The sequence below is a fragment of the Corvus kubaryi genome, unplaced genomic scaffold (assembly GCF_017639235.1).
Source record: "Corvus kubaryi isolate FWS band 111438036 unplaced genomic scaffold, C.kubaryi_AGA036_p1.0 133, whole genome shotgun sequence".
NCBI lineage: Eukaryota > Metazoa > Chordata > Aves > Passeriformes > Corvidae > Corvus > Corvus kubaryi.
In genome coordinates this window covers 31,900,864-32,189,221 of record NW_024580667.1, presented here as the reverse complement: position 1 = coordinate 32,189,221, position 288,358 = coordinate 31,900,864, and the positions used below count along the sequence as shown (strand labels likewise).

At 36.8% G+C, this 288,358-nt stretch overlaps 1 protein-coding gene across 1 annotated transcript; it reads right to left on the bottom strand.

Annotated features, from left to right (window-relative positions):
* Positions 1-98,018: 98,018 nt before the first annotated feature.
* On the bottom strand, positions 98,019-261,977 carry NALF1 (NALCN channel auxiliary factor 1). Its single transcript, XM_042042617.1, is given in 4 exon segments — positions 98,019-98,882; positions 259,953-260,330; positions 260,332-260,473; positions 260,475-261,977. Coding segments are annotated over 4 exon segments (912 nt in total). The 5' UTR covers positions 260,777-261,977; the 3' UTR covers positions 98,019-98,792.
* Between the last annotated feature and the right edge of the window lie 26,381 nt (positions 261,978-288,358).

Below are 288,358 nucleotides of genomic sequence, written 5' to 3'. Positions count from 1 at the left end.
GAAGACAACTGCCAAGATCTAAGCTGCTGAGACAGCAATGACTGTAAAATAAACCAGGCAAAAGAAAATGAAAAGCAGTTATACTTTTGTGGGGCTGATCTCCAAGTTCAAGTCAGTGCAAAGTTCACATGCACTGGTGTTTAGTCTCCAGAAGAGAATTTAGCAGCAGACAGAAGCAACATGTTATTGACATGTTGAATCTTTCTTAGGATCTTCTACAGTACACATTAGCATTTAACAGTCTACCACTGTTTTTATGATCAGAATGCTAATGTGACAGCACACCTACCTTCACTCCGTAATTTTCTACACGAGAATCCTTACTATGCAGAATAAATTTTATAGCAAAACGGCACTGGAAAATTTCTTGGAGGAGTTCTACTTTGAAACTTATTGCACAAATTCCTTGCTTACTCAAAACCAGCACAAGCATATTGATTTCATGGAGGTGCTTTTCATTAGTCAGCTGGATATCTTTTTGTTAGGACACAAAAACCCTTTCAACAGCACATTTTCTGGGAGATTTTTGTTTCTTGAGAAAATGTTCTGTTGGTGTTATCCAAGCAATCTAAGAAAAGCAGCTTATGGTATTCTAAAAAAACTGGGCTAAAAATTTGAGATTGATAAATTGAAGACACTACAATCAGGGATGTCTTTTCATAAAATATTTCTTGAACCTCACTTAGCATCTATTCAGGTCATTCATTTCCCAGGAGCCCGCTCAGACTTGTAGATATATTTTTCTTGAGCCTGTAAATTCTGAAACTGTACAGCTTCCAGGGAACTGTGTGCTTTTGGAATCCTGTTTTTTATAACATCTCGTTCAGTTAAGAATCAAAAAATAAATGTACTGTGATCCTTTTTGCATCCCTTTAAAGTCTACAGTGGAAGGGAACATATGGTCAGGGCTTGCAGAAAGCCATATACATGATCTATTGGACTCCAGTATCAATTAGGAACTTCTGAATGGTTTTTTCTGCCTATGAGAACTCTATTCCATAACTAATGAAATAAAAGCAAGAAGCAGGAAGAATGTTCGTAACACTTATTTGTGGGAACCTATTGTATATGCAAAAATTGCTCAGCCCCTTTTGCAATTCATTGGAGTTAAAAAAAGGAAGGTGATAGAAGTGGGTTATTACAAATTGTCCTTTGGATACTTCTCTATCATTCATTTCTCCTGACAATAAAGACTGCAAAATAGTAACTAAAACGGGTGATGTGAATGCTCCTAAAAAAAATCATTTTAATGGATGTATATTTTGGCAATCGAAGAATTTGATTTCTGTATTTGTATGAAAATAAACCAGAAACTCTTACATACTTTGTAAACCCTTCAATTTTTTAGTCAGTCTTAGTTATATACTTAAACATCAACATGTTCATGATTTTGCACAATATTCAACATCACTGATATTGTGTATTAAAGGGTTTTCAAATCTATTGCACATATGAATTTTAAAATCAATGCAGAGAAGGTAAACCTATACAGGGACAAGATTGCACAGGGTGCTTTAAATTCTCCACCACTTGAAGTCTGTATACTAAAGAAGGAGTAATTTATAAAGCCCTTTCCTACCAGAGTTTGCCATATTTGAAGTAAGCACATGAACAGGATTGGAATGGAGTGCAAGCTACAAACAACTGAGTATGGATGCCAAAACATTCCTCCCTTCCTTTTGTCTCCAAAGAGCAATCTGGAAGGCTTACAGAAGTCACTGTCATCGTTCCAACCAACAGAAGAAGTGTCTGAGTGTTAAGTACCTGAAGAATAATAATTAGAAGGAAGAAAGAATGCATTATGTTTTGGGTTTTTTTCCCTTTTTTCCCTTCCTTTTGTGTATCATCCTGATGTTGCATAAACATCTTTCTTATTTGATGATCTTCTCATCAGGAAATTCTGAGCTTTTGAGTTGCAAAAGTGCCAGGGGATTCCTCTTCACAGAATTTCATTTGTCTTTGAATCTGCAGTTTTTGGTCTCAGAAATACAATACCAAAAGTCTGAAATATGAGCATGAGTAACAGCAGCAATAACATACTCAAAACATAAACTTCTCTGGGCATCTTTGCAAAAAAATGTCAGTTAAACAAGATACTATCACTAGTTGCCTTATGACGCAGATTTCCCTTCTACTTATATGCTCTGCTATAAGCAAAACCAACATATGTTCAGAGTACGTCTGGATTTTTTTCTCCCAATTATTTCTTCCACAGCTGTATGATTCTGTTATTGAATTTCTCTTTTTATTTATTGTTCGCTCCTGAGTTTCCATCCCAGATGTTTGCTAAATACTGCTAACACTCTTTCAGATGAAATTGAGAGTTCCCTTTATAAGAAGTCTTATCCAGCCTTGTCTTGTAACTTCCTGGAATAAATGTTGAAGGAATTTAATGTTTACTTAATGCCAGTTTTAATGCTGGCATACACCATTCTGGAAATATAACCTAAGTATAATTTATCAAATGAAATTTTCAAAGGAAGAGGTAACCCTTTCTAATCCAGGTTGATTATGTTGTTAGTTTATGATTCTAAAAAAGGTTAATATAATTTATGCCAAACATAGCTTGCTCAGCTTCTTTAATATTACTTTTTCTTTTTGTTTTTAATGATATAACAAAAATGATTAGGTCAATATAATATTCATAAGTCTTCTCACATTAGGGATATATCTACTCAGTAACAAAATATAAATGTATATGGCTTTTTTTTCTAGTTCATATCTGTATGTTTGCCTTTCAGATGCTCACTTTAATTATATGTAGTGTATAGTCATGAGCGTGATTAATGGATTATAGATTCTAGTGTGGTACCTTTACCAAAAATACTGTCACAGTCCTTGGATACTTGAATAAGGGAAATATTAATTAGGCATGGATCAGTTATTTTTCCATTTAATTTTAGTGGTATTAAGAATATTTTTCAAATGGTTTAAAAAGAGTAATGAAAAAAAATTGGAGGCAGTTCAGAAACAAGGATCCAGAATGATGCATGGACTGTAAAACATGACATTAATACCCATTCAACAAAATTCACCCCAAAATCTGTGGAGTTTTTCACATTGTAATTGTGTAGTTAATCAATCACACCTGATTTATAACTTAATATAACCAGACCCAATGCTTGATAGTCAAAGCTGGGTAGATTCTTATGAAGGATTGAAAATACGTTTTTTGAGTCATGGTAAATTTCTAGTAAAATTTTTAGAGGTTAGTTAAAATGTTTCTGTCAAAAATGGTCATTGAGATTTTTTGAATTCTTAGGAACTTTTGAAATTCAGTTTGGTTTCCAAACGCCCATTCATTAGGTCTGATAGTACCAGACTGAGGTCCTAGGAGCTCTGATAGCATATGTGACCATACTATTCCTCTGGACTCTAGTTTGTGACTCTGCAAAAAGACTGTGAAATTAGCTCCCTGAGAGATGGAACTTTACAACTCTGTGAATGATGAATGACCACAGAAAACTAATGGTTTAGTTCTGTGTTTCCAGAGTCCATATGCAAGCCCACTCTGCTTGAAAATATGGCTAGTTTGGATTGCTCATTGCAGCTTCTTTTGTGCCTACCACTACTTTCCCTTGTCAAGAAGAGCTAATCTGGCCTCATAATTAAATACGCTTGTTACACTACTTGTAATGTTAACCTAAACATCCTCAGGCAGAATCTTGGTATCCTCTTGCACCCTTTTGCTTTTAACAAAAAGATGTATAAAAATAATAAGATTTATTCAATTCCATTTCACTGAATGATAGCTGGGTTTTTTTTTATGTTTACTGACTTAGAAGAATTTTCTATAGTATTATAATAAAGGCAATTACAGTCTTTTTCTATAAGAATCTGGAGGTTAACATCCACAATTGGCAGTTACTGAAAGGAGAGAAGAACATAAAATATGCTTGCAGAGAGAGTTAAGTGTTTGTCTTATATGCAGAGCAAAGAGAAAAATATATTAAGCAGTTTTAATAATGCAAGAACATCAGCTCCCAGATTTAGAGGCCCAGCTCTGAAAAACTAAAGTGTAAAGACATTTTTTTTAGTTAAATGCAGCATTCCAGAATAACAAAGGTGATTTTCATCAAGCATAGAGTTGCAGGCACAAGAAGACTGAGAACCTTGCATCTGATTTAGTACTGAATGAAAGCATTTCCCAGGTGGAGTTTTTTTCACGGATAAGAAGAACTGTCAGATGCAATCAGAAATAGGTCTTTTAAATTGAGAAATGTAGAATGCTATAATTATCTGAAAGTACTGGCAAGCTTGGGCTTGATGACATTACTGATCAAAAGTAACCTCAGAGGTTTTGACACTTTGTTCTTATTCTGAAATCTTAGGGATTTATTATTTGAAACAATTATTTTTCTGTATCTGTCTCAGTTCTTGTTAGACTATTGTGTTAAATGATTTCTAAGTTACTTGCAAATTCTTTTATTGCCACAAAAGATAAAATCAGGCTTTATATATAAAACCCCAAACCAATCCACCCTCATATTTATGTCTAAAAATTATCCTTTTTATTTACTTTCATTTTTCTCTTGTGTTTTGGTCTCATAAATTAATACACATATATCCCTAATGCAATCAAAATTAGAAATCATATGTGTTGTATTATTTGGGGAAGTAGTTTTCTATCTTTTTAACACATTTGCCATCAACAGAACATGCTAATTTTTTTTTTTTTTTTTGGAGGGAAGGGATTTTGCTGCTGTGCAAGCATTCTTGCATGTGTGTTGGCTTTGGAGAAAACACAGATAAAAAGTAAAATGCTGAAATTGAAGGATTCCTCTCTCCAAGACACCAAAGCTCTGCAGCAATCAAGCACCATCATCTATTTCAGAGTGAGTAGCAGGAGTCTGGACGCAGTCCAAGGCACACTTGGAGACCATCACCTAGAGCCCCCCTGCTCTTAAACTTCAGAGCTCTGGTGCTCTGGAAAGCAGATCAAACCTGGATTTCCCACTGCACAACTTCCAGTGGGCTCCTTCAATTTTTTTTCTGTTTCCAGAAACTGCAGAATTCTGTCCTCAGTCTCTTCACATCCTATATTGTGAGTAAAGTCAGTCAAGTTCACAAGCACAGAAAATATTCTTCATGATAAGGAGAAGACTACATTATAGAAACAAGAACACAGGCTCCACTAGCACTCCCTCATCTTGGAATATTTCAATATTCAAAAGATAATCACTTGATCTAATCAAAGACTAGTTCTTTTGGAGGTAAGCCTTCATTAAAAAATGTTTGGGTACTTTTTTTTTTTTTTAAATCCTATCACAAATCTCTTTAAAAAGTCATAGAAGCATTAGGATCTTACATATCAGCTTGTTCCAGACATCCTGTCATTGGCAGGGACACCTTCCACTAGACCAGGTTGCTCAAAGCCCCATCCAACCTGGCCTTGAACACTTCCAGGATGAGGCATCCACAACTTCTCTGGGCAACCTGTTCCAGTGCCTCAACACACTCATAGTGAAGAATTTCTTCACAATTTCTAATTTAAGCCTACCTTCTTTCAACTTAAAGCCATTTCCCCTTGCCTATTACTACCCACCCTTGTCAAAAATCCCTCCCCAGCTCTCTTGTAGGCCCTTTTAGGTGCTGGAAGCTGCAATGAGGTCACCCCAGAGCCTTCTCTTCTCCAGGGTAAACAATCCCAGCTTTCTTAGCCTGTCTTGGTATGAGAGGTACTCCAGCTCTCTGATAATCTTTGTGGCCTCCTCTGGATTCGCTTCAACAGGTCCATGTCATTCTTATGTTTAGGGCCCCAGAACTGAACAAACTAATCTCTGTGGAGATTAGTTCATCAAATTCATGTCTCTACAGTTGAAAGACAAGGATGTCATGCCAGACAGTGTCACATGTTTTGCGCAAATCCAGGGAGAGGATGTCAGTTGCTCTTTGCTTATCTACCAATGCCGTAACCCCATCATAGCAGGTGACTAAATTTTTCAGAAACTATTTGTCCTTAGTGAAGCCATGTTGGCTGTCACCAATCACCTCATTATTTACCATGTGTTCCTGGAGAAGACCCTCACTATAATGTTGCCTGTCCCTGCTCTCCTTTGAATCCTGACCCATAAACTCTTGGCTAATTCCTCTTCCATCCCTGGGCAGAGCTCCTTGCACTTCAGCTGGTCATTGACATGGAGGGCAACACCACCTCCTTGCCTCTGTTTCCTGTCCCTCCTTTTATCCTTCCATTCTAACACTCTAGTCATAGGAACAGTCCCACCATGTCTCCATGACACTACTAAGATCACAGCCCTGCAGGTGTGCACATCTAATTGCTGTTTTTTCCCCATGCTACGTTCTTCACATAGAGGTATTTAAGTTGGGCCCCCAGTGAAGCTGACTTAGTGGCTGTAATTCCTTTGTGCTGATCTTCAGGTGCTTTTCTGCTGACCTGTGATGTCTCTCTCCAATCTCTGTGCATCTATTGCTGGCCCTGGCATCCAGTTGTTAAGAGTAGGACAGATAGAGGTTATCCTTCCCTGGCAACTTTAGCGTAAAGATTTCTCCACCGTCTTGGCAAGCCTATGACCAAAGATGTTCCTCTTCTTCTCTGACAGATGGACCCCACCAGCCCCAAGCAGACCACATTTCTCAAAGTGAGTGGCATGGTCTAAGCAGAAAAATCCTTGGCTGTGGCACCAGTTCTGTAACCATTTGTTGATTCTACAGATTTCACTGGCCTTCTCAAACCCTTTCTCTTTGGGAGGACTGATGAAAAAATAGCCTGTGCTCCAAATTCCCTCACTGCCACTCCCAGAGCTCTGTAATCCTTCTTTATACTCCTCAGTCTGCTCGCGTCTGTACTACTGGTGCACACATGAACAGCACATAATAGTCAGTGGACTGCGAGAAAGAACTTTATTGTCAACCAACAGCTTCAAATTTCACTGTCTGCTTTTCCCTTTCCTCAGCTAGAAAGTGTGGTGGACACTGAACCAAGGATAAATATTTTTGAATGCTGAGACACGGAAGACAGAACATAGAGTTACAGGCTTGCACTCAACAGATTTATTTCTGGCTGCGTTTACATCAGTTAACTAAATAAAGTAAATAAAGAAATATTTCAAATATGTGATAAATAACATGTTGTAAATAATTCATAAGTTTTTTCCAGTGTAAAAATGGGATGTTTCAGTACTAACTGGGAAGTTAAAACAAGCTGGTAGCCTCTGCTCAGGGACATTAGAGGGACCAAGAAGAAGCTGCCCGGTAGGAGGCGTAAAGCAATACCACCCACACGGTCCAGTGACAGAAACAATTCCTCCCACTTTCTAGACTGTGCCTTAGGCTCTGACAGCACAAGATAAACCTTAGTTAAAGACAAAATTTCAGCAAAATTAATATAACTTCATGCAGACAAACCCGAGGTGACACATCTATGTTTCACTTTATGTATGCAATTTAGCAGTCTGGTTAGCATCGCTCCACAGTGCAGCTCATTTCCTGCATCGAGAACCAGAGTCATGAGAGCAGTTACTGATTTCAGCTCCCAGACCTTGAAATCCTGGCAAAGAAAGCAATTTGATCTGATTTTTTTTGTACCCTGTGTGTTTCTAAGACTATGGTTTATCACTTAAACTACTCAAACAACACCCTGTAAAATCTGTTAGACACATGCTTAATGATATTTTGGTGAAAATAAGAGACAATTGAAAGGAGCAAAATTATCAAAAATTAACATGGCTTTTAACAGCAGTATTCTGTGCAAGATTTTATTTTTCAGGCCTTTGGCTCAACATATTCTTTTCTCCTAATCCAAGTTCTAAAAAACCCAACTGCATGTTTATTTTTTTTGTAGTTATTAAGGAGCAATATCATATCTATTCCTACAAGGCAGGTGAGTTGAATTCAAGTAGTGTGTGTTTCTCTATGTTGATTAAGAAGGGATTTTATAGAATTCGCTCAGATGCAGACATGTATATCATAGGCATGTAATCCTACCTAAGAATTCTTACGATATTCCTCTGAATGTGTCAGACATGCATAAGGTCCAAGTACAAGGCACAGAAATACAACTATTTCTTAACTATCAAAAATACCTCCTCTGTGGAGTGTCCCTGGGTTTTGGGTGTAGAAGGAGTTCAAGACAGAAATTTAGTTCTAAGTTAAATTTAATGTTTCCTTTTTGTTTTACTTCTAATTGTTTGGCACAGTCAAGAGATGGGTGTTACTCCAGAGAAGAAAGAGTATAGTTTGCATTACTTTACTACTGAAGTAGGCTGAAACTTCGGATGCAGAAGCTATCATATTGGGATTTTTGGAACCCACCTTTAAAGTAACTGATGGTTTACAGGTACAAATTATAGATAGCTTGCTGGATTAGATGGAGAAGTAATAGGCAGAAGAGGAAAGAATGACTTTCCATGAAGCTCAACAGTTCTGCTTGATTTATTTTCCTAGTTAAGCTCAGCTTACAAATTTAGCTTTAAACAGCATTTCGCTTCATTCTTCACTTTCCCCCTGCCCATACTCCCCAACTTTGTTTTACGTCAATGATGTTCAGATCTGGAAAGGACAATTGCTGTACACAATTTTGGCACAATATATAATATCCACTTTTTTAACAGCAGAGTAAGTGTTCTTTTGTCACTTAGAAAAATCTTACCCCAACTCATATGTGTTTGTGTATCTAAAAACCCCCCAAAAAATTGCCAAAAACTCCCCCCAAAAAACCAAACCCAACCCAACCCAAGCCAAACCAAAAAGTTTGGATTTTTTACTGGTATTTTTAAAAATTTCAAATGTTTCTTAATGTTTTTATTATTTCTCTTTATAACAGAAAAAACCCCACCCTTACAAGTATTCTGTGTATAATCATCCTCATAGAAGAAACATTATAAGTATCTAAATGTAGTCTGCTCAGGGGATTATTTCTGTCTTTGCTATATTTTTACTTCAGACAAGTTCCAGTGAATCTTAAACTTTTAATTTGACAATTATATAGCTAGATTTTTTTTTGTATGATAAACTATAATTTTAATTGGAAGTTTATTTAAGGAATCCACATGATGTAACAAAGAAACGACTGCAGAATTTTTTCCTTAAGTAAATAAAATATTTATTTACCCTCAGAGTTGTGTCTTTCTCTTACGATAATAGCAAGAATCATTCTTATTGTTGTTTGCTTTTTAATACTCTCAGTAACAATGTAGTGTTTATAAAGAAATGAGACAAGAATTTTCCTTATATCACCCATTAGTAGAATTGTTAACTGATTTGGTCCTTGTCTATATTTCTCCACTGAAATTTCTCAGTATTACACAGCTCATTCTAGCAATATCTGTCAGGAAAGTCATGCAAATTAAGAATGATGGCTTTTTTTGAACTTAGTTTACAGCATCATGATTAAATGTCAGCCTCATTAGTACAGGAGTGTTTTCACTGTTTCAGTTATTGCAGCAGCAGTGAAGACCGATAGGGGAAGCAGATTACTCTAGACAACAACTTAATTTCATCTGTACGACCTGCATAAAAATCAACTGTTCTGGTATAAATGAATGAAGCTAGAATAATAATTATTGATGTATTCATAGAGAAAAATACAAGAACCAAGAAAACTTTTTGATTCACAGTCCGAGTTTCTATGCACTCCAGCTGAACAAAAAATATGTATGTGTTGTTCTTCTTGCAATTACATTTTAATTTGAAAGTTGTTGAAATGTGAAGAATCACTGAGACATCACGAAGATGAAATCATTACTTCACAGGAACAGCAGAGTCATTCCTACACTGCCATGATAGAGAGATGCTTTTCAAATATTTGCTAGTGGATGAGTAATTGCTATGCAATGATTGAAGCTTATACAACAAACCACAATTATCTTAGTTTTACATTGCAGCCACAGACTGCAAGTACTTTTGGACAGGAGCTCTCTCTTCTATACAAAACTCAAACTCTCACACAGTCAAACTGAGGCAAAACCGTAACAACACTAAATCTGTAACCAAATAATTGAATTAACGCATTTGCGACCAGATTTAAGGTATTATTTCAAAAGTGGCTTAACTGAATGTGAACCTTGAATTTGAAAGACATGTACTTGTTTCTGTCCCTTTGTTATTTAAAAATAAACATCACTGTTTTGACCTACCTAGGCACTTCAGAAAAAGGAAGAGGTGGTTTCTCTTAGAGTATTAAAAGTTATTGTGTATAGAGCTTTGATCTTTTGTTTTTTATTATTTTTAGGTGCATCTAAATAAATGCATAATGATTCTAAATCCATTTGTTTTTTAGATTCAATATTTTCATGGAATGCTCATCAAATGAATTTTAAATTTGCCTCCGAGATGCAGCATACTTTCATTTGCCTAATTTGAAGCTAGAGTTCATTGATCTAGCAGTTCCCTCAAGATACTGTCATAGATTCTCAAATTTAGTAAGTATATCAAATATGTGTGTTGAGAAATCTAGAATGAAGATCATAATGAAAATCAGCCATTTTCTCTCAGTAATTTAAGAGCTAAATCTATTTCATATTTCATATTTATATCATGTTTCATAGTTATTAAAGGTGCTATTTTGATTGATCCTTTTTTCCCTTTCTCATTGGTATAGTGGCATTTCATTATTCCCTCTAATTCACCAGCTGAATCATATTCAGAATCAAATTGGAAGTGCTTGAATCATGCATCTGAAACCTGAAAAAAAATACTTTTTTTTTTTTTTTATAGGATGTTTTCAAGCAGATTAATCTACTTTGAACAGGATAGGTGCACTCAGAATTTGGGCATACAGCAAGCCTGCAAGATAAAATGACCCTAAAGAGCTTTTGGGTCATATTTGGTACAACATCTGCAAGTAACTCTAATTTAGGGTCTTGGTAGCAAATGAAACATTTATTCCAATATTGAATAGGTCTTAAGACTACAATGAAGGTAAGACTGTGCCTTCATATTTCCTTATTTTCCATTCCAATGAACTAAGAGTTTTTCTTTATTTCCTGCAATAAATGAGCAAAAAGATATCATGTGAAGGAGAAAAATTCAGGGCAGAGAAGGAGAACTTATTTCTTAAGAGCTTTGTTTTGATTTTTAGAATAATACAGCTCAATATTCTTTTTGGCATAGAGCATAAAAAGTCATGCACAGTATCTCATAGTGTTTCATAAAACTGAAGATGTTAATTGTCTGCTTGTGAATGAAAGACTCTTTTATTTTTTGGTATCATGTACCTATATTTTAATAGGCATGTATTTTGGTAAGAATTTTTGGGTTTATTGATATACAGAATACTGTAAATGGAATGTTTAAATCCTATATGCTGTGCTTTTTATCTAAGTTAACTGCTTTCTTCTTCCATATGGGAAACAAAGCATTTTCAAGTGAAAAAAGAATGTCCTTTTTCAAGGTCTTATCATGAGTGCTGGGTTAGGTACTCTTCCCATAACTGTGGGTAAAAATGCAGTTTCAAAGAACTGGTACATTCAGTTGCTGGGAGTCAGGTGTGTGTTAGTGTTTCTTGAGCATATTCCACCTCTGTATGAGAGTTAAAAGGAGCATCTGACTGCATTTTGGTTGGAAAAAAAAAAATCCATCCAAGTATCACCTTTCTAACATGAAAAAAAACCAAAAACCAAAACCAATCAACCACAAAAACCAAACCAAACCAAACCAAACCAAAAAAAACACAAACCAAACCCACCCCCCAAAAAAAACCCCCACCCCAAACCAAACAAAAAAAGAACCCAGACCAAACTGGAAAAAAAACAAACAAAAAAAGAAAACCCAAAACTTTTTTGAAAAGCACCCCAGTGCTTTTTCCTCTGAATTCAAAATAAAACCCCAGCCAAACCCATAGTGAAATGAATACACAGGTCAGGGCTGTTATCTTTGATTTCTCTGGAACAGTGGAAAATAAACCTAGGGGTAAAAAATAAAAAAAATATTGAACTTCACTCTGTCTACCACCTGCATCACCTGAAAGAAGTTGGTACAGACAATTTGTTTTTGATAGTGAAATTGTACAGCAAACAACTACACATCCATGAAGGAGAACACCCATCTGAGCAGTTATGTGTTGAAATCCTAGATGTTCCCAAAGAACTAAAAAAATAAAGAGATCTATAAAAATAGAATATAACACTGTAGATTTCTACATTCCTGTTGCATAACACTTCAAAGTTAATTTCAGTCCAGCTAAACTGCTGCAGAGACATTTTATACATCCTCAAAATACTGAAAGGGGCAAAGAAAATGCATAAAATGCTGTCCAGAAATTGGATGTGTCCAATATCTTGGTAATGATTAGGGTGCCCTACTTCATCACAGGACATCAGACTCCAACGATTTCATCTGAATAACGTGATTTAAATGAAAATAGAATTACATATGGCTTTTCATTTGTATCGTTCAATTGTTAACTCATGAAAGACCATCACTATAATTAGATGAATTAACTGACCCTGAATCAGTACTACAGGAGCCTGTTTTGATACTTCAAGAAGAAAAGGTTTATTTTGTCCTCCTACTGGGCTTTCCTCTCCTATACTCTACAATTAAAGTTATGATACTGGGCTAATGAGGAGACCTGGAAGGACCTCATTCTCTACATTTCATGTAGCTGAATATTATCTGCCATATAACTTTGCCAGCTCATAAGCAGCGTTTGGAACGATGTGGATTCCTTTTTTGGCTTGGCTCATACATAATAGATGGAGATGAAGTCTGTGCCGTGGAGGACACCGAAAGTAGCTGCAGAATGTAGAGCACTAACTGCTGACAGGGTTTTGGCCAACAAAGCCCAATATAACAAACAAGGACCATTAGGGTTTTTAGTTCTCTGTCAGATAGTTAAAATACAGAAACTTTAAAAAGCATTCCTTGTCATATTTTAAGGCTATGACAGACCAACATGCAGTGCCCTCCCCCTGTAATGGCTATCTGAGACTGCAAGCAGGACTGAATAAGATAAAGCTATTTAATCCTGTTTTTTGATTTCTTCAGATATATAAGTAGCATAATAAAAACCTGCCACTATCTGAATTTTACCTAATAATATCTCTTAATAAAAGCAATTATATTCCTGAGTCATTTCATCTTCAAACATTAACTTTTATTAGCCTGTATGTAGCTGTCGCGGGTTCGGTTTGTAACCGGGCGGAAACACCAATTTAGTGTAGTGGTTTGGTCCAAAATACTCATTACTGTTTATCTGCTGTGAGATAAGAATTAGGAGAAATGCAAAACAGGCACCAAACTTGAAAGAATATAAAGAAGTTTATTAACAGACCTAAAAGAAGAAGGAAAAAAAATTATACCACCTTCAGAACTCTCCTCCTCCCCCCACCTTCCTCCCTTCTCCCACTGACAATGTGAAAAGACAACCCTTAAGATGTTCAGTCTGTTTACCACTTCCATAATAACCTTGTTCAGTCCATTTAGAAAGAGAAGTCTCTTCTTGCTCATGCTGTGAAAACATTATCACAACGAGACAGCCGCCCACTTCCAAATATTGTTCAGTCCATTCAGGAAGAGGAGTCTCTCTGCCTGCGTGTGAGTCCTTTCCCCCGACTTGCAGCTTTTCCCGCAACTGCTTTCGAGGGTCCACTCTTGAAGTTTTTTGGGGTACAATTTTAAGGTTGAGCCGTTCAGAAACAAAAACAGAGGCCCTTCTCCTTCCCTGGGAGCAAAGGGTCTTCCTCATCTTCATCTTTAGGACTATCTCTGGGAGCATCTCTAGGAACTGAGGTTTTCTCCTTTCCCGTTTGGAGCAAAAGTCCTCATCTGGTTCATCTCTCCCTGTCCAAACTTCTCATGAAATTACAGCTGCGTCAGCATCTGCCTATCTCAGCGCAGGTGCTTTTGCTTATGAGTTGAACACTCCACCCCCCATATCTTCATGGAATTACAACAGGATACTCTGATATATCATAGCTTCACAACAGAATTTCAGCTTTAAGCATCTCCTCTCTCTCTTCCCTCAGGTTTTCAGCTCCTCACAGCAATAAAAAGGGTTAATCTCACCTCGGCCTTGCAGCTTTGCAGCTGGAATGTTGAATTTTTCTTATCGCAGTGGAGAGGGGGGAGAGCCGAGCCGCTTCGGCTGCCCACGGCAAGGCAGTGGGGGGGGTTCCATGGCTGGAACAGGTCCATGGCTCCAGGATGGCCGTGGCCCGGCCCGGCCTGGCCCAAGCAGGGCCTGGCTGGGCCCGCTGGCCCCCACACGGGGCCCGCAGCCACCTGTGCCAGCGCCGGAAACGAGAGAGAGCCTGGGGGGGGAGTTTGCCTATTCTTAAATGTGGATCGCAGAGGTGGTCACAACTTTAAGTGGCTTAGAGAATTGTCCATATTCACACTGGCCAGCTGATAGGTTCTGTCAGTTCCCAGAGGAAACTGTAAGCACCCCTTAGCAAGGACATCCCTTCCGGGACTATGCTTGCTAATCTATGACAGTAGCCAACAAAAGCATTAATCAAATGTAATTTAAGCAAACTGGGGTCTCTTTCCAGTTATATGATATATAACTGGAACTCATGGCAATTTATTACACAGGATATATAAAAAATGATGTGTTTCCATGCACATGAACAATATCCTGTTAGTCACATCACCATAATAAGTCCATGCACTTTCCCATTCCACTTGCTTTTGCTCCACAAAGTTGGTAGTTCCTTCATATATCCCTGCCCCAGTTTTTTCCATGTTCCCCAAAACATATCCCAATGTCCACATCTCCCTCTTTTTTCCCCTAACTAGAACTAGACCAGCAGCAGTGTCTCCAATGGCTATCGGAGACCCTGTTGACTGGTTTGAGTAGCTAACTGATCAGAAGGGTAGGATTTTATGTCCTTTTGGACTCATTTTATCTTGGCACAAATGTCTCTATAAAGTTCAGAGTGGTGGGGTGGCCACAGACTATTGTCCTTGGTGGTCAGACCAGTCTTCTACTTGTGGAAAAGCAGTCCATAAAGTTATCTAATGAGATCACTTGAAAATTTATTTCCTGGATTGCTGTGTAATGCCACTGAGTTTGTTAAGTAGCTATCCCGGTGTGGGCTGAGAAGATTTGTATGACGGGAATGTTTACAATGTGCTTCAAAAGAAGAGATGCAGCATCAGTGAGCAGCACAAACACAGTGAGCATTCTCAGAGCCAAAATTCCACCGTGTCTGAGGCAGGTAGAACACTACCCACTGAGCCTGTCCTGTCTGTTACACCACAGAAACACATTCAGTAGGCATTGATAACTTGGACTTGGCCTGCTAGTTCATTAGTTCACATTCAGTAATCGAAAATCTATTGCCCATGGCTAAGAAAAATAAATGTTACATTATAGAAGATCTATAGCCATGTAGCTGGCTTGATTTTATGAACCCTTACTACCTTGCAGCAAGTGACACAAACTCAGCATGCTACACTGCATTACTTGAAGTAAGATATTCCTCTGTTTGCTGCCCAGGAACCTACACAAGACGCTTGTAACTTCTTTGAGTGTCTGTTTTCCAATCAATTGTCACCACTGCTGATATGCATTTTATATAACGAATTGAGGATGTGTTGGAGAAAGACATAGCAGAAAAAAACATTATAGTGGTTTTTTTACAAGCAGTGAGAAGAAAAAATTAGTCACTATTTACTCTTGAATCTTTATGTCTAGCACTTCTAAAACCATGAGTACGCTTTCATCTGTATCTGCACCCACCTGTCTCACTATTTTTTAAAATAATACTGACCTTTTTATCTCATGTGCCTTTTCTGCTAGAGTAACGCTAACAACACTGGACATTAATTTTTTAGCTAAACTTTTTTGCAAAGAATTTTTTTTCTACTGATACAACAAAGGCAAACTTTCATACACAGATAAACTTTGACTTTAATTGGTTCATTATGTGGAAACATAAGTAAAACCACATACTTTTAGAATATGAGAGAAATACAACCTAACATTTCCCTAGTGAAGACATGATCAAGTATCTAGCACTTTTCTTAAAATATATAAACTGAGAGCCTGTGAAATTTTTTCTTGTGATGCCTCTGTTTCTGTGTGCTTGTGCATTTTAACTACTGAGGATATATAATTATAATGTATTATAGGCTATATTACACAGTCAATGGACAGAAATGGTAAGCTGTAGTCTAGTAAATGTCCATTAAAAAAACATACTACTACCGTCTGAACCAAATTTGAACAGTTTACTGAGACACGTATGAAGAAAAAAAACAAACTATCTGGAGATACATGTGGCTCTGCTGCAGATATGGTACCCGAAAAGCAATATTCACTTATAAGAGAAATATATGTAACAAACACCCACTAGACAGAGGTAAACATGTTTTTAAAGACTTTGGTCTTTAATAAACTGGAAACAATCACCAAAATTTTTTGTTTTCCACGAACAATCCCACCTTACAGGTCTTCATTTTTATTTAACTATAGAAAGGTTTTTCAAAAAATTCTGAAACATCTCTCTTTTTCATGTGGTGTTTTCAGGACAGTACAACAAGTAACATGCCAAAGCAAAGCTTTTCAGGAACTTTAATAAATCTGCAAAAAATATAAACAATAAAAATGCTACCATGGAGAATACTAGGGATGATTATCTATACTTCACCTTCATGATATATTATTACACTATCTTAGCTATAACATTTTATTAAGTCAACTCCAGGGTAGTCCAGATGTCTTATAAATGGGGAATATTTTTCTCTGAAGTGAAGCTGGTCTTTTTCCTAAGGATTAATCATTGAAATGGTCCATAGAGAATGAAATAGCAGATTCACACCAAACTGGCATTTTTAAAAACAGAGATTAAGAAACCGTACCTAAAGAAGCTTTAAAGAAAACGTAAAATTTAGACGTAAAATTTTAATAGTCTAGACTTTATCGGCAATTTGCTTACAAGAAATATATAAAATTTCTTGAAAGAAAAAACTGCTGCTTCATGAACTATCTTTCATGGAATATAACTATGAAAATATTTAAATTTTGTCACTGATTTAGAATGTTAACCTGTATAGAACTATAGACTGTTTCATCATCAGAACAAGAACTTATTTGCTCTCTCCTTTCCCCATAGATGACTCAGTAACCCCTCTCACTGACATAGCCTGCTCAGAAGTCTGAAGCAGTGCTGCTAGTTTTTTAATGGATTAGATGTTGACCCTGGGGAAAACTGATCAATTCGCACTCTTTAAATCAAATCAGGATCAAAGCAATTTAATGATTTACTAATGACAAGTAATTAATCAGCAAACACTATGCTCAGGATCAGCACCAGAAACACAACAAAACACACAATATTAGACACATGCATACATACCTTCAGATTTCTATTTCCATTCATATCTCATTCCAAGAAGTTCCACCCCAACCCATCTGACCCCCATGAGGTTTCCCCTGCCGATGGGGGTCAGAAGATCACCCATGCCCCAGGAGTGGGTCCTGTTTGTGCACACTCCTTTTGTGGGACAAGCGGGTGCCCCGATCTTTTGTTGCCCTCTGTTGTACTCTTCACCCACTGACCCAGGTCCTGGTGAGAAAACACTATACTCTGGTGAGGTTGCTGACCTGTTACCCCTGTAGCAAGGTATTTTGTGCTGTGTCAAAAATCTCTCTGCAATCCTCTGCTTGCTGTTTAATTTTGCTGATGGTTGCCTTCCACATTAGTGTGATCACTGTGGGGCAAAGACCCTTTTGGGCAGTTTTGACTGCCCTCAATCTCTCACAGACAAACACACAGAGCTTATTCCCACTTTCTCATTTTAGCATCTGTGGTTGTGTTGTTTCTGTCAAGGGACAGGAATGTGATCATCATCACGATATTTGAATCAAAGTCTGAGAGAGAGCATTTCCAGCTACAGTTGGGAAAACAGAGGTGTATCAAATACAGCAGTCCCAATAGGCATTCAGTAAAAAGTGATTTAACTGCAGGCTGTTTGCATCTCTATACTGCCACCTCGCAGGGCATCTAAAAACAGCTCTTAACGCAAAAAAAGAGAAGGCAGCCTGGAAGGATCTTAACACAGTGGAGTACAAGTGATTTGCAAGTCCTTGCTGTGCTACAATGAGGTCAAGAGAAAATGTAGAGGCCATAAAGAACAGCAATGGTATAATAAAGTGATGTAATGATTAGCTTTTGGCTACCTATCACCTAAAGTGAATCTCAAGTTCCATATGCCCAGGAGCTTTCTCCAAGGGTCCAGGCAGAGAACTGATCTACTCCAACAAGAGACTGTTACTAACCCAGACTGCAGCACAACTCTAACATTAGTGCATTTCAGAACAGAAGCCAAAGTAAGGCCTTTACTGAGCTGACAGGATCCAGCTATCAAGAAAACACTTGGCTAAAATATGAATGGGAAGGCAGTGGAAGAAAGAATCACAGCCAACATATAATAGAAGTAGCAAATCCCTAGAAAGATTGAAATCACTGAAGGCCACAAAAATCAGGGAGGCGGCTATTCACTGTTGATGGGTGCGACCTGACCAAGGGTTAGGTGAAAATGAGAATAGGGGAGGTCTTGCATAATACCTGTGCATTAGGTAAGTAATGGTTTCCATGGCAAGTGTAGAACTAATGCAAGGTTTATTAGAGGCCTCCTGTCCTCCCTTTCTCATTCCTTCCCTCTCTCTTTCTTTCTTCCTACCTTTTCCTCAGTATATTTATGGTATTGCCTTAAAATCTAAAGAATTTTTGCTTTGGACAATGAGGCAATTACACAATTACAGTATCATAATGCACATAGACCCCATCTAAGATAAACCTAGGCTGAATCATTCTAAAATTGAAAACTGAAGCCAAAACTATTAGAAAAATGTACTTTTTCATTCTTTGCATGTGAATCTAAGATGCCTGTTGGCTGGTTAAGCAAGAAACAGACTGTGAACATTGTCTTTTACATATGGTGATTTCTGATCTACATTCACCTACAGCTTTGCACTAACATATCCAGTATCTACAAGTCCATCTAATTTGAATTGAAGGATGCAGTTGCTTTTCTGTTTCCAGCAGCTTGAGCAAATTATCTTAGATCCTCACAGTTCATACTCACCTTGCTACATAAATCTTCACTAGAATTTTAGTTTTCCATGTTGGAAAATAACTATTTTTGAGATATCAAAATGCACATAATTCATTGAGAAAATTCTAGAAAATATTTGATGAATATAGGCTTCTATATGTCAGAAATGCTTCTAAAGGAATTTCTTTGGATAGATTTATAGACCAGATTGGTAGGTAGTTATTTCCTGGAGAAAATGAGAACAAGTGTTGACTAACCTACTTAAAGACTAAAACTGATCCCACATTTCAGGTCCTCAGAGACTGACAACGTGCAGAAATAGAACAGAAATTACCTGTTTATTTGTCTGAAATTTCCCTGCTAATTCATATTACAGAGCAACTTTAGCTTTCAGTTACAAGGACAATACTAAAAATAATATCAATGTTATTATTAAATTTTATTCTAATTTTTTAATTTCCTTAAGTGTTGTTGGGGAATAGTGATGATTTTGAATTAGTGAAATGGGAAAAATCTAGAAAGATCTGGCATTTTAATGAAACCACTCACAGCTATAAATCTAGTGCTATTATGCTTTATACAATAAATACAGCTATCCACACATACTGTGATACTTAAGGGTCTGTCATAATTTCCATTGTAAATCCAGTTTTTCAAGGATTAAAAGTCAGCCGTGAAAATTTTCTTGTTCCTAAGATTTGGCATTGAAGATTCATCTCATGAATGGATTTCTTTAGTGTCAGAGACCTTGTGCAGCCTGATAGCCTTAATCAACTTTGAACATCATGTTTGAAGTCTAATAAGGAAACAAAAATCTTGAAAAATTAAATTTCACCCTCTAAATGGTTTTCTGAGTGTGTTTGTGAGGAATGCAAACAGGAAGACTGAGAATCAATCATATTGTTACTGTAGCAGCATCTAGTAGCTTGGGAAATAGACCAATATACGAAAACAATATTTGGATACTTGATTTTTAACCTTGGTCTCAGTATTTTTCCTTTGGATTATTATTTCTATCTTATGTTTCTCTTGTGCTCTCTAACCCAGATCATCAGATTCAGAAATGATCCAGAAATAGAAACAGTAGGTTTTACTCATTCTAAATTAGGTATTCAAACATTAGGCATCAAAGTTTAAACTAAGTCTCCACATTTGTCAATGGACAGACTCAAAGCCAGAAAAAATTCTTAAAATATTGATATTTAGGACAGGTTACTGCAACTGACTTATTCAAATGTGCTGTTCTAAACAGGGTCAAAATAAAGCAAGGACTCTACTCTGAGCACTTTAGCACTACTTTTCAATTATTTGAAATTATTAAATTATTTAAAAACTCAGTTTATATGTTATCCCCCGATTCATATATCAGAGTGTTGGTTTTTTTCTTTATTTGCCATCTTTTGGAAGCATTCAACAATCATATTTTACTGAATTTTTTTTTTTAATTGACAATAAATTATGCATCAAGCCTGCAGTTTTGTGATGCTGATTTCTCTGCTGTATAAAATGATCTGAATTATCTGCAAAATTCTTGATCGAATTGACGTTGTCAGCACATGTTTAATGATTTACTTAACCTGCGGTTTTCATGGAAATCAACTATTTCCTGGAAATATTTTGTCAAGAAAGGCTTGGCTGGAGGCAGCTGTTTTTATAGAGCAGCATCCATCAGTACTCACCTAGCAGACCCAGGAAAATTATAATTCTCACAAAGTCTGTTTCAAGCTGAAATTTGAGCGTTGGCCTCCTGAATCCCAGGGACAGCCCAGACCAAGGACGACTGGACGTAGTGGACAACAAACAAAAACATTTGACAGGTCTCATTTCATCACGGGGATGAAGTAGAAGCCCTATTAGATCTCAAAACTTTCCAGTTAACCTTCATGAGATCTTTTTCTTTATGTTTGGTACTCATCACCCAATTCAATTTGTGAAAGTATATCCAAGATATCACATTATAAAATAATAAAAATAATAATAATTTAAATAGTATTTGTGAAGGATTATTTGATTTGAACTTCAGGGAAAAGAAAACCAAAAATATATAGCTAAAATACGTTCATGAAATGCTATATGTAGATATGTATGGACATACATATGCATATTCATTTAGATATAAACCCCTGTTTATATATGTTTACACACATATATTTGACAATTTTTTTCACTTCTGTAGTGTCTAGGACCAAAAGAAAAATTCAATTAAGAAGCTTATTCTTCTGGTATTTTAAGTAACCTTTTCAGAGGTCTACTGTTATACCTATGTGTGAGTTGGGGAGAGTGAGAGGAAAAGGTTGGGGAGGATGATTGACTGCTTTGGAAGGATTTCCATTGGACTACACCCTAAATCATAAAGTAAATGGATCAAACACCATCTTTCTTAATTGAACTAAATAGTCCTTTCTTATGTGGGCAGTCTGCAAGACTTTCATAGAGCATTATGTATTAATTTATTTGGGAATTTTTCTGGAGTAAAATACTAAATGTAAGGAAACTGGAGAAGAAATGAGGAATAAGAGTGTTTAATCCAGGTCTGAGGAGTTGTCTGCACTGATGTTTTATCACAGCTTAATGAAAGAGTCAAAGTAGCAGCTCTGCGAAATGGAGTCACAAGACCATATCTGACCATTGTCTAAATGGCCAACACTGAAACTTGTTTTGGAAGCATCTGAAATATGTCTACTTGCCTCACACTGGTAACTGCTTATGGTTTTCCTCCTAAGTGTTTAGAAAAGAAATTACAATAATGATATTTAGAAAGCTATAAATGCATATAGTAGGTTTTGTGTCAAAGCAAAGGCTCTTTCTAGGCACTGAAAATTTTACTCCTAATATATAGTGATAAAGAGTAAGGTTCAGATAAGCTACCAGCTATAGATAACAAAAATGGATGTACTACAGCCATTCTTGGCTGTGGTTTTCCTGAGTGCCTGTGATGAACATCTGTGATGTTCATAAGAACATTCTTCACTCCTGTATCTCCTCTGAAATCTATGTAGGGCTTTTTCTTCATTTAGGGGACAGATAGGCATTTTTTCCTATCTTTTCTGGAGTAAAGAGATACATTGGAAGTTCAAAATGCTAACCAATCTTGTTCATCACAAGAGGTAAGCACAAAAACATTGGTGTTTTCTGTCTTCATATTCTTAGCATAGTCACACAGCCTCAAATTACAGAAATTCATTAATTAAAATACGAGAATATCACAGAGGTACTTTCAGTGTTGTTTAACTTCTCACAGGTAAAAAAAAAAAAAAAAACAGAAATAAAACCCCCGTGTTTTGAGGAGAGAACAGGTACTTAAGAGTTTTTATGTTTATATACAGAAAGTCCTTAAAATCATACTTAAACAAAGTTGTCTCAATCCTTTTCAGATTATATAAGTAGGAAGAAAACATACTTCTACTACAAAACCAGGTTGTGACTGTTTTTTGGATACTCAGAATTGGTCCAAGCTATAAACTTGGTATAAACACAGACTTTCATGAAGAAATCAGCTCATCACATTAGTTTTCTTGCTTCATATATGAAATAAAAAGTGATTTGGTATGTATGCAAACAGTGAAAAAAACTGCAGTGAAAACTTTCCACTTTTCAGAGCTTCAGTATATATCACGGTTTTAGTGAGAGAGGTAGAAGGAATCGATTCTGTAGGGACATCAGGGCAAAAATGCTGTCACTCTTCTCTTACAGTTTTCTCTCAACTCCCAAACAGTGGTAGAGAAATTAAACTTATTCTTTTCTGAATCATGTTAGTATTACTGTCTCTAAGAACTGGTAGGAAAAAGGTGTGGTGATGGAAAGCCTCCAGGGTCAAAGGTATGACCACATTTCGAAAGAAAGAGGACATCTCCTGTGAGGGAGTGACAGGATGTCCACCCTCTGTATTATGACAGATTTCTTGCATCCCCATGGGGTAAAATATCTCACTTGAGCTCCTGCCAGAGTAGTGCCCATGGCCCAGTCCTTATGAGAGATTTTGACAACAAACAACCATCTGTCCTGGAGCTTATGTGTTATACTGCATAGCCAGGATATTAGATTACCATTCAGTTATTTGTTTCCAAGTAGACATCCTGTCTAAATATATTTCTTTTTAAAATTTTCAGGAAAGGATAAAGGAACTCAAAATATCAAGCCTGTAATACTAATGAATTGTGTATATTCATGTGCCTACAACAGAGCCTTCATTTCAATGTGCTATAATAGCTCTTTTCTTTAATACTAGTTTTATTTCAGAATTTCTTCTTGTTTCAAGAATTTTTTTGGGGAAACACCTGAGTTCTCTAGTTTCAGAATTGTTAGACTGATTGAATAAATGAGGGACTTTGTGTTGCTCTTAAAGTGGCTATCACAAACTGTCATCTTATTTTGCATGATAATAGGATGATTAACAAAATTTATTGCTTTCCAGATTTAACAGAATATAGGTAAGACAAGGAATGCATACTTGAGACCTATAGCTACTCAGAAAGTATCAACTAGGGTAGATAGTGGAACTGTCTGACAAGGAAACCCATTAAAACTGTAGTATTAATTATTATTAAACTATTTCAAAATTTACCCATTTAAACCAGCATTACAGACTTGCAAAGGATTTATTAATTATTTTAATTGCTTAACTTAATTTATTTAACTGAAAAATTACACTGGTTAAATTATTGGGCATTCCATTTTAATAAATAAAAATAAAAGTAGGATTCATTCCTTCTAAAGCTTTCTCAAATGCACTGCAATTAGTAATTCACCTGTGAGAGATATAGTAAAGATCTGCATGCCCAAGTAGGGAGTTTCCCATCTATGACTTCAAAGAGAAAATTTTGTCTTCTTGTGTTGCTTCTATTATTCTCTGTTCTACAGAGGCTACTGCAGTTCTGGTACTGCATAATCATATTTCTCTCCTCTCCTAACAGGGCTCTTTCACTCCTTCTTAGTATCTTGGCAAGGCCGTCTCGTCACTGTTTCCCTCTTCCCCATGCCATCTCTTTTCTTGAGGAGTTCCTTCATAGCTCCCAAAATATTCTTTTCATTAAGGATGCTTTCAGGGAGCAAAGGCACAGCTCTGATCAAATCAAAGGCTCTGGGGTAATCAGGCAGCCAGGGAATCCCTGGTGATTGTAGAAATGAAGTAAAGCACTTCCCCTGTGCTTGCAGAGGTAAAGCCACAAACAAAACTCTTGCTGTGGACTATATGGATATATGTTATAGCATCTGTTTTTAACATATATGATCCTTAATTTCCTGGGAAAAAAAACGTTATATATACAGGTGAAGAACACCATGCAGCACAATATGCAGACAAACAACTACATACACTTGACAACCTCTGGATAAAAAGGCAATGTTTGACAAAACAAAACCACAGTAAATATTTCCAAAGGGACCCGGCACTGCCAGAGGGCTCGAGACATTGCAAGAAAACGGACAAATGCACACAGAAATTAAAAAAAAATAAAGCGTAATAAGATTGAGCATAATATCCTCAGAGAGCTATTTTGCTGTGCATGTAGGAAAAATAGGAGAAAATATTCTGCCCCATAAAAGTGGCAGTTCAGAATCTTGATCACAAAAATAAAGGGCTGAACTTTATTCAAAAAGGTGAGTTTGGAACTACTCCTATGTAAATCTGTATTCAGAGACACAGAATGCCAGAAGAACAAGATCAGAAATACCTTAAGATGTACTTCTTCAAACTGCCTGTCATTATGGTGATGCCACAACCTTTCTAATGTCTGGCTGACCTCTGCTGACATTCTGGACAAGATGCAGTGTTAAGCCACCACTCCTTGTTCTATCTCCAATGGATAAAAAGACAGTTCCCTCCCTCTGAAGATAATCTCCTTTTAATTCAGCTTGCTTATACTGAAGTAGACAGGCTAGATAGATTAAAGCAATATATTTAACAGGAGTGGGTGAAGGGCTATAACTGTATCTTTTCCATATGCTAGCTATGCTAAAGAAAGAATTTTGCACATTAGAGAGTACAAAGTCGTTGCACACACAACTGTTACCAACAATCAGCATTTCTCTGTACCTCTCCTAACTATCACTGTTCTCTACTGTAGCAAAAGTAAAAGTAAAGCTGAGATTTCGGTTGTTGTGAGAAAATGTTCTGGCAGCAACTGCTGTTATTCCACTAATTCTGTGTAAAAAGGTAGTCACGATCACTATGACACCAAAAATTATACTAGAGAACATGTTTTGAAAAATGTTACATAGTCAGAAAAGAGGCCATCCAACTAATTTTAGATCATTATGGAATACATAATTAAGAAGCTTTTCCATATGACAAAAGCTCATCATTCTGGCATTCAGCTGTTGGAATCATTGCTAGAATGTTACTTAACCCATATTTTAGAACAGAATTTCTCAGTAATAAGTACTTCCTTCTTCCTGAGTCTCCTTTTTCGATATGAAAGAGGAATATTCAAAGCACAGATAATAGAATATAATAAAAGTGATTCCCTAGTTTTTAGAGGTCAATTTGCTTTGCAGTGTATTGGAAATGATTAATAGAAAGAAGAACACAATGGCAATGTGGCATTAAATTAGGCCATTTGTCCAAACATGGCCATTTCACTGATTGTTAGATACATAACTACTTTGTACAAATTTCTCTAGCAGATGTTGAAAGCCAATATTTAAAAAAAAAGGAAGAGCAAGAATGAAATTGAAAGAATTCTACAAAATTTTCTTCTCACTTAAGATTATTTCATTAATTGTGTTTTCATACAACAAAAGGAACACTCCTACAACCACTATTCAACTAATGACATTTTGGTCGCTCAGTACCTACCTCTGTGCAGGAATTTACAGGAATATTCATATGTTCCCTCCTGCTTCTGTGATTGTGCAATTAAACTGAAATTAAATTTTCCAAAGAGTCCAGCTTTGCAACCTGGTCCTGTAGAGAATTTGGACATGTACTTGAGCTAGTCCCCAAGACATAAGGTATGGATTAAGACTGCTTCTAGATCAAGAGCAGTCTTAAAACACAAGCTCCAGGGAAAATTTATAAGTGACTCAGAATGATTATTCCCAGGGCTGCACACAAGGTGTACTTCTTAGAGAACAAGATGCATACTCTCAGGAAAAAAGGCTCAGAACAACAACAGTGAATACTTGTGCTTGGAGCACTTATGGTGTTACATCACCAGGTTGTAGGTGACAATCTAGAAGAGCCCCATCTATCCATTGATGAAGTGACATGACCAAAACTTTTTAATTACAACCTTCAGACAACTACAACTTTTCATGGCAGAACTAGGATACTGCCTGCCACAAGGCAGATTTTTTTGGTAAGAAACCCCTTTTCCAGCCTTTTACAAGAGCTAATTGAACCTGTCCTGACATGTCTCAGAAATCCACTAGGATCTCTACACCTCTTATGTCAAACTGAAGAAGGCACAGTGCTGACATAATTGAGGTGACTCCGAAAGTTATTTTCCACATCTCTTTTTTCCTGATTGTTCACATGACCCGAGACAAAAGCATGAGAATCTGAATACTTATCATCTCAGTAATCCACTGTTCTTCCTACCTTTAAAACTCCCACTCAGCCTCAGTCCGAAACCAAACCTAGAGCCGGAAAGATTATTCTCTATAGCTGAAGGAATTCAGGAGAGGAATTTGATTCCTGGCCATCTACTCTTTCACAATTAGGATGACTGACAGTAGTTTTTTAAGCCTGAAGCACAGATCTAATATATAACTCAGAATCCGAAACAGCATGCTTTAAACATGCTATTTATTTACATTTAATCCAAATGAAACCACTAAGTGCTCATGAAACTTCACACTAAGTAACACTCCACTTGCTGAGCCACAACTCTACAATTTTGAAGGCCTTAACAAAATGTTTCTTGAATATGTCACCCTGTTTTCAACCTCCTGATGTATCTGAAACTCATTTTCAAAAGCCTTAATTTTTTATCACACTTTTGTCTTTGAACCAGAGACCTAGTTACCCAGGACATGGAGAAGGATGAGGTACTCAATGACTTTTTTGCCTCAATCTTCACCAGCAAGTACTCCAGCGGCACCATGCAAGTTGCAGAAGGCAGAAGCAGGGACTGGGAAAATGAAGTACTGCACACTGTAGGATAAGATCAGGTTCAAGACCTTTTAAAGAACCTGCAGGTGGACAGCTAAATGGGACTCACTGATATGCATCCTCAGGTCCCAGGGGAACTTGCAGATGAAGGGGATAAGCCATTAGAGAATATTTCAGAATATTTGAGAATTCACAACAGTCCACTGAGGTCCATAGTGATGAAAAACGGGAAACTTCCCCATTTGTGGAGGAACTACAAGCCAGTCATTCTTAACTCTGTGCCCAGAGAGATCATGGACCAGATCCTAATGGAAATTTTATTAAGGCACATGAAAGTAAAGAGGTGGTTGGTGACAGACAATAAGGCTTCATTAAGGGTAAATCATGCCTGAAAAATCTGGTGGTCTTCTGTGACAGGCTTAGAACTTTGATGGCTGAGACAACAACTGACAAAATTTTGCTGGATTTGGGCAAAGCATTTAATAGCATTCAACACAGCATTCTTGTCTGTAAACTGGAGAGATATGGATTTTATGGATGGACCCCACCTGGACTGCTGTGTTCAGTTCTGGAGCATACAGACATAAGCAGGACATGGACCTGTTGGAGGGAGTCCAGAGGAGAGCCACAAAGGTGATCAGAGGACAAGGGGAGAAAGCTTCAAACTGAAAGATGGTAGATTTAGATTAGATATGAAGAAGAAATTCATTATTTTGAGGGTGGTGAGGCACTGAAAGGTTACCCAGAGACGCTGTGGATGCCTCCTGCCTGGAAGTGTTTAAGGGCAGGTTGGATGGGACTCTGTGTAACCTGGTCTAGTGGAGGGTGTTCCTGGCCTGTGTAGGGGAGTCAGAACTAGATGATCTATAAGGTCCTTTCCAAACCAAACCATTCTATGATTCTATGAATCTAATCATTTGGATGACAAGTGAAATGACCCAAAGAGGGAATCTCTACCAATTTTTTGTTACTTTTGTCCTATCTGTGATGCAAAGATTTTCAAACAAGCAATCTGAATCTTATTGTCTAATAATTATTCCATTTTCTGTGAGAAACAATCATCATTCTGAACATCATGCTTATAGGAAAATGGCTTATAGTGTCTGAATTTGCAAGAAAAATATTTGTTTTCAGCCCAGCTACAGTAGTGTAACATCTGTGCTGAGAAAGCTGGTTCTAATATACCCTGTCTTAGTCTTTTTAGAATCATAGTCATTATATCTCAATTTGATTGCCAAGGAGACAGAAGCAGGATAATGAATTAGCTAAAGCATCAAAATCAGCAGCCAGTGAGAATATTCACACCATCATGATGGTCTTCCCCTGTGCTTGGTGCAGAAGTCAAAATATATCTGACCTACATTAATAGCTGTACATTAATTTGACTAAATATGATCACAGAGAGAGTCATTCACACACAGCATAAGTAATTGTCTTTTAAGGGAAATACCTTTCATTGTGCTACTCAGTCTTCTGTCCTGTGTCCTTGCAATGACCATGGTACAGAGTTGCCAACTGTTTTATCTGGTAGCAGTCTAATACCACTGTATTCAAAATAGCTTTTAGAAATAACAGCAGAACTAGTACTATAATAACATCACAATACAATATCTACTTGGGCAATGTGGTTGCTAGTCCTTATATTCCTATTTGCATGTAGATTTATACCTGTAGTAAATTAATTTAGCAAGTTTGCTCTAACCTAGGCAAGTGCACACACACTTTTTTTTAGTGAAATGTCCTTTTCTTTCCCTATGTACCCCATACTTATTGGGTTTCTGATTTTAAGAATAACACAAAACCTTTATAAAAATTCGTGTTAACCGGTAAGACAGTCTTCACTAAAGACTTAGTATACACATTTCATTCAGTATGTTCTGAGGACCAAATTTCATTATATCTTTACATTCAAGTCAAGAGGAACCTTTTATTACAGAATATTTTTCTGTTTCTGCCAAGAGGTATACATTTAGCAGGAATTTAAAGCATGTGTTTAAGGGGTTGGCTGGAAAGGAATCATCTGAAGAATCCATTGGTCCATTTGTGGTCAATTATTTCTTAGTCTAGCTGCCAGCTGGCTCTGTTGTGATTCTCTGAACAATGAGACTTCTCCAAAGGAGGGAAGGGTTGAAAGACAATTCATCATCTGACAGTTGCAGTAAAATTGACATATTGAAGTAAACTATACCAAATTTAAATAATTTAAGTACACAAGTGTTACTGTATTAGCTAGTTCACGTGTTAAACTGTGTACTTTTTTTCTTATAAAACCATTAAGTAAAGATATTAGTTACTTTGATTTATGGTTGCCACTACCTATGTCTAATTATGAATTCCTTTCTGATGAGCATTTATTGATATCGGATTTTTAGGCAATGGTAAATACTTGGAAAATTTGAACTTAAATGTTAAGCAACATTATGTGGCTTAGGAGTTGGAAAAAATAAGAGTATTTTTATATTTTAAGAAATCTCTTGCCCTTTTTTTGCAGCTTCACCTTTCAAAAATTTCTCACTCCACTTTAAGAATTCAATATCGATTTTATTTATTCATTTATTTCTGATGAATTATTATTTCCAGATTAAGTTTTCTACTCTTTATTCTCATCCCAAAAGAATTTTTTTCTTGGTAAATCTAAGAAAACTCTTCAAATATAACAGGTAGAGAACAAGTTGAAAAGATACTTATTTTTTCTGTAAATTCAAACTCTGAAACTAGATTGCTTATTAGGGTTATTTCTTCAGTTGCTTAAATAAAATTAACTGCTCTGACAGTTTGCTAGACAGCATGAAATTTTGGAAATTAAGTGAAATAGTAAAACGCAGTGAAATAAATAATTTTGCGGCACTTAAAATACATCATGCTCACTAACTTTTAGAGTAATGGCAATCTTTAATTAAGCTTCTGCTCCCTTCCACAGATTTCCTATGGAATAAACAACTCTGTGAGGATAGACAAATAGGGAGAGAAATCCAGAGGAAATAAGTCATGCCTTTGTTAAAGTAAAATTTCTTTCCCTAGGCATGGCACAGAGCCATATTAACGGACTGAGTTCTTTTGTTTTCTAAGAGCTACTTTCCTCATTGACAAATTTGGGTTTTTTCTCTCTCTCTTTTTTTTTTTTTTTTTTTTTTTTTTTTTTTTTAGTGCTAGGGTTAGTTAGTTATTTTATTCCCAATTACAGGAGCTTCATGTTAAGGACATTACTCAGCTGTTTGTATTTCCATCAGCATCTCCTTCCTTTACAGTCTAAATGAGAGTTGTCCAAGAGCAGAGGAGATATATAGCCTCAGCTTATCAAGTGTTACATAATTCCAGAGTTTCATTCACTTCAATAAATGTAGGCTGATCTGGCAACAAAGGTAAGAGCACAAGAAGCTCCCTAGTTTTGAAACACTAGCTGTCATTTGGCATTTGACATATGTTCTAACTTCAATAAAGAGAACAAAGAATTCTGTGGATATATGATTTCTTTTAACATAAAATTCAACATTGCTAGAAATACATATATATCAGATAAAAAAAATAAAAATTTTGTTTCCCAAACAGGACCTCAGTGACATAAAAGACCTTTTAGGGTGAGAAATTAATTTTCTTTATAGAGATTAAAATATGTCTTGTAAATGATCCTATAAAATCCCCAGTTATTCAATATTTGGATGATTTGTATCAGAACTAGAGATCATCTGTATAAATCTCATTGCTCCCCACTCCTTCCAGCTGCTGCTGTTGAAGGCACTCACAGATTCCCAGAGAAGCAACATATATTTGACTTTAGGACCCCTTGCTTCACAAGGCTCTTGTCAAATTAAAGACACTTGCCAAAGGAATTTACAGGGATATTAACTGAAATACTGGCCAGCCTTTCACAAGATAAAATACAGTGGAGAACACATTTTAATTAAACTTCTTGTACAGGAAGATGTCTTCAGGCAGCAAAAGCTGGGTTCCCCCTTGCCTCTCTGGTTCTGATGATAAAATGCTGAATCCTGAGTGTACAAAAGGTTACTGAACTCCCATGCGTGTAACTGTGAAGGAATATTTTCCCAGTCACTGACACAGCTTATATTTTCTCTGTGTTTGTTCTCAGTTTTAAAACCATGCTGCTCAAATTTGCCCAGCAGACATGAAGCCAATCAAGATTATATTTTCTACCCGAATTTGCTGCTAGAGTGGGATGGGCAGGGGTAAGGAAAAACATACGTTTTTGCCACAGTCTAAAGAGCAAATTTTTCTCCTCAGTGACATTATTGGCCTAAGAGAAAAGACATATCTTCCCTTAACCCTCCCCTCACCAAACCCTTTAACACAGCCAATGTATAATATCAGTGCTCATTTCATAAATATGCACAGATTTCATCTTTGAGCAAGCGATATTGATTGTAATGAAGTCCATAACACAATAGAAAGGAAGAGTATAAATATACTTAAATATTAATAAGCACAAATTACACTATTACTTTGTACTATCAATTGGAAAATCAGCAAACAAAGATATTATACACTGTTATTTTCACATATGCTATTTTTCATAAACTTTAATGGTTAAACCCAGGAAATTTTAGTCGAGTATATAGTCAGCTATTATGATGAAAGTTGAATATATGAACTATCTTTTAAATTATCTACTAAATATGAACCATTACCAGATAATTTATCAGGCTTTCTTTCTGAGGCATAGAGTAAGCTAAATCCTGTAAATCCTCATACACATATTGGTTATATGTATAAAACATCAAAAGTAATTTCAGTGAGAATTGCCCTGATAAAAACCAAATGGAGTTTGATGTCTCAAGATGAAAAACCTATTCTTTATGTAGTCTTTCTCTTTCATTGAGATGGTTTGAAAAGTAAGATACTATGACTCAGGCCAGGAATGCAGATTTTCTTTCACCATTCATGCGGTGTAGACAGTTTAAAACTCAGAAGATGCTTGGAGCATACAACCTGAAACTCAACACCCACAAAACAAACGAATTTGACATTAAACTTGAAAAATATTTTAAATAATATGTTGGAATTCTAGGCACAGTAACTCCCTTGTCACATCAAAATTAAATCTGGGTTTGGGACACTACTGAGAAGGCACAAGAAGTATTTGCAAAAACTGACGGCACTGAAGTGTGAAAAATCAATTAAAACTTCCAGCCACCTCTGGATATAAATATTTTCCATGAAATAAAATGTTGCTAAAAAGCTCATATTATAATTAAATACTTTAAAAAGAATCCATTTTATTAAAAAACAAAAAAAGTTAGAAAATAAATTGAATAGACATAAAAGATTTTAATTACAGATTTAAATTGGATTAACTGGTCTTTAAATATCAAACCCATAAATAATATTTTTTTAACTCATATTTTCCGCTTTATTTATTTATATCCTTCCTTATATAGCACATGTGCTCAGACCTGACCAGGCACCCTTAGATGAGTGAATACTCCATTTGATCTGTTGAGCTAAAAATGGGTGACTGCTGCTGTGTAACCAAAGCCTCGACAGCTGAACATCACCAGATTTGCTGTACTGCTCTGCAGCTTGACACATAAAGCCATGGTGTGCTCTCACCACTCTTACCCTTCAGCTTTCCCTGTGTTTTGTGCTCTTACTACATCCTCCTTACAGTGGTGTATCAGCTTTGCTGCTTCACTGACTCATCTTTCTGCTGCATTTGGAACCTTCTTTAGTGAGGTGTAAGGAGTCTGAGTAAATCCCTCAGGAATTCTTCAGTTCAGCAAAGCATCTTCTGGCAAACGACAGTGGTCTCAGACATGCGGTAAGAGGGGACAAGGGGCTATCCAACTCTTCCAGTAATGAACTAGGTGGACTGTACTAAGGATACCAGTCAAGGTGAAGTGATGTTTGTCGACACTTCTACTTTTAATAGCTAGGTAATTGCCAATTTGCAAATCCCAAAACTCTGGGAGAGTTTTAACTTTGTTTTAACAGGAGAAAACTTACTATAACAACCAAACAAGCCAAATTAACTTTTTACTAGTAATGTCTAAATTACTCAGAGCAGTATTTTTATACTGACAGAGCTGCTGAGAGACCTAGCACTCATTCCCCAAAGCAGATTACAACACAAAAATTAGTATCTCACTGGACCAGACCAGAGGATTCAGAAATTTTAGTGTCATGTAGATGACCTTATGTATAGACTGTACTTACTGCATTTATGGAAGTACTGAAATAAACTTAATCTTTCTAGTTTAAGAAGCAAATGCTGTAACAATGTGTCAAGATGAGTTTATACAAACCTGTCAGAAACTGGAAATATTAGTCTATAATGAACACCATACTGCTGAGCATTTTTTGCATTTTTCTGTTGTGTTTTTTTTTTGCTTTGTTTTGTTTTTAAGCATGATAGATTTTAAAAAGTGCTAGTTGACTGTCTTTGATGCTGTCATTGCACGCCCAGTTATGGTAGAAATCACAGTCAATAATGGTCCACAGAAAATGTTTGAAAGGGAAGTACAGAAAGTCATCAACTCATTAGTGAATCACACTCATTGTAAAAATGTCTTTAAACCTAAATTGTAAAAAAAAAATCTTAAGATATTTTAATACACTTTCAAATATTGGTTTTCCCATCCTTAGTATAACAATTATAGACAATACAATATAATTAATTGACTGAATTAAAGCCAGAAAATTTGACATGATATTCACTGGGAAAATGACTTACTTTGAATGGAGATTTTTCTTTTTTAAATAATTTATAAAGGGAATAAAATAAACAACACACTTGGGAACATGCAGGCATGTGGATTAGTAGGCATGTTTGAACTTCAGTTCTATGAACTATTGATCTACTCTGATCAGTTTCTTGTTGTAACTCAAACTCAGAATGGCTTAACCTGACATCCCTGTACAAGTAAAATATTTATTTTTACTATAAGCAGAGAAGAATATGTTATTATTTCAAGTAAGCAACAGAAAGGGCAAGGTTAACTGATAAATAGTAGCCTGCAGCTGAGGTTATCCTGTCACTGCTAGAAAGCTGACACCAACTTAGCTCTAGCATTTCTAGATAGATGATTCCCGTCCTTTAGACTGATTGACCTTTTCTTGAAATCTATGTTCCAGTGAATCAGATACTACTATATACAAGGAGAACATGCTAGACTGTGCTGCAACCTACTGTCCCTGCTCATCTCTTGTCAGCTTTGCCTGTTAATTTGCTGCCACAGAAAGAAATATTTTCACCAAGGAAGAGAGAAATGAAAGAATGGAAGAGAGTGTCACAAGCTGCAGAACTTCTGCTGGGACTTCATTCTCAATTCCTGCTTGGGACACCTTCCTGCTTCTTCCTATCCTAATGCTAACATGGTCCAGCTTGAGAACAGATAATCCCATTTATACAGCTACAGACCCCAAACACAAAAACCCAAGAGCCAGGATAAGAAACAGGCCTTGAAGATAAGGATGCATGAAACAGCTGTGAGGTGCTGATAGTCTCCTTTACCAGAATCAGCACAGGCAGGTGCAGTCATGAGGAGGGATTTTCATAGGTCATTTTCTTTTCTAGAACTCACCTTTCAGGAATGGCAACAGTCAAAGCATTCGGGTATGTGTGACAAGTTTATATGAGACAAAGCCTGGCACTAACACCATCTGACAGGCTCTAACAGAGTCCTACAGAAAAACAGTTATAGGAACTTTGTGCCTTTAAAGTTAAGGGAAAGAAAAAAATCACAACACTCATCATATACACTTAGACACAGAAATGTTTATAGATCTCACCCTGTCATTTCCTGTAGGATTTCATTTCCTTGTAGTGGCAACAGTTGATGCAATGAGTTTATTTGATGAGGCTGCTATGCAAGTCTATGAAATGTAATGGTTTCTAGGCTAGCATTGTGTTTTCCCTATCTTAAACAAGCACATGACAATGCGTTCTAATTTGAATTAGTAATCACATCCTACACATTACAAACCATCAGATCTCAGCTGCTATCAAGCTGTTCCATGTTGCCAGCTATCCTTGATACATGATCATTTGATTGTTGCTTGGTGGTTGCTAAGGCAGTCCTGAAAAGCCTCATTCATTCAGTATAGGATTTGTTCAATGCTTTAGTTTTCAAACTACCTGTCTTCCCAAATGAGTTTCACAGTGGATTTTGTGGCACATCAAAAAATTGCATCCTTGCTCAAGAGTTTTTCAAGAAATTCCCCTTATCTCAGTGTTCACAAATAAGCAGGACCTGACCGTGAAAAACTTCAGATAGAAATTCACCACTGTCGTGGGTTGACCCGGGTCGGATGCCAGGCAACCACAAAAGCAGCTCGCTCACTCCCCTCTGCTGGGAGGGAGGAGAGAAACAGAGGAAAGAAAATTTAATGAAGGGTTCATGAGTTGAGATAAGTAGCAGGAGAGACCACTCACCAAATATCACAGGCAACACAGGCTCAACTCAGAGATATGAATTTATTACTAACAAAATCAGAGCAGGATAATGAAAAATAATAAAAAAAAAAACTTAAAAACACCTTTCCCCTATCCCTCTCTCCTTCCAGCTCTACCTCCTACCCCAGCAATGCAAGGAGGCAGGGAATGGGGTTATGGTCAGTTCATCACCCATAATTTTGTCCCACTACTCATGGAGAGGAATCTTTCCCCTGCTGCACCGTGGGGTCCCACCCACAGGAGAAACTTCTCCATTACCTCCTCCAGCGTGGCTCCATCTCAAGAGCAACAGCTCTCTGTGATCTGCTGCAGCTGAGTCCATCCCACAGGCACACAGTCCTCCCAACACTGCTGCGGTGTGGGTCACTCTTCCACGGGGTGCAGTCCTCCAAGGACAGGCTGCTCCAGCATGGGAGCAGGGCCCTCCTCACCACAGGTCTCCCATGGGCTGACAGCCTTCTCTAGGCATCCACCTGCTCCAGTGTGGGGCTCCTCCACAGGCTGAGGGTGGATCTTTGCATCCCCATGGACCTCCATGGGCTGCAGGGGCACAGCTGTTTCACCATGGTCATCACCACAGCCTGCAGAGGAATCCTGGCTCCAGCACCTGGAGCACCTCCTCCCCTTCCTTCTGCCCTGACCTTGGTGTCTGCATGTTGTTCTCACATGTTCTCACTCTGGTCTTCTCTAGCCACAATTATAACTGCACAACAACTTTTGTTTGGATTTCTTCTTAAATATGTTATCACAGAGGTGTTACCATTTCTAATTGGTCCATCTTGGAGGCATATCCGTCTTTGGAGCCATCAGGGATTGGCTCTCCCAGACATGGAGGAAGCTTCTGGCAGCTTCTCAAAGAAGCCACCCCTGTGGTCCCCCTGCTCCCTAAAACCAGGCAGTGCAAACCCAGTACAACCACACAAACATGAATTGGACTTTTACATACTGTCTGATTTTCTGTTCTTCAGCATTATCAGACAGGTACCCTCCTGTTTCTAAAAGCATTTCTAATTAAATTATACCAAACCATACATTAATTAGCAGAATCCATCTTTCCCTGTACAGAGTGCAGTTTCTAATTCAGGTGGAGATTTGGCTAAGCAAAATCTGAAACGTTATTTAGCTCACTGAAAGAGAAAACACAACATTTCCGTCCTTATTTTGTTCATGGTCTGCTGAACATTGGAATCAAAGTGATGTGAGGAACACAGGAAAGCCACTTTTTGTACCAAAGCTCATCTGCTTTTAATACACCATTTAATCTCATGATCATTTTCACACTATCTGTTCTGCTTTAGCAAAACAGTAACAAGCCTGTCCTTTCATACCAACATATTCCACTATGAAAACCAACTAAATAGAGTTAGATTTAATATTTTTCTTCCGAATTATGCAATTGTTAATGGGAAAAAAGTGCACATCTATAACATTTAATAGATATAATTTTAAATATTCCTTTACACATGCTGGGAAGATTTTTTGACTGTTAGGTTGTTTATCTCGTGTGTAGATATGCTAAAGTGGGAAGAAGGTTACAAACACAACCAAAGGTTACAAACACAACCAAAGTATGCCTTTTCCAAAGCATGCCATGAACATCACAAAGTCGTGTATGTATTTGACTGAAATTATCATAAAATTTCATTCCTAGGAAAAATAAAAATGCTGAGATACAGGGAGGTTCAGCGAGGAGGAAGAAGTGACCCCTTCACTTGGCATGTCCCCTTCACCATCAGTGTAAAAGCCAATTTTCATTTTTTTTGTCTTGCTTTACAGTGTCCCAATGTAAACTTTCTAAGAAAGATTTCTAAGAGCAGATTTTTGTTTCTTTTTTTCATACCTGTGAATTTTGCTATTAAAATTAGAACTAGTAAAGCTAGATTTAGCTTGGTTGTTTTTTTTCAAATGAAATAATTGGTAGAGTAAAAAGCCTGATTTTTTTAGTATTATTTCCGCATATGATAGAATGGGCAAAAATCTACTTTTCTGTTGCTAATATTAAACAAAATTAAAATCTTGTGTGGCAGGGACTGGTTAGAGGGTAAGAAATCATGTACTTTTTCTGTGGAATGATTGTCTTATTACAAACCTTTTTATAAGAACTATAGCAATTCTGAAGGGAAGGTTCATTAAGTCTCTAGAGTGCTGAATGCGTGTCCCCAAAGAACAGAGGAGGTAAATGAAATCTCCTTTTCTGTGTTGTTGATGAACTTTGTGATTACTCAAATTCATAAGAACCACACTTTTACCCAGAAGTTCAATAAAGAATTTAAGTCAGTAAGCCTAATTTTAAATGAAATTTTGGATTTTCTTACAGTTTTTCAAGAGTCAGAAACTCTACCTCATAACAATATGACAACCTTAGGGTATGGGTATCAAATTAAGATATATGTTTATGGTTTTCAGTAAAACTAGACATCACACTCCTATGATGCTTCAGTGTTCAGTGAATTGAATTTTAATATTAAGCTGCTTGTTTCCCCCACATGAATTTTTAGTAGCACAAACCTGAACTTGTGATCTGATCAAAAGATCAGACTGGACCACATGGACCACATCTGATATCTATTACAAAAGGTAATCAAAATATAATGAAATTGGTCAGAGTAGTATATTTAAAATAAATTTTAAGTAAATCTAGTGTAATTTATATCCCAGTGGAAAAAAGCTGTTATGCTTTACAAGCAAAAGTTACATAACAAGGGGTGATGGAGGGTATGATTCTGTCTTCTAAAATTTACCCTGCAGTGCAATTTTCTATCATTTCCTTCACACTTAAGCATTACGGTGCAAGGGTTTTATTCACATTAGCTAACACAAAAGTATTGTGGGCTCCAGCTGTCCTCTGCTTGGTCTACCTCTGAACTTGGAGAAGAGAAGGCTCCAAGGATTCTACAAGAGAGATGGCAAGGGACTTTTAACAAGGGCATGTAGTGATAGGACAAGGGAGAATGGCTTTAAACTGAAACAGAGTGTTAGATTTAGATTGTAAAGAAATAATATCTCAAAGCCATCTGGATTATGCCTTAAATAATTTAACTTTTTTGCATCTTTTTCGCAGTTGTTATCCAAAAGCTTCCAGCTGAAGATGTACAAGTCTATGCTATCACCCCAACCATAAGTGTGTACATGTCTTGACCTTTCAATTTCCTTGAGAGCCATACCCACTGGATACGATTATTAAAACAAAGAGAAGAAAAGCTTCACTGCACTCTGTCATTTTAATGAGAAAAAAAATTCCAGCTAATGGAAAGTGCTTGACAATGTTTGCTTTTGTCTTTTCCCTTGCATGTTCAGCTGAACTTAATCTATTGTTTGCCGTTAGACAAAAGGCAGGACAAATCACATGTTTGCCTACGCCTATTCAAAGAAAGGGAACAAAGGTTTCAGAATCAGCTGCAGAAAATGGAGTTATTTTCCTCACTCTTTATAAATATTTAAGTTGTAAGCATTTGAGCTGCAGAAATAGCAAGCCTAGCTGAAACTGCCTTTTCTCAAGAAACCTGAAAAGACTGTTAAAAAAAAGACACTTCTTTTCACTTGTCATGCAAATATTTTCAAGAGCTGTTAAGAGAAAGAATTTTTAGGTTTTATTTTACAAGACGAGTCATTTTAAGTATTGCAGTTTTGTGTTTAAGTCCTTTTGATGAAAGAATGAAGAAAGTAGCCAAATCCACAAAAATATTTCTTTTACTTGGAAAACATTTGTTTAATAACAATTCTGGTGTACTCCTGGTCCTAAGAAGTATCATACTCAACAAATTTATATAATTCTAAATTAAATAAATTCTGTAATTTTACCGAAAAACTCTCACCACTAGTTCAGCTGCTTATTGTATTTATCTCTGATTTTTTACTGTACCACCATGTTGCTTCTTGCAGCATGTCTTATGTAATTTACTGAGTCCAAAGGACACACATTTTACTGTACAGCATGGAGCAGTGAGAATTAATAAATTTCTTTCAGGGAGGTTAGCTGTTAAAAAAAATGGTTTAAAGTATTTTCTACTGCAATAATTTCCACTGTTTTAGAAAACAGGGGATTTTGGCAATGGGGTGGGTGGTAGCCTACTATGTCATGATATACCACAATTTTGTGAGGTCAATGCCATGTTTTGGAAAAGGCATACTTTGGTTAATTAAATTTTTATAAATATAGCCTTCGTTCAACTTTAACATATCTGATACCTGTTCTGGTTTTGAAATGGAGTTGTGGTGTAGCACTGTCTTTGTTAGTTACAACACATTCATAGTTGTTGCCCGCCACTGTATTTGGTTGCATGCCATTTTGAGGGAAAATGAAAAATATTGCCGTTTTTAGAATGAAGTAAAGGTCCTTGTTCCTTCACAATTGAAAATTGGGCAGCTTCAGGCCAGAATTTCACTCATACAGCTTTCTGTGGACTACCTGAGCAGGAAGACAGCTACAGAATTAAGACAAAAAGAAATGGCAACTATCAGCTTTGAGCACTGGAGACACCAAATTATGAAACATAAATGGGGATACTCAATAGGGATTTGTTTTAATAATATGGGTACAGAGAGCTTGGAAATTGACTGAAAAAACCACTCTATTTAAAAATATGGTTGCTATGCTATAATTTTCTCTTGCCACCAACAAGAAAAATAAATCAATTATTTTGTTCATTGCATAATTATTTAATGATTAACCCTTCTAAGTACTCCCGTACAGTGCTATAGCAGCAGAAAAATACCATTTCTCTAGAGCGAGTGTGCAGCTTTACGTAGCCAAAGAGAAAATATCTATCTATTCAAGACAACCTAGTACAGGAAAACAAGTTGGATTTTCTTCTGGAAAAATATTTCAAGATAAGCAAATGAGATCTTGGTCTAGAGAATGCGATGAATATCCGAAAGTGCATATATAATTGCATAGGCATATGTGTCTGAGAGGAGTCAAGTCATCCCTGTGTTTGTGTAGCTATTCCCACAGCATATGGGTATGTGTGTATAGAGAAAAGACTCTTTAGCATTAGCATTTCTTAGATTTTTCTTTCTCTATTCTATCAGTTGATGTAAAATGTTACGCTATTAAGAAAGTACACAATACATTTCCTTGGTTTGAAAAAAATATATTTCTTATCTGGGACTGGGGCTTCTCTGCAAGACTGCCATGGAAAAGTGTTCTTTGGTGACTGACCACAATAGCAGAAGAGCAAATGGGTCTTTAATGTTTACATGTTCAGCATTGAATAAAAATTCTTTTTGCAAATAGTCTGAAATTATCAAGTTGCTTTTTCAAACTATCTGGGGGGTCTGAAATGGATTCTTTAAACCTTAGTTTTGTAACATAAGCTGAACTTGTCACAGCAATATTGGGCAAATGCTGTGCTCTTGTGTATGTCTTATCAGCTACTCATCCACTGCATTTTTAGATGAAAAAATCTAAAAAATTAGCAGAAGTTTATTCATCCTAAAGAATACTTGAACTTCTGTGATGCACAAGATCCAAAAGTTAGTGGTTACTTGCTGTGCATTCTTCATGAAGTTTGGCAAGAGGTTAAACTGTCATAAAAAACTCTGCTCTGTACTGTTGGGCAGAAAAGATGGTCGAGCTCTGAGGGACTGTGTTACCTTCTCCTAGCAGCTGTCTGTACCCTGACCTGTCCTTTTGCGCTCTGCTAAAATAAAAGTCCAATGCTTTCTATAATTCTCTCTGTCTATGATTGCTAAATCTGTTTAAAATTTTGAAGTCAAAAAAAGGTTAATCTGGTAAAATGCCGTTTTATTTACACCCTGCTGTTTGTTTGTATTTTGGCAAAATCTATTTAAGATCTTTGAATTTTTTTCTCTTTGATGACATGACAGGTCCCATTCCTAAAATTTTTTTTTATCATACACATTTTAGTTAAAGTGAATCTTGGTTGCAATCAAAACCTTTTTCCAAACTTCCCTCTACACAACAAGCCAGTTTTTGAATTTTTTAATTTTTTTTCCTTTTTATAACTACAGCAATAATTAAAGGTTAGTTAAATATTTTATCTCTATATAGAGACAAACAGTAAGAAGTTAAAGTAATATACTACAGGAGCAAGAATCTGGGATTATTTGGTCAATCTTGTGGTTATATTCTAAAAACACTGAATTCTTCCTTAATTTGGAAGGCAAGTGCTTTTATCTGATGGAAAGAAAAATTGTTCAGCTGATAACCTGCACCTAGTTGAAGAAAAGGACATGACTGTGCTGAATGTGATCAGTAAGCAATGAGCTGGGCCCTCACTGTAACCTGCCTTTCTTATCACGTGAGGCCATGATAAACCATGCTGCTCTTTGCACCAAAACAACACACTAACTCACTCTGCCTAGAAAAAGCATTTACATATGTGTTGGAAAACAATCCATTTAGAATGAAGGAGAGGAAAACTATAAGCTTTCTCCATACTAATGCTATTTTACTAGAGGACTTTTTCAACTACTTTCAGTTTTAACTGGAGTTCTGTCAATACTTTGAAGGTTTGGACCACTGTTCCTCATATAAGAGACACAAAAAGTTCCTCTAAATACCCTCTAGCTATTGCATGATGGCTTTCTTTTTAAAGAGAACATAATAAAAATATTCCTAAAGGTATGGAGGAGGCAAGGATAAATTTTGGGAATGCTAATAACATCGCACATACATTTTTATTTTATTTCTTATAATTATTATATTATAAAAATGTATTTTGAAAGAAATTCCTACAAAATCAATAATATGTTTTCCAATAAACTTCATTTAGAATATGTGTATTGGAATCTGTTTATGTAAACTAATACACACTGAGTTCATCTAACATAACTTCTGATGGGTTAAAAAGGAGTTTTTCTTGTGGGTTTCCTTTATTCAGAAAGTGCAAAATACTACACTTTCCTCATTACAGATGTCTATAGGAACTGGATTACATGTTCTCAAATATCTTCCAGATGCTGTAGCACAAACCTACAGTCCTAGCTGTCTTCTGGATTAAAGCTAGGATAGTCAACAGCTTCAGCAGCTTCCAGGTTATAGTCCAACTTGATGCTTGCTAGCTATTACTTAATAAACCTCTCTAAGGGCAGCAGTGGGCCTATGCTTCTAAAATTTGTATTCTTCTCTGATTTTTTAATGAAATCCTGATGCACAACTGGCTGAAGCTCCCACATCAGTGTTCCCCACGGACCTTCCCGTGTCTCAGAGAGTTAAGTACACAAATGAGAAGACCAAAATGCAGCATGAATATTAATGTTCTGGCAGTGTGTCTTTGAGCTGGCAGGGCTCTTTTACTTGGGCAGCTGCCAGATGTGATCATTTGGAATACAAAAGTACTTTATGAGAAAAGTGTGGAAGAAATCTAGAATCCACTGGAAAACCCAAAGCTATTGTTCCTTTATTAAAAATATGCGTTTACTTTTAGCTACAGACTACTAGGATATCTGCTAGAAACTAAAAAGTAGATACTGCCCAAAATTGAATAAAATGCTGCAAGCCAACATTGCAGAATAGGGGAAATGTGCAGAAGCAGAGGTAGTGCCTTTGTTTCCTCTCTCTGAGATATTGAACTTGTATTAGCAATCTATGTAATGGATGCCTGAGTATTAATATGTTGTTATTTATCTCTTTCTTTGCCTCCCTTTCTAGGATGTTTTATTTGGGTAAAGAGAAAACAAGGCTCTCTGCAGACTGGCAGTGTCTAACCCCAGATGTTTCCTGGGTATTTTCTAAGCTGAGCACCTCACATTACCAGTTGCTGTGACACATGTAATGTCATTAGACAGGGAATAAACAACTTCAAAACCATCTACAGAGCCCAACATCTAATTAGTCAAACAAGCAGGCTGGGAAATCAGAAATACCAGAGCCAACTCTATCTTGCAGTGTGCTGTGAGAAAAGCTTATGCCAACTGCATTTTTGCTCCAGGGCAGTACTGAAATTATTTCAGGTACAAATAATCATGATCACATGAGACTTAAAAAATTAGGAGTTTGTAATTCTTGAGACAAAAAAAGGACAAATGCTATGGCTGTGTAGTAGAAGTCAAGGGGAGAAAAAATAACTTGTTCAGTGGTAAGTGAAATGGTATCATTGGGAAAGGGTAAGAGGAGGATGCTAGGGCATATTGGAGGGGAGACTAAAATTTCTTCTTGGAAAATTAATAGAAGATGATTGTAAAATATTCACCACAAATCCTCTTCTGACTGTGGTGGGGGCTGGGAAAGAAGTGTAGTTTTCACACAGCCCTTCAGGTTACGGTCTATAAAACTTTCCTACATGCACGTGTGACTTTATAAATTGTATTCACCCACTGCAGAAAGTGGGGGAATAGAAAAGACAGAATCAGGCTGTTCTCTGACGTGCACTAGAAAACAGAAAGAGGCAACAGGCTGAACGCAGCATGGCAATTCCTGCCTGGAGAAAAAGGGAAAAAAAATAATCCAGTTGCAAGTGTTTATACATGAGGCTGTGTTATCCAGAGAGGCTCCTGGAGATTTTCAAAACCGACTTAAAATCTTGAGCAAACTGATCTACTTTGAAGTTAGTTCTGCTTTGAGCAGGTGTCTGTGTTCAATGAATACCAGGAGTCACTGATAACCTGAATTTTTTTGCAATTCTGTGATATCCTACCATGTTTAAGGGATGGTTGATTTCTTGAACTTTTAGCCAGGACTGCATATTAGAACTCAAATTCATATTTTGGAGTGGTTTTTTCTGACACAAGGAATGAGATTACTGTTTTTAAAAGGTAAATCAGTTCTTAATATGCTTGCATATTTTATTTCATTTCCACATGTAATATTTTCTGTATTCTCTCTTTGTAACTAGAACTTTCTAAAGCATTTCTGGCTTTCTCAACATGGGCACCTTTGCTTAGACTATTTTTCACTGAGTGAGTCAGAAACAATGTCTTTGATTGCTTCTGCTCCTTAGGGACTGAAGGAATATTTGGGCTTATTATTTACATATCCTTTTTGCTACATGCTTTCTCCTGACAGCTGCCATCTCTAACTCTTCATTGCGTTTCAAGAACCACACAATTAAAAAAAAAAAACCAGGGAGATTGAAAGACAGAGGAGGGTGAGCGAAAGGTCCCTAAACAATCAAATATAAGTGATAGCAATTACTGAAACATGGCTGAATTGCAAATGACTAAAAGTTCTTTTTTGAAATGAACACGGAATTTTTTGTCTTACCAGGTGTGCAGATTACGGTGGGTTAGTTTGTTGTGTGGGGATTTCTTTGCAAGACTCCAGGGCAAAAATGATCTGGCAGAGAAAAATTTATGCTTTGTTTTGATCTCTAACTTAAGGCAGCCTTTGCACTCTTAAGAAATCCAGTCTAGATAATGCTAGGTCCTAGTAGTCTAGGTCTTGCTAATGTAGATGTAATAAATTATAAATTCCTCCCTTTATGTTCAATTCAATTTATTCTAGGCTGAAAATATACATAAAGGGAAACAAGTTACTTGCTCTTAGAGTATATACAGGATTTATCTCTGTTTCCATCTTCAGTGAGAAAACAGCTGCAGGAGTGAAATAATAGTGCTTTTCAAAAGTAAGGTAACATGCTACTCAGGAATTTTGTGGGAAACGCTAAGTTAATACCAAAAAAATAATGAAAATGACAACAGATTTATGATGTTCACTAGAAGCTGGCATGTAGAATGAACTGATCTTTAATTTATTTTTGAAGGAAAAACATGTGAACATAATTGGTTTTGCCAAAATGCTACTGCACATTTTTCCCAGAAGTAGGGGGGTCATCTAGAAATAGGCAATTCCTCTGATAGCCACAGCTAGAATGGATCCATGGCAGCTGAGCCAACCACTTCAAAGGTTGCCTGAGGTGTGACTTGCTGGAAAATCAACAAGATTGATATACATGTTATTGAGAGCAGCATGTTTAAAGGGGCAACACAGGTATTACAACATAAGGACTTTCTCCAACACAAGTCAGAGCTGTCGATGGACTGAGAAACAACTACTTGGGCAAGTAGTAATAAATACCTGATTGTACCTGGTAAATACCAAGTTTTAGGATCAAACTGACTCTTTTTCTAAAATAAGTTCTACTGATTATGGACTTACATATGCTTTTTACTTCCTTTATCAAATTCATTTATAGAATTTATTGTATACAGAAGTCTGTGGGTAAAATAATTTTCTCCATACATTACATCAATGATTGCTAGCAGATAGGTCTCTAAAGATAGGCATTAACATCCTCCTCATTTTATCACATTATATTTGCAGTGTTGCTCAGTACACACAATGTTCTTTGGTTCTTGGGAAAATACACTTTTTTTTTCTTAGCTAATATTTATTTCCAGTTTTGTTCATATCTCGACTGACCCAGAAAACCCAGATGACTTTCCAGCAATTCTAACTGCATAACTATGCTGGTTTAACTCTACAGCTACCATACAATCCATGCAGAAAATTTAACTATGACAAAATCATCTTATTTCTGGTTTGCAGACAGAACTTTCAGTCTTTCACAAATATTGATGCCATGTAAACCAAGGGTTTGTTTCATTTCAAACAATCACTGGTCATTCTAGTGATCAAAAATAAAACAAAGCATATAGGTAACAACTGACTCACTGTACAACGAAGACCCAAGACATTTCTGTGTCAAAAGAACGTAGACTGCTTCACCACTTCCATATTTACATGTATACCCTGTATCTGCTTTATTTCTTCCTCACTACCCAACCTGTTGAAGATAATGCCATGAAATAACTCTTATTGATAAATGAAAAAGAGAGAGAAAACATTATCAAGCTGATCAGTAGTGATAGCAGCTGTTACATAATTTTGTTATGAAGCCATTTCCTGTTGCTAGAGGGTTTGAAATAACATTTACTTGTATAATTGTAATTGCATTTATTTTATTCCTCCTGGCCTAAATAAAAAGCATAAATTAAACCATATTGAATGTTTCATGGAGATAACCTCTTTAGAAAAAAATGAATTAAATGTTTTTACTGATATTCGACATGTTATTACAAAATAACTGGTGGCAGAATCATATCTCAAGCAACCAAAACTATACTAACTTCAAATATCAACTTGTTCTCCTCATAGGACTAGAATTCCAGCCAATTATTTCCATCAATCAGTAAATTATTTACCTATTATTTATTTTCCTTTTTAATACTTGGGTATATTAAGTCATATATTGGCCACAACATATTCTTTAGCCATGTTAAAGTTTGACAGCTGCATAAAACCATTCGTTCAAATTATATTTATGGTGAATGAAGACATAAAGCCTTTAGAGGTGCAAAATACATATACATGATTTTATGAGATCTCTCTCCCGTAAGAGATGTCTCAAATGGGTGTGCCCCTTTTCTCCTCAGGTATGAGTATCTTAAATAATTTGTGCAGTTTATCTATGTCTGTTATAAGAAAATGTTGAATTCTATGCGACGTGGGAGTAATTTTTGTTAAATTATCTAATGGTTAATCTCTAAGAACATACAACGAGACCATTGTCTCTGGTCAGAGCTTTCTCCCTCTAATTGCATGCAACTGAAGGCGCTAGCTGTCTCAATGCACATGGTACTTACTGGCAGCAGAAGTCTGGGGGAGTGCATGAAACTTATCAAAAGATGGTTTCAGGGGATTGCAGGATGTGACAAACATTAGGTGATGCTAAGGAGAAGAGTCAAAGGTAAGGAAAGGAAGGGAACAAGGTGGCTGTGAGAGAACAAGTATGAAGGAAAAGGTGGCAACACTGGCTGGCCTAGGGAAAAAAGAATGAGACATCACAAGCTGGAGGGTCCTGAGTGCCCACTGTTAGCAACTCAGAGAAGCTGTGGCTTAGAGATCTGCTAAGAAGTGGACTGAGCATGTACAGGTAGGTATGCAAGAGACTTGTGCACTCTGTGGGTGTTTATATACTCCGCTAACAATCTCCCACCCTGATAAACCAGAGCAGAGGAACAGTCAGTGCTGCTCATGTTGGGATGAGAGCTGTGACGAAAAAGACACACTTTTGTCAGTCTGTGCACCTAGCTATGTTCACACTGTGCATGTGTCTCTGCTGGGAGTACCTGTTCAGCCTTTCAGTGCGCTGGACCTGGGAAAGGCGGAGCTCCACAGATCCTGCATGTCCCCACATTCAGCTGCCACTACAGAACTTCAGAACAGTACCAGGGAAGGCTTGCTCCCCAGCTGCTTGTGAAGGCAAGGGCATTACCTAACAGGTCAGTCTGCCCTGCTCTCTGTTTATTTGGGCAATGACTGGAAGGAAGAATCTGCCAGATCTTCATCTGTTGTCATATGTCTCTTCTTTATTATCTGTCTGTAATTTCAGGGTAGGAAAACTTTTTACATTTTAAAGTGATGGATCAATGAGTTCTTCTAAAAAGTTCCCGAAAACCCATGTGACCTGTGGAATGGGGTTCATTATATGTATTCAATTAATTTTTAAAAGCAGTTAATAGGCTTTGACTCTGCAAAGAAAAGTAGTGAATGAAGAACTCTCTTCAATTCTCTGGTGATTTCCAGGTCCTTCTGCTTTCCACACAGCACTAGATTAACATTCTTCATTTTTTTGTCTGTACTATTAGTAAATCAGAGTAATAAAAAGGACATTAAAAAAAAAAGGTGCTGTTCAGACACAATTATACACAAATTAAGACTCAAAAAGCTCTTATCACTGATGTTGACTACTGAGCGTCATCTTGATCTCACTGCATTGCTCATATTAAGTACCATCTTGAATGACAACAATAGAAACTTGAAAAGTGAATCACACTTCAGTCTGTGATTGCATCTGAATATATTTCATCCATTTCCCTGAATATTTATTTTAATCACTCTCTAGTATGATCCACCATAGAGCAAAATATAATAAATGTTTCCTGAAGAAAAATAATGTTATTGTCTCTTATTTCCTAATTTTTTCTCATTCTGTACTTGTCCCATACTTAGTAGTCCAAATACTTGTCCTAGTCTTCTTATCCAAGAATGAGGTATTTGTGCTCCACTACAATATAAATGCTAGAAAATAAAAGCATTCTGGAGTGTTGCACAGTAATCTACAATCAATATGAATATAACATGAAAGCAATGGTGTTACAACTTTTGCTTTTTTTGCTAGGGATGTAGATTCAGAACATTATTCTAAAATCCAGCTTTTAGATGCTGATTTGTTGGCAACAGACAAATGATCAGTTCATGATAGGAAACAGAAGAAAAGTACAGGGAAACACAACAGATTGAGGGAGGATGAGAAGTAGGAAAAGACAAGAGAAAAATGGAAAAAAGAAGGAAAGGGGGAATCTTATAGAAAGGTAGTGGCAGAGAATATTATTTACATGAGACAAATGAGAAAAATGCAAGAAGAAAGAGAAAATGATAGAATAATAATGAATAAAAAGGCTTAGAAAAGTTAAAGATAAAAAAAGAAAATAATTAAATCAATGGAAAAGAATTAATTGATGAAAAAAAGATTTTTGAATATTTTTTTTCTGTGCATCTGTAACTAGAGGAAAGGAGGCAGGTAGAATAAGTCAAGAACACTAAAAGGATAAAGGGAAATTTCTAGAGATACGACCAAAGAAAAAAAAGAAAAAGACAAGGAACAAAGGAGTAGAATGCAATATGTCTTCTGCTGCAAATATTAACATTTTAAAATTTATCTTACTTTCTCTTCATTAACATTTATTATATTCCACACTATTTTGAAATCTAGTCTTGAGCTATATCCTACAAGTCATTAGATATGAAATTCCAATTACAATCTTAAATAAACTTCTGAAAGTAAAACATTGGTGCTAAATAATTCCCATGATAGAGCAGATGCTTCATTTTAGTTTCAAGCCAGTAAGTGGCATTAGTTTATTATAATGATGTTATTTTTACTTTGAATTTTTCACTGATGTTTGCAATAGATTTGAAATATGATTCAGAATACCTCAATACAGCATACAAGTATTAAGTATATATATTTGAAATGCATCATTAAGATTGCATTCCACTGCTGTTTCAAATAGCTAAAAATGAGAAACACTTGAGAGACATAAAATTTACCATTCAAGTCTGATTTCATGGGGATTTTCACTGGTAAAAACTGAAAAGATACATTATTAGTTGATAATTTATTATATACATTAAAATTTGAGATGTCCTTTCCATCAATAAAAATATCCCCACACCATATTTAAATAATGACATCTCAGAAGGTCACATAAGAAACACCAATCATTCATAGACTAAATCAGACTGAATTTGATCATTTCCACAGAATTAAGAGACAAAGAGGGTAAACTTTTCTGCTTACTAAGTTTTCCTCCCACTGTATATCTTTGGCCAGCATGACTGGACTGATGAAGGTCTCTAGCACAGAGGCACCAATTCAGGCATACCTCTTGTGGACCAGTGCTGCCCCAGCTGGGGTAAGATCAAACCAGTCTGCACCCTGTTTACCATACTTGTAGATTTTCAACAGTGTTGCTGAAAGGGAGGCAGAAAATAGTAGAAGAACATTTTAAATCATATCTGTCACTTTAGTAAGACCCAGGTTTTTACAGAAGATTCTCTGCATAACAGTATTGGATATGTTGTATGTTTGTCTAAATCATTTATGAACCTAAAAACATATTTCTTTGCCTTCTTGAGTAGAATTCTGCAAGAATTATGTGATTTCAGACTTAATTTTGAATGGAAAGAATTTTTGCCTTAGTGTATTTCTTTTAGGAAAATTTGAAAAACTACACTATAGGCTTAATGAAACAGCTCAGGTTTTGTTTGCTAAAGAGCACAGTTGCCTGTCTCTGTAGACTTTACCATGAGATAAGCACAGAATGGAGTGACAGGATGATGCTAACTCCAGGCCTGGTGGAGGCAAGATCTGACTATCTCATCCTGGTTAACACATCCAGAAAAAATTCCCCACTGTGCCAAACAGTGTAATGAAGCAATTTCTTCTATGCATATCACTGGTCTAACAAAAGGAAAGCCAACTCAGCATGTGTGCTGAAATCAACTCTGATGGGTAAAAGATAGTTCTGCCCGGGGGAGATCATGGTGACTGACTCATAGCCCATCAACTCAAGAAACCAACTCAAAAGAAGAGAAAGACTGAGCATGAGGACGAATTGGCGTTAGAAGTGATGGAATCATTCAACCATTAGAATAAGAGAACTGTGTATCCAATGAGCTTTTAATTCCTTTGCTTGCTGAGATGTATAAATAGTGAAAAGTCTTGAACAACCTCAGGAACTCCACCACCAAGAAGTCCAGTGTGAAAAAGGAGTAATGGAATGCCTCTGGATCCATAGGTGGTGACTATCTTCTGCTTGATCTCTCTCTCTCTCTCTCTCTCTGTCTCCCGTTTTCTGTTCCTTTCTATCTCTCTAGCTTACATTTATTGTTAAATAAAATCTGTATTGTTGACTTCTGCATATGGTCTCATTTGCACCTTAATTCAGGCAGAGGCATCTCTCACTAGTCAGTTCCCAACATTTGCAAAAACAGTCAGCTGATTTGTTTTTTCCTCTCTCCTTTTCTTTCAACAAATCTCAGTAGCTTTTAGGCATGTGGGCAGTTTCTCCAAAACTTCCAAAGCTATAATTCTTTTGTTTTAATTTCAGTGAAGAAACTTCATTGTTATATGAAAGGAGAGAAAACTCAATATTGACTTTGTTGAAAGGCATTTCAGATATTTCACTCAATTGTTAAATTCTCACATTCACTTGTATATTGGCAGTGTGTTTATACACTCTTAAACACTATCAGACAACTCCTGTAATCAATACTGCAGAGTGTCATCCCTGCGACGTCATGCCAGAAAATACAGGTACAGAATTCCGACAGTGTCTGCTTTCTAATATCCCTTGCAATCTAAACATTACTATTCAGTGCCCTAGGGCTCTCTTTTTACCTTAGCTCTTACTGATTTTGTGGTATATAAGAATTGTCCAGAACAATCACAGACATGCTCCATATCTTGCCATCTATGTTTAAAATGTTTAGATTGCTGGAGGCTAAAAATGCTTGTTATTTTGTTCCACCAGCTAAAATGTTTGCAGGAGAACCAATACCTACAAAATTAAGCTGTTTTCCTTTGAAAAATATTTCGAGATCTCAACATGAAAAGGCTGCAACACTGCATTCAAGGGATGCAGGATCAAAACCTTGCAGTTTTAAATGTTATCAAAGTTCACATTCAGTGATGTCTAAAGGTCTGTTAAAATTTCATTTTTGTAATTTTGCATGTTGCTTAGGCAGAACCTGTACCCAGGTATTGTTATTTTCAATGCCCAAATTACTTTATGCCTCCAGCCATTAAACTCAGGGTTTGAAAAGACTGCATCAGCCACCAGAGCCAGTCTCCTGCAGTTGTGGGAAACAATTCCATAGGGACTCAACTCAAAAACGTTCTCCAGAACATCTGCACTGTTATCTTCTGCACAATAAATATGTGAGAGACCTGTAATAACACATTTAAGACTTCTATACAAAGGACAATATGCCTCCAGGTATCAGCGAGGGAGTAGGAGATAAGAAGGTTGCCAGTAATGCATTGAATTGCTGAAGTGCAGTTTGTTATCCAGAAGTGAATGCAGTCACTTCCCTAATGATCTCCTCCCGTCTGCCCAGAGGAAAATTGTTTCCTATTTCCTGACATGAAATATCTAGTAATTTTATTAGGTTGGCTTGTAAATATGGGAGCAAATAGCACTAACCAGTGACTTAGAAATTCAGAAAACAGCTTGTATGGAGAAGCTGGACAATCTTATTCATCCTTAATTTTGCGCACAGAGACCTTGGGATTTGATATAATTACTGCTAGAGTAAGACAATTTCTTTCCGAGAGTGGGGTTTATTGCTTATGTGTATTGCACATATTAAATAGATATTTAGATTCAAACAATTAACTGTGATGTGAAGACCAATAAACTCAGGTCAAGGGTTGGGAAAGGAGAGGGAATCACAAATGGTATTGAAATCCTTTACTGCTGGATAACACTCCAGTGACCACTATTAGAACAGACTTTTCATTCTATCAATTCAAGCATGGATATTTGTAGTCAACTTCCCAACTATGGGGAAAAAAACGAACAAAACAAAAATACCTTCATTGATCATTTCTGTGAATTGGTTTTTTGAAATATAGTTTAAGTGCTGTCTTGTAAAATCACCTTTTTACATTTGAAGACATATATCTAGATTATTATCCTTTAGCAAACATAATATTATCAAAGGATGAATATGGAAAAAACAGTGACAAAACCTAACACCCAAATCAGAGAGAAGACTTCTTTCCCCAGGTTATGATTTTTGTGATCAAAGAACACTTCCACTTAAAGAATCCCAGTATTAATTATGCAGTCATGATCATCAGATCCTGATGCAGTCAGCATCATCACCTAAATGGACACAGATGCCCAATTTTCTGCTGAATAGATGTTGATCTGAAAGGAAAAAAGGGAAAGGCAAAGAGAGAGAACCTTTTGGGATGTGTAGGCATACATGACAAGAAAATTCGGTAGCATTAATCAGATTTTGCAATACTTAAGATATTCTATGAATAAGGAGGGAACTAAACCAAGCCTTCTATAAAATAATATGCTTCTAAATTCAGTCTCAAAAAAAAAGTCTGACCTTTTAATTTATCTCAGAGGTATTTTTCCTTCCTTTTTTTATAATCTCTATAAATTTAGGAAATGTTCATTCAAGAAGCACAATGGATCATAGCCTTCTCAATAAAACAACTGTTTAGAGAGGTACAGAGAATTTTGCAGTATAGTTGAGAACTAGTCTCATATGAGTAACCACAAAAAAAATTACATAGGAATGAAGAAACTGAAAGTATGTTGTTTTAAAATTGTGCTTTATGTCCCAGGTCCATTACATGAAAGAATCAAACTAACAGGATTATAATTTCTTATTCTAGATTTTTGTCATGTTTAATCAAATCCTTGGAGAAGGGATTTAGCAAGAACCTTTCTTTCCCTAGACTATCCATGCTCTTCAGAAGGTAAATTTCTCTTGTACCTAAGGCATGATACCAGTGACAGCAGATAAAATATGTCTGCAAGAAATACTTTAGAACTTATGTTGAGATGAGTTTTGAATCTGAGTTTGCAAAAGCTGTTTACTGTATAATCTTCTACTTTTCTTTAAAAATTCACATAAACAGACATAACCCCTTTTAGTGGTTATAATTGGTATACTTCACTGAATACATAAGAAACAAACAAGTTAAAGCTTTTAGTGTGGACTGTGCCACCATGATTTTTAAAGCAAAACCACTAAGATCATGCTTCCTTTAACTGGCATTTGTATCTTAAATATGTAATTTGAGTGAAATCATAACTCTGCTTATTGGAAAAGAGAGACTTTTTCCTGTCTCATAATCACATAATATTGTTTAACAGTACATATGAACATTTAGCTCTATTCATAATAATGTTGCATGCACAATCAGGTTTATGGTGCATCTATCTGTGAGCACAAATAGCTACAGTCAGGTGTCAAACTGAAATGTTTTCCAGGAGCAAAAGCCTGCCAAACACTTTATATTTGCCATTATGGGCTAGCTTTAGTCTGAAATTATGTGAAATCATGTTGGCAAAATTCAGTTTTACAAGATCCAAACAGTATTTCAAGCAAAATTCTGCCGTGTGTTTTGGATAACTGTCTAAGCCTGAGGAAGCAATGCTTTTGACTTTCCTTATTCCAAGGTGTTCATCTGGTTGCAGTACTCAAGTCCTGAAAATTCTGATCTGAGAGTCTCCTTGGGATCTAGCTTGAATGGTAGGTACTGGTGTCCTTGATTGTAGGGTGACCTTCTTCTCAAGCTGTGGATAAGAGACCTGGATCTACAGATCTCCACTCAAACACCTTCAGACCAAAATAAAATCAAAAATTTCCAAACATTTCCTAATTTAATTCTAGATAGTTCTACTCCTGATTTATTCTCAGAACAAATTAAAGTTAGTGCTTTTGAAATACAAATTGAATAATAAAATCAACAATTTTAGGTATGAAGAACTTTAACAATAATTTTCATCCCAATCTCCTTGCAACAGGGGAGATAAGAGTTTTGTCTTGAGTGATGACACAGAAGATAAAATGTTCAGTTCATCTTTACAAATTAAAAGATGGGTGAGCACATCTGCAACATATTCCCAAAGACTTCTGGAGAGATTTGGAACTTTGCATACATGGGCAAAAGTACATCTAGGTCTACATATTGCATCTACTACATACCACATCTTCAACTGAATGTACCACCATTTCCTTTTGTTTGCTAGGAAACAACCAATACATCCACTTTCAAAATTACTGATTGTACCAGGGAAACTGGTGAACCTTGTGGCATGATGTCTCCTAATAAATTATCATGGTGGTTCGCATTATTAATGATTGTAAAGTGCTCACCTAATGAAGGTATTTGTGAATGATGGTTTGTAACACAGACGTGTATTACCTGATACAGGAACAGTCACATTAGTTAAAAGCATAAAAGCAGCATAATTAATGTAGCTAGCAAGAAAAATTAAAGCCTCATTTATTTCAGGGGAAGCTTGGTGCATAACTGTATATAAACAAGGAAACAGAAGTGACTGGAATGTCATTATTCAAATTCATGCTGCCTTGATAAAACTAGCACAAAGTCAGTTATTCTGCTCATTCATTTTATTCCTCATTTCTTCACATATTTTGTGTAGGGATGACATCCCCAGACTGCTGTTCTAAGTTACTCTGTGTGTGGGAACTGCTAGCTTGTTTGAAATGCAAACTAAATGAAAAAAAAAACCAGAAAAATTTCAGTAATTCTCTCTTTAAAAGGCTGTCTTGAATTAGTAAGAAGAGCTTTATGCCAGCTTTATTTTTTTTTTTTCAGTGTAAGGTAAGAATAAAACTGTCTAAAGTACTAGGGGATCTTGACTACCCTGTCTGCTTTTGTGTGTCCAGTTTGTTTATGGTTTTCCTGACTTTGCTCAATAAGCTTAAATATGTTTAAAGCTTGTTTTTCTAGGTATACCTTCTCTGGGAGTCCTCAAGTATGACCTATATTTCTGGACATTGGCATTAAATAAATTCCATTTAATAAGCTAGATAATGCAGCTCATTCCCACATTCCAGTTCTGCCATTTAAAATGGAAAAGAGCTCTGATTTAATGAACTAAAGTAAACTAAGTCAGCACTGTGCACACAAATTTTCAATGTCAACATTTCAGAATCCATAGTACGGAGATGTCAACCACACTAAAAACCAGCAACTGTGAAGCACACTTTCCATTAATTCTAATTGGAAAAGTTACTGAAATAAAATTAAATGCATAAATTCCTAAACATTTCCTTGCTCTTGATCTAGTATACATTTACATCTGGGTTGTGTGAGATTTTGCTTGATTTTCAATTAAAACTGAAGTTTCTCCTTTCTTCTCTATAAATTAAAAAAAAAAAAGAAAATATTTGAAAAATAATGGTGAGCTGTTACCCTGAATAACCCTGTAATTATTCTTATGTAGTTATTTTAAATAAGAGGTGCAAAGATTATTTGTCTAATCAAGATACAGTTGGAAGGAGAAAATTCTAAGACCATTCCATGCTTTGAAGAAAAATAACACACAATGTAACAAAAAACCTTCCTCAAAAATCAGAAGATTGTTCAAATGATATTTTATTCTGTTCCAGTGTCTATTCACTTTCCCAAAGCCTTCTGGACTGCCCTTCCACTGTGAGAAAGGAGCCATCATTTATCATAGCCTGCTCCTCACTTGCAGGGCCCTGTTAACCTCACTGTCAGGCCCTGCCATCTCTTTGTGGGTAACCGTGAAGGACAGCTTTCCTGTCATCAAAATATTATGAAAGAACATCACCTTTATTAGTCTCCCTTTTTCCTATTTTTTCCTTACCAAGAACAGGCACGGTTGTGTAACTGTTTTATGCCCATAGTTAATTCAATCATGTTCTTCAAAAAATTTTCAGGTATTTGGAAACTGTCAATGTTTCTTATCTCTTTGGTATGTTGTATGTATACTTAAAAATGTAAGGGGAGTATTTGAGGGCAAAAAGAGAAAATTCAAAGCTGAAATTTACACTGTTGGGACCTGTTCTGTTCAGAAAAACATAAAGATTTCTGTCGGGTGACATTCTGCTCAGTGCAATGTGTATTTAAATACATCCTATTCACTTAAAGCTTCTCACCCAAGGCACAGCAAAAAGTACTTATTTGGATAAAAAAATAACTGTAACTGAAGTTTCAGAATTTTCTGGGGACTCTTCACTCACAGCCATCCTTCTGCTTGCTCAGTGCTACTTGATAATCTCTAACCATCATCAGTGTAGTGCACATGGCTGGCTCTTCAGAACTCCTCACACTGTGAATTCCCCATATTTCCCATGTGTGCAGAAGTCTGGGAGCACCCAGGAAGAAGAGCAGCCTTCATCCCAACGTGCCACAGGGACTATTTTCTAAGTATGATCGCAGCACAACATTGATGCCCATGACTGGATACCTTAAACTCAGAGAGTACAAACAATCTCCTCAAGACCCTTCATTATGTGGTCCACTTAAGTGTATACTTACCTACCTGTTTAGCTTACAACACATGCAGTCATACAAGCACAACACAACTAAAAAACCCACAAGTCAAATGCATGGAGAGATTTTTGATTAAGCGAAAGAAAATTTTATTATCATCACAACAGATAAGAATCCTTCCCACTATTTCCTGGCCCAAATTTCTACATTCTACCCCCAGCTGCCCTGTTGTTTCACTTACTAACAGCATACGTCAGAAATAGGTATATAGTACAAAATAATCTTCACATTTTAATAATAGATATCTACTTTTGCTCATAGTTTTCAGAGCAAGCAAATAAATCAAAGTGCCTATGAAAAGTTTTAGCTCAAATATTACCATTTTAAGCAAAACTAACTTAATGAGAATGGAACTAGATTTGAAATACTGCTAAAATTTAAGTGTCATTTTCATGCAAACACAATATGAGTAAAGGCATCCAACAGCTTTGCACTGGGAGGAGCTGTAATGGTGAGGGAATTACAGGGAAAAAATAGGGAGACAATTTTCAATAGAATACCTCATTTCTTAAGCATAAGTTTTGTAGAATACATATGAGAAGGCTCTATTAATATCCTTGGTCAAGACTGACAGGAGCGGAGCAGAGAATTGCATGTCTTGTTGCTGTTTCTTACCTAACAAGTTGTTCACTGCTTTCTCTAATATGTATTCCTTGTCAAGATGTGAAGGTGTTGATAAAATTATTCTCCATGTCTTTTTCCAATCCTCTCTCATAAAACATTGATGAAAACAGAAAAGGATCTGTACTGGAGGAAAAAAAATGACATACAAAACACCAACTTAAGAAGAATTTTTGAAGCAAAAGCCTCACTCTTCTATTAAAAAGTGCTGAAAAGGCTTTCTTTTAAAGTATCCCTATTCAAAAGGAGTTTTAGCTGGCAGAATATTTGAAGCAGCAGTCTTTAATCTATCATTGGCCACCTGAAAATTTTATGTATTTTTAAATACATAACCAAAACAAGACAAAAGACAAATTTAAAACAAAACAAAACAAACAAACAAATAAACAACCCCAAAAAAAACCATCTGGGACCACAAATGGCTCTTTCCTCACTATTCTTCTCTCCTACATTTTCTAGTAACAAAAATTTGGTAAGAGCTCTGTACAACAAGGTGGCAAGGATTTTAGACATCATCTGGACATATACAAAAAAAAAAAAAAGAAAAGCTGGCTAAATAGTTATACAGTTGAATACGTCTTTTAAAAGAACACAAATCCACCTTCCCAAAGATAAAAGTGAAGGCATGACACTATAATGAATTGGATATGTTTGCTTTTGATTTATTTTCTCTTTCACAAACAGTCATTGCAATGTTTGCAACAAAAAAATCATGGTATTTGATAAAAAATTCATGTTTCTGCTGGGTAGAGACACAACACACAGCAAAATACAATCTACACAGCAGAAGCAGAAACTTCCTCACTGTTTTCTTTTCTCATCATGGTTAAATGGCTTAGGAGGGTGTTTTTTCATGAGGTCCACCACCAGAACCTTATGAAAGGGTGTCTAGCTGATCCTCAAATCATGTCCACAGTTTAATGAAGTAATTTTCTCTAGAAAATTTTCAGTAAATACTTTCAAAAAGTTCCTTGATGCCCCTAGAAAATAAATACATCAAATCCAGCATCAAGTGTGAAAGCAGCAGGACAAGGACACCTGAACTGGAGAAGTGAGAAGAGGAAGAGATGCTGGAATCTGCTTCCAATCTATCCCCTGAGAACCAAGCTGCAGGGAAGATAAAATAGCAACAAGTGAAAGAGCTGGAGTTACAGTCATGTGAATAGACAGGTACTTCTGACATTTTCTATTTTGCAACTCTTTCTTTGATAAGTTTTCCAAATTCTTTACTCTTGTAAGCTTGATTTAATCCTTTTTTCAAAGCCTACCTAGTATGAAGTATGATCTGTCTCTCTTTTTTTGCTTTCCTCTCCAAAAGGTTTGTTTTGAGGTCAGGTAATACTGAATACCACATAATAGCCAAAATAGATCTCCTCTCTAGCCATTTTTTTTCTGTTAAGGATGAGCTTGCAGCGCAGCTTTCAGAAAGGGAAAACTATCACATATTCCTCTATGACTCAATTTCACAAATAAAAAATATTGAAATAAATAGAAAATATTGAAATAAAAAGTGCAACTTGTTTAACATTTTGCTGTGTTTTCATAGGATGCAATATTCTTCCCCAAGTTTATTTTTCTTTCATATTACCTCTTATGTGATTGTCTGAGCTGTATGACACTAATAAAAATAACTCACTGGATTCCTTAATTTATGGGTTTGGATATCTGTCATATTGGATAGCTAAAATATCACTTTTTTTGTAACCAATTTAGTGAAACTATGTGTTGATTTTCACCTGAAGTTTAAAAAAGAAAAAGAAAAAGATTGTTTTCATGCATTTTAAAATTTCTAAACACATGGATGAAACTGTAGCATGTCACATAAAGTAGGAAATACTGCTGGGGAAAGTCTTACAAAAATTTTCTGGCCTTTGGCCATTATTCAGTGATTCAGTATGGCCATCAGGTATTGACAAATATGTCACCAGTGACAACACCAAGCAAAAGGACTAAACACATGCAGTCATTTCTTTTATCTATCTAGAAGGAGGTGTTGAAATTGAATTATGAGTCATAGACAGTAGACTCATACCTCTGGACTGTAGTGGTGAAGATCTTTTCTCTGTGAGTGTTTCTCTTGAATGGTGCACGTTTGGCACTATTGAAAAGGCATTCTGTTTGGATAAGAATCTAATAAATCATATTTCTCAGGAGGAGAAAAAATGTTTTTCATCTCTACATTAGGCAACTGACAGCACTAAGTGTCTCATAAAGAGACCATGGAATTAATATTCTGTAAACATGCAAGAAAATAGGGTCCTATTCACCAGTCACAGAAACGTGCCAAGAAGTGTAGTGTGATGCATTTTTGATACAGATTAAACACTATAACAAGCTGAAAATTATCATCTTAACCAAAGGTTAGAGCAGGGTAGTGATAGAACTGATTTGATTCTAGTCCAGCTTAATTTAAATGCTGGCAAAGACAACAGAGGCAGTAACGTCAAGCTGGTCACTGCCAAGATATTTTGGACCTCTTTTTTAGAATATGAAATTGTTTGTTTCTGTGTTTTTTCCTGTCCCCATGCAATGTTTATACTACTACCAGTGTCACCAAGTGAGATGCACATATTTGGTGAAAAGTCTATGTTTTCACAGCATTTCATAAGAGGAGTCCTGCTGTGAATTATGAATGAATGGTAGCTAAAGAGGTACCCACACAAAATGATATCTCCAATCTCCTTCCCCTCAGTGGTCAGTCAGCCTTCTCTGTCTTTTATCATTCCTCTGGGGACTGAGCATTAAGAACAGCTGAGTTCATCCCTCTGTCCTTTGTAAGTCGAAGGACTTCTTGACAAGAAACTTAGCTTCTCCTATTTCACTATGCACGTTATCATATTGTGATAAGTTGACATATGGATTTATACCCAAGGTCAGTCATTCTGGCAAGCCACAAAGCTGCCACTGCATAGGCAATCCAGCTTTTAGTAGTAGAGAATGCAATGTTGCTATGGTCAAAATCCATTTATAATGTGTGAAGAAGCCTTTCAAATCAATGAGAGGCAGTGAACTGTAAAGGAATTGCATCCCAAGGAATCTCCTTGCACTTTCATTTTAATGCACAGCATCATTACAGATCTCACATCACATAAAATCTGAATTCTTTGAGAATGAATGAGGGCATTAAATTTTTTTAACTTGCACTGACATGGCTGTAACAATATATCATGTTCAGAATTGCTTGGAAGTCAAAAACCTAAAGCAGTAAAAAAATTAACCCATCAAAATTACTTAATTTTTGTCATGGCTCTATATTATGCACAAATGAAAATCTGCCTGTCACGAATAGAATTGATTCAAATAGCAAGGCAGTCCAATGGGCCAACACCTATTTTATGTGTTCACAGCTTCAAAGCATTAGATAACTTGCAGGTGCCAAGTGCAAGTTCTGTCTTTTCCTTTCAAATTCTATTTAGACATTAAAAATCATAAACACTGTGTAGAATTTAGTATTTTTGATAATGAGATTTTGCATTATTTCATCCTCTAGAACATGCCCATGCACCAATGAAGGTGAAACCTCCAAGACACCAATGAAAAGTTAATCAGATCTGCAAGGAACTGACAGGCTTCTCAGGAACCTGTGAAAGCTTCTACTGCTGCTAAAGGAAACTGAGAGAATGGAAGGAATTTAAAATTTCAGCAACAAACACAAAAACAGCTGCTGGCAAAAGAAGTGCTAGTTACAAGCAGTACAGCAAAAAATATTGATGCTCTAGTTCAAGTATCAGCAGCACATTCCCTGATGACCAGCTAGATGACTTCTGCTAATTCCCCTATCTCCTACCGAGAACAGGAGGACTGTTGTTCCATCTGTTGGAAACAGAGAGAGGGGGTTAGAGGGGAAGTCACTTCTGCCACTTCCCAAAAAAGAAATATAATCTGTTTTACTGCAGCAGCAGCAACATAGCAACAATATGCCAATATGCAAACAGCCAAGCGAGGGCCCTATCTTTCACAGGTTTCTTGGCTGGGCTAAATACAGATGATGTACCTCATCACTGCAGGAGTCAGTCCCACCCTTCCCCTGTGGGAGTACAATACTGCTGGCATTGTTGAAATTAAGACGCTACATTTTCAAAGGCCTAAGGCACAATCCCTTGTACTGTGGGGAGCACAGAGGTATGTGACTTCCAAGAAGGACTTCATGTCGAAAGACAACTCTTTATGGAGATACCAAGAATTAAGTGTTTATTATAAGTGAGGTAAAACAATGTCTCATTGGGAAGCAAACCTATCAGTATGGCAGAAAGTTATGGCAAGCAGTAGTAGTTGACTAAATACCTGCTTGTTTTATTCACTGTTCTGCAGCAGAGATTGTCTGGCATTGTGCAGGAGCTCCTGTGGCAAACAGCTGCTCCTGCCATACTGTCTCACAGGCAGTGCAAGAACCCATCTAGTGTCCTGGTTCTTGGGTGTTTTTCAGTGGGAGATGCAAATGAGCTTTATCACAGTTATTGTCTGATTCCCTTTACACACTGTGAAGGGAACTGTTCCCTGAAGTCCTTGGGGAAAGATAGCCCAGATACACCAGGATTTTGTGACAATAAGATAATATTACAGTGGTTTTTGTTTGACATCTTCCCTTTGGTCAGAGACTGCTCAAAAGAAGACAAAGTATGATTCAGGTGTTCTTGTTTTATGGAAACACCTCTAAACATTATTTCTCTTTTCTCCACAGGGTATTATTATTTTTTTTTAAATTTGAACTAGTTTATTACTTGAAATAATAATTTACATTTTAAATTTATTTAACAATAAAAGTAGTAGAAAGAAAAAAAATACTTTAAGCAGTCTTTCATTTAAAGAAGAATTCAGTGGGTTAAGGCAGCTCCTGGAGACAATAAAGATTAAATTATTCAAAAGACAATGTTTTTCTGATTAAAAACAATAACATTTTTTAAATTTTTGAAGGGTTTAAAAATTTGGGGGTAAGGTACTAGACATTTATAGAGTTGTTATGGTTGCAATCAATCGTAAAACACAGAAAACTGCAGCAATGAGAGAACAGCAGACAGAACTAAAGGCCTCAGGCCACGAATAATAACACAAAATTTGTATACATTAAATCATCAGATACATCAAATAAAACTCAAAATAAATTCTAGGAGAATAAAAAACACAAACAAACAAACAAAAATAAAAACCCAAATGAAACTTTGGAAAATATAATAATTTTTTAAGCAGGACACACCTTTCATGTGGAAATATACTGTTTCAACTTCAGATCTTTCTTTGGGAGAAAGAATGATAACTTCTTTCCCTGTGAAGCTTATAAATACCTGTGAAGGCTGCTGGGGCACAAATAAGCAGCTCTGCCAACCTCTCAGCTACAGAGGAACCCCGCATGAGAAGAAAGTAAATACAGTCTCAGGTTTATGTCTTCTATTCCCCTACCACTGGTATGAAATCTGAAGTACTGTGAGTTATCAAAGAACTTTGTGATATAACTTGAACAGGATAACAAAGTTCCTTCCATAAATCACTTATTACTAAGAAAAAAAAACAAATGAAATTGTCTGTCAATTTAATAAAAGGTCATAGAATCACAGAATCATGGAATAGCCATAATGCAAATATAAATCATCTAGTTCTAACCCTCCTGACATGGGCAGGGACACTGTCCACTAGACCAAGTTGCTTGTAATTCCTTCTGGCCTGTCTTTGAACGCTTCCAGCGATGGGGCATTCACAGCTTCTCTGGATAACTTGTTCCAGTGCCTGACCACCCTCACAGTAAAGACTTTCTACCTTATACCTAATCTAAATCTACCTTCTTTCAGTTTAAAGCCATTCCTCTATCACTACATGCCCATATAAATTGTCCCTCTCCAGGTTTCATGTAGGCTCCCTTTAGTTACTGGAAGTTGCTGTAAGATCTCCCTGGAGCCTTCTTCTCTCCAGGTTGAACAATCCCAACTCTTCAGCCTGTCTTCATAGGAGAGGTGCTTCAGCCCTCTGATCATCTTCATGGCCTCCTCTGGATTCACTTCAACCAGTCCTCAGCCTCCTTATGCTGGGGCCTCCAGAGCTGGATGCAGCACTCCAGGTGGGGGTCTCACCAGAGCAGAGTGGAGGGGCAGAATCACCTCCCTCGACCTGCTGGCCACACTGCCTTTAATGCAGCCAGGATATGGTTGGTTTTCTGGACTGAAAGCACACAAATCTGCTCTCCTAAAGTCCGTGGTAGTGCGTGTGCTGTGTACCCACATTGTTGCCCTGTCACTAAATATGAATTCTCCTGTATCCGGCATCTCCAGTTATTATGTGTTTCATTACTTTCTATACTCTTTCCATTACTGTACTTGGAGTAATCGAACCCCCAGATGCTATGACTAAAGAATGTAAATATATCAGATGGTAAGGCATGAAAACATATCACATGTGATTCAAAACAGCTGCTATTACACTGAATGTACACTGCATTAATTTAAATCTCCTACATGGTGTTCTATATTGTTCCATTAGGTTTTGCTCAGGCTAATTTAGACTGTTCAGAGGAGATCTAGAGTGGAACAAGGAGCAGATCATGATCTTTTATGCAATAAAAGTGATTAAATTAAAGAACGTGACTTCAGTGAGGGACACAGAATATATATTAAAGTCACTACATTATTTTGCAGAAGTGCAACATAAGGAAAACTATCAAACAAAGGAGCTTCCTTAAGGAGAAAAAACTTCTCAGCCACCGGAACAGGAATTCCTTCCTCAGGCTTCAAAAATTATGGGAGACTTTTAAAAAGTACAAGAAACTGGGAGTGGCTTGACTGATTCTTTTTCAAATAAAATAGTAACAAGAACAAAAAATATTTCAATTTTCATCAGCTATGTGACTGGATTTCAAATAACTGTAGCAAAATCCATCAACTGTAAATGTTATAGAATTTTGCTGTCTGAAGTTTGTAATGAATTTAGTACTTGATTAGCTTTTTAGGAAAAAAAGGCAGAAGATTAAAGATAAATTTATCAAATTTTTGTACATGTATGCAATATGGTGTGTAACAGTTAAGCTAAAATCCAATTTATGAACCATATTCCAGCCAAAATATGTCCCTTAAGTGAAAGTATAATTGAGCTTGGAGGGTGTGTGAATGGTTAGAGAAGTGCTCTTCTGTCAAACTGAAATGTCATTCTTTTTTGAGTGCAAACCTAAATATTCCTCAAAATCCTTCAGTTTGGCATGGAAGAGAAAGAGCATGATGGGTCAATTTTTTGCTGATTTTTTAAGGGAGATGAAATGAAAACTGTGACTTGTTTTCACTGCCACACATGCCAGTGCCTATCTTTGCACTGTGTGTTTGAATAATATCCTGAGAGGTGCTGTAGAATTTGAATATTCAAAGACCAAGTTTAAGGCAGCACAGCAACTCAATTACCAGTTATACATGTAGAAGCATCCAACACATTCACTGAAGCTCTTTTGAGTTTTTTGAGGCACTCAAAGTCAGTATCAGCCATTATAGAGCCAAAATAGCCCCCAACAACATGCTCCTGTATCCCTGGGGAGTGCCTGATACAACTAAACAATATTAACTTTATTTTGTAAATCTTTATGCTCAGTCCAGCTCACCACATGTCTGAACATTAAACAGAACAGTGGCAGAAATGTGTGGTGATGTGGAGCAGTATCATCCCTCTGGGCATAGCACTTCTTACAGCTATGTGTCTGTGATAATGTATGGTTCAGTAATCTACCACAGCCAAAATAATGATGCTGGAACATTCATTTCTATTGAAGACAATAAAAAAAAATTTCTCCCAGTGTCCATGAGGCCAAGATTGCACCTATATTTGCTCAATGGAACATATTTGTCTTTGACTCAAGGTTCTCTAAGACTCTGTATAGATCGATATGTGTAAGCACCTTCAGATCTCTTGACTGCCTTGTGGTATCTTTGCATGACATACTGGACATTCACAATTGATTTAATATGTGGCAAAGTCCTTCCTGAAGCAAACAACATCTAGAAGAAAGGATCTGGCTCTAGCTTAAAAGCATTTAATCGCTATTTTCAAATTGTCTTTAACTCAGAAGAAATTCCAAATCTATGTTTACTGGAAAAAAGTAATAGCAGCAGGCCCTGTGAAACAATGTGAATTCTAAGAAGAATACATAACCCACTGATACATAATCTAAAGAATCAACTCCTCTTGAAATAATTCTCTATGAAATAATTGCAGTATTTTTTCAAACTACCTCATTCTTTTTCAGAAGTAGAGAACAGTTGGAATAAGCCTCCTAAATATTTTATAATTTCCACTAAGAAAATGGAGAAATGTAATTTTGCCACAAAATGTAAAACAGAAGAAAACTTCACAGGTTGAAATGTGCTCTTTTCTGTTTTTCAACAACATATTCACTTTGAAACTGTACAGTGAAGAAGAAACAATACATATCTCCTCACCATTCTAGCTAGCTTTTTTCAAAGAAAGGTTTTAAAGGCAATGATCAAGACAATGTACTTGATCACTCATAAAAGAAGTGTGATGTATAATACCTCAAACTTACCATTACTGCTTTTCCCACAGCTGAGAATAGAATATCCACGGGTTCTAATTGCCTGCATTCACTTGTAAAAAATAAGCCTTTTATATGCGTACATTCTACAGTAAACCCTGATTTCCTTACCCACCTTTTAATTCAGGCAGAACTCCCACAAAATACAAAAGTCTGGATAAAAGCTACACTGATCAGGGTTGCATAGTAATTTTTTATTTCATGTTTTACTAAAATTCCTATTTTATTCTGACTCTTTTTAATGATTATTATTCTCTAAAATAACTTGCATTTTATTCTACCTTACAGAAAGAGTCAAAGTTGAAGGTAGATTTTGCAGAAGTATTTATGAGAAGACAGATAATACACTCCAGTTCTAGAAGACTTCCCATCATGTGTCTTCATTGTTTGTGTATCATTTGTTTGTTTCTATGAAAGGCCTGGCTTTAGCATTTTCAATCATTTTCTTTAGATTTGCCCCTTTTGTTTTTATTTATCTCTCTCTCTCTCTCTTTCTCCTCTTTTTTTTTTCTTGTTTGTTGGCCATTGTTCAGTCATCACTTACAAATGTATGCATTGCTGTTCAGTTCCCCTGGGAAGATGCTATTAAGACTGCTCTTTGAAAAATAATCCAAATCTATCTATTTTAATAAAGGTAACAAAATTAGAAAATGCAAGAACTGGAAAGGTATTTGAATTGGTGACCTTCCAATAGGAATCCAGTAAGTTTTTGCAGCAAAAAAAGTTGCCTTTGAAAACAGGTTGCCCAGAGAGGTTTCTTTTGGAACAGGTTGCCTGGAGATATTGTGCATGCCCCATCCCTGGAAACATTCAAGACCAGGCTGAATGGAGTCCTGAGCAACCCAATCTAGTGAGTGGCATCCCTGCCCATGGCAGGGGGACTGGAACTAGGTGATCTTGAAGTTGCTCCCAACACAAAACTTTTTATGATTCTAGAAGATGCATGGGTCTTGCACAACTATTCCTTTACTCAGGTAGCCCTTTGATTGCTAAATGTAGAATTTCTTTTCACATGTCTTGAAGGTGCCTAATACTGGCATTGTAGAGGGCAGGACTTTTAGGGACGTGACTGTTGCTAATCAACTTTTGTACCTGTCTTGGGGTGGCTTTATGATGCTGTATTTCCTATTGTCTACTTGTAGCCCAGACATGAGGTTCTGTGCCTACTGTTTTTTTATTTTTAACAAAGTATTCACTTTTTTTTCCCCTGAAGTCTCCATTTGATTATAAGGATTTTTCAGATTTACTTCACAAGATGGGAAACATGATGGATATTTTTGTACTTAGACAAAGAACCATGCACAAAAGATATGCAACTGAACATGAAGAGTGGGTCTTTAACATACATAGGTGCTTTAATATGACTTAAATTGCTAATGTATGAAGAAAAGATGTTCCTATGCAAGAGAAAGAACCATAAATTCATACAAACAAAATTCTTTTAGTATGAGCATCCTGGATTTAGACTGAAAAATAAGTACTACAAAGACTGCAATTCACCAGTAGAAAAACTAAAAACAAAGAACATTTGCAGAAATCTCAGTAACTGGGGGTTTGGCATTGTGAAAAAATATTTCCTGAAAATGATTCTTATATGAAAAAAGATTTCCTTAGAAATCTTCCAGGGTCACTGGAAAAATAATTTGTTTCATTTTTACTGACTTGCATACTGACTCACAGCTAGTCAGAGGTCACTTTTTTTTTTTTTTTTTCATTTTTAAAGAAGTTACTTCATCATATTCTTCTCCCATTTTGGCAGAAGTCAAAAGGATTTATTACAAAGTCCTAAGCAGAAAGGTGAGAGAGAATAATGACTGGGTATTTCTAAGAGTAACAACAGTGAAAAGTTCCAGCGTTGTACTGGGAATAATACCTGAATATTAAAGTAGATTCTGATCTTGCATTCTAACGGCCAAATTTATACATATATATAGATATATATCCATGTTTAAAATATATATAATGTAAATATTATCTATATATAAATATAGTATACACATAGGAAGAAAGGAGGTTTGATAGGTATGTCAGAAAATGTTCAAGACACTTGTAAGAACCAACTGAAAAGTCAGATTGCAACCACACGCCTCTTACAGAGTCAACACAGCCAGTTCCACAGCTTCCACAGCTGTTTGCTCCCTACAGTACAGATGCCAGCAGCCACCTCCAGGTGATGAATTTCCACCATGATCACCACACTATCACTTTCCAGATGATGAAGCATCTTAGCATTGAATGACTGGTAGTAAGTCAGCTTTACTAACAGTGCCCACAGAAGTCACCGGATCCTTTTCAATCTTTCCTCCTTCTTTTCATAAGGGCTATTCATGACTTGGAGTTGAGTAATAGTGTGGCTCCTAGCATCAGTTATGAAATAAAGATCATATCTTTGAGGATGAGCAGTTTGTATAATAGGTTCATCTGGACTATTTGGGAAGAAATCTTCACAACCAAAAAGACTTTCTTACTACTCTAGTTATCTTTGTTGTACATAAATCACCCAAACACACCAGGGATTTAAAATGTTGGACAGAGGGTCTTATCAGCAGAACAGTGCAACATGTACATCACCTTTAAGCATCTGGTTATGCTGATTGAAGTCAGACATCTTTAGTACAGAGCTGGGAAATAAATTATATTCCCAGCTCCAGGGGGGTTTATGACTATGAAAACATTCTCCTCCCACAATTCTGAGTCCTTTCAACACATAAAAACATAACTCACAATGACATTTATATTCCATGAAATACAGTATTGTTCCAGGAGAGTCATCTTATTTATGATGTGTGGGAAGGGAAGGGAAGGGAAGGGAAGGGAAGGGAAGGGAAGGGAGGGGAAGGGAAGGGAAGGGAAAGGAAGGGAAGATGAAAGGCAAAAGGGAGAAAAAGGGAAGGGAGAGGGAAAAAAATATTCAAGTTCAGTACAGGGAAAAGAATAAAAAAAAAAAGGAAAAAGGCTACAATGTAGTCTCAAGAAATCATGAATAGCAGAAAATTGCACAAAAAAGGCAATATAGAGAAGAAAAGGAAAAGCATAGCAACACCAAGAAGTAGGATGAATAAAGACAGGATGAGGATAAAATAGAAATATTGAAGAGTTGCATAGAGATGAGACAAGGCAAAGGGAATGAATAAGATGCTGGGAAACCCAGAGAGTGTGGACAGAGGAATAAGTTGCATTTCCTACTCTTTATGGAAATTTCATGCAAGAAAATAGTACAGCTACCATCACCTATTACAAGAATTTCATTTGGCAGACGTGCTTTTAGGAGCGTTTTATATTGGGTATTTCTCTTTTTCCTTACTTAGTATATCCATAACATTTCTTTAGTCTTTGCTTGTTAAAAAGATGCATGACTGACTTAGAGATAAAACACATCTCTAGGAAGTAAGTGTTCATGTGTCATAGTTCACATGAAAGCTCATTCTTTTCCTTTTAATACATTATTTTTCCTGCAGTGCAGAACTGCTACCCTGGGACATACATTCAGAGAGTTCTTGCTCTTCTTAGGTATGTAAGGTCATTATATAGAGTGGCTTTAGCCTCAAGCCTTATGAATGATACTACTGGAAACACTTTCTAACAGAGATATTGTCTGCCAACTGCTTAATTATATCCAAATGCAGGAGCCTGATTATAGACACATTCATAGCTGGTGGGACCCTGCCTCCTATCCAAAGGCCATCTTTCTATGCACCTTTAAATTTACCCTGTAATTGAAGATCTGGCATCCAGAACACCTTATGTAGCAAAATGGTTTTCAGGGTTGTTTTTAGAATTAACACTCACTACAGCATTATTTTGTTAATGTTTACTAGATGAAAATGGTACTCTTGGGCAGAAAACCTCTTTCACTACACAATACACACCTTTATTTCTTCTACTGTTTCTTGTTGGATCGTTGTTTGTTTGTTTTTTTATGAGGTGTTTCTAATCCATGGACTAGGATGCAGCATATAAAACTGAACTATTGGGCTGGATTAGTCATGTATGGATTTCCTGACAGTGTAAATGACAAACAGGTAATAATAATTGAATTAATTAGCACATGCATAGCACTTTGTATCTTGGAAGCACCATACAAACGTTAACTAATTAATTCACACAACACCTCTGTGAGTAAAGGAAGCAATTATCCTGAGCCCCATTTAACTCACAGAGAGCCGTTAAAGTATTATTCTGGTTGGAAAACATAAACCTCAGGTTGGTACTATGGTGGTTTATGTTTGAGATTTCTCAGTGATATTGCTCTTCAAAGCCAGGTCAGTGAGCTGGGCTTTTACTCTGGCAGAGGAGAGGGTACAGTCTGACTGGGCCAACCTGCTCCATCATGCCCTCGCCTGCTAGGTGAGAAAACAACATATTTCTGCAATCCATTTTGGCAAAAAAACCCAACAATATGTTTCAGTGAGAGAAGTTAGTGTGTGACTTCAGAACTGAAATGTGCCCTCTTGTGTGTGTGTAAGATAAGCACTAGAATTTAAGTAACATCCTGTTTACTTCCCAGACTGATTCTGTGAATATATCATGCAGAGGTAAAATGTGAAATGCAAATAGAGCAGCCCAGGTGTTCATACAACAGACTGATGATTAAAAGAAATACTCCCAAGTTAAAATATATACCGGTTAAGAGTAGGTTTCAGGACTATATAAAATTTCTACTGGACCTTTCATCTCACTACTATTCCTTTGTAATCCCACTGGTTATAATTATGGAGTATTGCTCATGTAAAGGTTATGTGTTGTCACTACTCATTTCGGAGGACAGACCATTGGGCTGGATGCTGCCTTCAAAAACATACAAGTTCAAAACTTCAGAACAGGATCCCTGTTTTCTAAACTTGTGCTGATATGGCTTTGAAACTACAAACACATCTGCAGTGGCTGTATTTTGCCTATCACTAAAGCACAAAGGGTCCAACAGTTATATACTCTGTTGTTCTAATAAATTGGAAAATTGAGTGTGCTGCAATCTTCTATTCACAGAAAACAATGAGAATAGATAAAGTAATCAAAAGGGATAAAAGGGTAAGGTTTTTCTGTACTTGCTTTGTTTATGGATTTTTCTGAAGAAGCAAAAACCTGTGTAGTGCTTTATCTCAGGCTTACAATAACACTTCTTGTTTAGTCAAACTTTAAAATACTATGTTTTAGAGGGAAGAACACTATCTGATGGATGAAATATCTACATGCAGACCGTTCTAGGCGGTAAATCAAATTCAGAAATCAAGTCAGATTTCACTCTAGATGAGAATAAAACAATTAGGTAATTCACTTAATTAAGTATTACATATTTGTGAAACAAAATTGATTTTGTAGAGTAGGTATATCATGAGAGGTACTTAATAGTAATTAATCATCTATCATCTTTGCCAGGACTTCAATTGTCAACCACAATTATGCATAAATTCTTCTCATTAACACAGATTTAACCATACAAATCCAACTTAACATGTAACTATGACAGGGCGACCAGACAGTACAACACAATAGAAGTGTATTTGCAGGTCTGTAAATTCACTGTTTCTGCAGTGACTGTAAAGTAAAACCATCTGTGCTCAGAAATGCACTACACTTTGTTGCTATCTACTTTGACCTCGCTGGTAAAATACATAAAGTTGCATTCCCTACATAAATAAGTAATTTAAAAGCTGTCTGCACAACCCTGTGTCTCTCCAGTAAGCCTACACATTAAAAACAAAAGGCTATATGTATGTTTATATCCACATTAAAAAAAAAAAAGTCTATTTCAAAACACTGATTAGGATAAAGTTTATATTTTATAATGAAGTGAGTCTGCACTATTGCTGTTATGGGAAGTGTGTTTAAAATTCATACATACTCCCTTAAAAATGTCCAATAAACTGGGAAGAAATTAACAGAAAGGATCAGTAGCTGCCATATCCCACTTTCAAAATGTTCATTGAAGTTTTCAAATGAGGAGGAGTGTTGATATTCACTTGAATCTTTTAAGTAGAAAAATATACTTTAAAAGTTTATAAAGTTACTAGAACTTAGTTACGTGTTCTATGTAGTCGGACACATAAGAGCATACACAAAGGAATTCTAGTATCTAGCTAACTCTTATTTCCACTGCTGACCCTGCCTTAATGTTGAGTTGCAGCTGCATTTCTGCGATTGAACCAATAGGTGGCACCAGGAATTTCTCGAAAATCTATAAATTTAACACATTCTGTGACTGCAAATTAGATTCCAGGTGATCAGTAGCCAAAATAACAGCTAGCTATAATTAATAATTAAAAGAGGTACTTGGAGTATGAAGGAAGCATAGAAGGGAAAAAAAAAACAAACCTAAAAAAACCCAACAGAAAAAAATTAAAACCCCCCAATTTACAAGGGTTTTGAAGCTCAAAAACAGATGGAATAAGAAAAGACAACCTGATCAGAGACAGAATGAACAGGTTTACAAGACCTGAATCCTGGCAGCAGCAATACAATGATACCAAAGTTGATGCAAATTAGAAAGGCAAATAAGCAAGGCATGCATTTCTGCGAAGAAATTGCTCTGCCTTTCAGAAAATAAGGTCCCTATAATGTGACTCAAGCTTGACTTCAAAACTAAAAGCACCCTAAATAAAGTTTTTGGAAAACTAGGTGAATATAGGAACACTTGACCTGTATGCAAAAATTTAGATTGTGGCAAATGTAAAGGAAAAGGAGCATCTGAAAAGGCAGCACAGAAAATGTGAAATACATCCAAAAGGTGAGGAACTGTACCTGTGGCCCAGGGAAGGATACACAGACATCTGTCATATGACATCCTGACCCACAAAGGCCTACAATGGTTTCTGCAAAATTCATAAAGCATGAGAGAAGGTGTTGCCATGCCAGGACACATTAAAGGAAACAAACAGAAAGTGGGTATTTCTAAGAAAAGAGAAATAGTACTCCAAAGGAATTTACTGCTGGTTCCTTTCTAGAATGCTACCACCTAGTCAAGCACTACACCACATTATAAAAATATATTCAAAACCACACACACACCAGTGGTTTTTAATGTATTCTTCCTTCTTCTCCCCACTATCAAGACAAATTCTTATAGGGAGACTGTCACTCACCAGAGAAACTTTCACCTGAAAGGTAGCTAAAATAATTGTTTCCGCTATTTTGCTTAAAGGATTAAAAATATATAAAAAATGCATGAAGGAAATGAATTAAGTATGCTACATGAATCTAAAGAAATAATTCATCTTAATATGCTTTACGAAACAATAGATGACATATCAAAGAAAGTTTACTAGAAAACAAAGCCGCAAGGGCTTGTTTTTTTAAATAAGAGTGTGATGGAAGGTACAGATATTTAGACATTTTTTGAAACTCAAATACTTGAACTTAATCCAAAAATTTATATTTGTTTAAATCTGAAGTAAAAATGGTTTACACCTAAATTTTATCTAAATGTAAAGCTACATGACTATGCACATTTTGGAAGGAACATAGTGTGATCCAATAACAGACTGAAAAGCTTGCTTGAAAGTGTTAAGAAGCAACATAAGGAATAAAATAATCTGAGAAACATATTTTTTAATTTGCCTCCTAAGGTTCAAAATTCTAGAAACATAAGCTTGGCATTGTCTCAAGATTAAAAAAAAAAAAAAAAAAAAAAAAAAAAAAAAAAAAAAATTCCTCCAAAGAGAAAAAAAACAGATACAAAGAGCCAGCATTCAAACCTTCGTAGTTCTGATAATTATAAATATCTAACTGAAACACTCTAACATTCTACCAATATTTATGGGGGTTCAGTAGACAAAACTGTGGATTGTGGGGAGAAAAAAAATATCACTTCAGCTTTTTAAAATCATCTTATTAAGAAGAAAGTTAGAAAAAGATGTTATTAACATCTGTCACAGACAACATATACAGGTTTCCGGGAAATAGTAAGAAATATTTATCCCATCCTTTGAATACATGCTTTGCATTAAAGAAATTTGAAAGGAATTTAATAAAATATATCTTTATCAACTTTTCCATTGGAAGTGTGGTAAATGCAAAGGACCTCTTTTACTCAAAAATTTGAAAAAAGCAATGGCAACAATGTAAATTCTGGAACTGAGGAAATATACATCATAGTTAAATGAAATTAAACAAGTTGCTGTAGGAAAATGCAGTTGAGATCTACTACATTAAGAAAATAAAATTTTATTTTTTAAAACCAAGATAAAAAAGGGCGAGAATATCTAATTGCAATTTAAGAGAAGAAAATTATTTTTAAAATTTTCAAACAACCCACCTTTGTCATTCTGAGAAGGTAAACCACTAAAACCACTAAAGAGTTTGAAAACACTTTGGTATGTCATGCTTGAATAAATTTGTTAAGGGATTACATTAAATTAATGAAATTAAAAAAAGCTTCTGTTTCTCAGTCTTATTTTACAGACTCCAGAGGAAGAACAACACAGAGTGCTGCTGTTCACTCACCCCTATGGTTGTGCAAATAATTAATTTTTCAGTTCACTAACCACTCGCTGGAGTAGGGGTAGGAGAAAAAAAATCAAGAAGGTAAAAAAATTATTTCAAGTCAGATGGAAAAAAAATCCCTTTACAGGAATTTCTTTACAAAGTGGAAAGAAAAAATCTTTTGAGACATCTTTGATCTGGATTTTGGCATCTTTATAGACAGAAGTCTTGTTTGAAAGCAAAAAAACCCACATTTATTTTGTACTAAAATGCCAAAGGAGTATATTTTAAAGCTTCTCTTTTCTTCCTATGGAAGGTCCTGAATTAGATCATAAAAGAACTCTCTTCAGTCTGTTATCATAGAGTCACGTTACTGAAGAATTTTAGTAAAATCATGCCAGTATCATATGAACTTGGCACAAACATCCATACAGAAGCCTATAGGCAGTCTAAAACGTGTGCTTATCTAAATTTCTTCTTTGATTGGTTGGTTGGTTGGTTGGTTGGTTGGTTGGGGTTTTTTTTTTGGGGGGGGGGGGGTTGGGGTTTTGGGGGGTTTCTTGGGGTTTTTTTTGGATTTTTGGTTTTTTGTCCTAGCAAACTGCTACAAACTGGTTTCTGCTGGTGAGAGACTGCCACTTTCATCTAACAGGGAAAACCTTTCGACCCTGTGCAAGGAAATATGTTGCAGAAATTCCCACTTTCTCTAGCTGAAACACCTTATCTACCCCTAGCAGGACAAATTTGAGGTTTAAAAATATAAGAGACACATCTTCATGAGGCACCACCTGAGCATTTAAGCCCTGCTCTTTCACCATCCTATTAAGCATTCAGTGCTGATTATTCACATGCTCTGAGATATTTTTTCAATCTTACTGTTTATGATAAACTATCATTTAAGCTGACTAGTTGCCCAAAATTATTTCCAGATTAATTGAATCTATGCCCACTGGTAGCTTGAATTTTTGCTGCGTTTCAACTCTTTTGTAATACATTAAAACTTAAGAATTGGCAAAACTTATCATATTGAGAGCATTCTCAATTGTGTTATAAATATTCATCAGTAACAATGGGACATAACTTGCTTTTGTGGATTATTTGTTTGTCATAAAACAGGATGGTATCAAGATCATGAAAAAAAAGATATACAAACAAAATAGAAGTATTGTTTGGTGCCCTGTATTTCTTCTGCACCTCCCTTCTAGTTCAAAAGCCTTGTTTTGTCCAGCTTTAGAGAACACTGATTCACACAGCTATACAGCCTAAGATAAACTGGTGGGTTTTCATAGTCCTAGCAGGGAGACATTGAAGAGGAAGCCCACATCAATATGGATTTCATCATTTGTGCTCAAGTGCAGTTTCAGCTCTCTTCAGTTATACTTAGTACAGTAAAGGTCAGAACAGTTGCACTGCTCTCTTTTCTGGACATGACAAATACTTCCCCCACCCCGAAGAAACTGTGCAAATAGAATTGATCACTTGAGACTGAACTACTCTGCACTAAAAAGTCTTCAACTTTTCCTACCTTACTTTCCTTTTGAGAGGATGTTTACTTAGTTTTTGTGGTTTAATTTTACTTAAAGTGTTCTATCCCCAGAAATGAAGGAAGCTGTCTGGGTTGAACCCAATAGATACAAAAAGTCATTGCTTGCTACCTCTAAGCAAAGTTATAGCAGGCCTGATGAAGTAGCCCAAGTGTGTATATAAAAGCAGGCATAATGGCAAGCCAGACCACTCATAGCTTAAATGAGGAAATCCCTGCACAGCATTTTCTACCTTGTAGGAAGACTAATATGAGCAACACAAGCATGAGTTCGATTTGCCCTATTATTTGCCTTGTAGAAAATACCTCCATGAACACGTCATCCATTCAGAAGTGCAGAGTCCCACCAGTGTGAACACATGAATTTAGGAAAAGAAATACAGGACTTAATTGCTTGAGAAATGCCATGGTAATGAAACTCTAGATTACTGAAAGTTCAGCCAAAATAGCCTAAGCAGATCTCAGCAGATGGCAAGGAAAGAAAGAAGTCATGCAAAGGCAAAATGGAAAATCCAAGATGCTACAGGTTGGACAAGATATCCATGATGGCAAAAGTCAAGCAATATTTAACTATACAAGATACACACGCACACACACAGAGATATATAGATATATATATATATATATAGGCACTTCTGGGATCAGAACAAAACAGAAATAGAATTGCCTTCATCCAAATACGTCCCTTGGCACTTTACATCAATACACAAAGGAATTTATCTGCTTGGAACCCAAGTGCTCATCCATGCAGCTACATTCTCTGCCGTGCAGCAGGACGAATTTGCTTGGCCTCCCTGATACGTAGCATGGCTAGACTGTTCCCATTGCAAAGCAAGGAGAAACATCCCCTATTCCAAAAGACTTCCACAATGGAAGAATTTTTTTTTCTAAAAAATGTGTTTTCTATCAGTGTAAATAACATAAGTTTAAAATATGGCAATGACTCATCTTTGACATACACATAAGGATTGTTCTGGTTGTTAGGGGAAGAGTGCTTTTTGCTTGTGCTTTTAGAATAGCCTGAAGAGCAGAAACTTCTCATCAGGTCTCTGGCCTGGAGTTCAGATTCTGCTACAGCCTCGGATAAAAAAAAGATTCATCCTTATCCTTAAGTCATTCCAGCCCATCCTGCTGAAGCCTTTCTTCTTGATGTTGACTTGGCAGACTGTATCTCCAACAGTAAATAATGTGGTGCAAAGCAATGGATCCATAGGGCAGAACAGCTGGGGAAGAGTACCTGATCACCTCACTGCACAGGGATTCAGTGGAGAAAGTATTGAAGGCCAATAGGTAAAAAACCAAAAATAACTCTCAGCTCATTTCTTCTGTAATTGCCACTGCTTTTGTGTTTAACATATGACAAAAAAAAAAAAAAAAAAAAAAAAAAAAAAACCAAAAAAACCAAACCAAAACAAAAAAATAGCTTTGCTCTTCTGCCTAGGGCTTTTTACTCGCCTGGTTATGCCAGGCAGGAGTATGTAATTTTCTGCATGCTTCTAGATTAGGACACTATCATTTATGATCATAAAAAATAGCTGGAAATCTTTTAGAAAGTTGTATTTTTTTGATTTAATTTTATATGTTCTAGTTATACTTGGTGCACATTGATTATAATTACAGTTTACAGTTCATCAAAATAGCAGTGTTCCCATACATAAGAGAAGACAACATCTTTTCAATCATGGATAGATGCTAGATTCACAAACACTCACTTAACAGAGTTTTTACTGAACTTTATTTTTAAAGTGTGCTGAGTGCTTTAAAAATTTTGTCTACCTTAGCTCAAACAGGGAATTAGCAATTCTGGATTTTATCACTATTGCATGAAATATTTAAGTCTGCTTACTTATATTTACATTAAGACAAGTGTTTCCTCAAATTCAATTCCATTTTCTGAATTCATAGCATTTCATTGTATTCAAAAAGTACATGACTGAAAGATACAAAGTTCCTGAGTTTTCCACAGTTTTAGGAACAAGACTGTTCTTAAAAGAGTGGGGAAAAAAAACCCAAAACAAAACAAAGTCATAATTATCCAGAAAAATAATCATAATTATCCAGAAACATAGTTGCATAAGGCAGGTAAAGCTTCACGGGGTTCAGCAGAGCTACACGCCCTTGCACTGCTTTAGGATGCAGTCAAGATTATTAAACACACCTCATTCCTCCCCCTTCTTGATTCTGCATTTTGCCCTTGTTACTTGAAAATAGACTGTTAGAAATGCTTTCCATTCCAATGTCTATTTAATGACAGTTGATCTATTTTAACAAACTTTTCAAACACTGTTTCCGGATCTCTATTTTTATTTTTAATAAGGCTATGTAAAAACCAAGTATAAATAAAGTCCTAATACAATAGTACTACATAAACACATGTGTTTTGCTCAGAACAAGAACTCTGGAGAGATAATTAACTCAAATTGCAGGGGTTTTGTCCAAATGCTTGCAGTTACTGACAATTTCCCCACTTTTAACTACCTTATAATTATAAATGGTCTATATGCCAGATCACTTTGTCATTTTTCTATTGGCTAGCAAGAAATAAAAGCTCAAGCTGTAGTCTGCCTTCTTTATTGTGCCTTTTTTATTCCATATTGTGTCATCTCCATGGCTGCTATTAAAATGAGAAGAAAGGATAAATCTAACCTTAAATTCCCTCGAATCGAGATGTTACTAATTTGTAAATCCCATTGAGGGTCACTAATAGCAATGACTGTCACTAATAACTGCACTCACATGCCTTGATAAAACATACCAATTTACGCAACAGCCATTATTTCCACATCTGAATACCCCTCCATAATGACAGTGAGCCTTTCTTATATGCTTTATTTATTTATTTTTAAATAGTATTTTTATTATATAACAGTCTATGTGTTTTCAGGACATTTTATTTTCTTTCCCGTGTACCTAACCACCATTGTTATGCCAGTGGTGTCCCTAGAACATGGTCTGAAGTGTCTGCTCATCGAATTTGATGATCTGGCAAAAGAAGAAGCATTTTTGTTTGGGTTTTTGCTGGGGTTTTTTTTTGGCAAGAAAACATATTTGGTCAAATTAAGGTTGTGCAATAGCTATCAGTCTGAAAGACAACAGTATTATTCATCTTGTCAGCACACTGAACTTCTGGCTTTTAGGTTTTGGATTTGTTGCAGGAAATGTTTCTGTTGGGTTGAATGTAGTTTCTTGGTAGAAATTTATTTCATCTGAGCAGATAGTAAGATTTATGTTGTTTTTACATATGTATTATATCAGCAGATCTTTGTGAACGGACAGAAAAATGTTTTCTATTTTTGAGGAAGTCATTAAGTTTCCATGATGGCAACATGAGCATTAAATAACTATCACTGACCATCAAAATAAAGGCAAAATCATCTGCTGTGAACCTCACTGTCCCTTCTCCTATATTTTTTTATGATAGTTGATATATAAAAGCTCCAGTGATGAAAACTTTCTGTCTTCCCTTCCCTCAGCTTTCAAAAAAAAAGAAGACAGTTATTCTAGACAATAGATTGGTCTATGAATACAGGTTGATTCTAATAACGATGAACTGCCAGTATTCTGTGTAAGCCACATATTCAAGTATGTAACACTCTTTGCAGACCAATTTTCCATTGCCCTGTGGGGTTGTCTCTTTTTAATGAGCACAGAGGGCCAAGGGAATCACTTTTTCAACATTGTTCACACTCCAAGTGTCATGATCAGATCCCATCTAGCCAGACTAATATCAAAATTGTTTCGTAAAATGTCTTAAAATGAACCTTTTAAAAATTAATGGTACAGCAAAAGCAAATTGTTTTCTTCTGCCACAGAATTAGACAAATACAATGTTTTAAGAGAAAGAAACAGGACATGTGAACATATATTCAAAAGACTTTTTTTTGTTTTTCTATTGGCACAAACAATATCCATAAAGTTAATTTTTCTTTTACCTCATGGAGCAGATAATATTGCAGCCAACCTCCAAATTTTATGCATCAGTACACATTCCTAAACAAGCTTTTTGTATTTGTGCAATATAATTGTAGGGCATACCAATGCAACATAGTTATTACAGCAAACAAACAACAAAAAAGCCCCACCCCACTTTTATTTTGCATCCATGAAGACCTAAAGCCTGAATAACTAGTCTGGCATTTTTGATATGACAAAAATCTTGCTGACATTAATTAAGCTAGCACACCACTCTCTCTAAAGCAACCTAATTTCCTTTGAACAGATTTTGGCTTTGTTTTCCTGGATTTTAAAAGTACCTTGGCCATTTTAAATTATACTATATGTATTTAACCACCTCTCAGTTGAGTAGTCACCACTCAGGCAAAGGTTCCATCAGTATGAATAAAGGTTACCAAATCCGACTGTAATTAATGGCGATAAAAATATATTCAAATTATAAATTTATAAATTACGAGCACATAATATTTAAGAAATATTTCTAACCCAGTCTAGTTCTATTTCAATACAAGAATTATAAAAGGTTTAATCTTATGGTAAGATGTGTTATATTAGTGAGGTATTCTTTATTTATCCAAATTATTTACTGTACTCTCCCAGCTTCTTGTGCAGCCTCAGCCTACTTGCTGGTGGGGTGGGGTGAAAAGCAGAACGGGCCTTGGCTTATGCAGGCACTGCCTAGCAATATCTATAACACCCTGTTTTCAGCACAAATCCAAAACATGGCACCATGCAACCTACTGTGAAGAAAATTAATCAGCACATGTACTTATCCCACATTTATACAAGCTAATGCTTTTCTTTTATGCTATGCCACTTTCTGGGCTTGCTATTAAGAAATTCAACAAAAAAACCCACAAAAAAACAAGCGAAAAAACAAACAAAACAAAAACCAAAAAAACCAAGCAAAACAAAAAAAAACCACAAAAAAAACCCACCCTGAAATCATCTTGGATAATTAAACTAATACATATTAGACATAAGAAATGCTGAAAAATTCCTTGGAAAAAAATATTGAAATTCAACAAAAAATGCCCACATTATACTATTTACTTTCTCATAATAGCCAGAAAATCCGGTTTCACCAGGACTGAGACTGCAATGAGCTACATTGCTACTTGCAAGCTTATGACTTGCACTGGTTATAGAACCTTCTGGTGGTAGTTGGATGTAAGGAAAATACTTAACTCTTGGTCTTGCTCCCATTTTCCTTCCCAGTGAAATCTATGGCACCATCAACCTCTAGAAGAACAGTGGAAAGCTAGAGGCCCTTCTCATGTACTTCTGAACATGAGAGAAAGAACCCTAAAGTTTAAGGAGATGAAATACTGACTCCAGTCAGTAAAGCAACATTAATAGAAATAGTTTGGAGGTCCTATTAACTGCAGTGAAGTGGTTCCCTCCCTAGATTTTAAAGATAGTCAGGTATTAAAAGCAAAACCATAAAAAAAAATAACGAAAAGTGAAGGAAGGATAAATGTTAGGGGAGGAGAAACAAGAAAACCTTCTAAACAGTCAGCAGGAGGGCTAACAGGAAGAGAACAAGTGAGTGAATATTATGTTTGATTTTGCATCAGTAGACATGGAAGGAGTCTTGTATCATCTTTTCTATGACCAAAGGGAGAAAACACAGTGAGAAGTGTATGATATTTTCTGTGCCTGTAGGGAGAAAACCCACTGAGAAGTGCTGTATGATCTTTTCTATGACCAAAGGGAGAAAACACAGTGATGAACATAAATGAACAGGAAGAAAAGAGTTCTAGGATGCAAGCTCACAAAAAAATGCCAGGAGAGGGTGTTTCCTTCCTAAAATATGGATGTGAATAAATATGGATCTTTTTATATACATGTATATAAACTCCCCACATACATTATATTATATTTAAGATATAACATACTATATATCATATATATACATGTATACCTACACACACACATACACACATATATATGTAATCAATAAATATATCCTGCCTCCTTGAGAAAGTAGCTTAGAATAGTAAGCATGGGTTAATTACAGTTTGTTGTAGTAGATAGGATGGTGTAACTCTTAAAGATATTGTCAGAGAGTTTGAACTTGTTTTGGAATATGACAAGAATATTTGAAATCCTTCAGAATATTCATACAATCAGTATTGTTGTCAAAAAACTCCACTTCTGTGGAAAATATTTCCACAATACGGTACAAACTTTGACCAATATGCCATTTTTCAGAACCGGTCCCGTGGTACCCATCCCCTTGTTTAGCCTCAATTTTGGATTCAGGTTTCTTTGTTTTCTCCTCTTGCAAAAGGAAACAAAAAACAAAACAAAACAACCCACCCCAAACTGTGGTAGCTGATTCTGGCTGTAGTGAAACCTATTGAGAAAAGAACTGACCTGTTGCCGAACTCAGAAAACAAGCAGCTTATGCCTACCCCAGATAGGTCATGCCCTTTAGAGAAAGGAGACAGACAGAGGCAGTTGCACTGGCAATTGCACTGGCTATTCGTCTATCTTCTCTTCATGAAACGAACACATAATCCAGTCCAAAATCCAGAGGCATCAGGAATATGCAGGATGCTAGTGAGATTTCAAAAAGCAAAGAGGAAGACAAAAATGTAAGTTTTTAATTCACCAACTTGCATTTATATGAACTATGCTGACCTCTTTCCTTCCACATTATTTCCATTTCAGACATCATCAAAATTATTTCAAGTAAATGCAGTCTACTGACTTGGATATATCTGAGCCTACCCTCATTTCTCATGGAAGAAAGAATAGAGGTGTGTCTGTTAGTGGATGGGAAGGCAGTAGTCTTTGTGTTTTAAGTATAAAAAGCAAATAATCCTACCTTCCCAATGTATTTTCAGAAACATCTGAACACGAAGTAACCCTTTCCCATATGTATCGAGGAGCTGCTGGAGTTTTGTAAAAAGCACATCGCACTAGTAAGTGTCAGGTTAAGTCTGATTTCTAGGTAGAAAAATTATCTATGATGTACTTCACTTTTTAGCATTAATTCACAATAACAACTGCAGAAGATTCAGTCATAAAAAGGAGGAAATAAAAGAATTCCTGAAAATGTTAAAACCACTTCATGGTATCTTTGTTCAAAATGAAATATTTAATTTCATCTCCACAAAATCTTTCCTTTCGAAATTACGAAACAAAATTTTTTTGGGGTCAGATATTTTTGAAAAAATATTTTAAGAGGCAATAAAATGAAATTAAGCATTTTCTCTGCAGTTACCCAATGCAATTTTGTGGAAAATGTAGTAGTGTTTTATAACAAATATTAGTGAAAAAAGTTCCAGTTCAAGAAATTCCCTGTATTCCTTAATTATGTTTTAGCAACTCAATTAAAAATTGGTCATCTACTTAGCATTTACCCTGAATTTATTTAAAAATTCAGGCAGAGTCACATACATTTTTTTTTACAATAACTTTTTAAAAAGTATTTCTGAGTTTGAAAACATAAAGTATATAAAAAATTAAGACTTAATTAATGAGGCAGAGAACTTTTCTTATTACAAATTGCGTAATCTTTGCTGCAGCTTAAGGAATATATGACCTCATTTTTATTTATGATATGCAAAATCCCAGCTATATGAGGAGCAGAGAGATTATTTAGAAGCTGAAGAGTGGGTAAAAATAAGTATGTAATGGTTAAATGGTTAATGGTTATATGATTAATATAATGTATTAACGCAGTTTGGAGTTACAATGGTACTGAATTAATGATTTAAGACTGGTATAATGATGAATATTGATATTTCTGTTAACAAATGTTATTTCAATAGTCCATTTTATTTATTTTGGTGTACAGCTGCTTACAAAACTCTAATTTCAAATCAAAGGAATTTAGTTTTCTGGGTTTACATTTAGTCATGACATTTGCTTGTCTTCTGAAACTGTAATTTAGAATACAAATAAATTCGTGTTTAACTCTTTAAGGTTAAGAGCCTTCGCTACTGTATTATCATGCTCGAGCTGCAGGACAAAAGGTCCAATTGTGTCTGGTTTTAGCACCTGAATTAGAAGATTGCTCTTTAGCAGGAGCTTGCTGGACCCTGTTCCTGGAACTAGAAAATTATGGTGATCGGGTATTGCAAAAATAAGAAGCAGGGGAGACACTGTAAAACTTTGCCAGTTTTAAAACTCAGCTTTTAAAATTTAAACTAACAAGGACACTCATTCATATTCACTTGAACCTTCTCTTTCCAGAACTAAACCAAGGAAGTTTGGGATCAAAAATCATACAAATGGTACCTATGAGCTGATTCATTAAAAACTAACAAGGACACTCATTCATACTCACTTGAACCTTCTCTTTCCAGAACTAAACCAAGGAAGTTTGGGATCAAAATTCATTCAGCTGATTCATTAAGCTGTAATCTGCTGTTCAAGCTCTCTCTGTCACAGTGACCTGAGATGGAGTAAGTAGCACAGATTCCATACTCCATCCTCTATTTGATGTGAAACGTCCCCAAAACCCATTGAGATAGAAAGGTTCTACATTCGTTCCAAATACAGAGATGTAGACTGAGAGCACAGCTAAGGTCAAATAGTATTTTTGCATGAGACAGAACTAGGGCAGAGGTTTTTTCCTTCAGTTGTAAAAAAGATGTGAAGGAAGAGAAGCAGTTAATGGGAGACCATGAGCATTTGTCTGTTGTGCTGAAGAGTGGAGCTAGATATATAACTTGTCTCTAAAGCACAGAGCTTGTACTTGTCTAAATTTTCTTATTCTTTTTATCCATTCTCACCAAGGAAGGGAGAAGAACCATGCCATAAGGAAAAACACACATTTCTTGTTAATGAGTGAATCTTTTTATCATTAAAATGTGTTAATCACCAAATAACCAGGGACATTATTTAGATAATTATTATAGAATTATGAAACAGAGGTTATTGGAAATGAGCACTTAGCTCCTAAAATTAATTCTACAGCATTTATGTTTCCTGAATTAACAAAATGATTTCTTGCGTTTGGTTTTCAGTATGCATTTACAGATATGGAGTGAGGCCATTCATGGTTTATTTATATTCAATTAAGTACATGCTAAGAAAGAAGAGATGTCACTCTGCCTTTAAGAATGGTAGCAAACAAAGAGGAGTTTAGAGGAATTTTAAAAATGATTCAGTCACAATTTTATGCACATCTGGTACACAGCACAGAATTGAAACATTTTGCCTACAAAACTAAAGGCATTGATCAAGACAACCTGCCCAGGTTTCCCATTTCAGAGGCTTTTGCATGGGACAGAAGCTGACATATAATCAGTAGACATTTATTCTCATGTTACCACCTAGACATCTAAGGGTCTTTTAGGCTGGATGAGGAAGTAAGTTCTCAAACAACAGATGGCAACGCAACCACGTTATTCTGAATCAAAAATAACCAGACACCTTAAACATCACCAAAATAAGGAAAATTGAAAGCTCGTGATGGAGTGCCTCTAAATTATAAAACTGCAATACTACAGCTGGTAGCAAAAGCAGCAATACAGATGTATTAAGTCTGAGACTGTACTTACCAGACTAAAGGAAAAAGACTTCTGACCATAAAGAATTTACCGTCTATAGAATAGTCATTGGGCTGACACTTAGAAAGAGGTACAAAACCTTTTAAAAAGAATACCGCTCACTTTTTAAATAGACACCAAAATAGTCTATGTGAGGAATTGAACTGGTGGGAAGAATGAAAAAATATAGTTTAAACTCTATGTTTGGGGTATTTTCCAACTTTCTGACCAACTTTTGCCTCATCACAGCTTCAGTATATTTTCCAAAGAAAAACACATCACCCATTTCACTAAAATCTAGGTCCCCCAAGCCATACCAACAACAGTGAGCTGCATTTTATACTTCAAGAGAGTTCAACTTTGCCTGGATCACTGGTAAGAGTTGTTGAATTTAAATACACCTTTCTTCATTATATACATTAAATCTTCTCCTTTTTTTTTCTCTCTCTTTTTTTCTTAATAATTTTAAACCACTGATTGCAAGTTTTAATACATAATTTATCTCTCTGTGCAGGAAACTTAGCCATCTTCAACTGAGAAATAAAGGAAATGTAGAGTCAGATGTGAGCTAACTTTAAGCTACAATTGTCACTATATATGTCCCACATAAATACCATCTGTTTAACTTCCCTCCCTTAGCTCTTAACAGGTAGTATTGTAAGTGTATTTGTCAGTTATAGAAACACCTGCTGGATTTTTTACTCCCTTGTGGACATAATGCTCAGTTAGCCATAGAAAATGTGGTTTCAATATTTAAATATTAAATACTCTGTTTTACTATTTGACACTAATAGAATCATTTATCTAGAAACGAAGGAGCTGGTTAAGACAGATACTGAAAACACTGGATTATGAGTCACACATCAGACATACATTAGGAGTTACTTATTCCAGTTTCTTTTCAAGCCAACAATTTTTAGATTTCTAGTGATTCAGCTTGTAGGCTTACCAGCAATGTAACTCAAAAACAGGTGTGTTCCCTCAATTAAAAAATGCCTTTTTTTTTTATCTACACTATAAATGAAAATACAACTAAGAAGTGTATTTGCACATATATAAAAAAAGTACTACTGCTAAGGTGCACACACTTTTATTAAGGTAAGCTGTATTGGTTTGCTTGGTGCTCTCTTTTTTTGTGGAAGAATCATTATTGAATGGCACTGAACTCACTCATCTGCAATAAGATGAAGATTGGCTATGGAAACTTCTCACAACTTGTGCATTTGACCTTCTATCAAAGGGCTTCTAAAGAAATAACTATAAAATCATTCACAAAATGTTTTTTAGATTTAGTCAGTTGATAAGCATACAGAGGTGAACACTTGCATATTTCACCTTTCAGCATTTTTAAATTACATTGCCATCAAAAAGATACGTGATCTATAAAGAAAATAACAAGAATAGGACAAGACAGAATAAGCTCAAACATACTAATAAAATCTTCAAGCAATCCTTCAAAGATTCCTAATAGTTCTTTTTGTACACATGTATGCACATGTCTTTTTTCCCGTTTCTAAACAGTTTCTGAAATCAAAGGGTCTATAATTTTTCAAAGCATATTGGGGCTTTTCAGTAAAACTTGGGCAGCATATAAAGAAAACAACCAAAACAGCAGAAAAGAAATATCCTTTACTGAGCTAATTACTATGCTTTATACAACCAAATGAGGTCTGAAATTTTCTAATTACATAGTGAATATATGAATATTTCCTCTGGCATATGGGATTTAAGGAGTGAGTTTGAGAAGATATGAAGGGAAATGAGGACCTTGAGAGATCAAGGATGAAACCATCTTGATTCCATTACAATAATTTCTCAGCTGCTGTCTGATTAAAATGAAAGCAAATATTCAGGCTCCTTTTTTATTATTATAATACTTACTATGACACTTATTAGAAAATCTCATAAGGAAGGTCAAGACTTTGTGTGATGACTTACTAATTTACTAGTTATTTACTATTATTTCCTTTTTTCAGAGTTTAGCCTGAGTCAAGTCAAACTTGGTTAGCTGGTAGAAACTGCAATTTTTGTTACAAGAAGTGGGAAGCAATTTAGTGTATAAAGCAAACTTATTTCTTAAAAACTTTATGTGTGAGGTTAAAATCGTGAATCTCCAGAGTAAAATAAAAAACTTGTTCAGAGCATAAGGGGAGAAAGGAATATGAGGTATATATTCATGTTTCTAGAGAGTGTGTAGAGTTTCATGGTAACTTTTAGTTATTTAGTGGTGTTCACCTACCACATCTCAAGCATCCCATGGAATAGGAGGATCTGGGTGCATGTTTACACATGCAAGGAAAAGCAGGGCCAAGCATTGGTCCTGGCTGAGCTGCAGGACCTGTTTAATTCCTTGCCAGTTACAGGCAATGCTTTAGGGGTCAGCAGCTTCTCCCAGGAAACCAGCGACAGAACAAGGGGACATAGCCTCAGGCTGTGCCAGGGGAGGTTCAGGTTAAACATCAGGAAGAATTTCTTCACTGAAAGGGTTGTTAAACTTTGGAATAGGCTGCTCAGAGAGGTGATGGAGTCACCATTCCTGGAAATGTTCACTTAGGTTTAATTGGCCTAGTGGTATTTGGTCAAAGCTTGAACTCAATGATCCTGGAGTTCTTTTCCAACCTTAAAGGTTCTTTGAATCTATGATTCTAAGTATGTTGTTTCCTGCCAGTTGCTGTTCCTGACTCTTCCTAATGTTTTCATTGGTTCTGCAGGACAAGCCAAAACACCTTCACATTTACCTTTTTCTCCCTCCCACCGATAAACATAATTTCCTAGCAGCAAGTAAGATCAAATATTTTTAATTGCTTATTTACAATGTAGTAAATCATACACATGCATGAACATATGTTAAAAATAAAACTGATGTAACAGTGTGTTCTGAGGACTGATGAAAGTAATCAAGATGCTTTTGCTCTTTCTTCATGACAATTACACTTCCAATATACTCAGGTATAACAAGCAGAGCAACAGAAAGATATTGTCTTCATGGCCTTCTGTATGACTTCATGAATCTACATTGACCTGATTTTCCAATGAGGGGTATGAAAGAACAGGGAAAGAAGAGGAAATTGGCTGTGCACATATATAAAGTAAGCATGGCTTACTTATTCTTCCTGTATAGCAATGTTAAATTCTCAGGTCTAGCTCATATCATGAAGCACTGTGGAGTCTCCCACCTTGCGAGGCAGATGAACATAAGGTGCATTTCTTTATAGATAAAAATCTGTTACAGAACACCTGTATAGCTGGAGGTAGTCACACTGTTAGCATACTCCTTTGTGGGAAAAGCTGGATTACAAACACAAGAGACTACAACTTGCCGGACAGTCCACACAGATTCCTTACACACTTCAAAAATTGTTCTAAAGGAAAAACTTGTGTTCCAAAAATATGCAAAAGAGGGTTAGGGGTTTTTTTTGTTTGTTTGTTTTTTCCTTTGGATTTCTGTTTTTAAGGAAACAGGGGAAATTACCTGTATCATCTGCTTTGCTAGCACAGACTGGCTTTTCTCAAATCATATTGATGGAAGCCTATTAAGAGTCTAATAGCACCCTATTGCTTTTATCCAACACAAGGTCTCATTTCAAAAAAGAGCAGAAAAGATAAAAGACCAGGCTTCATGTACAGGTCAATTTCTTAATACATCATTTGGTGTTTTAAATCACTTCATTTGCACTTCTATAGCTCAATTTGCTGACAATCTGTACTCTAATGTATTTAACAGTGCATCTCCTACTGCTCTCACTAAGGCATGCATGTGTGTAGGGCAGGGCAGACAAGCTGATCTGAATGATTTTGCCCTTTTCCACTAACATCATATCAAGTGGACAGAGTAACTGATCTGTAGCACATAATTTTGAAACTTAGGCCACTAAAGATTTGTTAAGCAATTTCACTCTAGGCAGAATGGCCCTTTATCTAACTTATTTTGTGTTTGGAAAGACTGAAATGTTAAAATCTTGTAACATTGCATAAAATGTTTCACAGTATTAAATGTATAATAATAAAATTGTGCTTGCAAGAATAGGACAAATGAAAGAGAAAATCAGCCAAAATAAATTTGCAAAACTATTTTACATATCAAAAAGTAGTAAGACTCTGCAGTTCAGGTAATTTTATTTGCTCTTTTCAAATGTGAGATTTTCACAGAGTGTTTAAATCCTTCATGGATGGGCATCCCAAAAATTGCTTTTAAATGGCATTTTTAAATATCATCATATCCCATCAAGGTAAAGTATTTAGGGAACATCCATTATCCAAAATTTTATTGTCAGTTTGCAAGATTTTCTAAAGCATGCAGTCCAAGCAGTGACTAAAACACCCAAAGCTTTTGTGTGCATCTACACAGGTGTGCATATCACTTTTTCATATGAAATCCCTGAAATAATTTCCTTAGTATTTTTCATTTTAAAAAATGTCAAATAACAAGCATTAACCCTTTTCCGGGAAATATGCAGCAGGTCTTCAAAGAGCTTCACTGATCCACACAAATGCCAATAAAACTTGCATTCTTTTCATGGTTATAATTAGTGTCGACAAGCACTGCCTTTTTTCCCAAGCCAACTACCACTATACAGTTATTCTTTTTTACATCTTGCTATTTAATTCAGCCAAAGCCACTTCATAATTTCTTTAGATCTATTATGCAGTGGTCTAGTTTGGGGGTTTTGGTGAAAAGTGTTTGGGTTTTTAAATTGAAATCACTCTTTAATGACCACTCTCTTGAAAATATATATTTGACAAGACTTTTTTTTTTCATATTTCTTTCTCTTCCTTCCCATTACCACAGACTCAGTATACATTGGCCAAATGCCTTTCTGGTCCTCAGTTCTTTGGGGAAACTTGAAGCTTAAACAAAAAGAAGGACTATATAAACCAGCATGAAGTGTGCTGTCCCACCAACTAAAGCAGATATTAAAGCATCTGTGATCTCTTCAGCAGGAACCTATTTGAAGCACGTGTATAGAAGAACATCTATTTCTAATAATCAATGCTGCTCCAGGCTCCTTTCAAGTCAACATTACTTTATGTGACTGCTGCCTTGTGTCAGTTTCCTCTGCTAGGTGCCATGATACCAAATCCATTCAGCATTCACAGGAACTGAACTAGGAACAGAAATTGTTTTTTCTGAAAACTTCTGAGTTTTCAGAATCATCTTTGCTTCTTAGTGGAACAGAGGCATTTTGAGCATTTTAGTTAAAACAGCATTTGGCAGGGTACTGTTTTCCAGAAAAAAGAGCACTGTCAGAAAAAAACGTCCTCCTCAGCATTTGGGGTGACTTTGTAAAAAGTTGCCAATTTGAGTCCTTGGGATGCCTGATCCGCAGCAGAAATTTTTCCTTTCACATCAATACAACAAAGCTTTCAGCTACATCTCACTTTTCTAAATCAGAATTTAACCAAGTAATGAAAGCCAAAATTTGCTTTCTTTGTTCTCCTACCTTCTTCTGGTTTGGCAGAGCTACTCATTTGACACAAGAAGGACAAGATGATTGGGAATGGTCTGGATGGATTTGCCAGGCATAAATCACGCAAATCTTACCTGATGGCCTTATGTGCTAAAATGACTACAACTGTGGACAAAGAGAACACCAGGAATGTCTTTCATGTTCTTCAGCCATGCTTTTGACACTGGGGCCCTGGGAGCTGGGCAGGAGCCAGCAGTGAACCCTGGCATCAAAGATGTCCAATGTCATCCAGGGCTGTGTCAGCAGGAGTGCTGCCAAGAGCTCAGGGCAGGGCTTATCACCTCTGCCCAGCACTGTGTCAGACCACATCTGGATGCCCTGACTAGTTTAATGCCCTCCAGCACAGGAAAGACACCAAGAACCTGAAGTGAGTTCATCCCCACAACCCTCAGGGCTTGAGGGTGTCCTGTGAGCACTGTCCTAGAGCCTGAGGCAGTGGGGCTTGTCCAGCCTGGAGCAAAGACAACTTCAGGGGGACATCACAGCCACCCCAGTGCCTACTGGGAGGGGATGTAGAGAGGCAGATGCGCTTTTCAGAGCTGTGTGTGGCAGGGCAGGGTACACCAGGCATGAACTGAAGTGAGAGGGGTTCAGGCTGGGTTCTGAAAGCTTTCCCCATGAGGGCAGGCAGGGAAGGGAGCAGGCAGAGACAGGTTCCCCAGGCGTGGCAGGCTCCAGTCCTTGAAGGGTTCCAAGGCCCATCTGGGCAAAGTCCCAAGCAAAGTCCCTGGTCTGACCTCACAGCTGGATCTTCTTGGAGCAAGGGTGCATGAGGGACATCCTGACTTACCTCTCAGCCTAAAAAGATATGATATTTCATAAAATTTTCCAGAAAAAGTGTTTTGATCAGATTTAGTAGTTAACCTTCCGGCTTCCTGCAAAAGAAAGCTCATCCGATATCTGTGCTCCCACAAGCTGACAGGGACTTTTAAAGGTTCTAAAGGACTGTTAGCAACATCTTGGCTATTCTACTAATGAATTATGATAATTTCTTAATTAAAATATCACCAGGACAGACTCAGAGGATACATTGACATATGAAATATTCAGTACATTATAATCTGATCACTTAATATTATTTAAGAGTCAAAATCATAAGAAGCTAAAATTAACAAGGTTGATTCCATGCTGAAGCTAATTTTATGTAATGTGAGTAATTGATTTGATGCTTATATGAATAAGAGAGTGGGAAGATTTATGGGAAATCTGGGATTAGAAACAAAATAATTGTTAGTACCTGTAGGATGGCTGGAAGACAACCTATTCACTTTCCAGTTCAGTTTTGTCCCACATTATTTACAATATTAAGAAATTGCACTGTTCCTCCTGAAGACCTTTTGCTCTCTTTGCATCAAACCAACACCATGTAAAAAAAGGTTTTTCTTTGCCATCCATCCACCCAGCACTGTGCCAGCCCATTGCTGAAAAAAAATACTATTCATATTTTTGTCAAACTGTCACTTTTCCATAGGTTTTTAACCTTACTTCATTCCCGTTCATTTTGACACTGCAGAAATGAATGGAGCATTTCATCAGTTCTAGGTTGTAGGATTCCAATGACCACTGAGAGAATGTCTTTATTTACTGAAACATTTCCCCACAAATTGCTATGGAGTAGCACAGAGGTATGGCACTCTCTCCCTGAAAATGTTTGCTCATACAGGGGTTTCTAGAGTCTTCTGCATGTCCTGTGCCACATGCCTTGCCTTCATGAGAGCATTTCCCTTAAACAAGCCCGAGGCACAGCTTTTTCAACAAAAAGAAATAAAGCATTTCATGATAGAATGTCTAAGGAAGATTCTCCAATATGAATAGAGTCTATTTTTAAATTACTAGGGAATCATTTTGCTGCCACTTTAAGTATGCTTTGTCTGAGATGTCAGAAGGAAATAAGAGCAGAGGCTGTTGTGTGGGAAAGTCATGGAAGTAATACAACAGCTCCCATCAAACGTGTATTTTTACAGCAAGTCTTTCTACACTTGTTCTTACAGGGTGAAGATGCCCTAAATCTAAGTTTCTTTACTTATTTGGAAAATATTGGAGGACTCTGAAACCCTCCTAATGTCTCAAGGTGAAACAACATTATCATGAAATTCACCTAAAAAAAAAAAAACACACCAAAACCATCAGACACCCTGTCTTGTTACCACATTGAAACTCTGACTGCATAGAAGCAATGGAAAATCAAATCTCTTTTTATCAGGTGACAGGACACAGAAGTTTATTTTCTAATAGGCAGAATTTATCTCTAAGGCAAATCATTAAGAGATTGAGAAATGACCACTGGATACAAGTTATTTCATTTCTGTTTTAAAAGCCAAATCCTGGATGAAAGAGTCAGAAAAGAAGGTACTCAAGAGGCTTCTCAAGACCAAGGAAGTTCTGAGAAGAGCCGAGACTGGTCCTCTGAACAGAGATGCTGCAGCTAACCTAGGGAAATAATTTTACTTGCATCATTGTAGACCTTGGGATAAAGACCTTTTAGAGGTTTGAATTCCCGAATGGAAAGTAAATAAGCAAAAAGTAAAGAAATATATACATATATATATTGCAGCTGCTTGGAAAAACTTGTTTACTTTTGGGTAATTTACATATTGCATAACCTTGCCAAGCTATTAAGCAGCAAGATAACCTCAAGATCATACATTACTTCTCTCCACTGCTTCAATGACAAATAAAGGGAGGTAAATCACCTTGCTTACCACATGCCTGAGGCAAAGCTTAAGCTAAAATATTTCAAAGCTCATAAAACCTGAGCTAGCAGAGAAAAATGTAGAATTTAACCTCAGTGGGAAAACAGGGTCTAATTCCTTCACACATACAGGACTGTGATTAGCTTTCTACACTTAAACAGGATTTGCAGCATAACAGAGCTCCCCACATGAAGAGAATTAAAGGCAAACATACACACTTGCCAGCTCAAGTCTTTTTCCCAATTCCTGACTTATGTTTTTGTCTAACTCCTCAGAAGCCAGCAAGAAAATATTAAAGAGCTGTTAAAAAAAAAAAAATCCCATCTTCAACTACTATTAGACTGATGATGTATATATAAAAAGATGTTTACAGGAAAGTTAATTGAAGTTGTACAATTAGTAAATTCATTTTCCATTCATACATTACATGCATAAAGTGATTTTCTGCAGTGAAATTGCAACCAATTAGTTCTTTCTAGTAGATTTTATCTAAGCATTTAAACTTATACTTTTAATTATTGTCACATTTTCTTCTTGTCTAAGTTATATTTAAATTGTGTGATTGCTAAATTGGACTTCTTCAATTTCTCCATTAGAAAAAGCTAAAAAAATTTCCTGTAAATGTCTCAGCTTTGATTTGTTGGGAAAATTTTAACTTAAAATTTCTATTAAAAAAAAGAGATAAAAAATCAAAACAAAGTTGTGTGATGGTTAATATGATTTTTTATTACTTTTAAAAGCAAACACTAAGTCTGTGCATAGCCATATTGGGAAGGGGGAAGAAGATAATAAAACAGTAATATCCAAGTAGTAGAGAGAAAAAGAGGTACAGTGACTGTCTGCTTTCCTGTGGTTCAAACGTTTCCTCTCTAGCATCCTGTTTCACTTTAGAATTTTTCCATGCTTATATTTACTATTATTATCAACTAATAACTCTATTTATAGAATATTTTCATTAATTCAACATTCTTGACATATACAGAAACCATATAAAATATATGGGGTGTTGAAAAGATAGAGATTTCATGCATGTGTTAGGTCAGGTGTAGCTATTTTCCCAAATAAACAAACAAAACAGTCACAAGTTCTGTGAATATAACACTCACTGCAATGTTTCCTTGCAATACTCTTCTTCTTTCTAGTGTAGCACACTATGTCCTGAGATTAACTTCCACAGCAGTAGTACTGTTGTTGTGCAAACAAAAGTGAAACCATACTGAAATACAAAAAAATTCACAAGGAAGTACAGTAAGGTTTATTGAACTGACCTGCTACTTTAAAACAGGCTGAGGAACTCTAACTCTCTATCACACCACTGTTCATTCCACTGTGTAAAATTTTGGATCTTTTTTTACCCTTTCCATGGAATACATGCAACAGATCTGCAGCACCAGCTCCCAGTTTTTCTGTAGATCCATTGATTTCAAATGAGTGTTGGATGCAGTACTCCAAATGGGGTCTCACAGCAGAGAGAGAAGCAGAATCCTCTCCCTTGACCCGCTGGTCACACCTCTTTTGATGCAGCCCAGGATACAATGGACTTTCTGTCCATTGCACATTTCTGTCAAGTGCACTTTGCCAGCTCATACTCCCCATGCACCAAGTCTTCTGCAGGGCTGCCCTCGATCGATTTATTCATGCACTCTGTATTGATACCGGGGATTACCCCAACACAGGTGCAAGACCTTGCACTTGGTCTTGTTGAACTTCATGAGCATCACATGGGCCCACACCTCAACCCCATCAGGGTCCCCCTGGATGCATCCCTTCTCTTCGGTGTGTTGACTGCACCACTCAGCTTGGTATTATCCACAAACTTGCTGAGGGTGCACGCCATCCCACTCTCTGTGTCATCAATAAAGATATTGAACAGTTCTGGCTCCAACACAAACCCTTAAGGGACACTGCTTGTTACCGTTATCCATATGGACACTGAGCCATTGTCAATTTGTTGGATGCAGCCATCCAGACAATACCTTATGCATCAAATAGTCCATTCATCAATGTCTCCCCAGTGCAGTGACAAGGATGTTGTGCTGGGCCATGTCAATTGCCTTATACAAGTCAAGGTACACTTGATTTGAACTTGCAGCTAAGAATGAGATTTCTGCTGCTAAACAAACAACAAACATACCAAAAAAAAAAAAAAAAGACCAAAAAAAAAAAAAACAAACCCCCCCCCCCCCGAAAAAAAAGCACAAAAACCAAAACCAAAACCAAAACAACCCTCCAACCTGTTCCTCAAAACTGAGGAAATAAGATCTTTGCACATATGTTATGTCAGTGCTTTCATTCCACTAAATAATGCAGTAATCAGTTTAGGATGACAAATAAAACATGAAGCAAAGGTTTATTCTGAATGAAAGCTCTCTCTCTTTGGCTAAGTGCACACTGTAATTCCCAAATACATCAGGAAGAGTAAAACACAGTTGAAGCAAAGGAAGTACTGGCTTTAAGCTGGGCTGACAAGACCCACAAAAAGAAATGTGGACATACTTTTCTAGGACACTAGCAGGCTTAGTCTCCTTTTAAATTAATTCATATCAAATTTTCTAGCCTTTTGAGACTGCAATCATGTCCTACACATGGAAGGGACAGAAAAAGAACAACTAGGTTAAAAATGTCACCCAAACTTTTAGCTATCAATCAAACATACGCTAAGTCCAGAGATTTAGTGTTTTTTATTTAATTCTAAACATTCATTACATTGATTGAGTAAATAGAGATAAAATATATGGTTCAGCAACAGATATGAAAGAACATCAACCCTAGACTTCCCCAACTTTTTATATTTCTGACACATCTGAGTCCATCTGTTGCTATTGATTAGTTGTTCATAAGTCTCAAAACTCGCATCTCTGCTCTGGTTGTTCTGTTACACACTTCCCACCTTTTTTCATCTCTGCTTTATTTCTTCCACAGTACCAGTGTGGTATGCTGTGCTATCCTGTCTATTGACTTTTTGCATTTCTTATCAGTGGAAAAACAAACTACTGTTTTACACTGCTGGTCCTTCATGCTTCGAGCCTCAGCAGCACAAAAGTGATGCTCTGCCTCCTTGCAGAACTGCAGCTTGTCAGGTTGGGAATTCCTTTATCGATCCATGAATTTTGAAGTATATTTGCAGTCTTCCCAGCTGCAGTAATTTTAAGTGTGACTCTTAGAAGTCCATTAAGAGGAAATTCACCTCCTTCTAAGTACTTTAAATATTCTCTTAACATTTTTACATCTAAAAGATTAGTTTGGTTTTTATCCTGAGCTTTCAGCATAAAGTGTTTACTATTCCCCAAATAAAATAATAAACATAAACTCATAAGGATTTCCATGTCCTACTTTTTTTTTTTTTTTGGTAGCATAATGGTTTGTTTGCAAAGACAATATTTTCCTGGATTTATATTCCCTTAGAATACATCTGTACCCTACTGACTTTTAACTTTCAAATTTCAGACAAAGACAACAGATTAAAAAAGGGGCTTTGTAGAAAAAGCAGAAGTTCACAGCAATTTCTTTTGTGGTTTTTATTAGAGGGACAGCATTCAATTAAGCATCTTGAATTTTATGGATACTAGTGTACTGTAAGAGCTTCTTCTCACCACTGATACTTTATATCACATTTACATGAGAAGGAAAGCAAAATAGGAGTTTTGTTAGTTGTAAAAGGAGTAAGGCTATATTTTGTACCTTTTTTTTTTATTATCATGTAAAGTACATATCTTAGGTTCTCTAACACTGGTACAGACAGAACAAACAAAAATGAAAACCCCACCTCAACACAGGAAAATGTTACCTGTTTTCTCTATATAACCATCCTGTCACACGAGGTAAATGAGATTGACTTCGTCTACTAGCACCATTATGGCTGTTCAGACTCTGGTAAGAAGCTTTGAAGCAAATTTCTGCCTTGTACATTTTTTTTTCCCTAAGAGGCCTTATCACTAGGGTGGAGGTTTGAAGATAAAAGAATTTACATATGATACTGAGAGATTCTTCTGAATCTTCCTTCTTTCCTATCTCTGCCTTCCAACAGATCAACATGCAAAATTTCTCTCTCTCTCTCACTGCACACACACATGTATATAAACACACATATATTTATTATACAATTAATTAACTCTATGATATATATGCCTTCCCAATAGTTTCATTAGGGTTTAGCCTGTGCTTGCTAATTTCTATCTGCTATTTGATATTCATTGTGCTTTAAATAGAGGTATTTTGCTGTTGGGATACCTTAGGAGAGTTTGAAAGAAGAATACGAAAAAGAGCAGCTAAGGGAAAATTTTGAGTTACTGAAAGAAAGGGACTCGTAGAAGTCATAATTAAAGAAAAAGAAAACTTTTATTATGCTTTTTGAAATAACATTACAAAAGGACTATCAGAATAAAATGTGCAAAATTACATCAATCCTGATCATGAATTCCATGCTATTTCCTTTTTTTTTAAAGGAGTCAACTATGAGACATACTTGCAGCAGTCCTCATAAGATTGGCCAACAAATATAATTCCCCTTGGAATATGCAATGTATGCTGATAAAAAAAATTGGGGTTTTGTTCAATTTTTTCCAAACTAGCTGAAACCCCTGACCCCCAAAATTCATAGGTAAAAACATGAAGTTAACTTGAATGATAATTCATTGTGTTTGACAGTTTCTTCACTAACCTGAGATATTCCTCTGAAAGCTTCATTCTCATAGATATTCTTTCAGTAATCCCTTGCAGAGATAAATTTTGATAAGAAGATGTGAGTATAAATTGGAAGAAAGTCACGTAATTGCTCCAGGGTTTGGAACTGGCTTTTCTTCTTCTCTGCAAGTTGAATTTTGATGTCCTTTTCTCATCAGTTCAAGTCCATTATGGCAGGCAGGGTATGTTCTCCTTTGTGTACATCCTCTAAGCATCTATGTATAACACCTGCTTGTCTCAGAAAATTGGAAGTAACACAAACCTCTGCTTGAGATAAACTGTGCGGATGCTGACGGAGGAAAATAACTTGAGAAACAGAGGTTTCTGCTTCAAGGCTTTCTCTGTTTTACTGAGCTTTACAAAGAACAGTTGTTGCCTCATGTTTTTTCTTTCAAACTGCTCAAGCAGCCTTATGTCCAGCGACTCTCTAGTGACAGCAAGCGACAGTGGCTTACAGGAGAATGTTTGCTGACAGATACAGAATCGGCACATGAAGAGTCCTGTAAATTAAAACAAATAACAAATTTTTTAGACAATCAAATCCCACAGTTTCACTTTTTAATCTTTTTTCTATTTAGTAGGTACAAATTTTTATATTAGATGCTGCTTGCTGAATACAGACAGAACTTACTTCTGAAGCCAGGAGAAGTCTTCACCAGTAAGGAGCAGGATCATGCGCTCTGCCTGGCTACTTCAGAGAACACAGAAGGGCAAAGAGCATCTCCAAGGCAGATGCTGAAAATGCATTTAAAGATGAAGCTGATGACTAGTAACTACCCTTTAGAGAACTTTCGAGCAGCACCAAGGATGTGTGGTAAAGGCTTGTGCTGGTTTCAGCTGGGGTAATTTTCTTCACAGCGTCTAGTATGGGACTATGGTTTGGTTTTGTGCTGAACACAGAGTTGACAATAGAGAGATGTTTTTGTCACTTCTGAGCAAGGTTTACACAGAGCCAAGGCCTTTTCTGCTTTTTGCACTGCCATGCTGGTGAGGAAGTTGGGGGTACATCAGAGGTTGGGAGGAGACACAGCCAGGACAGGTGACGCCAACTGACCAAAGGAGTGCTCCTGACCATATGGCATCTTGCTCAGTATATAAAGTGTGGGAAAGAAGGAGGAAGGGGAGAATTATTGGAATGGTGGTGTTAGTCTTCCCAAGTCACTACTGCACATGATGGGGCCCTGCTCTCCTGGAGGTGGCTGAACCCCTGCCTGCCCATGGAAAGCAGAGAATTAAATCCTTCTTTTGCTTTGCTTGTGTGAATGGCTTTTGCTTTCCCTATTAAACAGTTTTTATCTCAACCCATGAGTCTTCTAGCATTTACTCTTCTGATTCTCTTCCTGATCCTGCTGGTGGAGGAGTAAGGGAGCAGCTGCATGGAGCTTGGCCGCTGGCTGGGGTGAAACCACAACACGGCTCCTTACCATATTCTTCTAGAAGATACAAAACCAAAATGATTGATTTACAGCCTACCACTTGAGATAGACTTTTGTCATATTCTCTGAATTTATATATTTTATTCATATTTACCATTTGTAATGCATATAGCAGATGGTCACGGAAATGATTTCTTCTTGATGCTTTCTTGCATAAAATATAATGTTTCTCTCTCCATCTGTATCTTGTAGGGAGAGTGAATGAGAGACTTTGGCCTAAGAACTGAATATCACTCCAGAAGTATTTTTTCAGATAGCAAAGTAACATCACCCATTAAAAATAGTTGATACCACTAGTACCAACAGCAAAATCATACTGTTGGATGAATTTTCCTGAAAATAGACTTTTTCCTTTGCCCCAGGCCTTCCTAGGCTCAGTATTCAAGATATAACAATTATTTTGGGGCAAAATTATGTACTACTTGTTTTGATGAAACAATCTATTGCAAATTCCCCTCAACTTTTCTTTAGATAGCAAAGTTTCCCAAACATGATAATATATTCCCCAAGTCCTTTTGTGCTAGTCAAGTTATTGATGCCAATCAAACTTACTGATATCCCTACCCAAGTTCTTCAAATCAAGAGAGATTATGTGTGACCCAATTTAGACTATCTACTGTAGCCTTTAAGGCAATCTCAGGACTTGCAAGGCAGCTAAGTTCAAGGCAGCAATGACTCACTGTTTAAGACTCAGCACACACATTCTGGTTTGGTAATGTGAATAAAAGTGGGCATGATATCAAATATAGAACCTAATCAGCAATGCATGGTATTGCTTGCATCAGTAAAATGTAGCTGAAGCAAGTAGGAATTTGAACATGTTCTCTATGCAAAGTCCTTACACCACTTCTTCGTGTTCTGAATTAACTGGTTAAGTTCAATAAAAACACTACTTCTTCAACTTCTTTAGCATATGTTGGATTCTCACTTTCAGTTCAGTAGAAAAATGTTGAAGTAAGAATATTGGTAGATCACCAGAGATTTCATGTATGGATGTTGAAAAAAAAAATCATAAAAGTGTGTTCTGGTCTCTTCCTTCCTCCATCTTACTTTTTAATGTAATTTTGATGGCATACACATAAAGCCATATTATCTCAGCAGTCTATGGGCGAACTCTGAGAAATGAATTCTAGTAACATGGCTTGAAATCAGCCTTGTGAGAAATCAAAGCAAGCACTCTCTCACGGTCACACAAGCAATACACTAGCTAAAAATAAGGATGAAAAGAAACCTAATGTTTACCTAAACTATTAAAGTACACGGTTAAGATGAAATATGCTTTGAAATAATTCTAAAAAGGCTAATAATAACACTTTTCTTTCATGATTCTGGCATGCAGTGTTTAATTATCCTGTATGAAAATTCAGAGGTACTTTAGCTAAAATATGTATGAAAATGCACTTCCAAATTGAGTCACTTATCAGTACTTAAGGACAGCACATCACAGGCCCCATAAGTTTTGAATTTGTCTACCTAAATCATTCACATGGAAAAGTATCTGGCTTCTTTTAAATATCACTGTACAAAGCACTTGGAAAATGTTCATTTCACCTCAGACTTTCACATCTGTTACACATTTGGTTAAAACTGTATGACCTGGATCTACACAAAATATTCTCCTTCAAGTCAGCCTAAGTGTTCAAAGTCAAGATGCAACTTAGTTGAGCAATACGTACAATGTTGAGTTCTGGGCCATCAAAGCTCAAGAAGGCTGTCCAAAAAAGATCTGAGTTCAGGGAAGGGTTAGAAAGATAGTAAGAAGACCTAAGAGGAGAAATCAAGAGCTCATTTATTCTGACCAAGAGTTCAGGAGATAGTCACAACAGCCTACTTGAGCAGCAGAGACATAAACAAGAGCATGCAGTATTAGAAAGCACAATAGTCAAACCACATTTTAGGAAGAGCTTCTTCACTAGTCCAACAGTGTATAGCTGGAACAGACATTGTGAAATTTTAATCTTTCCAAGACTCAGATAGACAAAATCACAAGGAGGTGGCACAGTGTCTGGAAGTGTCCTGCTTTGACAGGGCAGTGAAACTAGAGGATCCAGCATTTGTATGGTTATATGAGGTAAGCTCATTCAATTTGTTTATTACTAGACCTCCACCACTTGTGTCTAACATTATAAAAAAACATGAAAAAATTGTCTGGGTTGGTTGGTGGTTTTTAATGTCCAAATTAAGCACAAACAATTAAGGACCTGTTCGGATTCACAGGCTTGAAACAATAGGAATATGGACACTTCTTCCTAACTCCATATAATTTATTAAAGTGTCAACCCTTTAAATTTATATTAACAATTATTTTTTATACTAGCCACCCAAAAGAAACCACAGATGCTTACTGTAGAAGGTTGACGGCATTCAAAAGCAAAAAGAAAACCTGTATATTTGAAATATAAATTGATAAAAATAATGTGATTTCATTATGATAAACGTAATTTCACCAACCTTGAGAAGACTTTTTATTATCTATTATCTAACTATTATTATGTAAGAAAGTAATTGTATTGTTGATAGTTTCCCCTTGTTCAATAACTTGGAGCTTTTAAGACAAGAAACCCATGTTCCTTACTGGATAAATTTCCTTTTAAAATAGACAGATATTTGAAGAAGGTATTCATACAATATGTATCTTTCTGCTGTTTCTATATTGCAATAATTTTACTTCTGTTTCCTCTTTGTCAGCTCAAATTAAATAGAGCCTTAGCTATATGCTTTGAGTTATTAATTTGAATGACAAACAATTTCATACTTGGAAAAGTCAGCTTTTACTTTTTCAAGGAAGATAAACGTGGGCTTTAGCATGAATTTTTCTGCAGATAAAAAGGCAAATTCTGTATTTCAGCAGAGCTGGCAAGAAAATTAATTGAAAAAAAAGTTCTTTCAACTTTGGCACAACATGCATAGTATTTCAGTCATGTATATTTAATATACATGTGTTTCTGTAGCTTTGAATTTGTGCAGTATTTCACTGTATTCACTTTTCTGTTATGGTGGAGCAAACTTATCACTGATTAATTGTGCTACAGAGAATAAACTTGATTTGAGCTACAAATTATTGATTTGAAATGTTGGTGAATATGAAATATTTGGCATATTTATAATCCAAGAAGTTTTGCAATTTTGCTATTGTAGCTTTTTTTTTTAAATTTAAAAATTGATTTTGAATTTGTAACTGTAGCAGTTTGTTGCAATCCTGTCCATACAATATAGAGTACCAGGGACTTGTGACAACTAAAAGGAAGAAGGTGTTATTCTGAGACTCAAAGAAGGAATTCCTTGAAGAGAATGAGGAAAAAAAATATTTCAACAAGCGCCTTGAAAACATATTTGCGGTTGAACCAAAACATTAAGAATTACCTTCATCTTATCAACTAACTGAAGAATCACAGAACTGCAAAATGATTGAGGTTGAAAGGGAGCTCTTGAGGTTATGTGGTCCCACCCTCCTGTTCCAGCCCAGCCACCCAGAGCGAGTTGGCCAGAATCACTTTCAGCTGGCTTTTGAATTATCTCCAAGAATAGAGATTCCACAACCTTTCTGTGCAGCCTGTGCCAGTGCTCAGTCACACCCACAGTGAAAAAATGCTTTCTGATGTTCCCAGGGAACTGCCTGTGTTTCAGTTTTTGCCACTGGCTCTAGTCCTGCCACTGGGCACCACTGAAAGAGCCCGGGTCTGTCCTCTTTGCACCTCCCTTTCAAGTCTTTATATACATTACTAACATCCCCCTGAGCCTTCACTTCCCAGGCTGAAGAGTGCCACCTGTCTCAGCCTTTCCTCATAGGAGAGGTGCTCCTGCTCCAGACCTTAATCACCTCAGTGAGTCTTCACTGGACTTTCTCCATTATGTCTGTCACTTGTACTGGGCACCCAAAACTGGACACATACTGCAGGTGCGGCCTCACCATGGCTGACCAGAGGGGAAAAATCACCTCCCTTGACTTGCTGGCAACACTTAGTGTAAAACAGCCTAAGACACCATTAGTCTTCTTTACAGCAAGGGCATTTTGCTGGCACATGTACAGCTTGGTATCTCACAGGACCCCTATGTCCTTTTCTGCAAAACCAAAGGCTTTAAGTCAAAAGACAATAAAAAGTTTAACTAATGTTTCACAGTATTTTTTTTTTTTTAATGCAGATTGTGAAGGACTTGATGTCATGTATCTTTATACAGATAGGCCAGGATTACAGGGGACTGTATGTGACTCTGTGTGAAGTTGTGCATTTGGTAGCTTTAGCGGCATTATTCTTTAAAATTCTAACATAATTTTTAAGTTAAGGTTGCTCTCTGCCCTAAAATGAGAGCCAATACCCATTTCTTTTTTTTTTTGCCCCATCAGTTAAAGGGGAGATGATAACTAATTTTCTATCTCATCAGTTACTTTCAAAATTTATTTCTTTCAGCAACTTCAGTATAACAAAGGAATCTATTGACATTTCATGTTTCTTTTGCGTTGCCAGATATAGAGACCCTAAAAATGGAACATACACTTTATTCCTAAAAATTTCTACAAAAAGAGAAGAAGAAACACACTTAGTAATGTGAAGAATAAAAATGTGAGCAAAGACATGTATTTGAATAATCATCCCAATCTGATACTATTTCTTGTTCTTTTATTCTGAAAGAAGCTTAACTGGTTGTGCATCGTCTTTGGTTCTCCCGTTGTGCATCTTCCTCGTTTCTTCACATTTCTATTTTTAGGTTTGCTCATTTTATATTTTCTTTAGCAAGTTGGAAACTCATCTCTCAACCACGTCTTCCTGCAGACCTCCCCGAATGTACTTCCTTTCAAGTCCCCAGAGCCCGCAATACATTTTATCCCACAAGAAAACAAGAACAAAATGTTACTGGTCTGTGTTTTTACAGCCAATTTGCTATAATCACTTTCCTTTGTATTGTATAACAGAAAGTACAGTACATCATCTTCAAGAACAGAGACACTTCGTCTCAACTATTTTTAACGGATTTCTGGTTTTGCTCTCTTTTCAGCTTCTTTTCTGCAACTCCCCTTCTATCTTTCTCACACCACAGTATCTGGTTTGACAATAAACACTGAATTTTTTACCCTTGTGGTCAAAATCAAATGAGGCAATGAACTGTTGAGCCTGGATAGGCACAGCATGAAATACATAAAATACTGAAGTTACTGTAAGCTTGAATATTTTTTTTACTGAATGACATGCTAAAATTTTATTCTCTTTAGCTGTCTTGATAATGACCCCATTTTTATACTAATATTTTTTTTTAATAGAGTAAATGAAAAAAATATATACTCCTCTGCCATTTTAGGAACATTGATAAACACGAATATATAGTCTTCAAGTGGAAAAAAGTTTTATAACAGAAAAGTGTAAGTGAAAGCTTCCTGAGACAAACAGGCCTCCAACATCACCTACTTTGTTGGAGAAATATTTTTTTTTTCTTCCTTTAAGGAGATTTTATCTCTTTCCCTTACACTTTCAACAGGATTATTGAGTAAATTTTTCTCTCCTCTCATCTTTGTTTCCTGTACAGTTTTAGTGATCAATTGTCACCCATCACAAAACTTAACCTATTTTTTTTCTTTTAAACCTCAACTACTTTATTCTTTGCAAGATCTTCATCAATGTCAATTCATTTTTTTAACTTGTAAGGCTACAAGGCAGATAATGGATTCACAGAAAACCCACCCTGGAAATTTATCTTAGGAGGCACAGTTATACAAATATCTAAGGGTTTTGGTTTGTTCTTTTTTTCTAGAAAGGCAAGTCATACAGCTTCTCTCCTTTACAGCATTCTGGTGATCTAAAGAATGCCTGACTTATAAAACAGGATTGAGGAAAGGGCAGGGAGTTTTTCTTTATGAGGTTGCTAGGATCACATTTTATTATTGGATGTAAATGTTGAACAGCGCTTCAATTACAGTGAGCACATGCAGATGGGAAACTAGAAACTGTCTCTATAAGACTGAAAAACCTAAATGACAGGCACCAACTCTACTCTGCCTGGTTTTAATTTTTACCTCAGACTTGATGATATTTGAAAAAAAAATGAAGCTTTTTCTTATTACTCCAGTATTTTTACAGTTTCCATTTCTTCCAGCCTTCCTCATGCCTACCATGTCAACCAACAATGGGTAAAACTGGAGATGCTGAGTGGATTTTCTTTGTCAAGAAAAGTTGGTAGATGACTTATTAAGCTCACTCAGAAGAAATCTTAACAACATGCAAATGCACACTGAAGACAGGCTACTGCTTTGAGACCACAAATGAAAATCACACATAATCTTATATGCCATAGCAACTTATGCTTACCATTGTAAAAGTAAAAGCAAATAAACAAGTACAATAATTTAAAACTACACATGGGACTTGGGGCTAAGTTTAAAAATAAATAATTTAACAAATACATTAGGTTCTTCTTCCTGACAGCCACATGTTACTCCAGGTACCGTGAAGCATGAGTATTGCCTTTAATTCTACTCAGTTGTGAGTGACAGTTATCCTGTATTCCCATTTTGCAAGATCCTTCTTGCTAGCACATGAAGATCATTATATTAAACTTCCACCGGTAATGCAAATTTGGGACATGGGAAGAAAGATGTTTGAAAGAGGTTAGTTTTATAAGGTTGGTATACAAAGTGTTGAAAAAGTGAGTTTCTATAACAAAAAAAATATAGTTTGTTTACCAGAAGAAATTAGCAATGGATGGAAAATAGATATGATGGTCATTTGGAGTGATGTACATTTTACTTGAGCTACATCCAAAGCAGGCATGTACATTGGGAAGTCATCCATTACCTCTTCTATGTGTCTGCTCCTCTGAAATGACCATTTTCAGGAGAGTCTAGCCCACTGCACTGTAATTTTCTAATGTTAGGCAACCCATAGTCCTGTCTTAGCTAGCTTTTCACTGGATTTCTTAGCTTTCTTGAAATGTATTATGTATGCATCAACAGTAGTTTTTCTGTGTCAAGTACTGTTGGGTCTCAGTCTATTCTAGATTTTTTTACTTGGAAAAATCATGTCAACTTGCACTTGAAGCTGTTTACATGCAGCTCCAGTAAAGCCATATTTTCCCCTTCTGGAGGCAAATAATACACTTTCAAAAAGTGCTAATTACTGTAAGAGTGTCATTGAAAATATGACACTCTATATTTATACTCAAATACCATGTTTACTGTTTGACTTTTTTAAAATTTATATTCTTAGAACTAAGTGCACCCTCCCTTTTACTTCCTCCCCCACATACACTCACCCAGAACTAATAAGAAATGAATCAGCTTACTGAAATGCAATATAAAGTTCTGCACACATTATATCCTATTCTTTCAGCTGGTGCCAAGACAAGGCTAAATCTCTTTAGAGCATGTGGCTTTAATATACAGCCATCTAGAAGAGGTTTACTGCAAATGCTACAGAAACGGACTGCTAGATTTACTAGATACTAAACTTCTCACAGTTTTCACCTACATGCTTCACTTGTGCATTGCTGTGGTCTAGAAATTTATGAGCAAAGTCTGCTGTGGTTCTAGAATAGGAGTGGTATAATGCTGGTATATGTGCACACTTCACTGAGCTGAGTCCTGCTTTTAGAGATTAAATGGAGCATGTAAGAAAAGCAAAGGTTTTATGTTATTGCTCTTGGCACTTGATATAATAAGATGCAATATGGCAAGACTGCAACATTGGAATGGGTTCATGAGTCAGAATTGACGTAAAAACAGCAAAGATTGAGCAATATTGCAGTATGGATATTCTTACCTTATATATTGTAAATGCCATTCTTACAATCATCTCAAACCATGGTTTGTAACTAGTATCTTTTTAGGGTTAAAACCAGTACCAGCGCTGACACAAGTTTGTTGCTCCTCTGCATTGACATTAGTATAACTTAAATCTGCTCCCTGCATAAACTGACTAAATTCTGACAGAGTGCCCTCTGAAACAGAACATTCTTCAGTAATGTTTCTATTGCATATGAGGTATATTCAGCATTTTACAGGTATATAGACAATAGCTGCAAGGAAAATGGATTGATTATTTATTTATGTACCCCCAAAACTGTTGAAAGAATGATGAAATGGGAAATTACACGGACTCCATACTAGATGACATCTTTTCCCTGGAATATCATGAACAAATCTGGACTAAGTGGTTGTCCATAAAACATGCTATGGCCCAAGGTGAGTTTTTGGAGAAACCCAAAATCTTTTTGAGTTGTGGTCATAGCAGCTAAGCTTGGAGAACCAGACTTCCATATTAAAAACACTGTGTAAAACAGGGTGTGTAATGGACATTTGTGAACTGTGCCTCACCTCACTAGGAATGCAGCAGTTCAACAAGACGTGCATACATTGAAAGATAATTTCAACTGGGATTCAAGTTATATTTCAGCAAAAGTTGTCATGAAGAAAAGTAGTCTCATGGAGCAAAAGACCAGTCCAGCTTGGATACTAACACTCCATAATTTCATACAATGTGCTAATGAATGCTGACTCAGGTCTAACCTATGAATTACAACATGGGCAACAGACTGAGAGGAGCTGACTATAGGCATAGACATCCATAATTCTACTGCTGGCCCTGCCAGACCTCTGGAAAGCTGAGACAATTGCTTCAACTGCTGCCAAAACACTCAAGAGTGCTTTTTGGAGGTTATTCTTAACCAACAAGAACATGGTTCTCACCTCCTCATTACCCACAGTAATTTGCAAGACTGTTTCTCCCACTCAACTGCACCTTGCAGCCGATCGTCTTTCCCTCTCACAGGAATATCTGTGATATTCTCACAGGAATATCACAGACAGAAATAGACTCTTGCATATTATAATAGCATATTTAAAAGCTGTTTATGCAGTGCATATATAAATGGATCAAAGATTACCATACTCGTATCAAAGTGTTATTTTTTCTCCATTTATAGATATACACTGTTTTAAACTGTATGGCCAATGCGTAAAGAAAATGAAAGCAATTCTGCATGCTGCCCCCATCTTGTTAATGCAAAATGGCAAATTATTTCAAAGGGACTGTGAAGTAGAAAACATAATTCTTCACTTCTGCACTCACTGCATGCATGCACAATTGAATAGTAAAAACGTTTCAGTAGGATCAGAATTCACTATGGACAAAGCAAAATACTACACAATCTATAAAACTGCCACTGGTGTGATGCCCTTAAATTATTCTACAATTTCATGAATGGTGATGTAGAAAATAAAGGACCACATTCTTGTTTTGTTAACATACTTAGACTTTATTTTTCCCATTGGCTTGCAAGTTATTAACTCTTCTTCTCACCATAAGAGATGCAAAGATTAAGGTGCACAGAGAATAATTTTCTGGAGAAGGGAAGGGAAAGGGAAATAAAATATACCAGTGGATCTCACCTAGTCACAAGAAATTTTGAAAAGTCTAATTTTCTGTTCAAGGAAAGAGATGTAAGAGAAAAATAATGTAAATAAATGACTGAAATGACAGCAGCAATCAGGAAAGAAAAATGCTCAAAAAGGGAGATTCCAACCAAAAAAAAAAAAAGTCACAGTGGAAGAGGAGAACTTCCACCACTGATTTTATACAAAATACTTCCCCTGTCCTCCATAAAAATCGACAGCCTACAATAATGACAGTGAGTTTATGATCGCATTATGGATGGAAGTCAGTGAAGTGAGAAAAAGTGTTACAGTTCTCCTACCTTAAACTGACTCAAACAAGTCCACAACTATACTATTCCCTCATTATTAAAAGTCAGATTCTGCATACAATGAACAGTGAACACATGAATTATTCATTCAGATTTTTTTGGTTTTGTGGTGGGTTTTTCGTTTTGTTTTGTTTTTTCCCCTGTTCTGCTGTTGCTGTTGCCCTAAATTCACGATTTCTAGTCCCCAGTGTTCAGATTAGACCAAAGGTGCAGCTCTAACAAAAATAGCATCATCTATGGTCTCAGGGAGTGGAATTGAGGTAAAAACATGACAGTAATTTTAAGCCTCTCCTACTCTTTCACTTTTAGCACTGAACAAATATGGAAACAACAAATTACTTAATGTGATTGAGATTTCACTTTTGCATTAGTTCATGTAAGATACGACCATTACTTTTTTCCCTGGAAAAGATGTGTCTTTTGGGTTACTGACCATATACAGGAAGGAAAAATGCTTGAGGAATAATGCAAAGACATTCATGCAATTAATGTCAGCATTTTTTAAAAAATAAATAAAAATGTGCAAAAACCCCCCCAACTCACGCAGCCATGACTCTCTCCTGAAAACAGGAGATATTTTGTCTCCAAAAGTCTACCAATGTGTTTTCCAGAAGGGTGTGCAAATGCTAGGGTTATGCATAACCATACAAAACCACAATGCAAAATGCTTTTCAGCAAGCGTGGCAGAAGAAAGTTCTGTGCAATGTAAAAATTGAATAATTAATTGTCTCTAAAAAAGAGTTTGAATTGATTTCACACTCTGCCTCTAATTATTCTATATTTGTACATATGCTTTTCTGTCAATATTCCCCAAAGTGACTGCATTAAGAAACCTGTTCTGAAAACATTTGTAGAACATCTCATGGAGAAAAAAAAGACTTGTGAATTTCACTCCCTGTATGGGGGATGGAGAAAAGTGAAATGTCTCTAAAAGTTAGCACAGAAAGATTTTTCTTCCGGCAACAGGATGTTCTCAAATTACAGAAGTGTTTAAACAAAAACTCTTTGTGATGCTACTTGCTTTTCCTGGTCCTAAAATATTTTGTTAGCTAAAATTTTGATCCCAGCACAACAAGGTGTGGTTCATGATGGGGTAAATGGTATGTTAGACACATTCTCAGCTAATTGCTATAAAATTACTAATGTTACAACAGCATGACACATGAAAAAGGAAAGAATAAAAGAATATCAGAGTCGGGCAATATGAATGGGCAAGTTCATTTCCTCCTGCATTGTTGGTACTGCAAAATCACTGTCACCTACAGAGTAAAGAGAGATTTTAAACAGATGTTCTGATCAACACAGAAGAAACAAACAAACTTAACATTGAAGTTAACATGACACAAGACTACCTCTTCTAAAGTATTAAAAAAATGGAAAAGATTAAATGAAAAAGAAATGCTAATTAGAAATACTTTTTTTGTCATTCCGTTGCACTAGACAATTTGGAAAATTAAGTATCTCTTCTCCCCAGATGCTGTTTAGTATTATTACACATAATTGCTGTCTCCCCTTGACATTCTAATGTAAGATGTTACTGAGCATGAGATTAATCAAATACTAATCTGATAGCAAAATCAGAGAACAATTCAATATTTTATATCTGATATAACTCAAGTCTTCTGAATTCATCCTATCCCCCAAAAACTCACATGCTTTGTTCATGGTTTTTAGGGACTTGGTTTTTTTCTTTCCATTTGTTTACTATTAGACTCCTTGGGACCTTTCATTGAGAATCTTGAGCCAGAGACCTGACCTCACACATCCACTTTCTGGGTAGGGGCTATTCCCATCCATATTAATAATGGATGAAATGATATCAATATTGACTTCTATTTATAATCTCTTTAAATTTCTGTAACAATTACACCATGGTATTATCTTTGATCCTTACTACCAACACCTAAACGAGCCGTGGCAGAGTGTATTACAGTGACCATGCTCACTGAGCATGCACTGCCAAACAATTATATTATAACCATGCTGGGAAAGGCTTGAGATAAAGCCCTTCAGACTTCCTAGCACAGGGTAGCCCATTAAATACACAGAAATTACAGTTTCCTTTACTGCCTTATTCGCTATACATATATAGTATCAGATACTGTACTCAAGGTAGTTTTTCTATTTTTTATTCCCCCAAACAAAGAAAGGAGACAGAGCAAGAAAACTGAAGTAGGTAAAGAGGAAAGCAATGTTCATGGGGTTTAAGGGTGACAGAATACAATTTAAACCACGTAAAACAGTATGAAAACAACACTGAAGGAGGCTTTAAGGTCTGAACTACCGATGTCCCCTGACACCCAGCTGGTTTCACTGCGGTGCTGGGGATTTATGACATGTATTGGCTCCAGGTCTACCAAGTCTTCCAGCCATCCTGTCATGTTTAGCAAGAGCACTCATGTGTGCAAGGTCTTGCAGAAACAGATCCAGGCAGGAAAAGCTGATATAGAAGAAATGTGTCATGAAGCAACACATCCTAGTGGGACCAAATTTGACTTCAGTCGTATTTTCACTTTTTTCAGTATATGAGTTAAAACAATATTTACCTCTCTCTTCACTGCACCTGATGTGTTTTCCCCAGAAATCCCCAGATTTCCACTCAACAATTGAATATAGGAAAAGATGCAGCTCTAAGCCTGTATTATGACACTTCTTGTAATAGCTGTTTATAAAAGAATAAAGTACTTCTCTGTTTTTTCAGCCTCATTTTTGTTCACTTCCTAAACATTGAACATGAAAATGAGAATTTATCTAGAAACAGATGGATGTAAAGGTGTGTTGGATAGGAGCTGTCAGTCCAGTTCAGCATCTCCTCAGTGAGCCATGTGTTACTGTAAGGCTTGTAAAGAATAGCAGTAAAACCATAAGACATATAGTCATAGTTTTCAAATATTTTATTTTGAAAAGTTAGTGCTACATATGTCAGTTTTCCTTCAGTGAAACTACACCTGTTTAAACAATGTAGCATTTTATAAATATTGATATTTAATTATTTTACTGAATCATAGAAAAGATAGAGGTATTTTCAGGTGAGGCCTTCATTGTGAGAGATATAACAGAGCTAACAGCATGTTTATAGATTTGGGGCTTTTTCTTTCAAGAGAAAGAAAATACAACCCTAAATTTAAAGCAGCATTATAGATTTGAGAGTCTGCAACCCAGGAAATCCATAGAAGTTCTATTTCCTGGACTAGGGACTGAAAAAGAGGGAATAAAGTAAAAGATGAAATCTGAAAATAATGGTTTTTAATTTTAAGTTTCAGGCCATTTCATTTAGTTACTCCTTTTTTCATTTCCAAGAATATTTCACAGAACTTCCATGGCAATTATGAAAGACAGAAGATACTTTTAAAAGCTATTTAGTTTGTACTAAAATAAATATATTTGGTTCTCAGAACTGAAGCAGGTTTTTTTTTTAAACCAATATACTGATGTTGGGCTATTAAGAAGAAAATGTAGTTCAGCATTTATCATTTACAAGACTTATGTTTGTGCATTTCACATCATAACAAATTGCTCGCTTGCTTGCAATTTAAATTTGACCTCTTTAGGAAACTTGCACACTTTTTTGTTCATAGCAGAGTTTGGAAAATATCACCATGAACAATCTTTTTTCTGCTTAGCAGACTCCAAACAAAACTGAATTCCCAACTAATTTTCTGAAGTTTATGTGTCTAATGGTTTCACAACATTGTATTCTCTTTGAAGAAAATGAAGTTGACTAGACAGCATTTTGGTGCATCACAAGACTGAAATCATTGCAATCAGGAAGAAATATGACTGCGGCACAGCAGGCACAGTCAAATTATATTTCATTTCATTTACTGTGTCAGATATGACTAGAAAATGAAAATCTACTATTCTTAAAAATAAATCAAAAAAAAAAAGGGAAAAGACGATTACATGAAAAGATTCTAAAGGTTTCAGGTTTGCATATAAAACACATTTTGTTACAGAAAAAATAGTCTAACTGAGCATTTCTGGCCAGGTTTGTCACTAAACCAACATTTTTAAGGCTTACATCAAGAAGTTGTTTTTGTTTTTTCATTAACTGAACCCTGGGGAAAAAAAGCTGTGAAAGACCATGTCCCAGACCTATACCAAATATACATGAAAAATTATTTTAAAGATAGAAAAATGGAATGATTCTCAAAATTGATGCAGTACATACCCTAAATATTTCATAGCGTCTGTAAAATGAGCTTAAAAATCATTGTTGTGATTAACTAGAGATTTCTTTGTATTTACAAATAAGAATTTTCCCATTTAATGCCATCAATGTTCTTTATTCTATTCTGAAACTCAATTTCCACTAAATAGTAAGAATTTTCATAAACAAAAGGAGGATGTAACTTTTCCTTTGTATGTAGCACATGTGGGTAAAGTTATATGCTGCTATGTACACTTCTTTCAGAGAAATAAATAATGCTCATAAATCATATACCACTGTTCACACACCTACAAACATGCAGATGGAAAGATACACACAGGCCACTAGTGAACAGGTCCCTATAACTACTTATAAATAAAGATGTACATATGCACATATAAGTCCCGGAGAGGATATTTAGACTATTCTTATCAGACGATCTCATGTGGTTTTGGGCATAAAGGACATTAAATACCTGCTCAGAGTAGGAAGTATGCATCACACAGATATATGTTACATCACCATATCTACACAAGTTGAAGATTGACATTAAATACAGTTGTGTTGAACAACAAATGTCCTAACAATAGGTTAATCAAATGGCAAATAAATAGTAAGCATTCTAGAAAAATCAGTCTCTCCACAATTAAATGAACAAAAAGTTAAAATCATTAAAGATAGAAGTATGTTATATATCTCCATTAGAGTTATCAAGTGAAACCCCAAATCACATCTAATTTAAACAAGCCTTATTGTGCAATAATTCATTCACAGAAGTTAGCCTTGATGCCCAATTGCACCCATATATAATATAGGGTTAGAAACAAAAAGCTGTACAAAACTGAATCATATTAGGGTTTCACAGTGATGAAACTCTTTCTACTTTAATAATTACACTACTAAAAATTCCTTGAAAAATTGTGTTCAAACAAAAGTGAGAAAAGAACAAACTGAAGAAACATGATTTAATGATACTGTTCAATATTGAAGAGATAAATGAAAGGTGAAGACAATGTGAGGTCATTTCAATAAGTCAAATGCTTGGTTTTTCTCTTTCTCTTTCTTTCTCTTTCTCTGTTTCTCTTTCCCATTTTCATTTTCTTTTTCTTTTTCTTTTTCATTTTCTCATTTTCTTTTTCTCTTTTTTTTTTAAAATTTCATTTTTTGTTTTGGTTTCTTTTGGTTTGTTTTGTTTTATAGGGATTAATGACTCAGACTTCTTTCTAACTTGCATAGCATTTTGTTTTATGGATTAAAACCAGCATCTCATTGGCTGGCACAGTCCCTGTGCTTATATAAAAGGGATCAAGGAACTAGTTTTTTCTGAATATAAGAGAAGCATCAACGTCAAAAAATCCCTGCTTTCTTTTCCTGACTGTTCTCCAGATGACTTTGCAATACTGAATTATTTACATCTTGACAAAGGCTGTGATATAATTCCAGAAATTTTACAAGAGGATCTCTCCAAAATTTTCCACCTCAGTCAACAAGATATATGATATTCCCTGAGCATAACAGCTTTCCTGCCAAAAAATAAAATATGTTTCTGCTTACTGCCAATCCACCTGACTTTACCTAAGTAAATTTCTTGCCAAGTCCATCAGCCTTTTCACCCTAAACCCTAAATCCATTCATTCTTGCTCAATTTAATATGCATTCTCTTACCTGACAATTCATGAAACATCATTTGATGGACTAAAGTACACTAAAGGGGTATGACTTGGGAGCAGGGCAGGGGGCATTAATTAAATGAATGTTGATCTTCTCATTTGAAGTATGCACTATAAATTCAGAGAAGATCTCATTTGGTCTGAATGAATTTCTCCTGACTGCCAGTCATTTGTGCATTGGTGTACAAGTGCCAATACATTGGAAGTAGGAGAAGTCCCCCACAGAATGCAGGGAAACGCAGCCAGCAGCTACCAAAAAAAGCCACACTGAATAACAGCATCTATGAAATTCAAAGACCAGGTCTCCTCAAAAAGCACACTCTAAAAATTTCAAACTAAAAAATCACCTTTATGCCTTTATGCTTGTCTGGTATATTGTAAGAACCTACAATTAAAGGAGCTTTGGTTTGATTACTAGTGAAGACAAGTAAACAAAAAGTTTTTGCCTACAGATTCTTGCCATATACTAAGATTAAAATTTCTAAACAGGCAGGACAGATTCAAAATCCCCTTTACTTTTCTTTTCATGGCTCTTTAGCTTAAAATCATGGGAATACTCAGAAGACTGATACTACTGCGTAGGAAGCGAGAGCAGCTAAACACAAATGGTGGGAAAATAAAGAGAGTAAGATCCTAGTACAGCCAGCTATTGCTATTTAAAAACCTGGTTACAGAATCCACTTGATTACTTGGTCTGTGTTGTAACCTTACCTCCAAACTGAAGGGAAGGAAATGCTACGTGCTAGAAGGGCAGGGAGAGAGCAAAATCACAACACAAGCAAAAACCAAAAAAACAAAGGACAAAAAGAACTCTGAAAGTCGAAACATGTAGAAAAGAGGGAGAATTTTATAAGGGCCAAACCTAGATCCATCCCACCCCACCTAAATGTAAGCACGTAGTCAGGGAACTTATTTAAGTGGCAAGCTCCCTGTGCAGCCAACCATAGGCGGCAGATGCCTTCAAAGCAGGCGGTGTAATTGTAGCACACGTGTAACGCTGTGAACCCCCATCCTGAAGAAAGCCACCTCTCTTCTGTGACTGCACCTAGAAATTCAGGGCACCTGCTCTGCCTGAAGTAGACAACATAAATAACTTCTCACAAGTAACTCTTTGAGATTGGACAGTTCCTCCTGTTCTAAGAATTTGACAAGAAACAAAGAGCAAAACCAATAAACGAATCTGAGATTTTATTTCAGGAAATTTCAAAACAGTCTGACTTTATTAATGACTGCAAATCATAGCTCTCCATTTGGCTAGCATGCAAAATATGTAATAACAGTTTAAATTTTACCCTTAGAAAAGTGAAGCCATCTGCCCTACCTTCAATTGTTAGAGGGCTTTGTCAAATTCAAGGAATCATTTTGTTTCTAGAAGGTAATGTTGAAGTACAATTAGCTCGTTATGAATCTAATTTGTCAAAAAGAATGCTTTATATAATTTTTTATAGAATTTATTTTATATCATAATCCAGACAGACAGGTACTTAGATTATGAGTTGAAATTTATCTGGACGTATATGCACATTCCCAGTCCATACACATTTCGTATGACTCATTATTCATAATTCTCCTACATACGATACAGGTAATTATAAATTCATTTTCCTTTCATGTCCTCTGTGAATGTGAACACCTTGGCTGATGTTCTGAACACTGAATTAATCTCTTTCTCAGAGTAATGACAGATGAAAAGAAATTACCTATTTTAACAACATGATTATTACTTTTTTGCCAAAATTCATTTTTACTGCTTTCTCAGCTCCCTGGTATCATGTGTTTTCCTCATTTCCTAATGTTCCAGTATTTCATTTCCTGCATAATATAGCTATAAGTGGATTAGAAAGCAAACATTAAAGATGCAGTACATACTGCATAATCAGATGATAAAATGTTAGCAAAAACAGGACTGATACTCCTAGGTGCATTTCTACACTTGGTTATGATATTTGTTCTTTTACAGAGATACCTGAACAAAACACTAAAAGAAAAACTGTGGAAGTCCTTGAGAAATTTTGTTGCTTGGAAAATGCTGCACTTTTCATGAGACTTTTCTTCATTAAGTCTGAAGGAAAATAATACACAAACAGATTATTTTCAAGGAAAGGTGATTTTCATCTTTCCTCAACATACATTTTGTTGTAATCCATGACGGGATTCCATAATGAATCTTTGATCCCATCTTCCATTCTTGGCCAAAATCAAGTATGGGTCATTCAGATACTCACATTTTAAAAATACAACATAAGTAAGTATGGAATAATCCATCATTAATATAGAGGAATAATATATAATTAACAATTTATAATTAATCTACATTACATTCTCTTGGATAGCTAATCAAAGGAGAATTGAGGCAGAAATACAATAATGCTTTTAAAATATATAACAAAATAAGTTATAACATGTAAACTTTTCCAAATCTATTTTAAAACTATTGTTGTGCATGTTCACATACTTTTTTGTCTATACAATTTGCAATCTATTTTATTAAAGTTGAGGAGACACAATACGATCTTAAAGGCCATACTTGACAATATATTGCTGACCTAAAAAACAAGTTTTAATAAAGTTAAAAGTCATGCCCCATAGAGTCAGGAAAAAACAACATGAAAAATGATCTCTTGTACATGTATATTATGGTTGTGTATAATTTTTTCTCCAATACAGACTCTGTAATATGCAATGCTCATTAAATGACTATGCAGTACTTTCTTTTTTTGAAGTTGCTTAATATAGGGACTTATTTATTGCTATTTTTTGTACCTAACTTGAAGGCACAATTAGTCTTTCCTAGCAGGATTTTAGAGTGATTATCTGTACAGCACAGTGTTTGATAAGACTGGCTCCTTTTCCTTTGCATCTATTCAATGAGGTTAGATTTTAGTGAACATCCATCTAGACAAAAGAGATATATCTAAGTAAAAGATTCTTTCAACACTGGTTAACAAACTCAAGGTACCTAGCAGCTAATTTTTCAGAATACTTTAGCCTTTAGACATGTGTTCAATGTTGCTTAGTCCAAGCAAAGTATTACTGAAATCACATTATGCACATTATTTTAGATTCTTAGGCCAGTCTGCTGGGAGGTATCAGCTAGCTGGAGTCCAAAAATTGCCACTGAGCATATGTAAACAAGAATTTTTGCCATTTGGTCAAATCTGGATGGAATTTTACAAAGGTAGCAAAATACTCCTCTCTAGCACAGACACCTCCCTACGTCTCGTAATGTTTACAGGATCAGCATATTTATGATCCTAGCCTTTTTTTTTTAAATTAAATGTACTGAACCGATATAAACTCAGCCAATCTGAATAAATTACTAGTCTGCAATATTTCAGATTGCTCAGTCAACAACTGACATTTGGCTCTGAAAGTCACCTGCTGTCAATCCTGCTGGTAACTTTCTAGTTTTCTAAGGTAATTCTGTATTAACACAGGAATAGTAACACTATTTAGAAGCAAACTAGATTTGCCCACCTCATTCCCACTCATCTCCTTGTCTGTTTTTCAGAAGTCAAACTGCCTGTTTTGTGTACTCAGAGTACTTGCTGATTTGATTGTTTCTGCACAATTGTTAGAGCAAAATAGGCCTCACTAAGTTATTTAATTTTCCCTGTATGTTGTATTCACTGTGGCTGGTATCCATACCATTGAACACCAAATTGTAGCAGAATCTCTCTGCAGTAATTAATTATTAATTAAGCAGACTGGGTCAAGGGAAAAAAAAAGAAAGCCAAAAGTGATGTCAAAACCATTGATACTCTTAAGTCTTATTAAATGCTGCAATGAACATTCAGCAGTTCAGCTTATGCATACAGAGCCAAATGAGTTACTTATTTATGGATCTTGATTTCCAAATAAAATGAAGAACATGAAAACAAATCTAAACAGATAAATACATAGATTCTCATCTTTATAAACTGAAGTGAGAAACTACGAATTTTTCCCCAAAACTACTCAGGACAATCAACCCCTAACTTCTGGAACTACTTTATCGGTTCAAGCATAATTAAAAATTACAGCTAGAAATCAGGACATACACTTGTATAATGAGTGAAATGAAGCAATAGAATTATTTGATGGGAAGCTTTTGGTAGGTAGTGGCAGTATTTAGCTCCTTTTTTGCTGTGTGCAGTGACAGACTGCTTTGAGTAGTATCTTTTATGTTGCCTTTTCAAGGAACACATCTTTCTGGAAGAATACCATAAAATAAATACATAAAGCAAGTCACAGAATGGTTTGGGTTGGAAGGGACCTTGAAGATCATCTACTTCTAACCCCCTGACTTGGGCAGGTACACCTTACATTTGTACACCTTACAACCTGAGACCAGGTTGCTCAGAGTTCACTCCATGCTGGCCTTAAACACTTCTAGTGTTGGTGAGTCCACAATTTCTCAGGGCAACCTGCGTCTTATCACACTCACTGTCAAGAATTTCTTCCTGCTATATAATCCAAACCCACTCTCTTCCAGTTTGAAACCATTCCCACTTGTCCCCTCACTACACTGTCTTGTAAAAAGTCCCTCTGTCTTTCTTGTAGGCTGTCTTCAGGTACTAAAAGTTCGCAATTAGGTCACCCCAGTGCCTTATCTTTTCCAGGATGGGCAAACCAAATTATCTCGGCCTTTCCTTATATGAGAGATGCTCCATCCCTCTAATCATCTTGGTGAACCCTGCTCTGGGCTTTCTCCAACAGCTCAATGTCCATCCTGTGCTGAGGATCCCAGAGCTGGATAAAATACTACAGGTAGGGTCTCATGAGAAGGAAGTAGAGGGCCAGAATCACTTTTCTTGACCTGCTGGTTTTGCTGCCTTGGATGCAGTCCAAGATACCATTGGCCTTCTGGGCACCCAGAACACATTGCCAGCTCATGTCTAGCCTCTTATCCACCAGCACCCCCAAGTCCTTCTCGGTAGGGCTCCTCTTTGTTCATCCCCCAGCCTGTGTTGATATTGGTGGTTGCCCCAACCCAGGTGCAGCACCTTGTACTTGGCCTTGTTAAACCTCAGGAAGATTCCCACGGGCCCACTTCTTGAGCTTTTTCAGGTCCCTCTGGATGGCATCCTGTCCTTCAGATGTGGCAAACACACCACTCAGCTTGGTATCATCTGCAAATTTACTGAGGATGCACTTGACCCCTTTGTTTTATTACTGAAGATACTGAATAACAGCAGTTCCAATAAGGACCCTTGAGGGACACCACTTGTCACTGATGTCCATCAGGACTCTGATCTGTTGACTACTACCCTCTGGACACAATCATCCAACCACTTTCTTATCCAACAGTCCACTCATTAAATCCATTTCTCTCCAATTTAGAGAAGGATGTTGTGGGAGACCAGTGTACACCTGTTCCTGGTAAATTATATTCTTCTGCAGTGAACCAAAGAAATGCATGCAGATTATGCATTAAGTAGTTTGAGAACCAAATTATCTGCCAACAAATAGAAATGTAACTCTCTGAGATTAAATGCAGACCCATATTGATCACATTGAACTAGGATTCACTTTAAAAGAGCAAAGCCAAGAAAAAGTAAGAGATTGGTTGAAACTAATTAGTTATCAACATGAAGCATAGTCAACAACATGAAAAATTCTGTGGTCAAAATCCACAGCAGTAGTAATGTGAGAAAAATTAAACTACTTCAAGTGAAGTTCTACCAAGGGATACAGCCAAGTAGGGGAAACAAGTAACAGGTTAAGACTCTAATTCCTCCAGTTTGCTTAGGCTTCCAAATCACAAATGTTGCAGTAGCCTTCAACCCAATGAGGAACTGAATACGAGGATCCCTATTTCTATTCTTTTAGTTAATGGTAGGTGACCAAACTTTGGTGGGTTTAGCTAATTACAGCCAGTCAGACCACTCACATAAGAAAATATCGAGGGCCTGCACAGAGCCAATAACACCCTGTAAAAATTAGAAATACTCTTGACTTAGTTCTGCATAGCTAATCCACTGGCATATTACTTCATTTGACATCTCAGAAAAACCACATCAGTTTTATTTAAATCAAGTATTGCATTCATAGAGAGGCAAAGATGTGTCATCTTCCCATGATGTCTCATGGCAAACTGCACACACTTCAAACAATGTATATCAACAAATAGATGTCTCTGTTTCACAGTGTACATTACAGGAAAAATCTTCACTGACAGCCTATTTGTCAGTGCATAGGATGCAGCACAGTAACAGCAGACCATCTGGAGATTCCAGTGAAAAAACACTTAGGGTGAAATTCTTCCTTAATCTACTGCTCACTGAAAGGAGACAGAATAATGGGCCTTCTCTGCAGTTTGTCATAACATCAGAAACCAGAAATTGACTGTGATGCTTTTATTTGTATTGGTTTGAAAAAGATTGGATATGCTGTAGCAATAAAAGCAGAGGATCAAAATTAAGATTGAGTCATGACAAAACACGGCTAAGTTTTACTCCTCCATTTTCACAAGGGGAGGAAACTACTCCATATACATGCATTTTCAGTCTTCAAATGTCACAGCACAAAACTCAGCACACTACTCAGATTCAAACAGCAATTTTCATCACATTGCTTCATGAAGCCATGAACACTATGGAATTATTTTGACTCATTTGCACCTAAGGACTCATGGTCACTAATGACTTATGAACTTCCAATTCTTTAAAGGAAAAACTCAGTATTTATTGGTGTAATTGCCAGGTGGAGTTTTAGCAGCAATATTGTCTTAAAGTGAAACGTATCTTTTACAATTAGTGTGAATTCTCTTGCATATGACTTTAGACCAGTTCATCCAACAGGCACAAAGAGAAAGAAAAGAATCTTCACAGCTTTTACCATGATTTCTACTTGCTGTAAAATAACATTTAATGCTACCGTTGAAGGAAAAGTTATTTGGATTATAGATTATACCTAAGTAAATACTGCAAATGAAATGCCAAAAAGAATGAAAAATATTCAGATATAGTTTGATTACAGATAGCAATGTCCTTAGGAGGAAAAAATCTGGATTGGTCAATGTATTTGTGAAGTAATTAAACAATCCCACAGTAGCCATGCCATACTTAGTTTAGTAACTAAACACCAATTCATTAATTTTTGCTCATGTTTTCTGTAACATACATTGTAGTTGAGGAATACCAGTTGCTGTGCTTTAGTCTGATTTGCTGCTGATTAACACCAGAAGAAGCCAAACTTAGAGCTTTTCAAGAACAGATGGTGCTTCTATCCTCTTCTTACTGGTCAGAAATTCAGAGAAAATAAGGATGAAGACGGATGTAGACGGGAAAGAGAAGTAACCAAAAGAGGAAAAAAAAGTTTGGCAGATCCCATAAGCAGCTATAGAAACAAATTATACCCATTTTCCACTGTGGGTGTACAAGTTTGAGGATTCACAGATGGCTTGGAATTCAGCTCCGCATCAGAGCTGAAACTGTTTCTAAGACAGTCTGAAAAAGGGGTACCAAGTGATTGCAAAACGTTTCTTTTCCCACTTTTACTACTTAATAGTTTCCCTTCTTTACCTCCTTTTCCTCCAAAATAACACACCATGAAGTAAGAATGGAAGTTTATTGAGGTACCAGGAAAAATGGACAGTTGACAGTATTTGCCCAGATCAGACAACTGAAAGTTGTTTTCACTGTGGGTTTCCTAAAGCCTAAGGGGACTTGAGGAGTTCTCATATCCTCCTACCTACTCCTTATAAATAAAACCATGACTCACTTTTAAAAATTTGGTATCAAGTGAGTCATTTTTTTTTTTTGCACGAGCAGCTTGAGACACCTTAAGATGGTGGTCTCCATTTCTCTACCAAGAGGGCAGGAATGCTTCAACATTCTTTGAAATACAACCAAATGTAAAGTAAGGTGCTCTGCTTCCGTAAAGATAACCTTCTCAGCTGTGCTGAATAAACATTCAGTCAGTACTTAGGTTCTAGAGTAAGTAATTAGGTGCTAAAGTAAGTAATTAGGTGCTAGAACATAGTGCCAGAAACAGATTTGCTGCTGTTGAGAAGGTATTGTCCATATTTATTCCAAACCACAAAAAGGCCAGATTGGATCCAGGTATTTCCATATACTGACTATATCTCTTTATTCAAAGTCCACCAACCTCTCAGACATCTTTTATATCTGACAGTACTCTAGCTGCCATCCAATTGCACCAGGTTCTGTCTGCTAGGACTTGCACCAGTCTGTTCTTTTAAATTTCAAGAAATCAAACAGCTCACCCTCTTAGCACATGTTCCTATTGATTAATGTTAGGAAAGAAGTAAGAAACTTGTTTTAATCTCTGCCAGACTCAGCAATGGACCTCTCATGCAATGACTTACTGCATGATTTTCATTCTCTGGTGACCTGCTTGAAATTTCATCAATACACTTCAGCTTGTCGAACTATCAGTGAAAAGCAACTGCAACAGCCTCGCTGACCCTCTGTTTGCTTCTGTCACAAAGTTCATGGGGGCTCTCAGGAACGGAAAAACCAAAGGTCCACATGTGCCCTGTTTTACAAGAGAAAAATCCAGCCATGTCCTATCAGATGCAGGCATTTAGTTTTTCTGAAAAGAAAGTAGTTCAACTGTTTCTCACCACAGAATAAAGGCAATTACATTTAGATTTACTGTCTTTGGAAAACTGATGAGGATTTCATAACAACAGAAAGGCAAGACTGCTACAGAGTGTCTTTAAATATTTAAAATGCTCCCAAAGCTAAGATAGCTGCAAGGAAGATTTCTCCGGGCTCTGCTAAGTTTCCAGTAGAACTCTCCTGGGGTACATACTAAAATACCTCCTGTTTTACAGGGTTGCTGAAGTCATGTTAGCGGTGTGTAAATGTTTTGATGTACCAGACACTGAAGAAAGGACTGTTAATTGAAATCTTAATAATATCTCTAGGTTACGCTACCAATAAATAAATAATGCCTAATAGTTTCATAAATAAACATCTAAACCTATGAAAAATATAAAATGGCATGAAATTAAAGTTTAGAATGCAGAAGTAGTAGACAGATTCTGTCTACGCCTGTTGGTGTTTGAATTACAGGGAAATGTTATTTCCACAAACCTTTACTTCACTAAAATCACCCTGGGCATGAAACAAGACAGGAACATTTATTCTCCTTCATTGTTCTTAACGAACTGCTGAGAAACAAATTTAGAAGAGGGGAGAGTTAAACTGAGGTTTTCATTTTCTGGAATGAAACTATTATGTTAACTGTTATTCCCTCCCTATATGTGTTATCGCATATTTCAAAACTCTTAATAATTTCATGCAACAGTGAAGCAGTAATTTACCTACTGCATCTCTCAGCAAAATGCTTGGTTTGAATCTTCATTTCCCTCCACTTGTAGTACGATCTCATAAAGGCCATATTTCCAAACTGACCTAGAGAACTGCAGGTTTTTTGTGATGGCAAAACATTTTTGCCATTTGTTTCCATGGTTTAAAGACGATATTTTCCAAAAAACACTAAAGAAAATGCAAAACATGATTCTAAAATCTCGAAACACCAAGGTCTGCTTTCCACTACTCACTGCATATATCTCTCTGGACCTATCACACTTGTGAATACCTAGAAGGTAGTAAAACACCTCAGTCATAAATAATAGCAGTGAGCACATAATGCTCTACACAAAACACGGCACATATCTTGAATACTAATTCAATCAGTATTACATAAAAGTTCTGTGAAAACTGAATTACCTTCCATCTCACAGTTGAAGATAACATCCTGTCATGTCTAATCACTGGGAAAAAAAGCATAGATGCCACAGGCCAGCTCATATTTAGTTAATTATGCTTAACTCTATAATAAATTGTCAAATAGTACATTTCTTTTACAAAACCAATTTCTTATATTTCAAGAAAAATCCTTTAACTTCATGAATCTTCAGAAAGGTTGAGAATGTTAACTAGCAGGCCAGGAGATAGACTATATCTTTTAAGGTATTTACTGATTTTTTTTTTTTTCCAATCCTCTGAAATTACATCTCAAAAGACAGAATACATCTGTAGAGAAGCTGTTTAAAAACCCAAATGTTTGAAAATCCCCAGAAGATGCATGAAACAAAAGAGCTATAAAAGTAACGGCTCAAGTTATTGCTGCTACTGCTTCTTATTTGCTAACATTTATTGCAAGACAAAATGCTAGAGCAGCAAACTGCAATTTTCCTCCTCACAATAAAGATGCTGTTACATGTAGAAAGACTGTGGGTGGGACTTAGTTCAGGTTTAGACACCTACAAATGATATCTCTAAGAGAGTAAGGAGGGTACCCTATTGCAGTTAATGAAATGTAGCAAACAATTCAATACCGAAACACCATGTATCTTCTTCAGATAGATAAGCTGAATTACTTTCTAGTCTTCATCGGCCTCATGGGGAACTTAAACTCTGTGCAGCCAGCCTATTCTAGCACTGCATCTCACACTTGGTGCTTTTGACTGAAAACCAAAACAAAGCAAATTGATATTAAACCACAGTCAGTGATAGAAATATAACCATTATGGTCCGTCTATCTATCTATCTATCTATCTATCATCTATCTCTCCAATGATTATGATGGAAATTATGCTTCATTATGGAATGACTACTAAACCCTGTAATTATGCAACCAATATGTCACAGAGTACAAAGTAATTTTAAAAATTAAACCTGTATTAGAAATAGAATAACAAATACTTGGAGATTTCATCTGACTTGGAAAACGAAAATGTTACTCATACTGAAAGATCTAATTCTCAGGAAATGCTTTTTTACAAGACCTTTGAGTTAATCTAGTAGCTTTGCAGACCTCCGGCTGCTTAGAACACATATTGTCATGAAATCCTTCCCAAATGATTCCTCTCCACATTCCATTCATCTTCATAAAATTCATAGCAAGTCCTAGCAGCTCAGCAGGAGTCAAATAGGAGACGTCAGGACAACCGCTGGACATTCCCACATCGGCACCTCTGCTTATGACCTGCTGTGGCCAGACCTGAAGAACCTCTGCAGGCACTGTGCAGGGTTACCAAACAATATCTTGAGAGCAGACCAAATTAATGCAACTGATGCAGACAGGCAAACACACCTCGTTGGAGGGTGTCTATGTTGAGTAAATGTACAAAAAAGCATCCCAGAACACTAAATCGGGGCAACTAATGTGTGATGGCGTTTCAGTCAAGAATTTTTTCAAGCACAAATCTGGTATCAGTTTGGATGGTATCTATAAGTAAGAAGATTCTCCTAAAAGCAGTACTTTTGGTGTAAATAATTAATAGGCCAAGTTAGTAGAATGGTGAAATGCTCAATAGCATTAGGTAGGAGTTACTTCTTCTCTACTGAGCATTCAATTCTGTATTAATTCCTAAAGTGTGAGTTACAAAGGGTTATGCTAAGTCTACTTCTGCCAACAAAGAAAAGTAACCTTAAGAAAAATACAATGGTATTTTTTATACACAGACCAATGGGATGCTCAAACAAGTTAAACATATTTTTATTATTTATGGGCACACAAAAAGCTTCCTATTTTACAAATAATTCAGACATTCTAAAATTATAATACTACAAGTGTAAATAGGTTTCTTTTTCTCCTAAGCTAGAGTTACTTGTTTTTCAGCCTCCAAAATAGTTTTTCTAAAACCTTTAAACTCAATTAATTACTTCAGATGTTTCTTTTATATGTGTTAAAGAAAATTCTCTTCACCACACCACTTTTTGCCCAGTGTAGAGCACATCTGTCAGGAAATGTGTGTGTGTGTGTGCTGAATGTACTCTTAATTTAGGTTGGCTCTAAAATACATAGGAAAAATTCCAGCTGCTCCCCAAACTATTTACTTTTTTTTTTTTTTTTTTTTTTTTAATGGGTTTTGAAGGTACATACATTTCTTTTGCGAACTTTTGTGCGCGGGGCCGGCCCCAAGCAGTATCAGCGCCGGAGCAGCGGCCGCACCGGGGAAGAGCCCTGGCCCTGGACCGGACCCGCTGGCGAGGCTGGCCCGGGGACTGTGCGACCCGGCCTGCCCCGAGGGTATTGGCAGCTCTGCGCCCCGCACGGAGCGCCGCAGCACCTCCCTTCCCTGTTCACCATGCCACCTGGACCGAAAGCAGCGACTGGCAACCAAAAAGATGCCATCCTAGCAGCCTCAGCAGAAGAAGCTACAAAAGCAGCTGCTGTGTGCGAACTCAGCCAGCACCGATCTCCAAAGTCAACAACAACCAGCTGCCTCATCACTTTTAATTTAATTATTTCGCATTGTTTTACCAATTTTTCTGTTGTATAAAAATTAAGCCCTTCCCTTTTCAATTTAAAATGAAAGGGGGAGATGTGGTGCTGTATTTCCCACTGATTCATTTACTAAATGCATTTTACATTGTTCCCCCTCCACGTTCCTGTGCCCCTAGCCTTGGCCACTCCCTCAGGCTCTCCCCATTGATTCCTGTACCCCAACCTCACCCACGTATCGCCCCTGGGCCCCTGAGAAAACCCCCCTGCACCGGGATCACAAGGTCTCTCTGCCTCTAGGGATCACTGGGACAAGATGTAACTATTAAAAGATCCTCTTAAACCTCATGGGGAGACCCTTCTCGCCTCTTTCGCCGTCACTGTGCTGTAGAGCTGAGAGCTGCCGGAGCAAAACTGCAGAGCCGTCCGAAATGGACTGCGGGAGGGCGACAATGGTTGCACTGCCCTAAGCAGCTCCGCTGAGCTCTCAGGGAAAGCAAAGCTGCAGCTTGCTAAACTAAACCTAGCATTACAACACTTCTGTTTTCCAGCTTCTGCAGGTTACGAGGTTTGATTTTTTTTGTGTTCTCTCCAACAATTTGGTTTCTTTCACTAAGGCCAAGTATCAGAGACGAATTGCTTCTGGAGTTTCCTTTTTCATTTTTCACTGACTGGAAAGAGAACTATACATCTAGCTCAGAATAGCTGCCTAATTTTTTAAGATTTGAAACAAAATTAATCTGTGACATTATACCATCCTTGGATATGACACTAGCTGAAGCGCAGAAGAGAGGAGCAAGGGAGTGATGCTCTTAACTTCTCACACCACATAAGTGCAACCTACAGCTGTGTCTGCATCCTGAATACTTTTCACTGTTCTGCTGAGCCCACCCCCTTATTTCACCACTCCATACGACAGGACTACATTCTGCCCGCATGCTGTGGCATTCAGGCAAGTCTAAAAAAGAAAGTCATTGGCTGAGCCTGGATCCCACTGATGAGATCTTATCATTTTGACTTTGTCACCTCTTTTGTAATATCTCCTTTAGGGGACAACTGTCATCTGCGTATGCATAAATCCAAAGCTCAAGGTTTCTTTGTCTCTGACCTTCTCCAGCTAAAATTGGGGTGCATCTATATGTGGCTGTGGCAGCCTTCCAGTCTTCCAGCAAAACTGCTTGTGTGGTTCATGCTATTTAAGACACCCGTACATTTTCATGCTTGCTCAGCTGCACTGTCCTTTATACTTTTTATATGTTGCCTCAGGTTCCATATAAGTAAATTATTACCCTTTTACTTTTCTTAACACAATTTAAAAAGGCATCTTATCATGATAAATCTGAGCCTAAGCATATTTCAAAGAATTAGTTCTCAGAAGAAAAAAAAAAACAAAAAAAAAACAAAAGCACAAAACAAACACAGAACTGCATTTATATTAAAAATACAGCACCAGGAAAATTATCATAAGATAAAACTTCTAAAGAAGTGGAAATAAAACATAATAATGCACACTAATCAATGACACTAACAAGGCTGGCAAAATCCCAATTACACCATTGTATCTGTGGGTACAGTCTCTGATTATGACTTATAACATTAATCAGGTAGTAAAACAGATGTGTTTTGTTAATCTCTAAGAGCCAAGGTCTGAGTTATTTAGCTGAATCCTAGGAAAAAAAATTGTCAATACCATGACAACCATTATTTATTCCTAGTGCACCTTGCATTCAAAATTCTTACAAAAACATTTATAGGTGAGATGCACAATAGTTGTTTGTAACATAATAATTATGGCTAAATTAGATATTTGACTATGATTACAGACTTCTCCTTTTATTTTTGACAATATGGCTTCACAAAATATCAGGTCCTTATTGTGCCAGACAACAAAGGGATGCAATGAAGACAAATACTGAGCATGACTGGACTTGACAGAAAAGCACCATAAATATTAAATCTGCAAATCAAATATCATCAGGATTATCAGTGACAGTTCTGGAGACTGTAATACTGTGTTGTATACCGTGAAAGTATTTAACTTTAGTAAATTCAATAAGCACTTACAAGTGAACCATCCTCCTGGGGTGTTTTTTTTACTCTACTGGCCATTAATAATATGATATATTAATAAATAAATAGATTAATAACTAATAGATTAACAACTTAAAACCAAAATTCTTTATGCTAAATAAATGGAAACATTTCCAGAACAAGTCTCTAAATCAGATTAGATTTTTAAAAGGCTTTTGTAAATGCAATTTATTTGCCTAGGAACAATCAGCTCGGAAATCACATCTGGTTTTCTATCACACTGGTTAACATTAATATGAAAGGATCAAATAGGTCTTTGACTTTCAGAACCTTGCCATCAAAATTTCAATTAAAAAAGGTCAATTCTATAGGTGGCTGAAAACCAAGAAAGTAAAGGAGCAGCAAAACTAAAGCTTCTGAAATATTTCTATCAACTATATTTTGTAGAGGCAACCACACTGTATTTAACTTACTGCTGGGCTGACAGAACCAAAAACAAAATAAATTCCTTAATTTCACACAGTGAAAGATAATTTTGCAAATTATCTCAAGTATTTTGATATCTATTAAAATTTTACATGGTGTGATTTTGGCCAAGGCTCAATTAAATTAGCATGACAAACAAGAGTGTTTCACTGTAAAGAAGCCATTTTCACAGACTTCTCTGGGACAAAACTCAATTTCCAAATTTCTCAAGAGTAAATCATGAGACCTTCATCATTCCTTTTGGTCCTCTGAGCTCTCTCCATTGCTACCTTGGGCTAGGGAGTCATTTGTTTGCTTTAATTTGTCACAGCTGCACAGACTTCCTTAAAATGATATAATGCATCTTTGTAATCAGATGAAAAGAGAGAAGACAAAGTGCAGATTTAAAATCCAGAAGCTGTGTGAATTGATAAATGGTAACACCTGATTCTCAGAGATATTAACCATCTGCAGCACTTTCACTGACACCAGCCTACATGCTAAATGGAATGAAATAACCTAGGGACATGGTTCAGTGGTGGACTTGAAAGTGTTAAGGTTGATGCTCTTTTACAACCTTAATGACTCTATAATGATTCTATGATTCTATGAACTGGCTGAAGACCTCCTACTGACAGAAAGGAGAACACAGTATTAGGCTACCAAAACCAGCATAATAAACCTTCAGTGCAAATTCTACCCTCTGTTGATGTTCAGATTCCCCTAAGTACCTAAGATGCTTATTCATCTTTGAAATCAATAACCTGTTGATGGCTGAAATACTCTTTAGAAATTGATCAAGTTGCACAAGTTTTTTCCACACAATTTCTTTTTTTTGGGAGCTGAAGTGAAGGAAAGCTGAATCTAATTCTTGGAAAGTCATCTTCATGTACTTCAGGGTCAAAAAAATGACAGCACATCACCTGGCTTTGCTGCATACATAAAGTGGTCTTCTCTCTGCAAAAGCAGCAATGCTTGCTAGCTTTTAAATTAGCACATTATGAATATGAAGGTTTGAATGACATTTGGAACTTGGGAATAACAAAGACATGAAACCATCATATGAGTTAGTCCAAGTTGTACAGCAATTAAGAGGAGGTATTGAGGCACAATATGTGTGCTTTGCCTCTAAAGGTGCTGCCTCAGTTCCACTAACACACACCACGTCAGTAGCTTTCCTTATCTGTACAAGTGGCAGCATGGGGACTGGAACTAAATTCTCAAAGTGACATATGGTCTTAGTTAAAGTCACTAAAAGGCTACCAGGTTTTCCGTGCACAGAACCACATCTTCGGGTCCACATCCTCCGACAAAATATCTGATGACATGGAATATTTTCAAGAATGAATTAAGGCCTTCTGTTGTAAAGAACAATGTTACAAAGAAAAGAATGGGATGAGGAAAGCATTTAGATTCATGTTGTGATACTTAATATGAATATGTAGAAAATAATTGGAAATCAACACTTGGCATGATAAGCACTAAGGGACATCTATGGAACCAAAAAACTCCTCCAAAATAATATCAGAGGAATGAGATGCAAAAAGCCAGGCAATTTCAGTTTTTAGCACAAAATACTCTTCTATTAAAAACTATTATATTAACAAAAGGAAATAGTAAGGGAAAAACAAGTCACTGCATCTGCATCCTCATTTTGCAAACATTAACAATTTTTTTTTACTTTTAAGAACAGAAGACAGTATTTCCAGGAATTTGACCTATGGATATAAACTGAACACTCAAATAAAATTTCTGACAAAAACAGGACATCAGAAGGTATAGATACATGGTTAACATAATATTTTATTAAAAAAATCATCGGTTGCATGTATAAAAATGATATTGATTTTGGTTTAGGAACAGAAGATTTCTAGACCCCTTCATATTTAATGATAACTTTTTAATACAGAAAACAAAAACATTGTTCTTATTAAGTTTAACTTTTATCCAAGTCTGGCTTCTGAAATGCAGAAGAATATGTTCCCAGCCTAAAACCAGCCTAAAAAACTCAGACTAGACTACACAAGAATTAAATCAATGTTTCTTCTGCATGAAATATGTCCAGCAATTAAAAAATAATATAGGCAGAATAAGTGGTTTACAGATTTTGATTTATTTTAATATTTAGGGGGAAAACCCCCTACCTTTAATCTCTATTGATCATTTACAGTTTATCTTGTATATAAATTTAACAACCTAGGTGTAAGTTTGTCTGGGTACAAGGTAACAGTTCTGAGAGTTGGCACTTGTTCCATAGTCCTGCTTAAGGAAAAGGGTGGACATAGAAGGTAGAAGATGAAAAAGAGAATAGAAACAATCATCACAGACATCAGAATATTTAATAAGTTATAAGGAAAATATGCATTTGTCTTTTGTCCCAAAGCATCTTAGGGATTTGAGGCTAGAACACTGTTTAGCCTACCAAAATAAGGCCATCTCCTTCAGTGGGCGTGTAGGGCAGCTTTACACTCACTGCTTAGGCAAAAAAAATCATGTCTTTTTGCCACTATAATTTTTCAGAAAAAAGTCTTCCCTGGGTAACAACATTTATATGTAGCAAAGCAGGATGGCAAAAGAAGACAGGCTACATTGAAAACAGCTCACAAGAAGCAGAAAGCTGAGGTATGAAGAGTGCATTTACATCATTCTTCCAGAAGCTCATCTATCTATATACCCCTCTGGATTATTCCTAGCTAAAACTGCCAGGTAGATTCCCCCCCCCCCCCACAATTCTTCCTACATGTTCAGCAAACACTCACCTTCTACTGTTTGACATTGAGATCCACTGTTCTGTACTTTTATGAGCTCTTTAAAACCTTTGTGGATATTCATACTCAAGTGAAACACAACGGGTAAGAAAAGTCAGGCAATTATATTTTGAAAGTGCAATGTTCTGAACAGCAAACCCATGTAAGCCTGGGAACTTCCAAACTACGTATTCTGTCTTGGTGTTTGAAGAATGAAAAAGAAAATTATTCAGCATTGGTACAGACCTTTCCATTTTAAGCTTTATGAATTTTAACATGCCTGTAGGGATTCATTTGGACACAACAACTAAAAACAACTGAGTAGAAACTGACAGTTCCTTGAGAATAAGTAAATATTACCCATAATCTACAAATAAGAAACTGAGATACCTAGAAGACTAAGAAGAACATTTAAACTAAAATACCTAGAGCTTTTCTCTCTTAAAATCCATCACTAGAAGCTAGACACATGGTTTGATTACCAGGCATGTCAAATTCCAACTAACCTCAATGATTTCATACCATCCAGCAGGGTCAAACAGCTGTGCAGGGGTCTGACATCACCGTCAACTGAAATGGCCCTCAGGAGATATCAGTTGTTCATTTTGTGTGTCATGACCCTGACAATTAGATGGTACAACAGTAAAAGTCATCTCTCCAATTGGCTTGGTCCAGTGCTCAGAGTTAGGAAAGTGAACACTTTGGAAAGAGTGATCCTGTGTTTGGAATAATGAAATGTATATCTTTTCAGAATCCCCACCTCCATCTTCTCTCCATAAGCCTCTAAATCTTGCCTCATTTGTTTATAGGACCTTGTCAGCTCTTTTCTTTCTTACATTATTCTTTCTTGTTTACCAAAACCTTATTTTTTCTTGCTTCAGCAATTCCTACATAGCACTTATTGAAGACATCCCAAAATAATTACTTCTCCTTTAATTTTATTGCAACTGTGTCTCTTGTCTGTCTACAACCCTGTTTCAGCTTCTGATGTCTTTTCATATCAAGTACCAGATGTTCATCACGGCCTCAACACCAGCAGGGAACCTGGCAAAGACATAGTGGGGCTGACAGATAAGCAAGGTTTAAAAAGTACCATCACTGATAATAAGGTCAAAGGAAAAAAATAAATTGCCTTTATGCATCAGTTTTGACTGCAAAATAGCTTAGGAAGCTTCTAATTTTAACCTAAAGGGGAAGGCTGAGAAGAACTTGCTCAGCTGGAATATCTTGCTCTATTCAAATATCTGTCAAAGATATTTTGGAAGGACTCAGAAAAAGAACAGTAAAAAATCCACCATAAACTGGATTCATCACTCAGTTTCTCTAGGAATTAAATTAGCTCTGAGCTATCATTCAAACCAGCCTCAGTATAAGAGGACAACAGCTAATAAAAATAATATTGCCAATTTCTGAACTGCTCCATTATATCTGATTTCTAGCCAACACATAGTGTAAAACAAAGTCAGTAGACACACAGTAAATATGGTGAAGATTCAACAGCATTTGTTTTAATCAGAATTTAGAAAATTATTATAGGGCATTTTGATAAACTCAGCATGGAATATGAGTGAAATGGATGAAACAGAATGGGGAAACAAAAGCTTTTGGAAATGCCTTTGAACTAAAGCCAAGAGGAGCTTCAGAGCCCAAGGAAATATGATTGGTATTCACAATTTTAAAATTACTCACAGTAATCGAGAATAAGGCTGACACCAAGGAGTTAATGAAGGAGACCCTGTTCCTATGGGGCTGAATTTAACCTTTCATTATAGTGACTAATAAAAATCATGTGAACATACATGAAGAAAAACAGTTTTAACCACATTTTCATGGTGCAATAAATTATCTGTTGCCATACAAAAAAAGATGCTGTGAATATTGTTGATGGTCCTCTGAACACATAGTGGTTCGCATTAGTGATCAGAAAGACAAACAGAATGATAAGAACTGTTAAGACAGAAATGCAGAAATGCACCTGGATAGGTTCCCGTTGAAATCAGAAGTTGCAGGAATCTATTATAAAGTAAAAAATTGTATGGAAAAGAGGAATAGGGAAGGGTTTTTAATTTTTTTTTCGCATGCAAGGCCTACTGAACACTTAAAAAATTTGCAGAACATAAGACAAAAAGCAAACATTAAGGACTCCTTTTTCTTTTGACAAGTAATCCAATTGTGAAACTCATTCCCACAGGTTGTGAGAGGAGTCAATGTGTAAACAGTATCAAGAAGTCTTCATCCATCAAAAAGTATTTATTTCCAGAATTTCAGAACTTCAGGAACATTTATATCATAGTTGCCACTACATTTTCATCTTTTCTTATGCTCTAACCATTTTTTAAGCTCTTTCAGTGCTTACATCTGCTCTTCTGCAGTCTTATGCCCTTAACTCCTAGCTGTACAGCGAGATTTGTCTCTTTCTCCCACACATGGCTTGATGCTGCAAAGCTACTGTTTGGTTACTGATCCTCTGCGTATCACACAGCCCACTATAATTCTCATCCCTCAGCTCCTGTCCTTACAAACCCCTTCCTTCTGTCAGCCTGCTAACATTAATTTGTGCTTATAGTTTCTGCTCCAATTTAATTTCCTCAAATTATGTTCCCTTGTCTTTTAGTCCTTTGTTATTCTACCTGTCCTTCCAGTGACCCTTGTCACTCTTGGCTACCTGATGTATTATCTCTATTTAAATTACTGCCTTTCTGGGCTTCCTTTTCACTTACTAGCCTGGAAATCTAACTGCCCACTGATTCTGCTGCCCATATGATGCATGCTGTTGAAAATGTTAATAATTACTGTGAATGTTATCAAGTAGGTCACATTTCCAGTCCCCATACAAATTATAGAACTACATAGGAGCCACTTCCGTATCTCCATTTTACTACCCATGCCGTAGCCTATATTTTGATAAAGTATTATATACAGCCTCATAAAAGATTTCCTAAATAAATATGAAAGTGATCTTCTTCTATTTGGTTTGATTTCAGGGCATAAGAAGTGGCACCACAGTTCCTGCTTTCAGGGCATTATTTCAGATTATTCAGTGATCCTGTTGCAGAAGTACCTGTAGTTCTGTGACACGTATTAAGTGTTAGGAAGCAGAGCAACAGCAGGTTTATAAGTGCTCACTCACTGATAAAAACTGCTTAAATCTACCTGTAAGATGCACATCACCCAGTAAAGAGGCAAAAGAATCAGTCAGAAGTCACACAGAGCAGAGAGGTGAAGACCAGAGTGAGAAAAGAGACAGCAGAGAGAGAAATACAACCTGAAAACCTGACTGATGAAAGCTCTCAAAAGAGGAATCGTATCAAAATCAAGATTTTCCAATTTCTAGAGGCATAAATATGCAGGTTACAGTAAAACAAAAAATGAAGTAGAAAGTTCTTAAGCAGCTGAGTGTCATACTATACCAGAACCCCTACAAAAAGGAGAAAGATCAGCTTTGCCTGGCCATATATGGTTTTATACCTCACAATACAATGTTCTTTAATTTATTGGCACAGTTAATAAAATCGCTCTTAATCTTGTACTCACATCCCACATTTTGAAATCTTTAATAAACAATTTGGACCATTTTTTAAATGATTGAGTGCACTTTTGGAAGTAACGTTCCTTGAAATTAGATGAATGATTCTACAAACTATTACACAGTTACCAGAAACAACCATCAAAATATTATTACCTCTAGTTTGATGATGAAAGCAAAGTGGTGGATTCTTTTGATATGTACAGCTACATGCACCAAAACATCTCTCTCTGATATTAAACAATAGCAAATATTTATGGAACTGTAGGCAAAAAAATAAGATAAAAGCTGCATATGCCATGAAAAACCTGCAGTGTTAGTTATTCCTGCCATTGCTAAAATGTAGGAATGTGAAATCACATCAAGCAGGTTCAGCTGTTCCTGGGCCAACAAATTATAACTGTTCTACTAAATAAAAAGGGCAAGGTCTCTAATACTGGAAATAAGGGGCAAGCAGAGCTTGTGTCCCGATAATTAAACTTTTCACACCCCGAAGAGGGTGGTCTTGTCTATGCACATGTTAGGAACACTTTTCGGAGAAGTATTATTATATGAAGACCACAAGCCTTTGTAAGCTGAAATTATACTGAAATGATATTGGACTTAGTACTAAGAGTTTAAATTACTTCTCAGTAAAATAGGTATTTTTTACTAAAAGCTGGTTTTACCATTAATATAAATTAAGGATGTTTGGTATCAACAGTTTACACAACTTGTTTCTTCATGTAACTCCAAGGAAGACATTGAATTACAGCATGCATATAGTTTCATACTACATTTGCATGCAGGCTCAAATGGACACTGGAAGTTTTTCCTCTTTTACTAATTTCTGTTTAATTGCAAACACTCTGTGTTCAGTCTTAATCCTAGCTGAAAGAACTATGTCTGAATTGTCAATTAAGTTTCAACTATTTTAGCCAAATTTAGCCTGGTTTTCATTAGTAATTGTATAGCTTGAATCAAGAGGTATTCTTTTAACAAACTTCTAACTATTTTTTAATGAGACAAAATTCAAGTGATAGCATTTGTCTACATAAGTAGTCCTTGAATGCATTTTAAACTGCTTTTGCACTTTAATAGCACTTAGTATAACATTTCTTTTTTGTTTGTTCTTCATTCACTCTGCAAACAGTCATTGGCCAAAAAAAGAAATGTGGAAACCAGAAGCCAAGTCTCTGTAACCCCAGCAGAGTTTTCTAGCCAATTGCACACAGAAATGGGTTTCCTTTTCCTCTTTTCTTGGAGAATCCCAAACTATCTTCTGGGGAAAAAAAGAAACAGCTTGACATGCCAAATCCTGTCTCTTCTCTCCAGGAGTTCTGGATGATTAAGAGACTCTTGAAGATGTGTCTGAGTATCGTAATCAGAGAACTTGTGTCTCCGAAACCATCAGTGAGTATCTTAATCACAAAAATCTTGAAAAGAAAGGGAAGACACCAGAAGTATTTCTACTTCTTGAAATACAGATCTCTGGCTGGGTTCACGAGGAAAGGAGAAGAAACTTAGGATGCAGCTGTCACACCAAAGGGGGTGATGCTCTTTGAACAACCTGATGTCTCCAGTTGCTGCTACAGGGAGGGGTAGCTCTCCTGCAAATCCTGGACAAAACCTTCAAGCTACACTCAGGTACCTCAAGCACACTGAAGAAATTAAAACAGCACTAGACATGAAACATTAATGTTTAGGCCATGGAATTGTTTTCATAGGGGTGAGTACAGGAATTTTTTCCCCTGTTAGTTAAGCCTAGGTATTCACATCTTTTTAAAATGTTTCCTGTTGAACAAAAAATAATTAATCAGCTGCACTAACTTCAGTAAATAAAATTTTGACCTTATTATCATGCACCCCCAAAAGTGTTTCCTGTAGTCCCATCCTCACATAAAGTTTTTTTGCATTAAACAAACTTTTCCTAGAGGCAGCAAGGACTTTTAATTAAACAAACCTTAAATGTTCCCAGATGCTAATTTGCAAATATTATATGCTGTCTGTATAAATAATAAATTAATAATACATTCGACCTTCAAAATTGGTTATTTATAGTCTAACTTCCTCTTACTGTCATGACCTATGGTCACTTCACACAGCATACAATTTGTAGCAACTTTCCAGCACTGACTTCAGACCAAACGTACATTTCAGCACAAAAATAATTGGGAAATTCTGTGTGAAGAAAATTCTGTGTGAGAGCAGAGGCAGAGGGACATAATCCAAAAATCTTAGGACTCTTTGTGACTCCACTGGCATATTTTTTTTTATGGGACAGGTCATGTAGTTCTCTTTAAAAATGAGAATTGTGACTGCTTGGGAACATTGGCAGATGGGGTAGGGACCAAGAAAATGGATCAAGAAAATTGTGGGGCTCAGAGTCTGATAATTTGTCATAACTGTTTCTGGTAGTATTTATATTGATCTAAAGTCAGTTCAAAAGTGAGACTAGAAGGTGAGAATATTCATAGTGATGCAATTTCTCACTGTTGTACATAGGCAAATATGAGTTTAGATATATTCAGACATATTTCACGGACACACCTTAAGGGAGACTTATGTCTAAAATTCCCAAAAGCTCAGTCCAAAATTGTTCAAAGACAAATTCATAGCTCATACAAATAAGAAATAGATTTATGTCTGCTACATGTTAAACCTATCTCCAATGTTTAACTTGCCCTGATTATGCCCAGCAGTTGCAGTTTGAAGAAAATCATCAAGTTCTGTCTTGAGATTCTGCAAATCTCACTGTACAGCTAGTTCCCCCACCTTTTCTTCCAGAGCATCCAGCTGTATCCATAAATGTCCCACAGAGACTGAGCATAACTACACCTGTCACAGTCCACTGGGTTATCAATATCCCTGACACCATTCCTTCTTTTGCAGATTGCTATTTGCCTCCTATCATTCTTGACCTCTCCTCCCTCCTCTACTAGATTGACTCAGGTTTGCTGGAAACTTCATTACAAAAATAATCTTGTGTACAGCTGTATCTTTAACAGTGCAATTCTGAACTGGCACAGTACATGACAGAATTCCCAAAGTCATTTAACACAGCATCACCAATGTGTGTTAAAGCAAATAAAAGCTGAAAAAAACCAATATCACATTTTCCCTTTTTGACTATAGAATAAGACAGTCAAGCTCAAGTGACTCTAAGGAAAACAAGTAACTTTAGCTATGTTCTCAATTCTATATTATTTAGTAAGACCAGTGATATGATGGTAATGGAAATAACTGATGTTTTGAGGAAAACTTGAATTTACCAGAACACACAGGCACACAGAAGGAGAGGTCCACTTAGTCATAAAAAATCATTCTCCAAACTTACTAGCACTACCTATATAAGTGTTCAGATTAGTATTTGCTTGATAGCACTCCTTTGAATACCTGCAATGCCTCGTAGTTTATATTTTGTATGTGACACAGTTAGGTAAATACACATGGCTGCTGAATGGGTACTAGATGGGAACCAGGCCCTGGGTTACACTCTGTACCAGGTCTGCACATTAACACTTGTTTTTACTGCAGCAGTGTTTTCAGAATACAGTTTTCAGAATACACCAGAATTAAGGTTCATTAATCAGTTTGAGAAACCTAGAAAAACTGTACATTTCTGTCTTGATATTTGTGTCTGGTTATGTGCAAAGGTTGTGGGACACCCTCCTGACATGAGACTGAAGGTGCAGTCAAGAGTGGAAGGGCTGTGGGACTTGCAAGACATGGATTCACTGGTAAAATATGGGCTGATCCTATTCCAGTGTAGATAATCCTCTAAAACTAACTGACTTGAATTTGTTGCTGCAGTTCTCTATGGAGTGTGTGTGGGAAGGGCATTTTGCAGTGAAAGTGCATCAATACACTGAGGGCACAAAAAGCAACGCAGGAGGGAGAGAAGAGAGATCTGGGCTCTTAGGAGAGGTGGGGGCTGGGTGAACTGGGCATTCTACTTCCTGGCAAGTGTTCAAGCTGCTCTGGGTAGCTGGCTGGTGCAAAAGTTCAGCTCAATGATGTCAGACACCGTATCAGCACAGGTGGCCAAAAACCTGCCTGGTCTTCTTCCTGGGACAAACTCATTCACAAATAACTCTGTTGATTAAGTTAAACTGCAGACAATATAAAAAGTCAAATATTCTGTATGATTTATCACCTCTGGGAGCTCTTCTGATGAAGGAACACAAGTCCCTCTTGTTTTCTTCTGTTATTCATTAGAAAGAAGGCATATAAATAACAGTGTGTTATTTTCCTGAATTTTTAATTCCTTTAGAATGGGCATGGCTTTTCCTAATGTCTCAGTTGGGAATAGGCCTTTTACTTTCTTATTTTTCCCATTTGTGCTGGTTTTGGCTGGCATAGAGTTAATTTTGCTCACAGTAGCTGGTATGGGGCTGTGTTTTGGATTTGTGCTAGAAACAGAGTTGATAACACAGGCATATTTTCCTTTTCACTGAGCAGTGCTGGCACAGAGTCAGGGCCTTTTCTGCCTCTCACCCCACCAGTGAACAGGCTGGGGTGCAGAAGGAGTTGGGAGGAGACCCAGCCAGGACTGGTGACCCCAAATGACCACAAGGATAGCCCATTATCACATGGAGTCATGTTCAGCATATAAAGCTGGGGAAGAAGGAATATGGGGGGAAAGTTTAGAGTGATGGTGTTTGTCTTCCCAAGTCCCTGTTACATGTGATGAAGTCTGGCATTCCTGGGGATGGCCTAACACCTGCCTGCCCATGGGAAAGGAGTGAATTAAAATTTCTTGCTTTGCTTTGCTTTTGTCCACAGCTCTTGCTTTACTTATTAAACTGTCTTTATCTCAACACATGAGTTTTTTCACTTTTATCCTCCCAATTGTCTCCCCCATTCCACCAAGGGAGAGTGAGTTTGGGACTTAGTTGCTCACTGAGGTTAAACCATGACACTGATGCCATGAAGATTTTTTGCCTTTTCTTTTATACCCCTGTTATACCTTTTTACAACTTCTGTATTCCTAGTGCTTTTTGCCTACATTCTTGGACTTGTTTGTCAAGCTAAGAGACTAAACATTTTAGAAGCTTCGTAGTTAGGGATCAGTGTGCCCCAGACCCCAAGGTCCTCTCCAGAACACATTCTATAAACTAAGATAGAACCATCCAACTATAAACTAAGATAGAAGGCTCCTTGGGGAGGGGGGCTCACTTGAGCCTCTCATTGGGGAATCTTTGATAGATATGCTAATTAGTAACACCTATAATGTTGTACCCAGTGCTGGGGGGGAGGCTCACACACACACACTCGGCGGGGTGCATCTTGATGCATACGACCTGGATGTGTGCACCTAAGGATCCTTAAAAATAAATACCAAGGTAAAATCCCTTTTATCCTTCTAACCGTGTATGACTCTTGATTTTAAGACCAGGAAAAGGCATCAACACCATAAATAATAACAACACCAACAATAAACCAAATGATTTCAGTACTTTCATCTTTAGATTCCAAGAGGTGGACTCTGTCACTTTATGCCACAGGTGGTTTACTATCATTAGTGTGAGGCATTAATTAAACTAATTATCCACAAATTGGCCATAAAGTACCTCTTTAGATGAACTGCCCTGAGATCTGAGAGAAGTCCCACGGAACCAGCACTGCTTAAATTCTGAGTAAGGCACCACTGAAAATGCTGAGTTCTCTGGATCCATAAAGGGAGGAGGACAAATGAGACAGAAATTCATATCTATGTGTTCTTAAAAAGAAAAAGGAGTATAGCTGACTTTCATTACTTACACAAAAAACAACTATGTCTTCCTTCCCTCTGAAACCAGTGCAATTCCTTGTATTTCAAACTCAATATAAACAAGACAGCCCTGCTCAGTTGCCTTAGTAGCCAGCAATAAACTTCCAGTAGCTGTTATCCCTTTGCACTAGACTGACAAATACATGGGGGCACTAGAAAATGTCCCATATGACATCATCTTCTAATATCATAATTCATTTCTCAGTGTCTTTCATTAAGCAATGAATGTCAAGTTTGGAAGGAACCAACCAGACAGCAAGAGATCTGAAAGTGGAAAGTTTCCAAAGCATTAAATTTCCACAGCATGGTAGAGATGTCTTACTAGAGACATGATTCTAAAACTTTTTTTCCTTCTGTCTCACATGCAAAAAATTTGAATCTTCAGAGAACACCCCACCGTACTGGTCATGTCTGCATAGATATTTTCATATGCAAGGGAAGGAAATACATTCTGTGGTGGAAAAGAGGATGTCTTTGCTCAGTGTTTGATTAATCAAGGGCTGCAAACAATGGAATAGAAGTACTACCAGGTTTCTAATGCTGGGATTAAAAATTTAAGCCATTGTGGTCACACTTTTTAAAATATCTATTTAATAATCATTGTTATTAATCATATTTGGAATAATTACTGCTAATTTTCATTTTATTTTACCAAAAACTACATGATGGAAGATACAATGAGAAGGAATTCCTAATTGAAGGTGAAAAGTGATAAAAAAAATTCAAAGAAATATTTTTTCCTTTTCATTTTCAGTCAGACTAACTTTTGTTCTGGCCATCCTTTGGTGTTTTTCTTCTTGCTTTGTCCTTCTTTCCTTCTCTTTGAAAATATGTCTAAAGTGTTCCATTTGATGCTCTTCATTTATAAATGTAAAATAAAAGTTTGCATATATGCATTCTGAAGGAAAATCTGTTTATCACTGCAAAGACTTTCTAGTAAAGTTCAGTGAATAAATAAACAATGAGCACTATCTAAATACCATGTTTCCCAGAAATGATGCAAAAGCTTTAAAGATGCAAGGTCTATATACATCATGTTGCTATAATTGGCCTTTTCTCTCAATGTTATCAAGTTTCTCAGATGAAAAACAACTACTGTCAAGCCAGTAAAAGCCCCCCAACTTACTATTCTGTTTGAAAATTTGTCTCTGTAAGAATTTATATAGAAATACTAACAAAGAATAATTTTTCAGTCTGATTCCAGGAAAATGTTCTGTGTGTTGGACCAAAGAGGCTAAAAGATGGTCTGTTCCACCACTCTGTTCCAATATATCCTGCAGCTGCCCCTGATTATGAGACGGGGTTTAGAGACTGAATTCCATAATAAAAGTGTTCCACAATTGTTTTCATACTACTCAAAATTTAAAATAGTGAACAATCACCAATGCATATTATCTACAAAACCTTCAAAACTATTGTTAATTTGTAAGTGGATGCAAAAGGCTTTTAAAATTGTTATTAAAATTAAGGGAAAAGGTCATAACTTGCATAAAGCTATTAGTAAGTAAAATCACAAGAAACATCAATAAAAAGTACTACTAAAAATAATGCAGCAGAGAAGAATAACCAGCTTAACATGTAAAAAAAACCCAGGCATTTTGATGTTGTATTTTAAATCACAGGCAAAGTTATTGCCATTTGGACTTCACATGCCTAATAATAGTGGAATTAGATAATTATCTAGCTGAGAAATAGGCAAGTTTTCAAATGTCCAGATGGTTCCACCACCCACCTCATTTAGCAATGCTTCCTTTATTCACACTGCTCTAACATGCTGCCCATTTCCTCAATTTGTACCCATTAACTGACAAGAAAAGGGCTGAGCTCAGAAATCAACAGGCTCTGACAGGAAACCAATTCCCAGGGGCCCTCTTAGAAGAAGTAGGATTTTAACTGATGTTGCCCAGGAGACAGCTGTAGCAACTAAGTCCGTATCTAAAGTAATATTAGTGAAGCAGGCAAAAGGATTTACAGTACAAAGATCTCTTAATATTCTTGGTAAGCTGCATGGAATGATCTTTAGTCCACAGGAAGTCGAGCGTGGGCTCAGGATAAGAACCTTAATATATTTCCCAGTCACTACAGAATAAAACTTCCATGTGTCACTAAGTGATCCAGCTACAAAATGCAGTTTATACAGCTTGGCAGACGTAAGGGGCAAAGTCAGATTTATGGTGGAAGGCATCTTCATGGCTGTGCAAACACCTGAGAGTTCCCCAGTTCTGGAAGTTCTGAGTAGGAGTGGCCACTTCACCACAGCTGCAGATATGTTTCAGGCAAGGGCTTGATTTGCTATGGGCTACATTTGTAAAATATGCAGCCTTCTGATAGCAGTGGCACGCTCAGCCCTAAAGGGAGGACAGGCAGGAATACACAAAGGTCATCTGACAGATGTCATCTTCCAAAATATCAAGATATGCTAATGTCTAATTAATTTTATGTTTATGAACATTACATAATAATGGATGCACCAAATTTGGTCTGTGTTTTCTCTAGCGCTTCTCTCATTAATCTGCTGATTCTAAAAGATATTTTAAAGCATTGTTGCTTTAACTGCCTTTAAAACTTGAATGTTCATTATGCCAGAATGGCAAAGAAATCACTTTATCTAATTTGTCATCTGTGGACAACAAAGAATAAATAGAATGTTTGGAATTTTGTTTTGCCACACTGAAAGCAGTCAGCAAATAATGCAAGCTTCATTTCAAGGTCTTCAATGGTAACTGCCTAGGAGAGGAATGTAATTCATTTGACACTGAACAAAGCTGAGATGCTGTGAGGACTGTATCTGTTACACAGCCTGGGAAACATATTAGTTAATTATCTGTAGGCATAATGATTCCGTGACAAAACCCAAATTAAAATGGAGTTGCTACTGAGAGTATGTGTTAGTAGTTTAAGGTAAATTACAAACTGGCCATTTTGTAATTATCCTTACATCTTTCATTTTAATCTAAGACACGGAGTGAAGGTTAAAAGAAGGCCATGCATGTTGTAAGGAAGAAATCCAGTTGGGGGGCCAAAATCACCTTATTGCAGCACTGTCGACGATGCCACAGATTACCAATGAAATAGATTTTGCATTGAAATCTAGTCCCCACACAGCATCAGATAACAAAAAAATTCATTTTGCTTATAAGTGGATGTGTCAAACTATCAAACTTTTCTAATACAACATAAATAGGGGATGCTCTGGAACTGACAGAGTATCAGTCAGTGCTAGGTGGCAAATGATCAAATCTTTAATAACTACAAAACTGAAATCTTAATCTAAAATCTTTAATAACAAATAATCTAAAATCTCTTAAGAACAAAATTTGCATTGGGCACCCTTTAGAGAAGAAAGATACATCTCTGAAGAAGAAAAACACGGAAGACATACAGAAAGCTTAAAAATTAGAAGCCTTAATAGTATGAGAGGAAGCTGATCTGACTTAAAAAATACAGTCAAGGTAGAGTACTGAGCTGATGGATGCTTTCAGTTACTTCTACCTTCTGCTACAAAATTAGAAAGTAAGAGATTACCAATATATGTACAATATCCTCAAACAGAAAAGGAAAACAAATGAGAAAAATCGATAGATCAAACCTCAAAAGGGAAAGAGAAAAGTGTCTGAGGCACTGTATCTGCTTATATTATCAGTTATCTGTTTATAAACAGTGGTGTATAAACACTATCATCTTTTTTGTCCTTCAGCTATGTCTATTATCCCAGGTAAGGGAAATACGAGGACTCATAAATTCAGTCAAAGACAACAACATTTTTCTTTGATTGGTTTAATAAATGACTGCTTTTAAAATATTACTATTTAAAAGGAATCTTTTGAAATATATACACATACTTCTTCAAGAATTACGTTCGTATTTCTTCATTACAACATATACATTAAGAAATGTCACTACTTCTGAATATGAAAAAGCTTGAAAAAATGGTTATAGTTCTCTCTCACATTTCAGAGTAAATATCTCCCAAAAAAAGAATCAAGAGGCAAACAAAACCAGCCCATTATTTGTTTTTTTTTCCTTTTTGAACAGAATGGAAGAAGGATCACAATCAAGGTTTTGGATTATTACAATTTGCAATATTATAATTTCCCAAAGAATTGCAACACCAGACTCCATCATATTCCCTTAATTCTTTCCTTCATTTGCTGGAAATTTATTTAGGGACATGAAGCTTAATTTACTTTCCTGACAAAGAGTAGACAAGGCAATGATGCAGTTGCACTCCTTGGTACCTCAGTTACCAAATCCTCTCCCCTTGTCATACCCAGCTATGACAGCAACAGTATTTTTCCTCTGTAACAGGTGAAAAAATCAGGATGGAAGAAGGACAGAACAAAAAATTATATGTTTGCCTTGGTAAATATTGTCTAACAGTAAAGTGTATCTATTGGAAGCCTTTGTGCATTTCTGATGAAAAACTATAATAAACTTTAATCTCTATGATTTCCTGTCTCTCCTTGACTCAGTAATGTTAATACTAGAGTGGCCAGGGCTCAGCAAGAAGCTGTTTTGCCACAGCAAATACAAACTGCTACTGTTGTTTAGCAGCACTGTTTCACTCAACCACACTAAGGAAATAAACTCCTTTCTCCTTTTCTTTAGATTCAAAATTTGCCTTCTAAAGCAAAGGAAAATGTCTATCCATTAAAATAACTACTAATTTCATTTTAGTTGATAGGTTCTTTGGAAAATAATCCCCTAGTAGGAATCCTCAATATCATTTTTCCCTCATCACTTAATTCCTGATTTTCAGCTGCTAGGCACTTTGTTTGGTTAATATACAGCTAATATCAGAAAATCATGCCTGTATGACAGTGCAATTCAGTTTTTACCCTTGAGGCTAATCTACACATAACTTTCACACCCATTTAATATTCCTATGAGGAGGCTGCTTTTACCAAATTAATTAAGCAAATAAACCTTCAGTTTTGATTTTAACAAGCTGGTGTCGGATTGTCTTTTACAACACAAAATGTATTTCCATCTATTATCAAAATAAGCTGTCCTGATATGTGTGTGTTTCTTTGTGTTGCATTAATAATATAATAGTCTTGCTTTTTACACTGTACAAGACATGATGATTGATGTTACATACATAGCTACTAGGATAACTAGAAATATTGTGTAAAGAAACCTCTAGAAAGCACAGATTTCAGGGAAATGAAGATGTGCTAGTACAAGTAAAGGAAACCAGGCATAGGTAAATAAGACTTTTTTATGTAGTGGAATAACTATAGGTCTTTTATTTCATCTAAAAAATAGTTAAAAAAAATAAGTTTTGTTTAAAATCTTGGTATAGAAGGGGCTTCTGAGTCTGTATCTACCTCACACAACCCACAGATTTCCTGGGATACCCTCTGGAGCTCTATCCTGATCTTCTCAGGGAGAAATAGACTCACAAGTTTGTCTCTTCCCAATTGTTTGTTCCTCTAGAAAGGACTGCAATGTGCTTTCAGAGGTATCTGCCTCTAAAATGCAGTGTAGCCTACACCAGCACATAAATACAGATAGCCTCAAAAGGTTATAAAGACTTAGAAATAATATATGTGTGTGTCTGACTCTTGGCATTCTTGTGCACATCGCTTTTAAACGGAAAAAAAGTTTTCTATAATACACAAAACTAATAGCATCTATCCATTTATCGGTTCACACATTCAAGCACACATTCATTTATTCATGACTAAATCAATAACCACATTTCCCACTTCCACCCAAGCTGAAGAGCTCTTTGTTCACAACTTGAAGGAGAAATTCAAGGACAACGGGTTAATGCAGTTAGAAGGGAGGACAGAGAAGGGCTGATCTAGCTAATGCTGTGCTACACTGAAAAGTGTTGGGAGTTATTTCTGGGTAAATCACTGACAGTAAAAAGCTGTATGGCTATATACCCACAACAAGTCAACGAAAGGCTGTTCCATTATTTTCTTTCCTGCTTCACTTTCTCTTGAAGGACAAATGTGGGTAAACCACAACATTTTACCTTTACACATAAAAGTTTTTTTTGCCTTTAATGTTCATGAAAATAGTGTTATTCTTAAACTTTTCCTACCTGAGAAGCTTCACTGTAGAAGAATTGAACAAGCACATAAATGCATTTTTTTAAAATACAGGTAATTATGACAGGGAGTCACAGAGTAGTATGGATTGGGGTTTAGACAACAGTGAAGTATGGTCTTCACTTTTAAAACACGTCCTATTTACAATTCTAAAGATTACCCCAGAAGCAACAGAAATATCTAATATACTATTAACATGTACACAATCTAAAGGACACATTTCAGTATACCATGAAAGATTCTTACAGCCCAGTTCAGGTCACTTTTAATGGATGTCCAGCTAACACACCCCATCAAAGGACGGCATAATCTCTTTAAATTGAAACCTCTGTGAATACATTCCATATAAAGAGCACTGCACTGTTAAACCTTCATGGACTCTGCTATGTTTTCTTTCTCAGGTGAAAAAAATTGGACCATATTTAAGGATCAATACTATCATAAAGGGAAATCCTCTATTTTCTTGAAAAATTTGAAGCTATCACAAATAAGCAGAAAAAAAAGTTGTGAGCAAACATCACGACACGACATCATAAGGAAATTTTGGAGGATGAAAGGAGGTATAAGCAGGTTCAGCATTCAGCACCATGTATTTAGGAATGCATCCTGTACTAAGGCAAAGTGAAGAACCTAGCTGTTGGCTTCATTTAGCAGCACAATACGATCCTGAATGCAAATTAAATTCATAAACTGTTGCTGAAAACTTGACAAGGAATTTGTTTTCTGCCAGCAAATGGTTATATTTGACTAGAGGATTGCAGCAGAGGGAGAATTGGCTAGTTACTGTTCCAGTCAATACATACTTCAGCACTAACAATAAAAGAAGCTTTAAGTAGCAGTACACTCAAATGATGAAGAAGTTTTCGGACCTTAACAGAGCAATTTAACCTAGGAGAGACCCTACACATAGAGAATGCCTGGCAAACCTGCTAATGTCCTTATTAGGAGGACTGCACTACTGCTCAGTGAGCTGCAAATCAAAACAGCTTGGAGATTTTAAAAAGTACTCTTCCACAGCAGTGAAAATGCACACTTTTTATTCCCTGCCTGGGAAAGAAGTTCCTCCTCAAACAGTCAAAAAAACCCCCACAGAACTCAGAAAATTCCTAGCAACACTTTATATAGATTTTTTTTTTTTTTTTTCCTGAAGTAGACAAACTACAAACCAGAAGACCCTGGAGGCTTGCCTGGGCTCATTTTCCATCAGTTCACTAAGCCTGTTCTGGTGTGAACACAAAGAGCTCCTGGGCTGTTCAGCTTTGCCTAGCCTGTCTTTGTTAGCCATCTCTTGACAAGCACTCCATTTGAAGTTTGTGGCATGTAGCCAGTTAAGAACAATTCATGTTCAATCAGACCATCACGTTAAATGTTAGCCTCCCACACAAAAGATTTGACAGCAAAAGCTGGCCTCACAGAAACCACAGCAAGTTCTTGCACATATGCAATTCCTGTGTTAACATTTCATTAGGATGTGGGCTGATGCAATGGCATGAATGACAGAAACCAAGCAGCAAAACCCAACCTTCAAATCAGAGCATTCCCATTTTTATTGCTATTTCAGCATCCTCAGCTCATCTCTAAACACTTTGAAATGCTGCTTGGCCTTAGTTCCTTTCCTGTTTTTAAGAACTTGGGCACTCCTAGGAAAATTATTTGAAAAGTTGAACTTTATATCTAAATGTTCAAAATAAATACTCAAGAAGTCGTCTTTTAATTAAGATGCATTCAGAGTTTCTGCCCTTTAACAAAAAATGTTTTCATTTCACCTTCTATCAGTAAATATATCTGACATCATTTGGAACATACCAAACATATTAAAGAAGCTTTTTTACAATGAAGGAGATGAAAGAGGTTGCCCACAGAAATGGTGGATGCGCCATTCCTAGAAACATTCAGGGTCAGGTTGGATGGGGCTCTGAGCAACCTGATCTGGTTGAAGATGTCCCTGTTTGTTGGAGGGGGGTGTGAGCCTTGTCGAAATGACCTTTAAAGGATGCTTCCAACATGAACTATTACATGAGTCTATGATACCACATTCTCATTATTTACTTAGTATTAAATAAATCAATAGTATTATATAGTGTAAAATGTTTATATATTTTATTTAAGGAGGGATCCTCAAGTAATAGACATGAAGGGATTTTACAGAAGCTGCCCTTGAGTTACATTTCATTACATCATATAAGAATAAAGCCCTTTGGTGTTATTGCAGGTGGTAGGTGCTTTCTAAAGACATTATGCAGGGGTCTGTAATTTAACTGCTCAGAGTAGGCCCATAGTAGAAAGTGTCTCCAACAGGAAATAGCATGAAGTCTGCTCAAGTTTCTGACAATTCTGGCAGTAAAATTCAAGGTGTGTAAAAATTAGCTTGGACAGGCCTCATCTGGCCAATACCATTTTATAAAGACCAATTTATAAAACATTTCAGTATTGTGGATTAATTTGTTTCAATATTTGTTGGTTTCAGCATATGTGTCAATATTTGTTTCAATAATGTGCAAATGTTTTATTCTGGTAATGTTATAAGTATGGCAACAGTGTTTGTGTCAACATAATCTTATCTTATTTCTGTTCAATTTGCATATAATATTAAATTTAACACATGCACACACATATATATGATATACAGCACATTTCCTGAACTGTAATGCAAACACCATTATATTATATATATATATATATATATATTTAATATTGGAAAAGGAAAATTTTTATATTATGCAAAGCTACATATTGGATATTTTAAAAATGAATGCTTGAATTATTAAAAAATAATTAAAAATTTCTCTTATTATTTCATTGTTTGTGATCTATATATATATAAACACTGTCTAAATATGTCATTTCAAGCAATTCTTTAAAATCTGAAGACTTTTGTCAAAATTTTTTTGGATACTCTATTTTTGATTGAAAGTGTGAAGTTTTGGAAAGAAAACCACTGAGCCTTTTGGATCTCTAACCCATCTTTACAAGAAGCCTTCTCCATAAAAACGTCATTGCCAACTGTGTCTCATTAGTGGACCCATGGCAGCATCCTGTGCAAAAGATACTTGAACTTAAAAAGATAATTAATCTAGAGTAGCCGGGAAAAAAAAAAAAAGAAAGACAAGAAGAATAACACTACAAAAAACATAGCATGGAAAAGGACTCAAGCAATTCTTTCCAGAGGCCGTTATTAGAGAGGCTGCTGAAGAACCAAACCTGCAATTTGGAAACTCTATTCCGGGATCCCAGATTTCTGGGGTTGTGCAGACCTAAGCACAATGAATCCATATTATCTGTGGTCTTTAGTCACTGTAATGCAGGCATTAACCCCTTAAATTTTATAAAAAGCTTTTATACTACTTCTCCTAACTGTGTCTCGCCACTTGACATCACCCTTCACAGGTTTTTCTAGCAATGTTTTTATTATTTGATCTTGCATGAGGATTTACAATGAGGTTTTAATTGCACTAGTGTCCTGTGCGCACTCTTATAGCATCTGAATGACTTGCACTTACTTTTAACAGCACAAGAAAGTATTTTCATTCCACAGATTTTCACCTAAAATGCTGAGCCAACTACCTTTGTTGTGGTGGATTGCTCTGCACTACCTTAAAGTGAGAAAAGTGTAGGGTCTTGGAAACCACATCCTCAAGCCTCAACACCTTAGTTTTATAAAAATGTGGGGTTTTTCTGGCTGGAAAGAACAGTGGGTGATCATTTTATATGCCTGCTAAATCAATCCTTTCATTTCCAATCAAAAAAAAACATTTTAGAAATATAGAAGTACTGAAAATTGCTTCAATGTGATTGCTCATTTGCACAAGTGCAAGTATCTGTGGGATCAGGGAGTATTCTGGGTCTGATTCAACAAAATAGTTATGTTAGTGACTTTTAAAAGTAATTCTTTTTCTTTTGTGAATGAAGTTATCTAATGAAAGATTAATGAGATTACTACAAGCAGTTTCTTCTATTTTTTAGCGCTGGTTATTTACAACCAACAGAAATTCTTTACATGTTGTTGATTTTTCATTGGCATCTTATCTAAGGTCAGTAAAATTTCTCCCAGCATCCAAAACTCAGGGTTTTTTCTAGTTTATCAGTCAGTTCATCCCACCAATCAACTTTAGTTTGGAAGGACAGCACAATGGTGAAAGTCCTAATTTAAAACCTGGTGAAAAATGGATGCAATTCCTGTCTGCAAGACTAGCTTGTCAACAGAACTAATTTTAGTTTTGTTCGGGTTTTTTTTTCTTACTTCCATACCATATTAAATCCTGTCTGGGAACTTCTTATTCTTTCATTGTTTCTTATGCCACTTCAAATGTCTTTTCAAATCTTAAGATAAATAAGTTTCAAGATTTCTTGAACTTTGATATCGCCACTGCTTCCCCAGAATTACATTGCAAACAGTGCATAGGTACACTCAGTACAAAAATTCTTCAAATACAGGAAACATTTAGACATGAAGAGGTGCCTTCCTCATAGGGCTGACAACGCCCTGAATTATCTGCACCATTAAATGACTGGTAAACTACCACTGTCTGGTAACATAAACTGAAAATTGTATCTGGTTTACAAGAGGTATTCTGTAATTATCATTTTTAAGTATAGATATAGACTTAAAATATAAATAAATATATATATACACTTAAAATATAAGTATATATACCATTTTAAACATAGCTAGCCAGGTTTTTATTAGAGAAAAATTTGCTACCTTATTCTAGGCTCATTTGGCTGTTCCACTCATCTCCACCATAATCATAAGGCAGTAAGCAATACCTCCATGTATTAATCAGAATCCCTAAGGTGAAAAAGTAAAATGACTATGCCTTACAATAGGAAAGAAAAGAAATGCAGCATTTCTCACCAAGATTAAAGCATGCAGGTGAATTAATAGAATGACTGTCTAATTATGGCAAAGCTGTTCAAGCTGGCTCCCAAAAATCCATTGAGGTTAAGTCTTACGTTCTTTAGCTAATACAATATATTGAAATACCCTTTGATGCTGGCAGATTGGAAGACTTTTATTTTCCCTCCTTCTAGCATGTGCCCTGAACACACATCCTCTGTCCATTTCTTCTGTACAAAATAAATTAGCAAGCTCTTTGAAGCAGTGCTGATACTTGGCACTCTGCAATGAACAATGTAAGCACATTCTCTTGTCCACAGCTTCAACCTTGAGAGGAATGCTGGATTTACAACTTACCTCTACAGCAGCATGTGGCAACTGAAGCACATAGATGTGAAAGCGTCACAAGAGCGCTATGATCCACTCCTACCTCAGTTACTATGAGGAAATAGGACTAATTAACATCTATATTTGTGCTTCTCCTACTTTTTTACTCATACTTTGACTTCCTTCTTCTTTTTTTTCCCTCCCCCTTCCTGATTCTATCTAATATGAGGAGGAAGCACCCTGTGCATCTAAGGTGCACTTTCTTTTAAATGGACCTGACTCCTGTCAGGTCTATATAATTCCTCATTAATAACAATGGCGTTGTTTAAGTGTAAAAGTTCAGTTTTCTCTGTATGATAGCTGTCCATTTATTCATAAGATCTCTGTCTGACTGAATGAAAAACTGAATTCAATGATATTCCATTATAAGCCCCGTGACAGGTGCAGTACTATTCCATGCCACTTCCTATTGACTTTGCAGCAAAATATAGATATGCAGTACAGAAATGAAGGCACCCAAACCTTAATTTCAGAGCAGAATTTTCTGTCTGACAGATAGGTGTGCCAATTCCCCAACACCAAACAGAATAAATAACCCATACTAAGATTCGTCATATCATTGCAACAGATTAAATGTACTGTCAGTCTGACTCTGCCAATTGCTTCTTGCATAGATTTCCTAAGTCAAATGCACATAGAAAAATTTTTGAAGTATACATTTGCTTAAGGAATCCACATAATAACCACAGACACTCTAATGAGAAATATATGAAACCTATTTTTAGTCACCAAGGTATTGGTTCTCTCATAGGATTTTTACATGCTTTACATCTCTGTAGAAAAATTCAGGTATTAACTGTCTATCAGGATTTCTGTTCCTATGGATTTCTACTTTTTTTCTGCTTTTATTTCTAGACACATCAAGGGATGAATTATGTTATGTATTTCTGTCATGTCCTTTGTTGCAGCTTTAAATTCTAATTTAAGTTAATGATTAGCTAAAATAAATAGAAATACGAAATACCTCCATGCCAGTATCTGGAGTATGTATAGTATATTGTATAATGCCTGTTTTCTGCATATGCATGATGATTCAGTTAGTAATATTTAACTCAGTTTCTTAGGTATAGAGTATTTAAAGATAATAATAAAGCAAGATTCTGTCTTCTGGCATATGTGGGCTATGCTGTCCAAACTAGTAGACTGACAGCTGATATTATTATCAACAGGGCATTATCAATTCTTTTTCACATATCAAAAGACTTTTCAAATACTTGGCAACCAAATAAGGTTAATGTTTTTTTTCAGCAGTTTAAAAATATTTAAAACCCAACAATTGTCTGTTAGGTCTTTCTAACACTGAAGGAGAGTGTGAATTTAATTTTTCCATTATTTTATTCCTAATACAGTGAAAATAAAAAATAGCAGCAGCACATAAAATTTCTCCCTCCCATCTGCCAAAGTAGGTAACAGCCAGTATTCAGATCATTTCATTTGGGCCTTAATCTTTTCCTATTTTCTACATTTTCTATTCCTGTGAAAGGCTAATATTTTTCAACTCCATCATTTTATACCAACAAAACACTGTAATTTCCCATGCTTCCCTCTCTTCCCTCCCCCCTCCCCCCCATCCATATTAATTTTGAAAAGACTGTGTGAAATTCACCCATCTGCTACTTCTGTTTAACTTGTATGCTGCTGATTTTACACAGTGGTTGCTGATACTCATGTGAAAAACAAAGATGGGCTGAAAGCCTGAATTTATCTATCTGCTAACAATCTGTCTGTAAAGTCATTATTTTATCGATTGTAACAGAGAAAAAGAGAAATATAGAGTATTCCAAACAGGATCCTCTAGCCCTATTAAAAGGGACTTCTTTTTTAATGTATCTCACAAAAAATGAATTAGGAATAAGAAAAGATTATTTGGTCTTAAATGTTTCACTTTGTGAAATCATTATGAGTGGATGTTTTAGTGTTTTGTGCACATTAATTAAAAAAAAAGTAGTCAAAATTATTTAACATTAGTTAAGTTTAGAATATATATATTTTTTTGGTAATATTACAAACAGATGTTTTTTACATGTATAAAATAAGTGATTCGATAGATTGATTAATTTTTTTTAATCCAGGGATTGCAATGAATATATAATACAGAACTTATAAAAATTGCAAATGTCATTTTGGGATTTATAAATCAGTATAAGTGCATATACATATATATATATATACACACACAGACACGTTTGCATATATAGTATGTATTTGTGTGCACAGCTATTTGTTGTCTTTTTTTTCAAATGCATTTTGACCTGGCTACAAATTTTACATTGTAGTTCTCCAACTGGTACAACTCACATGTACTTAATTGCACATTTTTACTCTCTATATCCAGATAAATTACTGCATCTAAATTATAATCTAATTCAGATTAGATTAAACCAAACAAGAACAACAAAATATCCATTATAGTTAATCTGGGGAATACAGCTCATTTGTTTCTGTTATCAGTAACAGTGATTCATACACCCAAATAAAAAGTTGTTTGTTGATAAAACAAAAATGAATAGAGAATTTAATAGAGTTGTGTATCTTCTCTGGTCCTGAAAGACTTTATGGAGCTTGATTTCAACACCATAAATGTTTTTTACCTAACTAAATATTCTTCTGTTTCATGAGACTGAATCTCTGCATGGCTGGGGCAAGAATGCAGCACTGCATAAGAAAGTAATGCAGTGATTTAAAATAACATATGTGTGAGGGTTGTGAACACTTTGGTGGAGTCAAAGCTTAAGTTCTATCATTTGAAACCAAACCAACTTCAGTTAAAGCAGTGTCTGTGACAGATGTGATAATTAACAAGTATTTCTGACTAAGAAACAAGTTTGCACTGTGCAGACCTACTCACCATTATAGAAGGACTTGGAATGAACATTTAATATCTTTCTTCTCCTAGTTTAGCTATCTAACTACTGCACAATGTTTTGTGAAACTTCTTAGTGGGTTTAGTGTTGCTCCTCTCTTATATTCACATCAGTTGCTATCACAGATTTGCTCCACATCCTGAGTATACCTAATTTTCAAAAGAATTTCTTTTCCATTCAACCAATATTTGAAAATAATTTTGGTTTTATTTCGTTTCTATGTAGAAGATTATTATCTTGAAATATAGAATTGAATTAAAATCTGACTTCTAAAGGCTAAAATTAATTCTGCAGCAAACCAGTTTATGGATATAAATATATTCACCTGTTCCTTTACTTAGAAATCACTTAGAGACTGTACTCACAGTCTGGGATTTTGCAAGTTAGGGAGCAATTTTCTGTCAACAGAATGTCTTGAAAAATGACATAATGGCATTTCAAAACAACTGCTTTAAACAACTTTATTCACTATTTTTTGATGACAATATAGATTATAACAAATATGACAATCTGAAGTCCCTTCTCTTTTTGTTCTACTGAATGCTCAAATTCATATCTGAGTCAATGAAGTCCTCAAAAATATTGCTATTTTTCAATTTTTATGTTCTTCACAATCATTTGTACATTCCTTAGAAAATATATTTCCCTTGCATATATTTGTGAATTGTTTTTACAGCTATGTGACATTACACACAACAAGAAACTGACATCTGCGTATTTTAGCTGCGGCTTGGAACTCATTTTGAAACCAGAAAAGAGGTCTACACCTGATCAGCCACTCACATAATAGATTATTACATCGAAATGAATTGAGGATTTAGGAATGGTGACAGATTTATCACATCAAAATGTCAACCAGGGAGAAACAAGGAGTAAGAGAGAGGAAACAATTCAGATTGCCAAGGCTCTCCCCAGAACAGACTTCTGTGTAAGAGGGCTGCCTTCCCACAGCCTGCCCAGAGCAGAGGGCCTGTTGAGGGTGTTTTAGTTGCTAAGGGCACAAGGCTGTTGCCTACCATGACATGAAGCTGCCAGCCATGCCTACAGCCAGCTCTCAGGAGCAGCAGTGCAGAGCTGGCATATCCTGTAACCCTGGGTAGTGCCTCCCAAGTCACATTAACCATCGGTGGCTGCTGTCCTTTCTCGGTCGGTAGCACCGCGCCTGCGGCGAACACGGCCTGAATCGTGCAAAGACAACTGAGTTATCTCAAAACATTTTAAGACTTCCTCTCTCAGTTTTGCAGAAATAATTTCAATAAAGTCTGAAACTTTCTTTATGATCATGTGAATTCTTCAATTCTCCCTTATTTCAATTTGTAAGTGAAAAGAGCAGTCATATAAAAGTGTTCCCAGGTCGCTACACTGGTGTCAGAGCAGGGAAGTATCTGAAGTAAAAATAGCATACCTTTTAAAATATTTTCTTCCCTTTCAACTAGCTTTGTAATTGCTCTTTTGTTGAACAAAAGTGAATTTATGAAATACATGTCACTGATATGAATTAAATTGCACAAGAGGAATTTTTTTCCCAGGATCTCTCACAATTAATTACGCATTAGTCTGAACAATACCCCAAATCAAACTTCTGCAACTACCCAATATGTCACAATTATTTCTCTAATTTATGTCTGATACAGAATCACAGACTCAATTAGGCTGGAAAAAACCTCTGAGATCATCAACTCCAACCTTTGACTGAGCAGATGAAAAAGGATCCAAGAACTGGACTGTCAGCAAAAATGTTTGGTAAAACATTTCTTCCACTTGAAGAAATACTTTTGAAATTAAGAAATATTAAAGATTTCCATGTATAACACATTAAATAGAATTAGACATTCCCACCTAATTAAGGATCTTTACTAGAGAAGTATTTTTTTAAATTATTATAATATCAATCAGATCTTTACCTTTTATTTGCAGAAATACACCACCAGTTGGAAATGTGTTGTGAATTTACTTACTGTGAAAAATTAGCCAAGAATGGAAACTACATTATGAATTTAAAAATTATCTGAATAGCGCGTTATCATTTTTACTTAGACTCTGAAGTCCTACTCAGAACTCATCTCATCTGTCCCATTTTTGTTTTTTACTTTCCCTACTCTTTTTGAACTAGACAGGAATTGTTTTGCAATTGTTGCAATTGAATATCAAGCCTTCTGTAAACTGATGCTAATTTTGCCATTTGCAACCCATCCTCAATTGCTTTCCACTGCATTTATGATATATAAACAGTGGTTGCAAGACTAGTCTCAGCTGCAGCCTGAAGTGTGACTGTCTCTTACTCCCAGCTTGGAGGCGATGTGGGAATTGCTTGCAGCACAGCTGCTGCACTGTGGCCTGTGCCACAGACCTCCCCACAAGTCCTGAGGCCACCCAGCATTTCGGAACTGCAGCCTGCACTGAGCTGTTTCTCCAGACACACCTCCAACTGCCAGTAAAGAAGAACTGAACTGCAGATGAAATCTAAAACTTGGCTGAAGGGATGTTCTTGATTTAGCCTTAGGCTGAAATATCATGATTTCAGGTCGTGGTCTGGGGGAACCACAGGGTTCTCTGGACAATACCAACCACATAAGCGGACACAACCCTTGTGAAAGATGACAGCTTTGAAACTGTCAGTGCTAGAGCTACTACACAGCATGTCATTTCTATGGATAGCCAAGTAGTTAAGTCCTCACCAAGACAATGAAATCGCTGTCAGCTCAGCAGACCTTGCCTGACAGTTCTTATTGCTCTGTGGAGCCAAGCAGAGCAAAATTAAACACATGTGACAGAAGTATTTCACTAAAGGTCTTTCTCACACAGCATATATGGTGCTGATGGGCATAATAGGAAGTGTGGTAAAGAAGAAATGTCTCATATATAATATTTTTTATTTTCTAATAACAAATACAGTTTACAGAGTACCAAGAATGCTGTCACTGTGAGGAGGATTTCTAGCCACAGTCTCTGCAATTAAACATCACCATATACCACACCACCACCAAGTATTTTGTAGTACCTGGAATGTAATTCTGTAACTTCTCCTACCAAACTCTTCCTGTTAGCAGAAGTGAAAATATAGGCGTCAAGCAGCTCATCTCAATTCAAAGCAGATAACTCCAACTGACAAATCACCTTAAGAGCCAAGTAATCCGTGAGTGGGTTACTGCAAGTCCCATGTGCAAAATCCTGCTAGACATTAGAATTAAGGAAAAGAGAGGACAAGTAGATACTACCTGATTCTTAAATAACTACAGCAGATGTCCACATGATTCACAGAGATTGTTCAGGAATATAAAATCAAATCCAGCCTCCCCGGTGGTTTAGCTAGCTTATTCTACAATTAATGCAGACTTCAAAGAAATGGCAATCAACTGGGAAATACACTGTCAGCTCTGAGGGATGTCACAACCCACGCAGAGGCAGAGTTTTGGGATGTGGGGAAAGCTCCTTCCAACTACGGGTGGTATATTTATCCTCTGTATCACCTCTCCCTGCACACATACACTATGGGAAGGGATGAAAACCATGGGAAGAACATGAGAGAGGAGGGTCCACAAGAGCGGGAGGCAGAACAGGATTATGTCACCTACCTCATTCTCCCAAAGGTAGATGTGGAGGCCTAAATAAATCATTCATCTTCCCTGTACCTGTCCATGTCTCTTCATTGACTCACTGTAAGTTCACCTCATGTCTTGGCATTTACTGTGACTAGACAAACGCCACCACTAGTTTCAGAATCTTGGTTAGAAGACATCAGGAATGAAGTGTAGAATTGTAAGGTGTCCAGTTATGCCCAGGAAATGAGTCACCTTAGAAGATTTAAGGTTAACGTTTGAGGGACTGATGGGAATGGAGGGTTTCAAAAGTAGGGAAGCTCTGGGAAGGGGGTTCCAATGAGGGAGGAGGGCGCTTCTGAAAATCTCACTCCTTCCTTAGCTAAAGATTTGATAGAAAGCATTTTGTTTTGTGAAGGATACCCTGAATATCCTAATTTGTCTTATTAGTTCTTTTACTAAAATCACTAGAGTTATCAGAAAATATTTCTATCATAGATTTACTGTAAGAATACTCAGGCTAGATACTTATGATTTTTTTTTCTCAGATCAGCTGTCAAACTGATAAAATCATGTAATACCTTTGCAGCATAATTGGCAGAAACTGTGCCAGCCCCATTAACACAGGAGTTTGGGTCTGCAGCTGATTAACTTGGTTTTACCAGTAACTGCATTTGAAACCTATAAATTTGGCCCACAAAATTCAGTTTAATCATTAGGTGTGTGGAGTAGTTTGAAAGTGTAATGAATCAGTCCAGTATTACATAGGACATGGGGAGGCACAAATTAACATGGACAAACAGAGGAAAAGGTTAACAAAGGAAAATATAACTGTATTTTAATATGCTGTATTTAATAAATTAAAATTTAATAATTTATGTTTCATGTGTGAAAATATCCTAAAAATTTTTACTTGGGAAGATTAAAAAGCCTTTCCTAAGAGGCTTGATCTAATACTCCTTAACCTTGGCTAATAATATCTGCACTTGTGCAAAACCAGCTGTAAAGTGATGCTTTTCCCACTTTGTAGTTTTTTACACCGAGTCTGCATATGACATACACAAGGTGAAAGGTGAAGTAGAGTCATGTACAGAAAGCATGTAGGCTGATAGTGAAATAGTAGGTAAGTACCAATCTAAATGCTAACAGCAGAAGAAAAGGTTAATGTTGATCCATCAGAAGGTTGCCTATAAAGCCTTGTGATATACGAAAATCATATACGAAGCCCTAAGTGAAATCGGATCTGTCCATAAACAGTTTAACTATGCATCACTAATATTGACTCGAATGGAGTCAAACTCCAAATCCTGACAATTTTTTTTCTACTTTTGTTCAGCGACCTCTTTCTTCATCAGTTCTTTCAAGTTTGTCTGCCTCTTCTCAGAAAACACATATGTTAAATATATTGCAATTTTCACAGTTTTGGACTTTTAGACAATATGTGATGGGAAGATGCATAGCGTTTTAAAACTATTATGCAAAAAGAATAGTAAGCTAAACTAGTTTCTGTAAGCAATTAATTTTTGTGATTTTAGAAATGCTATTTCTGGGTATGCAGTCAGTTATGCAGGTTTTTTTTTTTTTTTCCTTAGTGCAGTTTGATGACAGGAAATAACCCAGTGGGAATTGCAAGTAGAGCAGGGAACAAAGAAGAGGAGAGAATATAAATATGAAGGTATTTTCACTTCATGAGAATTAATTATGGGTCCCATGAACAAATATTTGAATAACTTTGTTAGTACAATGCAATAAGAGCTCTCTGGTGGCAAAAAATTATCATTGCATTGCATCTCATTGTTTTACAGGCAATAAGGGGGCTTTGACCTGCACATTTCTTCCTTCCCATTTCACTTGAAAGTATAAGCAAACTGTGTTTACAAGAATATGTCTTTTAACTGTGGCTTGTTTTTTTGGGTTTTTTTTACTGTTAAGAATTTTAACTTAATAGATGATTCAATACTAATAATCTTCTAAATCTGCACTGGTTTCCTAACAGGGCAGTAATTTCTTACTCAAGGCCTGCTTCACAACATCAGTTCTGAAAACTTTTATTCATCTTATCAGGTGTTCATAATGGCTGAATTTGCTATTTCACTATTTAATATCAATTGTGCTTTTCATTATCTTTAGTGAAAACATAGAAAACCAGTACCAGACAGTGTAAAACAAGCTGCTTCTTAACAGCATGCATGAAAATGCATCAAAAAGCTCCACTCCTTCCTTTCTGACAGAAGCTGACAACACTCCAGCTCTTGTGTTGATGATTTTTACAACACAGGCAGGGTGTCAACACAAAATTGTGCGCACAGTGAGAAACTAATATGAAAATACTCGATAATGCAATTTAATAAAATGCAAAGTAAATACTGGCTCAATTTTTAAGTTGTGAATATATGCATTTCTACATCAGCAAAATAGCTGAGAAACAGTCTGCTTGACAGAAGCATCTTACTTCCTAAATTTTATACCCCTGGTGCAAAATTTTTAGTTCTCCCAAAGAGATTCTTTACATAGCTGGTTAATAAGAGGTTAGACAGAGCTACTTCTGAAAACATTGTAGGAAGATCCTCCTGTTATGATCCGGTTTAAACTCAGAAAAGCAAAGCAAACTAAGTCTCTGTGCATAAACCAGAAAGAACTTAGAAGGTTCAAAATATTCCCAGAAATGAGATTAAAACCAAATGAGGTTAGATGTTGATGCCAAAAAAATGGATATATTTTATTTAATAGTAAAAGAGGAAAAGAGAAGGGAAAAGAAAGAGAAAAGAAATGGAAAAAAGACGTGTGCGTGGAGGGTGGGGGGACAGGGAGAGGTGACAGGGGTTAGGTGGAAGCAATCACCCATCCGAGGGTCCCAATGATGTCTCGTTGCTCCCCTGCATTTGGTCTGCTGGTGGTGAGGGTCCCCCATCGCCGCCATGGCCACGCTGCCACACCCCACCACAGCACACACCAGAGAGTGCAGAATCCCGTGGATTAATACACACTGTGGGCCAGGTGGGAACGCCCACGTGTCTCCCCTTGCAGGGGCTGGCTTGACACTGTCCCTTGCAACACTGAGGGTCTGTTGCATCATCTCTGGTGCTCTGGTGCAGGGTCTGGGGACTCCTTTGAGGGGGGCCCCTGTGATGGGCCATGTCACCCCCTTCTGCTGTGGATAAGCTTCTCCCCCCAGTGAGGACCCCTCAGCTGGGCTCCTCTGCACAGTGGAGGATGGGCAGTCACTGCACCTCTGACCAGAGGCTTTTCCCAGATACCCAAAGCCTTTCCTCCCTCCACCCCTTGGTGCGAGGGTCTGTGGGAGCCTGACAGCTGATAGCCCTGGGGCTGTGGTCTCCACCTTGGAGGTGTTAAGCCTGTGCTCAGTGAATGTCCCCAGCCCTGAGTTGTTACTTTATCTCATCGTCATCATTGAGAGGTGTAAGGGCTCAGTCAGGGCCCCATCCAGGGTGCAGTAGTCTTCTCTGCAGCTTTTGTAATACAGTTTTAAAAGTCCTGTAAGAAAATGTTTAAGTCATAAATTACAGTATTTCAGTCTCTGACACCTCCCCACACAGTTAATGTGCTTAAAACTACAAATAATGTCTTCTTTCAGAGCCATCACGTGAAAAGGGGAGATTTCCTCAAAACCTGAGTGTTTGTTTTGTCTGTCAGTGCCCCAGGAAAGCCAAGAGTCCCATTATGGTATTCTGCACTGAGCTGCCTCTGGATTAGAGGGCAGTTCAGCTTGGTTGACGGCTGCTTTGCAGTTTATCACCTACAAGGTCCCATAAGTGCCGCATTCCACAAGCGTTTCAACAGAGCTTGGCCACGGTGTCTCCACTCTGCTCCGCCCTCCATTCCATCCCATCGCCCATAGCTTGTGCTTAAGGTTGCAGATTGTGGGCGCAGGGAATCATTGTGGAATAGGTTTTGAGCTGCCAACCACCTTCCATCAAGTCAGTAGCAATGACATTTCACCCTGTAATTCCTGTATCATTATAACTTCTGTTACAAAATTTCCCAGTCTTCTCTGATTTAACTCCAGCCACCTTTTCCCAAGAGCCTTGGAGATAAGTGCATTGTTAACAAAGAAGTTAACAGAAGAATTGTGAAAGCAAAGACACTTTTAAAGATATTAGTATATAGTAAGACTTAATGTACAATCAATGCTTTTCATCTATATTTTGTAAAGTTCTCTGATTTATTTCCATTCAAGGAATATGATTCACAATGGCACCAGCAGAATTCAGGAGAGCAGAGACCACAGTCCAAGTTTGTCAGTCTGTTCCAAACTGCAGGTCACTGCAGGCCAATACCTATGAAGTGAGCCAGACCAAGAAAAGAGGGAGGATTTTCTGCATTAAATCTGTACTTTTAGCAGGCAGTGCCTCACAGGGCAGCTCTTCAAGTGCAGAACAACTTTAGATATATATATAAATTACAAAGACTTCTCCTGGCCATCTTTCCTCTCACCCCTTTTGCACTGTTTTGTGCTAATATGGTGCAGGTTTAATAGGGTGTTTAAAAAGGTACCAGAAAAAAAAAAGTACTAGAAAAAAACCCACTAGAAATGACATTGAAATGTCTGAATTGTACTGAAGTTTCATCAGTGTAGTAAATCACTTGAGACTTATTGAGACATGATCTGTAAAAATGCAAACAGGTTGAACAGTTCCGCGCACCCATGGCAGCACATTTTTTCAAGAACAGAAAGCTTAAATATGACAAATTACTTGCTTGCAAAGTGCTCAATGTTGTTGTCATGCACACTTCTGAGGAGATGAAAAACCTCAACAGATGTAGACTCTGGATGCCTACTAGTAATTACGAATTTCCTTCCAAATTACAGTTTTTGTGTCCTACAAGCCACAGCAGTGTTAGTATGTACAGTTAGAAGCTTCATTAACATTTACATAATACTGTAAATGAACTTGCTATATCCAAATTTACTTTTTCTCCCTTATAAAAAAAAATCCAAAAATAATCAGACAGAGCAACAGTTCTCCCTTAAATGTAACTGGAGAAGAGTTCAGATTTTGCCAAGCACAAACCAACTCTATGCTGTCTTGCTGCAACGCTTTAGGTCATCCATTCCCACATCTCCCAAGATTTCTCTACCTTTTGTTATCTAAAAGAGAACAAAATACAAGTGTAATAAGTAGCGACAAATAGCTCGTTACTGCTGTCAGTGAAACATCTTCCTTGGCTGTGGGTTCGAACAAAGAATATAGTAATAACACTGGCTGCTGTTACATAGATTGCAAAGACACATGCTCCACCCAAAGATTTCTAAAATGAAAAAAAACCAACTTAAAAATTCAAGTTTCTCTCATAGTCCAAAATTCTTTCTATTGACTTCCTTTCTGCCCTTATGCTTACACATCATTAATTTCACAGTGATCTCCCTAATAATGCCCTCCATTTGCCATTATCATTGTTACCATAAGCTATGTGGATAGAAACATGAAAAATGGAGACAGTCAAATGTGTTAGAAATCCGGACCAAAAAATAAAAGAAACAGACAAATAAACAGAAATAGTTCTTGTCTTACTGAGATTTATAGGCTTTGCATGAGATTAAAAATTCAAACCAAATCTTACTTTTTTTACTGTTTACTTTTAGTCATGAAAACCGCTTTGACAATCTAACTACTCTTCAATTTTAGAATAAATGAAATTGTAATTAATACATTGAAATGCATTGTTTTCCATATATAAATCGTTGAAATGCATTTGTGTTACTGCTTGTGGAGTTAAAGTTGATAAGCTGTGGAAAAAAACCTGATAAAAATATCTGGTTTAGGACACAGAATGTCCTTGGTCAGCACCTTTGTCTCGTTAAGTGAGACAGTTCAAGTGGATATTCTTCCTTTTGGTCACCCCTAAGCGGCGTAGCAGAGTTTGGTTTTAGGAAAAGCAGTAGCATTTCTCTTTGTCAGCTATTCGAGGAAAGGAACAAGAGTGTCCATGGCACTTAATGTAGTAGAGGGAAAGCAAGCTCAAAATTTGATCTCATGCGAACTTCACATTTTATAATAGTCAGTCAGCCTTTCCTATGGCAGCTGAGGAGGAACCTCAGTATTCACAGAGAACTTCCATGATGGCTCTCCAAGCATTCACTGCTCCTTGCCTCTCCAGCATAGATACGGTCAGTCCCAAGAAAGCACATTTTTAATGCAGAATAGAGTGTGAAAAACAACATTATTACAGAAGGTCAAAACAAAGAATTATACTGAAAGCCAGCTTCCAGGTATGAGTGCGAATGGCTGCATCTTGGATTGAAACATGCAGACTGTTATTCAATTAGCAGCATCATTGGCAGCAAACTCCATTCATTACTTAGGAAGCATATTAAAATGAAGATAAAGATCTGCCTATTGATAACAAAATTTAAACCTGGGAATATAAGGCAATTTTGGTTTTCAAAGTATTCTAAAGACCGTTTGTGACTCCCCACTGACATTTCAATGAAACTTAACATGACATTTAATTATGGTTGATTTGTTTTTCTGTGTACAATCAACAGCATAGTCCTTAGAACGTGTCTGCCTCATAAAATACAATCCATGCTTGGAATATTAATATTCAAGAAGGGACATTTTCACCAAACATAAGGTCCTAGAACATTACTCATTAACCTAATATTTGTTCTGATAGAGAAGTCATGCAAAGCAAACCAAAAGTGTACTGAGATGCACTTATAAAGAAGAAAAATAATCATAAAAATTTTGAAGAAGGAACTTTTGAGCTCTCCTAGCTGAAACATTTAAATACCAATTTATAATGAGCTAAAGTTAGATAAGGAAAACAACAGGCTCTCGTTAGCAATGTGGCAAAGATTTGACATCACTCATGAGGAAAAAAAAAGATTAATTTGCAATTATAGTAGTTTTCAAAAGAAAAAATGGCATTTTTCACTTATCAGTGAAAAAAATCTAGTTAAAAAAAGTTTCCTTTTAATTTCAACTTAGTGCTGATACTTGGAGGGGTCATATGGTATTCACGAAGTTGTTGGGTTTTTCTAATAAAACCTAAAATACTGACAAACTTGCATAAATCTAGGCACTTTCAGGCAAATTATCTATCATGAGATAAATATCGCAAGAACTGGCAACAAAACTAACAAAATGAACTGAATTTTATTAGGTACTGAATGTCATTTGGAAATTGATTACATTTTTATCTATGTGTATTTGTTACAGTTTCAGAGAGAAAATAAATTTGATAATGTTCCTTTTACATGAAAAACTATAAGACTAATATAGGATCATTACAGTTTAAATATTAACTCTGGGAAAAAAGTACATACCCACAGCTGCTTTCTTGAACTTAAATATACAAATATGTAGTTCTTTGAAGTGGCAGTTCTTTAGCCAGAAATCAAATTGCCTATTTCCCCAAAGTGAAAGTACAAATGATACTGGGAGGCAAGATTCACGTGTGTCTGCTTTTCTATCTGTAAAATAAGTATTACTAAGTATCACATACTGTCATAGGTTAGCAAGCATAGTCCCGGAAGGGATGTCCTTGCTAAGGGGTGCTTACAGCTTCCTCTGGGACCTGATAGAACCTATCAGCTGGCCAGTTTGAATATGGACAATTCTCTAAGCCACTTAAAGTTGTGACCACCTCTGTGATCCACACTGAAGAATAGACAAACCCCCCACAGCTCCCTTTCGCGTTTCCGCTGCTGGGACAGGTGGCTGCGGGGCCCGAGTGGGGACCAGCGGGCTCGGCCCTGCTCGGGCCAGGCCGGGCCAGGCCACGGCTCCAGGATGACCCCTCCCCAGCAGGGCTGTGGGCAGCCAAATCAGCTCGGAACCCCCTCCCCTCCACTGCGGCCAAGATTTCAGCAAAGCGGCACCGCTGTCCGGCAGAGGCCAGGTGACCAACAGCGATAAGCAACACAGCTGCAAGGCCGAGGTGAGATTAACCCTTTTAGTGCTGTGAAGAGCTGAAAACCTGAGGGAAGAGAAAGAGGAGATGCTTAAAGCTGAAAGTCTGTTGTGAAGCTATGATATATCAGAGTATCCTGTTGTAATTTCATGAAGATATGGGGGGTGGAGTGTTCAACTCATAAGCAAAAGCACCTGCGCTGAGATAGGCAGATGCTGACGCAGCTGTAATTTCATGAGAAGTTTGGACAGGGAGAGATGAACCAGATGAGGACTTTTGCTCCAAATGGGAAAGGAGAAAACCTCAGTTCCTAGAGATGCTCCCAGAGATAGTCTAAAGATGAAGATGAGGAAGACCCTTTGCTCCCAGGGAAGGAGAAGGGCCTCTGTTTTTGTTTCTGAACGGCTCAACCTTAAAATTGTAGCCCAAAAAACTTCAAGAGTGGACCCTCGAAAGCAGTTGCGGGAAAAGCTGCAAGTTGGGGGAAGGGACTCACATGCGAGCAGAGAGACTCCCTAAATGGACTGAACAATATTTGGAAGTGGGCGGCTGTCTCGTTGTGATACTGTTTTCATAGCACGAGCAAGAAGAGACTTCTCTTTCTAAATGGACTGAACAAGGTTATTATGGAAGTGGTAAACAGACTGAACATCTTAAGAGTTGTCTTTTTACCTTGTCAGTGGGAGAAGAGAGGAAGGTGGGAGGAGGAGGAGAGTTCTGAAGGTGGTATAATTTTTTTTTCTTCTTTTAGGTCTGTTAATAAACTTCTTTATATTTCTTTCAAGTTTGGTGCCTGCTTTGCATTTCACCTAATTCTTATCTCACAGAAGATAAACAGTAATGAGTATTTTGGACCAAACCACTACACATACATTACAAGATTCAAAAACCATATAATATCTTTTCAAGATTTAAGTAAATTTAAGTATGAGTGTATTTTTAGAGCATTTATTATAACCCAAAATTATTATTTAGTTGCAATTTTGTAGTACACATTCAAACATGGTTAGTTTTCTGGTGAAATTATTGAAATTTCTTTTACAAGTAATTTATTATATATATTTATTTCCAAGATGAAGTTATTTCTTAAAGACGTTGAATTCAAACAACTCTGGCTGATTTTAGACTTTTAGTCTTTATTGGTTGAGAAGTCTCTTGTATATGTTTTCTTTTACTGTTTGCTACATTGAAATATTGTCTCAAAAGCAATAACAACAAAAAAAAATCCCAACTAGTAGCATTGTGGTCTCTGTGATACTTGCACTACCACAGGGCTATAAGGATCTATCAGTTCAAAATGTACTCATATTCTGAAATAAAGACCTGTTCAGTACATAAAAATTTGTCATAAAACTGAGCTCCCAATCACAAAGTCTGAGAGCTTTCATAGCCACTTTTTAAGGCATGGCTGGTATAAAAAGGATTCATAGGTTCTAGTGGTCACCAAGAGAATCACCTATTATGATAGCTTTATATCTAAAGAATGATGATGGATTTTGATTTTCTTCCCTGTTGCCTTGGAATTCCTGTTTTTCTAAAAAAAGCAATACTACCTTTACTCCAGGTAGGTACCTGAATATGTGTATCACCAGCTCAGACTGCTGTTTTGTCTTGAGGATCCACTTCCTGGCACAGACTTTTGATAAATTTCTCTCTTGGCAATAGCACGATGCCTAAAGGAATGTTTGGTACCCACACACAGAAGGAAAGATTCCAATAAAACCCTGGATGCCCTAGGTACTTATGACTCACAAGGAACAGCCTCTTAAGAGTCCACGGTTGTTTACATCAACAACAAAGGCTGTTGACATCACAGAAAAGAGCAATGACGTACATCACAAACTAGAATGAAAATAAAAAAGGCAGATGGACAGTGAGAGAAAGTGAAATGCAGTCAACAGCAGGTGGGTAGCAAGAGTATTGCACACAGGAGCTACCAAGCTCTTATTTAACATCCTTCCTCACATGATATATTAGTATAGCACTTGCTGATTTAACAGGGCATAGCAAATCTCCTCAGACTGCTTGTGGACTACTTTAAAGCTTTGCAAACCACAAGGAATACTCTCAGTTCTCTTCCCCATGTCATGCTGTTCCAGGGTTGCTACCTGTGTGCAGAAGTACACACATCTGCTTCTACAGAAATAGCCACAGGACTGCAATGTATATTGCAGCACTCTCAGTTCTCTGAATTTCATTAATTTCTGTTTATACACTATCTCCCAGAAAAATATATAACATTATTATTCCCCAGTAGCGTAAAACCACAGATTTTTGCCTGCATAAGTTAGAAACCAGAATTAACCCTCTGTAAGTTTCTGATCATGACCCACAGAAACCAGTATATATTGTATCTGCAATATATGATACTGTTGCCATGTCTTTGTAATTAAAATATGCCCTAGTGGTATTCTTTCTTTTTTGTGTCCTCATTTAATTTCCACATAAAGAAACTGTTGGGTCATGGTGATGCACTCAGAAAAGGAAATAAAATAAAACTGTCTCAACAAATTTAATTTTACCAATTAGAACAGAAGCAATCAATTATATCAGTTACAATGGAAGTATATGGGTCTTCATGTATAAAATCATCCAGGGCTGAAAATAAATACATATCCAATGAGTCAGCTGATTCTTCAAGAGATTTTTGTGTCTAGAATGATATTTAAGTAGAATATAGAAAATTAATTTAAAAAAAACCCTAACCAACAACATTGCACTGGCTTCAAGTTCTGGTGGCTGCTATGTATTAGAGGTACCTGTAGTCACCTGGCATCACCCTTCTTGGCATGAGCTTTTCCTCATGTTCCTCTCTCCATAAAGTTTCCGGGTGTGCAGTACCATGGCCAGAGGAATACTAAAAGGTGCTCAGGTCCACATGAAGGGCAGAACCCACAGCCATACATTCAAAACTATAGCTAGAAAAAGTAACCTTCAATACCTTTTACACTGGTTCATTTTCTAATTACAGCACTATTAAATGCTGTATCTACTCAATGCAATCCCTCTCTCTGTTTTACTGAGTCTGTCCTAACCATTAGTTGACAGAAACACACAGAAACTGGAACCACATCTGCAAACACTTGCAGCCAAGTGATCTGTCCAGTCCAGTTACTCCTGGATGACATAAAGAGAGAATTTCATGGTTACACCATTTGAAAGCAAAGCCTCTGACAGACTTTGAAGATATATTAGAAACTGATAGCTGATATCATCTCTGCACAGACAGATTTCTAGTGCATACTGAAAATCATATTGAACAAGGAGGTAGCTCAAAAATGGACTAAAAATCTGTCCTGGAAGATAAGCAAAATGTCTCAGAAGCAGGACAAATAATGAAAGATGGTGATATCTTCACCCATTCACTTCACTGCAGCATCTGTGACAGTCCTAAATAACAACTTTTTAAAAGATTTTGTGACAGAAGATGAATCTGGTTCAAGTTATCATGATTTAATTCCCATGTGAAATTATTTAAATCAAATAATAAATTTAAACAAATTAATAATCAATATGTTTGATTTCAAAAGGGAAACAAGAGGAAGAAGGTTACTAAGCAAACCTAAGAGAACTACGTGCACAGGAACATGCAGAGACTGCCTAAAATTTCTAAAATCAAAGCTTAAAATCGTTGTGGGAATTGCATTCTATTTAAGAAGAGAAGTAGGTTAACAAGGCAGCGAGAATGCATCTGAAAGAAAAGTTAATACAGATGTGGTTGGAAAGATGAACAAATATTACTCCAGATCTCAACAAAAATGAAGTTTTTTTATGATAGGTCCTTGGAAAACCTGTTTTCATATCCACCATCTATGTATTTAGCCTCATCAGTTTTCTTATTAAATTACAATAATTTTACAAACAATGATATACAATATGCCACTATGAAAATTATTATATTCTCAATGGTCCTTATGTATTTCATCCATTTGAGAAATGACATATTTACTGTGGCTTCCCAAATAAAATATGAAATTTCAGAGTTTCATCATCGGAGGAGATGGATAATTGTTACCTAGATGGTGAGTGAAGTGGCTGTCTCTTCAGGATTCCATTTCCCACACAATAATATCCAGAAAAATGCAAGGTCAAAAGTACTTTAAACCTTAAAAGTCTATTATTTTCTTTAGGTCTTATTTTAGTGATGAGTTCGTGGTTTAGCATTGTAAAGCTTAGAATTTTCTACTGTATCTTAAAATATTTTTACTATAAAAATATATTTTGCATGTAATCATCCCGTAAGTGAGATGTGACATTTCCATGGGGTACTATTCACTAAAAATTCCATCTTCAACCATTAATATTTGAAAAAGTGTTACAATTAAAGATACAATGAGCATGTGAACACAGTCTACTTTTTAAAATATTGTAAAATTAGTACTATGTTTAAATACACTTTCAAAATATCCACTGATAATCTAAATTTAGAGTTTTCATTTAGTCTTGCTTTTTTTTAATTTCAATTCGTGTTCACCAAAAACTTGTCTTTTTTCCCCAGTATTTTTTAGAGAATTTGTTCATAATAAAAGAATAGGATTTATATTCATATCTTTTATCCCCTCTTATTATTATTTTAGAAACATAAACTTGAATATATGAGTTTCTACAGTTTCCAAGATAAATGGCACATAAATTGTAGTTTCTGGAGAGAAGAAATAATGGTAATTGCACTTTATGGGGAATTTATCAGAATCTATAGTGCAAGTGTCTCCAGACAGCACAGGGCACAGCTGCTAGTTCATAGTGATCGTAAGATTGGGTGAGATGATTCCACTCTTTTTTGCTTTCCCAGTCTGAGTTGAGGTTCCTATAGTTAGAATTAAAGAACATTTCAAATGCTGTCTAGGTAAAGCCATCTCATGGGCTTACCAAATAGATGGCAGCATTATTAGGAATTTCTGCAGTGCTGCAGCCCCCTTGTCTGTAACTCCCTGGTCTACCTGCATTTTCTGTACGTAACCAACATTAAAGAATTTCTTGGAAAGCAGCTTCCCACCTTCATACCTCATTGCTGAAGCCCTTTCACTGCATTTTGAGTTCTTTCATGCATATTTATTTGTGCTGTAACTGCATCTAAAAAAGCCTAAGCTTTTCTTCATGTACCCAGGTAGTTATTCAGCTACACATACCTAGATGTTTATGAGCTCTTAAAAGGTAGTCAGAATCCATGAACTACTTAGCAAATGACCTGCTGAGGCTTTGGAGTTCTTCAAAAAAAGATTTCAAAATGTGAGCACTCCAGTTAAGATAAGACCCACAATATTCTCAAGTCATCTTAGAAAAAACACCTAAGCATCTAATAAAGCATTAAAAAAAAAAAAAAAAAAAAAAAAAAAAAAGGACAGCACAGAAAAGCCAGGAAATTCAAAGCAAAGGTGAAATGGTATTGAAATTAAAATTAAAATTTTGGACTGGAAAATGCAAACTTAGAAGCAAGCTAACCATGATCTCTTAATTATGCCTCTGAAGAAAATTCTCCCAATGTCAGCCCAATTTAATGCCTTGAAGTTCGTGTGTATGGGTGTCACTGAGCCTGTGCATGTGTTTGTGTGTGCTGGGAACTCAAAACACGAAATTGCTTATGCTTGAAGTCTAAGACACAATTAGGTAAACCTTTGCCCTAATGTGAATGCTAAAATCATCATTTAAGGCACTAGTCTAAGGGAAGGGTTTTCTTTTAAATTTTACTTTACAGGATTTTCTAAAATTCTTACTCATCCCTTTATAAAAGGCCACCAGAATGAGGTTTCCAAGTATTTTATCATACCACATGTGTTTTAAGCATTCTCCTTTCCTTCACCCAAATTATGCTTGTATTCTAGAGAGTTATGACTTAATGCTCAGACAGGATACTGAGCTAACTCAAAGGCATAGCTGTCCAGATCAAAGAACAGATGTAAATGTATGTGCAGCTTGTTTACATTTACATAAATGTGGTCTGTGGTGCTAGCACCCATAAAATTAATGATTTACTTGGTAAAGCACACAGAAAATCCTAGTTGGGAGCAAGACACCATCTTTGTAATCACTAAGGTTAACTGTTAGACAAACAAAATAGAAAAAACAGACCTGCTTTAGGTACCTCAGCCTCTAGAAGAGAGGCTTTCCTTACACATTCTGGTAAAAGTAAATATAATTTTAATACAAAATTATTAAAACAATAAATCATGAAAACCACAGATCAAGAAGTTATAAAATTATCTCTTTTATATCTTTTTCCCTCTCTCTAGGCTGAAACCAATTTTTAAATCCAAACCAAACTTAAAAGCTTTAAAGAAAAACTTACACACATGGGTCTACATGCCTACCAACATTTATGCAGCTATTTAGAAAGCAATTACCATTCAGAATGAAATCTAAACCCCCTTCACAGAAAGTATTTCTAACCATCTATTGGTGCTGTTTTGGTAAAATTGTAGTCAGAATAAGCCAACATCAAATTGCCCTCCTCAGATTTAAACAACCAAGAGAATAAATTGTTCTAGCATAAGTCTTTCTGTCTTCTCCAGTAACATGGCTACAGTGCCTCACAAAATTATGGAGATCACTGAAAACGAATATCCTGAAAAATGAACACCCAAGAAAAAAATACCCCCCCCCCTTCTAAGGAAGAATAAAGATAAAGCAGCAACAGATTTTGAGCATACCCATGTTTGCTTTCACTTATTTAAAAACAAACACAAAAGCCTAAATCTTTATTCAATAAACATAGTCATCAAGGCAGCATTGAAATCATGACCATAAAACAACCTGACATAAGTTTCTGAGTAAAAGCCTGATAAGTAACAAGCCTAATTTAGGCTGTAGGCTGACTGATAAAACACACCTGAAATAGATTAATCATTGTGAGCTACACTGCTCAGCTGATTGTGTTTTTAAACAGTCTGAAGTGCTAACTCTATCTTCTGTCACTGGAAAATCCACCCTCCACTCCAGCAGCTCAGTTAGGAATATTTCTTTTCTTCTTTTACTGTTTTGTTTTGGTTGTTTAATCGCATAATAATCTGTTGGACCTAAGAGTTTCTTTGACTTTGTAAACAGGAAAGTAATAATTTAAGGTAGGCTTTTCCCCCTTGTTTATCTTGAATGTGTTCATATAAAAGAGGATATTTACATGCAATATGCAAAATTACATTAAATATTATACAAATATTTCTATTAGGTAAGACCATTTTTATGCCTTGGGTAAATCAATTTCCCTTCCTGTCTTGTTTTCTAATATATTTGTTCAATTAGGTTATTTTTTGTCTTGTATATATTTCCATACTGAACTTCTACATGATTTAAAGCAAAATGCACTTGTTGAAAACATTGACTTCTATCACCCATTTAATTTTTGACCACTGATTCTCAAAGCACAATCACTGAAGTACCTTTCAGAATAAACTAATATTACATGAAGGAAATAGGATGCCTCTGTGCCAATTTCATCTAGTCGCCACCAGCTGAACACATTATTCTGAGCAAGCAGATTAAACTCATTTTCTCATTTCCAGATTTCTCACTGCCAGCATTTACAAAATTGTGACAAGACATAGAAAAGTTTCAGGATCTACAGAATAAACATGCTAAGAAAAATGCAAGGCGTTGCTGTCATGTAATGGACTGTCTTCCAACTGCTGTCAATTCCAAATAAAATCATGGGAGCTGAACTTCTCTGCAAAGTCATTTTCCTGGACCATTAATTCTGAATTGCCATTTACAGAATAATTGCACTTTTGTTTCCCTGGGGATCTTGCTGCTATACTTTAACCTATGCTATCCTTCTTAACCCTCACATCAAAATATATACAGCTGAAATGGAAGTCATGAGCTATAGGTCATTAATGCAGAGCTGGGCCTAAGGGTATCTTTAATAGTTCTGTCGAGGACATCCTTACAATGACTGCATCTTTAGGGGAGTGGAAAGATTTTGTCCAGAAGGACACAGCTGGATCTATTCTGAGAAAGGTTAGCTGGGACAGCTGAATGTCCCTGAGGAGATAATAAATTGCACTGGCCAATTTGATAGAGCTGATTCTGAACTGGAGGAAATCCAAACAGCAAAAGCCCTTTGAATGGTAAATACTTCCCCCCTTAATTGCTGAAAGTACAGGTAGGCTTGAGGGAGTTTCATTTCAACTACGCTTTTATTTGTTAGGTAACTTACAGATAAAAAATGTACTGTACTTGAAAATTACTCTCATTATTTTGATGAGGCTTGAGTTGAGAAGAATTTATCTTTCCTTCTTTTAGGAAACTCCAAGGGAGGAGCAAGGCTAACAAAGTTAATGACTTGATGTCAGAAGTCAGGAGTGGAGGATCTGAGGCAGGAAGGAAGCGCAGCTGCCTCCCGCTAGTATGCAGGGTAACTAGGAAGGCGCTGCATTAGCAAGAGCATCATTCCGACCACACTTTTGTCAGGCTCTGAATAGAAGGTCACTATCTCCCTCATTTTTTCCTTCCAATCATTATTTAGTCTGCTCAGCAGCTGCTAGAGCTGGCTGCCTCTGAACTTCATTGCTGTAAGTTACTGAGAAACTGGCTTATTATGACAACGCAGATCTCCCAGCAGATCTGACCTGCAGCGGCTGCCCTGTCTCTTTCAATCTACTCCAAAATACAGAGATGACTCCAGTGCACAGCATTTACTGTACAAACCACTGTGGAGAAACGCTTGATCAATAGGAAAAGTAACAGGCTATGAGGGGATTTGGGGCCAGATATCTTATGTAGTACAAAGACTGGATCTAATAAGGTTACGGTAACTAATTAAAAAAATGTCCCTATGAGAACTCATTGTTTAAAAACATAAAGTTTTACCTCATCACCTTTTACCAAACAAAGTTCCAGCACAAATGTATTTTTTGAAGGTTGTTTCACTTTTCACAAGACCTTGGGCAAGACACAAGGTATCTGTAATGCCACAAACCAGACAGTACTTTTTTGGAGAGTTAGACAAACTCTCAGTAACAGAGTGATTTTAGTTAAAATTATTGTACTGACTCAGGAATTTACAGGTTCAAATGACTGATAACAGTGTACACAACTTTTAGAGCCTTGGTTAGTAGCTGGATGGTAATAAGGGTTTACACCCACCATTGCAGTAGTTTCAGGAGGTACCAAATACTAAGTGAGCAAGTTGAAAAAATCACTTTCCCTGCTGTTTTGTAGATAGCCCACAAGAAGTTCTCCTGACCAGGCTAATAGTTTTACAGCCCATCTATTAATAATTTTACACATTAAAATACTTCTATTAATTTAATCTTACTTGATTTTTACAAGCAACCGAGAATTTTCAATTGCAAATTTCAGATTGTCTGTTTAGAAACCAGATTATAATATAACATAGAAGACACCCAGACACTGCAAATGGACCTTCAGTGTGGATGCATGCATTCAGTCCAGATATTCTCTGCTAATGGAATTACTTTAGAAATTAGAAACTGTTGAAAAACAAACTGATACCTTTACAGTATCCTCATCTCTTTTACTTCAGTGTAAAACTATGGGATCTAGCTAGTGCACAAAACATAACTAATTTTACAGAACAGACAATGAAAAAGTTTTATTTTCCTATGGTAATCTACTTTGAGTCCTTTTGGCTTTCCAGAGACCAACTACAAATCTGCTCGTAAATTTTCAGTGGGATAAACATGCTTTTAGATGGCATATCTAAACACTGAAGCAAGATAGTACAACTGGTTCAGGAAGTAAAAAGAAGAATTGAGGCTAAATCTTTGACCAGAGCATACTCTTAATGATAAAAATGGTAGCAAAAATATAGCAGTGTATCTAAAATCCTAAAAAAAACCCCAAAACACCACCAACAAGAAAAACCTCTATGATTTTGTTTGGATTTCCTTTGTTTCAGGTAGAAATTTCAAAACATTGTTAAAGAATATTTCTAGAATATCGCTTTTACTTAGGAAGTAGTGGTACTCCTACTGGAACTAAACCTTTCAAGTTTTGCTTGCTATTTGTGGAGGAGTTTTGATTCACCAAGAACTGTGTTGTGACTACCTTTGCATAGATACCTCAGGGGGAGGGAAGTGGTATATTAGTTAAGGCACAATTTTTGAGCCAGGCTCTATTCCAAGTTCTGTCCCAACTTCCTCTGTGACCTTGAACAAAGCACCTAATTCCTCTGTATTTCAGTTCCATTTCTAGAAAACGAGGACAAGGAAATTGTGCTATCTCAAGAGTCCTGTGAAAAGAAATTAATTAGCAGTTGTGAAGTACTCGTATGCTGTGGCCATGGCAATCTTCAATCTAACAAAAATGGGGCAACGTAGTAATGGTTTTTCCATGATCTGCACACCTAGAGAAGAGTCAGCATTACAAGCTTTATTCTTGAGCACTTGATACTGGTGAAATCAATCACAGTCTGTTTCCAGTCCCTGTTTGCCTCTGAAGGAGCACAGCTGTATAAAAAAATGGATTAGAAACCACCACATTTAGTACACAAGCATATATTTTTTATTTGTCTGCTAATCCAAAAAAAAAGAAGAAAAAAATTCACTTAGAATTCTTACTCCTCCACTATAACAAGCTTCTCCAAAATTGTTTCTTAGAAAATGTATTTTCTGGAACATTAAAACCAGGCAAACTAACAAGGAAAGAAAAAGAAAAAAAAAAGAGAGAAGAAGAAAATGGAGCATCAGATTCAGAAAACACCTAGCAGAGGAGATTCCCTTTTACAAACTATTTTAGTAGCTGGCATACTCTGCAAGACATGCACAGTGATCTCTCCTACGGGAGACACAGTTTTAAATCTCATGGCTATCTCACACCTCCCACAGCTCACTTTTCTCACCTATTCCCATTATTTCCATTTGATGCCTTCCGACAAATTCATCACAGATTCATAAATAGTTTGGGGATGACTTAAACTGGGGGTGGGATTGGCATATTTAGTATTCATGAAGCATTTTTAGAGATTTTTATGAAAAAAACATTTTAAAAATGTATCAATAGTTCTTACATGATACAGCATGTGTATGTAGTGCTATTATTAATGTTTATATATTGCTTATTTATCTAACCTGCAAGTTAACTACTCAGCTTAATGCTTTGTTCTGTTGTGAATTTTTAAATAGGTAGTTCTCTGTATTAGGAGTATTTTCATCTCAAGAGTACTCAGTTCATCTGGAGAGGTTTCATTATTCTAATTAATTCCTGTGAGGTGTGTACGGTGAATATCAATTTCCCAAATAAAACACGGGTCAGTTAATGTCTGAAAGAGCAACAGAAAACACATCAAGAGAAGAAATTTTTAGCCCTTAGCCTAAATTGGTGATTTTCATACTGTTCTCTTGAATTGTATGCTAGACCCCTCTAAAATAATTGTTCACTTAAATTTAATTTTAAGGATCTACTTTTAAGAATATTTTGAATAATTTGAAAAAAAAAATTGTAACATAATTTCAAATCAATTTGCTGATTATTTTTCCCCCTGCCAATACTGGCTGTCAAACACTATTGCCAAAAGCCTTAGTTTCACAGAGATGATTTTATGGTTCAAGATCTCCCTGATGTTTAAAAAAAAAGAATTCTTAAAGACTGTTAATGCACACGTCTGTAAAGGCTCAAAAAACATATGAATGTTTCACTACTATTGTATGCACACATATCTACAAACATTCAACATATGTCCTAATTTGGAAGGTAATTTGCATGCTACCACAACTTCTGGGATTCCCATAGAACAAGAGTTTTTTCTCCATGATGTGTGTGTTCAGCAGCTGGCACAACACCTGACTAATCCCACAGAGAAAGCTGCAGCGAAGATGATTGATAAGACAGAATGTAATGATGGAAGTACAGAAATTATAGGCATTGTAGACTGAAGAATACTTAAGTGTGGCTGATGTTATTCTTCCCTGACACTTAATTAACACTCACCTGTCGTATTTTCCTTGAAAAAGAAAGATTATTACTCTGTAAATTTTACTGCAGTAATTTCAGAGACTGACAGCCTGACAGTATATAGCCTCGCTGTGAAGGCAAGTGTTTATAAATGAGTTTTTGAAGGCAGCACAGACAGGCTGGCACTCCAGATTAAACATATTTTAACATACATGCACAACTGGATTTGAAAAGTAAAATATGTGAACTGCATTTTATGCAGAAATTTCCTTAAGTTTTTCTCTGGGATGCTGGAATAACCAGATACCTTAATACTGGTGTTTCTCTTGTTTAGCACATATTGGCAGGGCTTTAACAGCTGCTGGGTAACAGACAAGGTTACAATTGTTCCAGTACATGAAGTGCCATTACAAAATCAAGCTGCCTTTTTTTTTTCCCCTGCCATAAGTGTATCACTACAGATACAAAAAAAAAAAGTCTTGAAAAGGCAATTTCAAACATTTAACTTCTCTTTTATTTAAATGGATGTCACTTCTTTTCTGAATTTGTTATGAATAGATACATGACAACAAGATTTTTTAGGGATGTAATTTCTCTTACTAGAGAAAAAAGAATTTCATTGTGGAAACCTGTATTTTTTTTTAATTTACAAATTGGGAATAAGTTTGTATGGAAAAAATATTTTTAATTCAGACAAGCAAAAAAAAACCACCAAAAAAAAGGTGTCTTGTAATTAAGCAAATAAGGATACTTAATTTTATCTTTATATCTTAACTTTCAAACTGTAACCTGGGAGGGAGAGAGAGAAACATTGCTTTATCGCTATTTCACCTGACAGTCCTCAAGTTAATTTAAAGTATTGACTGTGGATTCTCGGGGGAGAAAAATGGTTTAGGCTTTTCTTTCATTTCTCCCTAGTTCTGTAGCTACACAACGAGAAAAACAATTTGGGACATGGCAAGGACATACCTGTAAACAACACTTTTCATCAGAACAGACTAGAATGTTTTGCTTTCAGTGGGATCCTAAAAATGTTGAATTCCCAGACACTTTGTTGCTAGAGGATGCACTCTGAGCTTTGAAAGGTCAGATCCTTTCCATATATATCAGAGCTATCAAATTATTATGCTGTACTGATGTGTGAGATTTAGATATCCATTAACACTGTAAGAAACACTGAGGAGTTGTTGTCCTTCCCAAATCATGAAGCAGGATGTGCAGCGAGAGGTGTAGTTCTGTTCTGCAGATTACTCCCCATGCAAACATTGCAAAGGTTTCCAGAACCAGAACTTTTTCCCAGACAAAGAAACTAACCAGAATTAATAAGAGATCTACATAAAACACCATATAATTGCCCTTACATATCACAAGCCCATCCACAGGTCAGCAGGCACCACAGAGAGCAAGTTACCTGGCTCTGTTGCCTCTGCAGCCTTCCACCTCCCTTTGAGTCAGAGGAAGGAGGAAGCCCTGGCATTTCTGTGGGCAACATGTGAATTTCTTGCCTTGCCCTTTTGTGGTTGTAAGACCTGATGCTACACAGAACTCCATAGGAGTGCAGGACCTTTTGGAAAAGAGGACTTTGCAAGGCAGACCTGATTTCCCAGGTACAATTTGTTAGTTGGTTGGTTGACTTGTTAGTTTTTAAGTAGAGCTTGTTTATAGATCAGAAACCACCTGAATGTCCCAAGAATTGGAATGTGTATTTTTACTTAGTGTCCCATTACATTTTACAGTGGTTGCAATAATTCAGAGCTAGGTATAAAAGAGCAGTAACAACAGCACTTAAAATCATGCATTTCACACTGCCCTACCTACCAAGGTCAATAAAAACGTTTGGTTTTGTACTTTGTTGGACAAGGTGATATGAATGGCAAGGTTGAATGCTTCCCTAAACCACAGTGTCAGAAGTTTAGAAGGGAAAGTCTTCAAATTATGCTTACAGTTAACTTATATCTAGTTGTGATTTCAGTGAAAACTACTAGCAGGCACTATTTAGATGAAGAGGTGTTGGAGAACTGTGAGAGATCTCTAGGAAATCCATGGAGGGTAAAAATGGTTTATTGTATCTTCTGCAAGAGGAAAGTAGGCAGTGACAGATGGTGCAGAATGCAAAGTTCACAGCAAAAGCTCCTCCTTTAAATTATACTTATGTGGAACAGCATATACATACCTCAGTACAAATATCTAGCCTTAAATCTGAAATCAAAAAGGGTAGAGTACCCATCTACTCTAGCTGCTATATATGATTATGCTGTTGAAGACAAGATGTCTCAAATGACATAAAAAACACCAGCCTGACTCTCCAACAAAATTTAATCTAGATTTTGAGGTAAAAAAAGTTTGCAAATACTGTTTGAAATATCCATATATTTTCAATTATTCTTTGTTTTTATGTTTGCTTAAAACAAGCCCAGAAAAATACTGTCATGTAACTTAAGCTCAGGCAACTTCTGTAGTTACAATAAAAAATATGTATCTGGAAACATTTTTTGTAATTCTATGGTTTTAGATACTTATTTTTATGTCAACTTCCATAATTTCTTCTTACTAAAAGTTAGTGTGGTTATAATATATGATAGTCTTCAAAATTATGATCTAATGATACTCAATATCTAACTCCAATTCAATTACAGTGCCCAAATAGTGAGCAATATATTTAGCTAAGATAAATAGCTTTAAATAGGCTGTGAGGTGAAGTTGAAGCCCCACTTATTTAGAAATGTTTGGAAACTGTGTTTAAACAGACAAATCTGGGGTAATATCTCACACCAACCTCACACGAGTTCAGTACAATTCAAATCAATGTTCTCACTGTTCCTGAGGTTAATCTTGAAAGAATTGTCTATACAATTTACAAGAGTGAAGCTGAACACTTTCCCCTAAAACCATGAGGGAGGAGGCTTCAGTTATACAACTACCTTTTTATAAGCTTTGTTCCCTGTTTTATTCTCTGTTTCATTATTAAGACATTCCTTTATACACTGCAGGCACCTAAGGTCAGGTAGCAATTGTTCCTAATTTTTAGCAGGCTGCCCCAAAGGCATTGTATGGTAGTTCAGCTACACTACCAGGTGCAAAGCTACCAGTCGTCCACAACGGCACTCATGACTGGAATATTGATGGGATACTGCCTATAGGCTGTAACTACTCCTTCTGCAATACCATTATGGAGCATTTGCAAAGGATCCACCACCAGCAGGCCGTCCTCAAACAAATTTATTGGGCAACAAAGACCATCAGTTGAGAAGTACAACTGCCACACACCAGGCAGACATGCATGTTTGTTTTCTTTGTCCTTCTGGGAATGACAGCCTCTAAATACATGGGGGGGGGTTCTCATTATCTGCAACTATATATCTCAATCTATTGTACTATAACATGTATTCTTTTATCTATCTTTCTACTATCTGGACTTGCATTGTTTCTCTGGAAGTATTCCTCATGCCTTGATCGCACAAGTTTCTCCATTGAAGTCTTGTATTAGAAGAATCTCACACTCACTAACAGGTGCTTTGTAGAACTCAAAATTCTATCTTCTTTGCTTTCCATACAAGTCACTCACCTAAATGTCATTCAACTATTCTTTAAATGGCGTGCATAATTTTTTTTGCCACACTTGTTGTCTTTCATAATCTAAGAAAATTATGTCAATGGCTTCATCTTCAAGCTAAAAGAGTTCAAAGAGTCACTCCACTGGTTATGTAGGCAGTGGAAGAAGACTGAAATTGCTGCCAGCTGCACTTGATATTTTTTGCCTCTACTGAATGTTATCTTCACCTTGCTTCTGAAATTTGATTTATCTACTCCTACTCCAAATGCTTTGCTCTACTCTACTCTCAGTCTTCCAGCTGCTGGTACCAATTTCACAGATGTCTGTGCATCTATTCTCCTAAAACACATACTCATTCTTTCATACAAGATACACTAGCTTTTCAGTGATTTCCAACCTTGATACATAACCCCCAGCAAGCACCACAATTTCAGGGAACAAGTTCAAGACATCAGTAAAGTCCCTTGGGCACTAAAACTTTCATGCCCTTAGCTAGGTCTATCCACGGTGCTGGGTGTTTTTGTCAACATGCTGCCTACCTTTTTTTTGCTGCTGACAAGATACCAAATAACGCTTGATACGCACATCACTGGTTCTGAAGTCACAGAATGTACATCAGGCAGAACATAACAGATGACATGGCATGCAGAGCAGTCAATAAGAAATCTGGCCAAGATTTTGTCAGGAACTGTCAACAAAAACATTGCACTGTAGTTTCTGCAGTCTGATTTTATCTTTTCTTCTTTCACATGGTGAAGATGAGGGCTTTTTGACATCCTCCAATATCCTTGTCTTTCTGCATGGAGAAAGTAATCACCAAAAGGACCATATCTTTCCTGGATACCATAAGTGATCATTATCATCATTTTGCCATCACCTTTAAAAAATTATTTACAGCTTCTGATTAAGTGCTGCAAAGATCACATTTAAATCACTGTTCCTTATTAAATATATTTTTTAAAATTTTCTTTTCCAGTTCTCTCCTTGTCTATACACCGTCTGTTCTACCATGATAGGCTCCTGTTTCTTTCCTTCTAGCAAGTAATTTCCTGCCTCTCATTTCCTTCATAAATGTTCACTCTCTGCTCTGGGACTGGATGACAGTTTTCTCACTTCTGCATGACAAAATAGAAATGGTATGCTGAGAAATTTTGGGAAAGCCCTTCTACCAAGAATGACATTCTCATTCTTCAAAAGCAAATTTAAAACTAAATGCTTCAACTGCAGGCATTTAAGGTCATTTAAGCATTACTAGAGGGGTTTTTGTATGGTGTTCTCTGCAAATGAGATAATACAGTTGTGTTCGGGTTTTCTACCTTACACCAAATGGAGAATGACAGAATTGCAGTCTTTCACTATCTACTTGCATCACAGACAATAACAATCCACTGTAAACAACAGTATTTTACAACAAAATATCAATAACAACTTTACTGAAATAGTCTTTCAAATGTGTTTTATGTGTCCTCCTGTTTTAAAACACTGTGTTAAGATAGAAAACCCCAATATTCTCAACACAATATTTTAACTGAATTCACCGTATTTAATTGTTTTCGGTCAAGTGTTCCACAGGGGCAGTCATGCTAGAAAGTCTAGTATTTTCCAGTTAAAATCAATAGGAAAATGTTCACCAAACTCAATGGGGAGAAGCCAAGTCTGAACAGAGTATCATCAATCCACCACAACAATCCAGAAAACACGTACAACCATTTAAACTGCAAATATGTTTTTACAAAATGCTTTCACCCAGAGTTAGGTAATAGGTTTACATCTATTGGAAATAAGTTTTAAGTCTAAAAAAGTGACTCAAATATTTTTTGCCTTATTTTTACCATATGATACAGTCAAATTAATAAGCAATGCCAGTGCAATCTAGATGCTCAGCCAGCTGTCTCAGGCAGCTCACACCATGTTATTAAAGACTCTTTCTGGCACATGATTAATTATATTGCAACAGACATATTCCCAAACTGTTTTTATTTTCTTTTTTTTTAAGCGTGTGTTCTGCTTACTTCAAGGAAACACCAAATAAGGTGTTAATGATCATCTTTTCCCCAGATAATTAAAGAACTTTCCTGAGAAATATCATGCTGTTGTTCAGGCTTTTATACAATGATTACCAGCAGATATCAAGTGTTTACACTGAATATGACACAAATTAACCTAGCAGGAAACTCATTACTGCTGTGTACTTAAATGGTTATGAATTAACATATGTACCCATCTAAATTTGAAGGTGGGAATTGTTTAGTGTGCTGAAACTGGAATGGTGTTTCTAGTTCTCATAAAAGACACAGATCCCATTCTGGGCAGCCATGAGCAACCAGTTAAAATCTAAACAGCAGTCATAAAATTCAGGTAAATCAAGCAGCTTTTTAAATACCATGTTTCTCCCACAGCTTCCTTTCTCCTCTCTATCTTTCCTTTTACAACACCTATGGGCCTACTACTTCCGCTTAACAAAAGGCACTCATTTTCCATATTCTTTGTCTTGTATTACTGATAACCTTTGCAGTGACAATACTAAAAAGAGAAACAATAATATACACAAGCGCCTAGCTCCATGGTTTCCAAATCTGTGAAGAGGGCCATTAAGTAACACAAGAAAAATAATCCAAAACCAATATATTTCTCAATGATAAATCTAAAACTCTGGGATGGAGAAAGCTTAAGTGATAATGTCTTATAAGTTATCATTATAACCTAATCTTTGTATAAAAATTTTGGGGTTTTGATGAAGACTTATGGCTAGTAAGAAACATAGTAAGTGAGGATGCTAGAGCTCACTGAAATTTAAAAAGTATTAAGAATTCAGTGTTAAACAGCACTGGTCCCAGTACTGATCCCTGAGGAACACCACTCTTCACTGGTCTCCACTTGGGCATGGAGACACTTACTGCAGCCCTTTGAGCGCCACCATCCAGCCAATTCCTTATATACTAACTGGCCCAGCCATCAAATCCATGTCCCCCAAATTTAGAGACAAGGCTGTTGTTCAGAACATTATCAAATGTTTTGAACAAGTCCAGGTGGATGAAATCTGTTCCTTTTCCTTCATCCACCAACACTGCTACCCTGTCATAGAAGGCCACCAAATTTGTGAGACATGGCTTGCCTTTGGCGAAGCCATGCATGCTGGCTTCACCTCATTTTCAATGTGCCTTAACAAAGTTTTCTCATAGCAAAGATTGGGACCAGCAGCTTGTGTAGATTACATCTGCCACAGCCTGATGTGGAGAATGGTGTCCTTACTGTTAATGGGAGAGATAATGACATATGAGCTCATTCAAAATCAATCCAGCTTGCTGGAGGCGCATGAGAGATAATTCTGAGAAATAGATTAGTGCATTGGAAAGAGTGGAAAGAAATGCAGGGGGTAACAGGGATACCAAAAGCTTCATCAGGCTCCTGCAGTTTTCAGCTGGACAACCCTCTTACCTAGCGGGTACCTGCTTTAAGAGTGCATGCAGCATTTGCTACATGTGGATGCCTGCCCGTACCATATCCTGGAATTGAAAATGAACTGTTAGCTGCCTGATACAAAAGTGAGACTGCTACAGGTTCCAGATTATGGAAAGAGAAAAGGTTTTCATTAGGAATCTAACAGCCATGAGATTAAATAGTATATGTTATCAAAAATCTTAGAACAAGATGTGTCTAAACAGTCTTATCCAGTGACATCAATATCATTTTAAATCAGTAAAAATCTGGGCTTCAGATTTTTTTAGAACATGAGAATGTCAACTCCAGTCTCCTTTAAAAATGTATTAATACATTTTCTAGTTTGGCATGTAATTAGGAGACATATTCCCAAATGTTGAAGGCATCCAGTGATTCAGTGGAAACTATGAAATAACTAGGGCTGCTTGTAGTCAAGGCACTAATTTAGATGCTTTCCTAATGATTTAAAGCTTACTTAAAGTAATACATTATACATTGCCAAGTCTGCTAAGAACACCTCAACGGAAGTGCTTTTCTCCTGTTCCAGCATGCTGCCCATAAGCAAAGTTTTCACTGTCAGTTATGTGTATTAGCTTCCAGGCACACCTAGTATTGATCAATAATCTCTGTGTTTACATGGTGTACCTGTTCATCAAAAATCACTAACAGTATATCCAAAAAGTAACATAAAAGAAAGAGCCCAAGCAATAAAATTAATGTGAAACATTCTGTTGAGCATTTTACCTGCTGACTGGGTTTCACAGAATCATAGAATATCCTGAGATGGGGGACACCCATCAGAACCATTGAGTTCAACTCCTGGCCCTGCTCTGGACACCCCAGGAATCACACCATGTACCTGAGAGTGTTGTCCAAACACTTCTTGAACTCTGTCAGGCTGGTGCTGTGATCACTTCCCTGGGGAGCTGTTCCAGTGCCCAACCACCCTCTGGTGGAAAACTTTTTTCCTGGTTTGATTTTGTTGTCTTAACTTCATGGCAGCATCAGGTAACTGGGCTTCCATCCAGTTCTAACTCACTTCTCAGTTAATCCTGCCTGGCATTCACAACATTTACATATGGATGAAAAGAACAGAGCAATCGCAAAAATCTGCAAACTTGGAAAAGCTGTCATTTATACCACAATAGCATTTGCTGCATGGATAGAAACCCAAACCCCAAACTTCATATCACAGTTATGCAAGTATTTGCTCACACTTTAACACTGAATAATATTGCAGCAGGCATACTAGACCTCTACTGGTAATACTGCCAGCGTGATATAAAAATAGTCTGTAGTCCATTTTAAGATCAACTCAATATGCCAACCATTAACTTACAAGAATCTCACCAGCTGAAAAAAAACCAAAATTAAACAGAGTTCTATTCTCAAATCTTTCACCTTTTATTCCCTTTGCATTAATTGGAATTTGCAGATTTTTCACCACCTCACACAACTTAGACACTCCAGTGAAAAAACACGCTTTTTAAAAAATATCCACAATGAAGGTATTTTCAAGCTTATAGTGTTCTCCTGCATGTATTTTTTTCCCTTGCAGTAGATCAGGTTATTTGTGGTACTGTAGTTAATGCAGAGTATATATACAATGGTTCAGGCAGAAAGACAGAGGACTTGTATGAACAAATGCTGCAACACACTTAAATCACCAAGTCGTTACAACAAGATAGTGGAAGTTAAGGTGTCAGAGGAATGATAATTCTGTTAAATTAAGGTTTTTTGCATGTGTATTTTTAAAGGTAGTAGCACAAAAGTAAATGTGAGCAAGAACTCTACACTATGTTTGCTTATCTGTTAATAAGAAAGGATAACTTTTCTCTTTGTCTCTTAGAAGCAGTGGTGTCTCGACAGCATTGTTTACAAGTCAGTAATACCGAACTTACTTTGAAATACTGCTTTAGTTTATTTTGTTCTACCAACCTAGTAAATGCCACAAACTATTTACAAAGTTGACATGGTGTAAACCTGGTAGGCCTCCAAGTCCTGTGCAGCCACTCTCTTGCTCCTTGCAGTGGGCTGGAGAAGGGAATCAGTAGGTAAAACTGAGAAATCTCCTGGGTTGAGATAAAGCCAGTATTCACATAAAGTAAAGCTTTACAATGTGTTATCAACACCATTTTACTCACAAATTCAAAACATAGCACCCTACGAGCTACTACGAAGAAAATTCCATCCCAGTAAAAACCTATACAGAAGTATTTGTAAAAGACTGAAATGTTTGGAAAGTGCCTAAAATTAAGCCTGTGTAAATATGCTATGTCAAAGAACTGTGAATGGCAAATTATATTCCTTACCTTCAAGCCAATCAGGTGGCTTAGATTACTATTTGCATATCAGTGTATATCCATTTCACATTCATACTAGTACGTAAATGATTTCTGTATTTTTTTATATATTGGCCCAGTGCACATTACTACGTAGCAATACATGAATCCATATGGCTGCTTCGCTACCAGCTCTTCTGACAAAACCATTTTCACTCTGTCTCTATGGATATAAGTAAGTCTTTAATACCATACATGTGGATGCAACTTTGCACTTCCTTTAGGTTTTGAATTAACCCTGAAAGTAAAGAACACAACCAAAAAAGAACTAAAAAAAACCAAACAAAAAATACCACCTGAAAATGTCAGGACCTGTATGCTAGCCTGGGAAGACTTCTTGTGAACCCTTTTATTCAGAGAGAAAGCCTGACATAGGAAAATCAAAGAGAAAATCAAATCAAATCAAATCAAATTGAAGGCTAAAACAGTATGCCACAAGGATTTTCTAAAAGACCTCATGAAAATCTTTGCCAAAAAATAGTGCGTGCTTAAGAGGGAAGAATTAGCTTTGGGAGGCTACTGGGAAAAATAATCTTCTTTTCTTCCCTTACTCCCCAATTCAGGGTAATCGACTTTCACTTATAGTGGTATATACTCATCTTCTTTCCTATCACCCAAGAGTCTAGTCTGAATAACACAGTTTTCCCAGAGCTACACCATTAAGAGGCATAAAATTGTGTGTGTGTGCCTGTGTCTGTGTTCATATCTGAACAAGGAAGCAAACTAATATAAAAATCTCTTTCTTCAGAACGTCTCAGAGATTTCATTATATATCCTAGTTTTAACTCTACCAGAATGTTTCCATACTTTGAATGGGATGCTACTTCACCTATTACATCAGGAAACAAAAAACAAACAAACAAAAGCTCCTAAAAATGATGTTATAAGCTATGGCATGCCTTTGTGTCATGCCTTTAACCTAAAGAATTTTTTTTTTAATGTTCTTCAGCAGAATACTTCCTGTACAGTCATTTTAATATTGTATCATGCCTGCCTAGCTACTGAATTATTTCATACTAGTTTCAGCTTCAGTTCTCTCCTTGTTTTCTTAACGTTCTGACATGTTTTCTGCAGGCAGCTCTCACAGGCTGTATCAGAAAAAAAGATGAGTGTGATCCTGGGGGTACACTCCAGACAGGGACATCAGCCAAGAATAAATAAATGTAGATCCTGATTAGTTACAACAGAATAAGGCAAGAATTTTGCAAAATAATTTTATTTTCCCCTGTGAAGAATCACAGTTTTTCAAAAATCACATTCCCTTCCAAATGACTTCCAACAATCTAGGCTAATAGCAGCTCTTTAAAGTGAACAATGTGAAAAAATGTGATTGTTGGGAAAATGCCTTTCTCACCAAATTCCTTTGCTTTGGAAATGAGGCTCAGACCCTAAGCATAAGTGTTACTCTATAACCTACCAGACAAGACTAATCTTTATCTGTGGGGTTGCAAGCTGCTACACCAGCACAGGACCAAGGGTACCCTGCCTGCCAGCTTCTCCAAGCATTCTAATGTCAGTGAAGCCATTTTCTCCCTTCACCTTCTCTCTCTCTGCATGAATACAGGCTGAACCCATAGCTGGCCTTCTCTGCTCCCTGACTTCCAGGGTGCACGGAGATGGCACCGATCGCATGAGCCGTGCCTGCAGTCTGAAGGAAGATGTAGCTGGAGGGGAATATGTGCCCTGGCTGTGCTCTCATATTTGTTGCATAGGAGATGATTATTAATTTGATTAATAACCGAATTGTAAAGTTGGGAGTTCTCTAATAGATTTGTTTTTCCTTTCATTAGGACTATCATTCAGTTAAGTATTTCAGAACATAATGTTTCATCTTTCTGTTAATATTTTCCTTTTTTCATTTGTATTAACATTCTACAATCTCATCATTGTTTTTGACATTTATTCTTCTACTTCTTCCCTGTGGTCTTCTTCATTTCTCTTGTCAGTTATCATTTTATACACATTATGAATCACTTCAGCATCTGCCCATTCCAAAACATTAATCATTCACATTTTTAATAAACATACATTTTTAAAGAGCTAGCTATAATGTTGGGTCTTTTTTTTTTAAGAACAGTGCATAAGATTTCCACCAGAAACTCCAATCTTACTCTCCTATAGCAATATACAGGACTGATACAGACCTGAATTGTGGGGGATTTCAAGGCTCTTGTTTAGGTACTGCAGAACCTGCAGTGCAGAAAATGCTGCAAGAGCACCTATCACATGGGAAAGTTATCACATAGTTGTCACATATCACATCATCTCTGAGTCTGTTCATTGTACAGGAAAACAAGGAAGGTCTTGCCCTATCTCTTTTTGCTTGTCCTACTTTCACTGAGCTGTGATGATGGAATCTGTAGTTGTCTTACGTTTTTAGTTTACAAAATCACAGCAGAATGACGTCTAGTGTCTAATTAAACACTTATTTCTCTCAGACCTATAAAGTCATTTAAGTTCTTAACTGGGTAAAGGTTAGACACCTGCACTTCATTGTGATCTGAGACCACATTCTCTCAGTAACAAAGTCAAATCCATCCTGCCACTAAAACATGCTGCTCTTTTTGGTATGCTTGCTTCTTCTTTTGCTTGCTTCTTTGGGGAAAGCAAAAAGGTTTTTTCTGGTTTTCCTTTTTTGGCTGGAGCACCTCTCCTATGCAGACAGAGAGTTGGGACTCTTCAGCCTGGAGAAGAGAAGGCTTCAGGGAGATCTTATAGCAGCCTTCTAGTACCTAAAGGGGGCCTACAGGAGAGATGGAGGAAGACTTTTTACATGGCTTCAAACTAAAAGAGGGTAAGTTTAGAGTAGATATTAGGAAGAATTTTTTACTTTGAGGCACTGCAACAGTTTGACTAGAAAAGCTGTGGATGCCCCAATTGTTGGAAGTATTCAAGGCCAGGTTTGATGGAGCTCTGAGCAACCTGGTCTAAAGGAAGGTGTCCCTGCCCAAGGCAGAGGGTATGGAACTAGCAGGTCTTTAAGGGTCCCTTCAACTCAAACCATTCTGTGATTCTATGATTTCCAGGGATCTATTGTTTTGCATTTGTTCAGGTTGCTAGTTTTGCTTATATAACCAGAACTTATGACTGCCAAATGCATATCTATGGTAACTGGTTTAATACAGATCAGACTGCAAGTGTTAACTTGGTGTTATTAGTCAATGGCAGACCTCCTACTGATTCCAGTGCTGCCAGCAATGCTATTGCTTTTATAAACTGCACACAGAACCCTAACTATCATCAGTGTTGTTATCAGATACTGTGCATATCTACAAGTTTAATGTTAAGAGGTTTTCCATTTCCGAGTTTTACCTGCTAATATTTATATATTAATTTCTCTAGGACTCTGTATCTGACATATATATACACATGCATGTGATATCCATGGAAGCATCCTTTTCAACTTGAGCTGGACCCTGGTATTATTTGTATTCCTCTTTTACTTGTAGACAGTTTTGGATCTGTCTTTGCCATTCCTCTTGCCTTTGACAGTGTTCCTCCATACCTTCCAACCATCAAATTAGTATCTCAGGTTCTGGTGTCTCAAGCGGTCTTCATCTCACACTGTCATTTATTGATTGCATTATTTATGATGTCACTGATGCTCAGCTATAGCATTTATTCTCATTATTCTTCCCAACTGTTTTCCCCCTAATCTAGTCAATAAGAGAAGCCTTGCCTTAATTTTAGCAATATTTGACCTCTGGACAGCTTGCTGCAGATGACCAATCAATTGCACTACTCAATAAAAATCACAAGGCTCTCACTGGAGGCATTACAGCAGAAATCCTTATTGCTCTGTTGCACCCTTAGATGCTATCTGTTCAATGATGTCAGCTATCTTTCACTATTCATTACTGCACACTGTGCGAAGACACTCAAAATTATTTTTATAGTGACTTAGTGCACATAACATTTCCCCTGGTCTTCCCACAATGTCGTATCTTAGTTCACTAATTTTCCACTAAATCTGCCCATATCCCTGCTTTCTCTTGATAGACAAATTAAAATGATTATGTAATTTATGTTCAATCGCCTCACTGGCAAATCTAAGTGCAGTAATTAGTAATTAATTGTTGAATTATGGCTGCTCAAACAGCACCAGTACTCACTGTCAAATAGTTAAATGTAAAGACATTGTTTAGGGAAGAAAACAAAAAATCTTCTCAAGAAACAATTTGAGAACCCTGCTGTATTCTCAAGAAAATTCTGCATAGCATAAAACACTGTGCAATATTTTACCTTCATATTGGGCCAAAATTATCCAGGAGTAGGTAGAACTATCAATAAATTAATCCTTATTAAGGAAATAGAAACAATTGTATCCTCATCACTTAGAATGCTCATAGGCATGCTAAAAGCACGAGTTTATTTGATTCCTAGTATCGTGGATTCTTTGTGTCTGTAGATCTGAGAAGCTTTCAAAGTATTCTGAATGGTCTTAGGTGTAATCAGAAAGAATTCTGTACATCTGATTGAATATTGGAAATATGTTACCCACTGTAATAATTGCATGGATAGTTATGAATATATTATTTATAAAAATGAAGAATGTACCCATGTAAAAATTTATATTTCCCTCAACAATTTTTTATATGTGTAAAAGGTTGAAGTCAAGTTTGGTTTGATATAACTCTCAAGGAATTTCAGATTTGATTTTCACACTGCCACATTCCACAGCCCCAAGCACACACACTTGTTTTGATAGACTTGATTTGTATTGTGCTAGAGCCAGTCCTGTGCATCCCATCTGTTTCTGGAATGAAATTACCTAATCTTAAAGCCCTTCTATGTAAGACTATGACATTACCTTCCAGAAGGTAATGATAAATAGAATTTATAAGATTTATAGGCCACCTCAGTTTAGCCTGCTAAAGAACAGCAGAGTGCTACCATTTTCACAGAAGATAAGCAAAGATGAGCCAGGGAGCATTCTCTTGTCAGTGAAGAGCCCACACTGATCATTAGACTAATTAAACTCATTTTCTGTGCCTACTTACAGAGGACATGGAAAACAGTTTTCTTCTCTGCCCTTTCTTTTCACAAACAAGTACTTCCATTTTCTGGAATCAAGAGCACTTTATGTTATGAAGCTTTTATTTTAGAGTGTGTATGTATATATATGCATGTACATACACATACAAACCTCTCTGCTTCAGAGGAATGTTAAAAGGGAAGGTTTTTACAGGAAGTATCCTCATATACAAGATAGACAGCATGGAAAAATTTAATATATACAGCTGCTTCAAGATTGTGGTAAAGAATTTGGGCTTCCTTTTCAGAGTTCCTGCGTAGCTCCAGAACTAATAGGAATTATAAATGTGCAGCAGTTTGGGAAGCATCTCTTCTATTTCCACAACGGAGAGAGGTCATACTGCCTTGATTAGGCTAACATCCAAAACAGAACAGTTTGCTGGAAACTATAAAAAGTGAAATAAGTAGAGTTCTAAGTTGTTTCTATCAACACTAATTACATGTCTGCATCAAGGTTAAATTAGCTGACTCTATAGTCAATATTCTCGGAGTAGTCTGTGGTTAATGTCTTACTTATTGTGTCTTTTTTAACAGAACAAATTAAAGTTTCAGTGCTAAGGCTTTCCCCTTATCCTTCTAGTCCTTCAATGTTTTTTCTAGTTAAAAAGGTTTTTCCTAGTAGCAGAATATCTGAGGCACATATAGTTAATCTGAATTAATTTCTAGTGAAGCTACAGTTCACATCAGTCATGCCTAAAGAAATGTATTATAAATTCAGATATCCAGATATAAATAGGAAAACCGAAGGAGCCCTCTGAGTGTACTTTTCAGTTATAGCAGACGCTTCTTTCACTGCAGAAAGATTTATGCTCATTGTAAATTTTAAAAAGGAAAACAAGGAAATGTCTAAGTGCAGCTCTTTCAAAAGTCTTACAGCTATACCAAGCTTTGTAAAAAACAGGCAATTATAAAAATTATAGAAACGATTTTCAAAATGGATGGTTTCTTGATCTGAGTTCTGTTTCCTCAGGAGCAATTATGAAAAGGTTACAAATTCATTGTACATTTACAAATAATTGAGTGAAACCCAGTAATTCTGACTATTGCAAAAGGCAGACCCTTACATAGCTGCATAAACATCACTAGGAACAGGTTTTCTAGAAGAATGGCCCAGAAAATAAATGCAAACAGAGATATATTGAAAATTATTGAATAAAATGATAAATCTTTTAGAATATAGGCCACATTACAGTGATAATAAATTGGTGAAAAATCATTTGCATTGTTCCACTGTTATTAAAGAACAATGGCCTCATTTTTTAGGACAGAAATCATTACATAGTTCTCGGTGTAAATTATTAGCTCTGTATCCACTTGGTCCAGTAGATCAGCCTCAAATCTAGGTAAACTTTTTCATGAATTATCAAATATCTGAAGGCAATTTTATAACATCTTGTTTTTCAAGGAAATATTTTTCTGATACATCTACTGTAAATGTAAAGCTGAAAATTTATGAGCAACTTTTAAAATCTGAAATCTCAATATCTTCTAAGTAATGCAGTTCCAGAAGAGTGCTACTTTCTGTAAAGCAGATACAGTCAAAAAAAACCCAAAAACCAAAACATCCACCCAAACAAACCAACCAACCTACCCAAAACCAACCAGTCCTAAGTGTCTTTAACAAGAAGAAACAAGTAACTCAGAATCCAATCTAAAGATATAAATGTCTGCCTTTTCTTCATGCACCTCGAAAAATTGTTTAGAAGTAGGCAAGGATATATTCCTTATCTTAATGATCCTTAAAAATCTCCTGATTAAATACTACTTAATATCTACTGCAATTAAAGAGGTTACATAGAGCTGTGGAAAATGATAGCAGTAAACATTAACCAGTGTCTGCCAAAACCATACTGACAAAGGAAGAGTTAAGAAGAAGAATAAAACATAGGATACAAAAATCTCATTTCAGTTTTGAGCATAATAGATGAAATATTCACCTTGACACCATCATCAGTATACTATTTTTTGTGCAGGTCTAAGGCTAAATACAGTAGACAGATAATTCATGTTTTCAAAAATTAAATACTACTTTATAAAATTTCTGTTGACTCTCAGAATGGCAGAGACATATTGTGAAAAGTGTATGTTTTGATGTATAAGCAAAAAGATAAGGGACGTGATTGTATTGCTGCTTTGTGATACAGCATTTTGCTTTTGGAAACACTTCAAAATTTCCTTGAGTTTCTTGATATTTTGCCCTCAGGTGATAGAACTGAGGGGAGAAAATGGCCATAATCCTGACATATAGCACTTTTCCTTCACTATTTTCTTAGGCTGTAAAAGAAGAAAGTTTCTCACAAAAGAGAAGACAGTGGTTATAAATGTGATGGGAATCTTCATGAGGTAAAAAACCCAAACCAAAATAAAATAAAAACAACCAACAACTCACTGTGAAGAATAATTTTAATTTTTACAGCCTTGACAATATGCCATTAGCTCAGAAGACAAAACTACAAGCAAGTCACACAAGGCTTTTATTGTCAGGGTATGAAGTGGAGCAGGGAAATATTAAATTTCAAACTGCATTCACTTTCAAATCAAGATTTGGCAGAAAACGCTTTTTTAAATAGTGGTTATCCTTAACTGTCAAAACGCTGCTTACGTGCTGTCTGGAAAAATTATCATTCATATTCATTTTTCAGTACTTGTCCCACTCTCCACAATCAGGCAATGTTAAAATTCAAGTCAAAGTTGCTTTTTTGTCAATGATATTTATTGCTCCTAAATATTAACATGAAGACAAACCTTTTCTGTTTCTTAATGCTGCTTGCACACGTTACACCACTGTCTTTCAGGCTAACCCTTTATAACGTGTGAAGAGCTACATTTGGGAGAGGGAACAGGATCTCTGTTAGGAAGGAGACAGTAGTTGTCTTTTTGATCTTCCAGTTTAGTGATTTACATTATTTTTCTGACATGTTACAACATCAAAGAAAGCTATTCTACAACAGCCTGACCATCACATTGCAGAGAGTTTGTTTTGCATAATGTATCTCCATTAGGGTTTCCATATAAGTTGACAATATGACAGTCAAATCTCTTCATGCATTTCTATCACTTCACATAATAAAATGTCAAACTTCCTATGCACACTGAAGTAAAATATGTACAATATGTAACACAAAATCAAGACTTGCACAACCAAAGCATGACAATATTCTATGAACAGGAGTAGTTGGTATCAGACTGAAATCTAGAAATTACAGTCTCCTAGGTATAATGGTTTCATTAAAATGTTCAAACAGTGTCTCCAAAGCTAATTTTCTTTCCAAAGTACCCATGCATAGAAAGTACAGCAATAAGACATCCCCCTGCTATGCCTTTCTGAATAGCAGATTAACTGCAGAACTAGAATGATGTCAATTTGTTTCAAAATATTGCAGCAAAGCTTTTGAATGGATGAGCAATTACTAACAGAGGGTGCAATTATAACCGAGTCACAGGGAATGCTTTAATATGGCTCTCCCATGTACAAGGAATAACAAGGAAATGTAATGGAAGAAGAATAATGAGACAGCTGGCTTTGACAGCACCTTGGCAGCCGTCACTAAGAAAGTAAGTGCATTAGTTCAGTGGAGTCCATTCTTCAAGGCATCTTCTAAAGAAGGATGAGGAAAAAGCATCTTGTCAGAGAGTAGCCGAAAGCTACCACCAACAGTGGCAGCATAAGATTTACTTGAATGAAAACAAGACTTAGTTTTTTAGACTAATTAACACCAAAAAGACAGTAATTTGGGCAGTGTTTACTAGACCATCTTTGCAATTTTTTTTCTCCTCTTATCCCAGAACCCCAGTTTGGTTTTTAACTCTTTGGAGAGGAAATAAAAATCTACCTGTGACCTCTCAATTCCACAAGCTCAGTCAACAATTCACTCTTTTGTTTCTGAATGAAATTTTTACAAAGTGCTTTTTGCCATTTGTCACATTAAGGTGGCTTAACACTATTTCTGCACTTAAATAGGTCCTGCCTGGAGCCAGCTGGTCTGCCTAGGCAGGCTTGGGAGGAAGAAAATTGAGTTTCAGAAGCAATGGGCTAAATTCTCCTTTCAATTATCCATTGTAACCTTATTACATACAAAATCAATGATACAATGTGCTCCCATGTTTTGCTGGTAGAATCAATATAATTGTCATTATGGTATTCAAATGCTACAAATACAGCAAATGTTTTTATTAAAGATAGATAACTGCAACAAACCCCAAAACATAAAGAAGCTTCATCTAGACTACTGCCAAAGTTCATTTTTTGAACAATGTTCTTAAATTGCCAAAAGCTGCAAGAAACAAAACACTGAGATCAAACTGTGCTATGCCCAGTTCTGATCTCCACAGTACAAGAAGAATATAACAAAGGGTCACTAAGATGACCAAAGGACTGGAGCATCTCTTCCATGAGGCGTGGCTGAGACGCCTGGGACTGTTTAGTCAGGAGAAGAGAAGGTGACCTTGTTACTGTGTATAGATACCTGGAGTAAAGGTGCAAAGGGGCAGTCAGGCTCCTTTTAATGGCAACCAGCCAGAAACAACTCAAACTGAAACACTAGAGGTTCCCTCTGAACCCTAGGAAAGGCTTCTTGCTGTGATATTGACCAATCACAGGTTGCCAAAGCATGTTACGGTGTTTCCATCCTTGCAAAAGTCCAAAAGCCATCTGGACATGTTCCTGGGCAACTGACTCCAGACAGCCCTGCTTGAGATGGGGTACTGGAGCAGGTGACCTGGCAACATCCCTTCCAACCTTGACCATTCTGTGATTTTGCGATTCTCTGAAATATTCACATACTTGCTATAAAACTTTGTGGGGGGAAAAAAAAGTATGAACAAGCATGAAAGTATGCAAAAGCACAAGCTGTTTCTTCAGCACCCTACTTCTACACCTACTAAGTAATATATTCTCTTCAGAATGCTCCTGTTTAAATAAGTCCCTCAGGAGAAGGAAGGTATAAGCACACAGTATCTGGTAGTATACTCTAGATTTAGAGTAGCATACTCTATATTTCCTGTAGGTTTGTGGGGGTTTTTAACAAGCTTGCAGTAATCTACTAACATGAAATTAATCCATTAAAATGTATTCCATCTTTATGATTTTTTTTTCCCTAAGGTACAGATAATTGAATTGGAATTGTTGATCAGTATCACTGTTCATAAAAGTGCTAATCACTGTCCACACAGGTATAATAAACTACAATCATCATGTTTCAGAGCTCCAACACAGCATTCAGCAGTTTTTTGTCTTGTAAGAAAAGTCAAATAGACCTTTGCCATCCAAACACTCGGTATCAAAGTTAAGGTTTGTTTGGGCAGAAGTTACAGCATCAGGTGCATAGTGCTATTGGCATATATGTACCTAATGGAAATTGCCCTCTTTATTGCCATCTGGAAGTATGCCTTTTGACCTTCTCACATATATATGTTTCTGGGCTCTTTATTACTAGTTGGTATTGTTACTGGTACTATCTGCATGAGCAAGAAATAGTAATTTACCATTAAACCTATAGTTCTTAATACTATCATGATATCCAGAAGCACAAGAGAGACAGACTATGACTCTACTGTGCTACAGATTCTAGAACTGTAGGATTAAAATTGGGTGACTCCCCTAAAATTTTTAAAAATCTTTCTGTTTCTTTCTCCTTTTGTGTTGTAATTATACCTACTTTTCACTTCATAGAATAAGAAATATATTCTCGAAGTGTGCATAACAACTGAGGAAATCTAGAGGCAGAATTAAAGCACAAAGACATTTTCTTTCAAGTCTCATCAGCAACCACTTACCTTTCCCCATTTTTATACTACATACATCCCAGAGCAATCCAAACAGGAAATTAGGTCTTCTGGCTTCCTCCACCATTTTTCAGAAGAGTCTGTGCATGAGAAGATAGCCTACTTCCTAGACTATATTAACACATGATAATTATATTTTCAAAGCAAAAAGGAGCACATGTCCTTTGTAGTCTTTGATGGTAACTTTAAATTGCACTCATTGCTTTACAGCAAGTATCTCACTCTAATGAAAAATAAAGTTATAATGCTGAATAATTGTTCAACTTCAAAGTGCTTTGTAAATATGACCTAATTCATCAAAATTTTCGGTACTCAAGGGAATTGGGTACACAACAGGCAGAGACAGGAAAAGCAAGACAGACAGGGCTAATGGTCAAATTCTGTAATTTTTGCCCAAGCATGTCCTTGCTCAGGATTTTCCTTAAAGAACAAAGGAATATAAGAAAGGAGGTAACATTTTTCTAAATCGGAGGTAACATTTTTCTAAATCACAAATTGTATCTAAAAGTGCAGTGCAACTGTCATTGATTTGTTTGGTGTTTGGCAAAAATATGTTCAGAAATCTCCATAACTCTGCACAAAACCTTAGGATAAGGACATTGTGCCAGCCCCCAGAATCTGCACGTAGCAGACACAAGTTTCTTCCTCCGCATCATAAAGCAAGCAAGCTTCTCACAGACTTCTACCACCAGTTTTGGCTTGCTTTTGTCTTCCTGTAAGAAGATTTGGCTAGCTGGATCACATTGTATATGGACCCCTTAAGGAATCCATTCAACTTTTCCCCCAAAAGCTTCCCATCCTACAAACACAGAACACTTCTTCCTTGCAATCACTGCAGCTTGCAAACACAGGACTACAGTGGACCTGTGGCTTTGAATCCAAGCACATCCATCTAAAGGAAACAGTATTATTCCTGAAGGTATAACTGCACCACAGAGGAAGCATAATTTCCATTAATTGTTCATCTCCATCTAGAACATTATATGATCAATGAAAACATGAATGAAAATATCAACTGTTTCAATAGACAAATTCTGAAGTCAACGGTGAATCATATTTGGTGTCAGCAGTATTTCTTAGTCTCTTTTTCTAAGCCTTAGTCAATGCACAACAACAAATGCATGGTTTTAAGCTATTTTAATTGTGGAAGGATATAATAAACTAATATGAATAGATGTTTTATAATGACACATAAATATTAAGATATCTATATATATACACGATACAAATATTTACATACAAAAAATATAAAAAAATACTGTATCACTGAAACAAATCAGTAGGAAAAGGAGTATTGCTGATATTGATATCTATACATATCGTACATAACTGCTCAAATAAAGTATCTACTTGTCATTAGACAGTTATGTAACTAATTGGAGAACATTAGCTAAGCTTTCAAAATTGTTAGCGTTATTTAAGATTATGTTAAAAAATAAAATAAACTCTGCACATTTCACATTTAAAACAGCCAAGAGACATCTTATTTGATGATGACATCTTGTTTATCTGCTTTCAATACTTTTTTTTTCTAGTATTCCTGTTAATTATGGCTACCACTGAAATAAGGAAGGAAGGAGAGGATGGAAGAAAGTCAAAAGTAAGCAAAGCAAGGAAGCAAGAAAAGCAAAAAAACAAGAAACTAAGCAAGTGCAAGCAAACAGGAAAGGGAGAAAGAGAAAGTAACAAAAAGAGAGAAAGAAGGAGAAAGAGAAAAAGAGGAAGAAAGAGCAAGAAAGAGCACGAGCAAGAGCGAAAAGAAAAGTAAAAGAAAAGGAAAGAAAGAAAGAAAGAAAGAGAAAGAAGGAGAATATTACCTCATTCATCTCTTTTCTATGTTAAATGCTGAGTGTCCTCATAACAGTTGGAGATAATATGGCATCACCTAATTCAGAGGAATTGTCCCACAGTGTGCCAAAAGTAGCTAAGCCAATAAATAGCTGGAAATACGAAGGAAAATGAATGGGAAAAAATACATCCAGCTTTGAACAGGAATTATCTAAACTAAACCTTCCCTTGTGTGGGATGTTTTCACCTCTTAAATTGGATTACTGACTATGATCATAAACAAAGCCATTGTGTTTTATTCTAATCCAACAGGAAAGCATGTATTACTACTGTGAAACACTTTTTAAATTAATGTTTGGCCACTAGACCCCTGGCATTTTTTGCATATAACACCACACATTCTGGGCACTTTCACAAATGCTTTTGGTGTTTTATGATGGTACAACACTTGAGCATTTCCATGAACTTGTTCATTGGCCAAGATGAAGTGAAACTGTGTTTTCATTTACCAAAACTCTGTGTGGGGCAGGAGATAAACCAGTACAGAAGATGCTAGAACAAGTGTTAGAAGGCATCCAAAGTGCTTCTCCTTCCAGGGAACTAGATAAACAGCAGTATTGGGCTTATAATAATGTGATCTCTCTGTTAGTTTCAATAATGCCATATTTTACTCTGCTTGTAGTTCATTTTATGTGCTTAATGAGCTCAGATGTAAGTAGATCAATAGAACATACTGTGTAAGTAAATCAGTAGTAGTTAAAAGGTCAAAGTTTGGATCTAATCAGAAAAAAAGCCCACACCACTCTTTAAAATGGCCATATGGTAGTATATGTATCTACTGTATGTGTCTGACTATCCTGCCAGCTTCCCCGAAGCAGGGAAGACCCACATGTCACCTGAATCATCCCATTAAACTGGCCATATTATGCAGGGAAAGAAGCAGGTTTATAAAAGCTGTAGAATAATGTCACTGCTCTGCAGCTTCCACTTACAATCCAGAAATTACAAGAAACAAATGCCTGATCTGCTAATTCAGATCAATTTCAAGCACACCACATTTGGTAGCATGAATTCAACAGCAATCCTCAGCCACCAGTACTTCGAAGTGCGACCACCAGCAGAAGTGAGACAGTCTCCTCGGTTCTCTGTATCACCAAAATGTGATCATCTTCTTCTGGATCTGCTCCAGCTGGTAAGAGGGAGGAATGCAGTGGGGGCTCTGCAGTGCTTCACACTGCCTGGCTACATGGATTGCTCACTGCTGGGCTCAGGCAGCGGTGGGAGAGAGCTACTGCCATCACAGTACATGGACATAGGAGATGGAGCCTTAGTGCCTGAGATGTTGTGAGAGAGGAATCACCACTGAGTTCCTGCCATGCATGAGGCTGAGGAGCACACTGTCCTAAAATACCCTTTCACAAGCAGTAACTTTCTTGAACAAAATTACTCATAAATTAGGAGCCACCTATTTATTAGTAATAGAGTTAGGAATGAGACAAGAAAGCTCCAAAGTTTATTCTATAAAATAGAATATAAAGCCATATCCACAAAAAAAACCCCAAACAACCAACCAACCAACCAAAAAAAAAAAAAAAAACCCCAGAAAAAAACCCCAAACCAAAATAAAACCACTTCAAATAATTGAGTCCTGCTATTATTTGGTGGTGGTTTGTGTTTGGCTGGAGGAAACATGTTCTTGGTTTTTATTTAATGTACAAATTTATCTCAGTTGTAATGTCGTCATGATATTTTTTACAGAGGAAATCAGTCAAAACAGCTTACTTATTTGGTTTTCTTGCTCCTGCTGAAATGGAAACCTGAGCATGCCAATGCTGTGCTAACATGTGTAAACCATAAAATTACCCTGGCTGGGGACTACAGCTTGAACTAACTGAAACAGACAGCAGGCTGCTTTCATTACCCACCCTAAGTGAAACTAGAATACTGAGAAGCAAGAATAAAAAGTGAAAAGTAAATTAGGAACTGATTTTATAAATTCCTGTGAACAGCTTGCTACTCATATATAAACAAGGGTCACATACAAAATACTTTCCTAAACAAAGGTTTGCAGAAACAGCAGATTTCAAAGAATATTAATAAAAGAGAACTCTAAGGTGTATCTAATTACTGCAGTCTTGATCATGCTTATTTAAATATTGCTACTGTTTACCTTATTGTGTTTTTTCCCCTTCTTCAATGTTTTTCCTGATAATATACCTTTTTTAGAATGAATAGAAATTTTAGGGAAATAATCTATGACTCTAATGTGCATTATGCCAAGAACTTACTAAATTTTATTTAATTGCTCTTAATAAAATCAAACAAGGTCATCAAAAAGTATAGGAAAGAGGATAATAAGAGAAAAATCCATCCAAAATGATCCAATCAATTACTATTCATCAATCACACAGCTGGGAGCAAATTTGTACTATTTGGCTCAGGGTAACATTTGCTTAAGCACTATTCACACGCTTAGTAGTACCCATGCTCACAAGCTTGGTTGAACCAATGTTCAGAGACACAAAACTGAACAAGGGTATTAGTCTTTGTTCCTATTCCTACAGAATTCTTCAAAAGATTAACTAGTTGCCAAAAGCTATGCCTAATTATGGAATTTGATACTAAAGCAAATCCAGCTTTGAAATACCTTGTCAGATCGAACACCATAGATTCATGATGCAAACACTGATCACGTGGAAACACCAGCTGCTGATTCAAAAGAGTTCAAGGTAGGGCTTTTTTGGTGAATTAGCTCTACACTGGCAAGCTTGAGACTGCTCAAATACTGTCTGTCTGCCCAGCAAAAACAGTGAGAGGTCAGCATAAAAGTGAGAGGTCAACATAAACTCTGTATATGTGTTCTGGCTAATTTGCCAGAAATATAATTGTGTGTCCATTCCTCATCCAGATGAAATTAGCACTTCTGGGTCACCCAGTAGCACACAGATCAGGTATTAACAACAGTGGAATGAAAGCCTAATTACATTTACTGTAAAATGGGTATATTAATAGTTCTCACCACAGCCAGAGTATAGAGAGAATTAATTCATATCCCTGTAAATCCCAGAGGCCCTTTATATCATTCTATTGCGGAAAATTCAACAAAGTAGTAATATTCCACAACTTATTTTTTCTATTTTGAAATTGGCTTGATGATACGTATACATATTATTGTTCACACTGTATAAGCAAAAGATAACAGTAGAAACTAAACCACAAAATCCTAAATAATATACCTCATTTTGATATTGTCATTATCCGAACAACAATTCAAAATGTTTTCTTATCCAAATGACTTAATAGAGAGGGATTCTTGGTCAAATTTCAAATCTTGCCTCAGCAGGAACAAAAATGACCTACTAGACACTCCCTGAAACGCTGGAGACTTTACTTAGTCCGTGAACTGATTGGAAAATTGTAAATAACTTATTAATGTAAGCAAAAGTGCTTTACTGGAAATTATTGGCAAGGAAAAATGCAGACTTTCTTTCCATATTTGGAAGAGAAATAAATTGACAGCAACAGTTATCCTGTTTTGTCTAGGCATCTCTGCAGCAGGATGAGGTACCCAACCCAACATCAGAAGCTGAAAGCTAATGACATGATGCAACTGCCATTTTCCCATTTCCCTTTCATCCCATCACATGAAACTACCTGGTTGCTATTACGTTAAGTAGATTCATATCCTTGTAAGTGCAAGATGGCAGAATCTCTTCAAGAACTGCCTTCCCTTTCTGCATCATAATAAGAACCACAACATCAAAGCTCCACCCTCATTTCAAGTGTAGAGCTGCTTGAAGTCAAACCTCCATTTGTTTCCAAGGTAACAAAGAGGAACTCAACTCCAGCCTGTTTCTGGCTTTACAAGTAAAAATTAACCAAGTGATGGATATATGTGCCTTCCTTTAACTGAATATTTGTCAAAAGTTAATGACTGTACCAAGTAGAATGGAAAAAAAAAATTAAAGAGAAAAATTTGGAATAAATAATATCAGCGACATGCTAAGACATATTTACATTCACAGCCCTACCTCTGTAAAAAGCATACATAGTTTTAATGAACCAATTTAGAAACTGCATTGTCTTTTTTTAATCTTTAGGACAAATATGAGTTCTGCTTTAACAGCTTGTGTGTAACAAATGTATTGGACTCAGTGGCTAACAGTATTTCAAAATACCTTACTATGCATTTTGCAGTATTAAAGTTGGGAAAAGTGTGTTACTAATTATTGTTCCACATTTAAAAGCCTTTTCAAGAATAAAGCATATTGCAGCTTACAGACAGATCTGTGATTTCAACTTGGAGGGAAGCAAGAAGCCAGTCAGGGTCAAAATAGAAGCACAGACCTTGCTGCAGCCCTTGAGACAGAAGCATTTTCTGTGGAACTGACAACTGCAAGTTACAGTCTAGGGAAATTGCAATATATCCCCGGACAGAAGTCAGAGGAATAAATATGATTGCAATTTTTTCATTACCATTTTGCCATAATTCTGATCTCCATCTTTAACCTTTCCCACCCAAAGCTACCTACTATTTTCCTTAACAGATTTTATTTAAAGCTTAACATAGGTGGCAGCAACTCATATGCAGCATGGTAAATTTCCCAGTTAGCCTGCTTCTGATAGTATTTTTGAAAAGAACTTCCTCTGGTGGATCAAAGGGTCACATATTCCAAATCCATTTCAGTGTCTTCTCCCACACAGATTCAGGCAATTTGATTTTTTTTCCCCCCGAGAGAAAGCACAAGGAAACACAAACCTCCAAGTTACTTTTGATCCTGTCCTTAAACTTTTGCTCCCTCCTTTCACTATATTTTTTGACTGAACCACTTCAGCCACAGAAGTGGGAAAAAAGTAACTAAAATCTGTTTTAATCAAATAAATCAGAATTATACTCTTAACTTCACTCATCATTTGGGTAACTCCAGCAAACAACTTATTTCTGTATATAACCCACGTGCCTATTTGTGTGTGAAGACTGAGCTATACAAATCTACTCATATTTAAAGACACATAATGAGAAGAATAGTCTGAACAATAACAGACCAGATAAATAAGATATAGATGCCAAGCTGCATTAAGTCGAATGGGCTTCTGAGGAGAAACATAAAAAAAAAAAAAAATCCAATTATTCAACTACTTCTTTTTCTCATTTAAGTATTCTTCTCTCAAATCTTCTTTATCTTTGGCTATTATTTCCCTGCCCTTCCTCAGAATTAAAAGGACTATTAAAGATCTTATACTAAAGAGTATATCTAAAACTGATTGTTTTGACTTTTGACAGGAATCTTTGGCCAAAGAAAACACCCTGAAAACTGACGCTAAAGGACTCTGCTTGAAAACTTCAGCTGCAGCTCCAAGAAAATTACTTCCTTCAAATTCCTGCTACATCCTAAGTAAAGACTGGCTTAAAAAAGAATATAACAAACAAATTTAACCAAAAAGCTCCAACAGAGAAAAATTTTGCCTGCTAGGACTGCTTAGCCAAACAAACATGTCTACAAAATATTTCTGTGCCATTTCATCTCTCCTTCCAACCTCAGATATGATGTGTCTCAATACCTGAAAATAATTTGTTAGAAAAACCGTTGTACATAAATAAATAGATAAGTTGACAAATAGAAATTTCCCTTTTTTCTTGCCCTTTTTGACTTATGTATATACTCAGTTTTCACAAAGTGCATATTAGCATCAGAATAAGAAGGCATTAAGCAGTGTTGAAGCAGTTTATGTTAAACACTTCATTGTGCAGAAAAAGGCACACTCTTAGTGGCATGGCATGCAATTTGGTTATGGATGTGAAGAAATCTGAACAGGTCATTATCAGCTCATTTGGAAGCCCCACTCCAGCTTGACTTCAAACAGACTCATCTGAAAGGATATTGCACATGACTGCATGTCTTTGTTCCTTCCTAAATTATCAAGGCATAAGCTGTTTCTGTAGACTTTTGGTACTTGCAAACTAAAGCCAAAATTAAACTAAAATAGCAGTTCCAGGTATCGTCACACTTGGGGAGCTTGCTGGCTCCCTGGGGGGCCCCATGGGCACTGGACTGTGACAGCACAAAACTCCTTTTCAGTCAAAATCCAGGATGAGAAGCAGAGAAGTTCATCTCAGTCCACCAAGGATCCTGAAATGACAAAGAGGGACCAACACTCCCAGAAGCACTGTGGTTTCCTAACTGCCTGCAAGTCCCAGTGTAAGAAACTCGGCCCTTTGCTATCCATAAGAGGACACTCCATTATCTTCTTCATTCACGCAAGTCAAGAAGGCTTTTTTACAAGGTGATTATATATATATATAATGCAGACAAAGGGAAAAATAAATATAACATACGTGGTTTTAAATATTTTACAAATAATGTTCCCCTTCTGTGTTATTTACTACAACACTTCTTCCCTGTCCTATCTTTAGCTAAACAGGGGGTGGAACAAAAAAAGGAGGGAATGTTGGCCCACTGATCAAAAAAAATCACTCTCTCTTGGCAAAGGTGTCTCACGTTTATAGTTTTTTTTCCTGGCTAGGCAGTAAAAACCAGTAATTTTACAACTGGGGATTTCACATATCATTTTGTTTACTTCCTGAGATGATTTATCTTTTTGTTTTCTATTTTGAATGGATTTTATCTCTATATCTTCCACAGCTGATATAGCTCCACAGGTATTTCCCACTTCCAGGAAAAAGGCTGCTTAAATGCATTTTCTAAGCCTGTATTATAGACAGCTTCAATTGTCAAGAAAGAATGTATACCAGAACATGATTAAATAATTTTTCAAATAGTTCTAAGTGAAAGCTCTGAATTTCTAACTTATAAAATAGTGTATCTCTAACAGAAAATAAGAATTCCTGTGGTTTTATGGAACTGATGAGCACAGTTTTAGAGGAAAGTCTGAGTTCAACTTTCCAGGCTGGAAGGAGAATTGAAGCATTTTAGTCAAAGCATCCTATCAGAAATTAAATAGTTTAATTTTTGGTATAGAATAAGCTTTCTGTCAAGTTAAAAACAAATCTCCTATTTAACTGACTGATTACACTTGTTTTAGAAGTACCATTCCAAATATTAGCAGGGTATATTAAAAATGTTCAAGTCAAGAATTCCTCTCTGAGAAATTCAGCAGAAAGGTATTTCATCATAACCACGGAGTTACTTTTTTTGAAATAAGAGCAGGGTTAATTATGTAAATACACTTGTGTAAAAATGATAAGGGATCAGAGCTAAGCTTGAGACCTTTATAATATACATATTGCTACTTTTGTTCTGTAAACATTAAAACATTTTGGGCTGGCATTAATATAACATATTCACCATTCTATATGAACTTTCAAACTGCAGTTTTTCTTAAAAATAGCATTTGGAGTTTGCAGAAGGTTAATGTCACTCATGTTTATACTGTACAACCAAAGTTTCAACCATGCCTGACCTAAAAAACAAGTGGGGCACACATACACTGCTTTCAGTACTCAAATTGTCTCTACTCAGCACTATGGTATCCACAGGATGTGTATACACCTCAAATGGGAAATAAAGGTGAACTAAGCAAATATTTGTGTTTTGACAGATGGACTTCCTTGTGGGAAGAACTTCCATTAGACCCGATTACTCTCAGGTCAATTAATACCAATATATCAACTTACTAGATTTAAACTGAGAGATACTAGAGAGATGGAATTATATTGATATTAATTGTACAACCATTTCAGTACTCAGTATATCCCTAGGATTGTGGCCTGATGCCCTAATTTAAGAAAGCCCCAAGAGGGGCCTGCCTCAAACCCCCCTGTAAGGTCATATATTTCAATGTAAAATTGAAAGAGTTTTACACTAGTTTTGCTGCAGAGATAAGCTCAGTTCAGTCACATACTATATAAATTGCTCACAAATACTCACCTGAAGCTATGATTTGGCAGGGGTGAGGAGGTGGGTAAAGGGAGGGGAAGTAGGAAGAAGAGAACAGGGATCTGCTCATTGGGAATGAGGAGAATATTTCAAGCAAGGGGAGTTTTCCACACTTCCATAAACAAGATATTCAGCAAAAAGCACCCTCAACTACCCAAGCAGATTTCGTGCTACGGAGACAAAAGACCAAGATTCTCCATAACCCTTGCATTATCTCCCATGTCTCCTGGTGCTTACTCAGAGTCTTGTCCAAAACCTATTTCCCAACAACTTGACTTCCAAAGATTAAAAAAAAAAAAAAACAAAAACATTTATACAGGACAACTTGACTCTTTGCCCTGGGCTGTGAGGAGCTTGAAGTGACTTGAGCTTGAAACAGAGCGTGGAGTGTCTGTAGCACCTCTCATTGCTCCACCTGAAAACTGAAATACATTTTCAGTTCTCTTAACCCAAGTGGAAAAGTGGGCTTTAAAGGGATCAGGATCAGATAGAGTAGGTGGTCATGCTCTTAGATGTGAAAAAACCTGAACAAACACCTGGATGCAAAAGGAATTTCTTGCAATAACCATTTTAGAGTGCAATAGATTTATATTTCATGACTTCTGGTTTTAATTAGTCATGTGCACCCTTTGTAGTTACAAATGATGATTTATAGGAAAACCATTTGTAAACAAAAAGGTCATTTCACAATTGGATGGGTGAGATAATAAAATACCTAATTTTTCTTTGTCATCAATTCTACAAAGGCATAAAGATCAGCTTTTATTTTAAAAAAGAGTAAATGTTAATTTCCAAGTGTTTTGAACCAAATTAGTCTACTCAAATTTGACATAAACGTTATTTTTTTAAGTGGTGAGATAAATAATTTCTTTAATTAAAAAAAAAATTAAATTAAAAAAAAAGTGGTTTTGAAATTCTCTTACAACAAATGAAGCCTCTGTTACTTTATATTTAATTTGCATTTTAAAGTCTAAAGAATAGCCGTATTCAAAAGAGAATTACTGGTTTGGTAAAAAAAATCATCTCATAAGCCTGCCTTAATCAAAACTCAAAATCTGGCAACAAAACATCACTGTGGAGTGTTTGCTTTATAAACTTCTGGGAAAAGGTTTTCAATGTTAATATTTCAAAATGAATAATTTTGTAGAGTTTCTCTATCATTAATAAGCTTGCCATTTTTAATTTAAAACATGAAAGAAACATTTGTTTTCCTAATAATAAGTAGACGGAATATTGTAAGCAGTTCAAGAAAATAAATTATATTATTTTTTAATGGTATGTTCTCTGAAATCATGAACATCAATGACCATTGCATTCAATGCAAGAATGACCATGCAGGATTTGCCACATCATGTGGCAAAAACAAACTAAATGCTTCTGGTTTGACCATGAGATACCCTAGGGTATTCACCGCACATGTTCCAATTTTAAGTTTTATCTTTCTGCCTTATCTCCTACTCTTTAGCAATTTTGGTGCCTGATAACTGTTTACATCCTTTGGCAGGTGCTATTGTAACAATTTCTATTGCCAGAAAGTATTATGACTCCTCCGGCCAAAAGCTGTCTGCTTACCTACCTAGATTTTCATTCTGAACCCATCTCTACACTATTTCTGTGCCCACTACAACCCCACGGCTGGCAGAATGAGTGTCGCCCAGCAAGGGGAAGGCGGAAGCACCGACTCTATTTCCAGATGCTTCCCTTGCTGCCACTCTGGCAGATGGAGCAAGCAGGGCTTGCCTGCCAAACATGGCATAACTCTACTCTCAGCTCAAGCAAAATCTTGGCTATGCTGAAACCTGTGGCATGCTGCCCATCCCCTTCAGCAGAGCCCGGCTTCTGGCACTGCAGTGGTGATGGGGAAGGACAAGACAGTTTGATTAATCAAGGAGGGCACTGGGCAAAGGAAGCAGAAGTGCCACCATGCACGTGGGTGAGGACAGGCTTTGAAGGAAGCCAAGAAGCAACAGGTCTTGTCTCCACTGATGTGGTATATAAAGACGGATGATACTCACAACATTACCGAAATTATTTATTGACCAGAGTAGGCAAAACGGCACAGTCACCATTCTATTTTTCTTTATTATCTTACGCAATTTATTCTTATGCCTAACCTGAGCCCTGTAACATTCCATCACTGTGCTCTTTGGTCCTCTTTACCCTGGCATCTTTCTTACTTCGTGTCATCCTCATTCATCTTGTCATATTTGAAACTTAGAGGGTAAGATTTCTTGGAACAAAGATGCATCTCACTGAAACTCCTGAAAAGCATTTCCAGCACATCCTTTGAATGCAAAATAATGAAATCAATAAAAGTTTATTGTTCTCTTCCTATAGGAAGTGATGACAGAATTAGGTTCCCCAGAATCTAGTACTCTCGAGATGCTCTTTGATTTTGTTATCTTTCAACCCTCTACGTTACGCAGCATTCCCTTGATTTTGAGATTGCAGATTTTGAAGAGACCAGTTGAGACAATTTCAAGGACCTTTTCCCCAAAAATTACTTTCCATCCTCCATCATCACATCAGAAACCATAATACATAGCATCATCAGCTCTTCGTTGGTGGGACACTAAGGAGCTGCTTGCCATCTGCCACCTAGCTCACGTCCCTTGCAAGCGATCTGCCTTAATAGCAGCCCTTGACTCTTTGGTTTCTATTTCCTTTTATTTAAGTTTTAATGTGACATGTCTCTCAACAAAATCTTTAAACAACCAAACTCCTCACTTTGTCAATTTTCCTTCCTTTTGATGATGATATCTGGATTCACCCTCACAAAATGGATGGTGGAAAGGGTTATGACCAACAGACCTGTCCAAAAGCAGGCATAACTATACCCACACCTTGACTAACCTCCAGAGGCCATGGAGAACTCGACATTAACTTTTATCTGTATCAACCTCTCACTTGCTTGAAGACTAAATACCAAGCTTGATAAGTTACTAGTGCTAACTCAGCTCACCTCCTGTGATTATTTTTCTACCAAGCCTGACATTTCTGGGCATTTTGATGTCCTTTCCTTCATTTATTTTAAATATAATTTGTTCTGCATCATTGCATCATATGTTTGATACTTCAGTGCAGACTCCCTAGGGCAGATGTCAGCAACCCAACTAAAGTTTGCTGAACTGCAGGTTTATTTGTTAAACCTAGGATGATGTTTATTGCCAGTCACCCTTCTGATCTAATCTTAACAGAATTTGCCAGTGTAGATCACTTCCTGCTTATCTGGACCTCCTGGAGGGCAAAGAACTGCACTCTCCCCAAATTGTCTTCCTCAGGATGAAGGCCTCTCAGCTCCTGGCCCCAAAGCTGCAGTGTGCCATCTAAAATCTACCCCTCTTCCATACTGTAGGTGGTGACTTCTTCCCAAGCAGACTTTTACTTATTCCTACAACTGCCCTGGGACTTTAGAAATACAGAGAAGCTTTAGAGGGGACTGACAAACTTTACGTGTATAGCAATACCATTTAAACGCACATTAATTTACACTTGGGTATTCTGCAACCTTCAAAAAATATTAGTACTTGAAAATAAATTAATAGAAACTAGCAGCCTCTGAGGTTTTCCATGACCTTAGATTACTACCTTAGCATTAAAGGACAGGTAAAGTCTGACACTTATCAGTGTAGAGAGTAAATTCTGCAAAAAAAGAGGGAAATGAAATGTCATGGAGTAGCACAGGTAAAGATGCTATAGACAGAAGGGATTTTGGTAAAGTTTCATCTTATTCCTTTCAGTATAACCCCCTAAAGTATTAGTGAATTGCAAGTTTAAAGATAAACTTGGTCATGTAAGTTTTCACTATTTCTAATAAATTCTTCTCCTACTTAGTATTATATTAACAAATATAATTTGATTCTAATTCTCAGTAAATTCACAAGTAAACACAAAATAAAATAACACATTTAAAATAATAAAAATAATTTGCAAAAATATTCTGAGAATTCTGCAGTACTCTACATCAACTATTGCTTAAAGTTGCTGATTTCACGTGAAATTATTTAGGAATGGAAAACTGAATGAAAAAAAAAAAAGCAAAACTTTATTTCCAAAATATCAAAATTATAAATTCCATACAATTAAGTATTAAATATTAATATTTAATATTAAAAACATATTTTTCTGTAAATCTCAACCTTAAGGCTGTGGGTTATCTGTACTGTCTTACACTCTCCTATATGTTACTTTGCCAGGCTTTTCATGCAGAAGCGGTAAACATCTTCCCTCCAACACTATCAGCTGCAATATCGCTTCTTCAGGAGAGATAGCCTGGTGGTTGATATGCCTCAATGTCAAAATTTACACCAAGAACTTATTGGATAGATTGTGAAATAAATTATAGAAGAAAATCGGGTTCTTTCCTCATAAAAACTTCTAGACTTTAATTATTCCTTCCACTCCAAATAGCATGATAAATCAAAATTAGAGATTTCCATTAATCCAAATAAAATAAAAAATAACCAAGTTAGACAAAATGACTTAAAAATTTATCCTAACTTAGGAATTTTAGATTTTTTCTCTTAATTTTAAATTTCTGGTGTGATTTTTTTTAATTTAGTGTGCAAAGTATAAACATTTCAATTTAATATATTTTGATCATTATTCATGCTAAATCATATTAACCATGTATACCAAAAAGTATCAGAACTAGCATATTCTCTGAAATCTCCATTTCCCTACAAATGTTTTAAATACAAGAGCAATATAAAACTAAAATCCCAAAGAAACTTATTCCATAACAAAATTTCTTACTATCTATAGTAAAAAATGAAGTTCCATAATTAAATCATTTTCCCCATGAATATAACAGGTAAAATAAGAGGCGGAACAACAGAAGACAGAAAAAAGAAAGAAATCAGAATCTAGGGACTGCTGGGAAAAGATAGCAGCTGAAGTACTTTAGTAAACTGTATTCTGCTCCCATTGTGTCAGGTTAGCACTAAATACCAGAAGTCTTTTTTTTTTGTACATTCTGGGAACCTTTCCCATACCATGCTGAGGCATTTACGTTTTACACAAATTAACATGTGACTGCTATGCTAGATGGCTAATGGAATACGTGTTTAATAATGTGAAAGCTCAAAATCACTTAGGAGTGTCAAATGAGGTGTCTTCACCTCCGCCACCAAAAAGGCTGCCAGTGGTGCGTCAGAGACAACAGTTTCTAAATGAGTTGACTAGGAAACAATGGTGTCTCACTCTAGGAGGATGAGCAGATTCCCAGGAAAGAATCTGCCTTGTTCAGTCATATCCACCACATCTCACAGAAGTGCTGCCCAGATGGGTACCTTGTGCAGAAGACTACACAGAAAGAGTGTAATACATCACACACAGCTCCCATGTCCGCATCCAAGACAAGACACTTGTAGTAGGTGCCAGTAGAATCCATAGACTAAAATTAATCATCTCTTGGCTGAACTCAGTCAGAGCCAACGTGTGCTGGAGTCAGAGGAAATGCAAGAGAGATGCACTTGTTGTGTGCCTCAAAATTGTCTTTAACAGTCTCATAATCAATATAACTTGAGAACCCTAAAATATTGTTCAGCCATGCCAAGCTGGAATCACCACTTTTGGATGTTTATACAAGACAAGGGCCACCACAGGACTTCCTCTTTTCTTTTTTCCCCAAGGGTGTAGGTAAAGGAAAGAACCTGTCTAGATTCTAATATACTATCTATAATCTACTATCTATAATCAATGTCCATTGTCCCTTGAGGGGAGGCTCTCACAGTTCCCAGTAACACATGAGGGGTCTGTCAGAAAGATGAAGGAAACCCAGAACTGGTTTCATCACAATCTTCTTGTCTGATCTTGAAGAGTCAAGCTCTGTACCTAGTGACTCACTTTACCATCTGCTCAACATCATAGGAGTACTGTGAGGATAAATACATTATGAGTAGGAGGCACCAAGTAACTACAGTGATGAAGGCAATATAGTATGTTGGCTACCAAAATGAAGGTGTAATTGTAGCTTATACTATGTTCTTCTGCAATAGTAGTAAAGAAAAGCCAACATAGGCTTTAGTAGGTGGTAGCTGCCACAAAAAAAAGAAAAAGAAAAAGAAAAAAAAAAAAAAAGAAAAGAAGCGGAGAAGCTGCATAAGAGATATTGGTCCTATTTAGTTGTTAATTTGTTCACTTAAGAAGAAGAGACCAGGTTCAATTTTCCACACCATCAGCTGTTTATTTACATAAGCTGGAGGAGCATAAACACAGAATAGTTCACACTCAGTGCAGAAAGTACCCAGTAGGTACTCACTCGGGCTGGGCTGTGCTTGGCTTCAAGGTTTTCCGGTGAAAAACCTGAAACAAGAAATTGAATCCATGTCTTCTGTGTTCCACGGCAACTGCGTTTTTTTCAGTTTCAGTAATTTTAAGAAGTAACTTTGTCCCTGCACAAAATACTTTTTAATTAAATCCTTGCTGCATGCATCCTGATAGGCTTTTATTTCTTCTCCTGTGAAGAGGACAGCAAGGGCAGCTTTAAATCTGAGAGGCAGGTAACCCTTTATGCCCTCATAAAATTTTTAGCTTCTTATACACACCATCACAGCAGTTTTATGTTTCATTCTGTTACTGAGAACATCTTGGTTGCCAAGCTATCTTGGTGTGGTGAACATCACATTCCTAATATTTGCTATTATTTTTTAATTCTGTGGCTGACCTTATACACAAAAAATATGAACGAACAAACTGTTAAATTCTGCTGATGACTTGATACTGTCTGTGATCAAAAACTTATATCAATCAATGTCTCCATAATTTTATCTACAAAAACAATTAGAATAGCTGCCTCTATACCCATGTCTTAATCATTGTTTGAAAGTTCTGAGTTCCTAAAATTGTGTGCTCTACAAATTAAAAAAAAAAAATTCTGTTTTATTTTAAATTTTTTTTTCCTTATTTGTTTATTAACAATGAGTGAGATTTGTTGAAAATTAACCAACAACTTAAATGTGTATTTATTTTATTTCTTGTACATGGACTTCTTTAGACGCTTGCCAAACAGTAATTGAACATTTGAATAACAATAAATTTAAATTTTTTACAACCCACAGATAAGTCACTGTAAAGAATAGCATGCAAGCCTTGCTCCTTACCAAGGCTGAGAATTAACTGCCTAAATAAAAAGCTGTAAGTCCAACTTGGCCACGATCAAAGGAATTATTCCAATGTCGCCACACTTAATGTGTCAGGCTGCCATCATGGGAGCCCTACCTTGGCCCAGTATAATTGAGTTACAACATGATTTACTTTGTGCCTTTTGCCTTTTTTCCACCAACTGGTATCTGTACTGGTCTTACAAAAGAACAGTTTTAAAGGAGACAATTTAAGCAGAATAATGCTGCCTGGTAATTTTCACAAATATAAATACATATATTCTTCTTGTGGGTTTATGCTCCTAAATTATATTCCTTTCTTTAGGCTATTGTCTAGCATAATATTCCCTTAATGTTCTGTATTTGGAGAAACTTCATAATTTTCAGGAAGGATTATGTAAAAAATTAATTTCTTCTCTGAACCACAAAGATGAAAAGAATCTTTTTCTCTCAAAATTTGAAACGCACGCTTCTATTTGAAAAACAGATCAGCCAATAGTGTCAGAAACCACTCTGTCCTGCTGTGCAAATCTATGACACAGCAGTGTGAAACCTGTCACTCCAATGCTTACTCGTACTTCCAAGCACTCAGCAGGTGGTAAAGGCCTTAAAGCATCTCAGTAAACAAAAAGGGTATTTGAATTGCCATTTCATGTCATTGCTTACTTGGGAAAATTTCCATTTAATCTTAAAAAGTTGACAGCACTTTAAAAATATCTTTTCCTGTCTTTCTTTCCCCCTCCAGATTACTTATCAGTAATTATAACTAACGCACTCTTCTCCCAGTTTGCGTTCTGAATTACAAGTATCTGTCTATAGACTTGATGGGAGCAGTAATCTTCATGAGTACATCTACATGATTTCACATGTACTTGAAATATCCCTTTTACTCCACACAGAGCTGCAGCAAAAAGTACTCAAACAAAATACAAAATTAACAAAAAAAAAAGTAAAAAAAAAAAAGTCTAAATGTGATCGATCACATAAAAAGTGATCTGACACACTGACAATCTGGAACACGTTGCCCAGAGAAGCTGTGGATGCCCCAGTCCTGGAAGTGTTCAAGGCCAGGTTGAATGGGGGTTTTGAGCAACCTGGTCTAGTGGAAGGTTTTTTTATACCTACCAACTACTCAAACCATTCTGCGATTCTGTGTTTCTATGAAAATTATGTACACCTCAGCTAACAGCTAATCTCTTCTTGCTCACAAAGCCTAGTCTTTTTCTTGTAATCTTTATAAACATCAATCCTACATGCTAGGAAGTAATCCAAATACAACAAGGATGGAATAGTTTGAAACATGTCAGGAGCTTGTGCACTGCAGCAATGCAAGCATCTTTGAAAGAGCAATGTTAATGACACAATATGAGTAGCAGGAGGCTGATGGACAGCAATGCGGCAGCAGCCTGCCATGGCATACCATGACAGTTTTCTGGGAAGACACCAGCTCTTGTGCCAGATGAACACTTAGGAGATGAGCAATGAGGGTGACTAGCTAACTAACCTGACATCTTGGTCTCCCTCCCAGCACTACATCAGGCAAAACAGGACACTGTTCAAACACAGCAAATGAAAACAGTTCTAAAATAGATGGCATATGGCAGTTTTTCCACATGTGTTTACATAGACTGCTTTAGTTCAGAACCTGGGGTGTGCTAATGTGAACTTAATGAAAGGGTGAGTACAGAGGTGGTTGTTGTTGTCTATCAATGGTTATCAGCAGTAAAGCTAACAGACCCACTGTTCCAATTAATTTTTTGGCTTCCCACCCTGCTGTAACAGGACCTGAGGCAGATCAATGAAGTAAAACACTGAAAACTGTTCCTTTAGAGATACAAAAATGTGCAGATATTCTTCCTTGGAGTACTGCATTTGTCTGTTCAACTACTGTGCATGCACTATACTACTTAAGATAGGTTTTGCATGCACCAGACTTTTTGTCTCAAAAAATAAAAATAAAATTCATCTCTAGATTTACCAAAACATTTAAGAAACTTTTCTCAAAGAACTAATGCTCAAGCTTCATTAAGTGCCTGAAACATCTCAGAAAGAGGACAGCTGGAGTTATTGTGATGTGAAAATGTTTAAGAAGTGGAATCTTCTTTATGGATAAATGTCTTACATTTGCTGATCCTAATAATTATTCAAAACTATTTTGGTTTTTACAGTTCAGACCAGCACATAGTTCACACCAACACAGTAAAATACAGCAAAACATGACTACTTAAGGGCACTATGTTTCCCCATTTTATTGTGAAAAAGTACTTCACTATAACTTATAGTAAACTATAAAGCAGATCTGTTATATTAAGGACTCAAGAATCTACACATTACTCATAGTGAAAGGCCAAGCTATAGATGAATCTTTTGGACAGTGTCTAGAAAATGTTGATAAAAGCTTTGTATCCATAAACTGAAATAATGCATTTCCTATTTTATGTTGCAAATAGTATAAAAATATTCTGTACTTCAGAGACTTAAAATTTTATTAGTGCTGTATCTCTGCCCTTAAAAGAAGACCTTTTGTAAGGACATCTGAGAAGCTTTTTGGTTGTTGAAAAGAAAAAAATCATTAGCAGAAAATTTCAGATTTGTGAAAATTTGCTTTATTAAATAATCTATAAAACCTGCTACATATCTCTTTATGCTTGCAGATTTTATAGAATATTATGGATTAGATATTGTTGAGGTAGGTGCAAAAGCATTTATAAAAGTGTATACTAGCAGAGGGATGCATGAAAATGGTGTTATGCATGATATATCCTCAACTTAGATCATCCATCAAGAGAGTGTCTCCTACTGAAATATCAAGAACACTCTGAATTTCTCAGTTTTGGTTCAATAATCCCATTTGACACCAGATCAGTTATCTCTATGAAGACAGAGCTGCTAGTGGCCTGGATTTTAATCTCATCTGTAAAGCAGGTACAATTTGCACTGCAACACTTTAATTTTATGTGTGCAAAATCCAAACCACATCTCTTAGAATGGCTTTAAAAACAATCTGTTCAAATCCCATCCCTACTCTAAATATCAGAATTCTAGGGGATACTGCCTAGCTGTTTTGACCACATAATCTATTTTATGCTCACAGATTCAGATCCGATTGATATGGCTGAATATTATTTTATGAAAGTCTTATGACTATTGGGTGTTGATTGACAAGAAGTTCAGCAGGAGCCAGCAATGTGCACCTGCAGCCCAGAAAGTCAATCATATACTGGGCTGCATCGAAAGCAGCCTGGCCAGCACTAATCTGCTCCTGTGAGACCCTACCCAGAGTATTGCATTCAGCTCTGGAGCCCTCAGAATAAGCAGGACAGAGATATGTTGGAGCAAGTCCAGAGGAGGCCACCAAGATGATCAGAGGGCTGGAGCACCTCTCCTATGAGGACAGGAGGAGTTGGGGCTGTTCAGCCTGGAGTAAAGAAGGCCTGGGGAGACCTTAGAGCAGCCTTCCAGTACCTAAAGGGCGCCAACTGGAAATCTGCAGATGGACGTATTACAAGGACATTTAGTGACAGGACAAGGGGGAATGGCTTAAAACTGAAAAACAGTATAGGTATAAGGAAGAAATTCTTCACTGTGAGGGTAGCGAGGCACTGAAACAGGCTGCCCGGACAAGTTGTGGAAGTCTCATCCCTGAAAATATTTCAGGCCAGGTTGTATGAGGCTTTGACAACCTGATCTAGTGGTTAAAGGTTCCTTCCAAGCCAAACCATTTCATGATTCTATTATTCTACGATACGATTACATGTCAGTCAGCAAATTACAAGTCTAAGCACTAACTAGATTTTAAAAATTAACAGCATCAGAGTGATCAGTGACTAGGAAAATGCTTGCATCCATGTAAGTTTCATTGCCCAGCTCTAGTTTTATCTTGGGAGTTTTATACTGCAGCATGTAAAAGCCCAGAATTAATTAACCACATCACTTCGCTACATCAGCCTACTACTAATGATGAAATTAAGTACTTAATATGTAAGGTTCTTCCTGTATATGTTTTTAATATATCACAGCATGTATATGTACACATTGTTTATTTTCAATGCATCAATAATCACTAAAAAATCCATTTTTCTTACTTCAAAAATGCCATCAAACTTGATTTAAATCTGAAGGAATTCATGATGCACTGTTACACTTGGTAGGGGCAGGATTGTTCTGATACATAGCTTTCTACAAAGAGACCTATGTATGTTTTGCATTTTGGGAATATTAGCATCTATCATAGAATCCTAGGTTAAACAGAGACTGGAATCTTGATTTTCAGCAGAATACTCACAAAATTGCAGAGCAAAAATCTTACAAATAAAGGAAAGAATCAACTGACATCACAGGCAGAATAATAGTTTGTGAGAGCAATGAACCACAATGTTTTAGTCTCATATGTTTTGGCCACAAGGGGCACACACTACAAAAGCAAGCTTCAGCCTCCAGTGTTTACATATACATGAACCCACATCATTTGTGCATTTTCCTTACAAATAAAATATGGAAGAACAAAAAAATAGGGAGTAATTGTACATTAATATGACCAATTGGTTCAGATTTTATCTGAAACCAGAAATGCTCAGCTCATAAAATTTTCAGCAGAAAATCCAAGATCATTACTTTTCATAATATACATTTAATAATAGTGGATAAAAATATCTATGTTAGCCTTCTGGAAAATAGTGCCTTTGAGATCATTGTTCATTTGGAAAGATTCACAATATATTGGGTTATTTTAAGTGAAGAGTTCATGTCTGAAGGCAATTGCAACAAATGGCATTCAATTTATCATATACAATATTGTTATACAGTATTATTTATCTCAATACATATAATGTATCATTTGCTTTAATAATAAATGTGTATCTAAGGATTTTTAAAATGTTGTTTACATTTCAGGAAGCAAACTAAGAACAAGCACTTACTGCCAGTCCTGTAACATTGTGGTACCACTAAAACAGTGACACAAGGTGCGCAGATACACAGGGGTGCAAAAACAGTAGTAAAGCAATGTGTATAAATCTGCTACAGATGCTCATAAGCAAGCAAGGAGGATAAAACAAATGGTTCTGCTTTATGTCTGAATTCCTTGCGTGACCCATGGTATCTGAAGTCTCAAACAAATGTCAGCCAGTGCAAATGAACCTGTCGATTATGAATCAGAATCAAAGCCTTAACATCCCCAAGTAATTCCTCCCACTGTGCTAGAGACCGAATTCAGAGACAGACTAACTTTTGGCACATTGTGTACTCCTGAAAAAAACGCTAGTAGCAAAATTTACTGACGGCGTAATAACATTTCCTGAGTCTGATGCAAATGTCTGGTTTGACACCAAAAGGACTCTAAAACAATCAGATTTACAAAATTAAATTACTGCATATAATGCTTCAGTGTCTAGATTAGCTATGACCTTTCTTCATCTGATGCCTTTCTAAATGTGATGGACATTCATTTCCAGCTCAATATTGGAGAGAAGGCATTTAGGATTTGAAAATATAAATTAGGCTAATTCAGATGTGGTGCTCAAGTAAGGTGTGCAATTTAATTTTGATAATTCTGTCAAAACATTATTCAGTTGTAACTGTACCTTCCTAAATGTGGGATGATAATTTCCTTTACAGGAAATAACTCAGAAAGGTTTCTAAGGAAACCAGGCAAGCACACCAAACTAATACCAGGTTTTATATGACAGTGAATATCACACAAGGAGAGCTGGAAGAGAATTTTCAAGGGAAAATGCTGTAAATGTGAATAAAGATAAATCGAGGTTTAAACACTGGCAATGTTTGAGAATCTCTGCTTCTGACTCCGGATATATTACTAGGTTAAGCAAAAAGAGGCATCCAACACATGAGCAGGAACATGCACATGAACAGAAGCATGTGGGACACAATTTACTGACAAACTACAAATGAAAATGAAGGAAGGTGAGGAAAGGAAAATGCAGATTATTTTAATGGCAAACACCTTCAGAATGGGCAAAATGAGTGAAGTGGGAGAAATTTCACCACCACAGTAATGATAGGTGTTTTGGTGGTTTGAGTCTGGTCAACTAAAATTACGGCAGAGACAGAATCTGAACATAAGTAAATTAGATGGGAATCTTTTTTTCATGTGCAAAGCACATCCAGCCTGAGTACTGCTAAAAATCAGATTTCCAGACGCATGAAGGGGAGAGTGCATGTCTGGATTTTTGATTTTTCAAACTTCAGGAGTGCCTGAGTACTTCTAACTCAGCCTTGAATGTCTTTAATTAAATATTCTTCTGTGGAGGCTACTCCTTGCTTTCTTCCCCAGCAGAGCTAAACTGGTTCTTTAATGTGTAAAGGACCAGAGGGAGGGAGGTGGTCCAAGCAGTGCCAGGCACCGACCAGGATTTAAGATGTCCTGCTGTTTAGGGTGCAGGTGAAAAATATTAAAAAAAAAACCTCCAAAAGAGGCTAGATGCATGATGCATGAGTTTTTTTCCCTAGGTAAAGGCAGGGAGAAGGGGCTAGTGCAGTCATGCCTGCCGGGAACTGTGAGCACAGCAGGTGACTGTACACAGCTCTGCTCTGGCAGGTGCTAACTGTGAATAACAAAGAGGCTCTGTGTTCCAAACTTAGAATCCCTTACAAATGAATAAGAGAACATCCCATGTAAATGTTTGTGATTACAAATGATTGTGAATGTGAGCTTTTCAGGCAGAATCAATACCTTCCATTAGATCATCTCATATTGTTGGGAGAAGTCACAATTCTGGTGGATGCAAACTTTCCCTGAGGACACTATAGTTAACATCCAGGTTAGAGGCCAGGTGGGAGATCATGGGCAATGAAAAGCAACTCTTTTCACCCACACACATGTCCTTTGGATTACTCTATTATAAAAGAGATAATTTCAAAATATTGAACAAAATATTTTATTTATATACTATTGTATAAGGTACCATGAATGCAAATGGAACAAAATAATAAGGTTTTTTCTCTACACTTCCTGAAAATATTCACTTATTGATCACATAGACAGCTTTTTAACCTTCTTTATCCAGTGGTTTGTTTGATTAGCAACCTGCTATTTTTAAGATTCTTTCTGGAACAGTTTTGGAAGTAAAATTATTTTATAAATGAAACTAGCAGGATGTATTTACTTACACTCAGCAGACTTTTATCCAGGAATTCCTCTACACAGGTAGCAAAACCCTAAGTGCTTTGGGTACAACCACCTGCAGGGTGGTTAAATATGCCCTTATAATCACACATGTAACCTTCACCTGAACTTTGCAGAGAATGAATCCTTCAACGGTCTCTGCACATTAAAAGCAAGAAAAAGAACATATTTTGCTGCCAGAGATGAAAACGGCTGGTGAGAAGGTGGCTTTTGCTTTTTTATTCCAGAAGAAAAGTAAACAAATGGAAACAAGACAAAGAACACACATTTTCCTCTCTGAACTTACCAACAGAAAATCCCTGTTTATCAACCCATCAGCAGAAGACATGTTTCTTTGGATTCAGCTGAAGAAGCAAATTAATTATCTATTTTCTTGTCAACAAATAAAGCCCTCAAGATCTATGTCTAAATAAAGATGTACCTTTTTCTTTAAGTTCAAAGACACTTTAATATTTATTTGTGCTTTTGAAAGTAATTCTTTTTCTCCCTTTTGCAAGACTATATACACACAGATTTAATTAACATATAGACTGGGGATTTAATATCAAATGAAATGATCACAGGAGAGAAGAAATTAATGTAAATCATAAACAAAGTACTATACTTCCTTCCTAAAAAACAGCCTTTGGGCAAAAAACAATCAACAGTTTAACTAGCAAAGGCAGATGCTAAAGGGTCACTATCTTCCCTCCTGCCATCATTTGTTGAATAGTTCTGTAGATATAAGGAGCAAGCCACTGAGCCAGATCCTGCTGTTCAAGAAATATGTTTCACAGCCAGGTAATTGCTTTCCTCAGACTGCTGTCCTCAAAGGAAGGGAAAGACAGACAAAAACCTAACAGTAAAGTGGTGGACTATTTCAAGAGGATCCAGTCAGAAAACACTTTGGGTAGCCTAGTTTCATTGCAACTGTCTGTTACTACACATTTTCTGCAATATAAAAGTAAACTTCCAAAATAAAATTCCAGCAGTGTTAGACCATAAGCAACATTCTAGATTATAATATACAATAAAGATCAATAATGCTGCTTGGAAATGAAAGAATGCTATCAAAGAAAATCAAATTACTGTAAATACACATTTGAGAAAAATATCTGCATACTATACATAGACAAATTTATGCAAGTCTTCACTTACTGGTTTTTTGGATTGCTTTTTTTTTTTTTTGACATTTTGCTCTACATCATTTGACACAGAGGATTCTTGTAATATTTCACCACAGAACACTGCAAAACATTTTCATAAGACTGATGCTGATGTTAAAGACAAACTGGGAGAAGCACCCAAAAAAATTTTCACTTCCCTGAAAGATGTTCAGAGAACAAGCTGAACGAACATCTTTTCCTCCACCATTCAGAAGTTCACTGTACCTCATTAGGCTGAGGGGCAGCATCACTTGCAAAAATGAGTTGCTAATGGTCATTGCATCCTGATGAGCCCTATTTATGAGTGCCACACAATTTGAAGGTGGACTTTGAAGGAAAACAGAGCTCCAACAGACTCGTCTGTTAGTAAAGAAACAAATGAGCAAGTTATTAATTTTACAACATATATTTTCACATTGGTGAACAATTTACCTAAACCATTATTTTAATCTCTAACACTGAATATTAACATTAAATCTGCCTATCCACTTGATGTTCTTTAAAATTATAGCTCAAGTCCTGTACATGGAAAAATCAATAATTTAACCTTAATGAAGAAAAAACTGGAATTTGTACCTTTTTGAAGAATAGAAATAATTTATATGTAACAGATATTCAACAGCTGTTTCTAAATTATGAATTCATATATGCAGGAACATGTCAAAAGAAGCAGTTCAGGCCTATTCTATTCTACTTGTTGAAAAAAAAAAAAAAAAAGCATCTGTCTGGCTACAGCATGGTCAGATAGTCTTTCTCTGTCCAGAAGAACAGACGAACACTGACTTTATATAGGAGTCATATTGTCACACTTCCCTTTTTTTTTATATTGTTTATGCAGAAAATTATTTTCTTATGGGTGTCATTTTAGCAAATTATGTTCTATAATTTTCCCTCAGCACTACCTGCAGTTGTATCAAGTAAGCTAGAGGCTGACATTGCAGCAGGGTGCCCAGGATAGAGCTCTATGTCTACTCTGTCTTCAGTGGCACGAGCATGAGGGATTCAGAACAACATCTGGTATTTTTATTGTATTTTTGGTATGTGCAGGTGGGAAAAAGCCAATTTCTTAAATGATGGTTATTTAGATTTGAAAAAGTAGTAAAGACCTTATAGCAGCTTTTAGGTGCTGCAGATGTAAATTGAAGAGCAAATAGTAATGCAAATTTCACACAAAATCAGTAATCCAGGAACTGGTGAAGGGCTTTACCATGCAGAGCATCTGTACCTCTCCTTCAGATATTGTAAATTTCTCCCACTGTTGGGTATCTTTTGAAAAGTTGCCCAAGTACATATCTGTAGACTCAGATCTGCAGTGCACTGAAAGCAGTAAAATATATTCTTGCGTGATTCTGGAGACAGACATTCTAGACAGAAGACAAACTTCTAGCTCTTTTTTTCAACTTCAGAGCAACTATTCCAGTTTACAACAGAAAAGAAATTGGCCTATTAAAGAAAAAGACAGATAAAACCTGAAAAATGAAAAAAAAACCCAACCCCTCTTTGCTCTAATTTAGAGATGGCTAAATCAATTTAAACTAAAATTCATTTTTCAGTCTCTTACAGAATGAAATTCCTTTCTAACAATTTTGTTGCTACAATAAAGCCTTGACAAATCAGAACTTACAGTGGACGCTGTGATAGACCATTAACTATAGAGGATGCACCATAAAATAGCAGGGAACCTGTCAGTGGGAATACAGTTTTCAGGGGATTTACTTTTGTAGTTATATAAGAATATTAAATAAAAGTAATGTAATACAGGAAACCCTACTGCATTAATTTTATTTGACAGGTTTTACTGTACCTGTTTTCCTTCAAAGCCCCTTTTCTCATTTCTTCATCAATATTTTTCTCAATAGATAAAAACTCTTCAAACATAGTGAGCTGGCTCATTGTACAAGAATGAACTCAAAAGAAGCATGCTTAAATCTGTGAATTCAAAAAGCATTCTGGTCAATCCCATGTGTCTTCTAAAGCTAGTGCTGTCTTGCTGCTGAGACATACCTGATGGGACATTTCCAACAGATGACTGGTGTTGGGAAGAACGCAGTAGGGGTGAAAATGGAAGTTGCCTCCAAAACTCCATCAGCTTCTCTGAAGGGAAAAGGTAACTAACAGGTTTCTAACATCAGTATCCCATCGATGTGCGGTAAATGTTTTGCTCACTTTTGACTTCTTTATGGGTATAAAGTCTATAAACTGTGCTGCTAAGGAGCTGTGGCTTTCCAGTCGTTCTCTGATTCAAAACTAATACACTCCCTGGAGTGAGTTGGGTTTATGTTTATGTTGTGTTTTCCTTCTTATTTGTTTTTGTGCAGGCATAGACCTGAACTAAAACACCAGGCAGACATAATCACACACATGGACTGCATGAAGCAGGCTATCTGTTCCAAATTAAAGCACATAGCAAATCACAAAGAAATTAAGTTAAAGAAATGTATAACTTGGTCTCTTGTTAAATATTATCTTGTCTACTTCACATTTTTGCAGCTTGTGGGTGGAAGGAAAAAAAAAATGGATTGGATGTGAAAGCATACCTGAGTCATCACAGATCTCCAGAGGAAATGAGCTTGCAGGTAAGAAAAGCTGTTAGGTCTGTCTGGTAAAGGAGGCTGAACCCAGGCACCAGGCAGAAACCTGGGTTCTAACCAAAACAGATGCAAGTCCCAAATGGTGAGGTGTGCTCTCAAATGAATTCTGCCCACCAAGAGCACAGTTATCATGTCCCTATCCAAAGTCCTAACCTTGACAGCCAAATTTTAAGCACAGGACTACTTAACAGCTTTGAAGCCTAAATGGGCTTTGAGCAATTTTGCTAATTTAAGCAGTTTTTTTCTTTTCTGCATCTAATTTCCTTTATGTCTTAATCAGTAGCCAACTTTCTTCTATGTAAAAGGACTGGAAAAACTATAGTTCAAAATGTGGTGCCGCCAGCTTTAAAATATATGTATGTTATACATTAGTCATTAATATGATTGACAGAAATCAATCTCTGAAATTCTATTATATTTGTACTGTTGTCTCTCCACGTCCAAATCAAAACTGAAAAATGCAGATGCCAGGGTAAAGCATCTCTTGGCCCATTGTCATGTTGGTGCAGAAATTTTGCCTTTCTGCTTGCATCGTAGTCTAGAACTAACAGAGGGACTAAGAAATACTCGTCTTTAAAAATCCTGATCTTGATGATTACGTTGTAAGACTCTGCTTCCTGAATAAAGAGCAGTCTCGTTTCTGAAGAAAAGAAGTCATATGCCATAAAACTCTGGGCATTACTTTTGGGTTTAGAATTCCCTTTCCAGAGACTGCCCTTACATGCCAAAGATAAAGAGTTTTGGTCATGCCTCAGTCAAACTTTCCTCTTTTCTGACTTTAACACACCAGAATTCAGGACTGTGCCTGGTGCTAGCTCTCATCTACACCAACATGGTTATCTCTAGTCTTAGTTTCAGCTGCCTGATTCATTAAAAAGTCCTTTAACTCCTTTCATATTTTGGGACAAGACCTGCTATTTGCCTTTGCTTTCCAGGTCTTCACCAAGTAAACCTCTATGACTGTAGGTTATAATGCAGAATCTGACCCTTTGACATTTTATTTTCTTTCAACATAAAATGTGGAACAGGATGGACACATTCTTCAGCTCAGTAGTACATAGAGGAATAAAGCATTTTGTACAGACTCAGTAAGTACAACTGCCTTCTACGATGAGGGAAAGCACGTAACAGATTAGGCGGTACTTATGTGGAGTAGAGGACTTCAGTCTTCTTAAGTATCCCGAATAAGGCCACTCTTGAGCCAAATAGAGAGAAAATTATAATTACATCCTGAACACTCCCAGTAATAAGCAAAACTCTTGTTTACAGACCAGTTCAGAAATGTAAAATAGTGACTTACTCATGAGATGCAGCTGGGTTTAAAATGAGTTATAAACGTGATATTGCCAATTAGTCTTCCTAAGTAACAACATTTCTCCATTTCTTAATTCTCTGCCAAAGCAGTTGTAACATGGACTACCTGTACAGAAGTAATGTATACATAATGATATGAGCTCTAATATTGACTGGTCTAAAAATTGATTGCTTTTCCTTCTTTTTCTGCTTCATTTCTTTTGTTGGCTTGAACATCATTCATATACAGATTTAACAAATGTTTATGACATATGGTTTTAAATGATAAATTACTTTGCCTAGATAACAAGATAAATGTGGTAATTGGGTTTTTTAAAGCTGAAAAAACTAAATATTTTTCATGTTTCCATGAAAGAATTTGAAGAAAACCAATCAACCAAACAAATAAAATCACTGCAAGCATATTTTAATTAACTGAATAATTAGAATGGGTTGGATTTTGTTTGGGATTTTTTTTCTATCTATGAGTCCTTGCATCTTGGGTCTTGATGGATTCTGTATTACAGATTATGTTTACAAGAAGTTTCAATGAAATTGAAAAAATCAGAATGAATAATCTTCCATTCAGGCATAATCTTGAGACAGAGAATGCCAAACAATGAGTGAATTCATTTAAATATGGAATGAAGCAGTTCCTTTAAAAGAAAAAAAAATCCTGTTAATTTCCCTTTTATTTTCAGAAACCATTACAAAATGTAGAGTCCTTTACTAAAGATAATCATAATACAGTAATTATGTAACTCACACTTTGATTTAAGGAAATCTAACAACTTCTCATAATTTGAAAGTGGAATGAATATACTTTCAAAGAACACAAATGGTTTAATATTTCTCTCCACTCTTCAGTTAATTCAGCTCAGCTTCTGCATACAGATAACCCTTGCTGTCTTGACATTCCCATCTTGCCCAGTGCCTCATGGTGGGAAAGCTCCTTCCCATTTTCACATACAATGAGGCTGCTTATGGCTGTAAATATCTCAGCCAGGTGCTATTCAGCTGAAAAAGATATCTCCATGGTATTTTTCCTGATGCCACATGGATACTTATCCATGCTGCTTTCATCTGTGACTAACTGCTTGCAACTTCAGCGAGGCACTGGAAGCAGCCTCCCTGGGAACATTTGGTGTCCTGACTCATGGGTGCTGGAATGAGCGAATAGCAGAAAGCTGATACATCCGGAAGAGCCTGAGGCTGAATTCTGAAATTCAATTTCCATTCCTTTGGACTACTAGAGAGCTAAATTGAGCGATGCAAAAATCACTAAGGACTCAAAAAAAGGCATCTAGATTTTTTTTTTTTCAGAGTAATGTAAGTAGTCAAGAGAAGCTGTTAGTAGGAATACTCACAGAAAAGGACTGATAATGATATTTAGATTTTTTTTACCTTTTTCACCTACGCAGACTACAGAAAAAGACTAAGTTCAACCTACAAGCCTTGGGATCTTTTTTGTCCATCTCTATTGCAGCAGAAATTTACCCCAGTACCCTAAAATTGATGGATAAGTATAGAGTAGCTACAATGAAACTAAAGCATTTTTCAACAAAGCATGACATTTTCTCTATTCGAACAAAACCACATGGCTAAAGAGTACTTTATATTGATTATCAAAGATGATCTCCACCTTTTAAAAACAGGCTTCTTCTTAATAGTACAATAGAGGGGGGAAAAAAAACCCAAATGTTCCCAGAGCCACACTTAGTGCTTTGGAAATGTCAACTTATGCAGGATATTGTAGCAGAGAACCATATTTGAAGAAAATATATTTTTAGGATTTTTAAGTATAAGTTATTTAGGTGTTCATTTGCTGTTCCCTCTGTGCTGATGTTTATGCGCCCCCGACAAAAATATGGGATATGTATTTTTCTTCTTTTACAGCTCCCTCTAAATATAGAGTCAAATTCTTATTTTATTTTAGCTTTTTTCTCAAGTTTTCTGTTTTTTCCTTAACTTTTAGCCTAGCATAACATCAGCAATTCCAATGCTGTTGGACCTGAACTACACAAATGTACAGGACAGAAGAATCTAACACTTTTTAACAGAAGTCACACCAGGTTTGCCACTTCCTTCAGTCTGAATTAGGCTTCTGCCTCTAATGAAATTAGCCAAACTTTTCCTAATTCCAGTTTAATTGAATAGTTCTTGATCAGAATCTGTGTGACCCTATCATTCTGCCCCAGTAAATATTTCCCAGCAAGGGAAAAATTGTCTCTGGGAAATATTCTCTAAAAACAAAGCTTGAAATGAAGCCAGAATGATCTCATTTCAAATGATCTTTCAGATTTCAGCCACTAACTTTGGCTCCTAGCTACAGATTTGTTCACATTTTTCACTAACCTCCAAATTATTTGATTCACACTTTAAGTTTATTCCATCTCTGATTGAAGGCAAGCAAAAATAAGAGCTTTTGAAGATTCCACTTGGCCATTTTCCTGGGAAGCAGATTTGTAGCACTAGCTAACCCATTTTTCAACAGCATGAATTCTCACTGCCCTGATTATTATGTGCTCATTTGCACTAATTCAAAGTCAGTTCACAAAGCTAACACAATCTAATTTAGCAACAATAACTATCCACCTATAAATTGAATTAAAATTAAAATTATAAATTATTAGACAATGTTCAGCTGTGTAGAGAGCCAGACTTGGAAGTATCTTTCTAAAACAAATATTTTTAGTTACTTTAGAAAAATCTTCCTAAGATGAATGGCAAGGCTACCCTTGCCAAAACATGATATATTGCATTCTCTGGGGGGAAAAAAAATCTCTCTGTGGCCCTGTTTTGCTCTCAAAGATATAAACCCTAATATTCTTACTGATTGAAAATGAGGAAAATCCCATTCTAAATTAAATTCTGTCTTTCTAATGTACTTCTATCTGAACGCAGTCAAAGTTCATCCAATGAAATATAAAAACAATATCCTGGAAAAATGCGAGTAGCTAATAAAAGACATGAACTGTTACATTCCCCAAACTGTTTGACACAAGCAGTTTTTTAAAATCAAGCAAACTTCAATATCACAGCTTCACACAAGCAACTTGATGTGATTCCTCTTACCTACCTTCAATGAGACAATGTCCAAAGAAGTCAGACAGATTCTTAGAGTCAATAGTCTGTGTTCTATTTCCTCAGCAGCACCAGGGACCCTTGTTAAGAAATGTTACTAGTGATATTCTGCTAGCACAGGCACTCCAGCTAATCTCAGATACCATTGTCCTACACAGTAAGAAAAGTGATATTCTAAATGATACATGCTTATGCTATGCATAGCTTTCCTTTTTTAATGCCTACCCTCAGCCACAAAAGCTGCTCCCGTGCAGTTGCCAGATTCAGTGTATTGTATTTCCTTTAACTAACTCCACCAAGCAAGCTGAAAGAGGAAAGATCTGAAATATTTGACTGCCAAACTTTCAATTATCATTATGGCTTTAAAAAAAAGCCAGTGCTATTTCGAGTGCAGTGACAATAGCACACCACCTGTGAATAGCTGGTTGGAACGCCACGCCGACAAAGCCTCACTGGCTTGTATGAACTAAATTTTCACCCTCTAGCGATAACCTAAACTATTCAGACATGAAACTCACTTGTCCTTCTCTGCTCTCTAAGCTACATCTGTGCACCAGCTATTTTTCCAACCGTTCTTTCAGACACTTTCTCAAGAATGTAAAACAGTTAAGGTCACATAGATACATACAGACAGATCTATTAACTGACAGTGTGCTCAGGTGAAAGTGATTATCATGATCTACACCATTTTGATGGGCCATTTCCATGATCATATTTCTCTGTCAGATTTATTTTTTTCTACCAACAGAGCACCCCATTACCACCATTAGCCTCTGTCTAGAGCAATGAACATATTTGAAGTAAATCATGAAGCTGATGAGTATTTTACTGACATTTGATGGGTGGCAATGCTTTCGAAGTTCTAACTCAGTGATACTTTAAATTCAGGATTCTGTCTCACAAAGACATATGCACTGTCTTGGTTTGTCTTTCCAGGAAGTACTCACTGTGCATAAAATTAAACACATATCACAGCTCTAGTAGATCTCTCCAGCTGAACACTTATCAGGTTGATAGATTTTACTCTAGTACAGGTCCATCTCTTCTTATGCTTCCCTTGGTTAACATGATTTCCCCAGTTTTCCTGAAAATGTTTCCCAGAAATTAAACCACACAATTTCCCTGGCCAGTATCATCCACTGCCACGTCTGCAGTAGCTTTAGTTTGTCCTTAGGAGGAGTGGCTGAAGGAGCTGGTGTTTAGCCAGAAAAAAAAGCAGGCTCAGGGGAGACCTTATGTCTCTCCATAACCACCTGAAAGAAGGTTATACCCAGACAGGTGTCAGAGTCTTCTTCCAGGTAATGAGTGACAGGACAAGAAGAAATGGTCCCAAGTTGCACCAGGGAAGGTTTAGATTAGACATTAGGAAAAAATTACTCCATGGAAAGATTTGTCAAGCTTTGGAACAGACTGCTCGGGGAAGTAGTGAAATCACCATCCCTAGAAGTTTTAAAAAAAAAAACGTGTTTATGGCACCTGAGGGCATGGTTTAGTGGTGAACATGGTGGTAGTGCTGGGTTGATGGAGGGACTTGATGATCCTAGGAGGTCTTCTCCAACCTTAATTATTCTATGATTCTAATACATCCAGTTGTCCACACACATATTTCCTAGAGTGACAGCATATTTAAGTCTTTTTGAAGCCCATTGCTAACCCATAAAAAGTACTTTTATAGAAAAGAAGCTAAATTCCTTCACAAACCCCATGAGCTTAAGTAGCAATCTTAAGGTGATTCTGTGCATTAACTGCAGTTTTTAATATTGCTTCAAATATGTTTTGAAATATACCTGAAGTTTCCCTGAAATTGAACAATAAATTCTATCACTCCTTTTGTCTTTTTATCCTGCAGTCATATAATATCACGATTTAGGGACAGAAAAAATTAGTAGAGACATTCTAGAGTGTATTGGTTTATTTTTTTAATTTCTTTTTTTTTCTTTTTTGGATTGTAATTGACATAGTGGGCTGGCATATCCTTTTCTAATCTGTTCACAAAACACATGCAACATCTGTTCTCAGCTCAAGGCCAATCAAAGCTAAAATAAGGAAATAACATCTCAGAAGTACAATTGAAACCTGCAAGCCTTAAATTTGCGCTGTGTCAGTCCAGCTGTCTCATGAAGTACCATTACTGACAGCAAAGGCACCACAGGGGTTAAAAAAGAAGGAGTAACAGCATAGAAATTTCTGCTACCTATCATGTTTAGCCAACAGTAGATGACTGACTGCTTTTGAGAAAACAGCAAACTGGAAATAAGGCAAACTCAAGTTCAGGTGCTTGTTTGCATCTGAGAGGTTATCTTAAGGGGGTCTTAATACTATTGTTGACCAAGATACTAAAATGACACTTTAACAAATTATCTATTCTAAACTGTTGGAATTGTTAGATTTCAGAGTTAGTGAACAAGAAGCCATAAACATTCTTTTAACACAAGTTAATTATTTCATATGCTGTGTTCATAGACTTCAAATAGCAGTATTTGTTTATGGCTGGTTCAGATTTAAGCTTATCTTCAAAACCAGACTATGGCATTCCCTTTTATTTATTTAATTCCTACACAGAAAACTTATTTGGAACATAATATTTCTGAACAATCTGCATTATGCAATATTTTCCCAGAATCAGAAAAAAATTCCATGGCTAATTCTGTTTCTCTTCTGTACTCAAGAGCAGAGGTCCTGTTTCTGTTGAGAGCTCTGTGTATAAATAAAAGGATAACATTCAAACTTTGAGATTTAAGCATAGAATGTCCAAGTTTTTCTTCAGTTCTGATATCACTCGATTTTTCTATTCAAGCCTCAGTCTAGCTTCTCCAAAATGTGAAGTCCATCCTTTGTGCTCTGTGGATCATTACAAAATTTGATGCTGCTGTTACTAATTATTTCAATGAATTGTACAGTGTTGCTTTGAAAGTTTCATAATGCAAACTACTATTTTTCAGCTAGTTTTTATGTTTCTTCTTCCCTTTCTAAAAGTCCTATAACCACATCATAATGTTTAAAGTGTGCCATTTGCTTTAGGTAGACAGAGGTTCACCTAGTTTAGCATGAAATCAGCTTGATCTTGATAAAATTACTATAGCTAGTATAAAATTACATCTGACTTTCAAGCTGCATCTGGGAGATGTGAAGACTTATTTTAATGTTTTTTCAGCCTCACAACAGATAAAGATTTCTTATATTTCTCCTAGATTTCCTTCTCCCTTTTCCTTCCCTCTATCCTCCTTCTCCATCACACCTGACTATGACAAAGATGGACCTGGAAGTACAATAGGTAAACCACTTGAATAAGCACATAAAAATGTGTCAACAGGGACACAGACCTATCTCTTGGTTCGTTAGCTGTTTCCTCAGCCCTGCAATACCACCCCTGTAAACCAACACTATGTGCTATAACCCAGTTCACGTTTTTTAAATAGTTTCTCCTTTCTTTCCTCTTCTAGCATGTCAACTTTTTTCATTCCTTATTCTTTTTCACTTCAAGTATGTAGCGGAAGTGACCACTTTTCCAGTGGTCTCTACTGTCCCCATTATCTCACAGTTATGCCTAATTAAGTCTTCTACGTTCCTCTACCATATGCTGAACATCCATTTGATGGGACAAAAGATGATGCAAGGCTCAGTCAGCGACAGATGCTTATTCACACTAAAGTCAGATAGACAGACAAATGTTAGAAAAATAGATTAGATAGAAAAATAGCAAATATTTTTTGTCTAATATTTAAAGAGTAACACAGAAACTACCTGGAGAAATCTTATTTATAAATACTGCAACTGTGAGGTTTAGAATTTGAAATCTCTTGTCATCTCAGTATAATACAGAACAAATTCTTCTGCCTCTCAGAGAGCTCTGCACGGTTCTCAGCCTGATCTTCCTGATCCTTACATTTGTGCTGCTAATCAGGCATGTTTCTTATGTTTATCATTCATTCTCCTTAGCAACCAGGGTACAAGCAAAGGAAGGAAATCTAATATGGATATGTTCAGTGAAGATTCCCTAAAAAAAGATTAATGCTTCATAGTATCAACTGCATTGAAATAAGGCAAACTCTTGGCATTGCATTTTTCTTTCTGAGTGTTATGTCCTTAAGTCATGCTCTTTAGAGGCAATTTGGAGATAATTCTCACAGCAGAAAGAAAGAGGCAAGTACTCATTCTCTTTGTTTCTGAGGACCACAAGAAAATATAAACCTTACTAAAGCAAAAAGAATCAAGTAAAAAAAATATGTAATTGTAGCAAATTTTCACAATCTTTAAATATTTTGGCTCACCTTGAGCTTTCGAGAGACACATTAATTTTTATTTCAGAAGGTTAGATAAACTGCTAGTCTCCATTCCCTTCTTGGCTTGGGTTTCAATCAGAATAGTTCCAAGGGTCATGGATACAGTCATGGAAAGAGATGTACGGAGAATGAAAATAAAAAGATCAAGTCCAGGACTCAAAAAGGCTAGAATAAAGCCAATAAAATATGGTCATATGATCAGCAGGATTACTTTTAAGGATAAGCTTAAGGAACTTTAAGATAATCTTATTACAGTTGCCTGGGTAAGAAAGGGTATGTAAGTGGAAGACCATAGGCTCATTGCTGCAGCTTTAACTTTTGTTTGGCTTTCCCCATTCCATTGTTACTTTTCAACTTTTAACTGACCCTCTTCTATGAACAACTGCCTGGAGACAACTAGAGAAGTATTTGTTCTTTCTGTGCCCCACACTTTTCTGTGTGTGACCCTGGATGAAAGGGAGGGACTGGGGAGAAAGAGAAAGGGAGGGAAGAAAAACGCCTCTTAATGTGTCTTTCAGTATTTCCATATGTTTGCTTAATAATACTGGCAATGTGGGTAGAGTAAGTAGTGTTGAACTGCTCTCAATGCTGTCAGAGAACAAGCATACGAACACAGGCATTTAGAGGATAGTACCCTGCACATCTGTATTCTACTTGACATTGCACTAATTCACTCATTAAACCAAAGCCTAGAGAAATAGGTTTGCAGTCAAACTAGGCAGCAAGGACTCATTGATAGTAAATAGTTGAAATTTTTCTCAAAAAATCCCCTAATACTGAAATCCAGACTGCTGCTAAAGATAAGCTTGTTTTTAAGTGTGGGTTAAAAGGAAACCACTGAATGGTAGAGAAGTACAAAGAATATTATGCAGAAAACCACCATTTGCTAAGAAGGGGAACCATGTACATCTTGAGCAATTCAGTTCATTAGATTCCCTAATCCTTGCTTTTGCATGGAAAAATAATTTGAACTTACATTCCTTGGCACATAGCAAATGTAGTATTTTCACTCACAAAGCCTTTTTGCAAACAACAGCCCCACATCATTTAGACATCTAAACCTGCAGAATGTCTGTGGAAAGCATCCAAAGGCATAGTAATCAAGAGCCTCCACTGTGCAGAAGGCTCTGAAGCAGAGACATCCTGCAGAGGCACTTCATTTCTCAAACATATTTTGAAGTGCCATATAGCTTTTTTCCTAACACAAAATCAGGAGAAAAGGCAATGGGAGATCAGCAGCACACCTATAACACGATGGATTCATAGCCCTACTTTCTGCAGAGCACAGCAACATCTGATCTGCAGGTTTTGTGGCTAACCTGCTGTCCAAGTAACCAGAGAGAAATTCATGTCCTTTAATTTTAGCTATCCATCTGTTCAACCCATTACACTATCCTAACCTCCCATCTTTCTTAAATATCTGTCACCTTAGGCTCCCCTCATATATTTATTTGCCCTATTACAAATGCCCATATTAGAGGAAGATGGACGATTCTTTGGAAACGCTGCTTTTTCCTCTTTGATACACAGGTTTTAACTAAGACTTTGAAGTCTAACTTCTAGACATTAAAGTTGGAACTGATGAATCTCTCCCTAATTAATGGAGAGAGTGCAGAAACTCTAGAGGGTAATTCAACCCATCTATTTTAAATGCCTATTTAGAGGAGAGAGGAAACCATTTCTCCCCATTAACCACATAGGGAGCCAAGTTAACTTGCTTACCCAGACGGTAGCTTTTGGACAGTAAAAGTTGCTAAGATGAATTACATCCCAAGCGTTCTGCAGCCCATAAGGGGATTTCTTTCAATCCCTTCAAATCCTAGCAAAACCCCTCATAAAACTTGTTTATTCAGACTTTACAGAAGAGTCATTATTCAGCTCTTTGCCAGTGAGACAAATATAATTCAGGGGTGCCTGGTGATGCTTTTTTTTTATTTTTTTATTTTTATTATTTTTTTTCCCAGACAAGGAAAAACAACTCCAAGCTAAATATCACTTCTAGGTCTACTAGGTCATCTTCAACCCCTGGATCAATACGTAGATGGAATACAATTGTAAAGGTTACACTGGAAAATTCCCTCTTCATAAAAAAGTTCAGAATGGAAAAAAAGGTAATTTACCCAATTCTTATCCAAGGCCACTACTTCAAATCTAAGTCTTTTATGAGTGATCAGCATCTTTTAGGTTGAAGTGCAAAGTACCGAAGGAAACATAATTTGTTTTCAAATTCTGTTCATAACTGGAATTCAAAAGTGATTTAACTGACCCTACTTTATTATATTTTATAGCTCTCAGACCTTCCAAAGAGGCACTGTCCTATTGCTTTTTTACATTAAGAAAAGATAGGTAATTTGATGTTTTTATTAACTCAATAATGGCCAATTACCAGCCTAAAGCATGTAGTAAACTTAAATACAAATTCAAGACACAGAACATCATTAAACTCCAGGTAAAACTCTTCATTATAATATAGAAAAATTAATCTTTGAGAAGGTGCTTTTAACTTTTCCTGTCAGTGTGCACTTGGTCCCTCAGAAATAAAGATGATGTTTCTCTGTAAGCAAATTATTTTGCCTTTTTGGAGAAAACTGACCTGAGAAATAAATCCCTGAGGGTATAATGGAAACTTATTAAATTAATAGGCACTCACTAACCCTCATAAAACCTGAAATAAACACACTTGATCTCCTAGATCCAGTAAGTTCTGGGATACCATACTTGATCCCTGAATTAACAAAACAGAAAACAGGTTTCATGCACATATTTTTTATTGAATATAGCCATCCATCCAGGGTTTTATATAAGATTTTCTTGTAAATTCCATTACATAAATATAGTATTACAGATATTACAGAGAGAAAGCATCACATTGTAGTCAGCCTAAACTTCCTGTAACGGCCACTCAAGTTTCCAGTTCAGAAGTATCTGAGATGTTTATAACATTTTTTATTTTAAGGTACCTTGAATTTTGACCATTTATGCAGATTCTTAATCCAGACTCAGTTTTAATGTCCTCAAGTGCTTTTCAGTTTCTACATTTTAAAAGTTAAAAGATGCATGAAAATATATAATCTTCTGTCTATTAAACAAAACAACAAACAAAAAAGAGATAGGCATTTTTCCGTAACAGCCATTCCCTGGTTTCCTTTTGGACACAGACAGCTCATTAATTAAGCTTTTAATGCTAATTTTGTTGATTTAGTGGAAAAAAACACTTAGAAAAGTAGGTGCTATGTAGAGAGAACATTTACACTGCTCAAAAAGATAGTTAACCCTTTTCTCTAATGCTCATTCAAAATGTCTATTTCAGCTTGATCTTAATGCCAGCCACAAGCAAAACTATGAGCTACTGCTGCTTATTCTTGCTGATGATCTCAAGGGACTGATTCAACTGCTAGTGACTGCCAGCACATGGGAACATCTTGTACGTGGAAACATCTTACAGCCAGGCCAGACAGAGCAAAATATATCCCATTTTATGGTGGGAAACCAGAAGGGATTATTTTAAGCCAGTCGATTGCTTTCCTTTCATGAAGTGCTAAATGAACATGCCCCAGAGTATGTTCCAGAAGGTCTCACCTGAAATGCTATGTCCACGGAATGTCACCTACAAGGAAGCAGTTAGTGCTGCACCTGTTCCAAAAGGCAGCAGTATGGAAAGTGCCTCCACTTTGTAAAGATGGTATGTGTGCCCTTTCACTCTTTGAATGGTGAGCTTCTGCAAGAGGAGACTAGCTCTGGCAAGCAATCAATTCTTCTCAGGGAGGTGACTATTAGAAGAAGAACAAATCAGCCTTTGTGGGAGACTTCTGTTGACTAAAATACTACCTAAAAAATTTGAGCTCACCTTGTCTATGAGAGTCTTTTGGAAAACAGTTGGGTAAAAAGGTTTTTATTAATACAGCATAACTAGGTAAATGATAAGTAGGTATTTTTTTCATTACAGAAAGGAAGAAAACAGTATCAACCTTGTTCACAAACTGTGTGATAAAGCTTTTGACCTTCAGTAAGTCTTTGAAAATTAATGTGTAAGGACTGATTTCTCCAAACAGTTTTCTGTTGTCACTATTTTACATAGTGAGTGCAAGAGCTTCTTTTAGTATGCTGCTTAACCAGGAAAGCAAATCTAATGAAATCTTTGTTTTTTGTTATTATAATACCTTTCCAGCTGCCCATCAATCATCTTTTTCTACCTAAACAGAAAGCAGAAACACTTTATCACAAAATCCCTTGCCTTGCATGTAAGACTAATCACATCCAAACAGAATGCAAAACCTGACATGATGTCAGCTTAAAGTGAGTTGTTTGCAAGCACAAAATCCCTAGTACTAAGTCAGCTAAGCAGCTCAGGTTTCTATTAAAGGGATCTGCACACCACACTGTCTGAATTTCTCTTCTTCCATCTGGAGAACTCACCTCCTGCCAGTCTGTGAGACCATGTTTTTTCTCATGTAAAGAGACATAGACATTGCACCTCACCTGGCTACAGCATCAGCAGCATCTCTAGACGAACCTCTTTAAGTGAAAACAATTATTTTCCTGTAGGATGTCTTCACTGTCTCTGTTGTATGTTTGGGGGGAAAAAAAATAACCACCCCCCCCTACCCAAATACACTTCCATGATACAATGGAATGTCAGCAATTGAATCTCGGACCCAGGGGAATCTGAATCGTTTATTCAAAGGAGTGAGTTGGTTTCATACACTTTTCTAACGCCTTATGTGGCGTGACCTATCCCGTGTTGCCACATCAGCAGCACACTTCCTCAGTGTCCTTCTATGGGGTGATCACTCGCTGTTCACCCGTCTGTCAGCTCCGGGCAGGCTCCTCTCTTTAGGGCTCTGCCCTGTGACACCTCCTCCCCCCAGGGCCCGGTGGAGACAAGCCTCTGTGTGCTGCCAAGGGCTCCTTTGTGCTGCCATGTGCCTCTGCAGGCAGGTTTTACAGCTCACAACCCAATTCTATCTTATAATTCCCCATAATGGAATACTTTATTCTTTATTGTGGCTGTAAGAAGATTTTATAGAAGTATCCAGAATGATCACTGGCAAACACCAAAAAATCTGAAAAAAATATTTCCTATTCAAAAAGGACTACAGTTTTCCTACCAAGTACATTAAACTGTCTTGGTTTCATTAAAAAGCATTTCTTCCTGGGTTAGCTTTTTTCACATGATGGAAATTAGATCCTAATTTGTGTCCTAACTCAGCATATGAGTGCTTAGTATCTCTGAAAGCCAGGTCATTCCTCTTAATATCCATTAGACACTGTTTCCTGAGACTGTCCTCCTAATTCCTACTTGAATGCTTATGAGAGTAGAACAGAGAAGGGATTCTATTTCCATCCCTGTAAAACATCCCTGGAGGAACTGAAATGTAGCCTGTACCCACTGAGCATATTTTGATGTTTGTAATATGCCCTGGTGTATGCTGGAAGACCCAGAAGAAGCTGTTACTGAGGCAAAAGTTCCTCTGGGTCTTCTGCTGCATATATATAGCTTTGGTAAAGTTTCAAACCTTGTAGCCTTTAATGGTTTGAAACATTCCCTGGAGGGCATATATTGATGTAGGTATACTCAGGTGGGAATGGTTTCAAACAGGCTAGCTGTTCCACTATTGCTCCGTCCTAAGTCCAAAATCATTAATGTCAAACGTAGGAGAATTTGAACAGTTACTCCACACTTTCTGTGGCATAAAAGCACCTTTCTTTGCTCAAAGGAGGAGGGGATTGTGCAACAGCAGAATTTTGTATGAGGTGAAAAGAGATGTCAAGACATATGTGATCAAAAATAATTCAGCAGATGTGGTTAGGAGATTTTTTATCAAAATAGTTCTAATATTACTAGTCATTAAAAACAATTCTCAGCAAAATCTAACTTGAAATTTCAAAATACAGAGAAAAAGACCATATAGTTTTGAAGGCAGAGCAATTTATCGCTACATATATCTCATTTAAAGCCTTTCAGCTACCACTTCATGTTATTCCCACTGCTCCACTATGTTCAAGTGCCTTTGAATATCTTCAAGCTGTGGAGGACACCGAACATAAGACCAGCAAATTCTCTACCTCTTAACTGAGTTCTCCAGCTAGCAGGCAATTACACAAATAGCGGAGAAGGGCATCCCCAAGCCTGCTGGATTTTTGGAGGAGAGAGATTTTTAAAAAAACCAAACCTGCTTGTTAGTCTGAAGGAATGAGTTCAGAACCCATGCGTATTACAATGGTTTTATAAACCAACACCTGAGAAAATGAGGCATGTGTGTGCATAGACGCTGCAACACATACAGGGAGAAAGATTTGGAAAACAAGTACCTAGAAACAGTGTATCAGTAAGAATTCCCAGGATTCTTTTTTGTCCTAGATTTCTCATCAGAATCTAAGCTTACCTTGTTATTCCCTTTCCAGCTATGATGCTATTGTGTGACCCAGCACACATGGCTCCAATTCTGCCCCCATCTGTGAGGAAAACACGTTACTCTCCCTTCCAAGTCGTACACAGCTAAAAATAAAAATAAAATAGATAAATTACACTTCAACCCAATCAGATCTTTGAACATGGAAGCTTCAAGTTACTTTTTGGAGTGCAAGAGTTGTGGATTTTCCAGTGCACCTGGCCCAAAGCACTTTTGATGTATAAGATGCATAAACAATGACAGGTTCATCTGAAGGAGGAAGTGGGATGATAAAATGAGAATATATGTAGTAACTAGTTACAAAAAATACGACCAAGAGAGACCATGAATCCCCTCCCAATAAGTTAAAGGAGAAACTAAATGAGATAAGAATATAGAAGAGAAAGCATACTATTTTTTACATCACTTTTTGACTCATAGCACTGAAGATATACCAGAGTTTCCAAGTAATGAAAAGGAACTTTCGATGATTTAAGTATCATAAGAGGAATTGCTGGAACAAATCAATAAATAAAAGATCAATGTATCTCAAGAATGGGATACTGTTTATTCAAGGCTCCCAAAGCAATTTAAGATTAATCAAAAGAAATCCACAATTATGCGCTTTCCCATTGAAATCAGTTTGTATACTGAACCATGTAGGACAGCAGCGATCTTCATGTAACTCCTGAGAGAAACCAAGAAAGAATTCAGCTTCACACACATTACTGCAGTAAAAATTGAGGAGCCAATTAAAAGCAAAAGTGTTAAATATGTGGATTAAAGTTAGAAGCCTTAATGCCTTGTATGTGTCCTTAACCTATTAGTATTCTTTTGGTATGTTAAGAAATAGCAAATAAGAAAGAACTGGCAGATACAAGTCTTCTGAACATCCAAAAAGCCTTCAAGAATGCTTCCCACAAAAGGCTATTAGAGAAACTACGTAATCACAAGATGAGAAGTAAAACATTGTCATTGATTAGAAACCAACTACAAAAAGGAGAACACAGAAGCAGAATGCATTTATTGGTGGTCACTGTTCCATGTGGCTACAGGTTAACAGCAAGGTGCCCTCAGGTTCTTTACAAAGGATGAGAGTGTTTAATCTATTTATTAATCATCTGGAAATGGGACTAACAATAAGATGGAAATGTTTATAACAGACACAACAAGTCTTAGATTAATTAAGGCCAAAGCAGGCCAAGGAGCTTTCGGGTTGCTTAGAAGAGCTCAGTGAAAGGGGAAACAATGGCAGATGGAATGCAGCACTGCCAAGCCCACTAGAAGCACAGGGGAAAGAACCATATGAAATACTTCATCTAGAATTAAAAACCCAGTATAACCACTGAAGGGGGGAAGACCCTCTTGATATGCACAGATCAATGACAATACTTCTCTGGCACTAACCACAATCTAAAATAAAAAGGGAACGCTACTGGCATAAAGGCTGAGATTTTTTTTTATAGGGGTGAAGCCTGGCACCTTTAAATGAAGAGGTTAAAAAGACATAATGAATAAGTAAATGTAAATCAAAAAAAAAAAAAAAAATCATTACTTAACTCTCTTCATAAGACAAATAAAGAATTCAGCAAAACTGAAAATTGCATATTTAAAACAGACAATTGTTTTTCATTATTATTTAAACCAAAGATACAGAACTCCACATTTGATGTTGCCAAGTTGAAAGGTAACACCATTTTAATGAAGGACTTTGATTTTTTTGTGGATTTATACGTAAAAGTTCCTCACAGTACTCTGTTCAGTACAGCAAGCCAGAATCAAACCAACACAAACAATAAATGATTGAGCTACCTCTTGATTAAGCTACCTCTGCAGTTATCATCATCTATTTCATGGACACACAGCTTATTCTTATCCCAACTTCTTTACATCATAATCCACTCTTTTCAGCTGCAGGTCTTCAGTCACGGATACTCATATTTTATTCCCCCTTTTAGAAAATTGTCCTTCTTAGTACAGAATTATCACTGCATCAAAGACCCACAGTCAAACTTATCAGGAGAGGTTGGTTTGGCAGAGAGCTTAAGGAGGGGAAAAAAGAAAAGACTAAGTAGTGATGAAAAATAAAGGGAAAGTAATAGCTATACTCTGAAAGATGTTTTCAATTGCCATCTTTACCACTGGTGGGCACGAGCTGGAAATGTATTTAGCACAACCTTGGCTGCATCAAACCAGGAGGTGTGGCCTATACCAACGTCCTTCAGATAATTAAAGTAACAGTAACATGCGAAACAGGGTCTACAAGGAACAGCTGCTAATAGCAAAAGCTTAATGAATGAAGACTTGATACATGCATCCTTTTTGCCAAGAATCACAGGTAACGCCCATACTGTAATGTTTCAGAGCTATAGGAAACTCTTGTATTACAGCAGATGTGCAGACATGCTCATTTATGTAGACAATATACACAAAAAATCATTCTCTGTCAAAAAAGAAATTGCACTTAAATGCCTTCATCAGTCAGTAGCCATTAATACAGACCAAAAACTGTATGTGAAAATGGCAATTAGGCAACATATCCCTCTACTAGTATTTCAGTATATTCAAAATCATATTTTCTGGGTTTGATTACAGGTTTAGCTATACCTCTTTAATATAATTCTTTTAAATGTAAACATCTCCTTCTACCCTGGTCTCCACTTCAATCTAACAGTTTGCCACTAGATATAAGAAAAAAAAATTAGAGGAGCTATACAAAAAAACCCAGTAAAAACTACTGGAACAGAAATCTTAACTCAATTATTACAAAGAATCAACAGATTTAATGCCTGAAACAAAGCAAGAACCAGATTTTGATGACATTTTGGTGGGACTGCTACACATTTAAAGAAAATTAAAATTTTGAACACTATTCTAAGTGCCTTTGGAAGTGAAATTTATCTCTAACAGTAAGATACCTCTTTGTGTATGAAAATACACTAACAGAAAAGAATATGGAAAAGTATTTTATTGAATCAGAAGCATGATAAATTGACTAATGCCTAATATGAACGAAGAATAAACTTCACAAACTATCAAACAATTGTCTGGTCTGGTGTAAAATTCATTTTACCTCCCAAGCTTATTCCCAGAGCAGACCACTGAGCAGTGTAGGATGTCAGTTCCTACAGCCTGCCTGCCAAAAAACATGCTCTTTTCAGTTTTCTGATTCTTCAGTATCAGCTCCTTCAGGCTTCAGGGTAAAGTAACATGAGTATAACCTGAGATACATTTGACTGAAGTCTTATGAGAATGTGTTGTTTGTCTACTCTTATGTTGACCTTAGTTAAATGTGCAGTTTTGGCTGTCTGCCACTCTGCTTTTCCTACTGGCTGGACAATGTCTTGTCTCTGCTGCTTGGTCTCCCTTGCAGTTCCTGGTCAGCTCAGTAACATCTGGTGGTGCAAAAAGTGCTGATCAGCTGGCAGGTATTCCCCTCATGTTTTGATCAATCACACACACTGATACAATTTCAGCCAATTATTTCTTTATCCATTTTTGCTAGGTCAGTATATCATTTTTCTTGCCTCCTTTTATCCCTACTCAGGTTTTGAGTTGGGTAAAAGGTAAGAAAGCTTCTTGATGGTTACCAAAGGCTAAAAACATTAAACCCCACAGATCGTCAGCAATACTGTTACTATTAGAATACGACCTCTAGAAGAACTGATTTTCTTCCTAGAAGTCCAGTAAATTTACTTAAAACCAAGACAATATATGGCATGAATTCTCAGGGTTCAAAAGCAGTGACCTGTAATTACTGGGCACATTGCAATAAAAATAATAAAACCTGGAAAGGTAGTAGTTCCTCATGCTAACAGCAAATATTCTATCAGCAGGGAAATATCCTTCCAGTGTCCTGTTTTCTAATGAACTGCACAGTACTTTCTAATCATTCAAAGAAAAAATTCTTCTATGAAGAAGAATAATATGAATCCATAACATAGGCACAGCTTTGTCTTGTATTCTGAAAAAATCCAAAGAAAATTAAGTCTTTGCATGTATATAGAAATTTAAATAATCAAAAAAGAAAATCAGCTACTTAGGCTTTCCTGCATAACTAATTTTCAGTTCAGTGGCTACCCAAAATCTAGCCTGAACACTGCATCATAGTAGTATTTTTTATTTTAGCAGGAAACAAGAAAATACATTAGAACATAGTAAGGGTAGTATTGTATAAAGACAGGACAGACTAGATTCACTGCTGCCAATTTCCCTCACAAGAATTTTTCCTTTTCATGATTATTTAGATATTTTTGTACCATTCTGAAATTTAAAACTCAAGAGTTGCCATAAAGAAGCGCTGACAGTTCTGTTCAACCTTATGTCTGTGTTTTGGGAAGGTGCTGTGAAATCCACAGTGAGGACAGAGGCAGACCCAAAATGCAGCAGAGCTGCAGTGGCTCTGCTGCACAGAGGCTTGGCAGATGCAGGGAAAGCACAGAGGAAAAATCTGCATCACCTCCATAGGCATGCCAACAGAAGATTTAAAAAAAAAAAAAAAAGATAATACACGATCACTACTGCCATGATTATATAGAGCCAGGTGCAGTGAATCATTTCAGCAATTTGGCTCAGGGCCTTGAGATGCAGGCCTGAAGAAATTGCTGAGATGCTTTGGGAATTATTTCCAGGTTGAATGTCAGTGTCTTTAACTATAGCTATATGAATATTAACAAGGAGTATGGATCTGTAGAGACACTCTGTAAACTGAAACAGTGCCAAGAGCCTGGTACCCACATTACATGTGTTTCATCTGTTTTACTTTGGGCTAGCCCTAGTCCTTTTTAGGGACTGCACATCCCTTAGTGCTTGCAGCTCATTACAGGTGCACTTCTGGGGCGCTTGTTTGCCTTTGCTTTCAGCGGAGAGCAATCCAGTTTGTGTGGGGAATCAAGGCGCAGTAAGAGTGGGAGTGAGTGGGAAATTTCAAAAGCACACCCCAGACCTGAACTGAAATGCTGATGGAGACACAGCCTGAGGGCAGCTGCCTGTACCCAGCTCAGGCACCTGTGATTTGTGCACTGCCCAGTGTGTACAGACTCAGTAAGAAATAAATAGTTGCCTTTTAACTCTATTAAGACACAAAATCAAGAACAGAGTTTGAAGCAGGACCAGCCCTTTGAGCAATATCACAGGTGCATCTCATGATGCACCTGCATGCTACAGGCCCCTGAACTGCTGAATTAATGTAGTATTTGAGTTCTCCAACAGTGCCTTTATTTGTAGGGGAAAAAAAAAACCTCTAAAGAGTTTCAGGTCTTTTGCTTCTCTTTTGAACATATCATAAAATAATTTCAAGTATCTCTGTATTCATATATACTTTACCCTGTACCCAGGAGTACAATTTAAGAGGAACCAAAAACCAAAAAAAGCTTATTGATATTCACAGCTGTCATATTCCTTCCTATGCGCTACTGATCTTCCCTACCAGTTAAGATTTTGGTAAAACTCTGAGATGTAAATATTTTCTGCAAGCTGCAAAACTTGTCTCCTCCTCCTGCAGATCTAAACAACTATAAAAGAAGAAAAAGGTCTCTTCCATCCCAAACTTCCACTGGATCTCCTCAAATAAGACGTATATTAAAAACTATTTAGCAAAAATAAACCCCAAAAAATGCTGTAAGTATTTACTTTCATACCATAATTTAAAGAAGACTGTTTCTGCAGCAATTAGAAACAAACAAAACATCAGAAACTAAAAATAAAGGTCTAAAGAAATATTTGGGAAGTCACTGTAATTCATGGTTATATTGCACAAACTAACACCATTCTGCCCTTTAAGATATTTCAGAAAAAAAAAATAAAAATCACATTATACAACAGTAATAAAAACCTGATCTCCCAGATAATCACAGTGGTCAAAATATCCTGGTCTTAAGAAAGAAGCACACATAAGCAGAACAATAAACTTTGTTGTTATATGCAAATAGAGAAGCAGAAATTTAAAAAAATCTAAAATATTCCACAAATGGTCTCTACAAATGCATTGTGAAGACCAATGTAAGATGGGTCAGTGGGCATCCCAACAATAGATGCATGTGTATGCTACTTTTACTGTAGCACCTTTCTGAAGTATTGATGAAAGAAAAAAAAATAAGTAATTTACACTTCCACACCGTCAGAAAACAAATAAACCCTGAAAAAAGGAGAAGACTATTTAGAAACAAATGTTACATTTTCCTGTACTTCTTAATTTTCCATAATCCATGACACTTCAGATTTCCATAGGACTCTACTGTAGGACTGTCTACTTTCCAGAACACTTGATCCTACTTCAATAATTTCCTTGTTCCACCTCCTTTAAGACATATACATATATATACATACACACACATACGTGTGTATCAAACCTGTAATTTTTATTTAAGATGAGTCATTGTTAAAATTACTACCTTTTTGTGAGTGTTGAAATGTACCACAGAGCAAAACTTCCACTAGCTGATAAATTCTTCAACTTACGCTTAAATTTTAGCTGTATTTATGCCAGCATAAATACAGAGTGTATTTGCACCAATCAAAGCATCTTCTCTGGATTTAAACAAGCAATACTACTGATCATCATCTCTCCTTTTAACCCTGGTGGATGACCTACACTCTTGGCTGGAAAAGGCAAATAATTTTGCTTTGTTTTCTTCAAGGTTTTCCTCTCCCTGGACAGCTGAACAACTTAAGCTCATAATATTTTTCTACAGCAGTGCCTGAAAAATCAATAGAATAAGAGAACACAATCAAGACCAAGTACAACAACAAAGAAAAGAGGAAAAAAACATTAATCTAACAACAATTACAAATTAGTAATGTCATTGAAAGACAAGGAAATGAGCATTTAAGGCACTCTGAATATTGCTTTTAGTAGCAAGGTTTGTAAAGCAAATCAATCTGAGTCAAAACTGTCCTTCTGAATTCATATATTTGAGTTTTAAAGCATATCATGTTCCTCCTCTCAAAAGAGTATTACGTGTAAGTAAAGCCATTTATTTCAATGGAGTTAGTCCTGGTTTATGTCACTGTAGATTGCTGACTAAAGAAAATTGGCCTATATTTACAAATGAAAATAAAATAATATTTTAAATTCATATTTGTCATGCAGAGACTGGCTAGCAGTACTTTTACTCTTGTCTTGTCCCAGGAATTAATCTTGGTACCTGGATTTTGAAAAGCTATTGTTACATCAATGATTTAATTTCATTAATATAGTGAGGTTGGAACAAAAAATGTGCACTTATAAGATTCAGCTTTAACAATTATGAGATTTAAATAGAGACAAAAGAAACCATAATGCACTTCTAACTGAACTGGAATATAAAACAAGAAGCTTCATTTCCTGAACTCCAGCACTATACTATATCTTGTTAGCTAAACTCAGCTTGTAATAGGGGTCATTTCCCCAAGGATTGTTACATCAGAAAGCATAAATGAAAAGAAGTTAAAATACAAAAATTGTTTCTGCTTTCAATATAATTTGGGTAATATTTCAAATGTACCTTGTTCAGAAACTCCTACTTCTTCATAATACTGGTCCAAGTTCTGTCAGGTTCTCTGTAGAAATATTACATCAAGACTTTAACTCCACGACAGAACAGGACTGGAAATGAACATCTCTCATCTCTGAATGCAAGAAGAATTTTTAAAAGCCATCCCAGGGGACCTTGGCTACGGTTTTGATTTGCTTCCCTTTTTTAAGGGCAGAACCTCAAGCCAGTGGAATCTAATCCTCATATATCCTCAGCCCTGGCCCTGCTCCAGGGCAGAGCTTCTAAGTTCCAGGCAGGCAGCACATGCTGGGGCATCCCCACATACAGGATGCTATGAGCTTCACATACTTGTTCCCTTCTGCAAAAAAACTTTCTTGTAATAAAAACTTCCCAGTCTCTCATTAAAGCACTGTACCACAATATTGACAGCTTGAACCCAGTGTAAAAGGAAAAATATGAAAGGATTGGTTTATACCTTTAGAGGTATAAAATTTGCAATATCATAAAATAGATGCATTTGGGATACTTTGCTAAATAATAAAAAGGCAGTAAATGAGGCTTTTATGACATGGATCTTTTTCCACAGATTACACTGATTGCCTGGCTTTAACATGGCTAGAATCAGTACAGACACATCCCACTGGAAAACCACCAGAAACTCACTTAAGGAGTTTACTTACAATTAGTATTCTGAATAGATGTTACAGTAAAGCTTCTCTTCAAACCCTTCAGAGATTTTAATCTTTACCAAAGCATGGATTTGGGATTATTTGTGGATGTTTTTATTATAAAGATTACAATTGACATACACAATTTTATTTTCATCATTTTGATAATATATGCTGGAACTTACAGATCTCTTCTATTTCAAAAATAATTTACTTTTGAAGCAAGATGTGCTATACCAGATGTCACCACAGTCAGTTTCATAGTAAGCTGCAAGTTGTTCAATACACAGGAATTTTTACTTCCAGCTATGAAGTGTCTTCATTATTCTAAAGCACTTCATACAGAAATACAGTTTCAACAAATATATGTGAAGGCAATGTTAAGAGTATTCATAGGAAATTTGCATGTAATTTTTGTGGGTGTATTTTTAAAATATATATACTTGTATTATTTATTCCCAATATAAGTAGCCTAAAAACAAATTGGACTTTTCATTTGCCATTTTGTTGTTGTTCTACAAGCTGGTTTTTATTTTTAAGAACATCTGTTTTTTCAATCCCGTGTGTGTGTATACAAACATTTGTCTCAGCAGAGATGATTTTAGTGCCTTTGAAAATGTAACTTTAACAGTGAAAAAAATACTCCTCTAAATGAAGTTACACTAGTAAAAAAATTATATTGTCTTGACTCATGAGCACAATAAATCATATCATATGAGTTAAGAATATACTTTCCACACTAGCAAAAGCTTTTCCATCCGGTATACTGGTCATGAAAAATAAGTTTACATGAATAAATTTTTATATTTATCATCTTACATTTAGTTGTCTATCCTACACACAGAGGTCTCTGAGATATGTAATTAACTTAATACAGATTTTAAAGTATTTAAGAGTTGCTCAAGTTCTCCCTTGAAATCCAAGTATTTATCTAAATAAATACATTTCATATAAAACTCATTTTTTTGACAAGAACCTTTAAATGTAACCCCTTAAATACAGAGAGGAAGCTAACCAATGCAGAGCAATGATCAGCAAATCATATCAATCAGCAAACTCTGCAAACTCTCCAAGGGAATGAATAAAATGAGAAAAATATTATTTCTAAATATCTCATCTTTTTCCCGTCCCCTTAATAAAGAATGCCCTCTGATTCTGGACTGCTAATATCATTAAAATGTAATAAAGATACTTCATTATGATGCTTAACAGAGATGAAGTCTGTTGACAGGCCCAAGATACCATTTACATAAGTGTTCAGGCAAATTGAAGGCAACATCTAATCTAACATGCAGAGGATCAACAAGAATTAAACATGCATTTAAAAAGCACTCTAGATATCATACTTCCTCCATGGAAAATACCTCCTAAAAGCTGCAGTATATTGCACATTCCAAAATGCAAACGTAATACAATTTCTTCTTTTTTTCCCTTTCTAAAATTTTATAATGGATAGATTTGAAAATATAATGCCTTAATAATGAAATTCCCTAAATAAAAACATTTTTAAAAACCCATAAAAATGCCAGTATCATACCCCAAAAGTGAAAACTTGGACCTTTTTTTTATTTGTAATCTGCCTGGTACCATTTCCTTCTAATTTCACTGAAGTCATTTAAAACATCCACAATGGCTTCCAAGCTGCTGCAGAACTTCTAAAAACCTAGACTGAAACATATTGTTTGCTGGTAACTTCAGATCATCTTTACTATTGTTTTAATCATGAGGTTTTCTTCTAAAGATGAAACATCTGAGTCCACTCTCAAAATCAATATATATTGTTTGTCAACACATACACGTAAGTCTGTCACTTCAGCATTTATCATAACCATTCATCCCAACAATTTTGTTGCATTCAATCAGTGCTTCAAAGGGTCATGCCAGGTTGTTCCAAAAAGGCTTTTGGCCAATGTTGTATCAAACACAGCTTTTGACACATGTCCATCAGTTTGGATGAAGGAGATGAGACGAGATGAGATGAGATGAGATGAGATGAGATGAGATGAGATGAGATGAGATGAGACGAAGGGTGGGACAATATCAAGTGGTGATCAACTTCACTTCAGAGCCACTTACACCATGCTCTATTCTTTTTCTCATTATGGACTGGGAGCTCGTTGGATATAGCTCATCAGTGTGCATGTTCTAAAGGAGAAATTCACATATTTCATGTATCTACCCTGTTTGCAAACAAGGTCAAATGACAAATTCAAAGAGAAATCTGGTCTTTATTTTTTTAACGTATCATCAAATTAATCAAATCTCTCCACAAGCCAGAATATGTCTTCAGTGCCTCACTACATTTGTATTCATCTAACCAATTGATGCTGCGAAGGAAATCAAGCTCACACACATTCTCACTTAGAGATGTTTGCTCTACAGTTCTGACAAGAGAAAAATACAGTGAAAAGTACATAGAAAAGTACAGTATGCTTATTGTAGTAAACTGGCATAAATGTCTACAAATATGTGTTTCCTGAGTGAGGGAGCTTGAGTAGCCTTGGGAGTTTCCTCTGATTTGGACTAAGGGAAGAAATTCTCATACATAGACACTACACTCCCCCCAAAAAATCCACCCTGCTTGTAAAGAGAGATGGGAGAATAAGAGAAATAATCTGTAGCACATGTCCTACAAAAATGTCTATTAAGATGACCTACAATTGTTATTGTCTGGTTTCTCAGCAGAAATAACAACTGGAAAAGACATATGCAGAAGACTTTGGTCTTCTTTCAAAAAAAAAGTGATGAAAATGTCGTTATGTCATACAAGGCTCTTTCCTGTTCTCATCCCCAGGAAGCGTATTGCATAGCTCACACATTCTTCAGCAACAGAGTATCGATATCAGAGACGTGAAAGAGACTTGTGATTTCACCAGGCTGGTGTAGGACAGCACAAGTAGTAGGATTTTACAAACTTTTTCACAGTTAAATTTTGCATATGAACATAATTTTATCCAAACCTAATTTTTATACCAAAATCACTTTGTTCGGATTCATCTAATGTGACTTTTGAGGTCAACAGTGGGTGGAAGTGTTTGTATCTGAGATAAAATGACAGTATGTCCTCCTTAGAGACAACAGACATAAAATAAGTATTTTAGGGCATAATCCATCTGACCTATTTTAGATGTCCACTTTATTGTGAACTGACTTAGACTCTAGAATTACCTATGTATCTCCACTGACTACAAAGAGAGTCTGAACTTTTGTATTTTCTGTGGATACCCATAATGGATATCTAGCTTTTTTTTTTCTTTTTGTCATATGGATTACTTTATTTTTCTATCTTCTGGGATGTTATGACTGATACTTATCAAAAAGTAATATTTAAGAATTCAGCTTCTAAGTTATTTTTTCCCTTTTAGCCAATTCACAGATCTAAATACATTATGGATCTTAGTGCAAGACTGAAGTTATAAATTACTATGTATAGACCAAATGATTTTTAGGCAGGATAAGTGATAGAACTATAATTTGCATTTTGATTACCTTTCCCAGTAGAACCTGAAATGAAGAAGCAAGATTGTCACAGTCTCTGCAAGGTGCATGTGAAGCACACTGCTTGATGTAAAGAGAAAAAGTGAACAAAGTGAAATTGAGGGCAGACCCATGAGGTCCCAGACTATGTGATATTAATACCATGAAACATTAAATGGTGGCTGTTGATTAGGGCAGAATCCACTTTAACTACTCTATGCTAGTAATCTGCAGTGATTTTCTTTCCTAAATCAGGAATGATGTACCCATTGACAATATAAATGGGATGAGTATCTTGATGCATCAACTAGATGCAAAATTTTAGAAGTTAAGTGTGGTTAACGTACTTCTGGAAAGAACGCCCTGGTGAATTTTCTCTTTTAGGAATGAAGAGATCTGATCCCGATCCAGTAAAGCATTTAAGCAATTGAATAACCACAAGAATGAGCATAGTCTTCCCTGAGTGCAGTACCATTCATCTAGCTCAAAATAGGAGACTGAAGCAGACTGCAGTACCAGGATTTTAGGACAAAACACAAATCCCTTAGCACATTGTCAGTGTTGGTCCTTGTATTATACCAATACTACAAGAAGAGTTACACTAAATTCATCCACATATTTGTCTTAAATTAGTTTTGAAAAATAATTCAGTTTTTACTTAAAAAAAATCACATGAACAAATAACATCAAAAAACATCAAATTCTGCAAACATCAATTTACACAGTCACATTAGTTTCACAGCATTTTAAACCAAAGTTTTTAAAAGTGTAAACATTTAAGGATTTTGAGGGGTTTTTTTTTAAATACAGCATAGTATTCATTTTAAAAAAGAGCTTTAAAATAAAGAATTATATTTCAAGAGAATCAGAAAAGTTCAGTAATTAAGGGAGGTGTTCTTTTTTGTATTAGACCACCAGTACAGATCTTCAAAGTTTAATTCATATGGGTTTCTTCTGAGTAGCTTAGGTATCACTCTTGCACAGAACCATCATCATATAAATATGTGATTAAGATGTGAAACTGAAATACCTAACTTTGTTGCAGATGCTGGTCTATGTGATCTTTTGTAACTGAAGGGTTCTTTTATCATTTGAGCTTTTGGGTTTGTATTTCTCATCTGCTCTTTTCTGCCAGCTTAATGGAGATTTTAAATCAAAACCTAATTAGACTGCATATGCTGTTTGGGAAAAAGTTCTTAGGAAAGTACTGATTCACATAAGCTTTGATATTTCCAGATAACATCTAAGAAGAAATGTGATTTTAATTGTTTTAAATAACTTTCAATCACCCTCTTACTCAAATAAAAGTAGATGAGCACAGTTCTTTGATCAAAAAAAATTCTTCAGTAACAGAAATACCTACTTTATATTCCTAGCAACTATATAATCTATGCTTAATGATGAAACCCTTTATTGGCACACATTTTTCAACTAAGTAGTATTATAACTCAGCTATTCTATCACATATTTTGATACCATTACCATAAACCTCAAATCAGAAGTTATCAAGTGATATTTAATTCCTGAAAAACAAAAATCTGCCTGTGCATGTTGAGTACATTGGATGTCAGCCAAAGTTTGCTTTTTAGCAATGTTGATATAAGAAGAGTTGGTGTCGTTTTATTTTTCCTCTTTGATATTCTATGAGGAAAAACGAATTATTTTAATGTTATTTTAATTATAATGCACTTACCTGAAGTATACATTTCAAAATTTTAACTACTGCTAAGAGAGCCCACATTTTAAACACTCTCAACTTGCACTAGGTTAAAGAAACCTGTGTCAGAAATTATGACTGGTATCTTGTTCAAACATTAATAAACACATTTGCCAAGAAAGCCCTGGCCTCTGACACTTAATCACAAAGATGTAAGCTCTATCTTTAAAAAAAAAAAAAAAAAAAAAAGAAAAGAAAAATATTAAAACCCTTTACACTTTTATGTCCTACTTAGTTATTTGACCCAGTTCTTAATCAAAAGTAGCCAGAATTTTCTTCTATTCCACAGAGCGATTGCCTGCTGCCGTAAGAATAAGAACTTGAGTATTTCCCCTGATAGAACATTGACAAGTCATAATGAGGAACTGTGTCTTCCAACATCAAGGCAATACAGTTTCTGTTAATTGTCTGAATACTGTGCTGTGACACACTGCATATAAAAATGATTATCTGGAAACCAAGAAATTATAGATATTGCTGAGACAGATCACCGCAAATTCATATTAGGCAATAGCAAGATTTCATAAACATCTTTAAAAAATCTAAATTAAATTTCAAACAGAAAAACAGAAGTGTAGATCCAGATTTTCAGTTACTCTGTTACTTTAGTGATTCAATAAAGCTACACCAATTTGTTTCACCATCTAGTTGAATATGTAATACATTCAAATATTTCTCTTATGTTTACGGTTTAGCCATTACTAATATGTGACTGTCAAGACAAGGAAACAATATATAGAGACATCAGACTTTAAGAAGTGTTTATAAGAAATAAGTTGAGGATGGATTTAAAGTGAGACAACACTGACATTTCAAGCTTCTAAACAACACATAAAGTCTTCTGACATACAAACAATATAAAAGGCATATGCATATTTATTGATACCATCAAAAATAATTGTTTTCTAAATTTAAAAAATTTTCAGCATTTTCTATAAAATTTTCAAAAACCGCAATGCAACTCAATAAAAGTTTAATTGTAAGACCTTAATTACAGGACAACACTCTTAAAAAAAAAAAAAAAAAAAAACAAACAACAAAAACAAACTGAGTACACTTATATATCAAAACCAAAACCAAAACCCACCACATAGAATAGCTAAATGTGATCTATAAGTCAAACAAGTCCTGCCTGCAAACTCCTGCAATACAAAGCAATTAATTTAAAATATGCTTCAGAGACCAGGAGACATGTAGTGGAAGACAGAGTATTTTGAAAGTATAGTTCATCTTCTTCTGGATTCAGATAAAAGAATCAAAACATAAAGTCTGAGGTTTAGACTCATGAATCAAGGGCATTTTTGATATGTACTATTTGTTATCACCAACAGTACTTTCTGGAAAGGCGTAACTTGCTGGGCTGAGAAACCCACCATGATCTTCACACTTTACTGTGAGAGGATGACAGTGCTGAGGATGGTGTATGGTGCTGTGGAGAGTTGGGGAAGGGGGAAGCAACCCCCAATTACAAGTTTATTCTTGACTGTAATTCAGTGTAAATTTTATTAATTTTTATCATCTGCTATAATTGGTCAACTGGATGAAAATCTCTCTTTTTCTGTGAACAAAGCTGCCCTCCAAGAATGCTAAAGACATCTTAAATACAAATAGACTAGTTAACAATACCTTTCATTGTATTAAGCTAAGGCTTACATACATGATTATTGAGTAAAGGCAGTATTTTTAGCACTTTGTTTAAAAGAAAAAGCAGGTCACCACATAAACCACGACACCCAAGTAATGTGTGCCTAAACCACATAGCTAGATGTCAAGTTATTTTCTAATCTGACTCTTTACCTAAGAATTAGCTAAATATCCAACATGCAAAAAAAATAATATTTACTTACACACACAAGAAAAGAGAATGTCCTGATTGACTTTTATAAATGAAATATATATAAAACACCAGTAAGCCCAGCAAAATATTGCAACAGTCACAAAGTATTCGAGTTTCGAGTTTCAAGTTTCACCTCTACACTCTTCGGGGCAGCCCACGTACAAGCACATGAACACACACGTCAGACCGCTGGACGTGCCATCCACTCGGCTTTCTCAATCACCCCCACGAATCAAAAGGCTCCAGAGGGACCCAGAAGCACCAAATCAGGGCACGGGGGCAGAGAGCGGCATGTCGCCTGCCTGGCCACGGGCTGTGCGCGCTGTCCTGCAGCACCTTGGACAGCGGTCCCCTGGCCCTCCGCTCCGGGCAGCACTGACCGGCTCAGCCCAGCCCAGCCCAGCCCAGCCCAGCCCCGCCGCTCACCCCACTGCGCTCCGCACCCGCACTGGGTGGGCATCTGCAGTGCCCACCAGATGCCCTGGAGAGAGAGAAAACACACCCATGGTTTGGGGTTTTTTTGACTTTCCTCTTCTGAAATATCTTTCTTTTTTAACACAGATTGGTTGGCCAAATTCTCAAAACATAAAGCATTATCATCTGGCACTCAGAACCGCAGAAATGTAGGTCGCTGGCATTTGTCTAGTTCATTTAACTTTCACACAATCATTTTAATGTCAACAACTTTTTCTCCATCATTAAAAAAGTACTTCTCCTCATTGGATGTGTGAAGGGAAAATCGTTACACAGCATAAATTTGCTGTTCTGTTCATTTTCAACACCTTTTACACCCTGATACTCTGTAAGCAACTGAGCACTTTGTGGTAAAGTTCAGTCAAACTGAACTGTGACACAAAAAAAATCACTTTAAGCATGTAAATGCTGATCATTTGGCAGCATGGAATAGTAGGTCAATTTCTAATTATAGGGCTACTGAAATGACAAAAATTTCCTTACAACAATAGATATCTACATTTGATACCCTTTTTTACTTACCCCATTCACTCTGGAAATAAAATATGTTTACATTATCAGTAACTGAGTACATAGCACATATACAATGAGTGTGTACACACACAGTTTGCAATCTAAAAACAGTGGAGTCAACACTTCTGGTGACCCACCTTACTTTTGTCAGGTTTAGAAATAAAAAAAAACCACAACAACTTTCCTACTTTATCCAATTAGGTAGCAAGTTATTTCAGCTTCTGGAGGGACTGTGGATCAATTTTTGTGGGAAATATATGTGCAAATTATATTAAGTTATCGGTGAATGGGATTCTTTAGGCATAGGCTGTTACCATGAAATTATTTCAGAAGGCCCTGCTGAAGTTACAGAGCACAGAGGTACGGCCAGGCCTCCTATTCAGAGTAGTGATTCTCATGCATTGTTGTGTTCCACTGCTAAAGCAGAATTTGGTTCAGATTGGTTAGTGTAGTGCTACAGTAGTTGGGATAACCCAGTTCAGGGCAGAAATATTCACCTCCTAACAAGTACTCAAACACGGGAAAAAAGCATGCAGTTAGCTATTTTAGGTACCGATGACAACTCTTTTCCTCTGCCCTGTCTTGAGAGATAGGCCAACTAATCTTGTTCAGAAGTAAAGAAAAGGCAACAACTACAAGAGCCAAAGTGGGACCCTCTGCATTCTAGCAAAGGAAAAGAAAAACCTCTGGATCTCTCTGAGCAGTCACCAGTGGCACCAAAGGAAACAGCCGCGGCTTATCAAAACGCTATCACCATCACTTCCCAACCAAGGGCCACTGCGGTGCCCGTCAACAGACACCCTTGTCCTCCAGCTTTCCCCAGATCCACAGATTTTGGCAGAGCGCCTGAAAACACTGTCCCGCTCCCGAGGCGGCCCGGCGCCGCACCGCTCTGCTGCCGTCCAGCACCGCCGCCTCCGGGGCCAGGCGCCCGACGGAACCCACCCGGAGCCTCCGGTGCGCGCCCCTGGCCGCCGCGGGGGGACGAACCGCCCGTCCCGGGGGCACCGCGGCCACCTGCCCCCCGCGGGCCGGCGGCCTGGGCAGCGACGTCGGGCAGCCCCGAGACCGGTCGCAGCTCCCAGCCCCGCTCATTGTCATGCAGACCCTGTCGCTGCCTGCCGCCAAGTCGCATCCCAGCCCGCTGGAAGCCGGCAGCCGAGCCGGAGCCAATCGCATATTCATGAGGAGGGGGAAATCCAGCGCTACGCTCCCAGAGGACTAAGGATCACTTCTTTTTGCGTTTTCTCAAGCTTTCCCCTCTCTCTTCCTCTCTTTTAATAATGCGCTAAGGGGGGGACCCCAGACGATACCCTCCGCAGCACCGCCTGCACCGTGAGAACCGCGGCCGCCGGCGCCAGGGGCAGAGACCGAAGCAGGCACAACAGGGTCCACGGCAGCCACAACAGCCGAGGGAGGCACGCCAGCCCGACAGCCAGGGACAGGAAACACAGCAGGGGCTCCTACCTTACAATCCTCAGGACACGATTTCACCGAGTACTCATCCGACTGTAAATATTTCTGAAGCATAAGCTCAAACTCTTCGTATTTCTCCTGAGCGTGCTGGTCGTAGCGCTGGTAAGCCTGGACGCACTGGCTGCAGGAGCCTTCCCCCTTCAGCACCACATCCAGACTGCAGTTCAAAGTGTCCGGATTGGACAACCCGGCGAACAACTCCCAAAGTGTGTAGGAATTACAAAAGGAAAGGTAAAAATCCGTCAGGTCCCAGCCGGGCGCCGGGCTCTGCCCCGTGCCCCGCGGCCGCCCCGACCCCCCCGGCCGCCGGCACACCGCCTCCGCGTCGCCCACGCTGAAGCACTGCCCGGACGAGGAGCCCGGGGGGGGGGCACGTTTCCAGGGGCCTGGCGGTGGAGTTCCCCAGGAAAGCAGCCTTGCCGTGCCGGGGCTCGGTGCCGTTGGTGCGGCTGCCGCGGCTGCCGCCGCCGCCGCTGCTGCCGGGGGAGGGCGGGAGGGAGGGCGAGGGGGGGGGCGAGGAGCCGGGGCGCGGGGGGCGCCGGCTCCCCCATGCCCGCCAGCAGCTCCGGCTCCGCGGGCTCCGGCTTCTCGGGCGGCGGCTGCTCCTTCTCTCCGGTCCCCGTGAATTTGGCCTCGGCGCAGAACCACAAGTGATCAGAGAGCAGGACCGTGAAAAACAAGAGCGATGCCAGGGACAGTCGCCATTTCTGAGCCCTCTCTGAATCCGTGAAGGGTTTCTCGTTCTCCCGGGGTGCGAACCAGATTTTTAAGCCGTCATCATACTGCCGACTACACATCCAAGCACCCCTGGTCATATTTTGGGAACGCACAGCCCTGGCCGACTCCACCGTGAGGGCTCCTTTGCCAGTGTCACCACAATATACATTGACTTAAAAGATTGGGGGGATTTTCTTGCCTGCCTTCCCTTCTCTCGCTCGCTCTCTCCCTCTTCCACTCTCCCCCCGTCTCTCTTTCTTCCTCTTTTTTTCTTTCTTTCTCTTTTTCTTTCTTTCTTCTTTTTCTTCCTCCGAGATATTGTTGTTTTTCGCCGGTGGTTCTGCCTTGGTCTCACCACCCGAAACAGCCCCAGTCCATCCAACGCGGAGTGCCGTGGAGAAGATAAGAGCAATAACGCAGAGAGAGGAGGAGGAGGGAGAGGAGATGGTGGTGGTGGTGGTGGTGGTGGTGGTAGTGGTGGTGAGAGTTGGTGGTGGCGGGGCTGCGCGACTGGTCCTTTCCCCCTCTCACCCAGGCATGGTCAGATCGCAGCTCCCCATCTTCCTCCTGAGAAAAGCCCACTGCCCCCGGACAACCGCATGCCGCGTCCCCCGCTGCCGACGGACGGCTACGGAGGGCTCCTCGCCTCCTCTTCCTCCCTGCCGCCGCTGCTCCTCTTCCTCAGCCCCGAGCCGCGGCACAGATGCCTGCACCGCTGTCTCAGTCTCTTTCTTCTCTCCCCGCTCCGCTCTAACTGGAGAGACGCTGCTGCAGGGCTCCCGGAGCGCTGCCGAGGATGCTGAAGAGGAGGAGGAGGAAGAGGAAGAGGAGGAGGAGGCTGCCGGGGCCGCCGCCGCTGCTGGTGACAATGGGCTGCGGCTGCCGCCGCTGCTGCCGCCGGGCGCGGTGTCCCCGGGCGCACGGGGCGGAACTGCCTGGCTGGGGGCCCCCGATGGGCACAGGCATCTTGGGCCCCTGGGCTAAGTTGCCGCCATCTTCGTCCTGGAGAAACACTTTTTTGGGGGGAGCTCTGCCTTTTGCGTCATCTCCTCCCGCGCCGAGATCGCTCTATCCTGGCGCATTGGCAGCAGCAGCAACTCTGCCTCCTCCTGCCTGAGGAAGAGGAGGAGGTGGGAGATGCACTGGGGACCACATGGCCCCATCCAAAGGGCTTCCTCGATGCAACTCTTTCTACTCATCTCACCGAAGGGACTGCTCAGTACCACTCTCCAGCCCTCTCTCCTTCAGGGTCTCCTTCCCTTTGTGTCCATGAAACACCATGTCCACGCAGGATGGTGGCTGAAGAGGTCTGTCTCTGTGCCTGTCCTTGTCATAGCAAATCACAAATGGCATATGAAACTCCAGGCTCTGCATCCTGGCCAGTTTTTGGCCACACAGTAAAATGCCTGAACACAGTTGCCTGTCTTTCAGTCAGAGAGCTGTAAAGCAAAATGACCATAAACTCCAAGCTGTTTCCCCAAGAGAAGTTTTGCAGAACCCTCCATGAGCGGGCAAGTACTGCCTGTCTGTTTCCCTGTTTAGATATCACTACTTAGAAAGACAGTGGGGCCAGGCTTAGCTCTCCTGCTAGGGTGGTGATATCACTGATGTCTCCTCTTGGACCCATGGCAGAGACCCAAACACCTTCTGTCCCCAACCATCAAGGTCTCTTGCTTAAATAAGCATACTGTTTGCACATGCCTAAGTGTCTCTCACTCCTTTCATCTTGCTCACTTATGCGATGTGAGCAAGATGAAAGGACACTCACTTATGACTTATCACTCACCAAGTTTTCTGGATTCCACACAAGAGAAGAGTAGGTGCCAGCTAGAGGTAGAACAGTATCAGATGAAGACCTGGTGTTCACCTTGAGACATCAGGTATGCTATTTGGCAATATATCTATTTCTATCCTATTTGGCAATAGGATAACCAAGACACGTATTTTAATTTCTTCATTGGACTGGTAGGTTTAGAAACCATATTTTTCCTTTTTCCTGAGGCTTTCTCTATCCTGAGGGACTGACAATGGCCCTTGAAAAAAGTACATACAATGTACCGCAAAAGGTGGCTTTGCCCCATTTTAGGGTTAAAGAAAGCCTTTTTTCTTTAACATGGTCTATGAACTAATACAGCTTGCTGATGGTTCTTGAATTCAGCATCCAAAAATGTAGTGGGAAAAGACCTGAGACTAAACTGTATCAGAGGAGGACACAATTTGTACCTAATCTGACTGCAGCTGTCCTTAACAAAAGGGTGATCTTACCAAGGAATGTGCCAGAATTTCTGTCACTTTGAGCAGTATATCAAGGCTGGATGTCTCTCAAAAGGAGATGGTAAACCTCGAACAGAAGATGCAGACCTGAGGTATGAATTGCTGAGCGGGGTTCTGTGCCCTGTGTTATGCTGGGGTGAAAGCGCATTATCATAATGGTCTCATCTGGCCTTACAAGATCTGTCAGTCAAACACTACAGCAAGCAGAAGCTCCTGCGGATTTTATTTCAATAGGCTATTTCAAGATATAGAAATAAGTGTTAGTAGTGTAAGGAAAGGTCTACAGTACTCAAATCAGAATGCATCTTTGCAATTTTCAGTCAATCAGCTCACACCATCTGCTAATGGTACATTATTAGTTTTGGTCTTGAAACTTTGATTGAAATGATTTGACATACTGGCTCTGGTATTGAATTTGCATTTTTGTAATGCTTTCTGTTTCGGGACAAGACTGTGACCAAGCTCTTAAAAGGCATTCAGGACAACTTTACCACTCTAAAATGTAGCATAATTTATTTAATTATCTTTTGCTAGTTTGATTATGTATTTATTGTTAGAATAAAGGAACTGAAGCAGAAATACAGGGAAAAAAAAAAAAAAAAAAAGGAAACCCAAACCAAACCAAAAACAACTGGGATAAGCAACAGGTTCCTGACATCAGGTCTGAGGTTTTCAAAATGTGCTCTACTAAGATATGCGGCAGTGACTGTGTAATTATTCTGTGTTTGACAGACAAACTTGAGGTGAAGAAAGTTGGTTTTGGAGTCCACACCTGGCAAACAGGCTTAATTTATATACTTTTTTTTTTTTTTTAAATGGTGTTTCCCTTTTGTCCTGTTGGGAAAATGAGAGGATAATAGACAAATTTTCAATCCACAATGAAATGATGAAAGTTCTTTATCTTCATAGTGGAACTTCAAGAATTGGTAATGAAAACATACGGGTATTCAGACCTCCTTTGAAACTTAATATAAAAATTAATTTCTAAGTCTTTGCTCCTCTGTTTACACTTGTCTAAGATCAAAGCAAATATACTCAAAGACAGTATGCTAGGATGGTTCAGATATACTTGGCTTCTCAAAAAAAATCCATTTTCATGTCATGTAATATTTTCACACATTTCCCAACTTTTGCCTAGAAATACAGAGTGAGAGTTCTTTTTCAGCACCTAGAAATAAACTATAATAAGACATTTGGTATTTTCAAAATGAGCATGTCCTTGCTTTTCCACTGACAGTTTTCTGTAACAGACAATATGTCATGCAGAACTGTTGTTTTGCCTCCTGTGTTTCCCCCAAAGCCCCATTCCTTCTCCACCTAGCACAGTGAGTAACTTGCAGCTTAGTTTCAGTAGCTCGTTCCTGATGGAGCCGAACAGATGCAGTTCGGTTCTCTGGTGCCCCTTAGTGTTAGGTCTTGGAGCTCAAGGGATAAAATAAGGCTATAAAATAATATCTGAAAATCAAGAAGCTGTATGCGGTGGGGGAAAGAATCTGAAGTACATACTGTAGCTGCTTTCTCTCAAAGTTCCTTCAAAATTTTGTTACCATGAGTCTGATCTAAATAACAGCATTTTATTTGAAATACTTTAATGAATTATATGAATGGGAAGAAAAGTGAAAAACTTTCCTCAAAAATATCGCTACAGAAGTATGTCCCCATATTCATCATTCTTCCTAAATAACTCTAGTGGTGCAGAATACTTCACTTTGAAATTACATTTTTTACTGGGAATATTTATTACTTGTGTTACAAAGCTTGGCAAGAGCGAAGAACTCATGGAAGCCTGTCTCCCTAGCTGGTGGAGTCACCAGATGTTTCATAGATGGATCTCCTTAAAGTAATGTAGTTCAGTGTCCTCTCTGCCACACTGTGCTTTAATCGATACAGTCAGAACTGATGTTCTCTAATTCTTGGACTCATAATATGTAAGACAACTGATTTATCAAGCACTAAGGACAAAGTCTAATAGGATGCACGTGCACAAATTCAGGATACTTGAAGCTGTTGTTTAACCTACATGCCATGTGTTTTCTTTGTGAAAATACTTCAGCTTAACAAGCAGAAATATTTATTGATGTAACACCTTAATGGTAATAAGCACTTTTCAGAATAGACGGCTTTGCTGTTTCAAAGTAAATGTTCTTATATTTTTGCCTAATATTATGCAATCAGTTATTTCCTGCATAATTCTCTTGCTTTACTTTGTTGATTACAAAATCGTAACATCAAAAGAGCAGTATATAGGTCTTTCAGATGACTTTAACAGGTTTGAAAGCCACGTCTTGTCTTTGTAATGTATATTCTTTATATAAGAAAAAAACTATTTTGCAACTGCTAAGCAGCACTTCTTTTTGTAAAAAGCAGGTTATTTTTAAGAGAGTAGATTTCATTTTATTTTTGGGTTTATTAGTTCTACTCATAGGAGCAATTGTTGCGACAATTATTAACAGAAATACTCAATTAAACCTTTGCACTGGAGGCTCATCCAGCACTTTTAATACCAAGCAAACATTATCATGCCCTTTACTAGTACCTCTTAGTGATTTTTTTAACAGTTTAAACAATTTGTCTTCAATAGGAATATCTATACATTCTTTTTAGGAAAAATGATATGCCATTTATGTGGTTTAACATCCTCAGAGCCGTTAAGATTTTGTTTTATTTCAGCATCTCACAACAAATTTTGGTATTATATTGCCCATTACTTGGGAAGGGGCTCAGAGATTTAACTACCTGAATACACGTGGTAAGAATAATATCCATGATGGTTGTAAGATACAAAGAAGTTAAGAACACTGAAGAATTAATTTTTTTTCTCATCACATTCCTAATGTCTTAGTTTCCTATTCAATATTTTTCAGAAAGCTGAAATTTTGTGAGAAAACTTCAGGCATCTGGGCCTGATTGCCCCAAAGCAATAGGAAATTTATGTTAATGTTATCAGAAGCTCCTAATCCTTGTTCAAACAGCACTAATTCAGATTTTAAGATTCTTGCATTCTCCTTTGTTCCCACTTTCCACATTACCTTCAATTTTGTCTCTTTGGCTTGACTTTTTTTAAGCTTCTCTTACCAAATTAGGGGATTAACTATCACCAAGTAAGTTATAAAAGTTTGTCCAACTGGATTTTAAGTCTGTGCAGTACAAACTTCAAAGATAGTGATGTCATTGATTGAATTATCTTGCAGATGTTTTCTTACTGTCCCGTGAGACTTCTGGTTAGAGAATGAGAACATATTTTTGTTTGTTGACATTTTCAGCCATGGAACAATGAACGGATGGTACAGGGAGTCCAATACTGTGTCTCAAAAAATTGTAGGTCATCTTTATCATGACATCTTTATAATGAGAGATCAGCCATAATATTGCATCCAGTGGGTATATTTGGGCATGATCTGAAATGAACTGAATCTATTCTTCATTAACTGAAGCCATCAAAAAAAGTGAAATATAACTTTTGCACATGACTGCAGCAGGAAGACGATAATATAAATGTCTCACACAAATTAGCCTATGCCTGTTAGAGTAAGGTCTGATCCAAAGCATTCTGAGATCCAGGGAAAGATTCCAATGGGTTTTTAAACCAAGCATGTAGAAAGGAAACAGACAGAAGAGTAAAGATTCCCCCCATATGGGGATGGAAGGAAAAGGACTGAAAGCAACACCAAAGGTAGATTATGGCTTTTAAAATATTTTTCTTTGTTCCCCTTTCTTACTAATTATATATGTTTGCTGCTTTTTAATAAATTTATTAACCTATGTGATTACACTTTTACGGACATCAAAGACATCTTTTTTGTCTTTTCTCCTTGGTTACCTTGTAGGTATCCTGACTCTTCCTTGTGTCCTAAGTCACCTCATAGGAAAGAGATAATACTTGATTTTTCTTAGAAGTACTCTTTTATAATCTTTTTCTTAAATAAGAATAACTGTGCACTGTGTAAAAAGTCTTAGGTTTTGGTTGATCAGTCAAATAGTTTTCCTTTGCTCTCTCTTACTGTCATGGGAAGAAAAATAAGTACTTTTAGAGGTAACCTCACTCTTTCATTCATAGTCTGGTTTCCTCTTTAAGCATGTTACTGTAGAATGTTTTGTATCAGCCTGAGTTACAATGCCTGCATTAGGTAGGTTTTATTTTCTGATGTACTGATATGATGCTGCTGTTCCAGAATTCACACTAACTTGAATTTGTAGCCCCATGTTCATCCATATCTGTGGTATGAAGGATGTGGAAAAAAGAACTAATTTAGAAATATTTTATGCTAGCAAGTAAAATTTTCCCTACTTTTCACCTCACATTTTATTCCACATTCCTTTGAAATGTGCCATCCTCCAAAACTCTTTTCAGACTGAAAATGAATGAAAATGAAAGTTTGGTAATATCTCTATATTTCAAGGACTCATGGCTGCAGTGTAAATTTTAAATGCATGACAGTGTGGGCATGCAGGAGACATTCCTACATATGGGGGTTTCTTGTTTGACCAGGAGAAACATCCCTACTACTGAAACATACATAGTTACCTATAGATTTGATATAGAGCTTGAATATAGGTTGAATAATCATCATTATAATATACATATATATATGTCTCCTAAAAATGTAAACACTTTTAGCGCTTTTCGTCTCATTTAGCTTTAGATATGTAGACTTATCCAGTCAAAGCTTATCCTTTCACCATGTTATTAATAAGGAAATACAGCTACCTGCAGAACACAGCTTGTTTCATCCCTAAATGGGTTTCTAAGACATGCATTCCTGTATGGTAAGTCATCTTCTGCCATCTCTTTACACTGAATATGGAAGAAATGTCCCTGATTCACTTTACATCATTGCCTATCTAAGCTGGTTTTGGCTAAGATTGAGTTAATTTTCTTCAGAGTAGCTGGTACAGGGATATGTTTTGGATTTGTGCTGGAGACAGTGGTGATAACGCAGGGATGGTTTTGTTATTCCTGCCAAGTGCTTGGACATTATCAAGGCCTCTCACCCCACCCCATCAACAAGGAGGCCAGGGCTTCACAAGAAGCTGGAAGGGGTCACAGCCGGGACAGCTGACTCCAACTGACCACAGGGATATCCCAGACTATATGATGTCTTGCTCAGCGCATAAAGCTGGGGGAAGAAGGAAGGCAGGAATGTTCAGAGTGATGGTGTTTGTCTTCCCAAGTCACTGTTGTGTGTGATGGGGCCTGGCTTTCCTGGGAATGGCTGAACATCTGCCTGCCTATGGGAAGTGGTGATTGAATTCCTTGATTTGCATTGCTTGTGTGTATCGCTTTTGCTTTACCTACTAAACTGCCTTTATCTCAGCCCATGAGTTTTCTCAGTTTTACCTTCCTGATTGTCTCCATCATCCCACTGGAGAGGAGTGAGCTGTGTGGGGCTGAGTTGCTGGCTGGGGGTTAAACATGATATTATTGCACCCAGCTTGTAATATTTAAAAGACAAGCAGTCATTTTAAACTAATCAGCAAGATTTCTGGCTCTGTCTTGGCGTCCTGCAAAAGATTCTTGCTGAAGAAAAAGCTGCAGATAAGTGTTGAAGTGCATATTTGGCACTTCTTATCTTTTGTTTCTAGTTTTGTTTGCTAGTAAAGCAGACGTGAATGAACCATACATTGACAGTCATTATTTTTGGAGCCAGGTCGTATCCTTTTCCATCAAACATATTATTCTGCCTTCTGCCAAGTGGCTCCCATGCCATCTGCCAGGAAGGGAGAGATAGGGTGGGCTTTTCTCTCTGCCTTCCAGGGTTATTCCTGTGAAGAAGGCATGTGACTCAAGTTGTAGGATGACTCAACCTCTTATGGTCTTTTTGGAGTCATCCCACAATCAATTTAATGTGTCTGACCTGAAGACAAATGTCTCCTTTTGTCTGCAACATCACCAGCAATTTTCTAAACTTTGGCTCCTGTTCCATATGCCTTGCAAGCGATTCAGAGAACTGAGCACGGGCTGAAAGCAAAGAGCTCCTGAGATTTTATTCAATTTCCACTCTTTAGATGGGGTATGATTCTGGACATTCCCTTTTCCTCAGCATCTCTACATCTCTATTTACGAACAGGAGAGGCTAGGAGAATTAGGTAATGCCTGCAAAGTGTTGTTTTAAATAATAAAAATAATGAATTTACTCTTGATGGGTTACTTTATAGGTCAGCATATAATGTTATTTCTTATCTCATTTGGCTCCTAAGGACTGAATATTTGTTATTGTTTCAAAGCAATTACTTTCCATTTCTGAGTGGTATACACAGCTCTGTGAATACACAAAGATTTTCTACCAAAGAGATCTCATTCAGATCATTCTCAGTCTTAGAGTAAACAAACAGTATTGCTTTTCTAATTTTCCAGTAAAATACATTACTTGATATTTGGCAATATATTACATTTTCATTGCATTAGATTGCTGGAAAAGAGGTACTTTATTTGCATGCTTTTATCTTGTGGGGGGAAGACAGAGAAAGGAAATGTAATTACACTGGGTACTTTAGTCTCCTAACTAGTTTCACTGGGTCTTAGATTTAACTCTTACATTCTGTTAAAGTTCATTTTTCTTCTCTTTCCTTTTATCTTGTTCTCTTTCTTTGGTTTCTGGAGGCAGCCCATGATGGCTGACTGTGGCTGTGTGACACTCACTTTTCCCACAGAATCACAGTAATACTGCTCCCAGCCTGTTACCTAGCATATTCTGAGACTTGCTAGGATAGGCAGACAGACTCTGCCTCTAAGTACCACCATTATGGGTATAATTTGCTTGAAGCCAAAAACAGGGCTGGCCCAGGCTCACTGGAAGTGCACTGTGTGTTGCTGAGGTGACTGCATGCTCTCACAATTCACAGACCATCATTTCATAAAATGTGGGCTAGCTCTGCTGCATACAGGCTTCATGAAACAATAAGAGAAAACGCTTCACAAGGGCAGTGATCTTCAGCTTCTTTCTGGAATTCCTCTGAAATAATATTGCAGTTTCACTGTCATTACTTTTTTTTTAACATTTCTTATAATTTCTTAAAGGTAACAAATCTTTGAAATCCTGAATTACAGACCAGATCCCTTTTAGTAAACAAAAATGCAAAAATGAAGGGGGAGTCACCACTTTACTTTATATACCTGACTTAGCACTGACAGTGAGAGAATTCATTAAAGTAAGATAGCTCATCTCTGAAGTCCTTCCTTTAGTCAGTGTAGAGAGAGTGGCTCCGTTGTGGGGAAAAATTTTAATTAGACCCCTTCTCCACATCACCCTGAAGACGAGCATCTGTCTCTCCTCTTTGTCCACTGAGCCTCAGGAGGGAGCTGGTTTGGTTTGGCACCTAAAGTGAGGGTTGAGACTGCTCTCTAGAGTCTCTGATGCGCAGGGTACATAAATTAAAATCATGAGAAGTTGTAGTAAGTGGTTGATAGCCACAGGATCAGGGAGGGTGAGAGTGTTATAGCAGTAAATTCACCGTTAAGGGCAGCCAGTGGGGACATTGAGATTCATATTGACATTACTTACACTTAGAGAAATCCTTTTGAAAATGAAAACTACTGTTTCACTTTTTCAAATTTTGTTTTCTTTTTAATTAAAATAAATGTTTCTGGCTGCCTTATTTAGCAATGGCTGTAAAAACTGCCCTCTTTCTTCTCAGTCTGAACTTTCTGTAGGGGCTAGCTTGAATAAAGAGACAAATCTGGGGGTTCAAAACAGTGTTCTGTTGCTCATAAAAGGTGTCAGGCCAGACCAAATTAAATAGTGCTTTGACCTACTGGTTTTAAGTTTACCACTAGAGTGAATATACTCTCATCTTAAGGTATTTTAAAAGCAAAGCCAACATAGCTAGGTTAAGAAGTGGCACAAAGAATGGACAAGAAAATTGGAAAATATATTTTCCTTTATAAATACAGTGATATGGAGAACTCCATATCATATGAAGAAAATCCATCAAGAAATGTGAAGTTAGGACTTGAAAATTTCAAAATTTTTGGTAGCCTTCTGTCAGAAATTTGAATTCTTAATGGTATCTACCCATTAGATGATGAAGTTACAGATGAATATTTATTGGCATATTTTTAATATTAGGGATTTCAAAAAGTTAACACGGTAAAGGTTACCAAGACTTTTTTTTATTATCTTCTACAGAGGCACAAAACCAGTTTATGTAGTTTACATAACTTCATTTCAAAGGCTTTGCCATCCTTCCTAGGCAACTTTTTCCCTCTTTAGGTACTGGAATAGTAGAACCATATAAACTGGCGATTCTTGGGGAAAACAGGAACTATTTTTAGCAGCTAATTGTATTCCAAAGAAGACTCTTCCCTTGCCAAGAAAAAAGAGAAAGGCTCTTTCAGGGTGCTTCAAAGCATGTAAGTTTAACTTCCCAGAGCCAAAATTATTTCAAGATGAAAATTAAAGTTTTTAGTTTCACAGATGCATTTGAGAATGCTGCTCCTAGTTTAATGCACAGAATTGCACATACCAAACCCTTTTTACGTCAAGATGTAATGCAAACAAGAACCTTATGCAAAGTTATTTTTAAGACATGAACTGTGTCTGCTAATATTTTTCCATTCTGAAGAATGAAGAAATATAAACTCATCATAAGCATGTACAGACATCTATTCTCTGGAAGAGACAGGAAAGGCAATCTGCTTTTGATTATGATCAAATATCACAACTTGTGCCACCACACACCACGAACTGCAAAACATTTGAACCATTTGAAAGCAACAATCACAAATCGAAGGTGAATTTAGGAATTTCCCTCCTTTCCACATTTGTAACTGTTCCAGGAAACCTTCACAGCAGAGGATTTAGATTTATCCATTTTTTGCTTTGAGGGTTTGATGAACACATTTCATCTTGAGAAAATATTACCACAGATGCTATGCATATATTGTTCAAACATACTTAATTTTAGGCAGCAGTAAAAGTAAAAGAATGTAAAACCATCATAGGATTCACAGTGGATATTCTCATATGGGGTTAAGCATCCTCAGTTGTTCCTAATTTAGTAGATCTTCAGCTCCTAAATTCATCAATGCTTGTGCACCTAAGAGAAGCAGATGCATTCTGCATGCAGCAAAAAGGTTCTGTCATTATTCTGATGCTACAGCAAGCAAACTTACAGTACAATTTTAATATGTAAATATAAAAAAAGAAATTAAAAGTGGAATAAATTCTGTTGATATAAACTGGGGTACTCTATTACTAGGGGTTTTGTCCCAGTCAAGCTATAGGAATTTTCCAAGTAGTGTCTCTGTTCTCATTCTAAACATGGAAGAGTTATTCAGGGTAGATAATACACAGAAAGTTTGGGCCTTATGAATATTTCAAACATTTGTATTTTCAATTATGTTCTTAATTACAAAACAAACTCAGCAACATTAATTTTGAAAGGACTGCATAATTCTTGGATGTATTTCTGTACAACTATCTTAGTGAGACATCTGCTCAGATAAATATTTCTCAAAGCTTTCCCTTAAATCTAAGCTGGCAAGGTGGGCAGAGTATGAGCTTTGATATTAATTAAAGCTATCTGAATTAGTTTACAAAAAGCTAATTTTTCTGCCTGTATACAGCTTGTATTTCCTGCTATGCTTTGCATTCCTTTAAATAAACTTAACTGTATCCCTGACACTCTCTATTTAATCTACTGTTCTCGTAGAAAATGTATGTATTTAGAAAGATTAATCAGAAATACAGTGCTGAAGTGCCCATCATATTACAAAGACCTGCACCTCCAGGCAATCAGTGTTGCCATACATCCATTGTAATTTTATCTGCAGATTTTTATCCTCTAAGTATCAGACTCAAGGCTTAAAGTACTGATGGACATTTTTCAGAAATCTTTCTTGCTGAGGAACTGTAGTTTCAAACTTACCTTGAGAGCAAGAGTTTCCTTGTGGAAAGCAGATGTATTAATTTTTTTCAAATATCATTTAATAAGTATGCATGAAGAGCCCTGAATTTTCAAACACAGTAGCATGTAATAAAAAGACTATTTTTGTTTTAAATGAAGAGCTGAGAATACACAATTAATGCAGCATAAGTGAAAGGGTACTTATGTGGGAGAACTAAAATCTGGGTGGTTTTTTATTTCCTGAAAAAATTGGAAGAAAATTTTGGATTCTCTGTCATACTTCTATTTTTTTTTTTTTTAAGCTCTCTCTGTCATACTTCCAATTTTTTTTTTTTTTAAAGCTGTTTATTTTTTTTTTAATAGAAGTAATACTTTGGTTTACAATTCCAGCAACTAGCCTGATTAATTGACTGCACTGGACCCTACTGACTTATATTCTCCCCTATTATAACCCCATTTTTACTGGTTTGGCCAATATTCCACTATAGCTGAATAAATGTATATGGCAAAACAAATTGAATTATTAAATAAACTGTTCTCTATGAGTTTATGCATCTATTCAGTTACTTTTCAGCAAAAACAGCCATAGAAAATTTAAGATGAAATAGAAAATACAGAGAAATATTAGTTGGAAGGGCTTTCCAACCCAGGAAGAAAAGCCAGATCCTGTGTCTTGTCTGAACAAACATGTTTTGACAATATAAAATTTCTGAATAAGCTCTCAAAAGGGGAAAGTAGTTCTTAAATAAATATGAAGAACAAATATTTCAGGAGCCCATGATCAGTTAAAAAATTTCAGACATGAAATACAAATGGGGTAAATAGTGTTATTTATGAAGACCTAATTACATATTAGAACTTCATTAGGGATTTTCTATCGATCCTGTCTGTTTCCACAACTTCTGTATAAATTAATCTTCTTCCTCCTTGCTGATGCAAACATATGTCTGACATCATTTCCCTCACATACTCCCCTTCACACCCTGCCTCTTTTCTTTCTAAAGACACACTAGAATAACAATGCTGCTTGAATAGCAAGGCACTTCCATTATGTGCTTCCAAAGATCGTTTGTCTGACTTTTTTTGTGACCAGAACCATTGAAATGCTCTGAGTAGATTCTGATTCTGAGTAGAACACCTTGTAGTACTCTAATTTAAGGTGTATAAATTACTGAATAATATCTATATTAGCCAGAAGTAGTTCCAGTTGCTGTTTTAGCAGCTCATTTCTTCACTTCTCTAAACCAAGAATCAGTGTTAAAAGATTATTTGTTATGGAAAACATCTTCAAAATTATTCACACTCTCTACTTATTCCTTCCAAGAATTTCTGGTCCCATTACTGTAACAGTCTCTGCTTGGACGATGAGTACTAACTACACAATGTACGTTTCCCTGACAATTCTGTACTAAGAATATGAAAGCTTGTTCTCTACCCATCCTTTCTATTATATTCATAGTCTCCCAAAGCAGAGTATCCTTTCCCAGCTGCTAGTCAGCTGGCACAGGCCCTGTCATTTCACAAAATGCCTTTCACAAGACTTACATACCGTCCTTTAGCCCATGCATGGCAGACAAGTTTTGCCCACATGCAGCACATGCCCAAATCATCAGGGTGCAGATATCCTGCACACAATACCTGATCTCTATAAAGGGAATTAGGCACCCTGGAGACAGTGCCCCACAAGTGGGAAGATATGTGAGGCAGCACAAAGGATGACCAGTGATGGGTGCAGAACATCCATGGTATACAGTCCTTTTTTACAGGGACCACTGGCCATTCTCTATGTCCATCCCAGTGGAGAAATGAGCTGTCATCACCTTGTGAACCTTTGCTGCCTCTGACTGTCCAAAGTCTTCTCTGGACACACAGCTCTGGACATCACAACCAGCACTGTTTGCCAGTGAATCTACTGCACTAGATACCTCAATATACTCTGCACTCCAGAGTGATATAAAAGGGCAAAACTTGTTAAAGATATCAGCCTCTGTGTGGTCCATATTCCATTCCTCATCATGACAGATGCTACCTACTCATTACAGTTGTAAGTTCTGAAATTACTTCAGGACAATCACAGACTCTGCTCACTTCAGTTCTGACAGACCTTGGAGAAGAGTGCATTCAGCCACCTGACTGAAGAACAGTCAGGAGGGACTTGGGCAACATGGTCCTTAGTGCTCACTGGATTGTCAACCCTTGTTCTACCTTATGCTTGAGAATGCTTACAAGCCACAGTGACAGGCATTTAAGATCCTTCAATAACCTCATGTCTTTGGTCTCTGTACTCAGACCACCTCCGCTGAGATATCTGCACATCGCTGTAGATATCAACTTCTATTTTAAGAAAGGATTTAGCAGAAATCTGAACTATGTGTAAACTTTGCTTTAAAAAAAATCAATTCTTGGGAAGAAGAAAAAGCATGCAAGAAAGCTGTACAGACCTTGGAAAATCAATAAAAAGTAATGTGAGGGGCAATGTATGGTGTCTTTCATCTCAGCCAAGGCAGATGTCCTGGGCGTGGCACCACCACTGTGGTAGGCACCTGCTTGTTGTCACAGGATGTATCTCTGGCACCATTCCCAATGAGGTGAAGCCCTCTTTGATGTGTAGAATTCTCAGTCAGGAACAGAATTGTATATACCATGAAGGTGCTGCCTTTCTTCTTCTGATCTTCAGTTGATGTCTTGAGCCACTCCACTCCCTGCCACAATCACCGTCTTAAAGAAGAAGTGGTTTTACCCCTGTATTCGACACTGATGGGGCTGCACCTCAAATCCTGTGTTCAGTTTTTGGCCCTTCATGACAAGAAAGAGAGGTGCGGGAGCATGTCCAAAATCACTTCAAAGGAGGTTGTAGCAAGGTGAATCTCAGACTCTTCTGCCAAGTAACAAGTGACAGGACAGGAGGAAACGGCATCAGGAAATTGCACCAGGCAAGGTTTAGATTAGGTATTAGGAAAACTTTCTTCATGGAAAGGGTGGTCAGCAATGGAAACAGGAAGGGAAGTCGCTGAGGGAAGTGGTGGAGTCGCCGTCCCTGGAAGTGTTGAAAAGCATGTGGATGTGGCACATGGGGACATGGTTTAGCAGGGAACATGGCGGTGCTGGGTTAATGGTTGGTCTCATTAGACCTTAGAGAAACCTTAGAGGTGTTTTCCAACCTTAAGAGTTCTAAGACAGCCTAGAAGGATGCTAAGACTTGTCCACTAGGTCATTTCATATGGGCTGCAGTTCTTATTGTGAGCTGTTTTCCAGAGCTATTTCTGGCTCTTCCAAGGCCAGCCTCTAGAGTAACACTGTGGTTGTGCTAAGACCAAGAGATATGGTAACACAGCATGTATGAGTGGGAGAGGGTGGACACAGAGAATAGTGGCAGCAACAAAGTTCTCTAGGTGGGATGAATTCAGGAACAATTTTTTTCCTAGATGCACTTTTTCCAGAAGCGCGTGGAAGAAATGTGCTGCTGCCTAGCTGTGAAGCACAGTGTCACTTTGCAAGATGGTGACATCCTCAACCAGGCAGAGTGCTCAGCGGGGTTGTTTGCTGCGTGTTTTGTGGCTTATGTCTATATTGAGTGAATGGGAGGTCTTTGCTATCCTCACCCTTCCTAACAGTGTTCTTGTTGCTTTTCTTTTGAAACTGAGGAGACTGGTACAAGACTCTGCATCCTAGATGAAATCACAGCACTGACTTTAATCAGGGAATTACAATGTTCTCTATCTTATTTATTGGTTCTTTGCATACGCAGTGTAACATCTTGATCATTTTTGACCACAGATGCACACTGAGTTTTCTGCAGTGACAACCTGGTGAATTTCTCATTTGAATGCAGTTAAGTTTTCAGTTCTGTGAATTATTTGAGTATTTTTGTTCACATCCAAGGTTGCATTGTTTTGCATTTTAGTTACATTAAATAGCCATTTAATATTCCTAATGAGAAAATAGATACTTTCTACTGTGTTCAAGGAGATAATTTATTATCTGTGTTTATTGTGTTTTTCTTTGATCCCGACTGCCCTGTTCAACTTAATCCCTTTTGGCAAACAAGGAAATCCTGAAGGACAGCATCAATTATAAAAAGAAGTGATTCCTACTGTAAAATGTGTGTTGCTGAAAATAACGGCAAAGATATTCTAACAACTGATATGGCTGTGCTTCCACACAAAGAGAATTGATCACTTCATGTTACTTAGAGTGGATGAACAAGTACTTATGACCACCTGGAATCTAAGAGTGAAGACACAACAGCACCAGATTTGGTATGTTTATTGACATCTCAGCAGGATAACGAAAACTGATGCTCAACTGTATTCAATTAGTCTACAGCCTCCTAACTAGACTGGAGACTTTTCTTGTACCTATCACCAGAACCTACACATTCTGGGAGGAGCAAATTAGCTAACACTCAAAATGATAAAATATTTATATATATCTGAAAATACATAAACCCAGTATTTAATAGCATGTATCTGACTCAGCTGAGTTTATTTTACAAAGCCTTTTTCATTTCATTTCAGTGACTATTCACCCAAAACATACAAAAAGACACATTCTTCCTTTATATTTTTCTGAACATATGGAAGAGTGGCTTCCTATTTGAACTCTTAATTCCTGAGCATTGCTTAAAACTGGGATGGACACACAATTTACAAACCTGAAAGATGAAAGGTCACTTCCATAAAGTGCTTTACCTCTGCACAATCTTAGTAAAGGATGGGTTTCTACCCTTTCTATGAAATTAGTCTCCCACTTTTTAACTTTCTTAGTTTTTAAAAAATCTTTTATTTCCTCATTATCTAAGCTCTGCAAATATATCTTCAGGATTTTTAAAGTATCTTTTATTTTTCAGTCATGCTCAATTGTATCACAGAAAATGTTTTTTTTAGACAATGAAGTTCATAACTTTCCATGGCACAATTGCCCCAAACAGCCTATAACTCCCTTGCATTTTATCTAGCCAGCCTGATTGATTTATCTTTTTTTCTGAACACCTAATTATTTTGAGAATGTACAGCATCTCTACTTGTCAAGTATTAGCTCTCATTTTGGTTTCATTTAACTTCTGGAACTCCTCTAATAATAATACATACTTTCAAGTATGTCTTCAATCATGTTCAAAAACTTTCTATTTTTGCTCGTTCTTTCTCTGAAATTAAAATTTTACATAGGTGAAAAATCTTTACAGTTTTTACAGATGAATGATTTTTTAAGAGGAAAACAAAGTAAAGGAGATTAACTTTTCAGAATTATGACATTTATGAGAGCTAAAATCCCAAGCAGGGAACACTGCATTGGTTTTATGAAGCAAAAATGCAAATATGTATTGGGAAAAAAAAAAAAAAGAAAGCAAAAAAGGAAAGAAACTGATTCAGAAACTAGTAAAATGCTTTTCATAATAAATTGGGATCTTACAAGTGGTTTAACAAAAAAAAGGTGCTATAGCAATATATAGTATGATGGGGGAAATGAGTTGGCTGTGTCCAGAATCATGTCGTGAATTACATGACTATATTTGCTTTTGTTAGTTAAGCTTACCTGTTTGAGACATCTGTTAATGAATCTGATGGATGATGCACATTTGTTGAAAGGGACTAGGTGATTGTCTTTAGCTATTGCTAAGGATCATGTTTAACAATTTCTATTGAAATTCCTAACAGTGTTTTAAAATTTTGAGTTGATACTTAACGTGCTTAAGTAAAATTACTCTTGCAAAGGTTCATGTTTTGGAGTGGCAATTAAATACAGTAATTATTACAGATAAAGACTTACCTAAGCTCTTCATTCATTCCATAAAAGAAGGAGATATGTGCATATCTTTCTTTTCCCCCAGTCATACACATAGAAATCAAAGCAAAAGTAACATAATGAAAACCAAATTATGCCAAATACAAAAATCAAGCTGGTATTATAAATTATTGAAAAGTCATTATGAGTTCTGATTTTCTGTCAAAACAGACATACAGCTAGAAGCTTTTTACCTAGATATGTAACAGTTAAATATGATCAGGCTGATTCCTGAGTTATGATTCATTTGATAAAATGCAGACAACACCTTGCACATATTCTGAACTGGTCACCTTTGGGTCTCTCCATAGTTACTGCAGAGAAATAGGCATTGGGATGGTAAAACAGATCTTTTCCTGAAGCAGGTACCTACATCAGCTTGGACTAATCACACTTTGACAGTGTTTATTTCTCCCTGTTGACTGTAACTTAGTCTTCAGTGATGCGTATGGATGCAAATGTTCTACACTGACAGTAAAAGAAATCAAATGAAACTGAATTTAATTTTTGTCTGCCTAGTGTTGTGGGTTAAATTATACCACCAGCATAGCCTATTTTAGCCAATATTAGCAATAAAAGCAGAACATACATATTGAAGGTTTATTTCTATAGTTTTTAATACAGAAGAAGTTCAGGTGCAGTCCAAATAAATTTAAACTGAGGGATATGCAACTTCACTCTTTAGAATTATTGTACTACAGAAGGATCAAATTAAGACTTTAGTGGTGTCAGCCACAATGAACGAAGAGAAAAGAATGACGTCTTTAAAAAACAAAAGGCCACCCAAAAATACGTGTTCTGTCCACATTGTGCTGTCTGTAGGATTTGGGAATTTTTGTGTGTTTATTTTGTCCTGTGTGCAATTTTAAAAGAAACTTGTGTCCAAAGATAATAATTTAAAAAAGCAATAAGCAGGATATTAATTCCACTGCACAACACAATGCTGGTTTTTAAATGGTGTGCATTGCTTTATTTGTGGTTTGGGTTTTTTTCCATTATTATGAAACATTTTCAGATATGAAAATCTCTATAAAAATCAATAGGGTCAATGTGAATATCTTTACAAAAAGATATGAAGGGTAATACACTACAGAATTAAATTTGAAAATTAAATTGTGTGTTTTCATTTGTTTAAAATGGCCTTACTTTACAAAACACAAGTTCTTAATTCCTACAAGTTTATTTTCTCAATCTGTAAGATATCTGACTTGTAATTCTTACTAACAGCACTACATTTAACATACAGGTTTTAATATCTTAAAAATATCAAAATTATAGATAGCCTGACGTATTTTTACCTTAATCTTGGGAGTTGGCGAATCAAATATTTCTGTGACCAAACTGATTATTCCTGCAGATCCCTCTTAAGTTTTCACGGTGAGTCAGACCAATTTTTTTTTTATGAGTAAAGTTTCCAGAATATCTCAGTAGATTATGAGTCCTAGTTTCATTTTCTAATTAAATTTCAGAATTAGTATTTAAATAGGCATGGAACTTTTATGATATAAAATCTATAAATCTTGTCTTTAGGTGGGGTGGCAATAACTACAGGTTTTCAGGTCTAAGTCCCTTTTTCTTCTGCAGTTACCTGTCTCCAGTAAATTCCAGATTTCTGGTACTGTGTCTTCAGACAGAATACATTATTCTGCTTAATGCATGTAGAAATTAGGCTTGGAAAGATAGGAAGAATAAGATAGTCTGACAAGATATGACAGATATAAAGTAAAATGGTGTTTAGTCAAAATATGGCATGGTGGAGTTTTTTCCTCAAAACTCAGCTGAAATTTTCAGTTTTATTCCTAGTGAATCAACATCAAATAAAACGTCAGCAAAATAATATATTATTGAAGTATTGATAAGATGCAAGCCTTTAAAGTTCTTGAAATCCCCTCACAAAATTTCTGTATCATGTGTTTGTTTTAAGTGCTCTGGTGCTATCAAAAGTTGCTTTAAAGTAAAATCAATTAGAAGCAGAGGACGGTATGAGAGAACCAACAATACAGCTGCCTGACATTGAGCTGTGTCTTTTGTAACAATCAGTCCTAACTCTGGGATCTGAGTAATACAGAGGAATTTCTTTTTTCTTTGATTATTTAACCACTACTAAAATGGATTTCAAGGCAAAATAAAGTTTGGAGATCTGAAACAACTCATGCAAATGCTTATCTTACTGATAGACCTTCACTTTTCAACTTACAGTATAAATAAACATGATTTGAGGTGTCTGGAAGGCTGAAAACCCACTTGTCAGTAATGAACAATCCACTATTCAACCCATGGGCAGGGAAATAATGACTGCATATCGAACAGTCATAAGTCTCCATAGGATCAGTGTTTCTTTTTATGGGAAGATACAGAACTTTCTCTCTCCTGTCATCACGTAACTGCTCAGCCTCTAGTACCTGTGTGTTATGACCCTGCCTGTATTTCTGAGTGGCTAGCTTGAATGCTTTTTTTTGGGAAGTGTCCATCCAATTGGAATTCATTGGGAAAAAAAAAAATTATGAGGCAAGAGAAAAAGTTGAATTTCATATTCCAAAACTATTCCCCTGGGAAATGAGAATTCAGAATGTATTTGCAATGATTCAACACTGGCTCTCTGTAAAGCCAGGCTAATGCTCATAGAAGAATGCTCTTCAATATAAATTTCTTTTAACAGGAGCCTGTGGCCTTGTTTGTTGGGGTGATAGGTCACAGAGGGGATTTTTGAAGACTTGTACCTTGTCTGTGATATCATACAATATGTTGAACTGGCCTTAGTGGTTTAAAAAGTCCCTCATGGCTTTATTTGCACCTATACAGAAAAGAATATTGTTAAAACATGTGATAGAAACACAGTAGAAGAAGAAGAATACTAATCAAAACAGTGCAATGAATCATTTCAATAAGAATTTGAGAATAATCTTTTTTTCTAATATTAAGATTTATGAACTTGACTCAGTGGAAAAAAGTTATATATAGTTATATATAGTTATTTCCTATCTCTAGTAAGAAGCCAAAATGTGGTTTCAAATCCCAGGAGAAATAAGTAATTTCCTGAATCCTAAAAGTCTTCTAGGTTTGACATTTTCAACGGGACACCTCTTCGCAGGCTGGAGACTTCCAGTTTAATCTTCACCAAGAAAATGTCTCTTAATTCAAGAGTCACTAGCTGCTAGTCAGCAGTTGTGCTAAGCCTAATGCCCCCCCCAGAGGAAAGCCCATTACTCATGGACCCAGACTTAACCATTTTAGTCCTGGTTATTATCCAAGCAGCCTTTAAATAATGACCTACAAGGAGCTGTTAGGCATTTGTTCTTTTTTTTTTTTCCCAACAGCAGACCGCACACAAACTCTGAAAATTCACTTTTCTTTGGAGCAGCTTGGTCCCATTATTTCTCCAGCTTCAGCACAATGAAAATACTTACATGAGCTGTCAAGGCTTATCTTTCAAATAACTCCTAAATACTTCACCACAGAAAGTAAAACATGGTGACTAATATTCTAACATCTGTTGCACATTGCCATGCATCCTGCAGTTGCCAACCAGCTAAAATGGCAGCACATTTATGTGTCAAGATTTCATCTGCTTCTCCTCTGTAATTCTAGGAAATCTAAGCTCCTACATCACCTATACTCTAAAAGATAAGGCTAAGAATCAAAAATTTTCTCTCTGGAGAAAATATGATGTGTACTTCGTCAAGTGCAAAGAGTTGATGTCCTGCTCTAAGCTTCTCTTATCTAATTGAACATTCAGTTATAGAAGCATTTCCTAACAATAAATGAATGAAGAGAATGCCTCTCTTTGATGGATTATAAAGTAGAGGAAAAAAGAAGAAAAATCAGCCATCATATTTGTTTGGTCTGATTAAATCAGTTTCTTGGATGGATTTCTACAGCTAATAAGATATGTGATTTTGAACATACCATATTACACTCCCCCAACACTAAACATTTCATGAAATAAAATGGGTTTTTTTAAGAATAAGATCACAGTTGGCTCTGTTTTCTCAGCCTGATTCTTTATGCTTGACTTTTGCACATATTATCTCTTGCCAGTGGAGACTTTGTATGGTAATTTCTAAAAAAGCCAGGTAAGTCCTTCTGTCTTATATGAATCTTAAAGAACATATGCTATTCTATTCTATTCTATTCTATTCGTATTCCTATTCCTATTCCATTCTATTTCTATTCCATTCAATTCTATTCAAAAATAGATTTGATGTTTCTTACTTCATGAAACTTCTTCCCGTACTTGCTGCCCCCATCAGAAATAATGAGGCAATTTCTGAGAGTCTTGCTGCAGTTCAAATAATTTGGTAAAAAAAATTAATAAAAAAGCCCTAAAATACACATGCACAACACCAGGGTGTATACAGAAATCTTCAGGTACTTAAGCTTAGGAGAGCTGCCTTGTGGCATTTACAAATACCTAAGTGATTAAAGAACGTAATTGTCCTTGTCCAGCAGTACATACTAAATGAATAAATGACTTGTCTGCTTAGACCACTTCCCCAAATCCTGGGATGTATAAATTTAAATATTGTATTTTAATTTATTGGCATTTCCTATTGCATAAATATTCCTAATAAAGTTAAATTTCCATACAGGTTCAGAGAAGACACACAAAATGTGGCTTCCAGTCATGAGTTATTGTGGAGACTATTTCATGGGGAAACCTTCAATTTCCTTTTACTACTCCCATCCTTTCTGGTCACCCGTCAGAAACGTAGATAATTCACTTAATTTCAAATGACTGTAGGATTCTTATTTTTGTTTTATCTTAAAAGTATCCTTGTTTATTACGATTTTTATTTCTTTGATCTTCATTTTTATTTTATATTTTCTTTAATCTATTGATAGGTTTTTTTTACATGGCAGAACCACACTGATTTTTTTTTTTTTAATATTTTAAAGAAAACCTGCCTTTAGACATACTAAGATCCCATCAGATCTTCTAAGCTAGGTCAAGATGAATTAATACTTGGAGCAGACACCTCAAATGAATATCTAGGCCTCTTAGAAAATCTAAATCTATACAGCACAGTACTAGAGGGCAATGTACAGCTAAAAGTGTTATCTTTTATATACATTAAAAACTGATGACATTTGTAAAATCTTATGACAGAAATTGTATTGATTTTTCATGCCTTACTTTTGTGTATTGCACTTAGAATCCTAAAATTTTAAAACTTGGGCTGCCAAAATACAGTATTTCCGGTTGGGGCTGTGGTTAGTTTGTCACACATCATCTCTGCCCCTCTACTTCCTCAGGGGAAAGATTGCAGGGGGATCTCTGCTGCAATGCCTGGAGCACCTCCTCCCCCTCCTTCTTCACTGACTTGGTGTCTGCAGGGCTGTTTCTCACATATTCTTGCTCCTCTCTCCAGCTGCAACTGCAAAGGGTTTTTTTCCCACTTCTGAAATCTGTTATCCCAGAGGCACTGTTGCTGATGGGCTCCGCCTTGGCCAGTGGTAGATCCATCTTGGCACCAGCTGGCATTGGCTTTATCAGCCATTGGGGAAGCTTCTAGAAGTTTCTGCAGAAGCCACCCCTGTAGCCCCTCTCCTGTTACCAAAACCTTGCCATCCAATACAAAATCTCGTCTCCAATGTCATATAAGTAGTAACTGACATTTGAGTGCTCTAGGGTTTGCTTTGGTAATAAAATCAAAATTACAGAATTCATCTTAAGCTAAGACAGAAACTATCTCTTCTGTTTTTTACTGATTAGTGTTGATCTTGCTTGCAGCAAGCCTAAACTGATTTGACACGTGGATTGTCCCTACTTAAGCTGTGAACACAGAGACTGGCCCAAGTTATGACATTTTGGTACAGTTTCAGTGTAAGCTCATCTCTGAGAAGAAATAAAAATGGTTGAGCTATTCTAAGATTCTCTCTTATGCAAGATTTTTCCTGTCTTAAATGCTTAATGAGGAGGCATCAGATTCTTCTTCAGAGTACCATTTGCACCTCCTAGACACTGCTATGAAAGTTCACGTGGGTTTATTTTTATGGAAAGCTATGTGCACACTGTGTTGAAATATGGATTCAATGAGCTAACTAGTGTCCATTAAAGGAGAATAGGGCATAACGACAACCAGCTTTTGTGAATTGAGTCCAAATGAGATACTTCATGTCAATAATTCAGAACCCACCTGGTGCAACTTAAAATCCAATTTAAGCAGCTACCTTCCCCAAGTACCCATAAGAATTAGGCGCTGAAGGGTGAGATCCATGGAAGTCAGCTACCAGAACTGTGAGCTGCCTAAGTTTTCTTGTTGGAGGCTCCCTGTCCCTCTAAAGTCCCATATTTTGATCCTTGATGGTACAGATTTTGAAATTCCTAGCCCCTTGAATCCTCTCCTAGAGTTACATGAACAACTCACGCCAAGAACAGGGCTTCAAACCTTACTTGTTAAATATACCAGATTGGTATCTCAATTACCAAAGAATAGTCACACTACCTTTTGTGGATCACTGTATATTTAGTTATTTATTTTTAAACAGTTAAAAAAAAAAAAAAAAGCCTTACCTCAGGGTATTTTGGCTCCTATCATGTAAAGATGCAGTTTTGAATGAGCCATTCTATAAGAACAGGCACATACAGTTCCTAGCTGGGGTCTCTTACAGAGCTACTCTACCCTAGGCAAGAGTATGCTGGAATATTTCCTCTTGCATTTTAGACAAGGCTTAACCTCCTGTCATGTTTTGACAATGCCAATGGATTCAATATTTCTAGGCATCTTGGGGCGACTTTATGATGTGTATCCCCTATTGCCACTCTATGCCAGACATGAATCCTGTGCCTTTCTGTGCCTTTAAAACTGGGTGTGAGAGAAAGAAAAAAGCCAGACAAACTTTTCAAAGCAGTTTGTTCTCCAAGGTCACACTACTCCTCTGCATGCTTCTGCAGCAGCAAGAGCGGAGGAAGCACCCTTTGCTGTTTTTCAGCCAGCTTTTGGCTCTGTTTCTCCAGAGAGAGACAGAGAGTTAATTTTTTTTTCCCCTGGGACTTCGGCTTCTTCTCCTTCTCTTCTGGAACTGTTCAGAACACCAGAACTTACTGGGAGAGCTTTCCACCAAGGCCCGGAGGGGGCCCACTTCAAAGAGGAGAGAAAGAGAGACCACACCCAAAGAAAGGACTCTGAGAATTTACTAGGTTCTCTCCACAGCAAGAGGTTTTATTATTTAGCATTATTCTTTTCCCATTGTGCATTATGTCTGTTAAATAAATAGGGTTTTTTTTTCCTTTCACTTTTCTCCAAGAAAAACTTTTTCTTGAACCTGGTGGGGGAGGGGTGGCTGAAACCTGCCTTCTATTAGAGGACGTTCATTTTAGATGTTCCTCCGAATTTGTGTCAAACAGGGACACTAGGTGAGATCAGGTGAATTTCAATGGAGCTATCAAATCAGTTGAGTGCAAAATAGTTCAGGGCTGCCAAGGGTGCAAACACATAGAAAAAAGCAAACAGCGGTACCTCGGAGGCGGCTAACTTTGGGACAGAGATGTATGTTAATATTACAATTAGATTATAATGAACCAAGCTCATCTGAGGAAAATGATTTTGCCAGAGTTGTTGGCTTAGCAGCCTGACATCTATTTCCCTTCAGTGTCAGGTGTTATGTGGGTTCTTAGGTGCAAAGTACCATCCAGTTCTCCTCCCTGCAAAGATTCCAACAGGACCTGGCTGGGGTGTGTCCACTCTGCTCCACCCTCTATTCTGTCCCCCTTAGCAGGTACTTACTGTTGTCGGGGGAATCATTGTGGAGCATGCCAATCGTATTCCATCCAGAGATTAGAAATTGTATTTCAGCCTATAATTTCCCATGTTATAGCCTGTTAGAATGTGAATAGAACTTCTGCCCAGCCATTTTCCACATATGGATAAGTCTTCACTTTTTCTTTATCTAAAATCTGTATCTCAATCCACGAAGCCTATTTGTCACTGAAGCTTCTGTAACAGTGTTTTCTCCCTTTCAATCATGGGCATTTTTTATGCCAAAGAGAGGGATTTAGAGGGGTGCTGCCTGTGCTTTCCACCCCATACCAGTACAACCCAAAAAGTCAGATATTCTGGGACAGAGAGGAAAGTAGACTGCTCCAGGGGCTCCATATCCATACCTGAACTGTATCCAGCCTTATTCACAACAGCATGAATATTTTATATTTTCATTCCTTACCACATTTTTATTTGACTTTTTAATTAGTACTTATATTTGTGTACCTTTTCATTCTTTTTCAGGCATGCATAGATCATGGGCAGCTGCACAAGTGAAATAAAGGTGGGTCATGAGGACTGTGACACAGTGAATCACTGTTTATCTCTAAAAATACCCAGAGCCACATAATTTGACTTCAACATTTGCTGTGCTCTGCAGTGAGTATACTATCACTAGTCATCTTTTCTGTGCAACGCTAGTACCAATTACTCTAATTAAAAGAATACAAGAGAATTATCTGAAACACCTGGATTAACTTTAACCTGTTGCTTGCTGAACCAAACTTGCATGCCTTTTATACCATCCCAAAGAATCGCTGTTTAAATCAATAGGGTAAGAGCAATAGTTTCTTCAGGCAACATTCTATGAGATTTCCTGGAAGATTATGATTCCTTAGACTTCTTTTTCAAGCAAAAGGAGATTAATACTGTCAAGATAGTAATGACAAAATATGTATGAGGCAAACTTACCTTGCTTGTGTAACTTATTCTTTATGGGTGAAAGAAATCAAGATTTATTTTTCATGGAAATATAGAATGGTTTGGGTTGGAAGGGCCATTAAAGACCACCTACTTCCAGCCTCCCTGTCATGGGCGGGGACACCTCTTACTAGACCAGGTTGCTCAGAGTCTCATCCATCCTGGCCTTGAACACCTCCAGGGATGGGAAATCCACAACTTCTCTGGACAACCTGTTCCAGTGCCTCACCACGTTCATATGAAGAATTTCATCCTAATGTCTAGCCTAAACCTACTCTCTCTCAGATTAAAGCCATTTTCCCTTGCCCTAGCTCTACATGCTCTTGTACAAAGTCCCTACTCAGCTCTCTTGTCAGCCCCCCTTAGCTACTGGAAAGCTGCTTTCAGGTATTACCAGAACTTTCTCTTCTCGAGGCTAAACAACCCCAACTCTCTCAACCTGTCCTCATAGGAGAGGTGCTGCAGCCCTCTTTAAGTGTAGGTATTATTCCAATTAGTAAGAGGTTCTTTGGTTTAATTTTCAAAATGTTTTTATTTTAAAGCCTTCAGGATGTAATCATTATTAACAAATAAATTGGAATATTCTTAGTGCTCAGCAGCTGAATGGTTCAGTTTAGCTGTGATAGGATATATCTGCCAAGTGAACTTGTCTCTTATCTCTAAGCATATGAAACAAACTGCTAGGAAATTTATTTTAAAACCTAGGAAAGAATAAAATATTTCTTTTCAGACCACCTAGACCTTGCCTAGAGCATTTTTCCTACAATATTCGGTTATAAAGGGATTTATTGGGATAACTGAAATGAACAAATGTTATGTCTCAGCCTCAGATTTAAAGAAGTTTTGCATGCAGAAGGTGTCTTCATGGCTTTCTGTGGGTCATTTCCCTGTCCCTGGCAAGAAGATATAAACATTCCTTAGCTTAAGACTGTGCAAGTCCTAGGTTAGGCTTGGCTAGGAACTGCAGTGCTTTGCTGTCCTTTAATCTCACACATAAACATACAAAAAGCAAACCAATTTATTTTATTTCCTTGAAAAATTATCTCATCCTTTTAGCTATCAAGAAGCTTAAAGCTGAACAAGTATTTATTTCTA